General features: G+C 45.5%; 4 protein-coding genes across 13 annotated transcripts; 2 read left to right on the plus strand and 2 right to left on the minus strand.

Annotated features, from left to right (window-relative positions):
- Positions 1-7649: 7649 nt before the first annotated feature.
- On the minus strand, positions 7650-74314 carry CPSF1 (cleavage and polyadenylation specific factor 1). 2 transcript variants are annotated; one of them, XM_068237873.1, is made up of 37 exons: positions 74208-74314; positions 68540-68684; positions 65037-65064; positions 64030-64163; positions 63559-63639; positions 62833-62984; positions 59645-59791; positions 59387-59526; positions 59195-59305; positions 58492-58585; positions 56840-56927; positions 56635-56757; positions 55126-55177; positions 52592-52686; positions 51997-52071; positions 50631-50711; positions 49411-49491; positions 48865-48957; positions 47580-47721; positions 43284-43462; positions 37372-37508; positions 36737-36911; positions 34280-34486; positions 32415-32495; positions 32186-32323; positions 31958-32110; positions 29661-29777; positions 29045-29135; positions 23683-23767; positions 23268-23409; positions 20816-20968; positions 18941-19117; positions 15260-15326; positions 15124-15171; positions 12684-12969; positions 11194-11332; positions 7650-7931 (listed from the first exon to the last, which is right to left on the minus strand). In XM_068237873.1, exons 2-37 carry the CDS (start codon positions 68681-68683, stop codon positions 7884-7886), a joined length of 4284 nt encoding a protein of 1427 aa, XP_068093974.1. In that variant the 5' UTR covers position 68684; positions 74208-74314; the 3' UTR covers positions 7650-7883. The 2 variants fall into 2 exon arrangements, with proteins under 2 accessions (XP_068093974.1, XP_068093973.1); XM_068237872.1 differs by having other exon boundaries at positions 52592-52689.
- Positions 74262-222706, plus strand: SLC39A4 (solute carrier family 39 member 4). 6 transcript variants are annotated; one of them, XM_068237874.1, is made up of 15 exons: positions 74262-74465; positions 91520-91585; positions 112133-112233; positions 115139-115328; positions 186555-186800; positions 191197-191380; positions 192158-192369; positions 193780-193951; positions 200133-200305; positions 211523-211678; positions 214603-214716; positions 216095-216146; positions 219276-219428; positions 220521-220708; positions 220787-222706. In XM_068237874.1, the coding sequence occupies exons 2-15, from the start codon at positions 91544-91546 to the stop codon at positions 220913-220915; spliced, it is 2112 nt and encodes a 703-aa protein (XP_068093975.1). In that variant the 5' UTR covers positions 74262-74465; positions 91520-91543; the 3' UTR covers positions 220916-222706. The 6 variants fall into 6 exon arrangements, with proteins under 6 accessions (XP_068093975.1, XP_068093979.1, XP_068093977.1 ...); XM_068237876.1 differs by lacking the exon at positions 74262-74465 and adding an exon at positions 87152-87232; XM_068237878.1 differs by lacking the exons at positions 112133-112233; positions 115139-115328 and having other exon boundaries at positions 74265-74465.
- A 9303-nt stretch (positions 222707-232009) lies between these two features.
- Positions 232010-246832, minus strand: MFSD3 (major facilitator superfamily domain containing 3). 3 transcript variants are annotated; one of them, XM_068237882.1, is made up of 6 exons: positions 246752-246832; positions 242182-243635; positions 241951-242098; positions 238170-238276; positions 234742-234851; positions 232010-232383 (listed from the first exon to the last, which is right to left on the minus strand). In XM_068237882.1, the coding sequence occupies exons 2-6, from the start codon at positions 242888-242890 to the stop codon at positions 232189-232191; spliced, it is 1269 nt and encodes a 422-aa protein (XP_068093983.1). In that variant the 5' UTR covers positions 242891-243635; positions 246752-246832; the 3' UTR covers positions 232010-232188. The 3 variants fall into 3 exon arrangements, with proteins under 3 accessions (XP_068093983.1, XP_068093982.1, XP_068093984.1); XM_068237881.1 differs by lacking the exon at positions 246752-246832 and adding an exon at positions 246563-246636; XM_068237883.1 differs by lacking the exon at positions 246752-246832 and having other exon boundaries at positions 242182-242524; positions 242629-242770.
- Positions 246692-261034, plus strand: HGH1 (HGH1 homolog). Of its 2 annotated transcripts, none has more exons than XM_068237884.1 (7): positions 246692-246919; positions 249206-249742; positions 250438-250538; positions 253045-253143; positions 254767-254858; positions 256718-256840; positions 258763-261034. In XM_068237884.1, exons 1-7 carry the CDS (start codon positions 246840-246842, stop codon positions 258895-258897), a joined length of 1167 nt encoding a protein of 388 aa, XP_068093985.1. In that variant the 5' UTR covers positions 246692-246839; the 3' UTR covers positions 258898-261034. The 2 variants fall into 2 exon arrangements, with proteins under 2 accessions (XP_068093985.1, XP_068093987.1); XM_068237886.1 differs by having other exon boundaries at positions 246831-246919; positions 249201-249742.
- The last annotated feature ends 27324 nt before the right edge of the window (positions 261035-288358 follow it).

Here is a 288358-nt window from a genome sequence, read left to right on the forward strand (position 1 = left end):
TGTTAATGGAAACCAACATCCTCCTCTAGTGGTAGACAGGTCATGTGTATGCTCGGTGTGTATTCGACCCCACAAGTGGGGCTTGCACTCTTTTGCAGGTAGGCACTAGTCTGTTTTTAAGTAGCGCTGCTCATTTCCTTGCTATGTACTAATTTAATTTGTTTTTGGTCAGCTGCTCCCACTTAACAGCCATGCTTTTGGTGTATATGCAGAGCTTCTGTTTGGGTTCAAGGTGCGTTTGTAGTTCCTGGGGGGCTCAGCGCATCTCTGATTGGAGGCCATTCGGAGGCGGCCTGGTGTTGCGCAATTTAGCTTTTCATTGACCACCTCTATTGAGGTAAATACAGTATCATTTTTATTTCAATATCCCCTTCAGGTACACTTTATGGCTCTATTTGAAAAATGAAAACCGTCCCAGGGAGCACAGACTTTGTGCCTGCCTGATGAGGAGGAGAAAGCACTGGTGAAGGGGGGATTTAAAAATACTCTGAAGCGATTTTTTTTTTTTTTATTCTTTTTAGACTTCAGTCCTTTTCATCAGTAAACTGCTGATTTTTTTTCGTTGCATCCACACTGCACAACAACCATTCTTGCCCCCAGAAATGTGCTAAATAGTTTCCACCACCCACCAGGTCACAGAATTGGCTACCAGGAAGAGGCAGAGCTGTTTCCTGTAGCTCTGCCTCTTCACCAGTCAATTGCCACCTATCCCTGCCCCCATTTTAATAATTATACCCACTATGTAATATGTATTTTTATAAAATACATAATATTACAGTATATTTAATATCCTACCTGGACACAGTACTAATTACAGCCAGTTGTGGTTTTCTTTGGGTAATATTGTGAAACCAACAGCCAGCAACTGCAGCATGTGCCAGGCACAGCGAGTGGAAGTGTGCATGCGCGTGCGCAGCCTTGTTTGCACGCAACCCTTCCTAGCTCCATGCACATATCGGCATAGGAACAGGGTTGCACGCTATGACATGCGCACACAAAAGCAGGGCCACACAGGACGGAGAGAAAGACTGGCCGTTACCCGGATGTTATTCAGGGGTCGTGGCCATCTTAATACAAGAAGTACCATTTACTTCAGAGAAACAGCAGGCAGTTGTAAGGGGGACACTTAGCAGTTTTGAAAAATGTATTTTTCAAAAAAAATCAAAAATCACCTCAGATTCTCTTTAAAGGGGCACTTAAGTCAAACAAGTTCTGCAGAAGATGTCAGCACTATATAAATACACAAGACTAGTATCCTTAAGGGGGCACTTAAGTCAAACAAAAAAAATTAGTTTTACTCACCTGGGGCTTCCAATAGCCCCCTGCAACTGTCCGGTGCCCTTGCAGTCTCCCTCCAATCCTCCTGTCCCCCCCGGCAGCCACGGTTTCAGGGACAGGTGCAGACAGGCTGGGTACACGAGTGATTTTTCGTGTTCCCAGCCACAATAGCACCCTCTATGCTGCTATAGCATAGAGTATAGATCATATAGCAGCATATAGCTATTGTGGCCGGGAAAGCAAAGAATCATTTGCGTTCCCAGACTGTCAGCTCCTGTCGCAGAAACCGGAAGTGGCTGCCAGCGGGGACAGGAAGATCAGAGGAAGACGGCGAGATTACCGGACAACTGCAGGGGCTATTGGAAGCCCCAGGTGAGTAAAACTAATTTTTTTTGTTTGACTTAAGTGCCACCTTAAGGATACTAGTCTTGTGTATTTATATAGTGCGGACATCTTCTGCAGAACTTTACAGTGCATATATAGATCATGGACTGTCTTCAAAAGAGCTTGCAAGCTAATCATGGTATAGTATTCCTACCACACTTGCAAGGCCAATATTTTAGAGAACCAAATTAACGGTTTCTTCTGTATGTATTTGGAATGTGGGAGGAAGCCACACACACCAGAAAATACAAACTCTATGCGGATAGTGTCCTGGCCCGGAATTGAACCGGGGACCATAGCGCTGCCAGGCGAGAGTGCCGTCCACTGATATCTATAACTATATAATGCACTGTAACATTGCCACTTTTTACTGACAATATTAAAAGTTAAGTTTTATGTAACATGACTCCTTTTATTCCAAATGCTGGTCTTTTATCTGAATTAAACATGCTTAGAAGAAAGCCATTTTTTCGTTTGACTTTGCTCATTAGTGCAGGGGAAGGTTTTGATGCTAAAACAACCTTTGTTGGCAGGACTGGTGCCCATCTGATCACTGTTCTACCTGCAGGGCTGTGGAGTCGATACAAAAATCATTCTCAAACTCCTCAGTTTTTGAAATTACAGACTCCTTCACTCCACAGCCCTACCAGTGGTGCTCATCCGGATTCCGGATATCCGAACTACCCAGATAATTCGAACTTTTTCCACTATCCGAACTTTGAATAGCAATTCGGATATTTTTAAAATCTGAATAAACTATCCGAGCAAACTTGGATTTCCCATCTGAAAACCTGAGCGGATAGTTAGTTCAGATATCCGAGCAAAAGCGAAAATCACCTGAAATGGCAAAAATCCCTTAGAGAGAGACCTCTGAAATGTTTTTTATTGCCATTTTCAGGTCACTTCCGGTTTTATATTTAAATCCAACAAACATATAGGGAGCTGAGATGTCACATTAACATATTTATTAATCAATTAGCATATATCAAAAGCACATAATTGTATCCATATAATTAAAATCAAAACTCATAACCTATAGGACAACCTACGCAGGATATAGATTTGGTGCACCAATTATACTGGTATATATATATATATATATATATATATATATATATATATATATATATATATCTATCTATCTATCTTCGGGCCCCTTTTAATCCTGTTCAGTTGTACTATAGAACGTCATCCAAGAAAGCAGTATCTTCAATCCACCTTGCATAAACTTATTAATGACAAGCCTCTATTCCATTTGTAAGATGCGCCCCCCATTACATGCAGCCAGCGGCTACAAAACCTTGCTCGCCTTAGACTACCACCAGAGCCTCAGCAGATAGAATTAACTTTCAAGCGGATTATTTAGACTGCAACAGGGATTGCTTTGGCTGATTAATCAGAATTGCATAGCATTAGGTCGGGTTGGCCAGTCAATCCTGGTACTCACGTGCCCTGTCATGTTAGCAGGGACTTGGTCATTGTTGTAGCGCTGTTCCAGAATGTCCGCGGTATCCTTGCGGCTGGACGCCAGGTTCAGACGCGCACGAGGTGTCCGGGAGTCAGGCTGAGCTAAGGAAGAGGGGCGGAGGCAGGAGGTGGATCACTGCGGCCAGCGTGGTGGCGGGATGACGTCACAACACGTGACGCGTTTCGCCAATAGGCTTCCTCAGACGTGTATGGGCGGAAGTAAGGGCACATCGCTCTTATAGTCGCTTCAGATGACGCCCTCCTCCATTACGTATTGCGTAAATATCAATTATGTAGACTCTTAGATCCTGAGCACCATCTAGTGTCTATTTTGAAAATAACAGGCAAAGTCACCAGAATAGATGAAGTATATTTCTATAGGAAAACTTTTAGATTCATGTCACTATTCAGACCATTGGGTTGCATAGAGCCACATTTATAGATCCAAAAGGATTCTTTTTTAAGTAGTTGGCGGTCGAAATCTCCTCTTCTTTTGCTTATATTTAATTATATATTCCCTTTGCCTTTAAAATCTTGGGTCAGAGTTATGAAATCTTTTAAAGTGCATAGCTACAGGGCTTTTCTCATAGTTGGATTTAATATTGACATGTTCTTGTATCCTGTCCCTCATAGGTCTGTAGGTTTTTCCAATGTAGATCTTATTGCAGCTACACCTCAGCTGATATGACCTTGTCTGTATCACAATCAATATATTCCTTAATTTTAAAGGTTTCTGAGCCATCATGGTTAGGGAAAACGTCTCCCTTATCCATAAAGGGGCACATAGGACAGTTACAGAAGCGAAACATCCCCTTTTTATTCCTAATCACATTTCCTGGTCGATTCCTGGGCTTGAACTCGCTACTCACCAGCACATCCGACAGGTTTCTGCCACGTCTTGCCGCTATGTGAGGATAATCTAATCACCCACTAAATCCTTGATAATCGGGTCCCTATTTAACCAGTGCCAATGTTTTGAAAGTATATCCCTGACCTCATTGTAATGAGATCCATAGGTAGTCACTACTCTGACATCTGGGCGAGTACCACTCCCTTTAGTAATTGACTTATTTGATAGTAATTCAGTACGCCTCTTAGAAAGGGCTTTGTAATAGGCTCTATTAATAATGTGTTTTGGATACCCTCTAGCCAGCAATCTAGTTCTGAGGTCCCCTGCTTCTATTTTGAAGTCTTCAATGTAGCTACAATTGCGACGCAGTCGCATAAATTGTCCTATTGGTACAGCCCATTTTTGCGCTGGCAGGTGTGCACTTTTTGCAGCCAAAAGAGTATTCCCTGCAGTTTCCCTACGGAATGTGCTCGTGACCAGGGAGCCCCCCATCTTTTTATTCTCAAATCCAAAAAGGAAATCTCAGCATTGCTAAATGTATAGGTCAGGAAGATGTTTCTCTCATTGTTGTTTAACTCTCCCACAAATTCGTGAAGTTGGCTCTCAGTGCCCTTCCAGACGACAAAAATGTCGTCCACATATCTTAGCCAGAGGGCGACGTGCTCCCGGTACCCACGCACGCCCCCAACCACAAACCTCTCCCAGAAGCCGAGGTGTAGGCAGGCGTATGACGGGGAACACGCCACCCCCATAGCCACGCCCCTTTTCTGCCTATACAGCTCTCCTTTAAATTCAAAATAATTGTGGTCTAATAACAGCCTCATCATGTCAGCAACAAAATCAGAGTGGCCCTGTTGTTCATCATATTTCTTTTCCAAGTAATAGCACAGGGCTTCCAAACCTTTTTGGTGAGGAATGGACATGAATAAGGACTCCACGTCCAGGCCTACCAAAAGCCAGCCCTCCTCCAGATGCACACCGTCGATCGCAGCCAACACAGCCTTTGTATCCATCCCAAAAGATGGCAATTTTTGTACTATATCTTTAATTTTAAACTCCACAAACTGAGCCACCTTCTCAAGAGGACCCCCGTTACCTGACAATATTGGTCGACCAGGAGGATTGGTTATATTCTTGTGGGTTTTTGGCAATATGTAAAAAGTAGGGATTGTATATATATCTACTTTTAGAAACTTCATCTCTCTCTCCAGCAGGATACCATCAAGGTAGCCCCAAATTATTTTGTCATTAATTTTATCAGTTCTTTAACCACTTGAGGACCCACCTTTTACCCCCCCTTAAGGACCAGCGCTGTTTTAGGTGATCTGTGCTGGGTGGGCTCTGCAGCCCCCAGCACAGATCAAAGGGCACTCAGAGCGATCAGATCGCCCCCCTTTTTTCCCCACTAGGGGGATGATGTGCAGGGGGGGTCTGATCGCTCCTCCTGGCTGGCATTTTGCGGGGGGGGGGGGCACCTCAAAGCCCCCCTCCGCGGCGAAATCCTCCCCCTCCCTCTCCTACCTGCCACCCCCGGGAGATCTGGGCTGCACAGGACGCTATCCGTCCTGTGCAGCCAGTGACAGGACGTCTCCTGTCACATGGCGGCGATCCCCGGCCGCTGATTGGCCGGGGATCGCCGATCTGCCTTACGGCGCTGCTGCGCAGCAGCGCCGTACAAATGTAAACAAAGCGGATTATTTCCGCTTGTGTTTACATTTAGCCTGCGAGCCGCCATCGGCGGCCCGCAGGCTATTCACGGAGCCCCCCGCCGTGAATTGACAGGAAGCAGCCGCTCGTACGAGCGGCTGCTTCCTGATTAATTAGGCTGCTGCTGGCGACGCAATACTGCGTCGCTGGTCCTGCAGCTGCCACTTTGCCGACGCACGGTATAAGCGTGCGGTCGGCAAGTGGTTAAATGGATTTCTATAGATCCTTTCATAGGTTAATTTGTCACTCAATAATCGTCTTACTTCTTTTTCATACATATCCTTACTCATTACCACCCTTGTCACTTCTCTTGATTTCTATTTCTTTATTATTTTGTAGCTCATCCAAAGCTTTCCTTTCCAAACTACTCAAATTGTCACCTCCTCTTTTCTTCCAATTGATCAATTTTAGATCTTCTGCCACTAAATCTGAACCTGGCGTCCAGCCGCAAGGATAACGCGGACATTCTGGAACAGCGCTACAACAATGACCAAGTCCCTGCTAACATGACAGGGCACGTGAGTACCAGGATTGACTGGCCAACCCGACCTAATGCTATGCAATTCTGATTAATCAGCCAAAGCAATCCCTGTTGCAGTCTAAATAATCCGCTTGAAAGTTAATTCTATCTGCTGAGGCTCTGGTGGTAGTCTAAAGGTGCGTACACACGCCGGACTGGAGGCAACGACGGGTCCGTCGTTACCTCCCGCTGGGTGGGCGTGCCAACGATAGTCCGGCGTGTGTACGCACTGTCGGCGGACTGATACGGCTGCTTCTGAGCGATCCGCCAGGCGGATTGCTCAGAAGCAGCCGTATCAGTCCGCCGACAGTGCATACACACGCCGGACTGTCATTGGCACGCCCACCCAGCAGGAGGTAACGACGGACCCGTCGTTGCCTCCAGTCCGGCGTGTGTATGCACCTTAAGGCGAGCAAGGTTTTGTAGCCACTGGCTGCATGTAATGGGGGTGCATCTTACAAATGGAATAGAGGCTTGTCATTAATAAGTTTATGCAAGGTGGATTGAAGATGCTGCTTTCTTGGATGACGTTCTATAGTACAACTGAACAGGATTAAAAGGGGCCCGAAGAGAGATATGCATATACCGGTATAATTGGTGCACCAAATCTATATCCTGCGTAGGTTGTCCTATAGGTTATGAGTTTTAATTGATTTTAATTATGTGGATACAATTATGTGCTTTTGATATATGCTAATTGATTAATAAATATGTTAATGTGACATCTCAGCTCCCTATATGTGTCTCAGCTCCCTATAATTGGTCGATATCCCGCAGTAATTTATGTGGTTGTTATATTTAAATCCGTCCGGATCCGGAGGTCGGATATCCGATTCGGATTGGAAAAATGTCAAACTCGGATATCCGACCGGATCGGATATCTGGGTATCCGGAGCCGAATTAGATCCAGATAGTGAAAAGTTGTATCCGAGCAGCACTGAGCCCTACCTCCAGGTGAAGGCTGCCTGTAAGTAAATAGAATAGTGGCCAAAAGCCTGGCGGAGTCGCGCTTCATTGCGCATGCGTGGTCAGTCATGCGCCCCTGTCATGTTCCCACAGCTGGGAGCACTCTGCACTTGCGCAATACCGCATGTGCAATGAAACGCGACTCAGCAAGGTAATGATGAGGCAGCTGAGCAAACAGATGATGCATTTGTGGCAGTTGGAAACACCCGCCATTTCCCACAATGCAACAAGGCTCCCACAGAGTGATGTCAGCACCATGGTCCTGCCATCACACTGTGGGAGGGGTTTCACCACAATATCAGCCATACAGAACCCCCTTGATGATTTTTTTTTTGAGAAAAGGAAAAGATTTCTCATGGGAAAGGGGGTATCAGCTACTGATTGGGATGAAGTTCAATCCTTGGTTACAGTTTCTGTTTAAAGTACCAGCAAACTACTGTATATCTCACCAAACACTGATATAAATAAAACACAGAGTCTATGAAACGACTGGTTGTATTTACAAAAATAACAACTGTAAAACTTCTGCTGTGCGTAGAACTTTACGCATACTCAGCTCGCCGTCCGTGTGCCGTGCTGGTAGTAGACTCCAATATCACATTTTGGCAGGAACTGATAAAACACAAACCATGTTGTGTGGTAAAGGGTTTATATTAATATTAAAAAAAACACTAAATGTACAAAAAGGTTCGTCCAGTCCAATAATCGGCCTCAGAAATGAGATGTCACCCGATCAATTTCCAGCAAGTCTTCCAGAATCTAAGAAAGAAGAAGACGACGTGTTACAGGTACAGAACTAAACAGCATGCAGACAAGCCAGCAGCCCACCTCAACCAGAACTCTGACCAGAACAAGAGTCTAGGGCATACATGTCAACTCTGGCCCACAGAGCCATCAAATTTGGCCCTCAAGTGGTTTCCCACTTTGCACTATGTTTGGCCCACCCTGGGGGTGAAGCCCTAGATCACCAGGGAAACCATATGGGGAGAGGAGAAAGCACTAGACACCAGGTAACTGTATAGGGGAGGTGGGTCACTAGACACCAAGGAATTGTATAGGAGAGGGAGAAAGCATTAGGCCCCAGGGAACTGTATAGCAGAAGAAGATGGGCCACTAGACACCACAAAACTATAGGGGGGGTTGGGGCGGAGCTAGGTCATCCTGTAATAAATTTACACAACATAGTCATTGAGTCTCCCTCCACCTGCCAGCAATAAACAGTGTACAAGTGGGCTGGGCACCTTTGCACACAAAAGGCACAAATGTGAGCCCTGTGGGAGGAGCATAAATCAGCATGACTGTCTTCATATCTTCATAGTCAGAATGTGTGCACAAACAGTAGATAAGGTACTAGGGGAGTATAGTGGTGACAAATGCCATAAGTCTGGTACATGCAAAAAGGTAAAGATGACCAGCACTTGCCAATTCTTAAAAAGCAGAGTATTTATTCACAAAAAAAGAGTGAACGGATGAACCGCTCTTCGTCAAGTGAAAGCATTTCACTTGACAAAGAGCGGTTCATCCGTTTGAAACGGCGACAGTCCGTTGTGACTAGAATTGGGCTGCAATGGAGGCGTAACCTATTCTAGAGGAAGTCCTCATGTCATTATATGCAGCTAAGAGCTATACTTACTACTAAGAGCTATAGTTACATTCTGGGAGTCCGGATGTCATGGCTATTTTTATTCACTCTTTTTTTGTGAATAAATACTCTGCTTTTTAAGAATTGGCAAGTGCTGGTCATCTTTACCTTTTTGCTTGCATCAAGTCTGTATCAGCCACACAGGCTAGAACTGGCACAGCCGTTGAAGCAAGACAGGTGTGCTGTCCAAGAAGTACGAAAAAAAAAAAATATAAGTCTGGTACATAGCAAGCCAATTTGGAGTATATGACTTCCGAACCTTCCGCAGGCAGACAATCTTTCATTTTTGTCTCCTGTACAGTAAATAAACTTATACAGTGTTCTCCCCAGAGCCTTTTAACTGGGCGGAGCGCCCGGCTGGTGGTCAGTCCCCGCCCGGCTGCTGTGATCACTATCACTAATCCCTGTCTACGGCATATTTGCCGTCCTCCACACTCATCCAGCACAAGTGCGCAGCGGCTTTGGCATTGGAGCTGGCCGCTGTCACTCTGATACAATCTCCGCCCTCCTCCTCAGCTCCTGACATTACAAGCCAGCCAGACCGCGGGAGCTTTGAAGAGTTTGGGGCACACAGAGAAAGAGCCGAGAGAACGTGGGCTTGCTGTGTTCCCTCTGAGTCACTGATCTGCTCGAGTAGTGCAGAGTACGGGCTCTTCTCCTTCTGTCTTCCCATCATGCAGGAATTTTCCCAGCACGTGCCCCAGCCTCCCCCGATCAGAGCTCAGAACACATAGAGAACAGCGTGGAGCAGCGCTCATTCATGCCGGGGAGAGCAGCAGCAGGGCAGATGGTTATCTGAAAGCAGTTATGGCCCCCCAGCAAAGGAATCCTTGTGACTCAGCTGCCGTCTCTCAAGACAGGTATTAGAAAACTTTACAGCTAGCTACTACTGCTTCCCTTCCCCCACTGCTCTGCCGGACAGGTTACATAGCTAGCTGTCCTGGACATCAGTCTGCAGACTTCCTGCAGTGTGCACTCACATTTTCTTTTCTGCATTAGTATGTTTCTCACTCTCCCTCTTTACACATTTCCCTCTGTCTCTCTCACACACTTTTCTCCCTCCTTTTTTTCTTTCCCCTTTCCCAGTCCTTTTCACACTCTCTCTCTGTCCCTCGAAGGCAATCTATCTCCCAGACTCACACCTATTCCTCTTCCCTTCAGTTTGTATTCACCTTTTTCTACTCAACTCCCCTCTGTCCTCTATATACCGTATTTCCTGTATACAGTATGTATGTCTGCTTACCAGTACTTGATTTTGTTTAAGGGTAGAAGCCACAGCAGAAACCCCCAAGCACTTTTATGTTCCTTTGTAGTGCATGTTGATTAGCATGGACAAGCAACACGCATGTCTACACTGGGTTTACTACTACTGTCAGCCAAAATTATTGTGAGACTTTTTGAATGAGATAACAAAACAGTCTGTGGGGATGTGTGGTTTTGGCCCTAATTAGTCACCCTGTCCACAGCCCCTTTCTGGTATTAATCCGGCTTTGGCAGCACTTTATCTGATTGCCCATCAAAACAGCACCACTCAGTGCAAGATGCCTCTTTCTCCATTAGCATCATTTAGTGTAATCCTCTACCCCTATCAGCAGTGGCTAGCATGACTACCTCACCAGGTAACAACCAGCGTGCTCCACCTACTCTTCTCCCCAGCAAGCAGCACCCAGCATGATCCTCCCTCTCCATTCTCACCTAGTAGTAGCAGACAACATCACCCTTCTTCCCCACACATGGTGACCGTAAAGGGAACCAGAGAGGAAGGATAGGGAAAAATAGGAAAATGTTTTATACATACCTGGGGCTTCCTCCAGCCCCATAAGCCTGGATTGCTCCCACGCCGCAATCCTCTGCTTCCTGTATCGCCGGTACCGGGCCCTGTCACTTCCGGCGGGGGCGCGACCAATTGTCCGCATCACAGGGGCTCCCTCCATACCCTTACGCATGCGGCTGCGCAGTTTGCAGCCGCATGCGTAGGTATATGGAGGGAGCCCCTGTGATGCAAACAATTGGCCGCGTCCTACGGCCGACTCGCGGAAATGACAAGACCCGGTACCGGCAGATCCAGGCAGCGGGGGACGTGGCGTGGGAGCAATCTAGGCTTATGGGGCTGGAGGAAGCCCCAGGTATGTATAAAACCTTTCCCCCAACGTCTCTGGTTCCCTTTAATTTCCCACCCGGCTACTTTTTCATGCCACCCGGCTGGAAAAAAATTCTGGGGAGAACACTGTTATATACTATACTTCCACAAGACTGGTCTTTGATATTTCACAACAAATGTTTGCTTTATTAAACAAAATACAAAAATCATTGTTGCCTGTGCCTTAGCACATCTAGCAATTCTAGGGTATCCCAGAAATATAAAAGTCTTGCCCTTACTATTTCGGGGGTGGTTCCAATCTTCTTGGCAAGTTCGCTCCGTTCCATTATGCTCATATACAAGTAGCGGTTCAGCAGTTCGCCGTCCAGTACGTTCCTCACAGCGTTCTGAAGAGTGCGGCGACCGGCGTGCAACATCCTGGGACAGGTCAGGAGAGATGTAAATATTGCAAGCTAACTCAGAAGACATTCCTAGGCAGTTATATGGAAACATTCTGAGACGTGTAACTTTTGTTACAAGAAGAAAATGAGGGGAGAGAGTACAGGGCTTATAAGAGCATACATCCAATCAATTAAATGTGAGAATATTTTTGTAGTATATCCAATAATTTTTTTTTTCCGTCGCACAGGGATGGAACAAAAACGGCGCATGCGTTACAAAAAAAACAACAACAAAAAACTTTACTGAGCATGTATAGCGCACACAACGCAGCAGCATGCAGCACTTTCTAAATATTGCCACGCTACACACAACGCAACGTGTGCACTGTGAATGTTGCACAGACTTAATATTGCTGTGCGTTAGTCCACGTTAAAACATTTTCTAACGTGCAACTTTAACGTCGCACTGTGAAAGAGGCCTTAATGTACTTTTTAAGTTTTTACTGTTTTAAATTAAAGTATGCCAGAGCTAAAATCTATCAATTATTGACCCCTTTTATCTCTTTCCTGCTCTCAGAAGCCATTTTATGCTACTGTAGGAAAATGTTTTATAGTAGTAATTTCTTATCAGTGATGGTCACACTGTAGTCTGACCCAGTCCTAACTCAGACAGGTACTGCCACTTACATACCTGATGTTTAACTCTTTCAGGCAGAGAAAGAAAAAAAGGAACAGCCTAGTTATTTGTGTGCTCGGCACTGTACATACACGTCTATCACATTTCACATCGGGTATCCTTTAAGCCATACATGTCAAACTCCGGCCCGCAGGCCATATTTGGCCCTTAGAACCAACAAATTTGGCCCTCAAGTGGTTTCCCCACTTTGCATTATGTTTGGCCCACTCTACACCACCAGGGAAGCTATATTAGAGGTGAAGCCCTAGAACACCAGAGATGTCATATTAGGGAGGTAGGGGGAAAGCACTAACCACTAGGAAATTGTAAAGGGGAGGGTGGGGGTCTCTAGACACCAGGGAACTGTATAAGAGAGGGAGGACAACTAGACACCAAGAGAACTTTGTAAGGGAGTAAGGAGGTAGCCAGTAGACATTCAGGTTGGCCAGCAGCTAGGTCCCAGTGTACAATATCGGCCCACTTTGAATTTGCGTTTGACACCCCTGCTCTAAGCCAGGATTAGGAAATCTATACACCCTGACGAGCCTGGTTACAAGGCGAAATTGCTGTCCAACTCTGCACTGTCAGCCTCCCCTGCATTTTTAAATGTGTTTCAGATCTTAAAGGATTAGGTGTTTGCGATAAAAGCATTTGGATCACAGTTTGAATGTGTCCTCTGTTCTGCCTGTTGAATATTAGTAGATCTCAGTACCTGAATGCCCGGGGATTGAGTCCGGCGTAGTGCTGCATTGAAGCGTTAAGATTGTTCTGTAACATCAGCAGCCTCCTGTATGTCTTTTCTTGCATGGGAAGCAGAAGGCCAATCCCTCCGTCCAGCGTAGCAAACCATGTGATCTGCTTGTTGTCCCACAAAGCTGTTTTACGACTTGACCCTTCGCTGGCCCCGCGGCACGGAGTCCTCCAGAAAGCATTGACATGTGAGCCCGCGTGGAAGTCCGCTCGCCGCAGCAGGCGCAGTCCCCCAAAGCTTTCCTTAGCTGGAGAGAGTAGTGGGGATAGAAGAATTACATAAAGCAGTGTTTTCCCCAGAATATTTTTCCAGCTGATTGGGACAGGACAAAGAAATACAGGGCAGATGCTTCTATAGGGGTAAACTGGGCAATTGCCTAGGGACCCAGAGCTGGCTAATCGGCCTCCAGGTCTCCCCCCAATAGAGAATGCTCCCATGGAGCCCTTGCAAAGTATGAGTGTGCTCCTCTGCCATGTAATTGCTGTGTGCACATTCATTCACACACAGAAACACAAACTACACAGACAGAGAGACACATACATTGCAGACACAGAGAGAGACATACACGGCACAGACATAGAAAGAGACATACACGGCACAGACACAGAGAGAGACATACACGGCACAGACACAGAGAGAGACATACACGGCACAGACACAGAGAGAGACATACACGGCACAGACACAGAGAGAGACATACACGGCACAGACACAGAGAGAGACATACACGGCACAGACACAGAGAGAGACATACACGGCACAGACACAGAGAGAGACATACACGGCACAGACACAGAGAGAGACATACACGGCACAGACACAGAGAGACACATACAGACACACAGAGAAACACACACTGCACAGACACACACACAGAGAAACACACACTGCACAGACACAGAGAGACACATACAAACACACACTGCACAGACACAGAGAGACACATACAAACACACACTGCACAGACACAGAGAGACACATACAAACACACACTGCACAGACACAGAGAGACACATACAAACACACAGAGTAACACACACCACACAGACCTAGAGAGAGACATAAACAAACAGAAACACACACTGCACAGACACAGAGAGACACATACAAACAAATACACACAGAGAAGCACACACTACACAGAGAGACACATACAAACACAGACACACAGAGAAGCACAAACTATACAGACACAGAGAGACACATACAGACAAAGACCGCGAACACACACTACACAGACACAGAGAGAGAGAGAGACACATACAAACACGCACAGAAAAGCACACACTACACACAGAGACACATACAAACACACACAGAGAAGCACACACTACACAGAGAGACACGCATACACACACATTGAAGCACACACTACACAGAGACATACACATGCACACACAGAGAAGCACACACTACACACAGAGACACACACACACAGAGAAGCACACACTACATAGAGAGACACATACAAACATATACACACACACACACACACACACACACACACACACACACACACACACACACACACACACACACACACACACACACACACACACACACACACACACACACACACACACACACACACACACACCTCAGATGAGAGCAGCATACCTCAGGCATGGCAGCACCATGTGGAGAAGAGGCAGGGCTAGCCAGGAGAGCAGTGAATAATAATTAGGAGGTGGGATCACACACCATCTTTCTCACACACCCTCCCTCGGCTACTGAAGAGCCGCCAGTGTGTGTTCCCTCCTCCCAATCATTATTTACTGCTCTCCTGGCTGGCCCTGCCTGCTCTGCATGTGCTGCTCTGATAAGAGAGCCCTAACTGCAGCATCTGCCGTACAAATCTATGATGCGCCAAGATGCTGCTGATGTGACAGCTGCATTGGATAACATTTGTAGAAGCTGTGCTAGAAATTTGGAAAACATGCTTCGAAGAGGCAGTTTTTTTACTTACTCGGGGCTACCTCCAGCACCATAAGCATAGATGCGTCCCTCGCCGTCCTCCGTTAAGCCTCAATCTTCTCCGGGATGCGGCTCAGCGACGTCACCAGGGGGACTTCTGCGCATATGCGGACCTTCTGCTCAAGTACTGCAGGCCCTGGCTGATGTCACTCAGTCAGACTGAGCCCCACTGAGCCGCATACCGGAGTTTGATTGTGGCTGAACAGAGGATTCCGGGTGGACTGCGGGAGGATGGCGAGGGACGCATCCATACTTATGGGGCTGGAGGAAGCCCTGGGTAAGTGAAAAACAGCCACTTTCTTCATCTCAGAGTCTCTTTAAGCAATGAGAAAAATGGCTAAGTATAGTGGTGATGTTGGTAGGTTATGATTAGTGTGTAATAAAGGGGTTTTAGCACGCAATGGAAAACACTGAGGAGACATCTCACCTGCTGGCAGATACATATAGAGGAGGAGGTTTCTGTCACGGTCAGACACTAAAATGGATTCAAAAATAAATAAATCAGGTAAAAAAAAAACATTAGTACTGGTAATATACTGGTATCTGGGCAATGAGTAACTCACCCAAGAAACCAAGCTGGGCGCTATCCACCAGGAACTCCACGCTATAAACCTCCAGAGGCTTCACATCCTGTATGGGTAGAGGCGTCCAAAAATCACAAAAACGCGATTGTGTGAACCACACAAGAAGGTAAATCTACCAATAATGGCCTTTTTATCTTCTATAGATAAAACTCAAAAGAGTGGGATTGTAAATGGACATGGGCAGTGCTACACTGGGGCATGCTGGGGCACTGCCCCCCCCCCTAACAGTTAACTGTTTCCAGACTCCAGCAGCATACAGAGAACAGGATAGGATCTGTAAACAACTCACCATGTTAGTCTGAGTCTTTGCCAGCATTAGGTAAACCAAGGGTCTTATCTCTTTGCCATCATTACCTCACAATCCTTGCAAGATCCCTTGTAAATAATGTATCTGGATGACACTTATATTAAAAAAAAAATCTTTCTTAATCTCCTTCTGATTGTTTGTTTGTTCTAACACTGTCAGTCAACAGGAACAGAGACAAAGATTACCAGATGAAAATCTTATTGTTCTTTTAAAGTAGCCAATAAACTAGAGCTTATATTTTACAAACTCCAGCAATACTTCGCTTCTAATGCCCCATACACACGCTCAACCAACGATGCTCAGTACCAAAGAGAAGACAAATTTAAAGCGGAATATAACCCTGCATTTCAACTTTGCTCTAAAACATTATTTACAGCATATTATATGCAAAAAGTATTTTTTTTTTTTTACTAGACCAGCATTGGAAGGGTTAAACACAGAGGTTTTAAGTTCCGCAGACGTTCAGATAGTTACATTCTATTTAGTTATATGTATATATTTAGAAATGTTACACACTCTTTGGCTGTCCTCCAACTCCTTCTCAGTGAGAGAGATGAGTCACAATAAACACTTAGATACATTTATGTAAACAAAAAGTATCGAACTCAAGTTCGGATGCGTCTGCAGAAATCTCCAGGGACTTTAAAGCTCTGTGTAACCCTTCCAATGCTGGTCTAGTAAAAAAAAAAAATGCTGGTTGCATATAATATACTGTAAATAATGTTTTAGAGCAAAGTTGAAATGCAGGGTTATATTCCGCTTTAAGTGATAAAAATATACTCCTTGACGTGCACACAATAATATTACATACCACACAACAAAACGAGCGACTTCCTTAAAGACGTGTGTGTACCATATCATTAAAGCCCCCCTAGTGACGTCTCTTCACCATAGTACATATAGTATAATCGTACTAGATATGTGTACACATTCACAGTTTGCAGACGTCTTCTCACCGTCTTTTCCAAAATCAATCCGACAGCTGGAACGATTCAACCTCTTGTTTTCTGTCATTCTGCAGAAATGTGCAGACTGCCGTTCAATTTTCCACAAAACGTTTGATTTTCGCTCACTGTAAAAGACGGCGGTTGAGCGTGTGTATGGGGATTAAGATAAGAGTCTCTCTCTCAGGAAAGCCTCTTCCCCCTCCCCTTGCTTGTAGAGTCGTGAGACACAGGCTGGGGTCTGGAATGATTTTTCTGTGATTTGTCCACACAGTAGCACCATCATTTGGATAATCTGCTCTACTCAAAAGCCTCCGATTTCTGTTTGTGAGGTTTACATTTGGTTCCTATCATAGCGGAACTACTTAGCCTTAATTTTATCACCTAAGTTAGGCAAAAAATATCTAAAGCTCACCATACAAACATGGTTTTTTATCACCCAAATGGGCCCCACCAGCCAGGCATTGTGCCCCCCCAAATAAAAAAAATTGAAGCTGGAGCCGCCACTGGTGAGGGAACTAAAATTCCACAAATCATTAAAGGGAACCTTAAAGAGGAACTCCAGCCTAAACAAACATACTGTCATTAAGTTACATTAGTTATGTTAATTAAAATAGATAGGTAATATAATCTCTTACCCACACTGTTTTAAAAGAACAGGCAAATGTTTGATTTCATGATGGCAGCCATCTTTTTAGTTGAAAGGAGGTGACAGGGAGCATGAGACACAGTTCCAACTGCCCTGTGTCCTGAGCAACTCTCCCAGTTGCTAGGCAACGTGAACAACAACATAGGAAATCCCATAATGCTCTGCACAGCATCAAGGAAAAAAAGCCCTTTTGCTTTTTTCTTTGATGGGTGGAGCTTAGCTAAAAATGCAGCTAAAAAAGATGCTGTGGTAAGAAAAAAAAAAAGTTATGATGCTGTGAAACTGTTAAACACCAAGCCTTTTCAGTTCTGCTGAGTAGATTTTTAGTCCGGAGGTTCACTTTAACAGAGAGGGATATGGATGTTTAGTTTTAAACAATTCCAGTTGCCTGGCAATCCTGCTGATCTCTTTGGCTGTAGTAGTGGCTGAATCACACACCTGAAACAAGCATGCAGCTAATCCAGTCTGACTTCAGTCAGACCACCTGATCTCCATGCTTGTTCAGGGGTGTGGCTAAAAGTATTAGAGACACAGGATCAGCAGGAGAGTCAGGCAACTGGTATTATTTTTAAAGGAAAAATCCATATCCTTCTCAGTTTAGGTTCCCTTTAAACAAAGTATTCTCCAATGAATGAACCTTGCAGACAACTATTGAAGAACATGGTCTCCGCACAATGTCTAAAGCAAGAATATAAGCCTAAATTAGTTCAGGTAAACAATTCATCAAGTTGCCGACATGTTTTGGACACACACTGATCCTTCGTTATAGCAGGTGCTATGATTAAAGACCATTGTGTGTCCGAAACATGATGGCAACTTGGCAAATTGGTTTTTACCTGAACTTACAAAGGCACATATTCTTGCTTTGGACATTGTGTGGCACCCATCCACTTTTTCATGACATGGATTCCTGCACTGATCTTGCAGCAACGGTAGTGCAGATTTCACCTAATTCGACTACAGTACTAGTAAAGGTTGTATTCTCAAGATAAGGTTCTATAGAGGGTGTGGCGGTGGTAATGGTGGAGCAGCGGCACTTACCCTGCTGACCAGTGATAAGGTTCTATAGAGGGTGTGGCGGTGGTAATGGTGGGGCAGCGGCACTTACCCTGCTGACCAGTGATAAGCTTCTATAGAGGGTGTGGTGGTGGTAATGGTGGGGCAGCGGCACTTACCCTGTTGACCAGTGATAAGGTTTTATAGAGGGTGTAATGGTGGTGCAGTGGCACTTACCCTGCTGACCAGTGATAAGGTTCTATAGAGGATGTGGCGGTGGTAATGGTGGGGCAGTGGCACTTACCCTGCTGACCAGTAATAAAGTTCTATAGAGGGTGTGGTGGTGGTAATGGTGGGGCAGCGGCACTTACCCTTCTGATCAGTGATAAGGTTCTATAGAGGGTGTAGCGGTGGGGCAGTGGCACTTACCCTGCTGACCAGCGATAAGGTTCTATAGAGGGTGTGGCGGTGGTAACGGTGGAGGAGTAGCACTTACCCTGCTGACCAATGATAAGGTTCTATAGAGGGTGTGGTGGTGGTAATGGTGGGGCAGCGGCACTTACCCTGCTGACCAGTGATAAGGTTCTATAGAGGGTGTGGCGGTGGTAATGGTGGGGCAGCGGCACTTACCCTGCTGACCAGCAATAAGGTTCTATAGAGGGTGTGGCGGTGGTAACGGTGGAGTAGTGGCACTTACCCTGCTGGCCAGTGATAAGGTTCTATAGAGGGTGTGGCGGTGGTAATGGTGGAGGAGTGGCACTTACCCTGCTGACCAGTGATAAGGTCTTGCTCTCCTCCTGGTAGCGGAGTAGGGAGATGCTTTTCATTAGGTCAGCAGCCAGGATGAAATTCTTCACACTGATCATCTGGTGGATGTAGAGCTGCGTGTCGATGAATGCCATTCCCGTCAGATCATTGTCTTTCAGACTCCAAAGGAAAATCTAAGTGAAACAAAGATTACCTTTCCAATTAACCATATGTGGAAAAATGTATAGCAAAATTACAGGTTTGATTTATTGAGCGTGGAGAATACGCAACACGATCCGCAGGGACGTTAGAAGTACATAGACTACACTGTCTGATGTCCCCATACATATGTGGCCATTCACTGGGGAAAAGCAAACACAAAGTGATTTCCATTCATTGCAATGAACGCAATCACAATCACATTGCTAAACGGACCTTAGACTGCTAGAATGTCTGTTTTTAAAGCGGACCTGAACTCAGAACTTCCTCTCTGCTCTAAAAGATACACAACAGCATAATAACCTTTAAATAAAAACATTGCTTTGTTCAGGGCCGGTTTAAGCAAGAATGGGGCCCTAGGGCAAAATAAACCTGGGCCCCCCCCCCCCCCCAACATATACCCCGGAACAAAAATCGGCATTAGGGGACCTTTTTTGCAGCTGGTATAGTCAGGGTGTGAAGTCCCAATCGGTCGGAGCTCCACATTCTGGCTATCCCAGCCTGCATGGGGGACAAGGGGTTAAAAAGTTTCAGGAGGGGGGACTCACATTTTTTTTTTTAAATTCCTACACTCTAAACATAAAAAAAAAATTGGGAAAATAGGAAAAAATGCCAGGGATCTTCATACAGCCATATTGCGGCTGTATAGCGATCCCTGGCCAAAGCGCTGCGGCTGCGTATAGACCCCCTGGAAACCCCGTCAGGAAATTTATTGCGCTTTCGTTTGATGCATGTAAAATTACACTACCGTTAGGTTTGCTACTAAAAGTGACATTTACCGCATTTAAAAGTATACTTTTTTCCTTCGAAACTTTAAAATCGATTTTCTCAAAAACTATAAGGTCTTTTTGAAAAATTGTTTTTTTTCCTCTTATTCCTAATGATCTCCTTAACATATTCTGCAAATTTAGGGTTTCTAGCATTTAAGGTGGATTTGCTATTAACCATTAAAGTCGGCAGGTTTTTAAATGTGTATTTTTTTTCCTTTGAAACTTTAAAATCGATTTTCTCAAAAACTATAAGGCAGATTTGAAAAAAATGTTTTTCCTCTTGTAGCCACAGCTCTGGGGCCCTGGGGCAGCTGCCTCCTTTGACTCTATGGTAGCGCCGGCCCTGGCTTTGTTGCAGCTGATACAAATCCTAAAATAAATTTGCACTATTTCTACTTTCTGATTCATGGAAGCAGACATAACATCCTGTGCTTTCAAAATGAGCTCATCTGCCATAGGCAGTCATGTGACACAGGGGAGAGATCAGATACACACAAATGAGGGGGGAGTAAACAGGCTAAACTCTCTAAATACATGAAGCTTAATTGCCTCAGGTGTGTGCATGGGAGACGGGGTTAATTACCCAGATATCCGCCGATTCTATGTGTATCACACTCTCGCACGTGTCCAATGGGACGCACTCCACGACTCACTACCGGCCGAAGGAGTAGGTGCGCGGTAGCGAGTCGTGGACCGCGTCCCATTGGACGCATGCGAGAGTGTGATACGCACAGAAGCAGCGGACATCTGGGTAATTAACCCCCTGTCTTCCATGCACACACCTAAGGCAATTAAGCCTCATAACAATCACGAATTTGAGTAGCTACCTACTCGTAACTACTCGTGAGCATATTCCTGGCCAGCACAATGCACAGGTGTCTGAGTCCAGGAAGAGTTTCTCACCTTCTGGCCGATAGCCGTCACCAGATAGCCATTACAGTGGCAGAGCGCAGTGACTGGACCTTTCTGTTCCTTCTCATAGAGGACCTTAAACTTATTTTTGGTAAGAGGCTGCCCTGGTTCTGGCACCACCTCAATGATGTCCATGATGAGGATCTGTAAGCAGAAGTAGAGCAAATTAGTTATACCAAGCAATGTGGAGTAGGACTGCATTATTGCTTTTGCAGGATATACAATGCAACGCCCCCCTGTGAACGTAGCCTAACCCTCATTGTCACCTAACTTTAAACCTCCTTTTTGGTTTATATTTTTACTTTCTGTCCCCAGCATTCCATTAAAGGGGAACTGAAGAGAGAGGTATATGGAGGCTGTCATGTTTATTTCCTTTTAGACAATACCAATTGCCTGGCAGCCCTGCTGATCCTCTGCCTCTAATACTATTAGCCATAGCCCCTGAACAAGCATGCAGCAGATCAGGTGTTTCAGTGGTTCAGACTTATAAGTCTGATCTGACAAGACTAGCTGCATGCTTGTTTCTGGTGTTATTCAGATACTACTGCAGAGAAATAGACCAGCAGGGCTGCCAGGCAACTGGTATTGATTAAAAGGAAATAAACATGACAGCCTCCATATACCTCTCTCTTCAGTTCCCCTTTAAGCTTTGCTAAAGAATGTTTCTCCTCTGTATGTCAGTGTATATAAGATGTGTTTTTCAGTTTTGGTCAGGAACCAGTCCGACGAAGGCTTTTTATAAGTCGAAAGCTCACGGTTTATCCATCTCTAAGTTAGCCAATAAATGGTATCATCCTGATTCAAAACTTCTTGCTGGATTAACCCTCCTGGCGTTCAATTTCCCCAGGATTTCTGTGCAAAAAGTGATAAAATTTATTTTGAAAATTTTTTTCCCCCTGTAACTTGCCAAAATGTGTCAAGCAAGGGTCTAGTATACAGTGCAGGAGAGTATTGATGTGTATGCAAGTTTATACTGTTCACAGCATGGTTTTATGGATGGACATTTCTGTCCATACCGCCAGGGAGGATTTAATATAGACCGTTAATCTCAGAAAAGGGGAATAAGAAAAATTGTGTACTTTTTTCCTTCTCCACTCTAAAATGGCGCTTTGAGTCCGCCAGGAGAAAAGCGCAATATAAATGTTCTGTGTTTGTTTGTAAAATAATAAATAAAATAATGTCTGGACAGGAAGTGCTGGAAATGTTCAAAGATGCAGGCAAGGGACCGCTATAAAACTAAAGAGAGTCCTAACCCAATTTTATACTAGGCTTTGTAGCAGGATGAAACTCCATATTAACTGAGAAAAAAAATCTTAAACTTATTTAGCTTACCTATCCTCTAGTTTTTATGCTTCACTGTCAGATTTAAGAGAAATGTGATAAGAAAAGAATATTTCTGCTGGTTTCCATCTTTACTGTTTCCTTGTGATGCCAAAAGTGACATCACTTCTGCCCTTTTCTTTCAACCCAGCTCAGTGTTGATTTTCCTTCCCTGCGGCCACAGCTTACTGTCCCTCCCACAGCAAATATTACCTAGACAACAGGCTTACATCACTGTGTTAACTTTTCAAAGGGAGAGGGGATTCAATAAGCTTCTGGTCATAGTGTCCTCATTTTATCTGAAAAAGGACGCTTTCTGTTATCCACATGCTGAGATAAGCTTGTCACCAAGGCTGTGGAGCCGGCACAAAAATCATCTGACTCCAACTCCTCAGTTCATGAAACCACCGACTCCAGCTACCCAAAAATTGCTCCAACTCCTCAACCCTGACTCCATAGCCCCGCTTATCACTGCAGACAACGAAAAAACGTCCCTCAATTCCGGTCGTAGTGCACACTTCTGATGGTACACAAAGCCACTCAGACCAGGTAAAAATAAAATGGGGACGGTTAGGGACCCAATTCAGAATGGAAAAAAATGGGGGTGGGGGATGCATATATTTTTAGGAGGATATTTTTTGTGGCAATTCCCTTTACAGCACAACCGAGGCGAAAATAAACTATTGAAATAAACGATTGTATTTATCTTCCTTCTCCTAAAAATGACTTTTTAAGATATTACAGTTTTATTTTATGTTTAAATCTACTTTTTAAGTTTTAACGGTTTTATTGTTTTTGCTCAATGACATTCATTGAAGTATGCCAGAGCTAAAATCTTTGAACTATTGCCCCTTTTTATCTCTTCCAAGCTCCCAGAAGCAATTTTCTGCTAGGAAAGTGTTTTATAGTTGGAATTTCTTATCAGTGAATGTCACGCTATAGTCACTTCCTGTTTGAGTAAGCCACACACATACCTGATATTTAACTCTTTCAGGCAGAGAAAGAAAAAAAAGGAATACAGCATAGTTATTTGTGTGCTTGGCACTATACACACCCCTGTCTATTTCATCATGTCACATCGGGTATCCTTTGACAAGCCATCTTACACTAGAATGCCACTCACCCGTCCTCTACAGGTCACCTCCTCTCCCTGCATGACGCAAGTCCCAGCAGCGATGTACCCTTTTAAGCCAGACACCGTCTCTTCACTCTTTAAGTTGACGGTTTTCATGCAAGTTACATGCTCCCATTCCTCCAGATCTATCCTAAAACACCGGAAAAAAAAACAGCTCTTCAACTAGAACCAAAATGCTGAGATGTTACTGCACAAATCTTTACACGGCTGCAGTTTTATTCTAAACATTGCATCTGCCCATTCTTCACACAGTGACCAGACCACTCTCAGTCTGTCATTCTGGGAATGCAGGCAAGCATTTTATTGATCAAGATAGAAGCAAGGGGAGGAGTCCCCAGGTGAGGGATGTACTCTATGGATCTGCCCATCAGTTCCATCCAATAGTAATGACTGGCTGCAGTACCTGGTGTTTGGAATAGTCTCCCAGCTCACAGGGGAGATCAGCTGGATGGAAAATACTTCCTGTATGGCTGGAATATAGCGATCATCTAGGAGAAGAGAGCACAAGTCAGGACTGCAAGTATAATATGAACATCAGTAAGACACAGCAGGCACAGAAACATGCTGCAGGACAAATCAAACACATATTACCAAACTAGTACATTAATGCTGTATATATACACCATGCAATTTTCCCGTCAGATCGACTGGTCGAAAGATCATTTCCAGCATGTCCAATCTGCTTCCAATCGAGAAAGGGATCAATTCTGAAATTAGTACTGCACAAAATTCTCGATGGGAAATGATCAAAGGACCTGTCGATCTGATGAGAAAATTGCACAGTGACGGTATACCGCGGTTTGATTGTGCATGGTAATCATACCATGCACAATCCCATTTTAAAACCAAAATACTGCACTTCACCAGCGTCTCCTTCAATCAATATAACAAGTTTATGGTCTGCAAAAAACACAAAACCCTTTCCCCATTAAAAGTGGATAGGTTATAATGTCTAACCACAGCCGGCTGTGTAAACACACACCAATTCATTCGCTCACCATTCACTGCACTGTCCAATGATACTCCCGGGAGTTTCACAGGTTTGAACTTTATCATATTGGCCGCCTCCTATTCCTTGATATTATTGGGGCAGGTGCAAACAATGGAAGATCCGGTTATAGCCTGTCACTGACATGTCCCATGTTTCTGGGGCCGGTTAAATGCTCAATGGCAGCAGAGCATAGCGTCACATGCTAAACACAGTCACTGTTCTACAGGGGGGTTGCCCGAGTGGGCTCTCACCACCAGCTTCAGAGCTCTCCAACCTCCTGCAGTTAGTCGCGCTGCTTCCCGGCCACTCCACGGGCTCCTGCACCCCCGGCTCAACCACGTCATTGGTCAGACTTCCGGTTTCTGCATGTGTGGTGACGCTGCTAACGTATCCACATCATCACTAGTATCGCTCGTCTCTGCGAGCTTCGTTAGATGATTAGGGGGTGGCGATTCACCTTCCATCTTTTAAAACGCCTGTGTGTGCGTATTTTGCATAAGTCCACTCCCACCTCGCTTGATTGGTACAAAGTCCGTTTTATCTTTCAGCACTAACTGCAGCCAAGGGTTCATGGTAACATATTGCATTGTCTCATCTGTCACTCAGATTATCAGAATACTGTCAGCTCCACGTTTTTGTCAAAGGGACAGTTCAGACTTTACCATGATGCCAGCTTTTCAGTAAATGACAAATTCTGCACCATTTATCTATATATGTATATGATATAAATGGATGAGGGGAAGGGGGGGGGAGAATATATATATATTTTCAATGAGCAATCATACACCTTACTCGCCATACATTCAGCTATCCTCATTTCAACTAAATTTCATTCTTTTAGGGCTCGTTCCCACTGTTGCGACGCGATTTCGGCCGCATTCCGACGCTTGTAAAAACGCATGCGGATGAGTTTCCGCATGCGTTTTTACCCGCGATTTCGCATGCGATTTCGCATGGCAGGGTGCCATGCGAAATTAACCATGACACTGCCAGGGCTAAATAAAATTGAAAAAGGTGCGAAATCGCACGCGAAATCGCGGGTAAAAACGCATGTAACAAACGCATGCGTTTTTACTATTAAATACATTCGCGGCGATTCGCACGGATTCCCGACGCAGGCGAAATCGTTGGCTCTTTTGTGCGTTTTTTTCACGCTGAAAAAAAACGCACCTCAACAACGCTACAGTGGAAACAGGCCCATCCACTTGCATTACATGTGCGGATCTGCATGCGTTGGACGCATGCAGATTCGCGATAGTGGGAACGAGCCCTCACACAGGTAGGAAAGGAGCCAGGGGGAGATCTGATTTCAAACCCTTAGGTATCAACGTTTCAAGTCGGAAAATCCAACTGGATTCTATTTGACACAACTTTCTATCCAAGTCTCCGTCCCTTGATGGGACCTGCATCTTAATTATTCCCTTAAATGGGGAAAGGGTTTTGTGTTTTTTGCAGACAATAAACTTGTTATATTGATTGAAGGAGACGCTGGTGACGTGCAGTATTTTGGTTGAAGTTAATGGTCACACAGCAGCTCCCCTGTAAGGGGTAATTAATATTTATCAATCCCAGACAATCCCATTTTACCGGTTTTAGGGGGTAGGGCGGCGCATCGGCGGGAAGAGAACTATCACATCGGCGGAAAGAACAGTAGCATCGGTGGGGAGAAACTCACCTTCCTTCGGCCACACGCGGCTACAATCTACTTCCTCCCAGGCGTCGTCACGTTGTTAACAGCGCCCCCTGTGATGTCATCACAGGGGGCGCGGTTATTAACGTGACGATGTCTGGGAAGAATGCCGCGTGTGGCTGGGTGAAGGCAGGTGAGTTGTTTCTGCCCGCTCTACCCCGCCGCACACTGGAGTTTCCTATACCTATACTGGGGGGGCCACTATACTAGCTGTCTAACTGGGAGGCACCTGGCCGGCCGACCAGTTCCCAAAGTTTTCGGGTTCTGGCCTCAACATACTTTAAAGTGTACCCGAGCCAAAGCTCGGTCAAAATTTAGATACTTACGACCTTAAGAGAGGGAAGCTTCAGGATCCTATTGAGGCTTACCTTGCTACTCCGTTGTTCCCCGTTGCTGAGCGCGTCCCCAATCGCCCCGAAAGATTAACGACAAGGCAATCATTTTGTAATACTGCATACCGTGATATTTTTTAGACGTTATCATATGGTCATATTGCATACTGTTGCAACCCTAGTGTATACAGCATAAAACAACATATCACCATAGATCAGAAGAAAGCCATATGATAAAATCTGGCAACTGAGCTCATCCTAGAAAGAACGTACCGTATTTTTCGGACTATAAGAGGCACTTTTTCTCTCCCAAAAGTGGGGGGTGAAAAATCAGTGCGTCTGCTAAATTTTTGGTGTTGCACCTCCCTTCCCATGTTCTCTATCCCGTGTCTGCTATGTCTGCATGCCCCCCTGTGCCCCAGTGACTGCATGTCTCCCTGTGTTGCAGTGTCTGTGTGTCCCCTTGTGTCCCAGTATTGGAGTATCTGTGTGTCGGCATGTACTCCGTGTCCCCGGGTGTCCCGATGTATTAAACACATACTTGCAGCTGCGCTCGGGCTAAGCCGCCGGAGAAATTCTCAGGCCCTGGTGGGGCGATTTGCAAAATTTTTTTTTAGTTACACACAGATAGCACTTTGCTAGCTGCGTGCACTACACGATTGTCGTGGCTCCGCGCCGATTCACCGCGCCTCCCCCCCCGAGGAGGCGCGGTGAATCGGCGCGGAGCGACGACAATCGTGTAGTGCACGCAGCTAGCAAAGTATTATCTGTGTGTAACAAAAAAATGTTGCAAATCGCCCCACCAGGGCCTGAGAATTCCTTGCGCAGCCTGGCCGATCACCGCCAGGCAGCGCTAAGGGGTGGATTGGGACTCCCTCCGACATCATGACGTGGATGACGTCATCCTGATCGTCGCCATGGCGACGGGGGAAGCCAAACAGGAAATCCCGTTCTGAACGATATTTCCTGTTTGCTCTGATCGCCGGAGGCGATCGGAAGGGGAGGGGGGATGCTGCGGCACAGCGGCTTTCATGTAGCTAGCGCTAGGCTAGCTACATGATTTCAAAAAAAAAAAAAAATGTAAAGTGCTGCGCTGCCCCCTGGCGGTTTTAACCCCCCTGGCGGTATGATTTGTGCGGCTGCGCAGCCGCGGGAGGGTTTTTTTTCCCCCATTTTTTTTTTAGCATGTAGCTAGCCTAGCGCTAGCTACATGCTTCCCCCCTCCCCGCGGCGTCCGCCCATCCCCTCCGATCGCCGCTTGCCCATAAGGAAATCCCGTTCTGAACGGGATTTCCTTGAGGGCTTCCCCCGTCACCATGGCGACGAATGGAGTGACGTCACGGACGTCGTGACGTCACAGGGAGTCCCGATCCACCCCATAGCGCAGCCTGGCCAAACGCGGGGGGCGGGGGGTATGCGGGGGGGGGCCCTGTTTCCGTGGCGGGTAGCGGCGCATCGGCGGCGGCGATCAGAGCAAACACGCAGCTAGCAAAGTGCTAGCTGCGTGTTTGAAAAAAAAAAATTATGTAAATCGGCCCAGCAGGGCCTGAGCGGCACCCTCCGGCGGCTTACCCCGTGTCACACACGGGGTTACCGCCAAGGAGGTTAATAGACCGCCAGGGAGGTTAAGCAAGGAATCTCGCTCTGTGCATAGAACTCTCAGTAAAGTACATTCCACACAGATCACCTGCCAGGACTAAAGATGTCACCACCAGAAATACACTTCAGAATGTAATTCAAGAAGAGGAAAGATTTTGTGCAGATGGTATGTTTTGCTGGACAGCTGTCTATATTAGTACTGGTTACATTTATGTTGTATTAAGCACCCATGTTTGTATCCTCTATTGTACAGAACAACAGAAAATGCCAGCACTGTATGAGTTTATAATAATTACAGAAAGACAGAAACACAAGGTAATAACGGCTATTAGAATAATAAACATTTTAATGAAGTCAAGACAGAAGACCTAAAGACCCATCTACATGATAGGATTCTTTATACGATTCGATTATGATTCTATTTACGATCCGATTAAATCCGACATGTCCGATCGGGATTCAATTCGATTTGCCATTGCTTTGCAATGGCAAATCCAATTGAATCGAATCCTGATCGGACATGTCGGATTTAATCGGATCATAAATATTATCTTAATCGAATCGTATCGTGTAGATTGGGCTTTACATTAGAGGATGATATAGATCTAATGAGGTGGAAGATAGTAGTGCTAATGATCAGTCCCTAATGCTGGGGATACACGGTATGTTTCTGTACCGTGTATCGAGCAGCTGATCCGGCCAGCTGATAATATTCAGCTGGTCCGATCACGCTGCTAGACCCCTGCCGGCGGACAATGGCAGGGAATAGAGCAGCTGATAAGGAGCGCCGGCGGGGACGAGCGGTAATCGATCCGCAGACGAGCGGGGATGCGGCCGGAGTCCCGCTGGATCGACCCGTGTATTCCCAGCATTAGATTGTAAGCCTTTGGCAGGGTCCTCACTTCCATACAGTATTCTACATGATTGTGTACTCTTTTCCTAGTACTTCCTCCTACTTGTATACTGGCCAACCTAACCAGCCCAAAATCATGTGACCATGTATTATGTACCCTGTTTGCCTTGTATAACCTTGTTATGTCTGCCATCCTTTGTACCATTGTATATATTTATTGTCCAGCCCTGCATAATATGTTGGCACTTTATAAATACAATAAATATTAATAACAACAACATTTCATGAAGGTCCTCTCACCTCTTTCAATGGTCTCAAACTCCTTCTCCTCACCGGTCATGCGGGGGATTCGAGTACACACATCATGCACACTTGTGACAACAGCATACACCTGGGACAGAGGAATACTTCACAACATATCCATAGACGATACAAATGACACACATATGCATTTCTCCCGGGCAACAGCTTTCAAAAGCCACCGTCAGTGTGAGGAACTTTAACCAAGTATTGAACTTCATTCCACAAGAAATCTCCACCTTTCCTCAAATAGCTCATCAGGGGGTCTGTGTGGCTGATATTGTGGTGAAACCCCTCCCACAATGTGATATGTCAAGACCATGGTCATGACAGTTTGCCGTCTGTGAACCTTGTTGCATTGTGGGAAATAATGGCTTTTTCCAACTACCAAGCTAGCAGTAAGTATCTCCCTCTGTGCACAAAACTGTCAGTAACTAATATTCTGCACAGATCACCTGGCAAGACTAAAGAGGTCACCCCCAGTGATAAATCAGGAAGAGGAGAGATTTTACAATGGGCAAACACTGACTAAATAATCTATAATCTATAAATTAATATTGTAAAAAATAAGCAATTTTATTCACTAGAGTTCTTCTACTGGGTAGAGGAGTCTCACCTTGGATTCTACATGATAAGAGACGTAGTGCGCTGTGCAGCGAAGGGGAATCTTCCTCACTGGCCAGGGGGCATCATAAGATAAATATGCAGGAAGCACACTGATCCGTAACTCACCCTTGGGAGGAAAAGAAAAGAAGAGTCCATATAAAAGCAAATAAAAAAAAAAAAAAACACACACAACCCTACCTTAAGAATCATCCCATTTTTTTTTACCACCCCAAAACATTTCTCATTTTCAGAATACTGTATCCTAAATCACAGAAATTTCCTTCAAGTCTTCCTCAGTCACACTCCTTAACTACTTGCCGACTGCTCCACGCCAATTGGCGTGAGCAGTGCGGCAGCCCCAGGACCGCTCCACGCCGATTGGCGTGAACGGTCTTCTATGAGGCTAGCAGGAGTTCGCAACTCCTGCTCGGGGGGTGGAGCTCAGCCCCGCCTTGAGTCTCTGTGCGGCGATTGCCGCTCGGAGACTGTTAGACCGTGAAACCGTTGTCTATTAGGGCAGTACAGCGCTGCGATCTAAGGAAGGGTAGATTTAAGTCCCTTCTGGTTCACTTTAGGTCCATGGTGGACCACATTACATAACATTCCACTGACTCCCTCTGACAAACTGCCTCCCATAAGTCTCTCCAAGTGGTGACAAGCAATTTAAAACTGCACATGTGCCAGCAAAAGGAAGCTCTCGTGAACAAGCACTTTCTTTCGCCGTGCATGTATGGCTCAGAACTTGCACATGCGCTCAGCCCAGAATCGTCACTGCTTGGGGGAATTTTCAGGGGGAGAAGAGGACGGAGTTAAAATTACCTGGGGCTTTTAATGGTCCCCCACTCACCGATGCTCCGGCCCCGCCTCCTGTTCACTTCGGGAATTTGTGACTTTAAAGTCGGAAAACCACTGAGCCTGCGCGACTGCGCTGAAGTCACCGGGAGTGTATGGTCTGCGCCTGCAAGGTACACTCCCGGTAACGTCGGGGGGGCGGATGCGAAGACGTAGCTGCACGGGCACAGTAGTTTTCCAACTTTAAAGTCGCAAATTGCGGAGGCGGGACCAGGGCATCGGTGAGTGGCTGCGTGGACACAGGACTTCTGCGGGGGACCGCTAGAAGCCCCAGGCAAGTTCAACTCTTTTTTCCACCTACAGTAGTCCTTTAAGTTTTGTAAACAGTTTAAATGTTTGTTGCCCAAAATAACTCAAGATCGTTTCAGGTGGCAGTTGTGGAATGATAGCTGTTACAAGACTTGCTGACTTACTCCAACCCAAGCAACCTATTCTGTTTTGTGGAGAAGGCAGAGGGCGCAAACTGCTGCAAGAACAATAGGCATTGGAGAACAGAAATCCATCGTGAGGGATAACTAGAGGGAGGACAGTGATATCAAAGTGCACCTGTACAATTCTGGTCAAGAATACCACAATAGTTTTAGCTAAGGAACATCTACGGTATGCATGCATCTTAGCCTCCTTAGCATTACTTTAAAATGTTTATTTGTCTCCTTCTTTGTTGCATATAACAGCAAAAGAAGAAATGTATAGTTGGCACTACAGCATAAGACAGCTGATACTGGGGTGTTGTGGTCAGGATTCCTGCACTTATCTTGTGGTGCAGCCTGCGTGCTCTGATAAAGTTGAGAGTACCTTGTGTCAAAAGAAGAAATGCACCCGGACCCACCGCACCACTTACACATGGTATGTGACTTCCTGTGATACCTTGTTTGTATACGGTTTTACCTTTTGCTAACATGGAATAAAGCACCTGCAGTGCCGATTGCAACTCATTCTCCTCATTTTGTTTATGAGCACTGAGCTTGATCAGCCATCTTTATTTTGGCCACTAGATGGAGTCCATCCTTGTAAATAGATAGCATTAGGTTACAATAGTAACAGCAGCCACCTAATAAGTTTGGCTAGCTAGAGCTACCGTAGATGACGTCACCCTTCCCAGAATGCTGCAATGGAGCACATATGCGCTCCACTGCTAATTTGGCTGATCAGGGAAGCTAGGGGCGCGCGGAACACCGGGCTGAAAGCTTATTTATGCCCGGCAAGAGGGAGCCCCGCATAGCAGCCTCCGTTGAAGCGCATACATAGTGCGAAACGGCCGTCAGGCAATTTGTGCCCAGCACCCACCACACTACTTACACATGGTATGTGACTTCCTGTGATACCTTGTTTGTATACTGTTTTACCTTTTGCTAACATGGAATAAAGCACCTGCAGTGCCGATTGCACCTCCTTCTCATTTTTTATGCACAAGTTCTTTGTTGCGTTCTCAATATTTGGAGGATAGCTGCTCACCTGCCGATTAAAGTACAGGAAGCCCCGGGGACAGTTGACGTTGTGGAAGGGCGCAAATGATTCAATTGATCCATCAATGGTCATGGGGTGCAGGCGTAGGGCGCCCCGGGATGTGACCAGCAGCCAGTGTGGTGAGGGGCCACATATGAAGACCTGGAGAAAGGAAGATGGAATATAAGACACAAACATCACATCACATCAGCAAATCACATCTGAAAGCACACTCACCCCTGTGTACCCATATATGTCCTTGAAGTATCGAAACCGAGCAATGCGGCCACGGGTGCCGAAGTCCTCGCTGGAGCCTTCAACTTTCTTTTTAGACTGCCTCAGCTTCTTTTCCCGGAAGTTTATATTATGTGGTACCTGCGAGTGGCATGAGGGGTATCGGGTCAGGAGAAATGTTCCTCTAACTCCTTTAACACCAGTGTAAGTAACAACAGTCACCTCCACTCACCTTTTTAAATCGAACTTTCAGATTTGCCTGAGAATCGTGTGCAAAAGCTTCATAAATTAGGAGCTCAGACTCCACTAGAACCTATTGGGTCACAGGACAGACAAGGTTGTACACAGTTTTTAAACTCAATGAACAGACCATACGATCAAGAGTTCATAAAAACATAACTGAAGTGGCATTCATGTAACACATGTATATCCCAGGCATAATTTTATCAGGAGGTTTTCTGAGGCAGCTAAATTTAGCCAGTCTATTATTAGAAAAGATAGAAATCTAAAAATAGCTAGTATGTTATTAGAAACTGCAAGGCTTCTGGTAACGTGCATGGCTGAGTGCTTACTCATGCAACAAAGGAGCAGCAAACCTTTTCACAGTATAAAAAGTACGTTAAATTCCATTAGGGGTTTCTGCACCCACAAAGTGATATAATGCTGGAAATACACAATGCGTTTTTTCGGTCGATTTATCGTTTGATCGATTTTCCGCGAGATTTCCCACTCTATTCTCTTATCTTTTCCATTCACTTCTATGAAAAAATCAAGCGGTAGAACGATCGAACGCAAGATCGGACATGCCGGAAATGCTCTATTGAAGCATCTATCTGCTGAAAAAACTCATGGTGTATTCCCAGCATAAGATAGAGTAATGGGATGATAATGTACAAAAAACTATATTTTTGCTTATGTAATTTTGATAACCAATACTTTATGTTTCTTGATATTTTTCAGTACGGATTATAACCCCGTTTTAAAGAAAACCTGTAACGAAAAAAACCTCCCCTGGGGAGTACTCACCTCGGGTGGGGGAAGCCTCCAGTTCCTATTGAGGCTCCCTCGTCCTCCTCGGTCCCATGGCGTTGGCGATAAAGCTCCCCAAACAGCGGGATGTAATTAATTTACCCTCCCGGCTCCAGCGCAGTATCGGCTCTCCGCTCGGAGATAGGTGGAAATAGCCGATCGCTGTCGGGCCGCTCTACTGCGCAGGTGCAAGTCTCCTGCGCAGTAGAGCGGACCCGACAGAGATCGGCTACTTTCGCCTATCTCCATGCGGAGAGCCGCAACATCGCCCCCGCTGGAGCCAGGAAAAGTAAATAAATCAGCGCTTGTCGGGGGAGGATTTTGAGACACTTCGGGGGAGCCAGCGCGGGACTGCCTGCAGTTACAGGGGAGGGGGAAGCCTCATTGGGACCCTGAGGCTTCCCCTTCCTGAGGCAAGTACCCCCCAGGGGAACTTTTTTTTGTTACAGGTTCTCTTTAAGTAATTTTTGAATATTCTTTGTATACAATTACAAAAAATGCATCGTAATATAAATAGGGGAAGGGAGTTAGTTCATCATGAGGCAGGTGAGATGTCAGAAACAGAAAATGGTAACTGGTGATAACTTGACACTGCTCACTGTCATGGCTGCAAGAAAACCTGCTTATAATCATCTGCAAAATCGATCTAGAAAATCATAGCAGGCTGCAGACTGGAAAGTAAAGGTCATTTCAATAGACTGACCCTGATTCACTAACCACAGAAATGTTACCGTGCCGTACCGAGTCCATGGCGACCTAGAGGGGGAATAATAATGAACACAGCCGGCAAATTGGAGAAACGTTTTTCGACACCACCCTGCGCCCCTTTTGCATGTATGCTAGCAAGGGTAACCTGCTCTACGCTGTTGGTGTTAGTAATGGTAAAATTGCTTTGCCCTGCTAACACACGGTAGGTTAGTGAATCAGGGCCTATGTTACTACCATGCTTGTGAATCAATGACATAGGTTATATCACATTTTCAACAAAAGTTTATTTAGTCTTGAAAAAAAAATTGTGGCACATTCCCCAAAAATGATTAGCCAGTAGGGCGCGAACCAACATCTTACCAGTAAGTAAGGACGACTGTGCCGATTTCCGAGTCCCACCAGCAGAACCTCCTTCACCAGCGGCATGTCACCTTGTCGGGTAACCTCTTCTTTTTTGCCTTCTCCCTGAGTAGTAGGTTGCACTATAGAAGTATCGACTAGAACTCTCTGGCCCATGGGGAAATTCTTCACCAGGAAGACCAATCGCCAGTCTGGGAGCTGGTAGATCTGCAGAGATGCATTTGACAATGAACAACTGTCCACACAATGTGGGAATGTTGGCTTACAGACACTGTACGGAATGTACACATTACAGCATCAGGCCTTGTACACACAAGTCAATATTTAGGCTCAGTTCACATTAGCTTTGGCCAACTGACCCGGCCGTACGGTTCATGCAGCAGGACCAAATTTTCCAGGCCGTTTCGCTCAGTGGAACGGAAGGTTTTGCAGCTACATAGGAACAAATAGAAAACTGAGTTTACAGCACACTGGCTGTAAAAACTGACAGTTTTTCCTGATCCTGATGGCCGGATCAATACGACCGGCAACGCAAAAAAAAAAAAAAAAACAGATGTGAACCGGGCCTTCCTCCCAACCAATAGGCAACAAAGTCACTGGACTGTCTGCTGATCGTTCCTAAGAATTAGTTTTTGAATAGATATGACAAATAACAGTTTTATTGATCACCAAGTGATCGGGCGGTGCTGGTAATCAACTGGTCCTCCACATGTAATTCTGTGTGCATGTGACCAAATGCGTATTGATTTGACATTTGCAACCAGTCGATCAATAAAACAGATTAAAAGGTGGCATTTTGCTTTGATATCCAGATGATTCAATCATAATCTGCTAGAAATGGATGCTGCAATCGATTCCCGATCGACCAATTTTCAAAAAGAATCAGTGATCGCGTTGGATGGAAAATTTTGCTCGATTGCCAGCAGCGTGTCGCTATCAACATTCAACTATGTGCCGAGTGAAGCAGGCAGTGAAGCTTACTCTCACCTGTCTGCAGCATGGTTCCTCTGTCTTCTCTACCCCCCTGGCTGCTCCTTCCCATTTCTTCACTCCCAAATCACCTGCGTGATGTAACCTGATAGAGGCCAAATAATGATAGACCTCTAGTGGTCAAGTAAGGTACGTGCCACTATGCCCCTAATGTTTGGCCTCTATAGCATTTATGTCACACAGGCCCGGATTTACATCACAGGAGCCTATAGGCACAGATGTCCTGACAGCTTAGACTTCACCCTCCCTGAGCCTACATACACCTGCTGAACCGCACCGCAAGTGTGCTGGCTGGCCGAGCCGTCATTTCTCCCTTACTTCCCTTTCCCATCACAGGTAGCTACAGGTTCCCCTTAGTATTAGGTAGGCAGAGGCACCCTCAGTATTAAGCAGCTAGAGGTGCCACCAAGTATTAGGTAGCTAGAGGAACCTTAGTTTTAACAACAACATTTTTATAGCGCTTTTCTCTCCTCTCAGATGCAGTAATTGGTTGTGGGATGAAGTGTTAACACAACAAAAGTTATATTTCTGCAAATGCCAAACTGAACAGGTGGGTTTTCAGTCTGGATTTAAACACGTCCAGAGATGGAGCTGTCCTGATCTGTTGAGGTAAGGAGTTCCATAATATAGGAGCGGCATGACAGAAGGCTCTGGGACCAAAAGCTTTCAAGTGGACTCTGGGTATGACTAGATTATTGGAGACTAGATCTGAGATTGCAGGGATTGCTTTGCAGCTGCAACATTTCTTTCAAGCATCCTGGGCCCAGATTATGTGGTGACTTAAATGTCAGTAGGCCAATCTTGAAAAGGACCCTCCATTTTATAGGTAGCCAGTGAAGGGAGTGCAGGATTAAGTAGCTAGAGGTGCCCCTGGTTGAAGCGAGAGTACGTCAGTGGAATGCAGAGAGCTGGTTGAGTAACCTCTCGTTTACACTCAACGGGACTCTGCATAGGGAAGGAAGGAGGGAGGCACTGGGGGAGGGGAGTGAGCCGCCTTTCCATCATCAGGTGCCTGTAGACACGTGCCTACAGTGCCTTATGGTAAATCCAAGCCTGATGTTACACAGGAGCCACGGGGATCAGGAATGAAGAGACATGAAGAAGCAGCTGGCAGAGAGAGAAGACACTGGGTTTGTACCGTGGGCCGGACGAGTATAAGTTTTGGCTACACTCTGCATGGCCTGGAGGGGCTACTGGGAGACCTGGGGACCCAACAGGCAGTGCCTACAGAATTTCAATAGATTTCATGCTGAAATCTATTGAAAATCTGTGTAATTGCATGGCGGGATCCATCAGGATAGATCCCCTCTGTGATCAGGTAGTGATCTGAGAAGGATCTATTTGATGGCCGCATCAACCAGTGTATTGCAACCTTTTCTGCCCAACGGTCTTTAGATGGTCCACTTGTGTGTAAGGCTACCTATGATGGATTCTGTACTCGGCTGTATCACAGTCCTCATGACTCACCTCCATGGCACCACTCTCTCTGACGAGCACACACCAGTGTGTCGGCTCGACCTTATACTGGTGAGAATCCCGTTCTGAAGCGGAAACGTTGTGCCGGCGAGGTTCCTCCCTACTGGGGCTGGACGGGAAGCCTGAATCACCGTACAGCATCTCCTCCTCGTCATCTACAGATTGACTGAGACACACAGACAGGGGAGACAAGTCATGAGATCAGCAGCATGTCCATTCCATGTACAGGTAGTCCCTGACTTATGAATGCCCGACTTACGAACGACCCGCCGATACAAACGGATTCTGTGTTTCCACGGGAACAAGTCAAAACATTTTTTTTTTTTAATTGGACTTGTGTTTTTTGAGAAAATCGATTTTAAAAGAATTCAAAGAAAAAATGGCTTTTAAACTTGTATAAACAGGTATAGAGGGCAGTGGTGACAGAGGGGGACACTGGAGACACAGAGGAGGTACAGGGGACAGAGATGGCACGCCGTAACAGATTCAGGTTAAAAAACGAACCTACAGTCCCTATCTCGTTTGTTAACCAGGGAATACCTGAATAACTGACTGATAAACACACAGACACAGGGAGGTCTATCCCATGTACACACTAGTCAGTACATAACTGCCACTGGTCTCACCTCTGCTCCTGCAATAAACTGTCTCCTTCAGGTACCTTCTGGGGGGCGGTCTCTTCCCTCGCTTGGGCTGACCTGGTCTCTGTGGTGAACATACCGCTGACATCACGATAAACACACAAAGCAATGACCTTGGATTGCTAAGGAGAGGCAGGTTGAATAAGGCAAGTTCATTAAAGAAGCACTGTAGTGACATATAGTAGAATGCAGTAAATTATTCAGGATACCCACTTGAAAATTATCCAAGTTTAAGCATCAGCAAAACTTCCTATACTTATATATTGCTGTATATTGGTATGTAGCTCTGCCCTCCCAGTGAGACTTATGCTACCTAAACACTTGCGATAATGATCTTTTGCAAGGAACGATAGTTACCAGACGAACAATATTGGAACGATTGGAATACAACGATGGGATGCAGCAATCATAGACATATTAACGATCGTTCTTGCAGAAAAGAACGATCAAAGGGAAATGTTAAGTACATCTTTATATAACACTAGCAGACCCAAACTCGTTTAAATACGGGCTCTAGAGTCTGTGTTTTTCGCTGCCGCATGTACTGTGCACGCCCGTACCCGACACACACCCGGCTCCATGGCCCCGTCCTCCTGTCTCTGTGAGGCTGGGTCCATGCTGCGCACATGCGCAGTAGCAAAACGCACGGACCCAGCTAAACAGAGACAGCACACGCAGGGACACAGGGGTTTTATTATAGAGGATTAAAAAAACAAATAAACATGGGGTTACAATAGATAAGAATATATGATAGTTAACTTGAAAAAAAAGTTTGTTTGAAACTTTTAATGTAACAATCGTCCCGGGCTGCGCTACACAGGAAGTACGGAAGCTGGGCAAAATCCAACGCAGGCGCATTGGCCCTTGTAACGATCGTGCTCGGCAGGTTACTGTACACACTATAGTTTTGTAACCAGGGCTGTGGAGTCGGAGAGTCAGAGCAATTTTGGGTACCTGGAGTCGGAGTCAGTGATTTCATAAACTGAGGAGTCGGATGAATTTTGTACAAAATCCACAGCACTCGCAAGTATTAGACTAAGGAGTCAGAGTCAAGGAGTCGGAGCCATTTTGAGTACCCGGAGTCGATGGTTTCATAAACTGAGGAATCGGTAGATTTTTGTACCGACTCCACAGCCCTGTTTGTAACAATTATCGTTACATATGATCTGTCCTGTTGGATTTTATTATCATGCTGATATGGTTCGTTTGTCGTACTTAATGATCGTCTGGTAAAGTTCTTTACCCGATTGTCGGCAGACAGGTTGTTTAAGCTGCTGCTAGTCGCAAGTGTGTACGTAGCATTAGCCTAGGCTGTTTATTATGTGGAATTGCCTGAAGTGAAAGGGATATGGAGGCTGCCATTTTTAATTCCTTTTAAGCAATACCAGTTGCCTGGCTATCCTGCTGATCCTCTTCATCTAATACTTTTAGCATTTTTGTAAAATCTGACAAGCTTGTTTCAGGTGCGGGATTCAGACACTATTGCAGCCAAATAGATCATCAGGGCTGCTAGACAACTGGTATTAAAAAAAAAAAAAAAAAATTTGAGAGATACAGAGGCTACCATATTTATTTCCTGCTGATCTTTATTGCATAAGTAGATTATGAATAACATTCATTCATTCAAAAACATCTAATCTGCATGCTTGTTCAGGGTCTATGGCTAAAAGTACTAGAGGCAGAGAATCAGTAGGATAGCCAGGCAATGTGCATTGTTTAATGCTGGATCCACACCATACAATTCTTTGGCATATTTAACTGCCAGATCGATTTCCAGCATGTCTAATCTGAGAATCGATCGTTTATTTTTAAACGATTTTCTGACCAATTTCCGTTTGTTTCTACGGAAATTGGACAGGAAAAAAAATAAAAAAAAAAAAAAAAAAATTGATCGGTTCTCAGATTGGACATGCTGGTAATAATTGATCTGGCAGGTAAATCTGCCGAAAAATTGTATGGTGTGGATCCAGCATAAAGGGAAACACATATGGCAGCCGCCACATCCCTCTCGCTTCAGAAATGCCAAGATACCCAAGTTGCAGGTGTACACAAGCCCTAATATATGCCCGAGGGGCCAGGAAGGGGCATGTAATCTGTGACAACCTGCAAGGAGGAGCCATACATATTAGACAGAAGCATAGTAAATGCCTATAACCACATGTATAACCACGGTTGGAGGAGATTTTAAACTAGGATCTGGGGGGAGGCGGGAGGATAAAGTCTCAACATATAGACAAGATAAGGTAAAAAGACAGTGGGAGCCTAACATTATGGGGGGTGGAGAGGGGGGTGGGGACAGTGTAAAGATTAAGGAGGTTGGTAAAACTTCAAGTAGCCCATTTCAGGTAAACAAAATTGGTAAATGTGGTGGTAAAAATATAAAGTGCATGATAACCAATGCTCGGAGCCTTGCAAATAAAATAGATGAACTAGAGTTCATTCTGAATGACAAAGGCTATGACATTGTGGGAATAACCGAGACATGGATGGATGAAAGTCATGACTGGATAGCCAATTTAAAAGGATACAATGTGTTCAGGAGGGATAGAACAGGGAAAAAAGGTGGAGGGGTTTGTCTCTTTGTTAAGAATTCTTTTACAGCTGTCCTCAACGATGAGATGGAGGAAGATTGCGAAGATGTGGAGTCCGTTTGGGTAAATATTCATGGTGGAAATAAAAGTTGCCAATTGCTTATTGGGGTATGCTACAGACCACCTCATATTAATGAAGCTGCAGAACTGCAATTACTACAGCAAATTGAAAAAGCGGCAAGTAAAAATGAGGTCATAGTTATGGGCGACTTCAACTTTCCAGACATTGACTGGGGTATTGAGGCTACCCATTCTGGTAAAAGCAGCAGATTTCTGGCAGCACTACAGGACAATTACTTGACTCAAATGGTAACGGAACCAACTAGGGGGAATGCGTTACTGGATCTGATCATTTCGAATAGACCAGATAATGTATCAAATGTGCAGGTTCAAGAACATTTGGGAAATAGTGATCACAACATGATAACGTTTGATCTGGTGACTGATAGGCCACGGGGCAGCGGGACCACTAAAACTATGAATTTTAGAAAAGCAAAGTTCAATCAAATCAGGCAGGCACTAAGTTTGGTGAACTGGGATAATGTACTACAAGGGGAGGACACTGAAGGGAAATGGCAAGCTTTTAAACGTATTCTCAATCAATATTGTAGTATGTATATCCCATATGGAAACAAAATGTCTAGGAATAAAAAAAGGCCTCTATGGATGAATAGAAAGGTTAAAGATAAAATGAAGAGGAAAAAGAATGCCTATAAGGTCCTAAAACAGGAGGGGACCGAGGCTGCACTAAGCAATTATAAGGAGTGCAATAAAAATTGTAAAAAAGAAATTAGGCTGGCAAAGATCGAAGCTGAAAATCAAATCGCTAGGGATATCAAATCTAACCCAAAAAAGTTTTACAAGTACATCAACTCTAAAAAAAGAAAGGTTGACTGTATAGGACTCCTAAAGGATGAGGGTGGGAACTCAATGGTGGATGACCAAGGTAAGGCAGAGTTATTAAATGCTTTCTTTGCTTCTGTCTTTACAAAGGAAACAGCACTGTTGCAAATTACAGAGGCGGAAGAGTCTCAATCTTCTAACTGTAATATTAAATACTTAACGCAGGAAGAAGTAAAGGCAAGACTAAATAAATTAAAAATAGACAAGGCACCTGGCCCGGATGGCATGCATCCTCGGGTCCTAAGGGAATTAAGTTCAGTTATAGATAAACCCCTTTATCTTATCTTTTGTGACTCTCTTGCGACTGGCAGAGTCCCAGTGGATTGGCGTACAGCCCACGTTTTCCCATTATTTAAGAAGGGCAAAAAATCAGATCCAGGAAATTATAGACCTGTAAGCTTAACATCAGTTGTATGCAAACTATTTGAGGGGTTACTAAGAGATACTATACATGACTTCATAGTAGAAAATAATCTTATTTCTCAGCATCAACATGGGTTTACTAAAGACAGGTCCTGTTTGACTAACATGCTCAGCTTTTATGAGGTAGTGAATGCTAATATGGATATTGGGAATGCTGTAGATGTGATATACTTAGACTTTGCTAAGGCATTCGACACTGTTCCCCACAAAAGTCTGGTGCAAAAGATGAGGATGCAAGGACTGGGGAAGAGTCTGTGTGCTTGGATAGGGAACTGGCTAATGGACAGAAAACAAAGAGTTGTGGTCAATGGATCATACTCAAAATGGGAGACTGTTAGCAGTGGGGTCCCACAGGGGTCTGTACTGGGTCCAGTGCTCTTCAATTTATTTATTAATGACCTAGTGGATACAGTAGTGAGCAATGTTGCTATTTTTGCAGATGATACAAAATTGTGCAGAATCATCAACTCTAAGGAAGATAGTGTTATATTGCAACAGGATCTGGATAGGATGGCTATATGGGCACATACATGGCAGATGAAATTCAATGTTGACAAATGTAAAGTCATGCATTTTGGTCGTACCAATGGTCTAACACCATACAAAATAAATGGGATACAGTTGGGGACATCAAACTTGGAGAAGGACTTAGGAGTACTCATCGACAACAAGTTAAATAATCGTACTCAATGCCAAGCCGCTGCAGCTAAAGCTAACAAAATTTTGGGATGCATTAAAAGGGAAATAAAAACTCGAGATGCTAGCATAATATTGCCCCTGTTTAACTCTCTAGTAAGGCCACATCTGGAATATGGAATTCAGTTCTGGGCACCACATTACAAAAAAGATATTGCAGTTTTAGAGCAGGTGCAGAGACGAGCAACAAAATTGATACGTGGGATGGAAGGTCTCACTTACCAAGAAAGGTTAGATAAACTGGGTTTATTTAGTCTAGAGAAAAGACGCCTTAGAGGAGATCTAATTAACATGTATAAATACATCAGAGGGCAATATAATAGCTTGGCGGATGAGCTTTTTGTCCCTAGGCCTTCTCAAAGGACTAGAGGACATGATCTGCGCATGGAGGAAAAACGTTTTAGCCATTTATTTAGGAAAGGGTTCTTTACAGTAAGAGTGATTAAGATGTGGAATGCATTGCCACAGGAAGTCGTTATGGCAAACTCTATACCTGCATTTAAAGGGGGCTTAGATGCTTTCCTTGCGTTGAATGACATCCATGGCTACAATTACTAGGTAATGCCAATGATGTTAATCCAGGGATTTTATGATCAACAGGGATATGTGAGGGAGCAGGCTGGAGTTGTACTTTGTACTGGTTGAACTCGATGGACGTATGTCTTTTTTCAACCAAAGTAACTATGTAACTATGTAACTATGTATGAGCAGTAGGGTGGCTCATGTGACTCATGTAGAAAAGGCCAGAACACAGGCAGCACGGTGGCGTAGTGGTTAGCGCTCTCGCCTTGCAGCGCTGGGTCCCCGATTCGAATGCCAGCCAGGTCAACATCCGCAAGGAGTTTGTATGTTCTCCCCGTGTCTGCGTGGGTTTCCTCCAGGCACTCCGGTTCCTCTCGCAGCCCAAAAACATACTGATAAGTTAATTGGCTTCCCCCTAAATTGGCCCTAGACCAAGGCTGGGATGACAAGATGAGATTTTTCAGTGGATTTACTGTCCGATCGTTTTTCCGATCGATTTCCATTCACTTCCATGATAAATCGATCAGAAAAACGATCAAAAATTAGATTGGACCTGTCGGAAATTATCCATCGAACCATCCATCTGCCAAAAAATCTCATGGTGTATTCCCAGGATAAGATACATATACAGACAAATGACTATGGCAGGGTCTAGATTGTGAGCCCCTCTGAGAAACAGATAGCGACAAGGCAATATACTCTGTACAGAGCTGCATAATATGTTGGCACTATATAACTACTAAAATAAATAAAAATACTTACAAAATGTATGTTGGGCTTCTGTAAAGCAAGGCGGTGGGTTTTGCCTCCATAGGTGTCACTTTTCAACTGGAATAGGGCCACCTGTCCCTCTGAACAAAGAATGACCACATATGGGTCGGCCACAGCACAGTGTACAATGGGGGAGCCCAGGTCCACTGGGATGAAATGCACCTGAGTGACTGAGATACAAAACAGTAAATATAACAAATGCATTGTGAAAAGCTCACTTGTACATTGACAGAACACACTACATTTCTGCCTCCCAGACAACACACACGTTTCTTGTAACATCCACAGATGGCCAAACTCACGAGACAGAATCAGAAGGGAGTGGATGGACAACGGAGGCATCAGATTTACTGGAGAGGGCTGCGTTTATCTCACTGCAGTAAGGATGCGTACAAATGCACAATTACTGTCACCCACAGGTATCAGGACTCAATCCCTGGGGCCGCATTCTGTACAGAAGCGTCAATAGACTAAAGGCTAGCAAGGCACTCTGTTGCTACGGAAGGGGGTGGAGGGATGATGACCAGAATCAGAATCATTTATTTCGCCAAGTACACACACTAGGTTCTCAGCAGAGATGGCCCCGATTGGATTACATATTGCAGCACATCAGTTGTGCGCCAGGCGGTGCTGTTAATAGCAAAATAGAGATAATTAGAATTATCGATATTTTACTATGCAGTACCCAGACCTATTTCTAAGGCTAGGTTTCCAGTTGTGCGTTTTGGGTTAGATTTCTCTCACAAAATTTGCATTGATTTGGCAACTAATGTAAGTGAATGAGGCTGTTTCCATTCAATGTAAATTTTCATACGCGTGAAAAAAAAAATCTAAGGTCCTGCATCATTTTATGGACATTGCGTACAATTTGCGTACAATACTTTAGATAGGCAACGCAAATTTTCATGTTAATTGTGTGAAAATTTGCATTAGATCCATGGTTACAGGAAGTTGTCAGCAGTCATGACTAGGCTGTTACTAGGGAGATTATGTTTATTTAACTAATGCGAAAATTCGGGGGGAGGGGGGGGGGGGGGGAACTCACATCGAGGCTTCCCCCGTCGTCCTCTGTCCCACGGCGCCAGCGACAGATCTCCCCGAACGACAGGGATGTAAAGATTTACCTTCCCGGCTCCAACGCAGGCGTGGCACTTGGATCGGGAATAGCCGATCCCTGTCGGGTCCGCTCTACTGCGCAGGCGCAAGTCTCCTGCGCAAAACACACAGATGCACACAAACAGCCACCAGGTAAGAAAAAACATATATAATACACTCTCAGGCCTGGAACCCACTGAAAACCGCAAACGCAACCGCTAGCGTTTTGTCTGAGCGGTTTGCAAGCGGATTCATGCGCGTTTTTGGTCGTGTTTTGCAACATTGTATTTTTTTCCCCAGCGGGTGCCTAGCGTTTTGCGTTTTTATCCTGATTGGTCCTGTGAATTATTTTTCATTTTGTTACAGTGTGCTGAACCGCAAAACGCTAGCAAAACCGCTCAGTTTAGGTTTTGCTGAGCGTTTCTGCTAGCGTTTCAATACTTTACATTGAAGCGCTAACGCTCCCAAAATGCTGCAGGTCCTGCGTTTGCGTTTCTGGGAAACGCAAACGCTCCTGTGGAAGTTGCCCCATCCATTAACATTAGCCCAGCGTTTTGGCAAACTGCTAGCGTATCGCAGTGCTGCCAAAACGCTGCCAAAAGCGCTCCTGTGGGTTCCAGCCCTCACAGAGGTAATCATACACAAGATTTTAGAACGACCAATATGATCAACTTCTGGATGGACACTGATTGCCTTGCCAATCATATAGATATATTGCCTTGCCAATCTATATGATTGGCAAGGCAATCGGTGTCCATCCAGAAGTTGATCATATTGGTCGTTATAAAATCTTTTGTATGATTACCTCTGTGAGTGTATTATATTTTTTTTTCTTACCTGGTGGCTGTGCCTATTTTTATGCCTCTATTCCAGGATACCTCACGCTTATTACTAGAGGGATATCCATACACCAATGTGAGAAACTAATGGCTGATTTTAGACTGTTGGGATAACAATGGGGGTTCTGGTCGATGTGGGCAATCGCCGGATTTGTTCAAATTATTGATTATTTATAAATATACAATAGACTTTTTTCTACTTTTCAAAGAATTTTTTGCAGTTTCATGAATTGTAGTTCGATAATCACAGTGTGCAGCAATATGCTGGTGTGTGTGCATCTGTGTGTTTTGTGATGGATCTTTTTTACCAGTGCTTGCACCTGTGTATGGTGAAGCTGCATTTATATTGTTTGTGAGGTTTTCTTTATAGCAAGACTCTTGCGCCTGCGTCGCAACAGCGCCCCCGCTGGTACAGGGAAAGGTAAATATTGCACAGCCTGACAAATTGTCGGCTGTGCATTCAGTGGGCTGCAGCAAGACCACCGTGGGACACAGGAGGACGGGCGAAACCTCAATAGGAGTAGACTTCCCCTACTAAGGTGAGTACCCACCAGGGGAACTTTTTTTTTTTTTATTACAGAGTCTCTTTAACAAGTCCCCCCCTGCACCTAATGACTAAACTTAACCTAAAAGCACTTCCCCCACCCCTATGCCCTATAGTTGTTGCCTATACTATGTAGTAGCTGAGCAGATACTAGCCACATCGGGCACCAAATGACTAATCTGCAACCCGATAATTGAAAATGAACACAGGCATCTATCAGACACCTGCCGAGTGTGGCGCCGCCCCCCCCCCCCCCCACCCCAGACGAGAATCACCTAGCGTGTGCAGATTTATGTGCCATTTAAAAACACATAATAAAAAAAGAGAAAAAACAAACAAAGCAAATCACGGTGCCCTGAGCTATCAGTGACAGGTAAGGGTCAGGCTTCGGTTACCGCTACTTAGAGAAAATGCACCCCTGAGGAGAAGACTACTTATGACAGTAGCTGGACCAGCCCCGAGGGTTTTGTTTTCCAATTTTAGCCTTTAGCTAGGCTTTAAATAAAAGCGTGCCTCAAGTAGTAACTGTTTCTTACATTTTTATTTTTATTATTTTTCCCTTGATTGCAATCTGCATTAAAAGATCGTAAAACAGAATGTCTGAGTAACTAATGGCTTTGCACGATGGTAGGAGTTTGAGTTATCAGCAAGTAATAAGCTGGAAACTCTGTTAAATGAATTGAGAAGTGCTTAATAGGCAAGGCTGCCTATAAGGCATAGGGAGAGGAATGACACAAACATTTCCCCTGAAGCTTTTGCACAATAAGCACAAACAAATGCATTTTCTATAGTGTTCTGAATAATAATAATGTAGTCAGCTAATAACAAAGGACAAAAATGCTTGAAATGGTATACAGTCACAAATTACAGAAGGTGCAATTTTACTTTTACTGAAGTTTACAGCATTAAGGTGACTGGGTAGTTTTTAAAATGGCATGGGAATAGCTTGTCTAGGTGTTTCTAAGTACTGCTGTAAATATTCCCCCCCCCCCCCCCCCCCCCAATCTCTCCCTTTAAGGCTTTAAAAGTGTCTCACTGGTGGGTGTTGGGACAAGACTCGGACCAGTGATTCACGAGGGGAGGGTGGGGGGAATCCCTCTCCCTACATTTGTTAACCTTGTGTGTGCTTTCTAGCTTTTACATGTGACAGCAGGTCTCACTAGCTGCTGATTTTCTCTGTGAATGAGCTGTATAACATGGGCACAGATAACATGTGAGGCTTTCAGGCAGAGCTGAAGTGACTGAGAAGAACTGGTGTGCAGAACTAAGCAGAAAGAAATGCATGCCTTATCTGCTAGTAAACATTATATGTGAAAATCCTGCCTTGGTGTGGGGTTTCACACACAATAGTTGTTTTTTGTTTTTTTTCCCTATCAAAGACATTTAGTCTGTAGTCTTCTGAGAGATACAGAGACCAGTAATGGTTGCAATGTTACATTTCAAATATAAAAAAAATAAAAATAAAATAAAATAAAAAAAAAAGACTCAGCTCTGCTAATGGATGCAGCTAAAATGTACATACAGCTTTAGGCTCTGATTTTTTTTTTACATTAAAAGTAAAAAAAACATGCTTACAAAGCTATTAAAAAGTACTTAGACACTACTTGTACATTGTAGTTTTAGAATACTTGCTTATCGATAGTTGTCCTTTAATGTTGTGTGCAGTACAGGTCAAAGAATATGCCAAAAGCTCATTTCAGCCAACATCTAAAACCAGGTAAATGCCACAAGAAAGCAGGCTGACCCTGACACACATATGAGATTGAAACTGTACATCAGCCAGAAAACAGAAGACGAATCAAAACTCACCTCCTTCCAGAAGACGGATTCCCAGTGGAGACACCTGCACTATGTATTTATTGTCTCCAATATTGCCAGCAAACACGGTGGGGCCCTGTGTGGCGAAACCGCTGGTGTCCAGCTCCATGATCTCCTGTCCGGTCTGCAGGATCTGCAGAGACACAACATTGCTGGTACCGAAACATGTCATATGATGATTGCTGCCCTGACCTATCAGAATCAACTTGTGAGCACAAGAACAAAGGGTGTGCTGCACAGGATGTGGCTTAAAAAAAGTAATTTGGTAGATTTCTGATCATGGACTCCAGGAGAAGCTACAAGTCCACTTTTGTGGCGGGATTAGGTCACATACTAAATCTAAAAGAATGGCGGCATTGCCATCAACATTCATCTCTATCTTAAAGTTAACCTGAGGCAAACCTCAAGTCAAAAAACTGATACGGATACCTAAGAAGGAAGACTCTGGATCCTGCAGAGGCTTCCCACGCCATCCTCAGGACCACCATTGTCGATCAATCATGGACCCCCACAAGAAATCTGTTAAGAGCTTGACGAACTCCTGATCTGAGTTGCGCCTCTTCTGATGCACGAGCGCAGTAGTGCTGCGTCTGCACTTTAAGAGAGCATGGCCTAATTGCAATTCATTTTTTGTCCTGTGTTTTCTCCTAGGAGATACTTTTTCATCTGGTATTTAGACTAACTTTTCAGCCATTTTCAATTTAAAAAGTACCAAAAAAAAGGTGGGAAAGTTCTTTCACAACGATTTTAAGTATTTTTTTTGTTTGATGGTGATTTAAAGGGCATTTTATTGACAAGTCTGAAAATATCACCTAGGAGAAAACTCAGGAGAACATTTTTTTGGGCTAAAAACTAGTTGTCAGTACAGGTTTCCTCTACAGGTCTGTAAGATCGGATCACTTGAAGTCCAACGGCTATTGCGAGACTATGGTTTCCCCCATAGTAGGGCACTTTCCACTCATCCAATCTCCAGATAGGCTACTAGGCAGTAGCTGTGCGGTATATCACACAAAAACATTAACAGTCATTGCGGGTCTCACCTACTATGCGTCTGTATAGGCCAATATACTTAACTTGGCCAACTATGTACCTCTACAGGCCATTAGACCTAACTTGACCAGCTATGCTTCTGTACAGACCATTATACACAACGTGACCAACTACGTGTCTGTACGGACCATTATATGGAACGTGACCAACTAGGCTTCTGAATAGGCCAGTATACGTAACTTTGACCAAGTTTATTATTTCACAGCGGCTTCCAGTAGCTACTCACCATGGTGGAGTCTTCACGGCTCAGAATGAGGAATCCGTGGCGGTTTCTCTCTTCATACTCCTCTACATCCCCAGTACTGGTCTCTGCGTTAGACTATGGAGGAGGACGTTAAGAAAAATCGCAAACATATCAGAAATAGGTATTACAAGAGAAGAGTTTTATATGCAGTAGACAGAGAGGAAGAGATGGAGGGTCACCAGAACGGCAAGGTGGCATGGAAAAAAACAGCACTTGACGAACAACCCAAAAACAGATGGTTAAGCTGGCTGGAAACCAACCCGGACTGGACCCAACTCATCACTAATCTCTCTCTAGCAATAGGATATGATTAGGGGTGACCTCTCATGTACTAGTACAAGGATGCACACCAGTCAAACAGTTTTCAAAATGGATGTGCCATGGCTATCCTGGAACACTAACCGAGAGGAACACAGAGAGAGCAGAGGGCTGGAACCATCCATATCATGTCCGGGTCCTCAGCTTTATTGGCGAGACCCCTCAAGCATTTCACACTTCACCATAAAACACAGAACACTGTTCACCCACCTCGTTTGAAGAAATGACAGTCCACATATCGTGGCATCCAGGAAGTTCAAAGGTTGTCACCACCTGGGGCCGGATACTTTTCTTCATTGAGAAAAAAAAATGTATATAATTAATTTTACACACACACAACTCTTAAAGTTGAAAAATCTGATTTCGGAAAAAAAACAGAAGCACCAGATTCTCAAAAGAGTTGTAAAGCCCGATGCCATCCTACTGCATCACCCCCAATCGATAAGCCCGATTGCGCCCCCTCCCCAGTGCATCCATGCATTTGTGGCTGGTGGCTTAGTGCAGTGGTTGTAGCGTGCATGCCCAGCTACAACCTTTAATTAGTATTATACACAACCCTTGGATGGAGGAGGGTCTACAGAGGGCTTGTCGGAGAAGCAGGGCTTTTCGGCACCTGCTGCGAGGTCGCATAGCACCGAAGCTTGGCACGGCTATAGCAGTAATGCTATAGTTCCCGACCAATGCACGGGCTGATACGGGGATCCAGCAATTGCCGGTCAAGTTGCAATAACTTGGGAGGGGGAATTGTATTTAATTTCCCGACCGCCTAACGTTGGCATCGGGAAGGTGGCAGCCCCAGGACCGCCTAATGCCACAAGGTGTCAAGTCCTGGGGTGGGGTTTTACAGGGGATCGTGTGCACATCAGTCTAACAGCCACTATTAGACTGTTCGCCTTCTATTTACATTGTACATCGTTGTGATCTACGGCAGCGCTGTACTGGTACAGCCGTGTCACTCGGCTTTCCTCTGGGGAGACACAAGAGCGATCGGTTCTCATAGGCTGATGCTTATGAGAGTGGATCGCTGTAATTGGCTGGTGGGGGGAGGGAAGTACTAAAGATAAATATAAAAAATAGTGAAATTTAAAATAAATAAAAAAAACATAGCAGCAATCAGAGCCCACCAACAGAAAGCTCTGTTGGTGGGCAGAAAAGGGGGGGGGGGGATATTTTGTGTGCTGGTTGTATGGCTCTGCAGGGAGCCATTAAAGCTGCAGAGCACTTATTTGTAAAAAAAATAGCCTGTTCACTAGGGGGGTGTAAGCCTGTGGTCCTTAGGTTGGTTACCCCCCCCCTTTTGCGCGGCAGCAGGGTGAGCAGTCATTTGGCTCAACCTGGGCTGAAAATCCCTGGGTGCCAGAACGCCATGTACGCCTTGTGGGGTATGTTGAGGTCAGAATAGACTCATAAGGAAATGGCAAGATTCTCACCTGCAGGACAGAGAGGGCCCCATTCTTCCCATATCCAGAACACAGGACGATCTCCAGGTCCGGCTCAAGGCTATTCTGGAACTAAATTGGCAGGAGAGTTATTATCAAGCAGGAAGAAAAACTTATTTATTTACATTCATTAGACCAACCAGCGTGATGGCTACGTGGCTTGTGCTCTCTCCTCGCCGTACTAGAGTTCCAGGCTCATATGCCAGACAGGACGCTATCTGCATGGAGTTTGTATGCTCTCCTCCATTTTTTCCCCATGTACTGGCAAGCTAATTAGCATCCCTGAAATTGTTATTTTTTAGTATTTATATAGCACTGACATATTTTGCGTTGCGGTACAACTGGAGTGCCCAGAGGAAACCCACACAGACACAGTTGAACTTACCTGGGGCTTCCAATGGTCCCCCACAGACGTCCCGTGCCCGCGCAGCCACTCACCAATGCTCCAGTCCCCGCCACACGTTCACTTCTGGAATTTGCAACTTTAAATGTCTCAAACCACTGCGCCTGCGCAGCCGTGTCCTTGCTCCTGCTGACGTCACTGGGAGTGTACTGTACAGGCGCAGTACGGTCGGTGCCTGCGCACTACGCGCCCGGTGATGTCAGTGGGAGCAAGGACACGGGACATTAAAGTCGCAAATTCTGGAAGTGAACGTGCGGCGGGGACCGGAGCATCGGTGAGTGGATGCGCGGGCACAGAATGTCTGTGGGGGACCATTAGAAGACCCAGGTAAGTTCAACTCTTTTCCTCCTATCCTGTGAAAAAGTGTTTCTGCCCTTTAAATTGAATAATAATAACAGTTGCAGTTATGGATTACAGGGCATTTATAACATCCTTGTGGAACTTTAAATGTTAAAGCTAATGGGGACCTAAACCCCCCCCCCCCCCCCAAAACAAACAGATACTTACCTAAGAAGAGGGAAGGCTCTGGGTCCTATAGCGCATTTCCTCTCCTTTCACTGATCCCTCGTTGCAGTGATGTAACTCCGTTTGAATGATCCGCCGGAGGAGGCTTCGGAAGTCTTCAGGAGCCCGAGTGCTCCCGAAGACAGGCGGCTCTGTACTGCACATGCGCGAGGGAGTGTGCTCGTGCAGGACCAGTACGTAGCCACCCATCTTTGAGAGCACTTGGGCTTCCGAAAACTTCTGAATCCTCTTGCAAAGGCAGAGAGCAGTATTTGACCAATCCGTTGAACACTGGTAGCGGGGGTTGACAGTGCTGGAACGCGGGGACCGTGAGAGGAGCGGGAAGGCTCTATAGGACCCAGAGCCTTCCCTCTCCTTAGGTATCAGATTTAATGTTTTTTAGGTTTCCATTAACTTTAACCACTTTCAGAGGTGGTTTCGGTCACTTACCTCCTCAGATAGGAAAGCTGGCTCTCCCATAGATGCCATAGCACATGGTCCAATGTTCAAGATGCTGTCACACACCTAGGCAAGAAGTAGAGGGTGTAAGTTCTATACACAGGCTCGCTCTCCCCTTGTGAAGTGCTCTACATGGTACACAGCAGCGCCGGAGGCATGTGATGAGTATAGATGGTCAATGAGAGGATAATAATTGCACATTGCATGAATAGAATCCAATACAGTGTCAGACCCTTCAGATCAAAGCGTCACATTAAGTCCAACACTTTGATCGCCCCGCCAGCCCACTGCTGAGCTACACAATATAAATGTTACATGAGTGCATTTAGGCTGATCACTAGGGCCGCATGGGCAAAAGTTAAAAATCAAGACTAGTTTTTATTGACGAGATTTATTACCAGTTTTCATATTACATATTACACACACACGGGGGTTATCCAACCTACTCAAAACAAAGCATGTGCTTGCAACTTCATAACCTGTTAGTGTAAATATACCCTATTTAGATTAAACCGGGGACAGAGTAGGGTAGGAGAGCTTACAGAATCTCACACTCTTCCATTTTTTTATTTTTCACCTTTCTTACCTCAAACGAGTACGTGGAGAGCTGCGTGCCGCTTTGAGCTTCGCTGCCGTATACTTCAATCTCGTCAATTTCATCCAAAAGCGCACCCTTATTCCCTGCCGAGTCAACACAAAGAGCATTCTGAACATTAGGCACTTTCTCAGTGACTACACAAGACATATACATGAGCTGCACAATGAATGCCAGAGAATGTGAGCAGACATCCGATTGGCTGCTACATTTAGAATACAGCGACAATGTTTATACTTATAGGGATACTGTAGGGAGGTCGGGGGAAAATGAGCTGAACTTACCCGGGGCTTCTAATGGTCCCCCGCAGACATCCTGTGTTGGCGCAGCCACTCACCGATGCTCCGGCCCCGCCTCCAGTTCACTTCTGGAATTTCTGACTTTAAAGTCAGAAAACCACTGCGCCTGCACGCCCGTGTCCTCGCTCCCGCTGTTGTCACCAGGAGTGTACTGCGCAGACACAGACCATACTGGGCCTGCGCTGTGCGCTCTTGATGACATCAGCGGGATCGAGGACACGGCAACGCAGGCGCAGTGGTTTTCAGACTTTAAAGTCTGAAATTCCAGAAGTGAACCGGAGGCGGGGCCGGAGCATAGGTGAGTGGCTGCGCCAACACAGGATGTCTGCGGGGGACCGTTAGAAGCCCCGGGTAAGTTCAACTCATTTTCCCCTGACCCCCCTACAGTATCCCTTTAAATAACAACAACAAAACTGCTCGCATTCACAGTGAAATAAAAGCACTGAGGGTGTATAATGTAACACACATACTGACATCACCAACAGTAGGGGCAGCAGAGAAACTATTCCCACCCTGAGCACAAGAAAGGGCATCAGAGTGTTAGGTTTACACAAAAACACATACAAAAGAGAGCAAAAGCAAAAGAGACACGGAAGCGAACTATTTTACCTTATGGTTCGCTTCAGTGCTCCCAAGTAATCCGCCGCATCCCCGCCACTAAACGAGGGCTGTAGAGCCCCCAAATCCCCCGGGCAAACATCCACGACTGCGCTGAGGGGCAGAGCTTCCACAGCTGTAGCTCTGCTCCTCCTGACGTCAATTGCCGCATGGATCGCCGCCTTTCCCCGCCCCTGTCTGTGAAGGAAGAGTGAGAGGGGCGGGCAGAGGCGGCGATCCGCTGCGATTGATGTCAGGAGGGGCAGAGCTGAAGCTGAAAGCTCTGCCCCCTCCAGGAAATGCCAGCGGATTGCCCCCCGGGCGATTTGGGGGCTTTTGCAGCCCTTGTTTTGCGTCGGGGACACGGCGGATTACTTGTAATGGAAGCACTGAAGCGAACTATAAGGTAGGACACTTCATGTTCAGAAGAAATAATTAAAACTGTTAATAATGACATTTGAGGACTTTTTTTGTGTGAAATCCCTTATGCGGCCCAGCTTCATCCTGACTTTCCCTTCTGCGGCCCCCAGGTAAGTTGAGTTTGAGACCCCTGGTTTACACAAACCAACACCAAGTGGGACAGCACATAGCACCATTTACATGCAATGCCACAATCACCAGAAAATGCAGCAGAGGGAACAAGTGTTGACAACTAATTACTTTAATCACTGACACAATGTATGCATTTTTTTGTGGCTGCTTAAGGTCCGTACACACGCCGGACTGGAGGCAACGACGGGTCCGTCGTCACCTCCCGCTGGATGGGCGTTCCAGCGACAGTCCGGCGTGTGTACAGTCTGTCTGCAGACTGATACGGCTGTTTCTGAGCGATCCGCCCGGCGGATCGCTCAGGAACAGCCGTATCAGTCCGCCGACAGACTGTACACACGCCGGACTGTCGCTTGAAACGCCCACCCAGCAGGAGGTGACGACGGACCCGTCGTTGCCTCCAGTCCGGCGTGTGTACGGACCTTTTGAGTCTCGACACTGATTGTGTGTAATTAAACACAGAACCTGTTTAATGTTGACATGGCAGTAATTAAAGGCATAAGTTGTCAACACTGAAAGCAGCTCTTTACGCACACAGAAAGGACAAAACACAGCACTGTTATTATTTAGTATTTAAATAGTGCCGACATCTTCCACAGCATTGTACAGAGTATTGTCTTGTCACTTAACTGTTCCCTCAGAGGCAATCACAATCTAATTCCCATTATAGTCATAAGTGTATGTATGTATCGTAGTCTAGGCTCAATTTAGGGAATTAGCCAATTAACTTAGCGGTATGTTTTTGGGATGTGAGAGGAAACTGGCGTGTCTGGAGGAAACCCACGCAGACATAGGGAGAACATACAAACTCTGTGCTGATAGTGTCCTAGCTGGGATTCAAATCAGGGACCCAGCGCTGCAAGGCGAAAGTGCTATCCACTACGCCACTGTGTTGCCGCTGTTCACATACAATGACACAACATCACCAATCAGGCAGCAGAGGGAACCGCTCACACACTCCTCTGCAGTAGAAGGGGCAGCAGAGAGCTAGGATCACACAGGCACCAGTGGTATGAGAGAGTTGTGTTTATCAGTAGACACTCTCACAACAGAATTCCCATATGGACAGCGAGTACTCACCAGAACGAGACACCGAGGAGTCCACACGCTTCTTCTTAGAGGGGGGCTCATCCTGGAACAGAATTTTATTAACCTTCAAATAACTATTGGACATAATGATGTGTACTTGTACAAGGAGACTAACACGAACCAGACTTAAAAAAACAAACTGTACTGTATCTACAGAACTGATCCAAAATGGAAGTTCCTTGGAGTCCAATATTCTTATTTTAGTTATAAGGGATAGTCTGAGTTTGAAGATTCACCATTTCTGCTGCTTCTCTTTATGTTCATTCACACTGGAAGAGTTGAAAAAAAGGCTAGCACTGGCTGGCATGGGCGTAGCAATCAACCCTGCGGTCCCCTACCATCGCAGAGGGGGCCAGAGGCTGTGGCCCCCCCACCTCCCTCTCCCCAACCACAAGTGCAGTTAATTAGCAAAAAAAAACAAAAACAAAAAAAAAACCTCCCCGTTCACTCACAAAAACTGTGTGCAGGAGCGGGTGTAATGTTTTCCTGCTTCCAGATGCTGCTTCACAGCAGAACACTCTGCTGCCATTTGCTGGCTCCTGATCACGTGATCCGGATGGGGTTTGGGGACCAAGGGGGCCTCATGGTATCATTTTATCAGGGGGGGGGGGGCTTTTAAGTCTAGCTACGCCCCTGCTGGCTGGTATTTTTAGCAGGAATTCTCAGTCTACTCCTTTGGAGGTCAAACCAGTACTAAGCACCACCAAGATGACTGCAGCTAGAAAGTAACAGAAGCTAATCAGTGCCAAGCTTGTACTGTAGGCTGTCCTTTTAGATATCAATGCCCTGGCATTTTGCTAGAGTCATAAAGTACCACCAAATAGCAGGAATCATGTGCAACGTGAACTTCTACGTGCATACGCTTTAAAGTGTACCAAAGCTGAAGCTCTAGTACGAAATCACAAGAAGAGGGAAGCCTCTGAGTCCTAATGAGGTCTCCCTTTCCGTCCTCTGACTTGTCGGTAATCTGACCAGGGCCGTGCTCATCTTCAAGCATGATCGCGACCGTACTGCGGAGTAAGCCAGAGCCGCTTGTGCAAATCCATGCCATTGCGCAGACACAACCACTCTCGTGTCAATATAGGAGCTTGGCTCCGATGTGCTGGAGGGCCCACAAGCGTCAACGGTGAGCAGAGGACAGTGAGGGAAACCTCATTAGGATCCAGAGGTAAGTATGTGTTTCTGAACAAGAGCTTCAAGGATACCTTAGCATAAAAACAATTTCAAAAGAGGAGAGCAAGCATGTGTAGTGGGCTCTCATGCCCACCGCTCCCCCCGTCCCCATGTACTGATACCCAAACTTAATTCCTGGTCGGGGTGGTCCTGCTGGCAGTGCTCTGCACATGCACACTACGCAACATCTACATAGTGCACATGCACGGAGCGCTCCCGGCCATGTGATCAAGGACACGCGTTGCCGGGCAGCGCCTGCGCAGTCAGCCGAGACCATACAGAGTAATCTTATACCCTTGTCCTAGCATGTCCATCACTATTACTCACTGGTTTGTCGCCATCTTTGCTGAGTGAGGACGGACTGTCCTGAACCTTCTCTGTGTATTTTAGAAGCAGCGAGTTTCCCAATCGGGACCCAAGGAATAGATATCCGGGCTCCATCAGCGTCATCTAAGAGGGACAGATCACATGTGAGTGACTGATGTAGTCATTTCTGAGACCTTCTAAATGACAACCATGGAGTAACACTCACAGATGTGGTGAGAACACTGGCTGCTGCCTTGTCAAAGTGGAACGATCGTACACTGCGCATCCCGTCTGTGATCAGAGTCAGTACGTAACTGGACAAAGACACAAGTCACACAATGCAGACATTAGCATTACATCAATATCGCATTTCTATACAGCTGTGTGTGTGACCAAGCTGCAATAGTGCTATGCAAAGCTGCCAATTTATTTAGAGGCTTGCAAGTGTGCCGGGCCAATTCATTTTAGCACTTTTTTTTATTTCTTATTTGTTACATTTCCTTGCTTCTAATTAGTACTGCTGTAATGTGTATTTCTGACCACTTGTCACTAGGAGGCAGTGTGAGACAATAACAGAGGACTTCTGCTTTCATTTTCTATATTTCCTGCTAGTAGAGAGAGAGGGAGAGAGAGAGAGAGAGGTATCAAAGCATTCCAAGAATTTACAGCACGAGTTCTGCCATCTGAGGTCAGAAGCAGTGCACTTATCTCAAACGAGGTAACCCTATCGAAGTTGCAAAAAGGTTCATAGGCCGTAGGCTATGAACAAGTGTATCCCTTTTGGCTGCCAGTTACTTTGTTACCTTCCTCACCCCACCACTCCTCTAATGTAGATTTTCGCTTGACTGAGTAAACCAATATTTTTTTCTTTTGTACATTTATACTTTCACACATTTTTAAGTAATGCATGCATTTCATGACAGTCTGGTTTGATGTTTGAAAGACCAGTACAGACAAAGACAATACAAGCCCATTTATCTGTATGTACTAAGAAGGGACTGGGTGAATTACTGTACATAGATTACAGCTACATATTTAGGAGTGTGAGCAAAGCCACACCTGCAGCTGTGATGGTGTGTGTTAGAAAGGAAGCATTCTCATCTCAAAATGTTTTTTGGGGGGGGGGGGGGGGGGGTAGGCATAGCCTCGCATGGAAGACTAGACTAGGTTTTCAAAGCCTCATATTTGGAAAAAGGGGGTGGGAGGCTGTGGAGTCTGGTGTGCAGAGCCACAATTTGGGTGAAAAGGTTGGGCGTGGGGGTAAAGTCTAGGGAAGTGGTATAAGAGAGGGACAATAATTTGGGCACCAGCAGGCATCTCATAGACACCAATGCAATAATTTTCCATTACTGATATTTGAACTATCAGCTCCACCCGGTCTGTAATCCAAGCAGCAGCCACTCAATATGTACTTGTCTAGCGTGGGGAAGAAGAGAGGTGCCTGGCTCTTCTACTGACCACATATCCTATTGCTCCGTTGTTATTGCCTGATGAAGCGGGATCAAACCAGCGAAACGCGTTGCATATTTGGAGTTCATAAATAAAATATATTGACTGTCTTTACTACAGTCGTTGTGTGTCTACTTGGAGGAGGTAAGTCCACCACTACCTCCTCTATTTACCAAGAATTTGGTTTTTAAGCTCATGTAGCTTCCTTTTATCCTTTTGGCGCCTCTGTTCTCCTGCATAAGCATGGGGAAGAAGTGTGTGTGGGGACAACCAATCCGGAAAGAGAGGGGTATCAGGCCACATCACCCTGTGGGGTAGAAATGAGGCTGAGCAGGGTCCAGTGGGCAATTCAGCATGCAAAGGGGCTGGGTGTGAAAACGGAACAGAATCTAATCCGGGAGAGGCAGAGTAGCTTCAGGTATCACTCACATCTCACCGCCCTTCAGGGAGATGACCATCTTGTCATAGGAGATGAAGGTGGCTTGGGAACAGTCCAGCGATATCCGGACAACGTCCTGCATCTCTGTAGACAGATTACATTTTAGTTAATAAAGGTATAAAAGGTTAATAAAAAAGGTAACGCTGTGTGACAGGTCGGTAAAAGTCAGCATGTAGTGATGTCATAAGAACAGAGAACAACTGACCAAAACACATATATGGCAAAAGCCTTATTTCATTAAAGCGGACCTGAACTCAACTTCCTCTCTGCTCTAAAAGATAAGGAACAGTGTAAAAACCTTTAAAGAAAAACATTTATTTTTTACAGCTTATACAAATCCTGCAATAAATCTGCAGTGTGACTACTTCCTGCTTTCATGGAAGCAGGCATAAGGTTAATATTCTGTGTTTACAAATTTGCTGCTCTGCCGAGGCAGCCAGCTGACACCGCTGAGAGATCAAATTACAGTTGTGATTAATGACAGATTAAAGGGAATTAGACAGACTAAACTCTCTATATACATACAGGGTGCATTTCTCTATGTTTTCCTTATGTTCTGTGCAAGAGTTCAGGTGCACTTTAATAAGAAAGAAGCACAAACCAATATATGGCGTACAGACAGTACACAATGGCTTAATGATATGGTGTCAGGGCTGGAGGACAGTACAGGGGCAGTGCAAGTGGATAACATACTGAGAGGAAAAGAAGTGGTCCCATTGGTCAGGCTGTTGAGAGACACTCCATAGGGGGGAACACTTTGATTGAGGTACAGCAAAGAGTTCACGGCAAAGATGACAACACCACCTGCAGGGAGAGAAGAATGATTTACTACACAATAGTACACAGCAATGCTTGGGGATGGTAGTCTGAACAGTCACTACTGACCGATGGGTTTGGGCACCGCCAGTGCTTGGGTACAGTCAAAAGGTAAACTGGAGAGCGACCAAATAACAGGGTGAACCTTCTGAAGGATATTCAAAGAGATGGCCACAATGCTGCACGTATCCTGGCGTACCGCAACCCGTCTGCAGAGAGAAACATTGCAGATGAGTCGTCAATGCAACAGTCAACCGAAGAGTGCAGCACACAAACATGGAACAGCGTGGCCACAACACACACATACAGAAAGACAGGAGGACGCACCCCGGCCAGGTCTGATTTGGCTCAAACAAGATGAGCAGAGTGGGCTCATAGTATCCGTGCAGGAACTGAAGATCTATGATATTCAGCAGCTTCTCGTCCAATTCCCGGACATCAATAATGTAGCTGGGCAGAAAGCTGGACTTCTGTCTGCAGGGAGAGGAGTCGTTAGCATCTGTGTCACTGTTATTAGCAGCCACACTTTATTCAATACATATAAATACTGTATTAAAATAGACATCACTAAATTAATACTGGTCCACTGCTACATTTCAATGTAAATTCAAAGACAGCGCAAAAAGCTCAGAGGGGTACCTGAATTGTATAAACCTATAATCAGTATCAAAATGCATATACACAAACTTCACCTTAAAGGGAACCAGAGGCCCCAGGAAAAAGATACTATACATACCTGGGGCTTCCTCCAGCCCCACATGCACGGATCGCTCCCACGCCGCCGTGCTCTGCTGCCTGGATCCGCCGGTACCGGGTCCCGTCATTGCCGCAAGTCGGCCAGTCGGCCGCGGCCGATTCTCCGCATCACACGGCACTCCCTTTATACAAGTACGCATGAGGCTGCCTACTGCGCAGCCACATTCGTACGGGTATGGAGGGAGCCCCTGTGATGCGGACAATTGGCCGCGTCCGCCGGAAGTGACGGGCCCGGTACCGGCGGTTCCAGGAAGCGGAGGATGGCGGCGTGGGAGCGATCCAGGCTTATGGGGCTGGAAGAAGCCCCAGGTATGTATAAAAGCCTTTTTCTATTTTTAAATTGTATTCCTCTCTGGTTCCCTTTAAAGGGAACCTGTACTGAGTAAAATTATTTAAAATAAACACATGAGGTAACTTCAAATGAACATTACAGTTACCTTGCCATCAGTTCCTCTCAGAAGCTCACCATTTTCTTCTTACAGTGATCCCTTCCAGTTCTGACAACATTTTGTCAGAACTGAAATATATCAGTTGCTGTCACTTATATATCAGTTGCTGTCAGTTACAGCTGAGAGGAGAACTGATGTGTCCATGTTTCCCTATGGCTCAAGTGAGCGATATTACAGTTTAACTGTGTGCTGACCAGGAAGCTGTTATGGGGTAATGGCCGTTTTCAAAATGGAGGACGGAGAATTCCATTGATCACAGTGGACAAACAGGACACAGGAGAGGAGAAAGATTGAGTAGTAGACTACACGGCAGGTAAGTATAACTTGTGTATGGTAATTTTGACTATGAATTTTCAGTACAGGTTTTCTTTAAAGAGAAACTCCGACCAAGAATTTACATGAGAAATTATTCCTTTTCTCAAACAGACCATCAGGGGACGCTGTACGGCTGATATTGTGGTGAAACCCCTTCCATAAGAAACGTGAAAAGTATGTACTCTTGGCAGTTTCCTATCTGTGAACCTTGCTGCATTGTGGGAAATAGCGGTTTACAGCTGTTTCCAACTGCTAAAAAAGTATGCAGCAGCTACATCACCTGCCAACAGTAAAAATGTCATCATGTAATAAATGTCAGAATGTAAATCATGGATTTAAAAGATTTTGCAATGGGCAAACACTGACTAAATAATTTATACATAATTATTGTAAAAATGAAGCACTTTTTTATTACATTATTTTCACTGGAGTTCCTCTTTAAAGGGAACCTAAACTGAGAGGGATATGGATGTTTCCTTTTAAACAATACCAGTTGCCTGGTAGTCCTGCTGATCTTTTTGCTGCAACAGTGGCTTAATCACACACATGAAACAAGCATGCAACTAATCCAGTCTGACTTCAGTCAAAGCACCTGATCTGCATGCTTGTTGAGGGGCTAAATGTATCATGCTGGGTACAAACATTGCGATTTACCGCTTGATTTGCGGGATCAACATGTTCCATCGTGTTTCGATGGATACAGCCGTCGATTTTACATACTTAATATGCAAAATCGACGGCTGTATCGATTGAAACACGATCGAACATGTTGGATATAATCGAATCGATCCCATTGATCCCGCAAATCGAGCAGGAAATCGCAACATTTGTACCCAGTATTACAGACATGGGACCAGCAGGAGAGTCAGGCAACTGGTATTATTTTAAAAGGAAAAATCTATATCCTCAGTTTAGGTTCCCTTTAAGTCCTAACTGAAGAAAACAGTTGCATAGTAGAATAACTCTTTCAGGCAGAGAAAGAAGAAAAGCATAACAGCATAGTTATTAGTATGCTTGGCACTGTACATACACATGTCTATCTCATCAAGTCACATAAGCTTTCCTTTAACCATACAGCTCATGGCTGGTACTCATTGAACAGAACCTAAGGCGCATCCTAGCAAAGAAGACAGAGACTTACCAAGTAAGTAAGAAGCCACATCCACAAAGTATACAGTTGTCATAACTCACAAGATATCCAGCATGGAAGCATCATATAGTCACAATGCTGATAAGTGTCTCCTATCGAGGGTTATAAGTGGCATCTATCACAGAAGCCACACATAACGATGATGGATATTATTCAGAAAGTGATACAAAGGGCATCCAGCACATACAGCATAGCTGTCCATTGTAAAGTATGGTACACTGGCAGCATGGTGGTAATGCTCTTGTCTTGTTGCATTGGGTCCCAAATCAAATGCCAGCCAGGGCACTATCTGCAAGGAGTTTGTATGTTCTTCCTGTGACTGCGTGGATTTCCTCCAGGCACTCCGGTTTCCTACCTCAGCCCAAAAACATATAGATAAGTTAATTGGCTTCCCCCTAAATTGGCCCTAGACTACAAACACATACACTACACGATACACAAACAGACATCTGACTATGGTAGGGATTACACTGTGAGCTCCTCTGAGGGACACTTATGTGACAAAACCATATACTCTGTACAGCACTGCAGAAGATGTTGGTGCTATATAAATACTAAATAATTAAATAATAATAAAACACAGGACATGATTTGTAATACATGCATGCTGCTGACTGATGTCATCCAGCGAGGGTCTCTCAGGATCTGAATGGAAGCCACACCCACATGAGCAAATAAAGTCTCTGTTGCCGGGAACCTTTGCTCCTCCTCTCTTCATAGTACTGCTCTCCCAATAGTACATACTGCTCTGGAAAGAGCTGAACTTTCCTATCTGTACAGGGATTGCTATACAGAAGGGATAGAATAGCTGAATCATTACTACTCCCTCAGATCAGTGTACCTACCCCTCTGCCATTGGCCCCTCGTGCTCCTCGGCCAGGGTCTCTCTCCGGAATGGCAGTACCACCAGTCTGGTACCGTATATCAGCATGACAGCACATCGTCCACTGGGGTCCACCCGAACTTTGGGAATGTGAACGTTCTGCACAAAGCCATCCTGTATGGAGAGGAAATACAAAGAGTCAGCAAAGGGCTTGGTCCAGTGACAACAACAAGTTAACATACACAGTACAGAATTTTGTCATCAGGGCTAAATGTGGTGCTTTTATTACCCCATGGAATACATTAAATACAAACACTAAAAGTCAGTAGTTCTAATTAAAGGTGTGCTATGACCACCATTAAAGGAATAACAAGGTGACATAATGAGATAGACATGTGTATGTACAGTGCCAAGCAAACAAATAACTAGGCTTTTCTCCCATAGAAATTGTAGCTATAAAACACTTTTCTGACAGAAAATGGCTCCTAAGAGCAGGAAAGAGAGCGAAGGGGTGAATAGTTTTAGCTCTGGCATACATCAATGAATGTGTCATTGAGTCGAGTCAACAAAACAATTAAAGTAAATTTCAATAAATAGGTGGGATGTCCAAAAAAGTCATTTTAAAGGAGGAGGAGGATAGATAATTGTTTAGCTCACCAGTTTATTTTGCCTTCGGTATTCCTTTAATGCCAGGAAGCATTAACCACACCCACAATACAACGAGAGAGATAACTAATAGGTGACTTACCCGCAACTCTGGTTCCTCAAAGTAATGCAGAGAAAGAGTCTTCAGATCATGTATATCCGGGTCATATTCCACAACTGACAACTGAGGGGTGAGAGAGCAGAGGACACAATGTTCAGAATGGGCTCAGAAGAGTATGGAAGCAAAGATTTGTCAATGAGAAACTAGGAAGAAGACATAAGTTATGATGTACTCAGAATGGGGCTGTGGAGTCGGTACAAAAATCATCCGACTCCTCAGTTTATGAAACCTCCGACTTCAGGTACCCAAAATTGCTCCGACTCCTTAGTCTAATTTTTTATAAAGGCTATGGATTTGGTTCAAAAATCATCTGACTCCTCACTTTATTGAAACCACCAACTCCGACTCCAGGTACCCAAAATTGCTCCGACTCCTTGACTCTGACTCCACAGCCCTGCTCAGAAATCTGATACTTGATATCCATGAAGTGGCAGCAGAATGCTGTCAGCCTACCTTGGCATCTTTGAAGCTGAGGAGCAGAGCATCTCTCTTGCCTCCAGCCAGCTGCACGCTCGCCATAGACATGACATTTCCAAAAAATGAAAAAGAAGCCATCAGCTCCAGCTTCTCCTTGTGTCCTCTCACGTCTGTTTGTAGAGGACAATTAAAAGCAGTCAGATCAAACTGGAGCATGAAAAATAAGGACAAAGAAAGAAAAGGGAGACGGAACATACCAAAAGACACAGATAGAACTGAGAGAATGAGGACAGATTTGGAAAGCAGAAAGAGAGGGAACCATGAGGCGGGGAAAGGTTGAAGGAAAGAAACACAAGGTGGGGATGTGGGATGGAGATGTGAAAGAGAGGAATATGCAGAAGGGTGGGATGAGGTGTTGAGGGCAGATGGGCACCAAATGGAAGGGAGGACTGGAAGAGATGTACAAGGGAGATACTGAGAATGAGGCAGAAGATTAAAATAAAAAGGATAAACAGGGAAGGTAAGGGGGGGGGGGGGGGGGGTGAGAAGTAAAAGTAAGACACATGATAAGGGGGTAGGGAGGGAAGTTGTGGGAGATGTAGAAGGAAGGTACAGAGTCGTGGTGGGGGAGAAGTAGAAGGAAGACACAGAGTACAGGAGACACAGAGTAGGACAGGAGGATGTAGAAATGACAGAGCAGGGGGTGCAGAAGGGAGACATGGAGAAGAGAGATACTTCTGATAGAAAGGAGAGATATTAAAAAAAGGAGAGGAAAGAAATGGAGAGATGGTGTGGATTCTTGGGGCTACAGGAGTGAAGAGTGCAATGTACAGAAGAGAAAACAAAAGTGTGATGAGGAGTACAGATAGAAGGGGCAGCGAGTTGGTTGGGGATGGGGCTGTATGGAAAGAAAAGATAAGAACATGAACAGAAATGGAAATAAGAAAAGAGGTATGGATAAGTAACAAGGGGAATAAAGAGAGACAAAGTATGGTGGGGAATGAAGGAAGAACAAAGGTATACATGGATAACAGAAGCCTCACCTGATCCCTTATCTGCTTTGGATGAACTCTGAAAAAAAGATTAATCCGTAGAGAGATATTTTCAATACTGGATGACATAAAATAAACACAAAAACATCATACGTTGACAACAGTGCCATCTGGAGAACATACAGAAGAATGAAACGACAAAAGTAACAATTACGAAAAGACACTTTGAAGTAGATAAACAAATGGGTAAAGACACCAAAGCAATGAGAAAGCAGAGAAATGATATGAATGCACTATGGAGAAGTTACAGAAATAGGGACTGATACCTGTACTATATGAAGAATGTACAAATATGCACCATGGAGAAGGTTCATATGGGTATGGTGACAACAAGAGAAAAAAAAAAAATATAGTGCCACCAGTGCAGTGTTAAAGCGGATCCAAGATGAAAAACGAAATATAACAAGTAACTTGTCTATATATCTTATCTAAAAAGTTTAAATAGTTTATACAGCAAATCAATTATTCCTGTGATACAATTAGAGTGGCCATGTTCTGTTTGTCATTACACAGGTAATCTGCAACTGCATCTCCAGCCCTCAGCTCACTCCCTCCTCCTCCTCCTCCTCCTCCCCTCTGCCTCTGAAATCACTGGCTAGTAGCCTCCTCCTCCTCCTGCCCAGACTGAGCTCCCATAAGCCCTTGCTACATGGGTCTGAGTGCCTTGGCACTCTGAGGGCTGTGGGCGAGGCTTGTTTAGTTTATAGGGAATTAGAGTATTAAAACAAAAAGAAAAAAGTATTTGGCTTGAGGAATGCCCTATAACCTATATGTAAGGAACACAATTATGCAATGAGTAAAAGTTCATCTCGGATCCACTTGAAAGTTAACCCGAGCCAAAGCGTGCGTTCAGAACTACATACTTGCCTAAGGAGAGGGTAAGCCTCTGGATCCTAAAGAGGTTTCCTTCGCTTTCCTCTGATCCCCCATTGCCACCCACGGACCCACTGATCAGGGCCACTTGTGCACAAGCGGGTATAGCTTACTGCTCAGGGGCGGCCAAGCTAATGCAGGCGCAGCACGGCCACGCTTGTGGTTGAAGAGGAAGGCAGCCCCAATCAGATTACTGACAATCCCAATGTAGGTAATCTTTAGCGGGTTTGCGCTCTGCAAAGAGGCAGAGATGTGTGTAATGACAACACTTTTAGGTAATCTTTGGGGGGTTCACGCTCTGTGACAGAGGGCCAGAGGACAGAGAGTGAAGTCTCATTAGGATTCCGAGGTTTCCCTCTCCTAAGTATGTGATTTTTGTACCCGAGATTCTTCTCGGCTACACTCTAATTAGCTAGAGTAGTCTACAGGAAACCCACATCAGCAGAGACACCTTTCATCTCTCCTCCCCAGATGACATAGTAATGTGCACATACATATGACAAATAACAGCAGTACATTATTGAGAAGGTACAAATGTAAGTAATGACCTCAGTACAGTATGGAGGAGGTACAGATGAGTGTAATGACACCAGTATAATATGGAGGAAGGACCAGATGTGTGTATTGATACCAGCAATGTATGGGGGAGGTACAGATGTGCATAATAATACCAGCACAGTATGGAGGCGGTACAGATGTGTGTAATGATACCAGCCAGCACTGTGTGGGGGAGGAACAGATGCATACAATAACACCAGTGTTGTATGGAGGAGTAACAGATGTGTATGATGACAGCTGCACTGTATGGTGGAGGTACAGATGTGTGTAATGACACCAGCACTGTATGGGGGTGGTGCAGATGTGTGTAATGACACCAGCACTGTATGGAGGAGGTACAGAGGTGTATAATGACATCAGTATAGTATGGAGGAGGTACAGAGGTGTGTAGTGACACCAGCACAGTATGGAGGAGGTACAAATGTGTGTAGTGACACCAGTGTTGTATGAGGGAGGTAGAGATGTGTGTAATGACACCAGCACAGTATAGAGGAGGTACCGATGTGTGTAATGACACCAGCACAGTATGGAGGAGGTACAGATGTGTGTAATGACACCAGCACAGTATGGAGGAGGTAAAGATGTGTGTAATGACACCAGTGCTGTATGGAGGAGGTACAGATGCATCTCATGTCTAATGATAACAGTGTTGTACGGACGAGGTACAGAGGTGTGTAATGACACCAGTGCTGTATGGGGGAGGTACAGATGTGTGTAATGACACCAGCACCGTATGGAGGAGGTACAGATGTGTGTAATGACACCAGCACAGTATGGAGGAGGTACAGATGTGTGTAATGACACCAGCACAGTATGGAGGAGGTACAGATGTGTGTAATGACACCAGCACCGTATGGAGGAGGTACAGATGTGTGTAATGACACCAGCACAGTATGGAGGAGGTACAGATGTGTGTAATGACACCAGCACAGTATGGAGGAGGTACAGATGTGTATGATGACAGCTGCACTGTATGGGGGAGGTACAGATGTGTGTAATGAAACCAGCACTGTATGGGGGAGGTATAGATGTGTGTAATGACACCAGTGCTGTATGGCGGAGGTACAGATGTGTGTAATGACACCAGTGCTGTATGGCGGAGGTACAGATGTGTATGATGACACCTGCGCTGTATGATGGAGGTACAGATGTGTATGATGACACCTGCGCTGTATGATGGAGGTACAGATGTGTGTAATGACACCAGCACAGTATGGGGGAGGTACAGATGTGTGTAATGACACCAGCACTGTATGGGGGAGGTACAGATGTGTGTAATGACACCAGTGCTGTATGGAGGAGGTACAGATGTGTGTAATGACACCAGCACTGTATGGGGGAGGTACAGATGTGTGTAATGACACCAGCACTGTATGGGGGAGGTACAGATGAGTGTAATGCCACCAGCACTGTATGGGGGAGGTACAGATGTGTGTAATGCCACCAGCACTGTATGGGGGAGGTACAGATGTGTGCAATGCCACCAGCACAGTATGGACGAGGTACAGATGTGTGTAATGACACCAGCACAGTATGGACGAGGTACAGATGTGTGTAATGACACCAGCACTGTATGGGGGAGGTACAGATGTGTGTAATGCCACCAGCACAGTATGGACGAGGTACAGATGTGTGTAATGACACCAGCACATTATGAGGGAGGTACAGATGTGTGTAATGCCACCAGCACTGTATGGGGGAGGTACAGATGTGTGTAATGCCACCAGCACAGTATGGACGAGGTACAGATGTGTGTAATGACACCAGCACTGTATGGGGGAGGTACAGATGTGTGTAATGCCACCAGCACAGTATGGACGAGGTACAGATGTGTGTAATGACACCAGCACTGTATGGGGGAGGTACAGATGTGTGTAATGCCACCAGCACAGTATGGACGAGGTACAGATGTGTGTAATGACACCAGCACATTATGAGGGAGGTACAGATGTGTGTAATGACACCAGTGCTGTATGGTGGAGTAACACATGTGTATGATGACAGCAGCGCTGTATGGAGGAGGTACAGACATATGATACACACAGGCTGCTCAGGACACAGACCTCGGCATCATGATTCAGGCGGTAGACATATAGCTGTGAGGTTCCAGCTACCACCAGGTTCTTCTCATTGTTGTTGAAGAAGTTGCAGTACATAGAGAACTCCAGCCCAGTCGGGGGATGAGCCTGCCGGTACACCGCATACATCCTGCAGAGACATTACACACAATATTTACTATGATGGCGAAGACACTCTTTTATGACCACATCAATTTTTTTTCCCAGTTTCTGGTCTCTCCGTTCAGGATTGTAAAAAAATGTTTTGTACTAAATGCAGTGCTACGGAAGATGTTGGTGCTACTATATAAAATAGGAGGAAGAAGAATCAGGTGACCGTAAACAGAAGGTCGTTTTGACAGTTGGATTAGACACTGGTCCACAGGGTTTTCTAGTTGCAAAAGGTTGGTGTGAGTGCTAGTTCTGGTTTTTATACAGCTATAGTGTCAGCTGTTAGATAGCAGCCACTGTGACAAGAGTCAAGCATAAGTTAGAGTAGTGCAAAGTAAATTTTATTGGTTAGTGTTACAAGATCACAGTTAGGCATCAAAAAGATCACAGGTGGGAAAGTTAGAGTCTGGTCCCAGAAAGAAGTAATAAATGGAGAGAAATTAAGGTGCCAGTCTACTTGAGGTTACCCAGCAGGGCACCTCATGGAGAACAGGTCTCCAATTACCGCACACTCAGCAGCACAACACGTTTTAATTGGCAGAACAGTGTGGGTGTGTTATCTATCTGAAACCTTAACTGCAATCAATCACATTAGCAGAATGTCCATGAGGTTTCCCACAGGGGCAACTAGAGTAGACTAAAGTCGAAATTAGGGTAAGGCATCAAGAACAAAATAACATTAGTGGGGAGGTTAGCGTAAAAGCTGGGATTAATTAAGCTATCAAAAGAGGAAAAAAACGGTACTTAACCCATTCGCGTTCCGTCGTTTTCACTTGAGAAATGTTCACCTCCCATTCATTAGCCTATAACTTTATCACTACTTATCACAATGAACTGATCTATATCTCGTTTTTTCCGCAACCAATTAGGGTTTCTTTGGGGGGTACATTTTGCTAAGAGCCACTTTACTGTAAATGCATTTTAACAGGTAGAATAAGAAAAAAAACGGAAAAAATCATTTCTCAGGTTTCAGCCACTATAGTTTTAAAATAATACATGCCTCCATAATTAAAACTCACGTATTGTATTTGCCCATATGTCCCGGTTATTACACCGTTAAAATTATGTCCCTATCACAATGTATGGCAACAATATTTTATTTGGAAATAAAGGTGCATTTTTTCCGTTTTGCATCTATCACTATTTACAAGTTTAAAATAAAAAAAAATACAGAAATATTTCATCTTTACATTGATATTTAAAAAGTTTAGACCCTTAGGTAAATATTTACATGTTTGTTTGTTTTTATTGTAATTTTTTTTTTTTTTTTTTATATTAAACATTTTATTTGGGTATTTTTGGGAGGGTGGGATGTAAACTATAGTTTTATAATGTAATTGTGTGTTTTTAATTTTTTTTTACTGTTAGTTGTAGTTTTACTTTTTGGCCACAAGATGGCGGCCATGAGTTTGTTTACATGACGTCACTCTAAGCGTAACACACGCTTAGAGTGGCGCATCGGGGAGGCAACGGCCAGAAAAAGCACAGCTTCCGAGAGAAGCTGTTGCTTTTTCAGCGGGGGGAGAGGAATCAGTGATCGGGCACCATAGCCCGATACATTGATTCTGTGGCTACCGAATCCGCGGCCGGGAGTGCGCGTGCACGCGCGCGATAGCGCGCATGGTTCCTGGACGTAGTTTCTACGTCCAGGAACCAAAATAGGTTAAGTATTATACCATCTAGAAAATATGACTGCCCTTGTTTAAAAGATAATTTACTCCAATTTAGAACACCTACATATTACTGGAAAGCCAAGAATCTTGGCTTTCATTTGCACTCTGCCCCACGTTAGCGCGATGTACCCTTCCTGAATTAGGCCTCGTTCACACTAGGGGTGTTGCTGTATGCCAAAGCTGCAGCCACTAGGATGCGCTCTATAGGCAGTAGCAGGGTTAGGGAGACTTACCTCCTCCAAGTAGACACACAACGACTGTAGTAAAGACAGTCAATATATTTTATTTATGAACTCCAAATATGCAACGCGTTTCGCAGGTTTGATCCCGCTTCATCAGGCAATAACAACGGAGCAATAGCATATGCTCCGTTGCTCCACAGAGGTGCCTGGCTCTTCTACTGACCACATATGCTATTGATCCCTTATTGCCTGATGAAGCAGGATCAAACCTACGAAACGCATTGCATATTTGGAGTTCATAAATAAAATATATTGACTGTCTTTACTACAGTCGTTGTGTGTCTACTTGGAGGAGGTAAGTTCACCACTATTTCTCCTCTATTTACCAAGAACTTGGTTTTTAAGCTCATTTAGCTTCCTTTTATCCTTTTGGCGCCTCTGTTCTCCTGCATAATATTGAGTCCACCCTGGGTGGAGGGTTGAACCCCTTTTTTCTCATTTACAGAGAGCGACTTCTTATTCCTTAGTGGGGTCAGGAAAATCTCCCCACCTGCCTTTACAGTGGTTGCCTAATGGCAACCCTGGTTTGTGAGTATTAATATTTACTCTATCTAGTAACCATTTACCAGTACATATTACACTATTGGGGCCCTTGGTGTTCCTTGTTTTTACTATAAAGCCACTGACCACCGATTCAAAAAGTAACAAGTTCACATCTATGCGCTGCGTTACTGTCCATTTAAGAGATGTGGTGTTGCACGCATTTCTGTGCGTTGCACTGTGAAGTGCACAGAAATGCAAGTGAATGGGCGCACTTTTTAAGCGTATAGAAGCACATATGAAATTTGGAGATACTTTTTTTACCCCGATCAAAATTTTTTTACAAATTTACAAATGAAAACAAATCTTTATTGACAACTGCTACATCAAATAAGCAAAACAAGCTTGAAAAAAAAAGTGCATGTAAACACATGGTCTGCTAAAAAGGAGTATGGGAATGCACTGAAGCGTGTTATGAAATGCACATCAACATTTATTTTTTATCATGCGCTTAAATACGTTTCCGAACACACCCAATGTGAACGAGGCCTTAGAGCAGGGGTCGCAAACTCAATTTACCTGGGGGGCCGCAGGAGGCAAAGCCAGGATGAAGCTGGGCCGCATAAGGAATTTCACAATCGCGGCGCATCGCCGCCTCTGCCCGCCCCTCTCACTCTTCCTTCACAGAGAGGGGCGGGGGGAGGCGGCGATCCGTGTGGCAATTGACGTCAGTAGGGGCAGAGCTGAAGCTGAAAGCTCTGCCCCTTCCAGGAAATGCCGGCAGATTGCCCCCCGGGCGATTTGGAGGCTCTGCAGCCCTCGTTTAGTGGCAGGGATGTGGCGGATTACTTGGGAGCACTGAAGCGAACTATAAGGAAGCTTTTGCCGGCGAGGGCCACAAAATATTGTATCGAGGGCCGCAAATGGCCCGCGAGTTTGACACCCCTGCCTTAGAGGGAGTTGAACAACGGGTGTACATTGTGCCTGACTGTCAAAAACATTAGACTGGCAACCCGAGTTTCCAGCCTTAAAGAGACTCCGTAACAAAAATTGCATCCTGTTTTTTATCATCCTACAAGTTCCAAAAGCTATTCTAATGTGTTCTGGCTTACTGCAGCACGTTCTACTATCACCATCTCTGTAATAAATCAACTTATCTCTCTCTTGTCAGACTTGTCAGCCTGTGTCTGGAAGGCTGCCAAGTTCTTCAGTGTTGTGGTTCTGTGATGCACCTCCCCCCTCCAGGCCCCTCTCTGCACACTGCCTGTGTATTATTTAGATTAGGGCAGCTTCTCTCTTATCTTTTACAAGCTGGATAAATCCTCCTCTGAGCTGGCTGGGCTTTCACATACTGAGGAATTACATACAGGCAGAGCTGTCTGCACTCTGCAGGAAGAAACAGCCTGACACTTCAGTGGAAGATAGCTGCGGGGGGAAAGAAACACACAAATGATCTCTTGAGATTCAAAAGGAAGGGTGTATACAGCCTGCTTGTGTATGGATGTATTTTCTATGTGTGGACATACTGTACATCAACCTACTTCCTGTTTTGGTGGCCATTTTGTTTGTTTATAAACAAACTTTTAAAAACTGTTTTTAACCACTTTTAATGCGACGGGGAGCGGCGAAATTGTGACAGAGGGTAATAGGAGATGTCAACCTAACGCACTGGTATGTTTACTTTTGTGCGATTTTAACAATACAGATTCTCTTTAAGCCCACCAAGTGGGCAAGGGTCCTGGTTTGCAATGTCCACTATCCAAGTGGACATAGCGTTAGAATAAAAAGATGTCCGAGAGAAGCATGGACCAAGCCCTCAACACAATGAGCAAAGCAAGGGGACAGTGATTCCAGTAAAACGTAGAATATAACTTTAAAGCAGACCTGAACTCAGAACTTCCTCTCTGCTCTAAAAGATAAGCACCAGCACAATAACCTGTAGAGGGACACTTAAGGTCGGAAGAAAAAAAAAAATCAGTTTTACTTTCCTGGGGCTTCTACCAGTCCCCTGCAGCCGTCCTGCACCCTCGCAGTCACTCACGGAGCCTCCGGTCCCCCACCGCCAGCTAGTTTCATTTTTGCTGACAGGCCTGGCCATGAGTATTTTTCTTTGTGTTCCTGTCCACAATAGCGCCCTGCGCCTGCGCAGAAAGTACGCCGACTCCCTGTCAGCGAAAACAAAACTAGCTGGAGGCAGGGGACCGGAGGCTCCATGAGTGACTGCAAGGGCCAGGGATACCTGCAGGGGGCTGGTAGAAGTTCCAGGCAAGTAAACCGGATTTTTTTTTTATTATTATTATTATTATTGCTGGCTTAAGTGTCCCTTTTAAGAAAAAGATTTCCTTGTTACAGGCAGCTGATACAAAACCTGCAGTAAATCTGCAGTATGTCTACTTCCTGCTTTCATGGAAGCAAACGTAGGGATTACATCCTGTGTTTACAAATAAGCTGCTCTGCCGAGGCAACCAGCTGGCACAGCTGAGAGACCAAATTACACTTGTTATTATTCACAGATGAGGGGAAATAATACAGGTTTTACTCTCTAAATACATACAGGGTGCATTTCTGTTTTCCTTCTGTCCTGTGCAAGAGATCTGGTCCACTTTTAAAGGGAGTGGACTCCCCTTGTCCAATACCCTATAACTAAGAAATGGTGCATGGCACCAACACAGGGCATTGAGTGCACATGAAAGCCAAGACTTTCGACTTTCCCACAATGTGGAGATTTCCAAAGGGGGGGTAGATATCTTGGGCAATCCCGTGTATTGGAAAGCATTTTGGTGGATTCACCTGTGCAACTTTAACTCTGAACCCAAAAGTACTCAGTGCTTTAATAAACCCAGGTCAGGACAGCTGTATTACTTATGTTCTCCAGCAGCTGAGAATCTCTTCATAAGCCAGGCCCAGAATGGAGGGCATCCCACTCTGAAGGCAAGGAGGGAAAGACTCGTAGGGGGAAGGCATTTTCCGTAGCACACAGAATGAATGGGACACCAGGGGGTGTATAATTCCTGTACAACTACGCCTGGGGTAAAGAGCACGAGACAGAATCCGGGAGGAAGGCATTCCCGGTAAACCGCAATAGCCCCCCCTTCCCCACGGGCTCACCTGACGGTAAAAACTCCCCACGCCGACTGAGCGGCTCAGACACAAACAGAAGCCGGCAGGATATCCGGTGTGAGAACCATAGAGACTTCGAGGCAGACTGTCTCACATGTACTTCCGCTGCTTCCATGGCGACAGAACGCGTTCCACCATCTTGGTACACCTTTTGAGAGTGACTGGAAATGCAAAAGGGCGTGGCGATAAGCAGACATCTTTGTACTCTAATATTTTGGAGATGTGTCACCCGCCTCTGTCATCTTGGTACTCACATTTTTATTTCTCATGCAATATATACAATCTACAGTAGCTCCTAACTGTCCCTCTTTTGGAGGGACAGTCCCTCTTTGGGACCCCTTCCCACTGTCCCTCTTTCCACCTCATTTGTCCCTCTTTCAGGACTTTGTCCCTCTTTCTATTTCTCTACTATTGAATATTATGTCAGGTAGAGTGACCATTTTTTTGTTGGTTCAACCTGGGACGGGGAGGAAGGGGGGGAGGGCGGCTCTGAAAAATTGGTGTGGCCATGACATTGTATGGGCGGAGCTAACATAATGATGTAACAGCGAGGCATAAGAAAGCAGTGTTTACGCCATGATGTGGTCAGACGAGGTTTCGCATCATGGGTGTGCAGAAACTTTGTGATGCTATTTAATAGTATACAGTAACCCCAAAGCAGCAAACATAGCCAACTATGACCATTAAATAATAAATGCAGCAACAGTTACCACCAGAAAATAAACGCAATGTGGGCAAAATTTCAGCACAAAATAAACGCAATGGGCAACATGTCAGCACAAAATAAATGCAATGGGCAACATGCCAGCACAAAATAAACGCAATGGGCAACATGTCAGCACAAAATAAACGCATTGTAGGCAACATGTCAGTACAAAATAAACGCACTGCGGGCAAACATTTCACCAGAAAATAAACGCACTGCGGGCAAACATTTCACCAGAAAATAAACGCACTGCTGGCAAACATTTCACCAGAAAATAAACGCACTGCGGGCAAACATTTTACCAGAAAAAAAACGCACTGCAGGCAAACATGTCACCAGTAAATAAACGCACTGCGGGCAAACATCTCACCAGTAAATAAACGCACTGCGGGCAAACATGTCACCAGTAAATAAACGCACTGCGGGCAAACATTTCACCAGAAAATAAACGCACTGCGGGCAAACATGTCACCAGAAAATAAACGTACTGCGGGCAAACATGTCACCAGAAAATAAACGCAATGGGGGCATACATGTCACCAGAAAATAAACGCAATGGGGGCACAGTTCACCTGGAAAAACAAGCATTTACTCGCCTGGCAGAAGACTCCTCTGGCGCGCTGCTCCTGGGACCGTCTTGTTCCTCCTGCAGTCTCCGGCGCTCAGAGTGCAGGGCTACGGCAAGATGGCACCTCGAAGCCCTGTACTGGAGACACAAATAATCTCCAGTACAGGGCATCGGCAGCCATCTTGCCGTAGCCCTGCTCGCCTGCCGGTGTCGGAACAGACACCGGAAGATTAAGGAGGGTGGAGCGGGGCTGCGGGCAATGAACTGGCACAGCGTCTATAGACGCCGCAGCCAGTTCATGCAATACAGTGAACAGAGTCCCGAGGCCGGGACGTCCCGCTGCTGAAAGCGGGACGTTTCCCGGGACCTCATGCAGCCTGGGACAGCGTACCCCGAATCCGGGACACGTCCCGGGCAATCCGGGACGTCTGGTCACTCTATGTCAGGGTTTTAAAGGGAACCAGAGACGTAGGGGGGAAAGCTGTTATTATTCACTGCACAGTATCCTGATGATTCGACTCACAAAAAAGATCCTAATGGACAACACGTCCATTAGGATCTTTTTTGTGAGTCGAATCATCAGGAAGCAGGGAGGATATGACATCACAATTGGCTTCATAGGAGACAGACAAACATGGAACCTGCCATGAGCTGTCAGGAGCATCATTCTCTGCAAATCCTATATAAAAATTCTGTGAAATCCAAACGTGGACAGTGAAATGCATATGTAATGTAAGTACAGCCAATATTTAGCTACTGATATATGTGTTTTTTTTTTCCTCTGAGACCCTATACCTAACAGCTCCTCTTTAAGTGTCCCTCTTTCTCATCTCAAAAAGTTGGGAGGGATGTAGTACCCATACAGGGCGGGTCTCAGGATGTGGTCCAGGTACGTGGAGGACATCTTGGTGTTTTGGTCCTGGACTTGTGATTCCTTTTTTAACTTCCTATCCCACATTAATTGCAATTTTGTCAATATGGCTTTTACAGCCGTTATTCACCCAAAAAGAATTGCCTTTCTTGATCTTGAATTAATAATCAGTGAGGATAGGTTAATATCCAAGGGATACCGAAAACCCACAGCAAGCAATGCTTTATTGCACAAATCGAGTTTTCACCCCGCACACGTGGCCCGGACTCTGCTCTACTCCCAATTCCTCAGACTGCATCGCAACAATGCTAATGATGCGGATTTCCTCCAGCAGTCTGAGGAACTGGGAGTGAGGTTGTTGGCTAGAGGTTACAATGAGCAGGACATCCAAGAGGCCTTTGTCAAAAGCAAGTACAAAACAAGATCAGACCTCTTACAGAGGAAACCAACGAATCTTCCTATACAGCGAAAAACTCCCTTCTCTTTTGGCTACACCAATATGGCTGACCATATAAAGAAAGTAATCCATAGGAACTGGGACATCCTGACCAGGGATCCTATACTGAAGCCTCTAGTGACTGAAGGACCACTATTCTCTTTCAGAAGATCTCCTACAATAGGCTCATTGGTGAGCAGAAGCGAGTTCAAAACAGCAAGTGGTAGTGATTGGTTACGTGAAGGAGGCCCTCGGGGTAACCACAGGTGTGGACATTGCAAATCATGCAGTCAGATGGTAGTGGGTTGCCAATTTCATATTGGCCCACTTCGACGCAATACGCGCTCTTTTTTTACCTGCCAAACGCGGTTTGTTGTTTACACAATGTGGTGCCCCTGCGGAAGGTTTTATATAGGGGAAACAACGAGATCAATTAATGAACGATTCAGAGAACATTATAACTCCCTAAAATCTGGAAAAGGCTCCCCCAGAGTGATTCAACACATGCGAGAGAGCCATAGGAATGATCCCACAAAGCTGACATTTGCAGGAATTATCCATATCCCACCATTATCAAGAGGTGGAGACAGGGAGAAACGATTGAAAAGAGAAGAAGCAATGTTGATTCTGCAATCGGAAGCTATGGGACCTTTGGGCCTTAATGATCACACGGATTTATCATGCTTCCTTGACCCTTGAGGCCGTATCTTCCCTCCCCATATTCGGACTCCTCCGATGTGTCCTATTTGATGTCTGTCTATTGTCTTATATGCTATATATGATCATTTTTGCTGTTAATTTGTGGAGAGTGGCAGTATGACCGGTGGCTGGCCCTCCTTCTCCTTCCCTCGATCCATGGCTTGTTAGCCCCCATGGTAAAAATTCACTAGGGGTAGTGGGCAATTTTACTTCCCCATAACCTCCCATTTTCCTCCCCTCTTGATTTTGCACACTTTGAAGACTTGTGGCTTCCTTGTGCCTTTGATAGCAGTAATTTGCGTTTTTGTGGGGCACGATTCAAACGTACTGACACCTTGGGTAATACACTTTGTCTCACTGTTTCAGGATCTCCTGATCATCCACCTCACTTTGTCTTACATGTTTTTTCTTGCATTTTCTTCTGGTTCCTTTCCCCTCTTTTTTCTCCCCCTTCATCTTTTTCATTTTCTTTCTTTCACCCTGGTGCAGGTATGACTGAGTTGGGCCCTATCTCAATTTGGCCGCTAGGGGGAGTTTTTCCCCTTCCCAATGCAACTATTTTGACGCATGCGCCATAAGCATAATAATGCAGTACGCATGCATTCAATTGACATGCGTACATTACTGGCGCCATGCGGAATTACGTACGCGTGCAGCGTACGTGTGACACCAGGCGTCAGTACGCACGCACACGAGACGCGGAAATATGGGCGGCGCTGCCACCGGAAGTAAATGTTACATGACGACTCTGGAGGATATTTAACCAGAGCCTTTGCCCATAACTTTGCAGCCTCCGTAGAAGCGCCATCTCAGCGCGAAACGGCGTCAGGCATCATTGCCCAGCACCCACCACCACCCACGCCTCCTCTCACAAGGGTATGTTGACGACTTTTTTTGCCATTTTGCAAGATGTTGCACGCCTGCACTTTATGTATGCTACAATAAATTGAACACTTGCAGCAGTGCCAGCTTTCCTGCTCTTCTTACTTGCTTGCTATTTGATGTTCCTAGCTTGAGCACGCTGAAGAGGTTCCAGAGAAGAGGTGTATACGTCTCCTCCAGTGCACACTGCATGTCTTTTTAACTGAGTAGTCTTTGTCGTAATCGCTGTAGTGCCAACCGCCTGCTTCCTTTTGTTTTGGTAGACTAATAATTGGCAGGTGACCCGCGGCGAGGAACGGAGAGGGCTTCAGAGACGGCGTGGAATTTGATAGCTGCAGGGGGCTGGTAGAAGCCCCAGGTAAGTGACACTTTTTTTTTTTTTTAAAGGGAACAGAACCCCTTTAATGTTTTGTAGTGCGCGCTATGCACGCCTTATATAGCAGAGCTCGCTGCCATGTAAGGAGTGTGCCTTCCTTAGTTACCCGCATTGCTTCCTTAGCAATGTGCGTAACATTGACTGCTGATGGCCCTGCTTCTGTGAAGTATCGCTACCGTGATACTTCACTCGCGGCCTCTACTGTGTTAATTTACATTGTCATGCTATCTCTGCCATGGCAGTCATGTGACACAGGGGGAGATTAAATTACAACTTGTGATTTGACGAAAATGAGGGGGAGTTAAACAGGCTAAACTCTCTAAATACATACAGGCTGCACTTCTCTGTGTTTTCCTTCTGTCCTGTGCAAGAGTTCAGGTCCACTTGAGTGTTCCGTGTTGCCTTGCTTTTTGGGTACAGGAATGATTGTGGACCTTTTGAGAGGATTTTGCCTTCCGTTAGAGACCTGGGGGTGAGCACAAGGGCTAACTAATCCACACAGGTTCTCAGGCAGGTCAGTGACACATCATCCGGCCTGCTGCTTTCCTGGAGTTGAGCATGCGGAGATGACAATGTACAGGAACAGGCGCAGGGGGTGCAGCTCACTGGTGGGCAGGGCTTTGTCACGGGCATCGGGACCTCAAATATGCATTAGTACTCGTTGAGACACTCGGCCAGTCTAATGCTAGGGGACGCATGTTGGAGGGAGGTCTACAGTTCTCCCCGTGTTTGTTTGGGTTTCCTTTGGGCACACTGGTTTCCTCCCACATCCAAAAAACATCAATGAATAGTTAATTGGTTCTTCCCCAAATCATAGAAGGGACCTTACACCATAAGTATGGTGGGGATTAGATTGTGAGTTTCTCTGCAGGTCATTTAGTGACTTTATACTCTGTAAAGCCCTGTGGAAGATATCCTTGATACATTTATTTATTTTAGTATTTTTATATAGCGCAGACATATTAAGCAGCGCTGTACAGAGTATATTGTCTTAGCACTAACTGTCACTCAGAGGGGGTCACAATCTAGTACCGACCATAGACATATGTCTATGTATGTACTGTGTAGTGTTTTTATCGTAGTGCCAATTTAGGGTGAAGCCAATTAACTTATCTGTATGTTTTTGGGATGCATAAATAATAATAAAGCTATCAATTGTCAAGAACTGTCAGAACTTTCTTGTGACTCACCATTTTAGTTATATTACCAGAGAGGATCTTCCAACCCTAGTTCACGCCTTCATCACATCACGGCTGGACTACTACAATGCCCTTTATGCTGGCCTCCCCAAAAAGGACCTGCGTCGCCTGCAATTAGTGCAGAATGGTGCTGCCAGATTGCTAACAAACCAGCCTCGCCACTGTCACATTACACCGATCCTTCACTCACTGCACTGGCTACCAGTAGAATGGAGAATACTCTTCAAGATTGGACTGCCGACATTCAAATTTCTGTACAATCTGGGTCCTGGATACATGAAGGACCTGCTGAAGCTGCACCACACCTCTCACAACCTCAGATCAGCAAATTCTATAAACTTGGTCACTCCCAGAGTGCACCTCAAAAAATCTGGAGACAGAGCCTTCTGTCATGCTGCCCCTACTCTTTGGAACTCCCTGCCACACCCAGTAAAGACAGCACCAACCCTGGAGCTATTCAAATCCAGACTGAAAAGCCACCTGTTTAGCCTGGCATTTCCGGCCTTATAAAATTCTTCCTCTGTACCACGATGGTCAGAGTCATGTTTATGCGCTTTGAGTCCTACGGGAGAAAAGCGCTTTACAAATGTTATTTGTTGTTGTTGGTGTTGAGGAGAAGAACATCTGACAGCTCTAGTATAAATAACATGCACATTCACAGTTTTTTTAGCTGCTGTACCGTGTCTCCTGGCGTTTGCTGACTTCAATTATTTTACATCAGGCAAGGAAAAGACAACACAGAAAATCATGACTCACCACTTCTTTGGAAGCGGATGATTCTCATTTGTTATCTTAAAGTGTTCCTGTAGGGAAAAAAAGTCCCCCAAATAAGTACTCACCTCAATAGAGGGAAGCCTCTGGATAATACAGAGGCATTCACCATCCTCCTCCACTGGCCCGCTCCAGAGCTGTCCCCTACGCAAAACCAATGACAAGCCCTCGCACATGCGCAGTAGTCGAGGCTCAAAGGGGTCTATACTACTGCGCAGGCGGCAATCTTTGGGAGGACACATGGTGCTGGAACTGATCTAACGTTTTCCTTTTAGGAACTTACAGGTTTACTTTAAACTCCATGGCCCCATACAGGGGCGTAACTAGACATCAATGGGCCCTCCCCCCCACCCCCACCTCCCTCGCTTTCTGTACAGGAAAACTGAGGACCAATGTGTTTTCCCCATGCAGATAAAAATACTTAGACTTAAAGGAAATGTCAGGCAATCTATGCTACCCCCAGATCTACTTACCCGGGGCTTCCTCCAGCCCCTTGCAGCCGACAAGTTCCTCGTTGCAGCTCTGCTTCCAGTACATACATACACACACAGCCGTATTATTTTACTACATGAGAGCACATGCTATATGGAGGAACATCAATGACATGCTGAACATAAGATATAGTATTCACTGTAACTTTGGCAAAACATTCAGAATGTCACTGATTGATACTTTTATTACAGGATCTTGGACTCCATATGAGATAAGCTCTCAATGAGGCAGCGACAGTCAGACATCAATCTTACCCACTCCACTGTGTCAGTAATCAGACACCATAAGGTCACTAGCCTGTGTGTGATAAGAATCTAGGAATCTCTTTGGAGTGATTGCTGAATAGGGACAGTCTACAATTTCTTTTTAATCTGTGAATCCTTTGTTTGTAAAGTTGTACATGAAGTCATCAGAACTTTTCTGTAGTGTGAGACAGATGTTTTTTATGAACCCTAGGGAGCAGGGACAGTGTACAAATTCCAAAGTGTGTATGATTCCTTATCTGTGTGGTGGACACATGCAGTCAATATAACAATGGTGCGAGAGCAGAATATGTTTTTTCTCTCCATGCCCTTAGTTTGTCAGTCTCTCAAACTTTTCCCCCCCACGGGCCCCCTGTGGCTTTTGGGCTCCCCTGCAGAGGCATCCCTTGCAGGGTCTATTGTTACGCCCAGGGGAGGACTGGCCAGGGGGGAAGGGGGGAGATTTCCCCCCAGGCTGCCTCTCATTTAATGATTTAGGGCTGGCCGATCCACCAATCTTTTCGATAATTATTATTGAATCAGATGAAAACCTGTGCTGCCACAAGCATGCCCAATGAACGATTTGACTGATTTTGGGTGGAAATTTGTTGAATGTATTGATCTGAGATGCTGGGAAATCTCAGGTCGATGTGGTCGATCAAGTGCAGCAATCACGAACGATGAATGTGATGGAAACCCAGGCCATTGTCCCTTAAAATATATTATGTGCCCCCCGATGCCTGTGCATTATACTTTACCTGACACGCTGTCCCTCAAGTGTCCTTGCTGTATTTCTGCATTTGCGCCCCACGTGACCGTCAGCATATAGCACGTGGGACGCATGTGTGACATAATTTGGGCTGGTGCTACCATGAAAACGGGCCTCTAGTTTGTGTTTTCCCTCCAGGCCAAAAGGCCTCAGTCCTCCCCTGGTTACGCCCCTGGCTCCATAGCAGCATCTAAAGGCACAAATATTGTGTAGTATGGACAGTATATAATGCGCCGTGCATGCACCTGTCCAAAGCTAAACCTTATATTACTCGGATTCATGTGTGAGTTCAACCTAAGGGCATTGATCCACACCCTGAGTCAACTGTTGTGCTGCTGCAGATGAGACAAGGAAACTTTTTTTCATATCTTCTACAGTTGATGTCTGTCAACAATATTGATCCTCCTTGGCACGCGGCACACTGGCGGTGGTTTGCTGTGGGTTGGAAAGGTGCCACGCGTGCAGTTATGCTGTGTAACTCCTGTAGTCATATAGAAATAAAACCAGAATTTCTTCTTTGCTCTAAAAATTATTTACAGCATATTATTTTTTACTAGAACAGTATTCAATTAGTTAAACACAGGGTTTGAAAGTTCAGTGCAGAGAAAGCTGGCCGCCTCCGAAGTGGAGATAATGTTATCTTGTGTTTACTTAATTGTATCAAGTGAGGAATGGGACAGATTCTCTGACTGTACAGAAGCTCCTGGACACAGACAGACATTCAAAGCATTTCTGCCTTCAATACAAGATGAATAAAACCAGTTATGATTAAAATGCAAAGGCAGCTCTTAAAACAAAAAACTGTACTTTTGGGAACTTGTAATATCTAAATGAATAATAATACTTATGCACAAATATGATAACCGTATGGCATATAAAAAGTAGGAAACGTTTTTATTTAATATTATATCAGGGTTTTATACCGCTTTAAGGGGCCCATGCACTTGTCCATTTTCCCTGGCAGATTCGATCATAATTATCTGTGTGATGTCTTGATCTTCAGCAATGTTATTGAGCGCTTTTACCTCATCTGGTTGAGCGGTTCACTGAACATTAGATCATAGTAATAGCTAAGTAAGCATGCCCCCACCAAACTACATAAATGGTGCAGAGGTCGAGAGAGTATCCTACATCCGCCTCCTAGACACAAGCATCTCCGAAGGCCTGAGTTGGAAGGCAGGCACTGCCTCTATCCCAGTGCTGGGCCGAAATTACGCATGAGCGTAATTACGCATCGTAATTCAATGTAAATTTACGCATAAGCGTTACGCGTAACTTACGGTCTTACACGTAATTATTTACGCGTAAGACCGTAAGTGGTATCGTAATTACACTGTCTACCGTAATTGCTAGGCATGCGTAATTTTACGAACACTTACGCGTAATTTTACGCGTAATTACTAACGTAAAATCTCCCATTTTCTAAGAGTAGCCAATCAGTCAACATCCTAAGCAACCAATAGTATCTTCTCCCGCCCTTCGGTATAAGCGTACATTTTGACGCATACGAATGATATGTACGCAATAACTGTCACATTGACGGCTATTGCGTACATATCGTCCGCATGCGTCAAAAAATACGCATTAGTGGGTATTACGGCACTACGCGTAACATCGTAGTGTAAGCGCCTTCATTACGGTATCCTTACGCGTAATTGCGTACGTTTACGCGTAATTACAGTGATGTACCGTAGATAATTTCCTACGCCGTAACCGTAATTGCGTAATGCGTAACAGCGTAAAATTACGCGTAATGATCCGTAAGCGTAGATTTTTCCATTACGACCAGCACTGCTCTATCCAGAGGAAGGCACAGCACAGGCTATTCTTTCTTCACCAACTACGAGGTTAGGTATGGCTCAGGAGCTTTTGACGATCTTCTACAACACCACTATCAAATCTGTCCTCTGTTTGTCCATCCTGGTCTGATATGCCGAACACTAGAAATCCAGTGCAGGAGATTTCGGCGCAGCCGGCGCCACCATAGACCGTAATAGGAATCATGGCTATAGCACCGCACAGTGATGACTTTGGCGCGTCAGTTACTTTTAAAGCACTGTAATTCGGCCTCCAGCAATAGCCTGAAGCCGAATTGCATAATTCTCCACCATCCACGTGGACCTGGAGGGGGAATAGTAATTAACGCCGCCGAGACTTGTGCAGCAGCGGGATAAGCTGTATATCGGCTGTATCTTGCGTCCAAGTCTCCCGGCGGCGATTTCTCTCATACGCTGATATGCTGGCTCCTCCACCAGAGACAGATATAAACTACAGAGGGACATCAGATTGGCAGGGAGGGCCATCGGGAAACCCCTCCCCCCACTTGACCTCCTGTATAACACCAGACTGCGCTCCATAGTGTTGAGGATCACCAGCGACTCCTCCTACACTTCAGCAGGCTGCTAGCAGGCCGCGGGTTTTGGACTATCTCTACCAAGAGCTCAAGGCACAGGAACTCTTCACCACCGCCAACCCTATCCTTCCCCCATCCTTCAGGCTGTGGCTGCAGGTATTGATAGTCAGTGTTGAAAAACTCTTCTTAAAGAGACTCCGTAACAAAAATTGCATCCTGTTTTTTATCATCCTACAAGTTCCAAAAGCTATTCTAATGTGTTCTGGCTTACTGCAGCACTTTGTACTATCACAGTCTGTAATAAATCAATGCATCTTTCCCCTGTCAGACTTGTCGGCCTGTGTCTGGAAGGCTGCCAAGTTCTTCAGTGTTGTGGTTCTGCTATGCACTCCCCCCTCCAGGCCCCTCTATGCACACTGCCTGTGTATTATTTAGATTAGAGCAGCTTCTCTCTTCTCTTTTACAAGCTGGATAAATCGTCCTCTGAGCTGGCTGGGCTTTCACATACTGAAGAATTACATACAGGCAGAGCTGTCTGCACTCTGCAGGAAGAAACAGCCTGACACTTCAGTGGAAGATAGCTGCAGGGGGAAAGAAACACACAAATGATCTCTTGAGATTAAAAAGGAAGGCTGTATACAGCCTGCTTGTGTATGGATGTATTTTCTATGTGTGGACATACTGTACATCAACCTACTTCCTGTTTTGGTGGCCATTTTGTTTGTTTATAAACAAACTTTTTAAAACTGTTTTTAACCACTTTTAATGCGGCGGGGAGCGGCGAAATTGTGACAGAGGGTAATAGGAGATGTCCCCTAACGCACTGGTATGTTTACTTTTGTGCGATTTTAACAATACAGATTCTCTTTAATGCACCTTATTGTTCTTTGTTGTTTTATTGTACTTTTGCTATATTCATATTTATTTCTTCGTCTTTTACTCTACTCTGATCTGTGCCACACATGTGCCAAATCCAATTCTGGGCACGACCCAGCCACGCTTGGCGAAAAAAAAATTGATTCTGATTCTGAATTTGCTGGAGATTGATGCCAAAACATGGTTTTCTGTTCATAATTTTGTTTGATTTCTGTCCAGAATCAATAAAAACTATTGATTGTGCAGGCCGGAGAGATCTCACTTGAAATGACAGATATTGCTGTATCAGGCAATAATCAATATTATAAACGGTGTTAAATGACAATGATGAAGACCAAAATTGCGTATTCTGTCCAATCCAACTCGTATATATTACAACGCAGTTGGGCGCAGGGCGAGCCTAATGACGGCTCATCCTGCTGCTGCTGAAATTCCTGGGGGCAATAAATACAATTTCACCTCCAAGTCGTTGCAACTTGGAGGGGACATGTAATTCGGGGTCTGGCTATTGCTGGCATTCAAATTACTGGTACGCGGCCACAGACTATAGCATTGCAGCTATAGCCGCGCCGATACCAGGCACTGCGGGGCACACAGCACGCGCCAAGTTGAGCTGCTTCGGATCCAACTGGCATAACATTTTTTACATTTGTTGCGGAGATAATCCAACTGGCAGATCAATTCTATAATACACATACAGTATGCACACCTATAGGGAAAAAAAGTCAACAAATGGCTACTTACTTTAAAGAGAAACTCCGACCAAAAATGTAACTTTATCCCAATCAGTAGCTGATACCCCCTTTTACATGAGAAATCTATTCCTTTTCACAAACAGACCATCAGGGGGCGCTGTTTGACTGATATTGTGGTGAAACCCCTCCTACAAGAAACGCCTCCCACAAGAAAAGTTTGAACTTTTGGCAGTTTCCTGTCTGTGACCTTGCTGCATTGTGGGAGATAGCTGTTTACTGCTGTTTCCAACTGCCAAAAAACATGCAGCAGCTACATCACCTGCCAACAGTAAAATGTTCACTGGAGTTCCTCTTTAATAGAAGGAAGCCTCTGGATGATCCAGTGGCTTCCCCCCGTCTTCCTTTACTGGCACGTTCCAGCGCTGTGTCCTCAGCAAAACCACCAAAAAGGGTTTGTTGACGGCTCACAGATGCATAGTAACATGGACCCAATCAGAGTCGGCTTTATCCACTTAAAGAGAACCTGTACTGAGTAAAATTATTTAAAATAAACACATGAGGTTACTTCAAATGAACATTACATAGTTACCTCGCCATCAGTTCCTCTCAGAAGCTCACCATTTTCTTCTGACAATAATCCCTTCCAGTTCTGACAACATGTTGTCAGAACTGAAATATATCAGTTGTTGTCAGTTATATATCAGTTGCTGTCAGTTACAGCTGAGAGGAGAACTGATGTGTCCATGTTTCCCTATGGCTCAAGTGAGCAATGTTACAGTTTAACTGTGTGCTGACCAGAAAGCTGTTATGGGTAATGGCCATTTTCAAAATGGAGGACTGAGAATTCCATTGATAACAGTGAACAAACAGGATGCAGGAGAGGAAAAATAGATTGAGGAGTAGACTACACAGGAGGTAAGTATGACTTGTGTATGTTTATTTTGACTTTTTATGTTCAGTTCAGGTTTTCTTTAAGCTTGAGTGGGTCTGTACTACTGTGCAGGTGCAGTGCGGCTGCGCTTGTGAGCTTCTCAGGTCTCAGCACTGGAACGGCCCAACGGAGGAGGAAGCTGGCGAGGTAAGTACTGCAATCCTTAATTTGCAAACCTTACAGATTTGCTTTACAGTAAACCTGTAGGTAAAAAAAAAACCTATGGGGTACTTACCTCGGGAGGGGGAAGCCTCTGGATCCTAATGAGGCTTCCTCTGTCCTTTTCAGCCTCAGGGATCCATCGCTGGCAGCCAATAATAATCCACCGACAGGCTTTTTGGCAGGCAGCACAGGCACCACGTACTGCACCTGTCCCACCTACCAACAGGCCAATCTGCGGATTTTCAGCTTCAGCGCACTGCAAAATGTACCAATCAGAGCTCCTGTGAAGAAGAGAGAACTGAGAGCCCGATATGGTGTAGTATGTCAAGGTAATTGGATAATTGGAAAGAGTATGAATTGTATACTCACAAACCAGGGTTACCTCCAGGCAGTATTATTGCATGGAAAACAGCCCGGGGAGTGTGCAACGTTTGGAATTGAGTTGGATATTTGTGTACGAAGTTTGCTGGGTGCTAGTAAGTTGCGCAAGTTGGGGGCTCTTCTAAAGGTGATTTGAGGTCCCCAAATCACCTTTAGAAGAGCCCCCAACTTGCGCAACTTACTAGCACCCAGCACCCAGCAAACTTCGTACACAAATATCCAACTCAATTCCAAACGTTGCACACTCCCCGGGCTGTTTTCCATGCAATAATACTAGATGCAAAGCTTGCCCATTTATCAATATCACCACCTCATTCTGCTCCAATGCCACCAAAACAAACTATCCAATTAAACACCCGATTACCTGTACTTCAAGATATATCATATATGCGATCTCCTGCCCGTGTCACCTCCAGTACGTGGGCCGTACCACACAACCGGCACGCAGCCGAATTGGACAACACAAAAGAAACATACTGAAAAACTTTCCCCTTCACAGCGTCTCGAGACACTTCGGCACTCACCATCACAATGACCCCACTTTATTCCGTATAACACTTATAGAATCCATTAACCCACAACAGCACAATGCTTTTGAAATACTGAAAGCGAGAGAAATGTTCTGGATACAAATACTGAGGACTCTCATTCCGGAGGGACTCAACGAACAACTAGAAAAAATTTACTGATCATAACATTCCAATATTATTTTAACTTAGTCGCCTCTTTTATCGGTCTGTGTTATAAGTTCGAGTTTTTATTATCTTTTTTTTTTTTTTTTTTTATTTTATTTACTATTATATTCCTCTTGGGTTTTTAGCTCATTTTTATAATTGTTTTTGAGCGTATTTATGTTAAGAACGTTATGCTTAGTATTCCAACGTGATCATGTTTTTATCCATACTCTATGTCTTAGTTGGCTAGTCGGAACCTTTTATATTTTTTTATTTGTATTATCAATTTTACTCATTTTTACATGTATATGCGTTTACATTGATAGAGAGTACTGTTGCAATGCAGAGCAAATCGTATGACAATAATTGCATATAATTGTACAGCCACAATGGTATATACTGTCAGATCAAGTAACCTGAAATGTATTAATATTAAATAGTGGTTCTCTTATTTTGAGCAATGGTTCCGCATTCCAACACGTTCAAATATACGCCACATTCCCATTCCATGCCACCGTACGCATGGCATCATGCTAGTACGCATGCGCCCCTTTTTCATCGCGCATTGACAATATGCAATCCATATACGCCATTACGCGTCAAAATACGCATGTACGCATACGTAATCCTTGACCGCCATTAATAATAATCCATAATCCAAACATTTGCATAGCGCTTTTTTCCCGTCAGACTCAAAGCACTCAGGAGCTGCAGCCACGGGGACGCGCTCGAGAGGCCACCCTGCATTGTTGGGGAGTCTTGCCTTGAATTCCTTATTGGATGGGTGCTTGACTTGGCCGGGGTTTGGACCCTGGTCTCCCATGTCGGGGGCGGCGCCCTTGGCCAGTGCACTATCCAGCCACTACCATTACGCATCAAAATACGCATGTACACATGCGTAATGACGTAACTAAGTGCCCGCCCCACATTCCAATTAGCTAAGGGGAGGAGTTCAACACTATATAAACAGCAGTTCAGTACTACTTGGCCACTGAGGCGCCAGGTGCTATCTGGACATACTGCTGGTAAGTGAATCTTGTTTGATGCTTGTTCATTATGTGTCTTCTATAAATTACTCTGCATGTCTTTCTTAAATACCCAATGTACTATTGCCAGCCCTGAACTCCTTTGCACTATTTCATATAGGCTAACCGCTCCCAATACACATATGTATGGGTAAAAAATATATATATATGAATTATGATACTGTTTACTGTATGTTATGAAAGAATCTCGCCACATGCTTGAGATTAACGTTTGATTATGTTTATGATTATGTTTATGAATATTAATGCTATGATGTAATACTTAAAATTACCACTATCTTTCTTCCCCCTAAAACAAACCCCCCCCCCACCCTTCTTCCCCCTTCCCCCCTATTCCCCCCCCCCTCCCATTTCCCATCTCTAATTCTTTCCCCATTTCCCCCCCCCCCGCCCTCCGTCCTCTTTCCCCCCCCCCTCTCCCCGCCCCCCCTCCACCCCCAAAATACAATAATTAGCCACCTCTTCCCGTTAATTTAAATCACACCAGTGAATTCCATCATACAAATATTTATGTTTATTGATATGCAGTCTGTTCAGGATTTGTACAAATGTGTTGCCTCTTACCCCCAGTTGTGTGCTCCTTCCTGTAATTGCCTGATGAAGCGGGTTTGACCTGCGAAACGCGTTGCAACCTTATTTGGAGTATACCAATAAATGTCCCTTTTGTGAATACACAGTTGTTGTGTCTGCTTGTGGGAGGTGAGTCCACCACTGCCTCCTAAGCAATAATTTTAAAACTTTTAAATATTGTTTTTATCCTTTTGGCGCCTCTGTTCTCTACCATAATACCAATCAGAGCTCCTGTGCAGGTGTAGTAGAAGCTTCCCCTCGGGCTACGGCGGAAATAGCCAAGCCTAATTGGGCCCGCTCTACTGCGCAGGCACAGGCAACCCGCACCTGCACAGTAGAGCGGACCTGATCAAAGCTTGTACTGCCCCTGTGCAGGAGCACGGATAGGTAAATATTGCTCTGTGCTGTTCGGGGGCTGCCAGCACTGGACCCCTGAGGCTGAAGAGGACGGGGAAGCCTCAATAAGATGCAGAGGCCTCCCCCTCCCGAGGTAAGTACCCCCAGAGGTACTTTTTTCCCTTACAGGATTACTTTAAAGCGGATCTGAGATAAAAAAAAAACTAACTATAATGCTGGGAATACACGGTTCGTTTTTGCCTTCGTTTAAACCTTCGATTCGTTCGGTAAACGAATCGAGTGTTGAAAACGTATGTGAAAATAGTCATAATCTCATTATAGTTTCGATTAATAGACCCCAAAAACGAACGACTAGTGATCGAACATGTTTGATATTATCTCTCTTTATCCATCTAATCGAGCCATTGGTAGGCTTGATGGCTGTTCAGATCGATTATATATTCGTTTATGCTAGTCCGTCCCTGTAAAAAGGGATTTTCGTTTCGTTTCTTTGCAGCCTTCGATCATTGGAAAAACGAAACCATCAGAATCGAAAAAAAAAACGAAACCGTGGGTGGTGATATTAACCGTATGACCGATTATTTCGGGATCGAAAAGGACGAAAGGCACAATCGAAACGAAGGTTTAAACGAAGGCAAAAACGAACCGTGTATTCCCAGCATAACAAGTAACTTGTCTATATATCTTATCTAAAGTTTAGATAGTTTACACAGCATATCTAGCTGCAAACAGCTTTAAAAGTTTGTGATTATTTATTCCTGTGATACAATGAGAGCAGCCATGTTCTGTTTGTCACATTGTCACAGGCTGAGGGCTGGAGATGCTATCAGCTTGCCTGTGTGTAAATCCAGTCCCCTCTCCTCCTCCCTCCTCCCGTCTGCCTCTGAAATCAATGGCTAGTAACTTCCTCCTCCTCCTGCCCAGACTGAGATCCCATAAGCCCTTGCTACACTGCCAAGGCACAAAAGGAGCTGTGGGCGAGGCTTGTTTAGTTTATAGGGAATTAGAGTATTAAAACAAAACAAAAAAAAGTATTTGGCTTGAGGAATGCCCTATAAACTATATGAAAGGAACACAATTATGCAATGAGTAAAAGTTTATCTCGGATCCACTTTAACCAAAGATATAAGACTGCACACTAGATGGCACTGCTGTGAATCCTTATACTTTGACACTTGAATTATTTGTGTGATGTGATGTAAGGAATATTGGTTTATTTAAATTGTCCTTGATGCTCCTCACAGGTGGCTGGTACTTACGCTGATGTCATGGAGGCTTCAAAATCTGTGCTGGGAAGGTCGTTGTCACTGGTGAGTCTTTGGTCCTGCTAAAACTGTAACATTTTCAGACACGATGTGGCTGGCTTTCCACAATGTTCCCTCCTATCACCCTCCCATTCAATCCTGTACCTGAGACATTAAATAGCAGCATTTATACATACTTAGGGCCTCCTCCAGCCTCATCTACTCTATGGGCTCCTTCACCGTCCTCTCGAGCGGCTCAATTCTTCTACAATCTTCCCCGGTAAAAGGGTCCAGTCGAGTCAGTCGGCTGCACTGCGCATGGAAGCCCGGTTGCATGCACAACCACATTTGCAGTGCAGTGCGACTGGACCCTAGGACGGCGAAGGAGCTTACAGAGTAGATGAGGCTGGAGGATGCCCTAGATAAGTATAAATGCTGCTATTTAAAGCTTATCAGCTTTCCTTTAAAAAAGAATGAGAGGGAACATTGCAGCAAACCTTCCTCTTCCTGACTGAAAATTTCTCTTTAGATAAAAGTTATATTTTTTAAGGAGTGATTACTGGGACCAGAGGGAATGAGGAGAGGAAGAGGCTACACACAGAGGTCTGTGAATCCAGCATGAACATACCTCTGTCAAACCTCCTATATTTTTGAGATAAGAAAGGACACTTTAAAGCACTCTCCTGCCACACCTCCAACCACGTTTCAACCACACCCCTCGCAATGCATAGCACATAGAATTTAGAAGCAACACTTGTTCCCCTTCACTCATTGCCGCCACGTAAATGCCGCTGGGAACGAGCGGCAGGCGTGTGCACATACCTGCTGTATTAACAATGGACGCGAATACGCTTCCACTTAGACTTGCGAATCGTCTCTCTGGATGACTATAGTCATCAGGGCTGGGCCGAGGCAGAGGCTGAAGAGGCTCCAGCCTCAGGGCGCAGTGTAGGAGGGGGCGCACAATTCATTCTGCTGTCATTCCCAATTGTGTTTGAAGCACAATGAAATAAGGAAAGGGCATACATAGCAGTGACTGCAAGCCAGATAAGTAGAGATTAAGGTGTTGGGGATTTGGGGGGCCCTAGGGCACCTCTTAGTCTAATAGAAATCAGTGTGTGACAGCTGGAATGGGAGGGATGGAGGGGCGCACTTTGCTGTCTCAGCCTTGGGTGCTGAAGGACCTTGTCCCGGCTCTGATAGTCATCCAGATAGACTTAGTGGTTAAATGGTTAAATTATGGAAATAAAGTTTAGAGTCAGTTAAACACATTTTTTCAAATCTCTATATATTAACACAGATCTGTACATGAGTCTTGAAAGAGGGACAAATAAGGAAGAAAGAGGATCAGGGGAATTGGGTTTCCAAAGAGGGACAGTTGGGAGCTATGCTCTATGCTTCCTTTGTTAGTTTTGCCCCAGGTCAGGCATCCTTTAATCAGCCCTTCCCTACAGCTCTCCATAAACTAGATGCTGTCTGGGTTGAGCATTTGGCATTTCCTTCTTCATTTGCATAGGTATTTGTGTAGCGCAATGCGCATTGTGTAATACATCTGTGGAAAATCCCCGAAAATGATGTCAGGAGATAGTAAACAAGGAATGTACACAAAACAAGGAATGTATGTACACATGGTGACCATGAGAAGTGATTGAATAAACCCAGGTCATCCAATAGGGGAACATTTATCTGTTAATACAGAGCGAAAACCTGATGATGATTCATCACAAAGTTGCAAAACACAGGCCAGTTCTCATTATTGCACAGTGCTGTTTTGAAGCATAAATATACCTCCAATCCTACAGTGCAATTAAGTATCAAGTATAAAATATGTGTTAACCCTTTAGCAGCCAATTTATTTAGACGCTTGCAAATACTCCAGACCAATTTATTTTAGCACTTTTTTTTATTTGTTACATCTTTTTGCTTCTAATTAGTATTGCTGTAATGTGTATTTATGGCCACTTGTCACTAGGGGGCAGTGTGAGACAATAACAGTGGACTTCTGCTTTTATTATCTAAGTATTCTTCTAGTAGAGAGAGAGATGAAAGCATTCCAAGAATTTACAGCGCAGCAAGTTCTGCCAACTGAGGTCAAAAGCAGTGCACTTATCTCAAACGAGATAACTCTATTGAAGGGGCTTATGGGTTAAACAGCTACATTTTAAGGTGCCAACTAATACAATATATATTGTACAATCTTACCATTTCTATGTAACATGAGGGACTAAAATAATCATTAAAACTATGAGGGAGTATCATAAAGTTTTAGTTATCTCCCAGAAGTTATTATGGTATATTGATGAAATATTGTTGGTGTCAAAATCAGCTCATTGTATCCTTTGTTTCTTTTACGGATTGTACCAGCAGTGACTAAAGTGTGAGATGGAAAAGATTGAGGCTTGCAGCATGATAACGTTCCTGTATTTGAAGGGTAACAGTGCCCGGCAAATTCACGATGAGATCATGGCAGTTTAGATGGCCCATCTTATGTCACTTGTGAGGTGGGAAAGTAATTTCTAAAGTGGTCACCTGTTCCTCACAGAAAACGGATGTAACGATTGTGGGATATCTCCGTGTTCAGCGCACAAAGATGTGCGCTGACACTGCGGAGGTCCTCCACAAGCGTGTCAAGATACTAGAACCCAGCTTTTGGTGCAAGCACCAGTAGAGGGAAAATTCCTGTCGGCAGATGGCGCTGGGGAGTGCAGAGGAACCAATCCTCTGTACCTCCACAAATGCCAGACAGGAATTTGTACGAAGCGCAGAACGCAATCGCAAGAGAGGCGATTGCGAATGAGATTGAGCAAAGGGATAGGTTGTATGTGTGTGCGCCAATCTAGTCGCCACCCCGCGACCGCGCACACACAACAGCAGATACGAAACAGGAACGCGATCGCGAGAGGTGCGATCGCCAGACGTGACACAAGGCAGATCAGAATAGAATACGAGGGTAGCAAAGGCACAGCAAATACAATGAGAATATACGGAAAATAATAAACGCTAGCTAACCGCGAACACCGCACTCATTCGCAACAGTGCACGCGGTTATGCGCGGTCTCCACGTGATAAGCACAATAGAGACAAGCACGCCTAACTAACCATCAACAGACAAACACGAAACAAAGAACGTGAACGCTTGCTTAACGGTTACCTCATCGAGCCTACAGCAAGCGCCCGTATCAGACAAGACAGACAAACGAGAAACAGGAACTAGGCAGAAAGGATCCACCGCTCTTCCGCCAGAGCAAGTGTGATCCAAGCAGGAACACAGATCAGAAAGATCCACAGCCGCTAACGCTAGCGGCTAGTGCGATCTAAACAAGACAGATCAGATGAGGTAGCCGGTAGCAACCGCTGCTCCAGCTTACACTCCAGGAACTCAGATCAGAAGGATCCACAGCCGCTACCGCTAGAGGCTAGTGAGATCCAAACAAGACAGAGCGATTCGCTATCAACCGCCGCTGGTGACAGCGCAATCGCGACAGACAAGACAAGACAGAATAGGCAGTACAAATTATACACAAACTGACTGCACTAACTAGGAATGCAAGGAGCACTCCCCAAGAATTAACTATACTAAAATAGCAGTGGCTGACACTCCAGGTGAGTCCAGCAGGAACAAACCTCTATGAGCAGCGAAGCATTGTGGGACACACATAGTACTTATAGTACACGCCTCCAATGAATGTGGCCAGGCAATTTGCATGACAACGTATGCAAATTCCTCAGCAAGCACAAGCTGCAAAACTGACAGAAGGACTTCTTTCCAGAGTCCTGCAGCATGCAGACCTGAATAATGATCAAAAGGCTGCCTGCCTGCGCAGGCAGCTGAGCGGATCGTTACAGTACCCCCCCCTCTAGGGACGAATTCCAGACGTCTTTCAAAACTGGCGTTACCAAAAAACTCTAACTGAAGACTCATGAAGGTCGGGGCAGCCCGACAAGGTCCAATTCCAGAGTCAGTCCACCCGAAACCGACCTCATCGGAAACAGAAGCCACCGAAACATGCCCATCAGTACTACCAGTCTTAGCGTAACACCCATCAGGACTGTGAATACCAGAGAAAAAGCCATCGACACCCTCCAGACAATACCCACCACCTTCCAACGAGCGTCCGAAAATACCAAACCTGCCACAATACCTGTTCGAAGTGTCCCTTACAACACAAAAGCCACCGTTGATCTTATCCAGGGGACCAAGCAAAATCTCTCCCGGAATCTCCCAGAACCTTTTGAAGCTCCACAGAGATCCCAAGAGGGCAGAACAATCACCAGGCTCACGTGGAGAATTACCAAGAACCCCCATGGAACCAATGACAATTCCGGATTCAGAATTACGAGGACACCCATCAAGATCAAGACTTTCAGGGACCACTTCTGGGCATGCAAGCAGGCAGGCTAAATCAGAGCATGTCTCCACCGAGGAAGCATCTGAGTACGCTGGTAACCGAGGCACACTTGGGCTTTCTGGGTCACAGAGCACACTGGGGTACACCAGCACAGGAGAAACCTCAGTACATGTCGGGGAACTGCCAACCTCAGAGTCCGGCACGACAAGACCAAAACCAGTACCGGACAGAGAATCATCATGAGTGGAGGTCACAGGCACTGTACTTTCACAAGAAGACTCGGATACAAATTCAGAAATTTCTGTGACAATAATATCATCATTGACTACATATGAGTGAAGCTCCATCAGAGCTGAAAAGGTAGCCAGCAAGGCAGCAATGCCTACGGAAGAGGGTAACACCTCAGAAGGACTTGGGGGGCAGGAGACATCTCCTACAAGTTCTGCACCCTTTGGGAGGAACTCTGAGACCTCCAGAACATCAAACAAGACCTCAGGAACATCATTTTTCAAGTTTTCTCGGAAGGATTCTGAACTATCCATGTTACAGGGCAAAACTGGAAGTTTATTTTGTGGACAGGGCAGATGTCCCAGGAATGGTTCCACCATAACCTGAGACTGGATCTCATCATCATGAGGGGAATGTACAGGTATATTTACTGGAACACACACTGACTCCCTAACTTCATTCTCACTGTACCCAGAATTCTGTGTGGCAGTCAAACTAGCTTGTAACTCCAAAACTGCAGAAAAACAGGTGAGTATAGTGGCAATACCTAGACGAGCCTCTAGGGACACTGCAGGAGACTCTAAACAAGGCCATCTTAACTCATCCAGAGTACAGGGTGCAGAATCAGCACTTTCCTCAGAACAAGAAAGGGACTCACAAATGTCAGTGTGATTGGACATCATATTGTTATTCATGGTACAGGGCAGGCTCAGAGAAACTTTCTCTGGACCCAGCAAAGATGTTTCAGAGTCAGATTCGCAAAACCGAAGCGCTGTCTCACTCTTAGATTCGGCTAACAATGTCAAATCCGAGGAGCCAGAACGCAAAACCTGCGAATCCAAGATCGCTTTAGGTTGTGAAACTGACGCTTCCATAGCGCAAATCTCCGCGATCTGCGGAGCAGACTGCAAGGCATCTAGGGTCGAAACACTGGAGCAATTGTCCCCAGGCAACGGGCCCTTACAGGTGTGAACAGGGTGAGACAGAGACTCATCTGCAGAAGAAATAGCGACATCAACAGAATAAACTTTATTAGGCATATTAATTTCACTTTTGATGCTGCATAGTTTAGGAATTTTTCCCATAGCAGGATCATAGATGGAAGATCTTAAAGATCTGTTCTTAGATGACAAGGGATCCCACATATCTTTGAGAAAACTGGCACATTCATGTTGATCACAATCTGCAGGAACATCTGAGAAACAGGCATTACATCGCATAGATTCAAACTTCACGCAATCAGGAGAGAATCTTTCAAGATTCGCACAAGAATCAACCACAGTAGTGCACCCATTCATGTCAGGTCGCACAATATCTAGACTCACATGCTTTACCCCAGAAAGGCAGGAACAATCATCCGATAACGATGTCTCTTTATTGAAGTCAATTGATTGGTGTGTGTGCAATTCATCCAAAATCGTCTGCCACACATAAGTCACCGGATTCACAAAACATTCGTCACACTCATCAGAGTCAATCAAAGCGTACACCGAATCAAGACAAGCATAAAGAATCTCTGCGCTTTTTGCGATGTAAAAATCGCAAAACGCCTTCCAATCAATCTCGAACTCCTCAATTAATGCTCCAATATCCCATGGAGCAAATGGGGGTTCAAACAACTCGGTTTCCAAGAAACCCTCATAAGGGTTGGGGTCAGGAACATGCAAAGACTTTCTCACTCCTTTAATATAGAAAATAATTCTGCCTATCAAAGGATCCACAAATGCCCTTTCTTGGGGTAATGAAACCTGAGACTGAGAAATTTCAGACTTTACAGAAACAATTTTTTTATTTGTAATTGCTATGGGCAACGGATTTTTCAGCTGAGAAGTCTTCCTTTTTTTCCTGCTTTTAGTCCTTGCTGCTTTAGGTGGCTGCTGTTTAGACACAGGGGAATAGTTACTGCATTCATTTTCAAACTGAATGGTTTTGCATGAAGTAGGTAGAGCAGCTGACTCATTAGCAACTACACACTCATACAGGGCAGGTGGCAAGCAAGGCAACTCAAACCAGTAGGAGAATGTAAATGTAAGAAACTGATATAGATTATCATTCCAAGAATTGTCTTGCAAGATTTCATGAGCCCATACAAACAGATCGTCTTTCAAAAGCACATAAGCTAATTGGAGAGCAGACGTGGACGGATCAGTAATTTGAAAAGTAGGATTCAGACAAAATTTTACGCATTCAGAGAGAAAATCCTCTTTCGTCTCTGAATTTAATATTTTGAAACTCTTAAAGACACAGGAACCATACTCAGCAAAATCGTACAAATCAGAAATTCCCTCTACACTGGGGTTTTGGGTTGGGCTGCTCATAATGTAACGATTGTGGGATATCTCCGTGTTCAGCGCACAAAGATGTGCGCTGACACTGCGGAGGTCCTCCACAAGCGTGTCAAGATACTAGAACCCAGCTTTTGGTGCATGCACCAGTAGAGGGAAAATTCCTGTCGGCAGATGGCGCTGGGGAGTGCAGAGGAACCAATCCTCTGTACCTCCACAAATGCCAGACAGGAATTTGTACGAAGCGCAGAACGCAATCGCAAGAGAGGCGATTGCGAATGAGATTGAGCAAAGGGATAGGTTGTATGTGTGTGCGCCAATCTAGTCGCCACCCCGCGACCGCGCACACACAACAGCAGATACGAAACAGGAACGCGATCGCGAGAGGTGCGATCGCCAGACGTGACACAAGGCAGATCAGAATAGAATACGAGGGTAGCAAAGGCACAGCAAATACAATGAGAATATACGGAAAATAATAAACGCTAGCTAACCGCGAACACCGCACTCATTCGCAACAGTGCACGCGGTTATGCGCGGTCTCCACGTGATAAGCACAATAGAGACAAGCACGCCTAACTAACCATCAACAGACAAACACGAAACAAAGAACGTGAACGCTTGCTTAACGGTTACCTCATCGAGCCTACAGCAAGCGCCCGTATCAGACAAGACAGACAAACGAGAAACAGGAACTAGGCAGAAAGGATCCACCGCTCTTCCGCCAGAGCAAGTGTGATCCAAGCAGGAACACAGATCAGAAAGATCCACAGCCGCTAACGCTAGCGGCTAGTGCGATCTAAACAAGACAGATCAGATGAGGTAGCCGGTAGCAACCGCTGCTCCAGCTTACACTCCAGGAACTCAGATCAGAAGGATCCACAGCCGCTACCGCTAGAGGCTAGTGAGATCCAAACAAGACAGAGCGATTCGCTATCAACCGCCGCTGGTGACAGCGCAATCGCGACAGACAAGACAAGACAGAATAGGCAGTACAAATTATACACAAACTGACTGCACTAACTAGGAATGCAAGGAGCACTCCCCAAGAATTAACTATACTAAAATAGCAGTGGCTGACACTCCAGGTGAGTCCAGCAGGAACAAACCTCTATGAGCAGCGAAGCATTGTGGGACACACATAGTACTTATAGTACACGCCTCCAATGAATGTGGCCAGGCAATTTGCATGACAACGTATGCAAATTCCTCAGCAAGCACAAGCTGCAAAACTGACAGAAGGACTTCTTTCCAGAGTCCTGCAGCATGCAGACCTGAATAATGATCAAAAGGCTGCCTGCCTGCGCAGGCAGCTGAGCGGATCGTTACAACGGACAAGTCAGGCACAGTGTTTAATCCAGAAAGACAGAACAACAACCATCCAAATGTTTATGAATGAAACTGGCCTCTGTTATGGTAGCGCATGGAAAATTATTCATGTATGTCTAAGGTGTCTGCATGCTGGGTTTTAGGTTTGCTAACCCCTTTCCAGAAACAAGACCTTTCAAGACAGATACTGACACAGTTAGAACAGGATGAAGAGGTTTTGGTCGGGCACTATTACCCTTCAAATGCAGAAACTTTATCACCCTGTCAACCTCAATATTTTCCATCTTACACTTAGTTGCTTATTGCACAATATATAATAGAAATAAAAGAATACAATTAGCTGATTTTCTTAACATCGTGCAGTTAGGGATGAATGAGAACACTGACAAAAAGGTCATCAATATACCATACTAACTTCCGGGTAATAATTAAAACTTTGCGAGACCCCCTCATACAACTATACCACTGTCACCTAATTTATCATTATGTAACTGGGAGGTAGACATGACCATCCTCTGAAGCACCCAGAAATCGTCCCAAAAAGTTACGGGATCCATTTTTTGGGGACAAAAAGCTGTTGGTGGACAACCTCGGGGCTCTAGTATCACCGGGCACTATTATACTAACCTCCTGGACCAGCTGTGGGAGGCAATTAAGATGAAATGCCATGGAAAGTTGACCAAAGGCATCCCAAGACAATGCACCTGTAGGTTTGAGGCCGAACCAAAGGACTTTTATATGAACAGTCTAGAAAAGCTGCAACTAAACTGTACCAAGTGCATCAGTCTTGGAGAAGGGGGAGGGGGAATATGTTGAATAAATGTGTTATTTCATAACTCTGTCTCTCTTATTTCTAGGAAAAGCCAGGAACTTATTAGCACACCTTATTATATTAAAAAACATAAAATTCCATTACATTTATAGTTTAAAAAAAAATCACAAAATCTACATTTTTCTGAACAACCGATTATTTTCCTTGAAAAATTTTAAAATCTATTTATTGAATCCTGAGTGGCCACCTTTATATTGATCACTTAGCTGCTTTACTGCCAGCACCTCATTTCAACAGAAATCTGTTCAAACATCAGCTAGTGTGTCCCCAATGTGCACTTTCTGTCCTCTATATACATGAAAATTGCCTCCATCCATCAATGTTACAAAAAAAAACAAAAAAACTCAAATAACGTGAGAGGGCCTTTGTTTGTTATAGAATATGGGCCCTAATTCACTAACTGCCGGTAATATTGCAGTGCGCAGGCAACGCACAAACGCACAACAATATTACCGTTACTATAGCCAGCAGTGGACCTCGCGTTATGCAGTTAGTGCTCCCTATGGTACATGAGTAACATGAACGTTACTATGGTTGTGCGTGTTACACTACTTGCTTTGTCATAGTGACGCTTGCGTCAGGGGCAGCCCTACAATGAACAAGACTGAATCATGATTGAGTGCAGCAGTCTGTAGGGGGCAGCATCATCTCTACCCTCAGCTGATCTTTTTCAGTCTCTCCCACTGCTCTGCTGTTTCTGACTGACTCATGGAGCAAAGAGCTTGCCTGCTGTTAGTCTGTGTGTGCTGGCATGCCCCTTACTTAAATATGCACTGCTCTAAGCTAGCCCCGCCTCTGCTCCATGTGCCATTCTGCCCTCTGGTTTCCCTGTCCTGGCTTGTGTTACTCATGTACAGCGGGTCACACTAATTGTGTAATGCACGTACCATTGGCGGTAGTAATGGTAACTTGTGCATGGCAATATTATTGACGGTTAGTGAATCAGAGGCCTTATCTCGAATGCTTAGAAAAAATTACATGATGGCTTTACCTTTCCACATTCGGTGTATCTCAACATTTTCTACATGACATTTTCTCTAAGATTTCCCCCTCCAACTATAACCTCCCTGGCGTTCTATTAAGATCGCCAGGGCGGCTCCGGGAGGGTTTTTTTTAAATAAAAATAAAACTGTTTCATGCAGCCAACTGAAAGTTGGCTGCATGAAAGCCCACTAGAGGGCGCTCCGGAAGCGTCATTCTGATCGCTTCCGGTGACCAGAATAAACAAGGAAGGCCGCAATGAGCAGCCTTCCTTGTTTTGCTTACATCGTCGCCATAGCGACGAGCGGAGTGACGTCATGGACGTCAGCCGACGTCCTGACGTCAGCCGCCTCTGATCCAGCCCTTAGCGCTGTTGTTCCGGCTGCGCAGGGCTCGGGCAGCTGGGGGGACCCTCTTTCGCCGCTGCTCGCGGCGGATCGCCGCAGAGCGGCGGCGATCAGGCAGCACACGCGGCTGGCAAAGTGCTGGCTGCTTGTGCTGCTTTTTATTTCACAAAAATCGGCCCAGCAGGGCCTGAGCGGCGACCTCCGGCGGTGATGGACGTATATATTCGTCCATACCGCTAAGGAGGTTAACTCCTTCCAATGCAAATAGGCGTCGGGAAGGTGACAGCCCCAGGACCGCCGTAACACCGAAAGGCGTCAAGTCCTGGGGCGGGGTTTTTCAGGGGATCGCGCCCGCTTGAATGATGAAGCTCTGCTCCGTCATCAGTCTAACAGTGGCGATCACCGCTATTAGGCTACCTGCACACTGCAAATCTGTTTTCCGATTCTAATTCCGTTTCCGATTCCGATTTTTCAATTTTTCAATTCCGATTTTCCCTGAATACATTCAACTGAAAAACGGATCAAAAAACGCAGCATGCAGTAAAGATTAAAAATCGGAATCGGATGTAAAAACCGATTCAAAAGCGGAATCTGAATCGGAAATGCATGCAGTGTGCAAGAGGCCTTAGACTGTTAGACGGTGAAACCGTCTAACAGAAAGCTCTGTTGGTGGGCAGAAAGGGGGGGGGGGAGATTGATTTGTGTGCTCGGTTGTGTGGCTCTGCAGCAAGCCATTAAAGTTGCAGAGCACTTATTTGCAAAAAAGTAGTCTGGTCACTAGGGGGGTGTAAGCCTGTGGTCCTAACCACTTTGTATGTTTTTTTCCCCTTTAAGATTCCTGACAATTTTGTAATTTCAGCTGTCACTATTGATACATCACTAACTTTTTGATTACTTATGCCATCAAAGTCATACACATGTAGTTTTTTTTCAGGACAATCTAGGCTTTCCTTGGGTAATATTTGTTTTCAAGAATAATTTAATTTTACGGGCATTTGATATGGAAAAATTGGTATAAGTGCAGAAAATACACATTTTTTCATATTTCACCCTTCACAAATTCTACATGATAAGTGCCACAGTTATAAAACATATCAAAATAGGTTACTTGTCTTTTCCTGGTTAAATTGATACCCTACATGCCATATTTCATCACCAGTTGGAAATGTAGCATACCATTATCGCCAGCTTGTGCGTTTGTAGCGATTGGACCCGATCGCTATGGTGCACAGTTTGGGGACGCCAGTGTTGGATAGATACATTACTAGGCAACAGCACAGCAATGCATATGCACAGTGTTGGGTTCCGGAGCTGTCGCCCTATAGATCGAGTGCGATCGCTACTGGCGGCAGCCATTACAGGTGTCTGCTAATATTAGGGCTAAGTATAGGTGACACAAGTGGTTAATTAGTTAAGTAGGAGTTAATATTTTACTTGGGGAGGGAAGATAAACACTTTATTATTTAATGGGGACACTGTCACTTTAATACATTTTTTTTCTTGGTTTCATGAATGAGTGTTGCTATTAGCAACACTCATTCACAGTTAAATGAATGCACGCTCGTGCACGAGCATGTGCACGCGCGGGACCGATGGGGGCGCGCATGTGCACGCGTGGGAGCGCTCAGCGGCTTTTTAACTGCAGGACGTGAATTTCACATCCTAGAATCTACAGGGGGGCCAATTAGGACGTGAAATTCACGTCCTGGAATCATAACCGGTTCAGCGCCACAGTGCCGAAAATCTCATGCATCCGAGCAACGTTCACCTCCCATTCATTCGCCTATAACTTTATTGCTACTTATCACAATGAATTGATCTATATCTTGTTTTTTTCCGCCACTGATTAGGCTTTCTTTAGGTTGAACATTTTGCTAAGAATTATTTTTTTCTAAATCCATTTTAACAGGAAGATTAAGAAAGAAATGAAAAAAATTCATTATTTCTCAGTTTTTGGCCATTATAGTTTGAAATTAATATACGCTACCGTAATTAAAACCCATGTATTTTATTTGCCCATCTGTCCCGTTAATTACACCATTTAAACGATGTCCCTATCACAATTTATGGTGCCGATATTTCATTTAGAAATAAAGGTGCATTTTTTCAATTTGCGTCCATCACTATTTATAAGCTTATAATTTTAAATAATATAATAACATACTCTCTTGACATGTATATTTAAAAAGTTTAGACCCTTGGGTAACTATTTATGTTGTTTTTTTTTTTTTTAATTGTATTTTTTTTTATTTAATTTTTTTTAATAAAAAATGTATGTGGGTAATTTTTGGTGTGGGAGGAAAACTGCTTATTTTACATGTAAAATAAGCAAATTCTTTAATTAAAAATGTATGTGGGTGCAGTTTACTATTTGGCCACAAGATGGCCACAGTGAGAAAAGTCCTGGATGCGAACGATCTCGCATCCAGGAACCAAAATTCAGAGGAGTTGTTTCCTGGGGGCAGAAATACCACGCTCTCTGGAGAGAAATCGTCGGTATTTCTGCGGGGAAGTTAGATCGGTGAATGGGAATTATATTCCCATTCACTGATCGGGGGGCTAGCGGCGGGCGGCGGGTGCACGCGCGGGCGCGCGCCTGATCGCGCGCACCACGCATTGAAAGCAGCAGTGCCTTTCTGGACGAGAAAGCTCGTCCAGAAAGGCCAAACTGGTTAAGTGGTTAAAGATAATGTATAATGTAATGACCATTTCAGCCCGCGGGTATTTTTCACTTTATGCATCAGAGTTATTTTCACCTCCCATTCATTTGCCGATAACTTTATCACTAATTATCACAATGAATTGATCTATATATTTTTTTTCCTGCCACCAATTAGGCTTTCTTTGGGTGGTACATTTTGCTAAGAATTATTTTTTTCTAAATACATTTTCACAAGAATCTTAAGAAAAAAATGGAAAAAAAATAATTGTTTCTAAGTTTTTGGCCGTTATAGCTTTAAAATAATACATGCTACCATAATTAAAACCTATGTATTTTATTTGCCCATTTGTCACGGTTATTACACCATTGAAATTATGTCCCTATCACAATGTATGGCGCCAATATTTTATTTGGAAATAAAGGTGCATTTTTTTCAGTTTTGCGTCCATCACTATTTACAAGCTTATAATTAAAAAAAAATGTTCGTAATATACCCTCTTCACATGCATATTAAAGAAGTTCAGACCCTTAAGTCCTTTATGTTTTTTTTTATTTTATTTGGGTAATTTTTGGTGTGGGAGATAAACAGCTAATTTTAAATATAATAACGTGGGTTTATTTTATTAAAACATGTATGTAGATGTGCTCGCTTCCAGGAAGTATATGTAGGACGGGAAACTTTTTTTTGTCAGAAAGACTGCGGCTTCTGATGAGAAGCCGTCTGTCTTTCTACCGAGGACTTAGATCAATGAATGGGAACTATATTCTGTGCTGTGCACAGCAGCACAGCAGCCGCCTGAACGTGACAATCACGTCCAGGCGGCTTAAATGGTTAAATACAATTGCTTATGTTTCCAGGTATTTAGTTGCTGTTTGCCTTTTATAAAATCCTTCTCATCCTGATTTACATTCTTAAATTATCACCTGTGGCCACATCTTTACTGCTGGCAGATGCACCACTGCCGAATGTTTGTTTATTGTGCATTCTGAACTGAATAGAAACAACACCTGGCTACATAGAAAGCTGCATAATAAATATTCTAGGCTAAACATCATTGGGAGGGTGTGGCTACATACCAATATACAGTAATATATACTTTTCGATGCTGAAACCAGGAAAATTAACCTGTTGGGCGTTCTGATTCTGCGCAGCCGGAGGGCTGCGCATGGTTTTTTATACCTAATTTTTTTTTTAATCATGTAGCTAGCCTAGCGCTAGCTACATGATACCCCTCTCCCTGACAATTCCCACCCGCCCTTCCGATCGCCGCCGGCGCTTATGCCCGTCAGGAAATCCCGTTCTGAACGGGATTTCCTTCAGGGCTTTCCCCATCGCCATGACAACGAACGGAATGATGTCATCGATGTCGTGACGCCGTAGGGAATCCCGATCCACCCCTCAGCGCTTCCTGGCACTGATTGGCCAGGCTGCGCACAGGGTCTGGGGGGGGGGCCTATTACACGACGGGCCACGAAGGGCCTGAACGGTGGCCTCCGGCGTCTCTGGACGAGCCTAGCTCGTCCAGAACGCTGGGGAGTTTAATGTAAAAGTAAGTATCCGGAATAATTTACTACATTCTACTATGTGTGTCACTGGAGATCCATTCCTTGCACACCCACCTATCTTCAAATCCCCAGTGTCTAAAAATAATATTTTTTTCTCTAATCACTGTATTTTTACTGTATGTACAGAACAAAAAGATGTAGTATAACAATATGCAAAATCCAATCCAGTAAAATAAACTGTTAAACCAGAAGACACGGACGCGCTATAATTATAGATTCTCAGGTGTTTTGACCCTTTTAACTCAACAAAGTTTATTGAAAAAAGGCACACAAAAAAATCCAAAATGCCATGTTACATTTTACAGCGTCTTGATCCTTTATGGTCATTTAAATACAAAATATGTAGAGGTGAACTTTGTAATTGAATATTTACCGTAATTGTTATTCGGTTAATCATTATTCCACATTCCACATGCCACATGCTACAAAAAGTTAATGTATTGCTAGATACCTCTGGAATACCCCTCCACAACACATCCATCTCTCTCCTATCTTTGATATCTTTAAGCGTTCCTTCAAAACTCACTTTTTCTGACAAGCATACGCTCTACCTTAGGCCTTTCCCCTTTGACATAAGGCCAAGTTGCACTCCTACTTGATATCCTAAAACACAGGGACCATATGCAATTCACTTTTTCACCCGAGTTTTCTCCTAGGTGATATTTTCACAACTTGTAAATAAAATGCCTTTTATACCCCCAGCAATCAAATGAATGCTCAAAATAATTTTGACAGTACGTCATCAAGTACCTTTTGGTACTTTTTCCATTGCAAAGTGCTAAAAAGTTAATTTAAATTGAAGATGAGAAATTATCTCCTAGGAGAAAAGTCAGGAGGAAAAGTGAATTGCATATGGGCCATGACCTCAATTCACTAAGATCATGCTGGAAATAATAAGGCAGGAGAAAACTTACAACCACACATCAATGGTATTTTCAGTGTTAAAGAGAGTCTGAAGCTACAATCAATTGATATTTTTACCTTATAGTTTGCATAGGGATTATCAGGAGAAGTGACACTCTTGACATGCATATTCAAAAAGTTCAGACTTAGGTAATTATTTATTTATTTATTTATTTTAATTGCAATTTTTTTTTTTCTTAAAGCGGGATTGTCACCATAAAAATCAAATTTCAACAGCAACTGGTCTGAGTGTATTAAGTGATAAAGATGCTAATCCTGCATTCAAACCTTGCAAAACTTTTTCTACTGTTATGATTTGGAGTTATCACATACTTTAGGAGCACTGGCCCTTTAAAAGCCATTGCCATTCAGTTGCATGCTGGGGGTTCTTTTTATCTATAATATATTCCTCCTCTTCCCTTTATTTCCCTATCTAGCTGCTTATCAGAAACAGCCTCTGATTACTTGTGTTTACAAGCAAGGCTGAGGTGACTCAGTGATTGGATGTGTAAATAAAAAAGACAGTGCAGTTGTTAGTATACACTTCAGTGGGAGTGTCTGAAGACTCTGGGAGGAGGGCAGCTAATGAATACACAATGAGCAAGAGAAGGGAGGGGGGGAAACAAAAGAGTCAGGGAGGATATGATGTCAGCATTAGTTTGGCAAAATGGCCACTGCCTTGAATAGGATTTTCTGCTTTTCCTTTATAAAATTCACAAGAGTCATTACATGGATAGCACAATACATCTGTTGTGTAACTAGAACTAGTATTTACCTACTTATATATGTGTTTTTTATTTCTAGGTTAGCATGGGTGTCACTTGTTCTTTAATACAAACATTTATTTAGGTAATTTTTAGTGTGGGAGGTAAACAGTTAATTTTAAATGCAATATTATGTGTTTATTTAATAAAAAAAAAATGTATGTGGGCGTAGTTTTACCATTCGGCCACAAGATGGCCACAGTCAAAAAGTCCTGGAAGCGAACACTCTCGCTTTCCAGGAAGCATTAGGAGGACGGGAAACTTTTTTTTCCGCAGCAAGACTGCAGCCTCTGATTAGAGGCCGTCGGTTTTTCTGCCGGGAACTTAGATCAATGAATGGGAACTATATTCCCATTCATTGATCTCGGGACTAACAGAGGGCGCCCAGCGCAGCGGCAGCAGGGCAGTCTATCTGGATGGATATATCCATCCAGATAGACTTAAGTGGTTAAGGATTGAATTGTTAACTGTTCTCTCCTTAACTAAAGACGGAAGAGTTAAGTTTACTACATGCCTTATAACCATGGGGAGAACACTAGAAATAGTTCAGAAACGTTATTAAAGGGGCACTACAGCGAAAAACTATTTTTTTCAGAGCCATAAATTACTTTTTTCCTATGTTGCTGTCACTTACCTTAGGTTGTAGAAATCTGACAGAAGTGACAGGTTTTGGACTAGTCCATCTCTTTATAGGGGATTCTCAGGGATATATTTATTTTCAAAAGCACTTAGTGAATGGCAGTTGCTCTGTCCAACTGCCCAAAATAATGTGTAGGGAGCAGGGAAGCTGGCAAGCATCATTGTTTAAATCCTTTTTAGGGAATATCTTTATAAATAATAAAAGTCTTGCTGAGAATCCCCTATGAAGAGATGGACTAGTCCAAAACCTGTCACTTCTGTCAGATTTCTACTGCCTACTGTAAGTGACAGCATTATAGGAGAAAAGTAATTTATGGCTCATTTTACTCTGGAAGAAACATACTTCTTATTTGTATGTTTGCACATATTTTAAATTTTACAGTTTTTCGCTGTAGTGCCCCTTTAAAGACAGGAGATAAGCTTAGTGAATTGAGGCCATCTATACGTTGGTTGCATACTAGCCCACCCTTTGTTTCCCCCCTATTCGTTTAGATTGTAAGCTGGCAAGAGCAGGGCTCCCTCACCTTTTGTGTCTTGAAATATGTTATACATTTTATTCATTATGTTACTTTTGTCACTGTTACCACCAATTCCGTATTTTGTACCGATTCTGTATTTTTTACCAGCCAGCCCTGTATTTTGTATATTGGTAAATACCATTGTATGTATTATTATGTACCCCATGTTGTTTCTTACTTTGTTCAGCGCTGTTGGTGTTTATAAATCAATAATAATAATACTAGCGATTATTTGTCCTCCAAAGCAAGCCTCCACAATAATGCTTGGTATACGATCAGCACACATACTGTATACATAACGCAAGCTGCAAAGTGCAGTATGGTGGAAATAGCGGTAAAAATGCTGTGCGCTGTCACAAGGTTTACTGAATCAACACCTCTTTTGCTTATGAATTATTTGTGGTATGCATGACTAGAGGTGGTTGAGGGGGTGTGACTTGAGATTTGGTGGGGCGGGGCTTAAAAGTGTCCCTCTTTCTTATCTCAAAAGTTAGTAGATATTTTGATATAAAATTAAAACCTTTTGGCTAGACTCCTAATTTAAAAATTGTTTTACTCCTGAGTTAAAGTGTTGATGGGACTTTAGAAACTTAAGCTCAGTTTAAGCTCTTTACAATATATAGAATGGAAATTGGCCAATTTTGTATTGTTTTAGTTATTGGCTATTGCACAATCTTTATAAACTTGACTGTGGACTCTGATCTGCAATAACGGAATTCAGGGCCTCCATAAAAGTGTCAGCTGGTTGAGAGATTGTCTTGGTATATGGACGCCGGGTGACTCTATCGGACTCCAAGTCACATTATTGTGTTGTCAGCGAATATTTCTCCTTGAAATCCTCCTGTGTCAGCTCTGTTATTGTACATAAAGTTTATTGACACCAACTTCAAAAGCAGTTTATTGCTCCAAAGAGCAATGCAAAAGGTTACGTAAGGTATTCATAGCACGTATGCCAGATTATTGATTGCCTATGCCACAGGTGTCAAGCACAAGGCCCACAGTCCGAATGCGGCCCTCCTTGCCATTTTATGTGGCCCTCCAGAGCTTCAAATGTGCATCGTTTTAAGCAGTAAACGAACCTCAGTACACTGCCTTCCCATCCAGAAGAGTACACCGGTGACAGTGTTAATGTTTGAAAAATTGTCAGTTGGGGGGGGGGGGGCAGCAACAGTCCATGGTACCCCTCAAATTACCATGGGCACCCTCTTGTGATTCAAACCTTAACATGGGGCTAGTTACCAACTAAAAAAAACAACTCAATGATTGCCAAGAAAATACCTTGTGGACCGACGATACAAAAGTTGAACTTTTTGGAAGGTGCGTGTACCGTTACATCTGGCGTAGAAGTAACACAGCATTTCAGCAAAAGAACATCATACCAACAGTAAAATATGGTGGTGGTAGTGTGATGGTCTGGGGATGTTTTGCTGCTTCAGGACCTGGAAGGCTCGCTGTGATAGATGGAACCATGAATTCTACTGTCTACCAAAAAATCCTGAAGGAGAATGTCCGGCCATCTGTTCGCCAACTCAAGCTGAAGCGATCTTGGGTGCTGCAGCAGGACAATGACCCAAAACACACCAGCAAATCCACTTCTGAATGGCTGAAGAAAAACAAAATGAAGACTTTGGAGTGGCCTAGTCAAAGTCCTGACCTGAATCCTATTGAGATGTTGTGGCATGACCTTAAAAAGGCGGTTCATGCTAGAAAACCCTCAAATAAAGCTGAATTACAACAATTCTGCAAAGATGAGTGGGCCAAAATTCCTCCAGAGCGCTGTAAAAGACTCGTTGCAAGTTATCGCAAACTCTTGATTGCAGTTATTGCTGCTAAGGGTGGCCCAACCAGTTATTACGGTTCAGGGGGCAATTTCTTTTTCACACAGGGCCATGTAAGTTTTGAGGTTTTTTCTCACTAAATAATAAAAACCATCATTTAAAACTGCATTTTGTGTTCAATTATGTTATCTTTGACTAATAGTTAACGGTTTTTGATGAGCAGAAACATTTAAGAGTGACAAACATGCAAAAGAATAAGAAATCAGGAAGAGGGGCAAATAGTTTTTCACATCACTGTAAATCTGCTGCGTTGTGTGTTGCACATGCCCAGTAATGTTTTTTTTTTTAATGTAACGCATGCGCCGTTTTCGTTCCATCCTTGTGCGACGAAAACGGTGCACCAAACGCAGGGCTAAAGAATGTACTATAACGTCCAAGTTATAGTCTTTCAATGCGTTCATTAGAGGCACGTTATGCAACCTTAACATAATTTTACAGATATACTACTAGCAGCAATATCCGGTGCCCATTTTTGTGGGCACCTTTATTATTTATATGCTTGTGTGCCTCCCCTTCTGGTCACCTGGACTATAAGCAAGTAATGGGAGACACCTCGGTTAACAGGTGGGGTTCCCAATTACCAGTAGAGTGTCCGGATGCTGCGGGGCAGACCTCCTTGAAAAATCTGTATCACCTATCCAAGGATGACAGGTCTCTTACTTAGGGGGATGGAGACCAGAAACGCTTAGTGGGATGGTAAAATAATGATTTCTCCCCACAGGGATTCATTCACATCGATGGGCTTTATCCTATCAGTATATTTTTAGAGTGTAAGAAAAAACCAGAATGCCCACATAAGCATGGAAAACATGCAACTTCATGTAGACAGTGTCCTGGCAAGAGTACAAATCTGGGGCTCCAGTGCTGACAGTTGAGAGTGTTAACCACCATACCAATCTGCTTGCTTAAAGAGGAACTCTGGTAAAAAATAATGTAATAAATAAGTGCTTCATTTTTACAATAATTTTGTATAAATTATTTAGTCAGTGTTTGCTCATTGTAAAAGCTTTCCTCTCCCTGATTTACATTCTGACATTTTTTCACATGGTGACATTTTTACTGCTGGCAGGTGATGTCAGTGGAAGGAGATGCTGCTTGCTTTTTGGCAGTTGGAATCAGCTGTAAACAGCTATTTCCCACAATGAAACGAGGTTTACAGACAGGAAACTAGAACGCGCTCTCTGTCTCCGGAGCCCGGTGTGAGGATAATATTGGCAACGAACTGTGAGACTGTTAACTCTTTATTTCATGAGACAGAGAGCGTGTTCTAATTTACTCACTTGCTCTATTTTGTTGGTACACGAACAGTGAGAATGCGAACCGCATAGTGCATCATTTATTCTCCTAAGCGCATTTTCTATATATTTTACAGACAGGAAAATGCCAAGACCATGGTCCTCACAGATCCCTGTGGGAGGGGTTTCACCACAATATCAGCCATACAGAGCCCGCTGATGATCCGTTTGTGACAAGGTAAAGATTTATCATGGGAAAGGGGGTATCAGCTACTGATTGGGATGAAGTTCAATTGGTCACGGTTTCCCTTTAAAGGACTCACAAGGGCAGAGAAAAAATGCAGTTATACTTACCTTGGATTCTTCCAGCCCTAGACGTCATCTGGGTCCCTCTGGCAGCCTGTAAGGATCGCTGACCCTCGGTGGGTCGCCGTCTTCTGCGCATGTGCCCATGTCATCAGGAGCGGACTGCGCCTGTGCAGTAGTCTGTGCAGTCACAGTGTGCTCCTGACATGGTGGGCGCGTACGCATGCGTGCACTCGCACGTGGAGAAGTCGCAGACCCATCAGGGGTCGGCGATCCTTACAGGCTGCTAGTGTGACCCTGGAGAGGACCGGAGCTGGGCCGAGGAACCCAAATGACTTTGAGGGGCTGGAAGAAGCCCCAGGTAAGGAAAACTGCATTTTTTCTGGCTTTGTGAGTCATTTAATATCAGCTTCCTTCATTTATGCACAAAATGTAATTCTTTGTATCTTTGATTATGTATGAAACTGCACAGAACTCCTTCCTTTTGTATTGCAGTTCTAAGGCTTTGTTAGCATCTAAAATCGAAATCGCTGACACCAGTGATTTTCGATTTTGTGAGTGATTTTTTTCACCCTCCCTGCGCTTACCTGCGCGCTTCATTTTTTTGTAAAGCGCTTTTCAAAGCGCTTTAGCAGAGCGATTTGTTTTTTTCACTTCCTGAAGCAAGTCAGGAAGTGAACTCTTTGACCTGGAAAATTATAAATACAGTGTATTTATTCTTAAAAGCGCTGGGAAATCGCCATACCAAGCCCTTTTTCAAGCGTTTTGCGATTTCCCTATACCTGCCATTATAGGGAAATCGCCCCAAAAATGGTACAGGCAGTGCTTTGCTGAGCGGATTGGAAACAAACTGCTCAGATGTGAACTCTCTTATAGGGAATCATTGCACAAGCGCTTTTAGGGCGATTTTAAAAAATTGCCGGCACTTAACCTGCGACTGCCTAATGCTGATCGGCGCCGCGGAGTGGCTCCCCCAGGACCGCCTAACGCTGATTGGCGCCAAGTCCTGGGGCAGATATTAGCAGGGAATGCTCATGCGCAATCATTCCCTGCCGAGTGACGCGGCGGAACTCCGTGATCAGCCTGCCAGCTGCAATCGCGGCTAGCAGGCTGTTAGGAAGAAGAAGGAACTGTTATTTCTATGTACAGCGCTCCGATCTCCTGCAGTGCTGTACGGGGGCTGCTCTGTCACTGAGCAGTCCACTTTAGTGGCTCACAAGATGATCGCCTCTCATAGGCTGATGCCTATGAGAGGCGATCATACTGATTGGCTCTCCGGTGGGAGGGAGGGATGCTGGCAAGGGGAATTAAAAGAAAAATAACTATTTTTAATAAATAATAATAATAACATTAATTAAAAATAAAAGAAACATTGCAGCAGCAATCAGATGCCACCAACAGAAAGCTCTGTTGGTGGCAAGAAAAGGAGGTAAAATGCATTTGTGTGCTAAGTTGTATGGCCGTGCAGCACACTATTAAAGCTGCAGAGAACTGAATTGTAAAAGTCGCTTGATAACTAGGGGGGTGTAAGCCTGTGGTCCTTAACCACTTAAAGGATACCCAAACTGAGATTTGACATGATGAGATAGACATGTGTATGTACAGTGCCTAGCACACAAATAACTATGCTGTGTTCCTTTTTTTTCTTTCTCTGCCTGAAAGAGTTAAATATCAGGTATGTAAGTGGCTGACTCAGTCCTGACTCAGACAGGAAGTGATTACAGTGTGACCCTCACTGATAAGATTTTCCCATTTTTATCTCTTTCTTGCTCTCAGAAGCCATTTTCTGCTAGGAAAGTGTCTTATTGTTGGAATTTCTTATCAGTGAGGGTCACACTGTAGTCACTTCCTGTCTGAGTCAGGACTGAGTCAGCCACTTACATACCTGATATTTGACTCTTTCAGGCAGAGAAAGAGAAAAAGGAACACAGCATAGTTATTTGTGTGCTAGGCACTGTACATACACATGTCTATCTCATCACGTCACATGTCAGTTCGGGTATCCTTTAAGTACCAGTGGTCTCAGGGGTGTGACGGCTGATTTACCCATTCTTAATAACACCCTGGCGTCCCAAAAGTCCTCCCAAGTCTCGGGGAAACCTACCCGGAACTCACCACCATCATCTCCGATAATGACAAGACGCGCATCGGAGGCAGTGGCGAAGCTACGCCGCTTTCAGCATGCCTCCCAAGATGGCGCTGAGTGCTCCGATACCGCCAGCAGCACGGAGGCATTACTAGATGATGACTCCTTGCAGTCTCTACCTGATCTTAACCCTATGGAGCAACTGCTGGAGGGTGTTGCTGCCTGCCAGGCAAGTCTCGCTGCCATAACTGTCAAGTTAGAAGAGGTGCGCACAGACGTCTCCTTAGTGAGGCAGGATCTGCAAAACCTTCGGTCTCGCGTCTCAGATGCAGAAGGGCGTATTTGCGCCCTGGAAGACACTATGAGGCCCCTTCAGCCGGCCGTCACCACTGCACAGCAGCAGATCACTACACTGCAATCCCGACAAGACAATCTCGAAAATCGCAACCGACGATCGAATCTTCGTGTAGTGGGATTACCCGAAAAGGTCGAATGTAATAACCCTGAGCAATTTATTGAACATCTGCTTATTGATATGTTTGGCAAGGACACTTTTTCCTCTGTCTTTATCATTGAGAGGGCCCACCGGATCTCCCCACGGGTGCCGGCGCCGGGAGCATCTCCAAGAACTTTCATATTTAAAGTTCTAAATTACCGTGACAGGGATGCTATACTTAAAGCTGCCAGACAGAAGGGAGAGATCAAATATGAAAATGCTAGAATCTTGTTTTACCCTGATTTTTCCACCGAGGTTCAAAAACAACGAGCGCACTTTTTTGCCGCCAAGAAACGCCTGCGAGACCTCAACATCTCTTTTTCCATGGTTTACCCTGCAAAGCTACGGGTCATTGATGGAGACTGCACCCACTTCTTCACAGATCCCCGAGAAGTCTTTAAGTGGATCGAAGCTGACCCCCACAAACGGGCTCCTCCAGCGCCAGGTGATGCACCTTAAATCTGCACCTTTGTCCTTAACCTGTGTCTACATGATACCTCTAGCGCCTACTTGTTAAAGTGGACCAAAATTAAAAATATGAGATTTCAGAAATAAAATCTATTTTCTAAATTATAATAATAATTAGCAGCCTTTTTTCAGCTGTATGATGAGAAATATAAAATATTTTACATTTATTGGAGGAACCCCTCCCTTCCTTTCATATTGCCGGGACAGAATCCGGCAAACTGGTGGAATAGCAGGTGTCTGGCAAAGGAGGAATTGCTAATGGCTGCCACCTGTGTAACCCTAATTATGAAAAGAGAAGGGTGAAAAGCATGCACTGAAATTCTCATAGGCTTGAAGGAGTGTTTATTTATCTTTGTATGTGTCAGAGTGGTGCAACTAAATATATTGAATTAAAAAAAATGTTTGGTTTGGGTCCGCTTTAAGCTTTGTTACTAATAGACTGGCTCCCGTTGCTGCCAACTCATTTGCTGCAATATTTCCCTACCTCTATAGCTTAACTGAACATTATCATCTTATCAATCATCTTCTCATTACTTGATAACAATTTATATAGATCCTGCTGTGGAATCTGTCCGTCTTCTAGCAAGTCAAGCAGTCAGCATGACTCTGGGTTTTTTTTCCCAGTCCCAGTCTCATGCTGTGTGGAATCAGGTACTTTTGACTCACCACATAGCCATGCTAGATGTGCGGGTTTGCTGTTAACCTTGAATGGCTTCCATTGCTACTAATTCATCTCCACTGCTGCAGTAAGGATTTGGATCCTACTACTGTGAAATATGCTTATTTTTCAGCAAGCCAACATGACTCTGCTTGTACCAGTTTAACCCATATGCTCTATGGAGCCAGGCATTTCCGTTGTACTGTGTGTAGTTACTTTACATACGTAGTCCTTTTCCTTATAGAGTAGGTGCTGTATATTTAAATAGTCAGGGAGAAATCCCTTGTTATTTGCACTAATAGGTAACTCCTTTTGGGAATAATGATGGTTATATTTACTTATTTCTATATGCTGTTATATACATCTCATGACGCCAGGGATGCGTCCGTATTTTTCAATACATTCAGCTCAGCACGGCTGCTTCAAGTTACTCCACTCCAACAATTCATCGGATGCAAAGATTTCCTTACCTTGTGCTTCTGTTGTGTTGTTACCCCAGCCACCTAGCGAGATGCAGATTAACTGCACCTAATGGTTGACTTTCTGTTCAAAGTTATGGGTATAAGGCCCTGCTGATGCTTACAGTAGGGCAGGGTGGGAAAGGGTATGGGTATGTTGTGTTGTTCACTGCTGGTGTGTTATTGAGCATATATGTCTCCAAGTACTACTTCAGAAACTATTGGAAATGTGGTTACTTATATTTCCATAAACCAATTTATCTACTATTCCAGATGCAATGGCTTCTAAATGAACACTGATCACGTGGAACGTGAGGGGTATAAATGACAAAATGAAGCGGCAAACGTTATTAACCATTTCACAACTGAGGGGTTTTACCCCTGAAACACCAGCGCTATTTTTTACCTTTCAGCGCTGCCTCCATTGTAGTATTTATGTACTATGATTGGTTATTGGGGACTGGAGAGTCCCCATAACCAATCATTGTACTGCAGAGCCGGGGTGTGTGCGTGCGCGCGGGTCGCGGGGGCGCGTGATTGCGCGCTGCACATTTGTTTACGTTACATTGTTTTGAATGAAGACGGCTTCTGTTTAAAGCCGTCTTCATTCTACTCGCAATCGGCGAGGCTAATTGGATTTAGGAACGCTCGTTCCTAACATCCAATTAGTCACCTGCTGTGCGGGCTGGCTGGAGTGTGCGCGAGAGTTCCCCGCCCACTCCCAGCAAGTAAATAAACAAGTGCGCCTTTCTCCGTCCCTGGGGGTGAAGTGGTGCGCAGAGGGACAGAGAAATTTAGCACTGGGGGGGTGAAGTGGTTAACATATCTCTATAAGCAAAAGCCAGACATAGTTGCACTTCAAGAGACCCATGTTACAGGTAGCAAAATTCTTAGTCTCAGACGCGGATGGATGGGATGGACATATCATTCCACCTTTTCACAAATGTCTCGTGGGGTGTCAGTGTTAATAAATAGAAAGCTACAATTAATTATTATGTTAAGATTAACCCCTATGGTAGATTCAAATTCATCAACTGTAAGATAGCTAACAATCCTCTTTTGATTTTGGCACTCTATATCCCCCCTCCATACACTTGACTTCACTTTAATTAAAGAAGGCCTAGCATTCATGTTACTATATCCCATGATTCCAGCTGTATGGATGGAGGATTTCAATGCTGTCCAAAACCCGAAATTTCCTAGGCTTCCACCTCAAATAGATAAAGAAACCTAATTTTCTTTGCTCCTTGTTGAAATTGATATGTTAGATGTATGGAGGCACATGTACCCAAACAATCCAGGTTTTACTTGTACATCAGCTACCTACAAAACTTTGTCTAGGCTTGATCATGTCCTCGCTTCGACCTAATGTTCTTCCTAACGTGATTGATATTAAAATTTTGCCACGGCTGGTATCGGATCATTCACCCGTACAGGTAATTCTTAATTGGGGCCTTCCTCCTCCACCTAAATTATGGAAATTCAACCCATTCTGGCTTGAGCTTATAGATTCAGATGATAAAATAACTAGGGATATAGCCCAGTTTTTACATATACATAGAGACTAGGAAAACCGGGGACTAGTGTGGGATACCTTGAAAGCCTACTTGCGGGGAATACTGATGCGAGCTGTGGCAACTTATAAGAGAACTAACTCTCAGAATGAGAGCAATCTTCAAACACAAGTTCTGACATCAGAACAAAACTACTTGCAGAACCCATCGCCAGTCCTCTATGAGGAATGGCAAAAGTTAATGCGTAAACTAGCCAAATACAGTGAGGAAAGGGCAAAGTCGTCTATCTTCTTCAAAAAACAAGCATTCTATGAGCAAGGGGAGCGTACTGGTATGTTACTAGCTAATATCTCAAAGAGTTATTCTTCCCCACCTGTGATATCCTTCATCTTGAATACTGTGGGAGTGGAAGAGAGAGGCCCTGAAAAAGTCAACCAGGTTTTTAAAGACTAGTATTCGGATCTATATAAATCTAAATCCCCAGCCAGTCATGCTGACTCTGAGATATATCTCTCTGAAATATCCCTCTCTAGACTCACCCCTGAACAGAGACAACAGCTTGATGAGCCTTTTACAGCTGCAGAACTTGAAATAGCCATAGCTAGTTTCCCAAACAAAAAAGCACCCGGGCTGGATGGCATCCCTGTCGAGAGCTATAAAAAATTCTCAGAAGATTTAGCTCCCATGCTCCTTTAATTGTATGATGAAGCATATAAAAAGGGAATACTACCACCCTCTATGCGCGAAGCCTTAATAGTGGTAATACCCAAACCAGGGAAAAATCCTTTATTACGTGAGTCTTATAGACCCATATCCCTCCTTCCAGTAGATGCTAAAATTCTTGCGAAAGCGTTAGCCATTCGCTTGAATGGAGTCATTGTCATTAATACATCCAGATCAAACTGGATTCATGCCAGGGAAGAGCACAGCCATAAACATTCGCAGGTTGATGGCAAACTTACAGTGTTCTCACTTACATGCAGGTCAACGTGCTGTGGAGTCGCTAGACATGGCCAAGGCCTTTGACACTGTGGAATGGCTTTACTTACAAGCTACGCTCTCTAGATTTGGTTTTGGGGACAAATTTATGAGATGGGTCAGTATACTTTGAACGGATCCCCATGCGCGTATATGTACTAACTCATGGGTATCTGAATCTTTTGGTTTAGAACGTGGAACTCGACAGGGATGCCCGCTCTCCCCCCTCCTGTACGCCCTTGCAGTTGAACCTTTGGCTTGCCGTATTCGTGCACACACTGGCATAGTAGGCCTGCTTACTGAACATACTCAAGAAAAGTTGTCTATGTATGCGGACAATACGATTTTATACTTGGCGGACCCGGACCATCTCTCTCACTTGCACTAGATATTATTCAGGAGTCGGGATATTACTCTGGCCTTCAATTAAATAAAGATAAGTCAGTGGTTCTATTAATAGACTGCCCATCGACCCTGTTTCTTTAACAGTCTCTCCTCTGCAGAATGTGAGCTCTTTCAAATATCTAGGGGTAACTATACAGCTAGATCCTAAGAAATATTTAACAAATGAGGTTTATCCGCTACTCCAACTTGTTAAGAGACAAAAGCAGAACCTGGACTAAATTACCACTGTCAGTGGCAGGCAGGGTAAATCTGGCCAAAATGGTACTCTTACCTAAAATCCTTTATATTTTCCATCACTCTCCCATTTATCTTACACAGCACTTTTTTAAGAAGCTACGCTCTCTACTACTTAGTCTGATCTGGTGCAATGGTAGAGCCAAACTTAAATATTTAGTTATGATGCAAAAACCCCAACGGGGAAGGCATTTCAGAAATATTACATTGCCGCCCAGCTACATCAGGTAGCTGTGTGGTTTACCTCTGATGTTTTGTATAATCCAGAATTGTACAGTTATGATATTGACCCCCAGCACAGCTCTCTAGCATTAAACTTAATGAGGGGCACTTTTTACTCCCCTTTGGGAAAACCCTAAAATCCCTGAATTCTCTAAGCTCCTTGACACACATATATGGGTTTCCAAAGGTATAATCCTCCTTGGCCAGATCCTACAAAATGGAAAATTGCTCTCACTCTCAACCTTAATGGCTAAATTTGCGTTGCCTCCACACTATGCATTTAGGTATTCTCAACTTCATGACGCTTACATTACCCAATTTGGGTCTGCCCACGTCTCCATCTTTACTTCAGAGATTATGAACCTGATCAAGAATGGACAAACAAGACACATGATTGGTACCCTTTATTCTGTTCTCATACACCGCAAAGCTGATACTTACAACACCCCCTCAAGAGATAAATGGGTTGCATGTGGCTTAACTCTAGAAGATCATGATTGGGAGGATGTCCTATCAGCAGTAAGATTAGTCTCTCCCTGTATAAGGGAAAGGCTTACCCAACTCTACATCATCCACCAGACGTATCTTACCCCAGGTAAAGTGGCTAAATTTGTCACAAACCGCTCTGATGAATGCCCTAAATGTCTAACACCCAATCCAACTTTCTTCCATCTGATTTGGGAATGTCCACCTGTTGCTACATACTGGTCACAGGTAATACCGTTTCTCCATGATAAAATGGGATGCCCAGTCACACTTGAACCTGCATTATGTCTTCTTGGCCTCATCACTGATGAGGATATCCAAAACAATGATAAATTATTTATGTCTCAAACCCTCTTTCAAGCTAGGCAAGAAATTTCCCTTAAATGGCTCTCAGCAAACCCCCCACTATTTGCAGACTGGGTGGATAATATGATCTCATATAAGAAGCTGGTCTATATACATAGGAAGGCTCCCAATACATTTCAGCTAATATGGGACAGGTGGATAGACAGACAAGCATCCTCTTTATAGTCTGAAATAGTATATATATGGGATGTTATATATTTGATATATGTGCTGCATACTCTGTTGGAACTTACTTTGTAACATGTCAGCTGTACCCCCTTCTATTATGTGATACCCCATTGCACTGAATATTTATACTGGACTAAGTGACCTTACAGTGTCTTTTTTTATGTCTAATGTTCTGAACTTTATGCTTGAATTCTGCCTCACACCGGCAGTGTTGTATCATTAGAGATGGCCCGAACGCTTCGACCGCGAACCGATTCGCGCAAACTTCAGTGGTTCGCATCTGAGGTGAACCGTGAACTAAATGCGAGTTCAACCCGCCCCCTTTACTACATCATTAGGCTCAACTTTGACCCTCTACGTCACAGTCAGTAGACACATGGTAGCCAATCAGGCTACACTCCCTCCTGGAGCCCCCCCCCCCCCTTATAAAAGGCAGGCAGTGTCGGACCTTTCCCTCACTTGTGGGGCTGCAGTAATTAGAGAAGGAAGATGTTGCTGCAGAGACATTAGGGAAAACTTAGTTAGGCTCTTGTTAGGCTTGTTGGCTTGCTCCTTGCTGATTCTTATTAGACAGCTGCACATTTGTAATACCAATCACTGCATACCTGTTCATGTTTACTGCACCTGCGTGACAGAAGCACGCAGTGTTATATACCAGTCACTGCACCTGTTCACGGTACCTGTGTGTGTGACAGCTGCACATTTGTAATACCAATCACTGCATACCTGTTCATGTTTACTGCACCTGCGTGACAGAAGCACGCAGTGTTATATACTAGTCACTGCACCTGTTCACGGTACCTGTGTGAGTGACAGCTGCACATTTGTAATACCAATCACTGCATACCTGTTCATGTTTACTGCACCTGCGTGACAGACGCACACAGTGTTATATACCAGTCACTGCACCTGTTCATGGTACCAGTGTGTGTGACAGCTGCACATTTGTAATACCAGTCACTGCATACTTGTTCTCTGCACCTGTGTGACCGCACGCTGTTTTATATACCAGTCCATGAATACCTGTTAACTCAACCTGTGTGACAGCTGCACATTGTATTGTAATACCAGTCACTGCATACCTTTCACTGCACTTGCACTTGTGTGAATGCACATTGTATTAGTCAAGTCAGTGCATACCTTTCATTTCATCCCCCCCCCCCCACAATATGGACAAAACAGGCAGAGCCAGAGGCAGGCCACCCGGCAGGTCTGTTCGAGGTCGTGCTGATGTGATTTCATGCGGCCCTGGACCAAGGGCAGTGCTCAGAAGAAGGCACACGTGCCATCAACTCCCAAGATGGTCAGGACGTGGTTGACTATTTAACACAGAACACCTCATCTTCTGCAGCCACCAGTGCTACTCCAAGCACCAAATCCGCTACATTTGACACTTCGCAGGAGTTATTTGGTGGGGAGTTCACTGATTCACAGCCATTATTGTTACAACAAGATGAAGGCGCTAAGCACGTTACACCACCTCATATATCTAAATTAGGCGACACTATGGACGTAAGGTGTGAGGAGGAGGATGATGAAGTACCTGCTGTTGGTGCAGTTTTGGAGGTTTCTAATACAAGCGAAGCTGGGAAGGATGATGATGATGATACTGCCATGGATGCCATGTGGGATCCTAATAAACAAGATGACCAAGGGGACAGTTCAGAGGGGAGTCAGAGAGGAGTAGGAGGAGACGAGTTGCTGAAAGAAGCAGGGGGAGCTTCTATGTATAGCCACCTATGGACAGCCAGCCAACATGCCCTTCAATGTCAGCTGCTGATGCCACCTTAGTGCCATCACCCCAGGGCTCAGCGGTGTGGAAATGTTTTTGTGTGTCTGCCTCAGATAAGAGCAATGCCATCTGTTCTCTCTGCCACCAAAAATTGAGCCGTGGAAAGGCCAACACCCGCGTAGGGACAACTGCCTTACGAAGGCACATGGAGAAAAAGCACAAACTGCAACAGGAAGACCACCTGAGGAAAAGCAGCACACAAATGCAAAGCCACCCTCCTTCTCCTCTTCCTCCTTCAGGTGCATCATCTTCAGCCGCTTTCTCCCTTGCACGTTCACAGCCACCCTCCTCCACTCCGCCTCTCACCTTGAGCAGTTCCTGCTCCTCTGCCCACAGCAGCAGCCAGGTTTCCGTAAGGGAATTCTTTGAGCGGAAGAAGCCAATGGGCTTGATTAACAAAGCGGTGCTAACTGTTAGCACGCCTGTGAAAACCTCCTTAGCACATCTAAACAAGCTTTTCGCGCGCAAAACTTTACGCGCGCAAAACTTTATGCGCACACTGCACAGAGCGCAGGGCACTCCGCGCGAAGTTCCCATTAAAGCCTATGGGACTTAGCGCGCGCAGAGGACTTTGCGCGCGCATAGGACTTTGCGCGCTGTACTTAGCGCGCGATCTGATTGAGAAAACCGGTGCTAACCTACTTAGCACCCTGGTTAGCGCGCCTAAAGACTTTAGACGTGCTAAGTAGGTTAGCACCGCATGGTGAATCAAACCCTATGTCCGCCAGTCACCCCCTTGTCCAGAACTGTTAGCTCGCCAGCTGTTACCATACCAGCTGGTGGACCTTGAGGCCTTCCGAAAATTTGTGGCGATTGGGACACCGCAGTAGAAGATAACAGGCCGCAATTGTTTTTCTAAAAAGGCGATACCAAAACTGTACCGTGATGTTGAAAGGCAAGTGGTGTCATCTCTGGCAGACAGCGTTGGGTCAAGGGTCCATCTGACCACGGATGCCTGGTCTGCAAAGCCCGGTCAGGGCAGGTACATTACTTATACTGCACATTTGGGTCCTTCCTTGGATGTGTGGTGGTAGCCGTTTCTCAGGCTCCCACTCCGGACCGGAATCGAACCCTGATTCCCCGGCCATTACCCGTGGTCACCATGGTACTGAGAAAGTAATATGGAAAGTTTATTAGTCACACAGTTGAATGAATGGCAGACTTGCCCTCCATAACAGATTCTCGTTAAAGGTACTGAACAGCCAGCAGAAAAAGTAATTTAAAAAAATAGATGTAAGCTTTAACAATGGTAGAGAAAGAACCATTGAAAGTTGATAAGGCACTCAGACATTACCTGACATCACTGAGGAAAAGCAATCTCGCCATGGTGCGCACCAGTCCAGCACAGCCGTCACAACACAAACAGCTGTTTGCGGTGCGTTACACAGTGAGTTTGGTGTGTCAGTTTTTTCCCCGGGACTTTTGGCATGTATCCCACTCCGCCATGCCCCCGTCCAGATGTTAGACCCCTTGTAACATCTTTTGCATCACTTTTGTGGCCAGCATAAATGTTTCTAGTTTTCAAAGTTTGCCTCCCCATTGAAGTCTATTAGTGGTTTGAAAGTTTGCGCAAAACCAAACTTTTTCGGAAGTTCGCGTTCGAGGTTCGCGAACCTAAAATCGGAGGTTCGAGCCATCTATATGTATCATTACCTTGACATTCAAATAAACTTCTCTTTGGGTTAAAAAAAAAAGTACCAGCGGTCTCTGCCCCCTTAAAGAGAATCTGTACTCTAATATTCTTACAATAAAAAGCATACCATTCTATTCATTATTTTCTCCTGTGCCCCTCTGTGCTGTTTCTGCCACTCTCTGCTGCAATCCTGGCTTGTAATTAACAGTTTTAGGCAGTGTTTACAAACAAACTAACCAGCTTCTAATAGGCTCAGCTAAGCATAGTGTGTGAGTCATTCAGAGTGTGCAGGGGGCCTGCAGAGGGTGTGTATCGCTTCTACCAATCACAAGCAGCCCTGCACATTCCACACAATCAAGCCTTAGCCCGACAAACAGGACAGAGGAAAGATACATTGATTTATTACAGAGACAGTGCAGTTAGGAAAGACTGCAGTAAGCCAGAGCAGATTAGAACAGGCATAGGAACTTATAGGATAGAAGAACTAAGGCTGAAAAATTTGTTACAGAGTCTCTTTAAAGCTAATGTAACCCCTGTTTAAAAAAAAAAAAAAAGTCAGATACTCACCTAAGGAGAGGGAAGGCTCGGTCCTAATGAGCCATCCCTCTCCTGGTGCCCTCGGTGCAACGCTGGCTCCTCCATTCTCATCCCACGCCAAGGGGACTTCAGAAGTCTTCGGGAGCCGAGTCCTCCCGAAGACAGGCGGCGCACACGCGAGTGCGTCATAGAGGGCGCGTGCGCAGTGTTATTGCGGCCCGTCTTCGGGAGCACTCGGGCTCCCGAAGCATTTCCGAAGCCTCCCTTCGGCCGGGAGACAGCGGTATTTGACCGAAACGGTCGAATACCGCTACGGGGGAGCCAGGACAGCAGCGGGCACCGGGAGAGGAGAGGGAGTGCATAGCTCCCAACTGTCCCTCTTTCGGAGGGACTGTCCCTCTTTGGGAGCTCTGTCCCTCTGTCCCTCTGCCCTCCTCATTTGTCCCTCTTTCAGGACTTTGTCTCTCTTTCTATGTAAATATAGATATTTCTGTACTAAAAATGTGTTTTACTCTAAACTTTATTCCCATCCTTTACATTGATACATTACTAATTTTAATTATGAAGGAAAATGAACCAGGATAGAAAGGACCAGTGTGGATTGAATTATAAAACATATTTTTCTTATGAAATGTTCAGGACTTTGTCCCTCCTTTCTATGTAGATATATATATATATATATATATATATATATATATATATATATATATATATATATATATATACCGTATATACTCGCAAGCAAGCCGAATTTTTGACCCCCAAAAAGTGGGTCAAAAGTTGGGGGGTCGGCTTGCTTGCGAGTGTTTAAAAAAAATGAAGCCCCCCCTCCGCTTTCCCGCTCCCCCCGCGGCCGCCGCTGCTATTACCTTAGCTCGGCGACGCTTCTATCCCCCTGTCCTGCTCGTATAATCCACAGCAGAGCGCCCCACGGCTGCTGCTGTGATGAGGGAGCCATAGAGAGAGAGTGGTTCCCATAGTAACGGCGATACACATCGCCGCTACCGGAAGCCGCTCTCTCTACGGCTTCCTCCCTCATCACAGCAGCCGCCGTGGGGCGCGCTGCTGTGGATTATACGAGCAGGACAGGGGGATAGAAGCGGCGTCGAGCTAAGGTAATAGCAGCAGCGGCCGCGGGGGGAGGGGGGAACTTCACTATACTACCTACACTGGGCACTATACTAGCTATACTGGGGCACGTTACTAGCTATAGTGGGCACTATACTAGCTATACTGGGGCATGTTACTAGCTATACTGGGCACTATTGTGGGCACTATACTAGCTATACTGGGGCACGTTACTAGCTATACTGGGCACTATTGTGGGCACTATGCTAGCTATACTGGGGCATGTTACTAGCTATACTGGGCACTATTGTGGGCACTATACTAGCTATACTGGGCACGTTACTAGCTATACTGGGCACTATTGTGGACACTATACTAGCTTTACTGGGGCATGTTACTAGCTATACTGGGCACTATACTAGCTATACTGGGGCATGTTACTAGCTATACTGGGCACTATACTAGCTATACTGGGGCATGTTACTAGCTATACTGGGCACTATTGTGGGCACTATACTAGCTATACTGGGGCACGTTACTAGCTATACTGGGCACTATTGTGGGCACTATGCTAGCTATACTGGGGCACATTACTAGCTATACTGGGCACTATTGTGGGCACTATACTAGCTATACTGAGCACGTTACTAGCTATACTGGGCACTATTGTGGGCACTATACTAGCTTTACTGGGGCATGTTACTAGCTATACTGGGCACTATACTAGCTATACTGGGGCATGTTACTAGCTATACTGGGCACTATACTACCTATGCTGGGCACTATACTAGCTATACTGGGGCACGTTACTAGCTATACTGGGCACTATACTACCTACGCTGGGCACTATACTAGCTATACTGGGGCACGTTACTAGCTATACTGGGCACTATACTGCGGCACGTTATTAGCTATTCTGTGGCACGTTGCTAGCTATACTGGGCACTATACTACCTACACTGGGCACTATACTAGCTATATTACTAGCTATACTGGGCACTATACTGAGGCAAGTTACTAGCTATACTGGGCATTATACTAGCTATACTGGGCACTATACTAGCTATACTGGGGCACTACCTACCCATACTGGGCACTTTACTAGCTATACTGGGGCACCACCTACCCACACTGGGCACTATACTAGCTATACCGGGACACACTGGGGGGAATCACACGGACAGCATTTCCTACCCCCGGCTTATATGAGGGTCAATCATTTTTTCCTGGTTTTCCAGGTAAAAGTTGGAGGGTCGGCTTATATGCGGGTCGACTTGCTTGCGAGTATATACGGGGTATATATATATATATATATATATATATATATATATATGTATATATATATATATATTCTCCTAAAAAATTTGTTTGACTCCAAACTTTATTCCCATCATTTAAATTGATATATTACTAATTTTAAAATGTTAATATGCAGGAATATGGACCAGGATAGAAAGGACAAGTGTGGTTTGAATTATAAAAAATATATTTTTCTTATATGTAGGTAGAAAAAAACAAAGTCTTGTAAAAGTAATACCTATTAATGGCTAACTGATAAAGTTAAGTAATGCAAGCTTTCTGGGATCTAGTCCTAGTGTTTTTTTCTACCTACATATATTGTTTGGCTAACACGGTACAGAAATATATTTTTCTTATGAAATCTTTATAGTATGCGTGACTAGGGGTGTGACGGGGGTGTGATTAGGGGTGTGGCTTAAGTGTCCCTTTTTCTCATCTCAAAAAGTTGGGAGGTATGGGAGTGCTCTATCGGACCCAGAGCCTCCCTCTCCTTAGGTGAGTATCTGACTTTTTTTTTTAAAACCGGTTCCCATTAGCTTTAAGGACCAGAGACCGCTGGTACAATACCGCCATCACCGACCGCACGCCGGGATCATCCTGACATATGACGGCAGAGTCATGTGAGCCGGTCAGGAGCCGCTTTAATTGGCTCCTGACTGTGCCTATCAATGTAAGCCAATGTGAGCAGCTTACATTGATAGACACGGCCAGGAGCCAATGAAATCGGCTCCTGACCGGCTCACATGGCTCTTCCGTCATAGAGACAGGCAAAGCCAGTGAGCTGCGGCGAGAGACACCGGGTTTGAACGCCACGATCGGCAGGGAGCGACAGAAACGGTGGATGCGTGCTGCGGGCGGTGATTGAAATCTACGCCATGCCAGCCAGGAGCCCACCAAAACAGGGCGTAGATATCAATCACCATGGTCCTAAAGTAGTTAAGTGGTTAAAAAAATATGCAAAACGCCCATAGTGTGAACAAGCCCTTAGTGTCTGTTCTTATTGCTTGTGCATGGACAATGCATAATATCACATTCCTTCTTCTGAACACCGAACCTGATATTTGATTTGTCATTCTGACTAATAAGGGATAGTGCAGGAGACAGACGAGGACTATCGAATCTACCATCTACCTGTGACAGATTCACTACCGGTAATATATTCTGTTAGTGTGTTACATCGGTATAAAACTTTAGTGTTGGCTCATAAAGCGATGAAAAGAACATGAACTTCGGAACTAGGAGATAACAGAGAATGGAGGCTCTAATAAAGTTATTGCCGTATACAGTATATTGGTGTGGAACTCTGCATAGGATCTACTGGAAAAGAATGACTATGATAATGCCACCCAAAATGGAGAGTTCAGCTCTGAGTGGAGCATACTGTATTTAGTCACTTCTAAACAGCATCTGTCAGAACAAACTTAAAGTCATTGGGAATCATAGAGCAAAAAATTAACCAGATGCTTAACTAAGGAGAGGGAAGGCTCTGGGTCCTATAGTGCAGGGGTCCCCAACCACCGGGCCGCGGCCCACTGCCGGTCCGTGGGCAATTTTGCACAGGGCCGTTGCGGGTCTGGCCTCTCGCTCCCCTCCCCCCGCTGCCGCCACTCCTGATACGTTATGAGCTGGCGGCCGCTTTCTCTCTTATGTTCCCTGGCCCTCTCCTCCGTGCAGCATCTATATATATAATAGACTAAGTGCCTCAACCTTCAAACAAGAAGAAGAAGTACTTTGCATGAGAAAATTTATGCGTGCTCAAACACCAAGTTTAAGGCCTCTTTTCCACGGACTGTTGAGCTGTGTGCTCAGCAAGCAGTTACCAGGCAGCAGTGAGCAGATACCAGGCAGCAACAAGCAGTTACCAGGCAGCAGCAAGCAGTTACCAGGCAGCAGTGAGCAGATACCAGGCAGCAACAAGCAGTTACCAGGCAGCAGCAAGCAGTTATCAGGCAGCAGTGAGCAGATACCAGGCAGCAACAAGCAGTTACCAGGCAGCAGCAAGCAGTTACCAGGCAGCAGTGAGCAGATACCAGGCAGCAGCAAGCAGTTACCAGGCAGCAGTGAGCAGATACCAGGCAGCAACAAGCAGTTACCAGGCAGCAGCAAGCAGTTATCAGGCAGCAACAAGCAGTTACCAGGCAGCAACAAGCAGTTACCAGGCAGCAGCAAGCAGTTACCAGGCAGCAGTGAGCAGATACCAGGCAGCAACAAGCAGTTACCAGGCAGCAACAAGCAGTTACCAGGCAGCAGCAAGCAGTTACCAGGCAGCAGCAAGCAGTTACCAGGCAGCAGCAAGCAGTTACCAGGCAGCAGCGAGCAGTTACCAGGCAGCAGTGAGCAGTTACCAGGCAGCAGTGAGCAGTTGTGAGAGTTTGAGAGCCATTTCACTGCCTATTCACAGTCCATGGAAAATAGGCCTTACCCTAGCAAGTCTGACATTGCAAATCTGGCCTAATTGGATTTTCATGAGGCAATGCTCATGCAAATGCATGCACAAACCAATACCACAAAGCAGTCACCCTGCTACATGCTACATTAGCACTAACCGGCTTAGTGCACACCAGAGCGGTTCGGCAGCATTTTGCGATCCACTTGCGGCTGCGGATACGCTTGGGTAATGTATTTCAATGGGCTGGTGCACACCAGAGCGGGAGGCATTTTGCTGAAACGCATACTCCCGAGGTGAGGCATTTTTTGGATTGCGGAGGCGTTTCTGCCTCCAATGTAAAGTATAGGAAAAACGCAAACCGCTCTGAAAAACGGCAGTTCAGAGTGGTTTTGCAGGCGTTTTTGTTACAGATGCTGTTCAGTAACAGCTTTACTGTAACAATATATGAAATCTACTACACCAAAAACGCTTTACAAAACCGCAAAATGCTAGGTGAAATGCTACAGAAAAATAAGAAAAAGCGTTTCAAAATCTGCTAGCATTTTGCGGATCTGCTAGCAGTTTTTGGTGTGCTCCAGGCCTCCAGGAGCGCCACGGGGAGGATTCCCAATGCCCCCTTTTTATACAACTGGGGGGACCGCAGGGTCCCAGGCTCTCTCACTGCCTGGAAACCACAGCGGTACCCCGGAGGGGGAGGCTGGGTGGCGTGGACGACCCCCCTCCCAAGTGTGGCCAGCGCCGGGGAGAGCCGTCTGCACCCACCTCCCAATATTAAAAACAGGCACTTACCTTAACGTCCATTGCGTTCTGCTACATGCGCATTAATTTGGGGGCACCACATGAGAAAGGAGAGAAGCATGGGTCACCCCGAGCTTTAGAGCTCAGGGCTGGCTCACATACAGCACTCCAGAGGGGGGGGGGGGGGAGGACAGGCGCACTCACTCCAGGGTTCACATAACCGGAGCAAGCCATCCACCACCTGCCTCCAAAGGATACAAACTGCACAAAATGCTTTCCATGAGACAATTAATGCGCATGTAGCAGAACCCAATGGACGTTAAGGTAAGTGGCTGTTTTTAATATTAGGAGGTGGGTGCGGACGGCTCTCCCCAGCGCTGGCCACGCTGGGGGGGGGGGGGGGGCGGCTGCGCCACCCAGCCTCCCACTCCGGGGTGCCGCTGTGGTTCCCAGGCAGCGAGAGAGCACTTTGCAGTATTGGTTTTTTGACCCTGCATAGTTTGGCATGCGAAAGCAAATGCATATTTGCATGAGCATTGCCTCATAAATAGCCAATTAGGCCAGATTTGGAAAGCTAGACTTGCTAGGGTTAAACTTGGTGTTTGAGCACGCAAAATTTTTCTCATGGAAAGCATTTTTTGCAGTTGTATCCTTTGGAGGCAGGTGGTGGATGGCTTGCTCTGGTGGTGTGAGCCCTGGAGTGAGTTGTCTGCGCCTGTCCTCCCCCCACCCATGCTTCACTCCTTTCTCATGTGGTGCCCCCAAGTTAATGTGCATGTTGCAGAACGCAATGGACGTTAAGGTAAGTGCCTGTTTTTAATATTGGGAGGTGGGTGCGGATGGCTCTCCCCGGCGCTGACCACACTTGGGGGGGGTGCAGCTGCGCCACCCAGCCTCCCCCTCCGGGGTGCCGCTGTGGTTCCCAGGCAGTAAGAGAGCCTGGGACCCCGCAGTCCCCCGGTTGTATGGGGGCATTCGGAATCCTCCCCGTGGCGCTCCTGGATAGTGCTAATGTAGCATGAACTAATACCCGCAGGGCGATCGCTTTGCGGTATTGGTTTTTGGACCCTGCATAGTTTGGCATGCGAAAGCAAATGCATATTTGCATGAGCATTGCCTCATGAATAGCCAATTAGGCCGGATTTGCAAAGCCAGACTTGCTAGGGTTAAACTTGGTGTTTGAGCACGCATACATTTTCTCATGGAAAGCCTACTTCTTCTTGCTTCAAGGTTGAGGCACGTACTCTATTAGATAGATAGATGCGGCGTATGCTACGACGTGGGTTGGCTAGTCTTCTATAATAGCAGCGCTTCCCGCGGCTGCTGTAAGGAAGGGAAGGAAGCGGAACAGCGGTTCCCATGGTAGGAAGCCGCTTTCTCGCTTCCTTCCTCTTTACAGCAGCCACGGGAAGTGCTGCAGTTATAAAAGATGCTGCAAAGAGGAGAGGGGTCACCAGGGAATATAAGAGAGGAAGCGGCCACCAGCTCGTAATGTAACAGGAGCGGCGGCCGCGGGGGGAGTGGGCACTCAGGGCACCTATTCTAACTACACTGGGGTAAATATACTAGCTTTACTGGGGTATTTATACTAGCTTTACTGGGGTATTTATACTAGCTATACTGAAGTAACTATACTAGCTATACTGGGGTAACTATACTAGCTTCACTGGGGTAACTATACTACCCAACTAACTATACTGGGGCAACTATACTCCTTATACAGGGGCAACTGTATTAGCTACCTATACCGGGGGCAGCTACACCTAGATACCTACTTACCTTCATACTACACTCCAAATCGGGGAAGAGGGGGGGGGCTACCGCCACTAACCACGATTTCCCGCCCCAGAGAAAAGTTTGGTCTGGATAGCAGTCCCCGGGCTGAAAAAGGTTGGGGACCCCTGCTATAGTGCCTTCCCTCTCCTCTCCCGGTGCCCTTGTTGCAGCGGCATCTCCTCCATTTGAATCTCCTGCTGCGGGGGATTCAGAAGTCTTAGGGGGTTGAGTTCTCCCAAAGACAGGTGGTGTCATACTGCACATGCACAGGTGCGCGAGAGAGGATGCTCATGCATGCGCTGTATGGGGTGGCTCTCGGGAGCACTCAGGCTCCTGAAGACTTCCAAAGCCTCAATTCAAAGACGGAGACAGCAGTATTTGACCAAATTGGTTGAATACTGCTACCGGGGAGCCAGCACTGGAACGGGGACTGAGAGAGGAGCGGGAAGGCTCTATAGGACCCAGAGGCTTCCCTTTCCTTAGGTAAGAATCTGACATATATTTTTTTTGTACATTTAAAGAGGAACTTTGTTGAAAAATAGTAGTAGGGAAAAAATAATAATTTTTAATATATAGGTTGACCTATTGATTTCCTTTAATCACTTCAGCCTTCAGTGGTTTTTTACCTTATGCCTCTGAGCAATTTTCACCTCCCATTCATTCGCCAATAACTTTATCACTACTTATCATAATGAGTTGATCTATATCTGTTTTTTTTCTGCAACTACTGTATTTAGGCTTTCTTTGGGTGGTACATTTTGCTAAGAATTATTTTTTTTCTAAATGCATTTTAATGGGAATATTAAGAAAAAATGGGGGAAAAATCATAATGTCTCAGTTTTTTTGTCATTATAGCTTTAAAATAATACATGCTACCATAATTAAAACCCAAGTATTTTATTTGCCCATTTGTCCCGGTTATTACACAATTTAAATGATGTCCCTATCACAATGTATGGCACCAATATTTTATTTGGAAATAAAGGTGCATTTTTACAGTCTTGCGTCCACCACTATTTACAAGCTTATAATTTAAAAAATAATAGTAATATTAGTAATAGTAAGCATGCAGCCATTTTTGTCAGATCCAACAATAATGTCAGAAACCCCTGATCTGCTGCATGCTTGTTCAGGGTCTATGGCTAAAAGTACTAGAGGCAGAGGATCACCACATTACAGCCTATGGCGGTGTCCAAATTTCCAGTGCCGTTTTGCGCTGTTACGCTAAGAATGTACCGTATATACTTGAATGCAAGTTGACCTTGTGTATAAGTCAACTCCAATATTCAACCCTCTTAAGATTGAATTTTTTATTGACTCAAGGATAAGTCTACCCAGTAAAGTTAATGGCTGCACTTGGGGCTCAGGAGGGGTTCATGACTGCACTCCATACAGTATTGCAACCATTAACCCCTCCTGTCCCTTAAGTGCAGCCAATACCTCCTCCAGGCCCCCAAGTGCTGCAATTATTCACTCCCTTTTATTTGATGTGGCCAGGACTTTCAGACTTGTGTTTTCTTGGCAATTCCTTTCCTCAAAGTATCACCACTGGGTAAATTATTGCAAATGGGAATGTCACTACTAGTACACACCTTGCTCAGTGCTGCTCGTGACTCGTATATAAGTCGACCCCTATACTTCTATGAAGTGAATCAGACCTAAATTACTAGACTTACACTCGATAAGGGTATAGGGGGATAAAAGAGACCAAAAAGCTAAAAAGCAACCAGCGGTTATGGATATGAGCTTGGCTTCAGGGGCATATTGACATGATTTGCATATTCGGGAGTGATGCATCATGGGAAACCACAGTCGCCTACTTGAAGCTGAATGATCACAAATGCCTTCTGATTTAAGATTACAAATTATACTAGACCTTTACATTGTCTCTATTTATAGCAAGATGACTGGGGAACGTCCCAGCATACTTGGAAAGCTTGTACTGTAACACTAAGCGTCTGTACACACCCTGTAGTGGTGAAATCTGTTACAAGTGCATGTAGGCTCATACCAACTTACTTGGCTGTTTTCTCCATTTATCACATTAATTGGACAGGTCTCACGCTAAAGGTGTCTACATAGGATGGTTTACACAACATATGGGATGCCTGCTGTGTGACTGGGACATCAGTTGCCACCTATTATTATTTGTTATTTATATAGTGCCAACATTGTGATGATTTACTCAGCTGCCTGTGCAGGCAGGCAGCTTTTTGACCATTGTGTAGGTTTGCATGCTGCAGGACTCTGGAAAGAAGAGCTTCTGTCAGTTTTGCAGCTTGTGCTTGCAGAGGAATTTGCATACGTTGTCATGCAAATTGCCTGGTCACATTCATTGAAGGCATGTACTATAAGTACTATGTCTTTCCCACAATGCTTCGCTGGTCATAAGGAGTCTTCCTGTGAAACACTCGGGAGAGTGTCAGCCATGCTCTTGGTTTGAAGATCAGCTTAGAGTAATTCCTGGAAACTGTGCTAGGCAGATTCCCTAAGTGCATTTAGGATTGTTTATCTGTTTGTTTGTCTCCTGCCCCCCAAGTCCTTCTGAGGTGTTACCCTCTTCCGTAGGCATTGCTGCCTTGCTGGCTACCTTTTCAGCTCTGATGGAGCTTCACTCATATGTAGTCAATGATGATATTATTGTCACAGAAATTTCTGAGTTTGTATCCGAGTCTTCTTTTGAAAGTCCAGTGCCTGTGACCTCCACTCATGATGATTCTCTGCCCGGTACTGGTTTTGGTCTTGTCGTGCCGGACTCTGAGGTTGGCAGTTCCCCGACATGTCCTGAGGTTTCTCCTGTGCTGGTGTACCCCAGTGTGCTCTGTGACCCAGAAAGCCCAAGTGTGCCTCGGTTACCAGCGTACTCAGATGCTTCCTCGGTGGAGACATGCTCTGATATGGCCTGCCTGCTTGCATGCCCAGAAGTGGTCCCTGAAAGTCTTGATCTTGATGGGTGTCCTCATAATTCTGAATCCGGAATTGTCATTGGTTCCATGGGGGTTCTTGGTAATTCTCCATGTGAGCCTGGTGATTGTTCTGCCCTCTTGGGATCTCTGTGGAGCTTCAAAAGGTTCTGGGAGATTCCGGGAGAAATTTTGCTTGGTACCCTGGATAAGATCAACGGTGGCTTTTGTGTTGTAAGGGACACTTCGAACAGGTATTGTGGCAGGTTTGGTATTTTCGGATGCTCCTTGGAAGGTGGTGGGTTTTGTCTGGAGGGTGTCGATGGCTTCTTCTCTGGCGTTCACAGTCCTGATGGGTGTTATACTGAGACTGGTAGTACTGATGGGCATGTTTCGGTGGCTTCTGTTTCCGATGAGGTCGGCTTCGGGTGGACTGACTCTGGAATTGGACCTTGTCGGGCTGCCCCGACCTTCATGAGTCTTCTGTTAGAGTGGTTTGGAGATAACAGTTTTGAGGGTCATCTGGAATTCGACCCTGGAGGGGGGGGGGGGGTACTGTGATGATTTGCTCAGCTGCCTGTGCAGGCAGGCAGCTTTCTGACCATTGTTTAGGTTTGCATGCTGCAGGACTCTGGAAAGAAGAGCTTCTGTCAGTTTTGCAGCTTGTGCTTGCAGAGGAATTTGCATACGTTGTCATGCAAATTGCCTGGCCACATTCATTGAAGGCATGTACTATAAGTACTATGTCTTTCCCACAATGCTTCGCTGGTCATAAGGAGTCTTCCTGTGAAACACTCGGGAGAGTGTCAGCCATGCTCTTGGTTTGAAGATCAGCTTAGAGTAATTCCTGGAAACTGTGCTAGGCAGATTCCCTAAGTGCATTTAGGATTGTTTATCTGTTTGTTTGTTCTGTTGCTGTTGTCCTGTCCCAGCGGTGGTGGACAGGAAATGGTTCTGATCTCTGTTCTTGGAGTATAGCTGGTGCAGCAGTTGCTACCAGCTATCTCTTCTGTTCTGTCTCCTGGGATCGCGCTAGCCACTTTTCGCTAACGCTGTGGATCCTTCTGTTCTGTCTCCTGGGATCGCGCTAGCCACTTTTCGCTAGCGCTGTGGATCCTTCTGTTCTGTCTCCTGGGATCGCGCTAGCCACTTTTCGCTAGCGCTGTGGATCCTTCTGTTCTGTCTTCCTGGATCGCGCTAGCCACTTTTCGCTAGTGCTGTGGATCCTATCTCTCGCTTGTCCCTGTTTTCGTGTGTCTGTCTTGTCTGCTACGACCGCTTGCTGGAGGCTCGGTGAGGTAACCGTTAAGCAAGCGTTCGCGTCCTCTGTTTCATGTTTGTCTGTCGATGGTTAGTTAGGCGTGCTTGTCTCTAATGTGCTTATCACGTGGAGACCGCGCATAACCGCGTGCACTGTTGCGAATGAGTGCGGTGTTCGCGGTTAGCTAGCGTTTGTTATTTTCCATATCTCCTCATTATATGATTTGCTGTGCCTTTGCTATTCTCGTGCTCCGCCTTGCTGTAGCTTTCTGTCACGTCTGGCGATCGCACCTCTCGCGATCGCGTTCCTGCTTCGTATCTGCTGTGGTGTGTGCACAGTCGCGGGTTGGCGACTAGTTTTATGCACACACACACAATCTGTCTCTGTGCTCACTCTCAATCGCTTCTCTTGCGATTACGGTTCTTCCCTTCGTACAATTCCTGTCTGGCGTGTGTGGTAGAGCAGAGGAGCTGTTCCTCTGCACTCCACAGCTCCACCTGCCGTCAGGAATTTCCCTCTGCAGGTGCATTGCACCTACTGCTGGGTTCCTGCAAATGTATACGCTTGTGGAGGAAATCCGCCGTGTCAGCGCACGTCTGGTACGCTGACCACGGAGACGATTCCACAATCGTTACAGTATGACCAGCCAAACCAAAATTCCCAGGGCAGAGGGAACCTTTGATTTGCTTCAGATGTTATTGCCTGAGACAAAAGCGTATGTGGATCCTATTATAGGTAGAATCGCACGCTATATTAAAGCAGTTAAAAAATCTGTACTCGTTCCTGATCCCCACCCATATGGAGATTATTTAGACACCGGGTTGTTTGAACCACCATTCGCCTCATGGGAAATCGGGGCCTTGGTGGAAGAATTTGATTTTGATTGGAAAACCTTTTGCGATTTTTATATCGCAAAAAGCGCGGATGTCCTGAACGATTTCTTGACTCTATGTACCTTTTGATTGATTCTGATGAATGTGATGAGTGTGTTGTGGATCTGGTGATGTTTGTATGGCAGACGATTTTGGATGAATTACACACACACCAATCAATTGATCCCAATAAAGAGGTAAAAGTTTCCCGTTCTGTTCCTGCTCCAGTTCCATCTGTAGACTGTGCGCACTATGATTGTTCATCCTTTGTTAAGTGTGCATGGGAACCCCCGTTTGAGAAATGGGAGATCGAGCTCCTGGTCTATGAATTGGAAGGTGATTGGAGATCGTTTTGCAATCATTACCTTTCTAAAAATGAAGCAGTTTTGTATGCGTGCATTGAGTCTGCGTGCACTTTAAACAAAACTGGTGAATGTATCTCTGACTTTGTGACTCCGCTGTTTGACGTGTGGAGAATGATTTTGGATGAACTACATGCGCTTCAATCTGCTAATTCTTGTAAAAACACATTGTCAACGGACGATTGTTCCAATCCTCTGGATTTAAAGAAAGTGAGTTCTGAATGCATTTCCTTTCCCAAAGCTACTGAGTGTTTGAAGCCTGAGTGCAAGTCGTTCAGAGCAGTTGCTTGTGTGGAAGTTGAACCAGTGCGGTCTGATGTCGCCACCGCACGTATGGCTGCTAAAGGTCTGTGTGGTCCTTTGTCTAAGAAAGACAGATATTTTCCCTCAGGTTCTCTGAGATCGTCCATTTATGAACCTACTATGGGGAAAATTCCTAAGTTATGCAACTTTACGAAAATGATTGATGTATCTAATAAAATTTCTTCTGTTGTTGTCGCCACTTCTTTTGCAAATGAATCTATGCCTTATTCTGTTCACACCTGTGAAGGCCTGTTGCCTAGTGACAGTTGCTCCAGTGTTTCTGTCCTAGATGCCTTGCAGTCTGCTACGCAGATCGCGGAGGTTTGCGCTATGGAAGCATCAGTTTCGCAATCTAAAGCGATCTTGGATCCGCAAATTTTGCGTTCTGTCTCCTCGGATTCGACATCGTTAGCCGAGTCTAAGAGTGAGACAGCACTTTGGTTTTACGAATCTGACTCTGAAGCATTTTTGCTGGGTCCAGAGAAGGTTTCTCTGAGCCTGCCCTGTACCATGAATAACAATATGATGTCCAATCACATTGACATTTGGGAACTCCTTTCTTCCTTTGAAGAGAGTTCTGACTCTCCACCCTGTACTCTGGATGAGTCAATATTTCCTTGTACAATATCTCCTGCAGTGTCCCTAGAGGCTCGTCTAGGTATTGCTGCTATTTTCACCTGTTTTTCTGCAGTTTTGGAATTGCAAGCTAGTTTGACTGCTACGCAGAATTCTGGGTGCAGTGAGATTAAAGTTAGGGAGTCAGGGTGTGGTCCAGTGAATATGCCTGTACATTCCCCTCATGATTATGAAATTCAATCTCAGTTTATGGTGGAACCTTCCTTGGGACATCTGCCCTGTCCACAAGATAAAGTTCCAGTTTTGCCCTGTAACATGGATAGTTCAGAATCCTTCCTAGAAAACTTGAAAAATGATGTTCCTGAGGTCTTGTTTGATGTTCTGGAGGTCTCCGAGTTCCTCCCAAAGGGTGCAGAACTTGTAGGAGATGTCTCCTGCCCCCTCTGGTTAGAGGAGGGATGAATGGAGAAAAGATGCCACCAATGAAAATCTCTGTTGGTGGCAAGGAAAGGAGGTAAGATTCATTTGTGTGCTAAGTTGTATGGCCGTGCAGCAAACTGTTAAAGCTGCAGTGTGCTGAATTGTAAAAAATGGCCTGGTCACTAGGGGGTGTAATGCTAGGAATACACCATGAGATTTTTTGGCAGATAGATGGTTCGATAGATAATTTCCGACAGGTACGATCTGATTTTCTGACAGGTCTGATGATTCTCATAGAAATGAAGGGAAATCGATCGGAAAAACGATCGGACAGTAAATCTGCTGAAAAATCTCATTGTGTATTCCCAGCACAATGGTGTGTACACACTTTAAAGATAAATGAAAGATATCAGACCAATTTTACCCCCTTCCATGTAGTATGAGAGCCACACCTACACAGTCTATTCTATCTATGGAAAGAAAATGGAGCGCACAATAGTGCATTTACCTATGTTTATTTTCAATGTTGATTAAAAGTTGTACTCACAAAAGTTCAAAGTCAAAGCGCTTCTCAGCGGTAAAGCCAACCGCTTGATATCCCCGGCAGGGCGGCAGCAGCGCACTGTGGCCAGCAGCGCGGGTCCCGGTGATTGGGGAAAGCCGTCTCGCTGTCGGGATGGGCGTGGCTGTGGATCAGTAGGCGTGCAGCGTCATTACGCGTTTCGGCGCTCTGCGCCTTCGTCAGATCCGACGACTTTGAACTTTTGTGAGTACAACTTTTAATCAACATTGAAAATAAACATAGGTAAATGCACTATTGTGCGCTCCATTTTCTTTCCATAGATATTCTCCTTCACCCTATTGTTTGGAGCGGCACAGTGCTTTATCCTCACAAGCAAGGAAGACATATTGTTGTGCATGTGTGACTGCAGCTTCCAGAGAGGAGCGCAAGGAATTTTTTGTTGTTTTTTTTTTTTTGTTACAGTCTATTCTATGGAGCTGCACTCCCCATCAGACAGAAATCTTTGCAAGATGATGTGCACAAAGATGCTGTAGACATTCAAAAGATCAGTATCTGCAAAAGATCTCTTCCTGCAAAAGATCTGTTCCTGCAAATTGCATTCATAGTCTATGATATCTGCAGATACTCATACACACCTTGTTTAACAGACTTCGGGCTTGATTCACAAAGCGGTGCAAACTGAAGTACCGTTAGCGGACTTTTGCAAATCGCGGCAAATTGCGCGCTCAGAAGTCCGTGATCGCGCGAATCGCGGCACTTTGCACGCGCAAAAGTCCACAAACGGCACTTCACGTGCTAACTGTTTAGCACACCCGTGCTAAACAGTTTGCACCGCTTTGTGAATCAAGCCCTTCATCTGCATATCTGACAATCATCTGCAGATCTGAAAATCCATCCTGGTGGATCTGATCTGCAGATGATCTGTAGATGATTGCCTGTTAAACAAGGTGTGTATGAGGATCTGCAGATATCATAGACTATGAATGCATTTTGCAGGAACAGATCTTTTCCTGGAACAGATCTTTTGCAGATACTGATCTTTTGAATGTGTACAGCATCTTTGTGTGCAGCATCTTGCAAAGATTTTTATCTGATGGGGAGTGCAGTTCCATAGAATAGACTGTTTAGAGTATGGCTCTCTTGCTACATGGAAGGGGGTAAAATTGATCTGATATCTTTCATTTATCTTTCAAGTGTGTATGTAGCATAAGCCTGTGGTCCTCAAGAGGTTAAAAGAGATGTAATTTACATAAGCTAATCAAGGAGTTTCTACTTCAGGGAGTGTGCCATGACAAACCCTATATGTTGAGTCAGAAGTGAATTTCCTGATCTGACCATGATGCTGCTTTTATGTGATTAATATTCTTGTACTAAGTAAATTAAGCAGAAGACAGAAGTATGCATTACTTATATGATGTGCAAACAGAACTAGATTAAAGAATAAGCCTGTGTGAGAGGTGCCAACACTTGATGAACAGGTGACATAGGCATGCCTGACAACTACAGCCGAATATATTGATGTACTGTTTACACAACTCAGGCTGCCAGCACAGCTAGAAGCAGCTTCTGCAAAACGTAAATACACTAGTGCCTAGATTCTCAACATGTGATTCGCATTTCCCTGGGGGAACTTGAAACATACCTCCCAACTTTTTAGGAGAACTATCATGAAAAATTGTAGAAAAAAAAAAGTTTAAAATATACATATAAAAAGGTAGATTTCTCACATAGTAACATGCACTATAATACTTTTTTTCCTATGTTGCTGTCACTTACAGTAGATAGTGACATATCTGAGTTTTGACAGGTTTTGGACTAGCCCATCTCCTCATGGTGGATTCTCTGGTACTTCTTTTTTTTTTAAAAAGCATTCACTGAACAGCAGTTGCTCAGTCCAACTAGCAAAATGATGTGTAAATGAGTAGCGAAACTGGCCAGCATCTTTGTATAGATCTTTTCCAGAGAATGCTTTTGTAAAGAAATAAGGAAATGCTGAAAACCCCCATAGTCTAGTCCAAAAACTGTCAGAAATCTGTCTGTTAGCTTTTAAATACTGACTGTAAGTGACAGCAACATAGGAAAGGGTAAATTATATTTCATTTTGATCCTGGAGAAATGTACATTTTCTATGTATGTATTTTAAATGTTACAATTTTTCATGATAGTGATCCTTTGAAGTGTACCTGACACAAAATAAGTCTCAGGATTTTTACTTGCTTGGGGCTTCCTCCAGCCCCCTTGGTGCCACTCATTCCCTCGCTGTCTCCCCAGACCGCTCCGGTCCCCTGCTGGATGGTCAGTACACTGGCTGAGTTGCTCTATGTCACGCATGCGCAGCCTGGCCGCATGCCCCTGTCACACTCCCGTAGCCGGGAGCACCTGTGCAGTAGTTCTGTGCTCCGCTTGCTGGCCGCAGCACAGGACAAAGAACAAGGATGCCCCCCGAACACTGCCCAATCTCAGCATCTACACAGTTGAATCCTCAGCTGATGCAGATGCATCACATGGGCTGCTACACCGCCGCTACCAAGGGAACCAGGACGCCATTGTTCCAGTGATGTGGGCTGCTCCATTACCATGGCCATAGATGGCCAGGACCTCATTGCTGCCACAGCTGCCTGCACTTCCAACCATCATGCACGTCAGGCCCCTGTACACACTGCAGCCACTATACACCAGGCCCCAGCAGTGCTTCCTTCAGAGTAGCCAGGCTGCCATCACTCATCAATCTCCTCCAGCACACCATCAATCCAGGAACCTTCAGACTTGGACGGACCTCTGCCAGGCACCCTGGGTCCCAATCTTTGCTCAGGTGAGCTGACACCACTGCTGATTGTGCCTTGGGGTAGCCAGGCCACCATTCCTGGTTCTCACCCCCAGGAAAGCCATACCCACTTGTGCTCCTTGGTTGGGCTCCCCCTGTTCTACAGCTGCCAGCCCCCGCTCCACACCATGGCTTGCAGCACAGTCTCATGTGGCCCTTGCTCCACTTCACCGATTGGCAGCCCCCCGCTTGGCAGAGCAGTCAACCACCATTCCTCCTAGTCTCCTCTGCGGTTTGCCCCTGATCCATCATGCTAATCCCTTGGTTTGGCTTCTGGACTGGCTCCTTGTCTTCCTTGTCCACCGACGAACTGCAGGACTGCACCTCACAGCACACCTACATGGACTGATTTTGCTGGGTAGCGTTTGAGAGATACAGATGGCTTTTCTGCTCAAATCAGCACTTCAGACAACCCCTCTGGTCTTACCTCTGTTGCTACTGGAATGCTGTTATGTGTATCATCTATGCTAGATGCATTCTACTGTACTTTGTCTTTTTATGTGTATTGTCTATTCTTACTGTTTTTGCATTCCTCTGTAACAACCTTTATGCTATATCGTTTAATCACCGACCCTGCCAAAACCAATTCTGGGTATAACCCGTGTTGTTCTCGGTGAATACATCTGATTCTAATGGTGCCCATACACGGTACAATAAAAACGTTCAATTTTCCCATTTACTCAACCAAAACGATCAAATTGAATTAACGTCAAAAAGAATATTTTTTTGTCGATCAACAAGAACGAACGATTATCCCGTTTTTTCAATAAAAAATCTGATCAGACATGGAAAAATCTTTATATTCAATCGAATGGAATAATCGAACAAAATTATCTAATTGAAAAAAATGAAAAAATGGTACTATGTACGGGCACCATAATTCTGATTCTGATTGTATGCACTGTGTTTGCTTGATTACAGTGATTGTATGTTAATTCATATTGATTTATGTAAATTGTCATATGCAGGGTGGATGGAAGTGTATTGGAGGTGTGGTGTAAGATGACACAGAAACTGTGTAAGGGCAAAGGCGTGTGTTGATTAGTGGCCATTCCCAAAGGGTGGGTGCTCTGAGGTGTGGAAAACTCCCACAGGATGTAAATAGCTAAATAGCTTAGGGCAGAGGATATCACACCATAAAGTATACTTATATGTGAACAATATTCACTTAGTGTAGCGCCCACACCACTCAGCCGCTAGTCTGTCAAAGGATCCCCAACCCCTTGAAGAAAATATGCAAAATGATAAAAACAGACTGCGCTAAAAACAATGAATTGCTTTAATCAATAAAATAGGAGTTGATCTAATGATACAGATCCAGTTGCCCTCAAATTAATGTATATGCATATACAGTGGGCTAAAACATGGTAATGTAAATTAAAAAGCTAGGCCTAGCTTTGAGAAAGGGAGGCGTTCCTCCCGAAACGTCAGCAGTGGCTGCAAGTGTGACGTCACAGAATACAGGGGGAGGAGGTGTGGCCAAGTTACGGAGCTGTCAGCGCCGCAGGACTACGCGGTGAATCCATCCCTGACCAGGTGCTCTGCCCCGCACAGCCTCCGCCAGCAAGGGAGCCGGGCTCGCACAGCCCGACATCAGCCTGCGTCTAGACTCTCCCACCTAGCCACCGGCCGGGGCTGGTGAGATTGAGCGGCTCCCCACACAGCACTGAAACACGACTTACGGATCCGGAAGGGTGAGATGCATACAACTTAAGCACTGTGTGTTTCGGGATATTAATCCACATTGGAGAAGTTCTTTATGAGGATGTACTAATACCTAACTCCTAATTACTATTGGGGTCCCCCACCGTGAATTCATTGACATTATATCATTGAGCTCCAACGTGCACATGTGCAATTGAAACCATTTCCGGATATCAGCGTATTATTTTACTGCCCAGTGAAATTCAATCTGCATCCTGCACTTTAGACCCTCAGCGGGTTTGCATTAGTTCAGTTTTTTATTTGTTGAGTCTTTTTAATTTACATTACCATGTTTTAGCCCACTGTATATGCATATACATTAATTTGAGGGCAACTGGATCTGTATCATTAGATCAACTCCTATTTTATTGATTAAAGCAATTCATTGTTTTTAGCGCAGTCTGTTTTTATCATTATACTTATATGTACATTAGTAGCAAAGAACACTTGAACATTAGTAGCAAAGAAAATATTCTCATATTTTTATTTTCAGTTAGATAGCTTTATTTTTATAGCATTGCCTCATTCTCTAATATTTGCAGTTTACACACTACTCAGCATCCTAAATGATTTCACAGAGCAGGCCAGTGAACTTTTGAACTTTCCTCTGCAGAAAACAAAAACAAAATACAGTGACAGACACTTGACATAATAAAGTTCAGAAGACAAAACTCTCTGCCACATTGAAAGTCGTGGAGCTCAGTGGCTCTTTTGCAAAAAACAACTGGAGTTTCTTAACTCTTCCTGTACTGGAAACAATATTTGACTCATATCTCTGCTGCTAATGTTTTATTTCTTAGCTGTACTACACATAACAATAATGATATCATAAGTATATTTTCACTTTAAATTCCCTTCAAACAGATTTAATTTAATCTATAAGGATAGGGATAAACATTATATATACAGTAATGTTTATATATAATGGATAAACATATACAGAGAAAGGGATGTGTGGTAGCCTGGCATAGCTGCTAGCTCTCTCAGTATTCATTGCTGATGGCATCACCTGACAAATGTTGATGGGGACAAACATAAAAGAGGGAGTTGGAGCATCCATTTTAGCTGTATGGCTAAATCCTCTATCAATAATATATTAAAGGAACTTAAAAAAATCTTGTAAAATCTTCTATGATTGGTACTGTACTCCCTCTAAACTATTCCAGTGGGGCCTGACTTCTTCTGATATGTGTTATAAGGGCTGTGGTCAGAGTGCAGATCAATTGCACTGCTGGTGGGATTGTCCGGTGGTCAGGACCTTCTGCGTTTCCAATTTTTTTCTGAAGTCCTGGGGAGAGAAGTCCAGATCGACCCTTGGGTTGCTTCGTTCCACGGATATACTTCACGCCTATCTAAACATTCCAAAGCGTTTTTCGCTCATGTTTGTAATGCAGGCGTATCCTTTTTGGCTCAAACCCGAAAAAAACCTCCCCCCCCCCAATCAGCCTTAATCCTTACAATTAAGGAAATATTACTTCTTCTATCACCAACAAGCCAGATACTTTCCTTGGTATATGGAGCCAATGGTCGTCCTGGATTCTGTCCCACTGATCTCCTCACTTAGGGCTTGATTCACAAAAGCATGATAACTCAGTTATCACGCCTAAAAACTCAGTTATCACACCTAAAAGCTTTGCACATGCAAACTCGGGTGCAAACTACTTAGCACCATAGTTTGCACAAGCAAAGCTTTTAGGCGTGATAATTGAGTTATCACCCTGTTGTGAATCAAGCCCTTAATGTTGTTTCGAGCGGTAACCCCACTTTTGCATCATGATTCTTTGGGGTACTATGAATAATATTACTGGTTCTGCACAATTATTGGCTAGGATTGTGACTAAATAGTTTTTTGACCACATAGTGATCAATTCTTACGTCACACAGCAAACTCTTAGTTTAACTATTTTTGCCTTTTGGACGTGACTTTCACGTCCAAAAGGTTGCTGTGCACGTGTGCTCGCGTCGGCGCACTCCCGTGCCACCCCCCTCAGCAGCCCGGAGATCAATGAATGGGAACATGGTTCCCATTCATCGATCTAAGTCCTCAGTGGAAAAACCGACGGCTTCTTTTCAGAGGTGTTTCTGAAAAAAAAAAATCACGTCCTCCTTGTAGTTCCTGTGAGCGAACGTGCTCGCTCACAGGATAGAAAAACAAAAACTCACTAAAACTCACTAAAAAACAAAAACTCACTAAAACTCAGTAAAACTACATGCACATACTTTTAATACTAAAAGACACAATAAATCACATTTAAAATTAACTGTTTACCTCCCACACACAAAAAATACCCAAATAAAATTATTAACTAAAAAAAAAAAAAATTACAATTTAAAAAAAAGAAACTCATAAATAGTTACCTAAAGGGACACTTAAGTCAGAAAAAAATGCGTTTTACTCATCTGGGGCTTCTACCAGCCCCCTGCAGCAGTCCTGTGCCCTCACAGTCACTCACTAATCCTCTGGTCGCCCGCTGCCAGCTAGTTTCGTTTTTGCCGACAGGCCCTCAGGACTAGCCACGCGTAGCTTTCTCCGCATTCCCGACTGTAATTAGCGCTATTGTGGGCCACAACGCGTACAAAAATACGCTTTGCCACATATCTATGCGTTGGTAACGCGGCAACCTTTGCACGCGTTGTGGCTCGCAATAGCGCTAACTGCAGTCGGGAATGCGGAGAAAGCTATGCGTGGCCAGTCCGGTCGGCAAAAACGAAACTATCTGGCAGCGGGGGACCAGAGGATTAGTGAGTGGCTGCGAGGGCACAGGACTGCTGCAGGGGGCTGGTAAAAGCCCCAGGTGAGTAAAACTATTTTTTTTTCTAGCTTAAGTGTCCCTCTAAGGGGCTGAACTTTTTTAATATGCATGTGAAGAGGGAATACAACTAATATATTTTTAAATTATAAGATTGTAAATAGTGATGGACGCAAAACTAAAAAATGCGCCTTCATTTCCAAATAAAATATTGGCACCATACATTGTGATAGGGACATAATTTAAATGGTGTAATAACCGGGACAAATGGGCAAATAAAATACGTAGGTTTTAATTCTGGTAGTATGTATTATTTTAAAGCTATAATGTTCCTGTTAAAATGCATTTAGAAAAAAAATAATTCTTAGCAAAATGTACCACCCAAAGAAAGCCTAATTGGTGGCGGAAAAAACAAGATATAGATCAATTAATTGTGATAAGTAGTGATAAAGTTATTGGCAAATTAATGGGAGGTGAAAATTGCTCGGATGCATAAGGTGAAAAATGACTGAAGGCTGAAGTGGTTAATAGACTTCAGCAGAACTCTATCACAAATCGATCTAATCACAAGCTTTGCAGTGCAATGCTATGTGCCCATTGGTCCTCCACTGTTCCTGCCACGCCCCCCTTCCTCCCTCTCGCACAGAGATTTTTCAGCCTATTTAATTACACTTTCAGTCGATAACCTGTCCAAAATCGATTTAAACTGAACCAATCAGATATACAGTATGTGGGCGCAATAGAAAGTTGGCAGATTAGTTCAAGATGATCATATTGGCCGGAAAAAAATTGTTAAAGCGGACCTGAACTCAGAACTTCCTCTGAAATATACACAACAGCATATTAACCTTTAAAGAAAACAATTTCTTTGTTACAGCTGACATAAATCCTGCAATAAATCTGCAGTGTCTACTTCCTGCTTTCATGAAAGCAGACATAGGATTAACATCCTGCGTTTACAAATTAGCTGCTCTGCCGAGGCAGCCAGCTGACACGGCTGAGAGATCAAATTACAGTTGTGATTAGTCACAGATGAGGAGAATCTAGACAGGCTAAACTCTCTAAATACATACAGGATACATTTCTCTAAGCTTTCCTTCTGTCCTGTACAAGAGTTCAGGTCCCCTTTAAGTGTGTGTCCAGCTTTATATAGCTGATCAAGCATGTGTGCCATCCTTGCCATCAGATCGTATACTGTATTTCGTGTTAAAAATGTCCTTTAAAATCCACAAGAACGTCCTTTTCATATTTGGGCTATATGTGTCTTAATATTTGGCGCTTGCAGAACTTGATTTGCCATTCAGGTTTTGCAGGAATCTCAAGCGCAGCTGTAAAGTGGTTTGAAGTGCAGGTGTGTAATATTTCTGTCTACTCCCCTTGGATTCGGAAAACAGGTTGGACAGGGGAGACGGTGAAGTTCAGCGAGTGATTCTATATAATCTTTCTCTTGCAGCCAGTTCACTTGTGAAGTCACCACCTTCAGATAGAGCAAAGGGTTAAAATGTGATAGACTAGTAAGCTGACTAGTTCACTGCAAAGCTTCCTGGCACGGGGCGGAGGAGAATTGCCTCAGGCAAAGCAGTGAAGGAGGAGGAGGAGGAAATTTATAATGATAATCTGCATTATGGACATTATCAGTGCCGCTCAGCCAATCACAGACTACTGCCAGAAACATGGAGAGTCAATGCCACATTTTTTCCCCTGTCACTTTGTCAACAGGTCGTCAAGGCACTGGTCCCCCACCTCTTCAAGTGCCCTTAGTTGTGAGCCATGCACCTGTCCATCCTGTGGCCATGCATTGCTGTGATGCTGCTGTGTCCTGCACTGTCACTGCAGATAAGCCCCTTCCAGAGGGTGCTGGACCTCTTGTCTCCCGGAGCCTCTTCTCTCAATCACAGCGCGCTGACTGCTTTTATAATGCGTCTGGAGGACCGTGTGCAGTGCGGAAATGTGTCGTGTGAAAAGGTGAGCTGCACGGACCAGCGAAGGGAACCGAGTGCAAAATATCCCGTGGAAAGCCTCAGAGGAATAGTGGAGAGCAAAGTACACAGAACGCCATAAAATGAATCATCGTTCTGTACTGAAAGATAAGAAGCCAGCGGCAGCGTTAGGACTATAGCAGGGCTGTTATTGGGGTCTTTGTGTGGAGTTATTATTGGGGAATCATTAAAGAGAAGGAGTCTAGCACAGAATTAAGAGTGTAAAGTCCTGGGCAGAAATCTGGAGGAAAAAAAATGAGATGAAAGTTTGAAAAGTTGCTCATAGCAACCAGTCCAAATGTATTCTTCCTTTTCCCCCAAAAAATGAAAGATAAAATGAGTTTCAGTGCCAAATGGTTGTTTTGGCAACTTCTCAATTTTTGTCCTGTTTTTTTTTCAATGTTTTTAGATAGTAAATTTGCGATTTGATTGGCTCCGTGTTAGGTTGCCTATTTTTCACAACACGTTTGCTACAAATGTGAATAGATATAATGTAAATAGTTCTGAAATGCAGTTATGATGATGAGAGGGGCAGGAAGATTTTTTTTTGGGGGGGTCTTGAATAAATATAATGTAAGTTGAGGATTCTGGAATAGTGTAAGCAGTTCTAAGACACAGTTATGACGATGGAATGGACAGGAATATATTTTATACGGTCTGGAAAGCAGTTATAGATTTTTATAGGCTAACACATCCAAGAATAGAATTATTCCAGAGTGAATAATTTGGAAAAGAATAACTCTAGAGCAGAGGTGCCCACACTTTTTCGGCTTGTGAGCTACTTTTAAAAATTAGCAAGTCAAAGTGATCTACCTATGTACAATTTTAGGAGCACCCTTCCATATACAGAATGGAAAATGTAGTGGGGTCGGGATCTACCATGAAGGCCTTCGCAATCTACCGGTAGATCGCGATCTACCTAATGGGCACCACTGCTCTAGAGAGATGAGTATGGAACAAAGTCACTGAGAGGTGAAGGGTCTTAGGGTTGTTAGGTTGGCTGTTTTTTGTTGCTTATTTTTTTTTCTTATCAAAATTACCCACTGGATAGAAAAATCATAAATATTTTTGTAGTGTTATTGAGAAAAAAAACGATACTTAAAAAATAAAATAAAAAAAAGTTAAGCAGTTTCTGATCGGATGTGTTGGAAAAATCAGAGAGAAAAATACAAAAACTGAATGTTTTTCTTTTTAATATAAAAAAAAACAAAACAATGATAAGTGTATGGTTCAATGTTTATATTTTTTAAATTATTCGATTAAGTGGTAAAAAAAATCGAAAAAATGGCCAGCTTTACATAATATCATGATGATCCTGAAATACAGTTATTACAAAGTCAGGTTGCTAGAAAACAACTCTTATTAAGAAGTCTGAAATCTATATTGAGATATTTCTTGCTCCATATTACTTGTTATGTAGAAGCTCCCACCTTTTTTTTATCTATATCTCAGTTTCTTTAGCATATAATAATAACAGTATTATTGGAATAGTATTATTGGAATAAATATCTGGAACATACTAATAATTTGGTAAGAGTATCTCTGGAATGGATTTATAACATGATGAATGAAGGGTAGAATTATAACATTTAGAATAAGGAATATAGAAAAAAGTTCCCTGGGTCCCTGGTTCGTATCCCAGCTAGGGAGTCTGCATAGAGTTTTTATATTTTCCCTGTGTCTGCATGGGTTTCTTCCGGGCACTCCAGTTTCCTCCCACATCCCAAAAAACATACAGATAAGTTAATTGGCTGCCCCTAAATTGACCCTACACTACGATACATACTCTACACTACACAATATCTTATACAATAAAATCTAGCTGTGCCTGCGTCATCCACTTTCCCTGTCTGTCCGTCCGAAGCTTTTTTGTAATGCGCATGTGCGCAGAACAGAAAGCCGTTGGGACGGGAGGTGAGGCCAGGGAGCAGGGCGGCCGCGTGCGTGCGGCGGGCACGCGTGGTTAAATCACTACCTAGAGCCCGTTTTCAAATGGGCTTAGGTAGCCTAGTGGACATATAACTACGGTAGGGATTAGATTGAGAGTCCTTCTGAGGGACAGTTAAGTGACTAGACAATATACTCGACAGCACTGTGGAAGATGTCGGTGCTATATAAACACTAAATAATAATAATAAGAGTTTCTGTGAACTTATAGTGGTGACCAGTCCGGCATAAAAATATTACGAAGTTGGAAAGGATCCTTGAGCAGTCATAAAATTAGCTATAAAAGAAAAATGATTCTAGAATAGAGTTTCTCAACATTTTTACGGCATTGACCCCTTTATGAATGATGGTGTTGACCAGTTACTCTATAATGTTTGCAACAAGATCTCAAGTATCCCGAGAAACATATTTTTATTTTTAACTTATTGGGCCATATGCAATTCACTTTTTCACCTGAGTTTTCTCCGAGGAGATAATTTTCATCTTCAATTTAAAATAACTTTTCAGCAATTTTCAACTAAAAAAGTACCAGACAGTAGGTGAAAAAGTACTATCAAAATTGTTTTGAGTATTTTCTTGCTTTCTGGTGGCTTAAAAAGTATTTTATTGACAAGTTTAAAATTATCACTTAGGAGAAAACTCAGGTGAAAAAGTGAATTGCATATGGACCATTATTAAAAATATTTGTTAGGAATACTCCATCATTGTAATCAAAATCTTTCCAATCATTCGTATATGCTTTTAATTAGCTAATTAATACTTATTCAAGCTTGTCTATATATGAGCTATCATTTTTTCAATCTCAAAACTTTCTTAAAATGTGTTGACTGCAACAAGCAATGAACCCCCTGGGTCTAACCAGCCACCCATTTTCCCTGGTATACGCATACTAGGGCCCATATGCAATTCCCTTTTACTCCTAGGAGATAATTTTTCATCCTCTGTTTAAAATAACTTTTCAGCTCACCGCAATTGAAAAAAATACCAAAAAGTTGGTGAAAAAGTACTATCAAAATTATTTTGAGTACTTTCTTGCTCACTGGTGGCTTAAAAGGCATTTTACTGACAAATCTGAAAATATCACAAAGGAGAAAACTCAAGAGGAAAAGTTGAGTGTATGTTTTCTCCTGGGTGATATTTTCACAACTTGTAAATAAAATGCCTTTCAAACCACCACTATGCAAACAAATACTCCAAATAATTTTGACAGTACTTTTTCACCTACGCTTTGGTACTTTTTCAATTGCAAAGTGCTAAAAAAATTATTTAAAACTGAAGATGAAAAATGATCTCCTAGGAGATAACTCGGGAGAAGAAGTGAATTTTATGAATTGTCATAAAATGCCTTATAAGCCTCCACTCCAGCAAGCAAGAAAATACTTAAAGAGAATCTGTATTGTTAAAATCGCACAAAAGTAAACATACCAGTGCGTTAGGGGACATCTCCTATTACCCTCTGTCACAATTTCGCCGCTCCCCGCCGCATTAAAAGTGGTTAAAAACAGTTTTAAAAAGTTTGTTTATAAACAAACAAAATGGCCACCAAAACAGGAAGTAGGTTGATGTACAGTATGTCCACACATAGAAAATACATTCATACACAAGCAGGCTGTATACACCTTTCCTTTTGAATCTCAAGAGATCATTTGTGTGTTTCTTTCCCCCTGCAGCTATCAACCACTGAAGTGTCAGGCTGTTTCTTCCTGCAGAGTGCAGACAGCTCTGCCTGTATGTAATTCCTCAGTATGTGAAAGCCCAGCCAGCTCAGAGGAGTATTTATCCAGCTTGTAAAAGATAAGAGAGAAGAGAGAAGCTGCACTAATCTAAATAATACACAGGCAGTGTGCAGAGAGGGGCCTGGAGGGGGGAGATGCATCACAGAACCACAACACTGAAGAACTTGGCAGCCTTCCAGACACAGGCCGACAAGTCTGACAGGGGAAAGATACATTGATTTATTACAGAGACTGTGATAGCAGAAAGTGCTGCAGTAAGCCAGAACACATTAGAATAGCTTTTGGAACTTGTAGGATGATAAAAAACAGGATGCAATTTTTGTTACGGAGTCTCTTTAACATAATATTGATAGTACTTTTTCTTCAACTTTTGAGTACTTTTTCAATTGTAAAATGCTGAAAAGTTATTTTAAAGAGAATATGAAAATGATCTCCTAGAAGATAACTCAGAAGAAACAGTTGATTGCATATGGGCTCATATGTGGAGAAAGTAGCTTCTAGCGTGATCGATTGGGAACAGAGCTTCTGCACAGTGTTTTAGATCCGGAGCAGAGCTTTAAGCCCCATCTACACAATACAATTTTTTGTGGGATTCGAATGTCATTGCAAATAAATGGCAAATCGATCACACTACCGATCCAATCGAATCCCGATCAGACATGTCGGATTTAATCGATGAATCGAATTCGATCCGATCGAATCGCACAAAAAATTGTATCTTGTAGATGGGGCTTTATGCAGATGATTTATTGTATAGGATGGTGGAAAATTGGTTATTATAGGATCAGAGGTCTGGAGCTACTATGGAGAGAAAAGACATACAATAACGATTGTGTGAGAAGTGAAATATTGTGTGAGAAGTGATATTATTTGTGTAAGAAGATTGGTCTACAATAGAAATATTATAGTGATTTCTGAGGTGAGGGTGTACAAATTACTGGTTAAATTGGTTATTATAGGATCAGGTGTCTGGAGCTACTATGGAGAGAAAAGACATACAATAACGATTGTGTGAGAAGTGATATTATTTGTGTAAGAAGATTGGCCGACAATAGAAATATTATAGTGATTTCTGAGGTGAGGGTGTACAGATTACTGATATTATGAGGAGTTTTGGCTTCCATTGGAATAATTCAGAAGAAATGTATTCTAGAATATGGTTGTCATACAGTCAGGAGGACAATGAGATTGAACCGGGTCCTAATCCCTGAATGGAAAGACTTCATTACCACACCCTGCACTGTGTAATAACTGTTTTATACAAAACATTAATGTTTAAATGTTTCAGACTTCCTTCCTTTATTTTCTCTCTCCTGGACCTCACACCCTTATAAATATGTCTGTTCTGTACTACTGACCCTACAGTAATTAGTATTATTTATTATTTTTTAGTATTTATATAGTGCTGACCTCTCCCGAAGTGCTTTGCAGGGTATATAGTCTTGTCGCTAGCTGTCCCTCAGAGGGGCTCACAATCTAATCCCTACCAAAGTGATATGTGCATCGTAATCTAGAGTTAATTTAGAAGGAAGCAAATTAACTCATCTGTACGTTTTGGGGATGTAGAATAAAACGGGAGAGCTCGGAGACACTGCAGTTTGTACGGGGGCCCTCCTACATCACCTAAAGATCTGGCATGGTTGATCTTTAGCAACACCCGATGTCCCAGCAATCCCTGAACGCATTGTTCTCCCACTCGTGCGGCAGGTGCCATCCCTCTGCCCCCTGCAGGCTAGAGACACATCGGTATAGACCTGGCCCCCAAACTTTCACCCAAGCGGTCAAGTCCTGATCCTTGCTGAGTGACAGTCCTTGTAGATGTGTATGAGCCTTTACTACTGGGTTATAAGAATAGATATTAAATCCTGAGGGAACTGGAGTTACTATAAGAACAGGATGACTTGAATATCATTACTTGTATACGGGGCCAGTTCTAGCTATAATGGGGCCCCTGGGCAAAAGTAACTTGGGGGGCTCCTCTAGCAATGCCCCTCTACACCTCCTTCTCCTCCGCAGCCTCTGAGCCGACTTCCAGGACCCATCCCACCGCACTCCCAGCCACTCAAAATCATTAGGTGTTCATCATTTGTGCCCAAAAGCATTGTTGGGGTTCCCATTATTCCCCTCCTTCTTTGACACACATTGAGGTCTTACCTAATCCAGGCAGGAGCCAGAACCATGCTTTACACTCCAGACTTCTCCCCACGGCGCCTCTCTTCCTCGTTCCCTGCAGGCATGTATAAAGTCACCACCATAGCTGAAAGGGAGGAGCTACACACCTTGGGGGCCCCTACAGGATCTGGGCTTCTGGGGCAATTGCCCCCTTTGCCTCTATGGAAGCGCCGGCCCTGCTCATATACATAGGGTGTTGTATCTGAACACCAGTTATTACAAGATTATACTGTTTATACTGTATGTAGTTGTGTTCCCTGAGACCTCTTCTGAACATCTGATCTAATTGTTTATTTTATGAAGTACGGCATGTCCCCTGGGGCAGAACTATGTCAGGATTTAAGTTGGATTATACAGCTGGATATCTGATTCGCAGGTAGTCATGCAGCTCCTGTAAGGGGAGCATTATACTAAGTTCCAGGTGGTTGTGATGCAATAACAAATGTTTGTGTGAGCTCCGAAGCTTGTATAACAGTGCTACCGATGAAAGCTGGAGGAGAGAGAGGACTCCATAGAATTTAGGCTGGAGAGACATGTGCGATGCTTCTCAAGGCAGAATTTAGCCAGTAAAGGCTCATTCACACGTCCCAACAATCTGCCCAACTATCTTCTAAACTTGGTCTGTTGGGAGATAGTTGGGCTTGTGTATGGCTGGCAAACAACCAGACCACCATCTGATAGCAGGTTGTTTGCCAGATCCAACCAGTGGATGAATCTGCCCAACTATTCTGCAGGTTGGCACCTGTGTACTTTTTTGGACAAATTTGTTGTTTTTGAATACAGACATGTTGTGCAGTATTTAAATGAGTTGGTTGTTTAGTTTTTTTGGCGCATATGTACGTACTTGCCATGTAAACAACATGGGCTTGATTCACAAAGACAAATAGCATGCCTTATCAGAGTTAACACTCCTTATCAGAGTTAACATGCCTTAACAGAGTAGCATAGCGAGCGCTACGAACTTGTGCCTTTAAAGTGATTGGACCGGCAGGGGTTCAGGGCATAACGAGTGGAGCTCTCGTCATTGCCAATTAGCAGGCATAAGTTCTGTGCTACTCTGGTAAGGCGTGTTAACTCTAATAAGTCGCATTAACTCTGATAAGGCGCGTCATGTTGTGCGATTGGCTGTGCATTATATTAGCCGTGTGTATGAGCTTTAAAGGGAAACTGAAGTGAAAATAAAGTTATGATATAATGCATTGTATGTGTAGTACAGCTGCCCCCCAGTATAGATAGTAGCCTCCCCCCAGTGTAGGGAGTCAAGGTTGTCCCCCCAGTATAGATATTAGCCCTCCCACAGTGTAGGGAGCCAAGGTTGCCCCCCCCCCCAGTATAGATAGTAGCCCCACCCCAGTGTGGGAAGCCAAGGTTGCCCCCCCCCCCCCAGTATAGATAGTGGCCCCCAGTGTAGGAAGCCAAGGTTGTCCTCCCAGTATAGATAGTAGCCCCTCCCCCAGTGTAGAGTGCCAAGGTTGTCCCCCAGTATAGATAGAAGCTGAGGTCACTCTGTGAACTTATCCAGTTAGAAGCAGAAGATTGATTGTCTGCAGGCAGGAATGGACTAGTATGAAATGGGGCCCAGTATGGACTAGTATGAAATGGGGCCCTAGGCAACATAACAGTTTTTCCCACCACTGATGGTCACCTAACTTTTATGGTAAGATTTGGTGGGGGCTAGTATCCACCAGGCCCCTAGACTCTCTCCGGGCCCTAGGCAGCTGTCTAGATTTGCCTTGTGGATGATCCAGCTCTGTCTGTATGGTGAACATAAGAAATATAAAGTAGTGTTAGCAGCCATGACAGTTTAGTAGGTATATATATATATATATATATATATATATATATATATATATATATATATATATATATATATAGTATGTCTAGAGAGCACCATGTTTTCCAGCATCAGGGAATTAAGAAATATCAGATATCCTATAATCCCGTCCTGACCTCATTGCCGAGAATAACACCTCCTCTAAACAACCTAATTCAGCAGTTTCACTGTTATTTTGCTGTGTGGTTTGTAGAATGTTATAATTATCTTTACGTGAATGTGTTATAATTACCTATATGTGGGCAGTTATAGTAATTATAGCATTTACATAATTATAAGTGTGAGAAAGTTTTGCAATATCATCCAAAAAAAAAAAAAATTATCTTAAAGAAAACCTGAACTGAAAATTAAAAGTCAAAATAAGCATACAGTACATAAGTCATACTTACCTTCCATGTAGTCTACTCCTCGGTGTCTTTCTCCTGTCCCGCGTCCTGTTTGTTCACTGTGATCAGGGGAATTTTCCGTCCTCCATTTTGAAAATGGCCATTACCCATAACAGCTTTCTGGTCAGCACACAGTTAAACTGTAACATCGCCCACTTGAGCCATAGGGAAACATGGACATTACCTGGTACATCAGTTTTCCTCTCAGCTATAACTGACAGCAACTGATATTTTACTGACAGCAACTGATATATTTCAGATCTGACAAAATATTGTCAGAACTGGAAGGGATTATTGTCAGAACTAAATGGTGAGCTTCTGAGAGGAACTGATGGCGAGGTAACTATGTAATGTTTATTTGAAGTTACCTCATGTGTTTATTTTAAATATTTTTACTCAGTACAGGTTCTCTGTGTTCTCTGAATCAAGCCCTGTGTTTTGTACATTGCACAACTATACTTCTTGCAGGAAGTAAACTGAATGCACTTGGATTTGATTGTAAAATACAAAAGTCACATTCCGTTAAGCTGGATTGGCTACATACACAGCAGAGAAACATAATAAATAGAAAGTTTTGAGTCATGCCAGAGCAAACAATGGTGATAAGAAATAAACACAGCAATCAGACAGTATCCAAATTACACAAACCAACAAAAAGATACTGGATACTCACTATACAAATACACTAAATACCGATGAACAAAGGCACATGTACAATACTATAAATAGAAATATTTTGCAGCGCTCAACAGTCATAAATCACCATATAACTATTCATCTACAGTCCAGGACCCTTAACACCACAGGTTCTTCTTCTTGAGCAGTGGCGTATCTAGAGGGGTACAGGTATGGCACATGCCATGGACGCCTCTTTAAATAGATTGAACAGATGTCAGGGGCTGCGTACGTATGAAATCGCCGCCGGGAGACTTGGGCGCAGGATACAGCCGATATACGGCCTACCCTGCTCCTGCATAAGTCCCGGCGGCGTTAATTACTATTCCTCCAGGCCGACGTGGATGGTGGGGAATGATGTAATTCGGCTGCCAGTTATTGCTGGCAGACGAATTACAGTGTTTTAAAAGTAACTTCAGCTCCGTCTTCTGACGGCGCCGAAGTTACTCACTATGCGCCGCTACAGCTGTAATTCCTATTACGGTCTATGGTGGCGCCGGCTGCGCCCAAATCTCCTGCGTTGTATTCAACGTGTTCCTCAGGGGCTCTGCAGCAGCTCTGCTCTCTGCAGTCACTTGGCGTGGGGGTCAGAGAGCAGAGCAGATTAGTTTAGAGTTGGGAGACTCGATGACGGACAGCATGAGGAAAGGTAAGCTTTATCTTTAGTCTGTTGGGGCAGTTTTTTTTTATTTTTGAGGGACATTCTGCTGCCTGATTACATTTTTAGGGTGGGAACCATCTGCATAATTGTTATTTGGGAGATATGTATATGCTGCCCTATTGCCATACTTCATTCTTACACGCCATTAATCATTTCAAATTGGACATAACCAAAGTTGAGACTACACCTTAAAGAGAACCCGAGCTGGGTTTGAACAATGTGATCTGCATAGTGAGGATTGATCTGCCTATACAGCCCAGCCTCTGTTGGTATTCCAAACCCCCCTAAGGTCCCCCTGCACTCTGCAATCCCTGATGAATCACAGCTGTGCTGTCGCAGCGGGCTGTGTTTTTCTCTATAGTGTCAGTCTGCTGCTCTCCCCACCTCTTGCAGAACTCCGGTCCCCGCCTGCCTCCCTTTTCTCCTCGCTGATTAGAGGGAAGGGAGGGGGGCAGGGACCGGAGCTCTGCAGGAGGCGGGGGAGCAGCCGAGACTGACACTACAGATGTAAACACAGCCGCACAGTGTGGCTGTGATCTATGTCTGATTTCAGAGTGCAGGGGGACATTAGGGGGGTTTGGAATACCAACAGAGGCTGGGCTGTATAAGCAGATCCAGCCTCTGCATTCAGATCACATTCTTCAAACACACCTCGGGTTCTCTTTAAAGGGAATGTCCGAGCAAATAAAAAACAAACAAACATCTACTTAACTGGGCTTCCTCCAGCCCCTTGTAACCGACATGTCCCATGCCGCAGCTCCGCTCCCTGGGGCCCCTGCCGGTGCAGAGGCTGAACTCATGAGGTCGTCCTCTACTGCGCCTTCGCGAGCACCACTGTCAATCAAGCCCACATTGTCCGGAGCATGCGCAGGTGCAGTAGAAGACGACTTTGCGAGGTCGGCCTCTGCACTGGTGGGGACCCCGGGCCGGCAGCTGGGAGTGAAGCTGCACCATGGGACATGTCAGCTGCACGGGGCTGGAGGAAGCCCAGGTAAGTAGATGTTTTTTTTCATTTGCTCAGATATTCCCTTTAAAGGAAACCAGAGACGATATAACATAAAAGTTTTATACCAACCTGGGGCTTCCTCCAGCCCCATGCGCATGGATCGCTCCCACGCCATACTCAGCCTTCTGTATCGCTGGTGCCGGGTCCCATAACTTCCTCCAGTTGCGGCCAGTCTGCGCAAGAGAAGTGCTCTCTCTATGTATCTCTCTACATATCTCTCCGGCAGCCACCTTGTTACAATTGCTGTAATGTTAGTAATCCCATAATCCTATAGGACTACTACTGCAACACCGCTTTGCCAATCACCTGCTATCAGCTACATATCAATTTCAACATTAACATATTAAAAAATTTAAATAGTTACTTTACTATACAAACATTTACCCTTAAAAGAAAAAAATGTACTTGTTTATACTTCCCACTAATAAAGTTATTAACAACTTGAATACTTCTGTTCGGGTTTTCAATTGGTTGCACTTAAATGTACAATCTAACACACTCTATATAATCTTTGGAAAAATATATGAAAAATTTTCAGCATTCCAGATCGATAAAAATAGAAAAAAAAAATGGATAATCCGATCAGATTTTTCAGTTGCATATATATAAAAGAAAAAAAAAAAAAAGCTTTCGATCTTTTTGGACAATCTGATCCTCGAACTGTCATGAAATTGGATGATTTTATTGCATCACATGTGGCCATATTTAGACTCTACCACCATGTGCTCTTAGTTCTGGCTGGTCTCACATTGCAAACTGCGCCCATCGCAACGCCAAAGGCAGGCCTTCAGAGAATACCGCGTTAGTACACGGTAATCTCTGTCTGGCATTTGGCCAAGCAGGAAGTGACGTGCGCTTGCTGTCACTTCCTGCTTTTGGTATGCGGAAGTGACCGGAAGCTTATTGTAAAAATACACATTCGTGCATGCACGTCATATCGTCGCTACACCACCGCCGCCAACATTTTGAAAATCTCTTCATCGCCATGGACTAACATAACTTCCGGTCCAATGCAGGGCGACACAGATATGCGCGGTAACGTAGTTATGGACCCGCGTCAGATCGAGCACTTCCGGCGTACTGCACCACTACGCAGGTAACGTGAACTTCCCCATAGACTTTCATTGCCCAGTGTTAGTAATGCAGTAAATTGCCGTAACGGCTCAGTGTGAAAGGCCCCTCTCACTCCAAAACACCAAGGGCTTGATTCACAAAGCGGTGCTAACTGTTAGCACGCCTGTGAAAACACCCTTAGCACGTCTAAATAAGCTTTTCGCGCATAAAACTTTACGCGCGCAAAACTTTATGCGCGTAAAACTTTACGCGCATACTGCACAGAGCACAGGGCGCTCCGCGCGAAGTGCCCATTAAAGCCTATGGGACTTAGCGCGAGTAAAACTTTGCGCGCGCAAAGTTAGCGCGCAATCTGATTGAGAAATCCGGTGCTAACCTACTTAGCACCCTGGTTAGCACGTCTAAAGACTTTAGACGTGCTAAGTAGGTTAGCACCGCTTTGTGAATCAAGCCCAAAGTGTGCCACCACTGACATGCGTTATAAGAAACTGCTCACCAGATCTCGATGCAGACCGATTACAGACCAGCTACCCAAGCTATAAATGTCATCCCAGTCTGGATGAAACACGGCCACTATCCGTAGCCTCAGAAGCGCGCCCCACCACTTTCCTTCCCCAATGCAGAACCGGGCTGCCGCTGGATGGATTGAATACTCCATAAAGAGGACCTGAACTCAGAACTTCCTCTCTGCTCTAAAAGATGCGCAACAGCATAATAACCTTTAAAGAGAATCATTTCTTTGTTATGCTGGGAATACACGTTAAGTTTTTACTTTAGATAGATGGGTTCGATAGATAAATTCCAACCAGTTGGATCTGGTCGATTCTACTTTCGTTTCGATTCTCCTCATTCAAGTGAATGTAATTGATAAGAAAAGATAAGGAATCGAGAGGGGAATCGAGCAGTGAATTGAGAGTAGAATCTATCGAAAGCGAAAACGACGGCAAAAACGCATCGTGTATTCCCAGCATTACAGCTGACACAAATCCGGCAATAAATCTGCAGTGTGTCTACTTTTTGCTTCATGGAAGCAGATGTATTGTTAACGGCCCATGCTTTAAAATGAGCTTATCTGCCTTATCTGCTGTGGCAGTCATGTTATGCTGCATACACACTTGAGATAAAAGTCTTTGGAAAAGGCAAGATCACAGACCAATTTTACCCCATTCCATGTAGTATGAGAGCCTTAGATGCTGTACAGACACAAAAGATCAGTAGCTGCAAAAGATCTGTACCTGCCAAAAATCCATTCCTGCAAATTGCAATGATAGTCTATGAGATCTGCAGATCATCATACACACATGATTTAACTGACATTCATCTGCAGATCAGATCCACCAGGATGTATTTTCAGATCTGCAGATCTGCAGATGAATGTCAGTTAAATCATGTGTGTATGATGATCTGCAGATCTCATAGACTATCATTGCAATTTGCAGAAATGGATTTTTGGCAGGAACAGATCTTTTGCAGATACTGATCTTTTGTGTCTGTACAGCATCTGTGTGTGCAGCATCTTGCCAAGATTTTTTCCTGATGTGGAGTTCAGCTCCATAGAAAAGACTGTGTAGAGTATGGCTCTTATACTACAGGAAGGGTGGTAAGATTGGTCTGTGATCTTTCATTTTCCAAAGACTATGGTCTGATGTGTGTATGTGGCCTTACTCTACACAGTCTATTCTATGGAGCTGAACTCCCCATCAGATAAAATCTTTGCAAGATGCTGTACAGACAGATGCTGTACAGTGTACACATTCAAAAGATCATTATCTGCAAAAGATCTCTTCCTGCAAAAGATCCATTCCTGCAAAATGCATTCATAGTCTATGATATCTGCAGATCCTCATACAAACCTTGTTTAACAGACTTCATCTGCATATCTCGCAATCATCTGCAGATCTGAAAATCCATCCTGGTGGATCTGATCTGCAGATGATCTGCAGATGATTGCCTGTTAAACAAGGTGTGTATGATGATCTGCAGATCTCATAGACTATGAATGCATTTTGCAGGAATGGATCTTTTGCAGGAAGAGATCTTTTGCAGATATTGATCTGTTGAATGTGTACAGCATCTTTGTGTGCAGCATCTTGCAAAGATTTTATCTGATGGGGAGTTCAGCTCCATAGAATAGACTGTGTAGAGTATGGCTCTCATACTACATGGAAGGGGGGTAAAATTGGTCTGTGATCTTTCATTTTCCAAAGACTTTTATCTCAAGTGTGTATGCAGCATAACACAGGGAAGAGATCAAATTACAACTTGTGATTAGACACAAATTAAAGGTAATTAGACAGGCTAAACTCTCTAAATATATACAGGGTGCATTTCTCTTTGTTTTCCTTCCGTCCTGTGCAAGAGTTCAGGTCCCCTTTAAACTAAAGTGCTTATCATAGGGTAATAACGTTTTATTATAGATTCTGTTAAAAGAGAGTGCACTCACATTTCTTTAAGGCTAGATTCACAGTGGGACGTTGCGTTTTGATGCCACGTTAAAGTCGCACCGCAAGCTTACAACGCAACGCGCCCAAAAAGTGGCAACGCAGCGTTACCGTCGCATACAGCAGATACAGTAAAAAATACAGGCAATGAAAAGTATGCTTCCAAGTCATTACTGAGCATGTGCAAACAGTCCAACGCAGCTAATAACGTGTATAACGCACTGCATGCAGTACTTTTACTTAACGTGCAGCGTTAGTCACCAACGCAACGTGTGCACTGTGGATGGGGCATTGATTTTTCATTGCAGTGAGTTATTCTGCGTTAAATGCTGTTTTAACGCGCAACTTTAACGTCCCACTGTGAACTTAGCCTAAAAGTTATGCGCATATCACAAAAGTCTTTACTCGGGCATCTACGCGTGCATGCAAAGTTTCACAGGTGGGCCCAGTGATTTCTAGTTACGCCCCTGTTTTGGAGTGAGTCACGAAGAGCACGTGGTGGTTGAGTCTAAGTTACATGTCTGTAATGGAATTACGTTATCCTGTTTATTCTGTTTGCCCCGTACGACCCTATGAGCCTGGCAGCAGCTGTGACCGCAGGGCTATTGCCATTTAAACCTATGAGAGAAAGTTTGTTTCGCTAATCTGTTGGTTAATCAGCAACTAATGTCGGTGAGCATTCTATTGATCGCAGTGTGTGTGGTGGCAGTGCACAACAGTTACCATAACATGGGGAGTTTGCAGTTTTGCTGTGTTCCATATAATGGAGTTACACTATGTATTGTTTGTTTGCATTTTTCTCTGAGGTATATCTCAAGAAGAAGAACCTATGGTGTTAAAGGGGTTCTGTGGGGGGGGCTCAAAAAACAAAAACAGACACTTACCTGGGGCTTCTATTGGCCCCCTGCAGTTGTCATGTCTCGCGCTGTCCTACGATCCTCATCTCCCTGCCGCCAGTCCCGGTCTAATATTTGTCTAACTGGACGAATAGTGCTCGTTCCTGCACGCGTCATCAGGAGCTTACTGCGCAAGCACAGTACACGAAAACACTGTACTGCGCCTGTGCAGTAAGCTCCCGCTGTGCACAGTCTAGTTAGACGCAAGATTAGACTGGGACCGGCGGTGGGGAACAGAGGATCGTAGGAGGATGGCACAGGACATGACAGCTGCAGGAGCCCCCCATGAGTAGTCAGGGAGCCCACCATGTAGGTATCCAGAAAGCCTCCCCTGTTTAACCAGAGAGCCCTCTGTATGTCAGAGAGCCTCCATTTAGGTAGCTAAAGAGCCCCCACCCCATATAGCCTGAGGGTCCCTTTTTAGCCAGCAAGACCTCCATTTAGGTAGCCAGAGAGCCCCCATATAGCCCCCTGTTTAGCAAGAGGAGGGTGCAGCAGTGGGCGTCTGTAGGTAGTCAGATTGCAGGAAGGTGAGGAAGGAGCTTGCAGTGTGGCAGCGGGATCGTAACTCGCTTGTCTGAGACATACACGTGCTGCCTGCATCTCCTTTCCTGCTTCTCGGCTTCCTGTATCACTGGTAACAGCGCCCCCTGTGGTCATCTGTCAGGGGCGCTATTCGTGACCTTGAGACTATACTGTGTACTCCTATCTGTTTATTGCCTGAAGAAGCGGGAACATACCCGTGAAACGCGTTGCACTGTTTGTTTTGGAGTATATTAATAAACCTGTTGTCATATAACTGACGGTATCTTGTCTGCTTCAAGGAGGCGAGTCCACCACCACCTCCTGAGTGATTTTAAGCTTTTTAGAACCTTTTATCCTGCTGGCGCCTCTGTTCACTCTTACATTGTGTTGCAATGTTGGTAAAGGTGATCAGGGAACTATGTTTTTACTATACACAGAGTATAGAACCACCGGCAGAGTGGGATCTTTTTCCTCAGCATGGGGCCATCACCTCACCCCATACAGGTTTGGGTCAAGCATCAGGAAGGAGTTTAGTCAGTCAAGGGGTAGTATTAGATAAAGCAGGGCTTTTCAACCTTTTTGCAAACTGTACCACTTTTATTGTATGAAAATCTTCAATTATCACCACAGACACATTGGGGGACATTTATCAAGAGTGTCTGAGACAAAATATTAGTAAGTTTTTAGAAATCCATGCAGAACTGTCTCAGACATCTTAAGAAATCACTAGATAGTGCATTCTTAAAGAGAATCTGTAACATCAAAATGTCCCCTGGGGGGTACTCACCTTGGGTGGGGGAAGCCTCAGGATCCTAATGAGGCTTCCCACGCTGTCCTCCGTCCCTCGGGGGTCTCACTGCAGCCCTCCGTACAGCGGCGACGTAAATATTTACCTTCCCGGCTCCTGCGCAGGCGCTCTGGTGGCTGTCGGCTCCGAAGTAGGCGGAAATACCCGATCGCCGTCGGGTCTGCTCTACTGCGCAGGCGCAAGTCTCCGACGCCTGCGCAGTAGAGCGGACCCTACGGAGATTGGGTATTTCCGTCTAGTTCGGAGCTGAAAGCAGCCACAGCCCCCCCGCTGGAGCCTGCAAAGGTAAATATTGAATTGACAGTCGGGTCTGTCGCCAGCTGTTCGGAGGGCTGCGGCGAGACCCCCGTGGGACAGAGGACGGTGTGGGAAGCCTCATTAGGATCCCGAGGCTTCCCCCACCCGAGGTGAGTACCCCCCAGGGGATCTTTTTGATGTTACAGTGTCTCTTTAAACTGTTGTAAAATAAGAAGAGTCTCTCAAACAGTGCAGAGTGTGAGGGAAATTGCTGTTGCTGTGGTAACCAATACATCTGCTGCATTGATACAGAAAAGAGAAGTCGGGGGCAAACTCAAGATTTTCAGGGGGAGGGGGTGGGGGGGTCCCTGAAAGGTCTTTCTCAGCTACGCACAATACAGTATAATAATATCATAGGACATCATGCGGGGCATACATAATGCAATTTGCTGTCCGACTGACAGGATCTGACAATTATTTCCTACATGTCCGATTTGCTCCCGATCAGCAACAGGAGCGGTGTGGATACAGATAATAATGAGGACAGCCGACATTGCTAATGAAGGGGTAAGTGAAGCATTCAAACAGCAGGGCACAGGGCTGTGCGCCTACCTGACTCAGAGCTGCTCCATCCTACACACGCTGCTGCTCCATCCAAAGTCAACTGTAGCTGGGAAAGAAAGGGGGCAGTGCTGTCAGCTGCAGGATAGCTGCACATATCTCAACTTGTGCCTGTCCCCAGACACTGCACCAGCCCTGGTCTGAGGGGGGATTCTGGGCAACTGTAATCCTCCCCTGCGTTTGCCTATGGACGTTATAATAGCATAAGTATATTATTTACGGTAGATTATGTTAGGTTAACTGACAAGATGTAATGTAAATAAGTATATAATATAAATGTATTAGAACTGAAATAGAGGATTAATGCCCAGCACTGGAAAGGTTAAGCACAGAACAACTTCACAGGACACTTGGCAGCAGGGGAGAGGAGCACTTCACAAATCATGTCTAGTCTACACTGCACAAGCTGTGTACAAGTGCTAATAAGCACGTCTTAATCTGCGGCAGTTTAGGAATGGATTTACACTTTTCTTAACGGTAGTGCAGTTCTAGAAAATCACGCTAAACTCCCTCTATTAAGTAGAATTTAGGAATGTTCTTATTATCATGCAGAACTGTTCCTCCTGCTGGTTAGAACAGTTTAAGAAGAAAACAATTTTGGTAATGCTTTGATAAATTTGGCCCACTGACTTTAATGGTGGCCATTGCAAACGAATGTTCGTGAAACATTCACGAACAATTGTTTGTAATATTTGCCCATCAGCTACCTGGGAAGACATCAAGCGAGCCCACGGAGTACATGGGGCTGGGGGAAGCCACAGGTAAGTATAAATGCAGCTACTCCAGACTTCTGGGTACATTTTAAGAAAAAGGGGGGCATATGGGAGGGAAAAAAGCAGGAGGCATTGGTGGGGAGAAGGATTAGAATTAGATTGCTAGCCTACAGATATCCATTATTGGCATTCTGTAGGTAGACTGCCAATATAGGAAGCCTTTCCCCATTCTATATCCCCTGCTTTAATATAGGTAGCTTCCCCCACCACCAGATAGCTGGGCAGAGATTTACCACAAAGTTTTGCTCCTCTCACTTGCTCCTCGTTGTGCTGCCCTACGGAATAGTTCAGACCTCAGATCAGCAGTAACCCAGCTGTGAAGAAACAGCCAGGTGAATGGTGCACAGTGATGGTGCGTATACTTCACATACAGGAATTGAGCAGTGATGTCACTTCCTGTATGCGCGCAGTCACTGTGCAACGTTTGCCTGGCTGTCTCTTCACTGCAGCCTGATTACAGCTTGAGGTCTGAAGTATGCCGCGAGCGATAGGGGAGACACACTTTGTGGAGGAGAGACAGTGCAGGATGGGACTAGGATAAGCCGCGCTGGCAGCTGGGCAATCAAGCGGCAGGAAGGAAAAGCCGGCGCGTACCACCTGGCCAATGTCAAAGTATGTGTACCACGGGTTGAAAAGCTCTGAGTTAGAGGACCACTATCGCAAAAAATTGTAAATACATGCTATATATATATATATCTATATATATATATATATATATATATATATATATATATATGCATATATATATATAATGCACTGTAAATTACTTTTTCCTATGCAGCTGTCACTTAAAAAGGAACTTTATTGCAAAATTGAATTTGATTCCAAAAGTAACCGATACCCCCTTCTCTACGAGAAATGTTTACCTTTTCTCTAATAGTTCATCAAGGATGTCTGTGTGTTTGATATGGAGTGTGATGTCATGCCATTTCTGTGAGCATCTTGACAGGCCTGGCTCCTATGCCAGGATCCTATTCCTGGACTTCAGCTCGGCCTTCAACACGATCTGCCCAGACACCCTGGTCGATAACCTGGCGCAGCTCGGCGTCGACCCCTCACTTCGCACATGGCTCAGGAGCTTCCTCACAGGCAGAACGCAACAGGTTAAGCTGGATAACTGCTCCTCGGGCGTGAGAACTACCAACACAGGGGCACCTCAAGGGTGTGTACTGTCCCCGCTCCTGTTCTCCATGTACACCAACAACTGCACCTCCGCCTCGGACTCCATCAAGGTTATCAAGTTTGCAGATGACACAACAATCATCGGTCTCATTGGCGGTAACGGAGAGGGAGACTACCGCAGCGAGATAAAGAGAATCTGCAACTGGTGCAAGAACAACAACCTTGTCCTCAATGCCGCAAAGACTGTTGAGCTGACTGTTGACTTCAGGAGGAACCCTCCCACTCTCCCACCAGTCTACATAGGTGACACCGAAGTCTCCAGAGTAGCATCAGTCCGGTTCCTTGGCACAACCCTATCCACCGACCTAAGATGGGGGCAGAACACCACCAAAATTCAGAAGAAGGCACAACAAAGGCTATTTTTCCTGCGCCAACTTAAAAAATTTGGAATGCCTCGGGAGCTGCTGACCAGTTTCTACACCGCCTCCACGGAGTCTGTACTTTGCTCTTCAATAATCGTCTGGTATGCCGGCGCAACAGCCAGCGACAGACATAGACTGCAAAGAGTCATTAGTGAGGCAGAGAGGATCATTGGACTACCCCTACCATCTCTGGATCTCCTCCACACGGCTAGGATGAGGAAGAGGGCCACCAAGATCTCCTGCGACCCCTCCCACCCTGGCAGCCGCTTCTTTGAGCCTCTCCCATCCTGCCGGCGCTTCCGAACCATCCAATCCAAGACTACCAGGCGCAGGAACTCCTTCTTCCCCCAGGCTGTTCTACTGCTCAACAACACTGACGCCTGACTATTCCCTCCTAGCCCGCAATCAGCATGCATGTCTGCATCCAACTCCCACTAGCACAATGATCCATGATGTCATCGTATCTGTTAAGGGTGCTTGGACTCCGTCAAGTTTATCTACTAACGCAGCAGCATGTAAAAATGGTAGAAATTGCAGACGTAAAATGTAAAGTGTACTGTTAATCCTTTTAGTTTAGTCTAGGTTCTCGTATCTGTACTTGTAGCCATATATGTAAGATAGTCAACTGTTGACGTGTATTTTGCCTTTGCCATGTATACCAGGCGCGGAGCTAGGGGGGGTCGGGGTAGGACAAGTGCCCCGGGGCGCCTGGTCCCCAAAGGCGCCCAGCTGAGCTCCGGAGTTTTTATTTTTTTTTGCGGGGGGAGCAGGAGCAGCGCAGAGAAGAGGGAGAGCTGTGCGGACGGTGGGGAAGGGGGGCCATCTCCCCCCTCCTTCCCTCACCTTAGGTGCTCTCCCTCCCTCGCTGTCCCCTCCAATGTCCGGGTGGCTGGCAGCGGCGGGCGGAACTCACCTCCGTCTCGCTCCAGCGGCTGCCGGAAGTTCGGGTGCGCAGCCGCTGCTCTGGTCTAGACCAGAGTAGCGGCAGATCCAGCCGGCGCTGTTAGAGACGGAGGTAAGTTCCGCCCGCCGCTGCCAGCCACCCGGACATTGGAGGGGACAGCGAGGGAGTGAGAGAGCAGCTCTTCCTATTCTCTGCGCTGCTCCCCTCCTGCTGGGGAGGGGGACACCTGACCTGGCTACCTACTCTGGGCACATATACCCCTGGCTACCTACTCTGGGCACATATACCCCTGCCTACATATATTAGGCACATATACCCCTAACTACATATACTGGGCATATACCCCTGGCTACCTACTCTGGGCACATATACCCCTGGCTACCTACTCTGGGCACATATACCCCTGGCTACCTATTCTGGGCACATATACCCCTGCCTACATATATTGGGCACATATACCCCTAACTACATATACTGGGCATATACCCCTGGCTACCTACTCTGGGCACATATACCCCTGGCTACCTACTCTGGGCACATATACCCCTGGCTACCTACTCTGGGCACATATACCCCTGGCTACCTACTCTGGGCACATATACCCCTGGCTACCTACTCTGGGCACATATACCCCTGGCTACCTACTCTGGGCACATATACCCCTACCTACATATATTGGGCACATATACCCCTAACTACATATACTGGGCATATACCCCTGGCTACCTACTCTGGGCACATATACCCCTGGCTACCTACTCTGGGCACATATACCCCTGGCTACCTACTATGGGCACATATACCCCTGGCTACCTACTATGGGCACATATACCCCTGGCTACCTACTCTGGGCACATATACCCCTAGCTACCTACTCTGGGCACATATACCCCTGCCTACATATATTGGGCACATATACCCCTAACTACATATACTGGGCATATACCCCTGGCTACCTACTCTGGGCACATATACCCCTGGCTACCTACTCTGGGCACATATACCCCTGGCTACCTACTCTGGGCACATATACCCCTGGCTACCTACTCTGGGCACATATACCCCTGGCTACCTACTCTGGGAACATATACCCCTGGCTACCTACTCTGGGCACATATACCCCTGCCTACATATATTGGGCACATATACCCCTAACTACATATACTGGGCATATCCCCCTGGCTACCTACTCTGGGCACATATACCCCTGGCTACCTACTCTGGGCACATATACCCCTGGCTACCTACTCTGGGAACATATACCCCTGGCTACCTACTCTGGGCACATATACCCCTGGCTACCTACTCTGGGCACATATACCCCTGCCTACATATATTGGGCACATATACCCCTAACTACATATACTGGGCATATACTCCTGGTTACCTACTCTGGGCACATATATCCCTGGCTACCTACTATGGGCACATATACCCCTGCCTACATATACTGGGCACATATACCCCTAACTACATATACTGGGTACATATACCCCTGGCTACATATACTGGGCATATATACCCCTGGCTACATATACTGGGCACATATACCCCTGGCTACATATACTGGGCATATATACCCATGGCTACATATACTGGGCACATATTATACCCCTGGCTACATATACTGGGCACATATAACCCTGACTACATATACTGGGCACATATACCTCTGGCTATATATACTGGGCACATATACCCCTGGCTACATATACTGGGCACATATACCTCTGGCTACATATACTGGGGACACATACCCCTGCCTACATATACTGGGCACATATACCCCTGGCTACCTGTTCTGGGGACATCTCTACCCCTGGCTACCTGTTCTGGGGACATCTATACTGCTGGCCACCTATTCTGGGGACACCTATAGACCTGGGGCTACCTATTTTTGGGGAAGCACTGCTGTCAGATTGAGTGTATTTTGGGGAACTGCTGCCAGGTGAGAGGTGTCTACCATATTAAGGGGGCATTCTGCCTATTTATGTGAAATGCTGTCTATTTATGTGCCTCATGACTGCTGAATTTGTCTTGTTGGGGGCTTCATGGTTACTGAATTTGTCTTGTTGGGGGCCTCATGATTTGTTGGGGGCCTCAAGATCGCTGAATTTGTCTTGTTAGGGGCCTCATGATTGCTGAATTTGTCTTGTTGTGGGCCTCAGGATTGCTAAATTTGTCTTGTTGGGGGCCTCATGATTGCTGAGTTGGTCATGTTGGGGGCCTCATGTTTGCTCATGATTGCGGAATTTGTCTTGATGGAGGGGGCTCATGATTGCTGAATTTGTCTTGGAACATGCTGGAAGGTACATACTGAGGGAGGGTGGGTGAGCGTGAGCCTGCTAACCTCCATGTACATTTGAAGGGGCGTGACCAAATGTGGAGCACCCATAACCACGCCCACATTTGGTCACGACCCTTCACCTTAGGGGGCGCATTAATAGTCTTTGTCTCCGGGCGCTGAAAACCCTAGCTACGCCTCTGATGTATACCACAAGCAATTCCGAGTACGGTACCCCCGCACTTGGCGAATAAATCCATCTTGTATCTTGTATCTTGAACCCCGGCAAGCAGTATCTCCCTCTGTCTATCTGTCTGTCTATCTATCTCTTTTAGACGCTGACCTACAGGCTTACATTGGATTACACGGCTTTAATGCTGGGAACACACCATACATTTTGCCATTCGATAGATGTGTTCGATTGATAAATTCCATCATGTCTGATATTCTTCTCGATCATTTTACCGCTCGATTTATCATAGAAATGAATGGAGAAAGATAAGAAATACGAGTGGAAGATAAGAGAATCGAGTTGAGAATCGAACAGGAAAAATGTATCGTGTGTTCCCAGCATTAACTTCTCACTTTACAATGTCTTGATTTGTTTATTTTTCTCATTTACAATCTTTTGGTAAAGTTCTTCTTTAACCACTTGCCGACCGCACGCTTATACCGTGCGTCGGCAAAGTGGCAGCTGCAGGACCAGCGACGCAGTACTGCGTCGCCAGCTGCAGGCTGATTAATCAGGAAGCAGCCGCTCGCGTGAGCGGCTGCTTCCTGTCAAATCACGGCGGGGGGCTCCGTGAATAGCCTGCGGGCCGCCGATGGCGGCTCGCAGGCTAAATGTAAACACAAGCGTAAATAATCCGCTTTGTTTACATTGTACGGTGCTGCTGCGCAGCAGCGCCGTAAGGCAGATCGGCGATCCCCGGCCAATCAGCGGCCGGGGATCGCTGCCATGTGACAGGGGACGTCCTGTCACTGGCTGCACAGGACGGATAGCGTCCTGTGCAGCCCGGATCTCCGGAGAAGGGAGGTAGGAGAGGGAGGGGGAGAATGTCGCCGCGGAGGGGGGCTTTGAGGTGCCCCCCCCCCCGCAACATGCCTGCATGCAGACGCGATCAGACCCCCCCTGCACATCATCCCCATAGGGGGGAAAAAAGGGGGGCGATCTGATCGCTCTGCGTTCACCCAGATCTGTGCTGGGGGCTGCAGAGCCCACCCAGCACAGATCACATAATACAGCGCTGGTCCTTAAGGGGGGGTAAAGGGTGGGTCCTCAAGTGGTTAAAGGATACCCGAAGTGACATATGACATGATGAGATAGACATGTGTATGTACAGTGCCTAGCACACAAATAACTATGCTGTGTTCCTTTTTTTCTTTCTTTGCCTGAAAGAGTTAATGTGAGAAAACGCGGAAAAGACGCCGCGTGTACTGATAGCAAGGCGGCTGGCTCCGCGTCCAGCGCGGCGGTTTGTACGCAGCAGCATGTGTTACACTCACCATGGCGGCCATCTGCAGCGTCCCAGTAGATTATCGCGTGTGCGCACGCGTAGGGCCTCATTGGCATAAACTTTGTTGTTCTGAGCGGCGCGCGGCGTGGCGCGCAGTGCGCATGCGCACAAGATGCTGCGCGCGCATTAGGCCGCGCGCGTGCGCAGTAGCGGCGGGCGCGCGTACGCATGTGCGCGCGCACGCGCAAACGGAGGCACACGTTCTGCGCATGTGCAGAGCGTTAATTCTGGCGCCAATCTAGGGTATATAAGCAGCACTGCCCTTAGATGCAGTGCTGCTCGTTCTGACAGCTTGTCTCCCTGTTGGTGAACCTTGTTCCTGCTTACTGATCCTGATCTTCCGCTGTGACCTTTGGCTTGTGACCCCGACTACTGCTTGATCTCTGCCGGCCCCGACTTCTGCTCTGCCTTCTGGATATTCTCTGTCTGCTGCCTGCCCCGACCCCTGGCTTGTGACCCCGACCACCGTTGATCTCCGCCTGCCCCGACCACTGGCTTGTTATCTCGACTTCAGCATATTCCACCGGCCTTGGAATCTCTAGCCTCCATCGGACCAAGTCTACTCCACAATCAGTGTCACCTGTTCTCCCGACCACTCGCTGAGGCAATCCCAGTAGTGACCTGGTAGGGCACTAGGCAGCGAAGCTCCACATCCCCCTCCTGGGGTTGTGGTCCTGCACTCCCCTCAAGGGAGTGTGGGTGAAGACCCGTGGTCACCTAGACTCCACTACTGGGTAACGCCTCTTCCTTCGTGGGAGGGTCAACAGGGACTGAAGAGAATCTTAACAGTAACGAGCAGCCAAGATGGACACTGGTGGAACTCGTTCTCCCGTGGAGATTCTTTATGACCTTGTGACACAACTACGTGTTTCTATGGATGAAGTCCAGAAGGGTTATCAGGAGATCCGGGACCAACTCCGAGGTACTGGGCCTGTTGCTGATGTCGCTGCAGTCCCTCCTGCTGTGCCCGCGGCTGCCCCGGTGGTTCCTCCTCCAGTCGGAGAGGGTGCAGTTGCTGCTCCTCCTGAACCTCGTTTACCTCTGCCTGAACGTTTCTCAGGGGATCGCTCCAAATTCCGATGGTTTCAAAGTGCCTGCCGTCTGCATTTTTCCCTGTTACCTAGGACTTTTGCCAGTGAAGAAATCAAGGTAGGAGCTGTGATATCCCTTCTTCAAGGGGAACCCCAGGCGTGGGCCCTTCGTTTGGTGGAGCAACGTCATCCAGCATTACTAAGCCTTGATTTGTTCTTTGAGACCATGGCAGAGATCTATGATGATCCCGGTAGAGCCGCTTCTGCGGAGAGCGCCCTCCAGTCCCTTCGGCAGGGCAGAAGACCAGTCGAGGATTATGTGTTGGAGTTCCGCCGCTGGGAAGCGGATGTCTCGTGGAACGATTCTGCCCTAAGGTTCCAGTTTCGGCAGGGACTCTCTGACACCCTTAAAGACGAGCTGGCCCGGGTGGGGGTTCCGGATTCCCTTAAAGATCTCATCCAGCTGGCCATACAGATCGACAGACGCCTCAGAGAGCGACGTTCCGAAAGGGCCGGAGCTCCTCGACCAGCTTGGAGTCTACCCAGCCCGAGACCTGCTGTTATCCCTCCACCGTCCATTCCCCCTGGTTTGGACGAGCCCGAGCCTATGCAGATAGGTCTAGCCCGGCCCGCTCTCTCGCTGGAGGAAAGACAGCGTCGAAGATCTGCCAATCTGTGCTTATATTGTGGAGCGTCTGGGCACTTCCGGATCAACTGCCCGATCAGACCACCTGGTGAGCTTGACTTTTTAATATGTGCAAGTGGTTCTCCTGCTCCCCCGCTTGCCTCCTCTCATATTCCGCTCACTCTCTCGTTACAGGGCCCTCAAGGAAGGAGCGTTACGATTAAAGCCATCGTGGACTCTGGAGCCTGCTCATGTTTCTTGGACATCCAGTTGGCGCAACAGCTCCAGCTCCCTACCTGCCGTAAGCGCCAACCCCTGGTCATCCAGTTGGCAGATGGATCTGCCATTGGTTCCGGTCCTATTACCACTGAAACCCTGCCACTTCTGGTTACCATTCAAGAGGAACATCAGGAATATCTGAGTTTTGATCTGTTACCTTCTCCTTTATTTCCAGTGATCCTTGGAATGCCGTGGCTAAAAACTCATAACCCTGCTATCAATTGGGTCTCTCATGAAGTCGCATTCCAGTCAGATTATTGTCTGCGTTCCTGCTTCCCTCGTGCAGGAACTTTATTCTGTATGAACTCTCCCCAGAGAAACATTATTCCTGCAGTCTACCATGATTTCCTGGATGTATTCGACAAATCCAAAGCAGATGCCTTACCTCCGCACCGACCCTATGACTGCCCCATTGATCTTCAACCAGGAGCTCCCATTCCCTTCGGAAGAACGTACCCTTTATCCGAGCCCGAGACTCTAGTTCTTAAGGAGTACATTCAAGAGAATCTCACCAAGGGTTTCATCCGTCCGTCTACCTCTCCTGCAGGGGCCGGAATATTCTTTGTTGAGAAGAAGGATGGTTCTTTACGGCCCTGTGTCGATTATCGGGAGCTCAATAAGATCACCATCAAGAATCGCTATCCTCTTCCATTAATGCCCGACTTGTTCCGGAGGCTCCAGTCCGCCTGTATCTTTTCCAAATTGGACTTGCGTGGAGCTTACAATCTGATCAGAATCCGAGAAGGGGACGAGTGGAAGACAGCCTTTCGTTCCCGGTTTGGTCACTTTGAATATCTAGTAATGCCTTTCGGATTATGCAATGCTCCAGCTACATTCCAACATTTTGTCAACGACATCTTCAGGGACTTTATCGACCACTTCATGGTAGTATACCTGGATGACATCCTCATCTTCTCTTCTTCCCTGGAAGAGCATCACCTTCATGTAAGAAGGGTTCTAGCTCGTCTCCGCGTTCATGGATTATATGCAAAGCCGGAAAAATGTGAATTCGACCAAGTTAATATACAGTTTCTAGGTCTGAAGATCTCTCCAGGAGGAGTCGAGATGGACCCTCAGAAGGTCACAGCTATCCTAGACTGGCCAACACCTGTGGATCGTAAGTCCGTCCAACGCTTTATTGGCTTTGCTAATTTCTACAGGAAATTTATTAAGAATTTCTCCCAGATTGTGGCTCCTATCACCCAGTTGACCAGCACGGCTCGTGCGTTTAAGTGGACTCCTGCTGCTCAGTCTGCCTTCGAGAAACTGAAGTCTTGTTTCACATCCGCACCTATCTTAAAACATCCTGATCCTGCTAAGGCTTTCGTTCTGGAGGTGGACGCCTCAGAGGTCGCTGTGGGAGCTGTCTTGTCTCAGCGGTTTGGTCCAAGATCCATTCTCCACCCAGTGGCGTTCTTTTCCCGAAAACTAAACACGGCTGAAAGGAACTACGATGTTGCGGACCGGGAGCTTCTTGCCATTAAGGCCGCTTTTGAGGAATGGAGATACCTTCTAGAAGGAGCAGAGCAACCAATCCTAATCCTGACAGACCACAAGAACCTAGAATACCTACGTTCAGCCAAGAGGTTAAGACCACGTCAGGCTCGGTGGTCGCTCTTCTTTTCCAGGTTCAACTTCCACTTGACCTATCGCCCTGGGTCCAAAAACGTTAAGCCGGATGCACTATCAAGAATGTTTCAACCTGAGGCGGTACCTGATCCAGCACCCGAAACAATTCTTTCTCCACAACAGTTTCTATTATTACAGTCTAATGTCTTGGAACTCATCAAACAGGCTTCCTCTCAACTCAGTACGCCTCCGGATCTACCAAGTAAGGAAGGCCTCTATTACTTTCAGGACAAGATCTTCGTTCCTACCGACACACGCATGCTGGTTCTTCAGGCCTGCCATGACAGTAAATTAGCAGGACACTTTGGGGTTCACAGGACACAGGAACTCTTACAAAGAAAGTTTTGGTGGCCCGAACTGGTCAAGGACTGTAAATCCTACGTTACATCCTGTGAAACATGTGCCCGCTCTAAGAATCTTCGTACTCGTCCCTGGGGCCTCTTGAACCCTCTTCCGGTCCCAACCCGGCCATGGAGCGACATCGCAATGGATTTTATAGTGGATCTACCCCCTTCAGAGGGATTCACAACTATTCTGGTCGTGGTGGATCGCTTTTCTAAAATGGCCCACTTTCTTCCGTTGAAACAAGTTCCCTCAGCCGCAGAGACTGCCCGAGTTTTTATCCAAGAAATAGTGCGACTTCATGGTCTGCCATCCAATATCGTGTCCGACCGGGGGTCACAATTTACTTCACGGTTTTGGCAAGAACTTTGCAAGGGTCTCCAAATCAAACTGTCCCTCTCTTCAGGGTACCATCCACAGACCAACGGTCAAACAGAGAGGACGAACCAAACATTGGAGCAATATATCCGATGCTTCACTGCCGCTTCCCAGGACGACTGGTATTCCCTGTTGGCCACCGCTGAGTTTGCCTTCAATAATTCGGTTCACTCATCCACCCATCAGTCACCATTCTTCATTAACTATGGAATACACCCCACGTTTCTGCCTGGCCTGGATGTTTCTTCTGATTGTCCGGGAGTACTGGAAAGAATTTCAAATATTAAACGGAACTTTGACATGGTTCACAGTGTTCTGCAACAGACTCAGGAAAGAAGTAAAGGGTCTGCCAATAGACACAGAAGAGGAGGACCAGACTTATCTCCTGGGGATCTAGTATGGCTTTCCACTACTAACCTTAAACTCTACTGCCCCTCTAAGAAGTTTGCTCCTAGGTTTATCGGTCCTTTTCCTGTGGTACAAAGGATCAATCCGGTAACAGTTAAATTGAATCTGCCAGCTTCACTTCGAATTCATCCGGTGTTCCATGTCTCCTGCCTAAAGAAGGTTTTACCCAACACGTTTCCCGGTCGTTCCTCTGAGCCGCCTCAACCAATTCTTGTCGAGGGGTCCGAAGAATTTGAGGTGGAGAAAATATTGGATAGCAGGCGGGTAAGAAATTCCCTGCAGTACTTGATCAAGTGGAAAGGGTTTGGAATTGAAGAGAACTCCTGGGAACCCGCTACTAATATACATGCCCCCTTACTAATAAGAAGATTTCACCAGAGATTCCCTGACAAGCCAGGTCCTAGGGGCACCCGGAGGTTGCCCCTCGGGGGGGGGCAATGTTACACTCACCATGGCGGCCATCTGCAGCGTCCCAGTAGATTATCGCGTGTGCGCACGCGTAGGGCCTCATTGGCATAAACTTTGTTGTTCTGAGCGGCGCGCGGCGTGGCGCGCAGTGCGCATGCGCACAAGATGCTGCGCGCGCATTAGGCCGCGCGCGTGCGCAGTAGCGGCGGGCGCGCGTACGCATGTGCGCGCGCACGCGCAAACGGAGGCACACGTTCTGCGCATGTGCAGAGCGTTAATTCTGGCGCCAATCTAGGGTATATAAGCAGCACTGCCCTTAGATGCAGTGCTGCTCGTTCTGACAGCTTGTCTCCCTGTTGGTGAACCTTGTTCCTGCTTACTGATCCTGATCTTCCGCTGTGACCTTTGGCTTGTGACCCCGACTACTGCTTGATCTCTGCCGGCCCCGACTTCTGCTCTGCCTTCTGGATATTCTCTGTCTGCTGCCTGCCCCGACCCCTGGCTTGTGACCCCGACCACCGTTGATCTCCGCCTGCCCCGACCACTGGCTTGTTATCTCGACTTCAGCATATTCCACCGGCCTTGGAATCTCTAGCCTCCATCGGACCAAGTCTACTCCACAATCAGTGTCACCTGTTCTCCCGACCACTCGCTGAGGCAATCCCAGTAGTGACCTGGTAGGGCACTAGGCAGCGAAGCTCCACATCCCCCTCCTGGGGTTGTGGTCCTGCACTCCCCTCAAGGGAGTGTGGGTGAAGACCCGTGGTCACCTAGACTCCACTACTGGGTAACGCCTCTTCCTTCGTGGGAGGGTCAACAGGGACTGAAGAGAATCTTAACAGCATGCGTCTGATAATATGATAGATCGCGGAAAAACGCCGCATGTACTGGCAGCAAGGCGGCTGTTTCCGCGTCCAACGCGGCGGTTTGCACACAGCAGCGTGCGTCTGGTGTGGCTGGGTCTGTTAGTGCACCTGGATGGAGAACTACGCGCGCGAGCCAGAAGTTAGGACCTTTATGCCAGCAGGAGATGGATCAGCTGATCAGGACGATCAGCTAATTCCTGCTGGACTCCTGATTGGCTGAGTGGCTCGGGCGGGGCGGCAGAGTCCTGCAACTATATATGTAGCTTGCTTGCCAGTTGCTGGTTGTCTGCCATTGCGAACACTTACGTGGAAGCATTCAGACCATAGTCAGATCCTACAGTGTGTTTGAACCAGGAGGACCTGGGAATTCACACTGAGCCAGATTACTTTTGTTCATCATTGTATTATTATTCAGACTAGTTCCAGGGTGTAGAGACCAAGGACCTCACACCCAGACTAGGGAATTTGTATTATCATTTGTGTTATACTCCAGACTAGTTCCAGGGTGCTGAGACCACGGACCTCGCACCCAAGACTAGGGAACTGTATTATCATTTGTGTTATACTCCAGACTAGTTCCAGGGTGCTGAGACCACGGACCTCGCACCCAAGACTAGGGAACTGTATTATCCTTTGTGTTATATTCCAGACTAGTTCCAAGGTGCTGAGACCATGGACCTCGCACCCAAGACTAGGGAACTGTATTATCATTTGTGTTAGTCTTCAGACCTGCCTGTGACGCCCATCTTTCAGGGGTCACTTGCCATCGGGTCTTCTTGCTATTCAGCCTGGGACTCTGCCTCTTGGATGTCTCAGGCTACTGCAAGATCTCTGCACTTCCAAAGGGAGGTATTTCTCATACTGCCAAGGACCACCTGCTGCTTAAGTGGTCCTCACTCAAAGTTATTACTGTTGCACCAAACACTCACACTATATAGGTGTCCAGAGGTTAGCAATATATCTGTATTATCGGTGATTCTGCAGATCATCAATAATCAGGTATATATCTGTATTCTTGGTGATACTGCAGATCACCAATAATCAGATTCTCTCTGCGTGCTGACACCGATAGTTACAGTTAAATATCAGATATGTAAGTGGCTGACTCAGTCCTGACTCAGACAGGAAGTGACTACAGTGTGACCTTCACTGATAAGATATTCCAACTATAAAACACTTTGCTAGCAGAAAATGGCTTCTGAGAGCAAGAAAGAGGTAAAAAGGGGAATTTCTTATCAGCGAGGGTCACACTGTAGTCACTTCCTGTCTGAGTCAGGACTGAGTCAGCCACTTACATACCTGATATTTAACTCTTTCAGGCAGAGAAAGAAAAAAAAAGGAACACAGTATAGTTATTTGTGTGCTTATCTCATCATGTCACATGTCACCTCGGGTATCCTTTAAGGTGCCCACTAATGATACAATCTTGATTGTTCAATCTTATCAAATCTTTGTGGTAGAAGGGTAAACTGAGTGAATATACTTTGAACAGGTCATTCATATCATATAGAAATAGCAAGGTGTACAATAAAGATTGTATCATTAGTGGGCACCTTAACAGTACGTAGAAAACATCTGACAAATCTGAAAGATTTTGGACTAGTCAATATCCTCATGGGGTATTCTCAAGGTTTTCTTTCGTTACAAAGGCAGTTACGGAATGTCAGTTGCTCAGTCCAATTGCCATAATAATGTGCAAATGTATAGGGAGGCTGGCTGGGATCATTTTATGGATCATTTTCATGGAGTGTTTTTTTTTTTTTTGCAAAGAATAAAGGAAGTACAGAGAATTTCCCCATAAGGAGAAGGACTAGTCCAAAACCTGTCAGATCTGTGCAATTGTTTTTTTACTACCTACTGTACATGACAGTGACACAGGAAAAAAGTAAATTATAGTGCATTTTACTTTGGGAGAAATGCATGTCTTATATTTATGCGTTTACCGTATATATTCGAATAAAAGTTGACCTCGTGTATAAATCAACTCCAATATTCAACCCTCTTAAGCTGGAATTTTTGAATGACTCAAGTATAAGTCTACCCAGAAAAGTTAATGGATGCACTTGGTGCTCAGGAGGGGTTAATGACTGCACTGTATACAGTATTGCAGCCATTAACCCCTCCTGCCCCTTAAGTGTAGCCAATACCTCCTCCAGGCCCCCAAGTGCAGCAATTATTCACTCCCTTTTATGTTGCTCAGTATTTCCCCTTTCCTTGTTAATTGTTGTGGTCAGGACTTTTAGGCCTGTGTTTTTTTGGCATTTCCTTTCCACATAGTATACTTACCACAGGCTAAATTGCTGCTAATGGGAATGTCACTATTAGTACACACAACTCAGTGTGCTCAGTGTTGCATGTGACTCGTGTATAAGTCGACCCCTATAGTTTTATGAAGTGTATCAGACCTAAATTTCTAGACTTATACTCGAGTATATACAGTATATGTATTTTAAATTCTACAGTTTTTTGTGATAATGGTCCTTTTAGAGGAGGGCGCACAAATGGGGGCACAAATGGTAAATCCGCTAATAAAAGTAGTGTTGCCAATCTGAAACACTGCAACAGTATGGGCAACCTGGACAATTGCTCCAGAGACTGAAGCCGACTGTGGTTGTTGGCAGAGTAGTGACTCACCTGCCTCCTTGTGCTCCTGTCTTCATCCTCACACAGTCACAGGGGCATGTTAATGCATCGGGTCATGGAGTAGAGGCACCCCTGCGAAGGTGAGGATGGCAACACACAGAGCCAATGGAGGAGCGTGCTGGCTGGGCCCGGTGAGTTGCTACAGGAAAAAAGGATGACTGGGTCTCTACTTGGATTTAAGTGATTATAGCTGCTTTTATTTTACCTTTTTCCTGTTGTGTATTCCAACACCCTTGGATCCGGTTGTGGACTGGTTGACTCACTGGTGCTGGAATTTCAGCAGTGTGAGCAGGTGGACATATTTTTCCTAATGCAGGTGTTGTTACTCTGCAGGGGGCCACAGTTAAGTTGAGGGGTGACCTGGGGAGGCCCAGCAGCCGGCTTGGGGCCCCTGGGGTGTAATTTGCCAGCAGCATAGCATAGAGTTCTTGTAGGGAGGGCAGTCCTGTGGGCCCCTGGGTTCATTTTGCTTGAGGGTCTCATTGTTACTAGAACCGGCTCTGAATGCAATACCGGTCTGTGTAACTGAGATATAGCCACTGCCTGAACCATCTCACTTTGAATTCTATCTAATGAACAAAAAAAGACATCCAGGCAGATGAGATGTTTGGCCTAAAGCAATCACTCATAGAGCTTGGCAGTGATTCTGATATTTTCCTAACTGTGGTTCCCTTCAGAGACAGAGGCTAAACAAAGCAGCCAAACATGTAGTATTTTCATAAGGAAGTAGACAACATTCCTTCCTCATTCATCTCACTGACACATTAATAAAAAAAAAAATACTGTAAACAATGTCAGTGTTGCGCAAGTCTTTTTGTCATTTAAGTTTATTAAAATTTCCCTTTCCATTTTCTTTTGGCAAGCAAGGTATGAAATCCCAAAGCTGACTGTATATTTCAGTTACACTTCTTTGCAAGCCTGGTGTTACAAATTTACCTTACCATAGTTCCCCCTATATGTAATTCGGGTTCCGGCGATCGGCAAAGCCCCAAATTACCCTTACGCGCCCCATGCAGTTTAACACATTACTGCTATAGGGCACCTAGTTTCTGAAACCACCTGCAGAGTAGCTTATACAACATTCTTCCAGATTGGTTCCTAGGTACATTGGGGTTCACACTTATCATTGCGTAAAACTGAACTTTTTAAAGGGAACCTTAACTCTGGCAAAAAAAAAGTTTCACTTACGTGGGGCATCTACCAGCCCCCTGCAGCCATCCTGTGCCCTCGACGTCACTCACATCTCCTCCGGTCCCCCGCTGTCAGCTAGTTTCGATTTTGCCGACTGGGAGTCGGCGGCCCCCAACACGTACCTTTGCACACGTTCCCGCTGGTGCAGGACGCTATCGCGTGTGGTAACATGTATCTTTATACACGTTGCCATGTTACCACCCGCGATAGCATCCTGCACCAGCGGGAACGCGTGCAAAGGTACGTGTTGGGGGCCGCCGACTCCCAGTCTGCAAAATCGAAACTAGCTGACAGAGTAGGACTGGAGGACGTCGAGGGCACAGGATGGCTGCAGGTGGCTGGTCGATGCCCCAGGTAAGTGAAACTTTTTTTTTTGCCAAAGTTAAGGTTCCCTTTAACACATGCCTTTTTTTCACATTAAAATTCGTGCTTGTATGTGAATTTTTCCAAGTGGTTTTAAAGAATGGCTAATGAATGACAAAGGGAAAACACATGTGATGTGCAAATTTATGCTGCAAAAAGTATGTTTTTGCAGGCATGCAACATTTTAGAGAAAGTGCGATTCTCCCTTGACTTTCATTAGACGTTCGCAAATTCCTTTTTGCACATTCGCAAAACGCACACCAATTTTAATTTATGTGAACCCTACCCTTAGATAAGTCAACTCCTTTTATGCTTCCTTGTTGAAATTGGACGCTAATGCTGATCAGTCGGCCCCTCCAACGCCTCCTGTGGAGATTGACATGGAACCTGAATACGAGATAGAGGGAATCTTAGATTCTTGATGGACACGAGACTCTCTCCAAAACCTAATTCAAAAGGTTATGAACCAAAGAAAAGATCTTGGGTTCCTGCCCGTCAAGTGCATGCTAACGATTTAGTTTGTGAATTGCACTCTAGTCATCTTGACAAACCTCGCTGGAATGTCTGGTGGCCACTCCTCAGGGTAGGGGGAGGGTAATATCACAGACTTACCTCACCGTAGTTCCCACAGCTCTTCTGAGAGCCGACTCACACAGCTGGCTTCAACTCCAGGCCCCCTCAGCATCTCCAGAGACTGTGCACTCATGTATGCCTTGTATCTCTCTAAACGGGTGCTCGTGGCCACCTGCCAATATAGAATAAAGAATAACATATAGTACAGAACAGAACACAGAATACCATATAGAACATAATATACAATACTACATAGCGTATTATTCAGAACAGAATATAGAAGATGGATAGAAAGAATGCCTTATGGAATAAAACATAATGGAAAATAGAAGAATGGCATATACAGTAAAACAGAATAAACAAAATAGAATACCATAGAGAAAAAAAATAGAATATAGAATAGTTTATAGCACAGAATAGAATACAAAATATCATTCAGAATAAAGTAAAAATAGAACACAGTTCAGAACAGAATATAGAAAGAGTGGTGTCCCATTGAGGACAGGTAGCTATGCCAGTGTACTCCGTCTGCACACTCTGTACATTGTGTGGAGGAAAGGCTGCTTCCATTTATCGTTCTGTTGACTATCGTCCCTGTTTTCTCATGTAAAAATAGTGGCTTCTGTTTATACTTAAATCTAACTTTTTTTTTGTAATGTTTGAGTGCATATAGTTGTTTTTTTCCTTTTGAGGTGCAAACCAGTTTAGCGTTTGCACTGCTTTCAAATGTACTGTAAGGCCTGGCGGATCTCCTGCCTTCTCATCAGTCCATGTACTGCTGTCTTCATCCCATCCCTGCTCAGCCAAAGAAGACTTTATGCCTCATCCCAGCACTTGGTTACACTGAGTACAGGAAGGCAGAAATACTACCAGAACCTAACTAGGCTCGCCAACCATAAATCTGGTGAGAAGCACAGTACCGAATCATCAAGCAAGAATAGTCCAAAAGAGGCTAGGTTCGTATTCTCCAAAGGGCGAGACAAGAACAGGTCAGGACTCACAAGCAGGCAATGGTCCAGGTATAAATCAAACTTGAGCTTGAAAAATCAGACGGGGTCGTAACACAAAGTAGTCTGATAATCACACCCTAGCAGAGTAGCATAGTGATACTAAATGCTATCTTGGGCAAGGAATACTGGACAGGGCTGGACTTTCACTGGGGCAAGGACCAATCTAATGAGACTACACGTCCGGCAGTCCATTTAATGCAACAGTAACAATGAAACCGTTTCACCATTGGACAGTTCTTGCCCCTTAAAGTGTAACAGAGACCTGCAAATGCAAAGATTTTTACTTACCCGGGGCCTCCTCCAGCCCCACAAGCATGAATGCGTCCCTCGCCGTTCTCCTGCGGTCCTCCGTTCGTCCGCAATCATCCCCGCTAACTGGCTCATCGTGCCAGTCTTGGTCTTCTGCACATGCACGACGCGATGAGCCAGTTACTGGGGATGATTGCCGATAAACGGAGGACTGCGGGAAGATGGTGAGGGAGGCATCCATGTTTATGGAGCTGGAGGAAGCCCCGGGTAAGTAAAAAATCTTTGCATTTGCAGGTCACTGGTTTACTTTAAGGACCAGAGCCATTGTTTCTCTGTTTGAGCCTATATGATTACTGTGAAATTGGCTCCTGACCATTATACGGAAGTTCTGCTGTCACTGTGACAGCAGAGCGAGCGCGCTGCAACGTCAGCAGATCGGTGAGAGTGATGGGAAAGGAGTGAGTACCACAACGTGGAAGTTAAAATCTACACTGTGGCAGGGATAAATGGACGCAAACTAGGCATACGTTTCAGCTATAGTCCTATGTTGGACTCCAGTCCTCTAGAGCCAAGGTCCTCACACATTTTTGGAACAGCTCAAATTAATTGATGGGACTAAGTCAGGAAAGGTGTGGTTCATCAACTAGAAGACATTTCTCAATTTCTTAGTCCACCCTAAACACTGGCATGGATCTGGCCCTCGGGGACTGGATTTTGACACCTGTGAACTATCGCTTTCCAGAAGAGGTTAAAAAACAAAATACTTACTGTGAATCCCCTCCAGCTGTGCAAGGTCCTCACTGGTTGTCTACATATTACCAGTACTACTAAAAAAAAAAATCCCAAATCTATGTAGAACATGGGTAAACTGGGTGAATATTCTTTGAATGAATATTTTAGGTAGTCCCTCATATTACATAGAAATAGTGAGGTTGGACAAGAAATGGTATCATCATTGGGCACCTTAAAGGGACACTTAAGTCAGAAAAAAAAATGAGTTTTACTCACCTGGGGCTTCCAATAGCCCCCTGCAGCTGTCCGGGGCCCTCGCCGTCTCCCTCCGATCCTCCTGGCCCCGCCGGCAGCCGCTTCCTGTTTCGGTGACAGGAGCTGACAGGCTGGCGACGCGAGTGATTCTTCGCGTTCCTGGCCACAATAGCGCCATCTATGCTGCTATAGCATATATCATATACCATATAGCAGCATAGAGGGTGCTAATGTGTCTGGGAACGCAAAAAAATCACTCGCGTCCCTAGCCTGTCAGCTCCTGTCACCGAAACAGGAAGTGGCTGCCGGTGGGGCCAGGAGGATCGGAGGGAGACGGCGAGGACACCGGACAACTGCAGGGGGCTATTGGAAGCCCTAGATGAGTAAAACTCATTTTTTTTGTTTGACTTAAGTGTCCCTTTAAGGTGTCTTTTACACTAAAAAGCACAATCGGGATTAATGGAGTGCTGACCCAGAAGTTGTTACAGGGTCATTGCCATATTTAAAATGGATAACCGAGAATCACAATGGTTGTAGAAGATCCCTTGTTGGGCCTCTCTAGTCCAATGGTTCTGCTGCATTCGCTACTTCTGCACCCTTTATAGCTACAACACTGAGCACAAGTCAAGCCAAGTCACCCACGCATAAAATGATGATCAGTAGCGGGGTCCAGAGGTATTTCTGCCCCACTTTACTGCTCCTCACCTTTGATGGTAGTGAGCTGTTAAATGTCACTATTCAGTACTTGAATTACTGGGCTTTTAACAGGCAAATAAAGATTCTGGAGCTATATGTCCTGCTCTTCAATTGTGGATAGACAGGCTACCCGGTGGTCAAGTTAATTTCACACCATGCTTTGCAAAATTCTCTTGATCATATTGGAGGAATATGGACCATACTTTTGCCTTTGTAAGCAATGTTACTGCTTACCTTGCTAACTGTTTTCCATGTGAGTGACTTTTTGTTGTGTTTCTCCACACAGTGCATGACGCCACAGATCCTCCTCTTAGCAGTGAACAGGTCCTCAGAGGCACAGCAGCTGGATGCCCAGGGATTCTCCGCCATCTCAGGGGGACTGCTGTCTTACATCGAAGACCCTCACTCTTTCTGCGAGGAAGTTAACCAAGGGAACTGGGTGACCAGCACTATGGTAATGGATGGTGAGGCAGAGGAGGTCACACTCCAAAAAATATCTACTTTGCTGCCTCACTATAAGCCTATGAACCAGGTAAATCACCACTGTGGCCTCATATCCCCTACACCAGTGAACTGCAAACTTGGCTCTCCAGCTGTTAAGGTCCCACAATGCATTTGCCTTTACGAATCATGACTGTGGCTGTCAGACTCCTGCAATGCATTGTGGGACTTTTGCAGATCACTGCCCTACTCCATAGCCACACTAAATTACACAAACAATTATACCTATATGTATGTAACCTGAAGTCTGTCCACTTCAGGATCTGGCCGGCCTACAGTATGTGTGAAGTGGGTGAAGTGGGCGCCTGATGTGGACAATAGGTGAACATCTTGTTGTTAACTTACAATTTTTGGACTTTCACTGGCCAGAATGTGAAATGACTGGACCCAGCTGGCCAAGTTTCGAAAGCTTTTCCAGAATGAAGGCAAGGACTGCTTGAAGAGTAAAAACCGGAAATAATGAAGGGATGGCAGCAAGCAAACAAGAGGCGGAATTGAGATGGGACATCGAGCCTTGTTCGGGACTTAGCCCGCCAAGTCCTGTCTTTTTGCATTTTAGCCAGCCAAAGTCCAAAAATGCAAGATAAAGAGTAACTGTCAGGCTGCAGAAGCTAATTTAAACCTCTATTCTCCTGTGTTAAACAGTTTAGACGGAAGCCAAAAAGGCAATAGTGAAGATAAAAATCTCTCTTTTATTTGATGTGTGCTTATCAGCAAAGCTGTTAGACCCAAGCTCTTAAGAGGACGCAAGCCGCAAACCATACTGCAAAGCATTCTGGGGCCCTCCCCTCGGCTGCTAATGAGAAGTTACAGGGTCAAGTAACAATAGCATGTAACTCAGTCCAGCGCACAGCACTGATAAATCTCCCGGCAGAGTACACTGCAGGAGTCCGCTATTGTTCCTAGCCACATGGCTAATTAATATTCACTGCAAACTAGTGTTATTCAGTACGAGCTTTTCTGTGATCAGGAAGCAGGGAGGACATGACGACACATTTGGCTTCATAGGAGACAGACAAACATGGAGCCTGCCATGAGCTGTCAGGAGCATCATTCTCTGCATATACTATATAAAAATTCTGTGAAATCCAAACGTGGACAGTGAAATGCATATTTAATGTAAGCACAGCCTATATTTAGCTACTGATATATGTGTTTATTTTCTCTGAGACCTTATACCTAACAGCTCCTCTTTAAACAGAAGTTGTGTTTGCATATTGGCCGCATCAGTAGGCCACTTTGCACATTGGCCATCCAGATCCCGAAGTGGCCAACTTCGAGTTAAACAGACAAACAAAGCCACTGATGAGCAGCCAGATGTACACACTGGCCAACCAGTGCAGGTTCCAACAGAAGCAGGCTTGAAAGAAGACTGGGTGTATCTGTATTAAAATTGTGGCCCCCTGTAGTCAGTTATCACCTAAGTCACACACTCTTGGAGTTGGTTTGTAAAGGTACGTACACACGTGTGATATTTCTGAACGACTTGTCGTTCAAACTGGTTGTTTGGATGACAGTTTGCCGTGTGTATGAACGATCGTTAGACTGATAGCAGCAGTTTTGACTGATCCGCTTGGCGGATCTGTGGACTAACTGTCGTTCAAACGACAGTTAGGTCTGTAAGTGTACAAATGACTTGTTGTTTGAAAGTCTATTAGTTTGACGCTAATAGACTTTCAAACAACAAGTCGTTTAATCAGTCATTTGATCTAGTCCATTGTTCTATCAAGTCCATTGACCAGTCAAACGACATGTAAATTAGCTGTAATTAGCATTTCAAACGTTTTGTCGTCTGTGTGTACAAGGAGTCTGAATGAATTTTTGTTTGAATGACAAGTCGTTCAAATGTCCGGTTTGAACGACAATCGGGCATAAAATCAGACGTGTGTATGCACCTTAACTTTAACCAATTATTGTTATGAGACTTTTGCAGATCTGAGATTCACAACCAAGAAGGCGGAAGAGCCAAGTTTACTGTAAATGGATAATTAGAAATACATTTATGACGTCTTATGTTGGGAAAGTTAGGGACAGATAGAACTTGCATGCTGATGTATGAAAAAAATAACAACTGAAAACCAGTATTTCCCAACGATCCTTTAAAGGCAGCTTTCTACTGTAGCCAGCACTTGTGATGATGCAAGAACATATTTGAATCCCTCTAGCCGTACTAAGCATGGTTACACCAGCACTACATCTTCGTAAAGTATTCACGCTCTTTTATTGAGCCATTATATCCACAAAGTAGCCGACAATTGTTTCGGGGGCCTCGCAGGGTCCCGCTTTATCAAGGCGTGGTCTCCTACGTCAGCGGCGGTGCCCTGAACCATTAAACTAAATCAGCCACTATCGAGTTGCATGCATGGCGCAATTGTTTGCTGCATGCCACACATTCTTCTTTTTCCAGAATGTGAATCAGACAGCAGCCTATTGATTTCTGTGTTTTCGCTGAATACGTAATTAATGGTAGCGTACTGTTATCAATATATAGAAGTAGGGATGGTCACTGTGGGGGAACCACATTAGTCTGTGTGACAAAGACAAGACCAGGAGCCAAATGGTGCAGTATTGTAGGATAAAATTAACTCAATATTACAAGAGTAGTAGTTATAACCACAAAGGGGGGTTGCGGAAACGGCAACCACCATACATCGCCTATGGGGAAAACAACATCCCAGGTCGGTACTCCAGGTCCTGCTGGAACCGCGTGGTTGCTCTACTGGGATCCTTACTAGCTGTGAATAGCACCACACTAGTGTGAAGGAAGGACACCTCCAAAGAAGGTGTAATGGCAATGAAGAAGGGTGGAGGCCCCTCCTTCTTTATTGATATCAATAGGCTGCGATTCCCTGTCCAAATTCTTATGCAAAATGCTGCAAATTGCCCCTAGTGGAAAGCCCTTAGTCCCAAGTAAGAGTTCAGTTTAAATTAATACTTTGAAATTTGAATTGCTACTTGAGTCTTGAAGGATCACTATCTCAAAAAATTGTAACATTTAAAATACAGGTGTGTGCATATTAATAAGAAGCACATTTTTCGCCAAATTCTCTTAGCTAAAAATAATGTTAATAATAATAATAATAGTTAATGGGCACCTTAAGAGAAACAGTGACCAAGGATTAAACTTCATCCCAATCAGTAGCTGATACCCCCTTTCCCATGAGAAATCTATTCATTTTCTCAAATGAACCATCAGGGCTCTCTGTATGGCTGATATTGTGTTGAAACCCTTCCCACCAGGACCATGGTGCTGACATCACACTGTGGGAGCTTTGCTGCATTGTGGGAAATAACAGCTGTTCCCAACTGCCAAAAAAAGCTGCAATAAGGCACCAAAACCACTTGCTTCGAAAAAAGTGCCCCTAGAGGTTACTTACCTTGGGAGGTGGAAGCCTCCCGACCCTGAAGCAGCTTCCCCCGCCCCCTCCATTTATCTGCTCAAGCCCCCAAACTTCTGAAAGTACTCTGGCAAGGGCTTGTCGGCGTCTCGCTAAGGCGCAGTAGTCATCGGGTAAAACAATGCTGTGATGCGCCTTTCGCAGGAGCTGTAGCAGTTTAGTACTAGGGCTCTGGCTTAAATTACCAAGCCGGATCGGGTCCACTCTACTGTGTAGACCGATTGGGCGCGGCTATTTTCACCAGAGCCCGAGTGGTAAGCTACTAGTGCGCCTGTCCGAGGCGCTACACAGCACTGTTTTGCTTGTAGATGGTTCGGGGGTCTCTGCCCTGGATTGCTCTGGTGGTGAAGGATGGGGGAAACCTCATTAGGATCCAGAGGCTGCCAAAGTAAGTACCCCCCAGGGGCACATTTCCCCCCTTACGGGTTTCCTTTAAGAAGGTTGTACATGCATCAACTTTCCCAGGCAGAATCAATCAATCTGATCAAATATACTGGAAATCTATAGCACGACATTTCATAATGATCAATGATCATATCAATCGTAATTTTAGATCAATTTGCCTCAAGAAAAATCAATATTTTAGTTGATCGGACATGGCGGGGGAGCTGCGCTGAATTTATGGCCCACAGCCTTGCATTAAACAGTGCAACACTGCTTTTTGAAAGATTTTATGGTGAAATCTATTGAAAATACAGTATGTGTGTAGTGCATGGGTGGACTTCATCTCTCTTTAGTCAGATTCCGCTCAGAAAGTGATGGATCAGTTTGCCAGATTGTTTGGCAATCTATCCATGTGGCCACCTTAATTTATTCATAAATTGGAGTGAAACTAGTGCAAAATAGGTGCAAAATTGAGCAGTTTTTTTTTTTTTTTAATTTAGGCATCTGTTCTTCTTTTCCACCAGTTTTCCTAAAACTGACCTGGATAAAGTGCTCTACACATGGCACAATAGATAATACTTTGTGGGCAAAATCTGGGTATCACTTACAAAATTGTCCTTTTTTCGTGCTGTCTTCTCCTTTTAGTCTGTACGTTGTATGAATGCCCGCAACATCCTAGCGATGACCTCTAACTCCAGTCATGCGGGCATAGAAACCCTGGAAGCCCTAGTCAGCACCGTTCTGGAGGGGACCTGCCTAACTCTCCAACCTCCTCCTGAATACTTCCTAGAATACATCTACAAGCAAAACAAGACCCTTAGCCTGGAAGGTAAGACCAAATATTCCCGATGTACGCAAAGACAGAAATTGATGCTGATCAGTCATTTGTGAACCTTGGCTTTTAAAGGCCAATTTCATCCCAGACTAGTTTGGCCTGTTGGTTTTCAGGATTTATATGAAAGGAAGAGACCTGCAAGAAGACTGGTACTCCCAATGTGTAGCACAACAGAATGTATGTCTTCTGCCCACTTTTGCAATAAAGTGTACCCCCCTGTGTATGAACTTAGCCCTGACTCCTGCATATATGTTTTTTTGGGTGACGGTCACTGTCTTTAGTATTGAGCACAAGGTATCTGCAGGCTTCACAGTGTGTGGGAGAGCAATAGAGAGCGCTGAGGATTACCTTTTATCTTTGACCTACTGTTCCATGGTGGATTGGAAAACCTCTGGCTGCTGTTTGATTATTAATACACTGCGCTTATATTACATCTACATACACCTAGTGTTAGGAATAGGTAGGGCTAGAGTTAGGCATAGCGGAAGGTTACTGTGAGGGATAGGTTAGGGAAGGCAATAGTAGAATATTGATAACATTACCAAATGTTCTATCTGTAATGTACAATTGTTAGTAGTAATTGATAATATTACTTATATTCCACTATTGGTAATACCCAGCACCGAAATTTCCTGATGCCTTTTTGCGTTTGTGCGTGTGAAAGGATAGTTGAATAGCGGGCTTCAAGAGAAAACGTAGCTAAAGTGTAGTGGGATAAAGATGAATTCTACTTTTTCTTCATATGCTCAAACAGTCACAATGTCCTTACAGTACTGACCTCCCTGATGGCTAAATTGAAGCTGGTGAGCCAAGATGACCATGACCACGACCACGACCACGATGAAGTCCATGAAAACAGTCACGACCATGACCACGATCACGACCATGACCATGACCATGAAGGGGACCATAACCATGAACACAGTCTTTCAAGGCGGAGCTTGGAAGAAGCAGATTCCAAGAATGTGGTGCACTGGGATAAGGTGACCTTCTATTATAAAATTATATATCATTGGCTTTCCTATGCAGGCTACACTAGAAAGAATATGGTTGCAGATATATTTGGCAATAAAAATAGAAAGGTTCAGTTTTCACAGTGATGGAAGGAGGGGTACCAAAACTTTTGGAAATTAGCATTAGCGCGGCAGGGATCATGGTGCCAGGAGGGAGGTCAGTAAAGATGTGTTACCTGACAGAGGTAGGTGGTGGTCTGGTAAAGAGGGAGGGGATATCCAAGATGGAAGAGGGGCATATTTGAGGGATTAGTAGAGATGGTGGCGAAGGGGAGGACATAAGTGGGGGTGGGGAAGGAATGAGCCTTGGGGAATTAAAGTGACCATACATCTGTTGACATCTGGCTACCTATTGTAACGATTTGCTAGTGTGTGTGGCCACTAGCAGACAGACAATAATACAACGTTCCCTGAAAGGGAAATGTCTTACAAACAGTGATAGTAGAAGGCAGTATTAACACTGAATACAGATATTGAGAATGGTCATACAGAAACAGGTTGGCAACAGATCAGATAAGTGAGGTACAAAATCGGCAGGCAAAATCTAAGTGAGTCATCAGGCAGAGGTCGGCAACAGATCAGATTGGCAAAGGTACAGAATCGGCAGGCAAAGAGAAGTCAGAGAAACAGGCAATAGTCAACCACAAGTAATCAATATATATGTATGCTGAGCTAGTATGGAATCCCCGGGGTCCTGACGGTTCAAGCCACACACGGAACTGACTAGGGTCTGAAGCCTTCACTGCGAAGTGTTAGCTAGAGCAGACAGTGAGCAAGTGTCAGAACAGCGCTTAAGAAACCCGGGTAAGGAGGAGAACACGCCCTCAAGCCGTTTGGTCAATCCGGGACCCGGAGGTGGAGCCACGTGTGTCAGCTGACACGCCTCCTTAGAGCATAAGAGGAGCGACGCTGCCAGCGCATGTGTCCGCCCTCATTTACAGTCTGAGTATCATGCGGCCGGATCCCCGCAGGAACGTCGCTGACACTATCCCTGCCACTGCGGCCAGCCGCACCGGAAGTACCAGATGCGCTGCCAGAGGTGGCAGCAGCAACTGAGCTGGTAAGCAGGGGTTGTCTTGCTATCTATTCTGGGGGGACATCTGGCTACTACCAATAGTAGGGGGACATCCAACTACCTATACTGCAGGGACATCCGGCCACCTATACTGGAGGAGCATCCTTTCAACAGGGTGGCTGAGGAAGGGGGTCCCAAATTTATTGCTCTGCTTGGGGCCCTGTGTGGTCTTAATCCGGCTCTGGGTCTGTCATTAGCTATTCTTTCTGTGTATGTTCAGGCTTATGTTCCATGTGCAAATAGGAAGTATTTCTCATCATCTGACACTTGTCAAGGGGATAATGATGTAAATCTGTCTTCCTTAGACCTGCTTTACCCCCAAGGACATCATGGACATCCATGGAGTGAATGGTGAGGGGATCCATCCTGAAGTATTCCCAGACATCAGTGTCAGCCTCATCCAGCAGCAGCTAACTGGCCTCTGTCCCAAGAGTCACCAGCATGGAACCAGCGATGGAGTGCTCAGCACCACTGAGAGTGAGGAGCAGCACATTTCTGGGGGTGTGGTGGTGGTTGGGGAGTGTTGAGGAGGGATGATATTTGGGGTGACACCCATATTTCATAGAAAACCATAAAATGTTGAACTGCACATTGCTGCCCCAGAGGAACTTAAATATATCCACTATATCAATGAAAAAAAATACATATATTATATACTTTTTACAGAGAACATTGAACAATTCAACTAGTGTCTGCCCCATTAGTAGAGCTTATTTTCAAATGTCTCCATCACATTCACATATTCATAGCGCTCAACTGTCCCTTTTTGGGAACCCAGTCCCTCTGTCCGTTTCCCCCTCATTTGTCCCTCTTTCAGGACTGATGTGCAGATCTGTGTATTTTTCTGCTGAAAAGGTGTTAATTGACTCTAAACTTTATCCAATTGTTTAAATTGAGATATTTCTTATTTGTCAAAAAATCTGGAGCCTTCTATCATGCTGCCCCTACTCTTTGGAACTCCCTGCCACACCCAGGGAGTTATAAAGTTCTTCCTCTGTACCACGATGGTCTGACAAATGCTTATGCGCTTTGAGTCCTACGGGAGAAAAGCGCTTTACAAATGTTATTTGTTGTTGTTTTTGTAAATGTTAATGTGAAGGGAAATTAACCAGGATAAAAAAGACCAGTGTGGTTTGAATTATAAAACAACATATTTTTCTTATGAACTCTTGGTATGCGTGACTAGGGGTGTGCTGGGGGGATGATTAGGGATGTGGCAGGGGCGTGGCTTAAGTGTCCCTCTTATCTCAAAAGGGTGGGAGGTATGACACCACACACACACACGCACGCACGCACGCACGCACGCACACCACACACCAATCTGGATTGTGAAAGAAACTGGGGCATTCAGAAGAAAAATGCACAACATATGTAAGCAGGGAAGAAGCATTCATATTCGAGGCCTAGTGCACACCTAAGAGGACTGTTTCCCAGCAGGGGTCAAGACTCGATCACTCAGGTGACAGATTGTAGGTGGGGCTGTACAGTCAAGGCACAAGCCTGCAAGCTAGCGACACGCCTGTTACTATGGAGGGGTGTAGAGGTTTAACGTGTAGTGCAAGATGGATTGGCTTCCAGCGGACAAATGCACCGGAGGCCTCTCACATGTCACTAAAGATCCAACATGCGATGTTGGAGTCCTCCTTTACACATGCTAGATTCTCGCTAGATTCTGTCTCGAGGATGAGTTTAATCTAGCATGTGTACATAGCTTAAAGTGTACTTCCTATAAAAAAAAGACAGAGCTTGTCATGCTGCCCCATAGCATAAAATACTTACCTCTTCCGATGTAATTGGGTCACAAGTCACGCTCCGCCCCCTCGGGAACTCAGTCGCGGCCATGATTCCAAAGTCTGCCAAAGCCCCTGCATTGCTCCCCCCCCCCCCCCCCCCCAGCTCGGCAGCCACCAATTAGGCCGCGGCTGCCGATGGGTGTGGTCAGAGCCTTGTCAGAAAGTTTGAAAAAACCTGCATCATTAAGACAGGCTCTGTCTTTTTCACTTTAGGTAGTCTTTAACTGCTTGCCGACCGCGTCACGCCGATGGGCGTGTCCACGGCGGCAAGTCCGTGTCCGATCGGCGTAAAGTCCTTGTGGCTTGCAGTGCAGGAGGTCGCGCGCTGTCTCCTGTTAGTGGACGCAGTGGAGAAAAATATTTGAAAAAACAAAACAAAAAAAAAAACACTGGGGCGGGGGTGGGGTGGGATGCTTCAGACCCCACCAACAGAGAGCTCTGTTGGTGAGAGGGAAAAGGGGGGAGGGGAATCACTTGTGTACTGTGTTGTGCTGCCCTGCAGCTTGGCCTTAAAGCTGCAGTGTCCCATTTTGTAAAAAATGGCCTGGTCTTTAGGGGGGTTTAAGCCCATGGTCCTCCAGAGGTTAAAGGACAACTGAGGTGACATGTGACATGTTGAAATAGACATGTGAATGTACAGTGCCAAGCACACAAATAACTAGGCTGTGTTCCATTTTTTCTTTCTCTGTCTGAAAAAGTTTGTCTGAAAAAGGTATGCAAGTGACAGTTTCTGTCTGGGTCAGGACTGGGTCAGACTATAGCATAACCCTCACTGATAAGTAATAACAGCCATAAAACACTTTCCTGTCAGTAAATGGCTTCTGAGAGCAGGAAAGAGATAAAAAGGGTCAATAATTCATAGATTTGAGCTCTGGCATACGTCAATAAAGGTGTAATTGAGCAGAGACAATGAAACAGTATACACTTTAAAACTAGATTTAAATATAAAATAGAACTGTTGGATATCTAAAAAAAATGTAATTTTTAGGAAAAGGAGGATAGATACAATTGTTTTTCTCATCAGTTTATTTTCACCTCGGATGTCCTTTAATACCAAAACCTCCTCTAATGAAAACAGGGGAGTGCAGTTTAAACCAAACCATCCAATATCTTCAACAAACAAATAGGCTGCTAGACCTGGCATAAAATTGTAACAATTTGTACTAATAATTAGAAAAATGACAGAGTCCCCAGACATCTGTGTATAGTGCAATACTAATACACACATAGATGAAGCCTTCCATTTGCATTCTCATATAACCCATAAATTCTGGTACACCTTCACTCACAGACTCTTTGCCTGGCCTAAAACCTCCACCATCACCATCACCTCTAATGATCGTCAAAGGCCTAGTCTGTTTTGCTGTAAAGTCTACAGTGGCGGCCATGGCTTAAAGGACAACTATCAAAGTTAACTTAAATTCGAAATGCCACATATATTTCTGGAAATCACTGGCAAATGGCAATACAAAGGCTTTTTCATCTTTTTATTTCTTATGTGAAGAAAATATTTACAGGGAACAGATTTCACTGTGGGCATTACTATGGAGGACTGTATGCAGCATACCCAGCATACAGAAACAGTCCTTACAGGCTGTAATCATGTGACTGAAATGTCTTCAGAATGACAGAAAGCAGAGATGTAGCATCAAGATAGTGTGTAAATAACTGATCGGCTGCAGCTCTGTGTGCCTTGTTCCTGTGTATCTGCTTCACCACTTCTAAAGTAAAAAGTCAGAAGATTACAGCCAGGAAGAGCTCATTCTGAATGGGTGGGTGTAAGCATCAAAGAACAGGAATAACGTATAGGTCCTTCTCTTTAGATCCTTTCTCTGTAGTTGAAAAAATCTCTCAGCTGTTCTCATATGATCTGTGAGAAAGCAGCGTGTGTGGGCAGGGCAGAAACAAACAGTAAATCATTCCTCTGAGAATAATGACTGGGAAGTGGCACCTATCTACATGGTGCAGTCCTGGGATTGATGACTCATGAAGCAGGGCTCTGATATACAAGGCATTTCCTTCACAGGCTGTGATAAGAGACCTCTGAAAAACTTTCTATTGTTACTGGCTAATAGCTCTGTAGGTATGCGGGGTTTACAGAATGACAGTTCCTACGATAGTTGTCCTTTAACAAGACTTAAGGAACCCTTACATACGATTATTGTCACTTCCAGAATAATAAAAATAGTTTCACCGTATTCTCAGGTCATGTGACATTGCTCAATACGTCGTATTGAGCAATATTATAGTAATTGCTTCCTTCTGCAGTATCCAGTTACCATTGCACCATAATCTGATATGACCCAGATCCCATATTTTGTTGTGTTTCTTGTTTGACAGCTAAATTTACTTTCAGCTTCAGAAAATTCAGATCGCCCACAGCAGCTGAAAGTACATGAAGTTGTCAAACAAGAACTGCAATATATTACCGGATCTGGGTCATATCAGATTATGATATAATGGTAGATGGAAGAAATTGTTTTAATGACGTATTGAGCAATGTCCTGTAATCTGAGCATGTGGTGAAGCTGTCGTTATCTGGAGGGGTTTTGAAAGGTCCTTATATCTTGTAAATTCTTGGCTGTCACTGTAGACTTTTCCTTACAGCACCACAGATGAAGTTATTGACTACCATAAAAGATGGTGATAGTTTTTGGCTGGGCGATGAGTTTGTGAGCGAGAATGTAACAGAATGAATGAGATGTGTGGGATGTGTACAAAGCGTTCTATCCTCTGCAAGTTTTTATGAGTTTAGAGTGGGTTGTACTATATACAAGGTGGTGGTGAATTTTTATTGTCTCTCTAATTATTTATAAACTAGTGGACCTAAGTCCGTTTAAAAATGGGCTAGGTCTGTCACTGCGCATGCGCCCGCACATTTCCGCCCCGTGCACGACGTGCCCGCCCACCCCCGCTGGCCCATCCGCCCCTTCACCCGTCATTGCTCGCCGCGCGTCGCTCTCCCTCAATGTCTCTGCGCCCCTGCACATGCGCAGAGCGCATGTGGGACACACACACAGACATGAGACACAGAGACAGTAGGGTTTTATTATAGAGGATAGTTACATTTATCTAACAGGTTAGTCCTCCTATGGTAATAATTTGTTTATAGCTGGAGGTGCGTGCTACATTGAGTCACTTAAGAAGAAAAGGAGGAGGGCACCACCTAGGGGGGTTAAGGGTTAGGCAAAGGTGAATAGGTAGAGCAAGGGTTAAGGGTTAGAGATCAGTAGAGTGAGGTCTTATGGATAGGTATTGGTAGAGTGAGGTCTTATGGATAGGTATTGGTAGAGCGAGGTCTTATGGATAGGTATTGGTAGAGCGAGGTCTTATGGATAGGTATTGGTAGAGCGAGGTCTTAGACATCGGTAGAGGGAGGTCTTAGGGTTAGCCATCAGTAGAGGGAGGTCTTAGGGTTAGGCATCCGGCAGAAGGAGGTCTTAGGGTTAGGGATCGGTAGAGGGAGGTCTTAGTGTTAGGCACCAGTAGAGGGAGGTCTTAGGGTTAGGTATCAGTAGAGGGAGGTCTTAGGGTTAGACATCGAAAGAGGTAGGTCTTAGAGTTAGGCATCAGTAGAAGGAAGTCTTAGGGTTAGGTATTGGTAGAGAGAGGTATTAGGGTTAGGCATTGGTAGAAGGAGGGCTTAGGGTTAGCATCGGTAGAGAGAGGTCTTAGTGTTAGGCATTGGTAGAGGGATGTTTTAGGATTCGACATTGGTAGAGAGATGTCTTGGGGTTAGGCATTGGTGGAGGGGGGTCTTAGGGTTAGGCATTAGTAGAGGGAGGTCTTAGGGTTAGGCATTAGTAGAGGGAGGTCTTAGGGTTAGGCATCGGTAGAGAGAGGTCTTAGGGTTAGGCATTGGTAGAAGGAGAATTTTGTGTGAGAGTAGGGTTAGATTACGGCACTGTAAAATATCGGTTAAGATTACTGATATTTTACTATTGTAGTAGAATAGTACTAGAAAGTAGTAGAATATTGCTAATTTTACCAATATCCTACTAGTGGCAATCCCCCGCACCCTTTTTTTCCAGGTACCTTTTTTACATGAATGCCTTATAGGTACCTTATATGAAATTGCAGAGTTTTATCCCACTTTAAGCAAAAGTATGTGCGTAAAGCAATGCATTCTGCGCTACTCATCGTGTGGTAAACCTTTAAGCACGTAATTCTGTTTAACGCAGTTTATTGCATATACCCCATGGTTCTTTGTGCACATAAATGGCTGGAATTATGCCGAGAGTAGAGTAGGACTGATCAGATAAGTGATCACTTTGACAAAAGTTGGTCACCTTACTAAAGATTCTTGTTTTGAACTGAGGTACTTAGGTAAAGCTTCCTGCTTTGTGCAGAAGCAGCTATAACCTGAAGTGAGCGGTATTAGGAGGTTGCCAAATTTAATTTCCTTTTAAACAATACCAGTTACCTGGCAGCCCCGCTAATTATTATGGCATCAGTAATGCCTGAATCACACACCTGTAACAAGCATGTAGCTAATCTTGTCAGATTTTTTTCAGAAACATCTGATCTGCATGCTTTCCTCACGGTCAATGTATTAGAAACAGAGGATCAGCAGGAGTGCCAGGCAACTGATATTTTTTAAAATTACGGTAAGTAAATATGGCAGCCTCCATATCCCTCTCACTTCAGGAGTCCTTTAAATCGGTAGAAAAAATATCTACATCTCATTTGGTTGGGATTCTTGGATACCTCAGTGAGGGGGATCACAAAGGCAAAACCAGCAATCTCTAATTGTGTTATGTTAGGAAAATGGTGATCATGTCTGAAAGTAGTTCTACTCACAAAACTGAACTAAACTGTACAGACTGAAAATACTTTGCCTTATAAATGTCTTGTGTTTAATCTAGAGTATATCTACGGCACGATTGCTACACTAGTGGTGTGTCTGTGTGCCGTCTTCGGTATTGTCATCCTGCTATGTACCACCTGCACCAGCGTCTATCAGTACGTCATCCAGTTCTTTGTCAGCCTGGCGGTCGGATCTCTGACTGGAGATGCCATCCTGCATCTCGTCCCACAGGTAACCTATGTGTTTGTGTTGCTCTGCTGAGGTCATGGGGAAAACAATTAAACCAGTGTGTCAGGCGAGCTCTCATATAACAAAAAGAAAAATTGGGGATATGAGGGGCTTCATTTTTCAGGGAGTAGAAAGGGTTACCCAATCCATTAGAGGAGGCGACATATACAGACGATTACGGAGAAGGGAGGCCTTCTGGATATGGCGTTTGGGAACGCATATGGCTGCTGGCCTAAACTCCAGACTAGACATCAGTTTAAAGGGAAGGTTCAAGCAAAATAAAAAAATGAGTTTCACTTAAGGGGGGCTTCTACCAGCCCCATGCAGCCATCCTGTGCCCTCGTAGTCACTCACTGCTGCTCCAGTCCCCCGCTGGCAGCTTCCTGACCTCGGAGGTCGGCGGGACGCATTGCGTACATTTTTACGCATTCCCGATAGTGCAGGAACATTAACGCATACATTGAACCAGTAATGCGTAAAAATGTATGTGTTAATGTTCCTGCACTAGCAGGAATGCGTAAAAATGTGCGCAATGCGTCCCGCCGACCTCCGAGGTCGGCAAGCTGCCAGCGGGGGACTGGAGCAACAGTGAGTGACTACGAGGGCACAGGATGGCTGCATGGGGCTGGTAGAAGCCCCCGGTAAGTGAAACTCATTGTTTTATTTTGCTTGGACATTCCCTTTAACGTATAATACTGGAACATAGTCCTCATTGTAGTTGCACTGTAAATAGACTATTTTTGAGGACTATGTCCGTTTCTCTAATTCATTAATGTATGCTATATTTTGCTCGTAGGTATTCGTAGACGAGATATATGCTCTCCTTGTGTATATATACAACTTGGCTTTGTTCATATGCTTTGATTTTAATAGATACAATTTTGTATATTGGCTTTTCCAATCTTTTTACATTTATGTGTGTCTGTTACTTTAAGAATAGTGACCACACACCCCTCTTTCAGGGGCAGTCACTAGACTATTTAAACCTGCTCTTTGTATAATGTTGTAAGCTATGATCAAGGAGCCTTGAGCTCTGATACGCATCAGCTTTTTTATACTTTTGTAATCAATAAAATTAGACCTTTTTTCAACCAGCTATTGGTGCAGCGGAATCTCTTTTTCTTCTACAAAAAGAAAAATTGGCAGAGGTGTATCTAGAGTATGGCAGGTAGGGCACATTCCCTGGGTGCCTTCCCTGCTATCACTTCTGCGAGGGGGCTGTCACTGGCATCCATCATGGGGGGGGGTTACCGGCTACGGAGTTCTGTCATTGAGGTCTCTCTGTTTCTGGGGCCTGATGACTATAACTGGGTCTGTTGTAAGGGCCTTTCACCTCTCACTGAGGTCTGTCATCAGGGTCTGTCTTTTAAAGTGGACCCAAATTAAAGATACAAGATTTCAGAAATAAAATCTATTTTCTAAATTATAAGAATAAATATCAGCCTTTTTTCAGCTGCATGATGACAAATATAAAATATTTTACATTTAATGGAGAAACCCCTCCCTTCCTTTCATATTGCCGAGACAGAATGTTATACTCACCAAGCTTCGCTCAGACCTGTTGCTAATCGGGCTTCTGCTCGCGCGCGCGCGCGCGCGTAGGAAAGGTGGCTATTCGACCTGTTTGTATCAGCGCGTCACGCCGTACGGTGTGACGCGTACGCACTCTCACGCACGCGCACCTCTGGCCGCATCTACGCGTGCGCGGGACATTGCGACCTCTATTACGCATGCGCGATATGATAGGGTTGCTGCCACGCATGTGCATACGCATGCACGTAGTAAGACGTACCGTTGTACGCATGCGTGATGCGGATCAATTGGCGCCAAAAGCCCTATTTAAACCCCATCTGTTTGACAGTTCAGTGCTGTCTGTTTGTGCAGCTTGTGGTACTTGTTACTTTGTTCGTGTGGATTACTGATTGACTTCCTGCTACTGAACCCTGGCTTTCCCTGACTACGATTGAACTCCGCCTGTCCTGACTCCTTGGCTTGTTACCCGTGTTGCTTGAACTCTGCCTGCCTCGACCTTTGCTTGTTTCTCGCTCCTGATTGAACTCCGCCTGCCCTGATCCCGGACCGCCTGACTACTCTTCCGCCTGCTGACTTTGCACCTTGCCTCGGTTACTTGCTCTACAACGCAGTATCACCTGTTCTCTGAGCCACTGTTGAATCTTCCTAAGCGCAACCTGGTGGGCACTAGGCAGCTAAGTTTCACTTCCCCCTCCTGGGGTTGTGGTCCTGCTTCCCCCTCAAGGGGTCGTGGGTGAAGACCCGTGGTCACTTAGATTCTGTGCTTAGAAGGTTCTGCTCACAGTGGCAAGGTCAACAGCCTACGGTAACCGCAACCATAACAGAACAGACAGCCATCATGGATGCTGCCGGAGCACATTCTGATATGGACACACTTTGCAAGATGGTCTCTGAACTCAGTATATCCGTCCAGACCATACAAAACAACTTTGTGCAACTACAGACTCAAGTTCAAGCCTTGCCAGTTTCAGGCCCACCTGTTCCTGCAACCAATGTCACGTTGACATCACCCGTTCCAGAACCTAAGGTTCCGCTTCCAGACCGTTTCTCTGGGGACCGAAGCAAGTTCCGGACCTTCAAAGGAGCTTGCCTATTACTCTTCAGTTTGCAGCCCAGAACTTACGCCAGTGAACAAGCTAAAGTGGGTACTGTAATTTCACTCCTACGGGACGAACCGCAGGCTTGGGCCCTACAACTCAGGGAGCAGGATCATCCAGCAATAATCTCAGTCACCGCCCTCTTTGAAGCCCTAGCAGAACTCTATGACGACCCAGCTCGTACAGCTTCAGCTGAATCTGCTCTTCAGTCTCTTCGCCAGGGTCGCAGACCAGTTGAGGAATACATCTCTGATTTCCGTCGGTGGAGCGGAGACACGGAATGGAATGACGCTGCTTTGAAATTTCAATTCCGTTTGGGGTTATCAGATCAGTTAAAAGATGAACTGGCCAGAGTTGGCATTCCAGCAACATTGAAAGAGCTCATACAGTTGTCTACTCAGATTGACAGACGTCTACGGGAACGGAGACTTGAGAGAGCAGGAGCTCCCCGGACTGCCTGGAACTTCCCGTCAAGTAATCTTCCACCTGTTCCTTTGCCCCCTCCAAGTGTTCCTACTCCAGCAAGTTCTGAGGCACCTGAACCCATGCAAATAGGTTTAACCAGGGCTCCTTTAACTGCAGAGGAACGACAACGCCGCAGACAGGCCAATCTGTGCATGTACTGTGGCGCATCGGGCCACTTCCGCAATAACTGCCCCATCAGACCCAGTGGTAAGCTTGATTCCGATGTCTTACAAGATCAACCGCCATCATCATCATCATCCGCTCATATATCTCTGTCTTTGTCTCTGCAGGGTCCAAACGGAACAACCTACACTAAAGCCATCATTGATTCTGGAGCCTGCTCCTGCTTTATGGACTTTCAGCTAGTGAAACGACTTGCATTACCCATTCGCCAAAAGAACTGTCCTCTTCCGATACAACTAGCTGATGGTACACCTCTCAGCACGGGTCCTATCACCTCCGAGACCTATCCTGTCCTGGTTACCATTGCTGAAGACCATCAAGAATACTTAACTTTCGATCTGATAACTTCTCCTTTGTTTCCTGTTATTTTGGGAATTCCGTGGCTTCAGTCTCACAATCCTCTGATTAATTGGAGTCTAGGAACCGTCATCTTCACATCTACCTACTGTAAACAATTCTGTTTAACCAAGGTTGGGCAACTTCTGAACATTAATCCTGCTTCCGAAACACTATTACCCACGCCATATCAAGACTTCAGAGATGTGTTTGATAAGAAAGCTGCAGATACCTTGCCTCCTCATCGCATCTATGACTGCCCTATTGAATTCCACCCAGGGGCTGAAATCCCCTTTGGCAGAGTATTCCCTCTTTCTGAACCTGAATCTGAGGAACTAAAACAATATATTGAAGAAAATTTGGCAAAGGGGTTTATCCGTCATTCTACTTCCCCCGCTGGGGCTGGAATTTTCTTTGTGGAAAAAAAAGATGGTACTCTTCGACCATGTGTGGACTATCGGGAGCTCAATAAGATCACGATCAAGAATCGCTACCCCCTGCCATTGGTACCCGATCTATTTCAGAGGCTACGCTCCGCCAAGATATTCACCAAACTTGATCTTCGGGGCGCCTACAATCTGGTACGCATACGTGAAGGCGATGAGTGGAAGACCGCGTTCAGATCTCGATATGGACACTTTGAATATTTAGTGATGCCCTTTGGCCTTTGCAATGCTCCTGCTACCTTCCAGCATTTCGTAAATGATATCTTTCGGGACTTTATAGACATATTCATGGCAGTGTACTTGGATGATATCCTGATTTTTTCTTCTTCCCTAGAGGAACACCGAGCTCATGTAAGTAAAGTATTATACTGCCTTCGAGTCCACAACCTTTATGCAAAATTGGAAAAGTGCTCTTTTGAACAGACCAACGTCCAGTTCCTTGGATTACAAATCTCTGCAGAAGGTATTGAGATGGATTCTCAGAAAGTCTCTGCTATTTTAGACTGGCCAGCTCCTAGTGACAGAAGAGGGGTACAACACTTCATAGGTTTTGCCAACTTTTATAGACGCTTCATAAAGAACTTTTCCACAGTGGTAGCTCCCATTACCCAACTCACCAAGGCTCATCAAAGATTCAGCTGGACATCAGAGGCTCAAGCAGCGTTCGATAAACTTAAACAATTGTTCACGTCAGCACCTATCCTCAAGCATGCAGATCCCTCACAACCTTTCATTCTAGAAGTAGATGCATCAGAAGTAGCAGTGGGAGCTATCCTCTCTCAACGTTTTTGCCCTAAGAACTTATTACATCCTGTAGCCTTTTTCTCTCGCAAACTGAACACCTCGGAGAGGAATTATGATATCGCGGATCGAGAACTGTTAGCCATAAAGGCTTCTTTTGAAGAGTGGAGGTACTTGCTAGAGGGAGCACAACATTCAATAATTGTATTCACGGATCACAAGAATCTAGAGTACCTGAAGAATGCTAAACGCCTACGACCTAGACAGGCCCGCTGGTCGTTATTCTTTTCCCGATTTGACTTTCATGTTACGTATAGACCTGGGAGTAAGAACAGCAAACCAGATGCGCTATCACGGATGTTTCCTGAAAGGCCTGATGAAGGTTTGACACCAGATACCATATTATCCCATAAGAATTTTCTCTTGCTCCAACCTGATCTGCTTAACCAAGTGCAACAAGCTTCTTCTTCTTTGCCAGAAGAGATTACCAAAGACCTGCAACTTCAAGACGGGTTCCTGTTTCACAATGACAAGCTATTCATACCTCCTGACCTCAGGGAATCTGTTCTACAACTTTGCCATGACAATAAACTTGCAGGTCATTTCGGCACTATCAAGACCCAAGAACTACTTCAGCGTAATTTTTTTTGGCCTGAACTTGTCAAGGATTGCAAGAACTTTGTCACTGCTTGTAGGGTCTGTGCTCGTTCCAAATCTCCACGTCATCGTCCTTGGGGCCTGTTAACTCCACTTCCGGTTCGGTTACGTCCTTGGGATATGTTATCTATGGACTTTATCACTGATCTGCCATCTTCAAATGGATATACTACAATTCTGGTGGTCATTGATCGCTTTACCAAGATGGCTCATTTCATTCCTCTGAAGTCAATACCCTCTGCTGCTGGTACGGCTGAAGCCTTCCTTAATCAGGTAGTGAGACTCCATGGACTGCCATCTGATATAGTCTCTGATAGAGGCGTACAATTTACATCAAAATTCTGGAAGGAACTCTGTAATCAACTTAATATATCAGTATCATTATCATCAGGTTATCATCCTCAGTCCAATGGACAAACAGAAAGAACTAACCAAACCATGGAACAATACTTAAGGTGTTTTTCTTCCATATCGCAAGAGGATTGGTCCACCTTGCTGCCTACTGCTGAATTTGCATACAACAACTCGGTTCATTCTGCCACCCATCAGACACCATTCTTTGCCAATTATGCATTCCATCCAGCTCTACTTCCCTCTCTCAGAAATGATTCACAGGTACCTGAAGTACAACATCGTTTGACCTTTCTCATGGAGAACTTTAAAACACTTCAGAATCAATTAAGACAGACCCAAGCCAAGACCAAGGTTCAAGCAGATAATAAGAGAACAGAGGCGCCTGATTTCCAGGTAGGAGATTCTGTATGGCTTTCTACTGATAATCTGAAACTGAGATGTCCATCCAGAAAGTTGGGACCTAGATATGTTGTTCCTTTCCCGATTGAAAAGAGAATCAATCCCGTTGCCTTCAAGTTAAAATTGCCTGCCTCCATGAAAATTCATCCAGTGTTTCATGTTTCCTGTTTCAAGAAGGTTATCCCAGATCCATTTCAGAGAAATTCGGTACCACCTCCCTCTCCTGTGATGGTTGACGATTGTGAAGAGTTTGAGGTAGAGAGAATTCTAGATTCCAGGTTGAACAAGAAATCATTGTATTACCTCATTAAATGGAAAGGTTATGGGATAGAGGAAAATTCATGGGAGCTAGCTAGTAATGTGCATGCACCTAGGTTAGTTAGGTTATTCCACCAAAAACATCCTGGCAAACCTGGTCCTGGAGGCATCCAGAGGATGCCATTGGGGGGGGGGGGGGCAATGTTATACTCACCAAGCTTCGCTCAGACCTGTTGCTAATCGGGCTTCTGCTCGCGCGCGCCCGCGTAGGAAAGGTGGCTATTTGACCTGTTTGTATCAGCGCGTCACGCCGTACGGTGTGACGCGTACGCACTCTCACGCACGCGCACCTCTGGCCGCATCTACGCGTGCGCGGGACATTGCGACCTCTATTACGCATGCGCGATATGATAGGGTTGCTGGCACGCATGTGCATACGCATGCGCGTAGTAAGACGTACCGTTGTACGCATGCGTGATGCGGATCAATTGGCGCCAAAAGCCCTATTTAAACCCCATCTGTTTGACAGTTCAGTGCTGTCTGTTTGTGCAGCTTGTGGTACTTGTTACTTTGTTCGTGTGGATTACTGATTGACTTCCTGCTACTGAACCCTGGCTTTCCCTGACTACGATTGAACTCCGCCTGTCCTGACTCCTTGGCTTGTTACCCGTGTTGCTTGAACTCTGCCTGCCTCGACCTTTGCTTGTTTCTCGCTCCTGATTGAACTCCGCCTGCCCTGATCCCGGACCGCCTGACTACTCTTCCGCCTGCTGACTTTGCACCTTGCCTCGGTTACTTGCTCTACAACGCAGTATCACCTGTTCTCTGAGCCACTGTTGAATCTTCCTAAGCGCAACCTGGTGGGCACTAGGCAGCTAAGTTTCACTTCCCCCTCCTGGGGTTGTGGTCCTGCTTCCCCCTCAAGGGGTCGTGGGTGAAGACCCGTGGTCACTTAGATTCTGTGCTTAGAAGGTTCTGCTCACAGTGGCAAGGTCAACAGCCTACGGTAACCGCAACCATAACACAGAAACCGGCAAACTGGTGGAATAGCAGGTGTCTGGCAAAGGAGGAATTGCTAATGGCTGCCACCTGTATAACCCTAGTTATGAAAAGAGAAGGGTGAAAAGCATGCACTGAAATTCTCATAGGCATGAAAGAGTGTTTATTTATCTTTGTATGTGTCAGAGTGGTGTAACTAAATATTTTGAATTAATTAAAAATATGTCTGGTTTGGGTCCGCTTTGAGGCCTGTACATATGCCTCTATTCATAATCCATGTGTACAGCAGCCTCGATCCCTAATGTATACAGGCCTTTACTGGGGTCTGTCATCTGTTTCAGGGGTCTGATTTCTTGCCGTGGTCTGATCTGTTACTTGGATCCGGTCTATCCTACATGTGTTATTTTTGGGACATGCTTGTGTAATTTAGGGTACATGCCATCTGGTTGTTATTTGAAGGAATGTGCTGCTGCCTCTGATGAAGGGTCCCCCTGAAACGGCGCTGTCAGAGTATACTTTGGGATGGGGTCACACTGTTTATTATAGCATATTGTGTTGCTTGTTTGCTCATGACTGTACTGATCACTGCTGTATTCATTATGCTTTTAGTTGCATTATGTTTTCTGTGACTCCCTCCATATCCTAAACCTGCTGTCAGTGTGTAGTATGCCCCATTGACCTACTTATTTATGATGTGAGACATTACCTTTTAAATTTTTTTTTCTATACAAAACTATTTGCATTTAATGCTGGTGTGCAAGTTTTTATAGAGATGTCTGTGTAGGGCCCACAGGCCTGGTTTATAGGCTGAGTACCCATTGTAGTCCAGCAGCTTGCTTACTATTGTGTGCAGACCTCTTTTTCCTTAAATTGATCTATACACACTGACCTGTTTATATATCACTACTAGTAGACCTAAGCCCGTTAATATAACGGGCTCTAGGTCTGTCTTGCAACCCTCTATTCTGGGACACCAACTGCACCTGGCTAATCTATTCTGAGGCACCACCTGCACCTGGCTATCAATTCTGGGGCACCTATAGCTTGCTACCTACACTGGGGCACCACTTGTACCTGGCTATCTATATTGGAGCACCTATACCTCTCTACCTACAGTATGGCATCTGTACCTGGCTACCTATACTGGGGCACATATAGTTCGCTACCTATACTGGGGGCACCTGTACCTTGCTAACCTATACTGTGGGCTCCTATGGCTGGATACCTATACTGGGAGCAACTATGCCTTGCTACCTATTCTGGGAAACCTATACCTGGATGCTGGATACCTATATGGGGGGCACCTATACCTAGCTAGGACAGGGGGTCAAGAGGTGACACAGGGGGACCTAGAGTGGGACAAAAGAGGCACAGGGGGAACAGAGGGGGAGAAAATAGGCACAGGGGGATCAGAGGTGACACAGAGGGGTCAAAAGAGGCACAGGGAGAACAGAGATAATACGGGGAGACGAGGTGACACAGAGGGAGACAAATGAGGAACAAACTGAGGTGACACAGAGGGGGACAAAAGAGGCATATGGAGAACAGAGGCGGACAAAAGAGAATGGATTTGGGTTAAAAATGGACACGGTCCTTATCTCATTTGTTAACCAGGGACTACCTGTATTGCGCTAGTATTTGGTTCGACCTACATCATGTAATGGCCACACCCACTTTTTCACCGCAGCTCACTTTTTTCGGTAGGGGGTACATTTGCCTAGGGATGACTCACAAAGGGGTACACGTGCTAAAAAGGTTGAGAACCACTGTTATAAAGGATATCCTGACTTTTTGCCACACCTTTTTCCTACTGGCCGTAGCCCATTTCAATTTGGAGAAAGCCACAATACAGTTGCAAAGAAATTTGGGATAGAACTGGAATCATTTTTCAGGCCAACCATTCAGAATTATTGTTTCCTTCAACAGCTAAAATCTGATTGGTGGCTCTGAGTAACCAGTCCACTTTTTCCTTCAGTTTTATTTACACCTCTCTGCATTAAAACAAATGGTGCTGATAGTTGGGTACCAGTGTATGAATACTGGCCAGTGCAGAATGATGTTACTCTCAGCCCAAGCTAGGCAGTGTTATAGAGTCTGGAGGGTGTCCAGAGGTCTGGCAGATGCCTTCTATGACCTTCTTCCCCATCTCACCTTAGCTAAAAGACCCGATAGCAGGTGAGGGAAGACAAAGGTGACCCTGGGTCAGTTCTAGCTGCTGAAGTGGTCGGTTTGCAATTCCAGGTTGCCAAGTGCACAATTCTATCTCAACAGGCAGTCCATCCATCATGAGATCTATTCACCCCTTCAATCCTACATTTATGATCTTCTGCTATGTGATATCTCTGATGCTTATGGTCCAACCCTAGATGAAGAACTAATAAACCTGTACTATTACAGTGACAACGCTACCACCAGGACCATTTCTGGGCATTTGGGTTCCCTAGGCAAAGCAAGTGTTACGCCCCCATTTCCTTTTCCTCACACCCGCTCATACACACAATCTTATGTAAAGGAAGAGTGTACATTATAAATAAAATACTCAGATAAGAAATGCTGTCTATAACTGTTGTGGGGGGTTTGTAGCTGCTAATTTATTAAAAAATGATATTGTTTATGTACAGCCTGGTCTTCTCTTCACAAGTTCAGATATTGTCCTAAAAATGTAGAGGGTTTGCATCAAAAAAATATCTAAAACAATTACTGCTTAATTAGCGCTATAATAGTACCTGCTATATATAATTGTAATGCTATTCAGAGTCCCTCAAAGCTCTACATTGAGGCTACTTGCACACCAAGACGTTGCGTTAGGTGCCACGTTAAAGTCGCATAACGTGCACCTAACACAACGTATGGTGCTGCAAGAGAGGACGGTAGAGTGAGCCGCGTTAGGCGGCTCTATCCCTATAAGGTCTCCCAGAGTGGCGCTGATTGGCCGGCGGGACCACGTGATGCGGAGCGAGACACTCTGCATCACATGGTCCCGCCGGCCAATCAGCGCCCGCCAGTGCAGTGAATATTAAGTAGCCATGTGCGCGGCTACTGTAGCTGGCTCTCCCCGCCTCCTCTCCGCCCCCCACTGTGCATGTGCAAACAGTCTAACGCGGCTATAGCCGCTCTAACGCCGTAGCATGCTGCACTTTCGGCAGAACGTGCAGCGTTACATGTAACGCAACGTGGGCTGTGTGAACAGCCCACTTGTGTTACATTGCTGTGCGTTGGGGGAGCGTTACAGGTGCACTAACGTGCGCCTGTAACGTCCCTGTGTATAAGCAGCCTAAGAATAGCTCTATGGTGCCCCTTACTTTTGGTGTCACCCCAGGCACATGCCTTTGCCTATAAATGGCCCTGGTTACCAGGGGCGTAGCAACAGGGGTTGCAGAGATTGCGACTGCATCGGGGCCCTTGGGCCAGAGGGGCCCCAAAGGGCCCTCCCTCAACTGCAGTATTAGTTCTTCATTGGTCCTGTGCTCATAATAATCACTTCTATAGATGCTTTGAATAGTGGTCAGCATTAACAAGCTGTCCCCCATCCCCTTCTTGCACCTCTGACACTGGTATTGTACTTGGCAGGTTTTGGTGTGCTGTATCAATTGTTATGTATAGAGTCCTTAGGGGGCCCCATTGTAAAACTTGCATCGGGGCCTACAGCTCCTTAGCTACGCCACTGCTGGTTACCATAATCTTTCATGATTATAACAGAAATAATAACCAGGCAGACCTGTGTTAGACTTTATCTCCTGCTGTCTCTGCAGTTACTGGGCCTTCACTCACACAGTGACACTGATGCTCATTCCCACGAGGAGGGAGAAGAGGACCGCTCTCACATATGGAAGCTGCTCGTGGTCCTTGGTGGCCTCTATGCCTTCTTCCTCTTGGAGAAGCTCTTCAGTTTTCTGACAGAGGAGCCGGTGAGTAACCTCAACAGAATGGGGAAATATACTTGCAAATAAATCAGTATCATGCGTAATACGCGCCGACTGACCAGATTACCAAACTGAATTGTGGGGAATCCAGGAGGGGGAGGTGGATGCCTTGGGACTTAGCCAGCTGAAGGGGGCTGGAGGAAGCCCCAGGTAGGTATAAAACCTTTGCTCGTCTCAGGTTTCCTTTATGTGAATCCATGACCAGATGTTTATGGGGTGAGTGAGTGAGTAAACTGTATTTGGCCTTTCCTACCTCACTAATCTTGCCAACAGTCATTAGACCAGTGCCTACCAATCCTGTTATCACATATCACATACTTAGAAGCAATGATTTTGAGGGAGGAAGGGGCAGGCACAGTTTATGGTTCAGGCATAAATCCCACCCCATAAACTGCTGGGCACAGATCACTTTAAGGTAAAGTGAGTGGACGGGCCTTTACAAAATCAGTCAAGCAGAGCCCAAGGAACTCATTGGAAGCACTGGCTGGGGCTCTGCCTTTGGATAGTGTAGAGAGGGATTGCAGCAGCCAGTAAGCAAGTATAATCAATAGGTAAATATTCAGGGGGAAAAATAGGGCCTTCCAAAATAAAGTGCTTACTGCTAATGTCCCGCTTGACTTAGCGAACCCTTCCAGCCCCCCCCCACCGGCCAACCCTGGATCATTTCCAGCACAGCATTAAACTACCGTCAGAAATAGTGGTCTAATGGCTAGCGCTCTTATTGCAAGTTCTTGCTCTCCTTTTGTGACACTTTTCTGTGGGTACTCTACGGCCCTCCCACATCTCAAAAACATACTGGAAGTTTATTGACTCCTCCTCCCCACCAGCCAGACTGCAGAAGGGACATTCGATTGTGAGCCTTTTTAAGAGACATTGGGTCAGATGCAATAAACTGCGTAAAGTTGCCATGCACAGAGAGCACATGGCAGTTTTACAGTTACTACTACCAGTAGAGCAGTGCCTGTTATCCTGTTAGCGCCACAGATGTTAGGGCGCCCCTCCCCATGCACGGCAACTTTACACAGTTTACTGCATCTGGCCCAGTAAGTGATATGAACTGTAAATAAATTAATAACATCTCACACTTCAGACACTTTCAAAGTTATTACACAAATCTCTAAAATCTTTCAGTGCCAAAATGACAGTTTTTCATCCATTTTGCCTGATCACAATGGACCACAGTCGACAGATCCTATGTTATTAGGAGGACCTGTACACACTTCAGTCCGCAACCCAAAAATTCCACCTGCACAATTTCTTTGGACAGCGAATGTGTTTCCCACAGAAGACTATGGTAGAAACACATCTGCTCCAGACTCCAGCCGGGCCACAATGCACCCTCCACAATGCACCAGACTCAGCACTGTCCGCTACAGGTTGTTTAAATTGCGCTACCTGTTAATTCTCAATTTGCAATGTACCTTGTTAAATGCTCTATTACCATTGCCGTGTGTATCACTAATAATTCTGGGTGTGATAAACTTGGCGAATGGAAGCTGATCCTGATTCTCAGATGGACATTGGCGGTCCAGCCTCAGTGTAAGCATTGCCTTAGCACAGGGGTGTCAAATTCAAATACAAAGTGGGCCGAAATTGAGCTCTGGGACCAAGTCACGGGCCAACCTCAATGTCTAGTGGCCACCACTCTCCCTTATAAAGTTCCCTGGTGTCTAATAGCCCTCCTTCCTCCCCTATACAGTTTCCTAGTGTTTAGTGGGCCTCTCACTCTCCCCTATACAGTTTCCTAGTGTTTAGTGGGCCTCTCACCCTCCCCTATACAGTTTCCTAGTGTTTAGTGGGCCTCTCACCCTCCCCTATACAATTTACTAGTGTTTAGTGGGCCCCTCCTGTCCCTATTCAGTTTCCTGGTATCTACTGACCCCCTCCCTCTCCCCATATGGCTTCCCTGGTGATCTTGGGCTTCCCTTCCAATACAGTGACCAGATTTTTTTGGGTTCAACATGAGATGGCAAGGGTTCGAGGGGGGGCTTTTTGCGTGCCATGCTGAAAAATGGGAGTGGCCATGACATTGCATCGGCGGAGCTAACATAATGATGTAACAGCGAGGCATAAGAAACCAGTGTTTCCGCCATGATGTGGTGAAACGAGGATTCGCATCATGGGTGTGCAGAAACTGTGTGATGCTATTTTCTAGTATACCGTAACCCCAAAGCAGCAAATATAGCCAACTATGACCATTAAATAATAAATGCAGCAAGTTACCCCAGACACCAGAAAAATAAACGCAATGTGGGCAACATTTCAGCAGAAAATAAACGCAATGTGGGCAGCATTTCACCTGCAAAAAAAAGAATCTACTCACCTGACAGAAGTCCCCTCACCCGGCCGGCCTCTGGTGTGCAGCTCCCTGGACGATCTTGCTCCTGGATATCTCCCGCGCTGAATGGAATAGCAGGGCTACGGGAAGTTGGCGCCCGAAGCCCTGTACTGGAGACACAAATAGTCTCCAGTACAGGGCTTCGGACGCCATCTTCCCGTAGCCCTGCTCTGCCTGCCGGAAGACAATGCAAGCTGGAGCGGGGCTGCAGGCTATGAACTGGCACGGCGTCTATTAAACGCTGCGGCCAGTTAAATGCAATCGGACGGTGGCCAGAGTACCGAGGCCAAATCGTCCCGTGGCTAAAAGCGGGACATTTGCCGGGACATAGCACAGCCTGGGACAGGGGACCCCGAATCCAGGACACGTCCCGCTGGTCACCGTACCTCCAATATAGCCTCTCTGGTGGTCTAGAGTGGGCCAAACATAATGCAAAGTGGGGAAACCACCTGAGGGCCAAATCTGATGGCTCCAAGGGCCAGATTTGGCCCACGGGTCGGAGTTTGACATGTATGCCTTAGCAGAAACTAACAAAGATAGTAAAAAGTAACTTTACCAACATTATATTTAGGAAGAAGAGGTGGACCACAAAGGCCACTGTGACCACGGACTGTCACTGGAGAATTTCCGCGCTGAACAAAAGAGGAAGAAGCTACAGAAACAGACTGCATCACAGGCTGACCTGGTACTGTACTTATTGTATCATGTCTGTCTACTGGCATCATTACTCTGACTTTCTCTCCTTCTGTTCTATCCTAATATCTGGATAATCACTCCCCTATGATTTCCGTTCAGGAAATGCTTTTGAAAACAAAGAAAACACAGAGTATCCCCCATGAGGAGATGGGCTAGTCCAAAACTTGTCAGTTCTGTCAGATTTTAACTGCTTACTTTTTACGCTGGAGTGTTCCTTTTGAAGGTTGCAGCTTTATAAATGAAATAAAATATTGTTATAATAGTGACAGAGAAAATTCCACGCATAAGACTACGAGACTGTACAGAATTGGCACTAAACAGCTGTGTGGCGACTTATTAACAGAATGAGGTTCTGAATTGAAAGAACCTGTTACACAGCTCTCTACTAGTGTAGCTTGCCCACTAAACCTCCCCACTGTAAATCAAGTCTTATAATGGTGTTGTGAATTTACTGCAGAAGATGGGCAACTGTGACTCAAATTCCATTGTAATGCTAAATGTACATAGCTCCCAACTGTCCCTCTTTCAGAGGGACAGTCCCTCTTTGGGAGCCCTGTCCCTTCTCATTTGTCCCTCCTTCAGGACTTTGTCCCTCTTTTTATGTAAATATATATTTTCTCTACTTAAAAATGTGTTTGATTGACTCAAAACTTTATTCCCATCCTTTAATTTGATATATTACTCATTTTAAAATGTTAATATGAAGGAAAATGAACCAGGATAGAACCAGTGTGGTTTGAATTATTGACGGGGCGTTATTAGGGGTGTGGCAGGGGCTTGGCTTAAAGTGAATGTTTACCGGTTTTAAAAACAAAAAGTCAGATACTCACCTAAGGAGAGGGAAGGCTCGGTCCTAATGAGCCTTCCCTCTCCTCTCCCGGTGCCCTCGGTGCTGCGCTGGCTCCCCCGTGGCAGTATTCGACCAGTTCGGTCAAATACTGCCACTTCCGCATGCCGAAGGGAGCTTTTCGGAAGGCTTCGGGAGCACTCGGGCTCCCGATGACGCGGCCGCTCCATACTACGCATGCGCGAGCGCCCTCTATGACGCGCTCGCGCGTACGTAGTATGGAGCAGCCCGTCTTCGGAAGCCCGAGTGCTCCTGAAGACCTCCGAAGTCCCTGCGGCGGCGGACGCGAACGGGGGAGCCAGCGCAGCACCGAGGGCACCGGGAGAGGAGAGGGAAGGCTCATTAGGACCGATCCTTCCCTCTCCTTAGGTGAGTATCTGACTTTTTGTTTTTAGAAACGGTACCCATTGGCTTTAAGTGTCCCTCTTTCTCATCTCAAAAAGTTGGGAGGTATGAATGTAGCACACAGAATGTTTTGCTATGTAATAAATTGTTGTCTGTTTTTTTTCTTCTGTTCAAGGTGAGCTCCGACGTAGAGGCAGAAAACAGTGTGAGACATACCAAAAGCCGCGGTAAATAAAACCTACTATGAGGCCTATTTATTACTGTGTAGAGCAGGGGTCCCCAAACGTTTTGGGTCGAGGGCCGGGTCCACATACTTTACACTGCTGGGAGGCCGGGGTATACATAAAATGAAGTCTTTGCAGGCCAGACAGTGAAGCATACACAGGTGACAACCTGTAGTCCAATTGGACAGCAGTGTCACCTGAAGTGTAATTTGATTGGAAACCAGCAAATTACTGCTTTCTGGCTTCCATGTGGATGGGTGGTGCCAGCACTGCTATTCTATATGCGGACCACCAATATTTAAAGATGTAGCTGACCGCATCTATAAGTAATACATTTTGTGTGTGGGGGCTGGTAAAAAAGCCTCGGGGCCACATTCGGCCCGCGGGCCTTAGTTTGAGGACCACTGGTGTAGAGAGTCATAACAGGCAAACAGTTCTCTCTACAATATGCCCACTGCCTGCATTTTAACAGGCTGGACAACAGACAGAAAACAGATGGATTGAAGCTGGCAGTGATTTTCTATGGGCCAGTACACTCCCAACCATTTCTACCATGTCTGTTTATGTCCATTGCATTTCCACAACACACAAATCTGTTTTTGGACGGTGGACACCATCAGCACTGATCTGATAAATAGCAGATCTGCTCTGGAGTGGCAGCTAACCCTGCAATGGTTCCCATTGTACAGGGGGTTAACAATAGACGCCCTGCAAACAAAATGATCCTGGGCTCCTCTGCTGGCCCCGCCCCCCAAACCAACACACTGCCCCAGAATGCAGTTTGAGCTATGTGTCTATATTTACCCAATACCACCTCACGTCTTCTCTTCCTCGCGGTAGCCTGAGCCACTTGCTCTGCATACAGCCACTCACACAAAATGGCTCAGGCTGCTGAGAGATAGAGGAGACGTGAAATGGTATCAGGTAAATATAGACACATAGCTCCGCTGCTCAATTACTCTGCTAGGTGGGTGGGAGGAGGACCGGACCCCCAAAGCCCCCGAGCCCCTCACTGTTGCAAGTGCTATTGTTACATCCCTGCCATAGTGGTACAGGGCATCAGTGCAATACAGGCACAGTACAGCTTCAGTTGGATCTACATGACACAAGCAGGGCCGGATTTAGGACAAGGCCGCCTAGGCCATGGCCTAGGGCACCACAGGAGGAATGGCACCAAAGCAGCAGGTTAAACTGGTGCAGCATTTGCAAGCTTGCTAATGCTGCAATGCAAGGAGATCAGGCGAGCGCCTGGCCGCGGTACTCTACTGCTAGCTGCCTGTGCAGCAGCCACCTTGCTCTCTGTGCATGTTTGCATTGTGGCCGGCGGCTATGGACTGAGGCAGCATTGGAGACAGAAAGGAAAAGGATGTTTCTGCACTGGAGATGAGCGGGGAAATGAGTGACACTGATAGCTGCTGCGGTGTGAAGGTGAGTTGGCTACCTATACAGAAACATGGGAAGTAGGAAAAGGAGGGATTAAGGGAGTCATCTGGTTACCTATACTGGAGGGAAAGGGGGAGGAGTCATCTGGCTACATATACTAGAGGGAAGGGGGAGGGGTCATCTCACTACCTATACTGAAGGGGGCGGTTGGTGACAGTGGCCTACGGCAGTAAAGAGTACAAATCCGGCTCTGGACACAAGCCTGAGGGTTTGTTCACATTTAGGGTGTTTTCGGCCTTTTTTCAAGCGCACTCGATTTTCATAATCGCCCACAAAATGCTTGTGCAATGAATCTCTATGATATCAGCGCGTTTCGTCCGCTTTGCGCTCCGTAAAGCGGTGCCCGTACCATTTTTGGGGCCATTTTGGTCTAATGGAAGGTTTGTGTGGCTCTTGGCTTTGTGCAGCAAGTGCATTCGCGTTTTTAAGAATAAATACATTGTATTTATTCCTTTCTGAGTCGAGGAGTTCACTTCCTGACTAATGTCAGGAAGTGAAAGAATGGAATCGCTCTGCTAATAAGCAGTGGCGTAGCTTAGGAGCTGTGGGCCCAGATGCAATTTTTACAATGGGGCCCCCCAAGCACTCTATACATAACAATTGATACGGCGCACCAAAACCTGCCAATGGCAGCTACAGTGTCAGAGGTGCAAGAAGGGGATGGGGAGCAGGTTGTTAATGATTACCACTACTCAAAGTATCTATAGATGTGATTATTATCAGCACAGGACCAATAGAGAGCTAATACTGTAGTTGAGGGAGGGCCCTTCTGGGCCCCCTCTGACCCACGGGCCCCGATGCGGTCGCTACCTCTGCAACCCCTATTGCTACGCCCCTGCTAATAAGCCCTGGAAAAGCTCTCACAAAAGCACTTTGCACAAAATCATAGCACGCAGTGGAGCGCTGGGAGGGGGGAATTTGAAAATCGCTGCTGAAAATCGCTGTTTCTGGTCATTTTGGTGCCTCAGGCGAGGCTTCTTTTATTGCACCCCCCCCCCCTCACCCTCCTCCATCCCAATCTAAATTAATTTGTTTTGCTGCTACCGTTCAAAAATTGATAATTTATATTCAAAAATTATTTCTCAAAATAAGTCTGCAAAGGATACATAAATTATTACCAAGCTAGATCCATCTCACCGCCAACCCAAACTCATTTAACCGATATATACACCATTCCTATAATTGTTATGAAGGTTGTGTAGCCACTTTATAAAGGCATTATACTGTTTATGTACAGCCTGGGTTGGAAATGCAGCCTGGGTCGGGGGAGGGGGGTAGAGAGTGGCGCATAGGGGACACAGAGGCATGTCATGGACCAGGGAACATGCCTCAATGAACTGTAGATTCCCAGTGCTGGCAGCCCCAGACCAGGACACTCCCACCGCAGCAAAAGCCGACAGAGACTCGGGAATCACAGGGGAGAAGGGCCCTGCAAGAGTATTCCTTCCCTAAGAGGGACTAGAGAACTAGAGCACTAATGGGAATCCTTACATCTTAGAGGCAGCCCACAGTAATGCACAAAATCTGACCGCCCACGTTGCTTGACATTTAGCCATTTGCTTCTGTTCACCCACATTTCATTCCTTAAAACACCTTTACATCTCTCCCCCTTATCCCCACCCCCAATCGATAATTCTCCCCTGTCTACCATGGCTTTATTAATATGTCACAATGGTCATGTATCTTCAGAGCTGCGGATGATTCCATACATGATCACCATCGGGGATGCTATACATAACTTCGCAGATGGTCTCGCCATGGGCGCTGCATTCTCCACCTCCTGGAAAGTGGGACTGGCCACAACTCTGGCTGTGCTGTGCCACGAGCTGCCACATGAGCTGGGTAAGTCCAGACTGCAGAATCATAATGTAGGACCAATGGAGTAATTTTCAGTACTTTGCAACCAAAATAATGATGCATTATTTAGAAAAGTTTGAAATCTCTATTGACAAACAAGTCTGCCGTCCTGCATTGTGCAGAGAACCTCTCCTAGTATGTTTGCATTTTATGGCCCTTCTGCATTGCGCGATGTTTATTTATATTAGATGATGCAGGGTGGCCAATGAGAAAGCTTTGTCTACTCTCCTGATAATGCCAGGGCAGGAATATTCAGGATTGACTGGACGTTATCTGAGTGGGAGGGGCTTCCAATAGATGTTAAGCATCTACTGTATATTACTAATTGAAGTTTGTAATTATGCACAAATGCACAGTTGCTCGTGCACACTAAACCTCTGCACTAACACAACTGCATGGATGCACCGGATGGCACCGGAGGTTGGACACGCCGGGAAGAGGGGGCATCAGGGCTTTACAATTCTTTAGAGAATCTGGGGGTTTCATATTTAAAATGTTAGCCCTCTAAACGTCAATGTAAATTATTAATCAGGCTTTGTCAGTTTCAAGGTGGCAATGGTGGTCTGACCTGATCTGATAGGACAAAGAAGAAGTTTGCCACTAAGGATAGCCCTGCCTAGGAGTCACAGAGAAGCATGTGATCAGTTTGATCAGCTTATAGATTTGTAAGGCTCTGGTTTGCTGGTCATAATCCTGCGTTACACCAGAAAGTCATCACAGCAAATCAGAACCTTACAAAGTTATCAGCTGATCAAACTGATCACATGCTTCTCCATGAATTCTCCTAGACAGGGCTATCCCTGGTTGCCGTCTAATATACCTTTTTTTTTATAAACCCAAGCCTGTTTTTTTAGTTCACTGGTATAGTGGACAGTGCTCTCACCTTGCAGTGCTGGGTCCATGGTTCCAATCTGCATAGAGTCTGTATGTTCTCCCCATATTATCGGTATACATACCATTTGCCCCTACCCACCGTTACAGGATAACAAAAAAGGTCCTCCAGATACAGGGGGACACAAAATATACAGGTATTTATGTTTGCAGAATTGTTAAGGTGACCATTTGATGTCTTTGCAGGAGATTTTGCAGCTTTGCTCCATGCTGGACTGTCGATACGCTGGGCGCTGATCCTGAATTTTGGCAGTGCGCTGACTGCTTTTATTGGTTTGTACATCGCCTTGTCCATAGCAGCAGATGAAGCGATACAGCAGTGGATATTTGCTGTGGCCACCGGACTCTTCCTCTACGTGTCTCTGGCAGACATGGTGCGTGAACGTTCTCTTTTTAACACTTTGCCATATGTTTGTCTCACCCTCACTCACACTCCTCCTCCTCCCTTCTAGCTGCCAGCAATGATGAACGTGAAAGACCGAAGACCATGGCTGATGTTCCTTCTTCACAACCTGGGGCTCCTCGTGGGCTGGGCTATCCTTCTTCTGTTGTCCATTTATGAGGATACAATCATCCTGTGATCCTTGCATTGACCATTGTCTTCCAACCTCTGCATTTCTCAGGGTTCTCCTGTGTCCAGAAGAGCCTTCTCAGTCCTCAGTGGAACCTCTACATTTTTGTATACTGTATGACTGCTCTCCTCCAGTTTTAGGATAGTCTGGCCTTGATCAGTGACATAACTACAATTGATGCCTCCCCCCAATGTTCGCATCCTTTCCCTTGACTCCCCTGGTGCCCTTCATGGTCTTGGGGCCCATCTCACAAGGGTCATAAAACAAGTGTGGCCATCATGATCTTCACACCCATAAAAAGTGTGGCCACAAAAACACCTGATCTGAAGTATAGTTCCTTGAGATTCCCCACAGTTTTTATCACACCTTGGGCCATAAGCAATTCACTTTTTCACCTGGGTTTTCTCCTGGGAGATAATTTTGCATCTTTGATTTAAAATAACTTTTCAGCACTTAGTAGGTGAAAAAGTACCCTCAAAATTATTTTGAGTATTTGCTCACTCATGACGTCACTCACATGCGCAGAAAGTGCCCGGCAACAGGAGCGCGATCTAGGACGCACTCCGCCGGCCAGCGCAGGTGTACTACTCCGGGTCATTGTGACCCGGAAGTAGTAGAAGGCCCACAGATTTGGAGATGTTCGCCGGCGAACGGTTCGGGAACCGTTTGCAACATCTCTATTTACAAGTTTAACAATATCACCTAGGAGAAAACTAAGGTGAAAAAACAAATTGCATATGGGCCCGTATCCCAAAAATACCCCTTTCAGTCATCAGAAAGCAAACAAATAACTAAAAACGTTTCCCTAAACCTATTTCTCTTATGATCCTTTTAGACAAGATACGTAACATTTATATTGCGCTTTTCTCCTGGTGGACTGAAAGCGCTTCAGGGCTGCAGCCCCGTTGGGCGCACTCCACGGGTGACCAGGATCATTAGGAAACCTTTCCCCAAAACTCATTATAGTACCTTCTCACTTGAAAGATGAGATATAAGATGACAAAAACATCTGACAAAACTGAAGAGAACGTTTATTGAACGTGGGCCTTTCAGACATACAATACATAATTGCAGTCAGCAGAAATGATCTCCAGAATGATCTCACACATCCTGAATAGGTGTCTACTAAATAGATTCGCACACTCTGTGAACCTGGCCTGCGAGTCCACCTATTATCCAGTCCGTTTTGCTTAAAGCGGACCTGAACTCAGCACTTCCTCGCTGCTCTAAAAGATGAGCAACACCATAATAACCTTTAAAGAAAAATTTCTTTGTTAAAGCTTACAGAACTCCTGCAATAAATCTGCAGTGTGTCTACTTCCTGCTTTAATGAAGGCAGACAAAGGGTTAACATCCTGTGCTTAATTAGCTGTATCTGCTGAGGACTGCCAAATTTCTGTGCTGACACAGCTGAGAGATCAAATTACACTTGTGATTACTTGAAGATGAGGGGGAATTAGGTGGGCTCTTCTCTCTAAAAACACACAGGGTGCATTTATCTCTGTTTTCCCCGTGTCCTGTGCAAGAGTGCAGGTCCACTTTAACGCCTTCCTTTTCTGACCTCTAAACTTTCCGGTATGACTTTGCCCTCCAGATGTTTTCTGACTGCCATATTTTTGTGACTTAATTTTTTTTTATTGATTACAGTTATTTAAATTAAATGAAATGTTTACGAGCATTGAAGGAGCTTTAATGTGTTACTGGGTAGCACTGACGGGAGCACTCTGTCTGGCACAGAGCGCCTCCTAGTGTTCAATAAAGTAGATTTCTAAAGATGTTGTAATATCTTAGTTACCTTAACCACAGTGGAGGGTCTTTCCTTTTAAAGGGGTATTATTTTTGTCAGGACAGTGTGCACAGAATACAGCAGCAACTGTATACTGAGGATGGAAACATGTTTTAATCTTCTGAAATGATTGATATGGCCATACAGGCCTTCTTGCAAGGTCTTTAAAGGAAGCGAAAGGGATATAGAGGCTTCCATATTTATTCCATTTTATACAATACCAGTTGCCTGGCAGCCTTGCTGATCTTCCTGGCTTCAGTAGTGTCTGCATACCACACCTAAAACAAGCATGAAACAAGCATCCAGTCAGAAACACCTGATCAGCAGGCTTATTCATGTTCAATGGCTTAAAGGGGAACTGAAGTAAGAGGTATACGGAGGCTGCCATATTTATTTCCTTTTAGGGCCCGTTTCCACTGTTGCGACGCGATTTCGCTGGCATCCCGACGCTTGTAAAAATGCATGCGGATGCGTTTCCGCATGTGTTTTTACCCGCGATTTCGCATGGCAGGGTGCCATGCGAAATTAACCATGACTCTGCCAGGGCAAAATAACATTGAAAAAGGTGCGAAATCGCACGCGAATCGCGGGTAAAAGCGCATGTAAAAAACGCATGCGTTTTTCCTCTTAAATACATTAGCGGCGATTCGCATGGATTCCCGACGCAGGCGAATTCTGTGGGTCCCGTCGTGCAGATTTGGCCCGCCGCCAAATCGCTCCCGCACGCCGCACATATGGAAACAGCCCCGGCCACTTCAATGTACCAAGCGAATCCGCATGTCGGCGCCGCATGCGGATTCGCTATGGTGGAAACGAGCCCTTAATCAATACCAGTTGCCTGGCAGTCCTGCTGATCCTCTGCCTCTAATACTATTAGCCATAGCCCCTGAACAAGCATGCAGCAGATCAGGTGTTTCAGACTTTAAAGGGGCACTACAGCGAAAAACTGTAAAATTTAAAATATGTGCAAACATATACAAATAAGAAGTACAATTTTTCCAGAGTAAAATGAGCCATAAATTACTTTTCTCCTATGTTGCTGTCACTTACAGTAGATAGTAGAAATCTGACAGAAGCGACAGGTTTTGGACTAGTCCATCTCTTCATAGGGGATTCTCAGGGATATATTTATTTTCAAAAGCACTTAGTGAATGGCAGTTGCTCTGTCCAACTACCAAAAAACTGTGTAGGGAGCAGGGAAGCTGGCCGGCATCATTGTTTAAATCCTTTTTCAGGAATATCTTTATAAAGAGTAAAAGCCTTGCTGAGAATCCCCTATGAAGAGATGGACTAGTCACTTCTGTCAGATTTCTACAACCTACTGTAAGTGACAGCAACATAGGAGAAAAGTAATGGCTCATTCTACTGTGAAAAAAAAATGTACTTCATATTTGTATATGTTTGCACATATTTTAAATTTTACAGTTTTTTCGCCATAGTGCCCCTTTAAAGTCAAATCTGACAAGACTAGCTGCATGTTTGTTTCTGGTGTTATTCAGATACTACTGCAGAGAAATAGACCAGCAGGGCTGCCAGGCAACTGGTATTGATTAAAAGGAAATAAATATGGCAGCCTCTGTATACCTCTTACTTCAGTTCCCCTTTAAAGTTTTAGAATCATAAGATCAATAGAACAGCCACACAATTTGCATTGTTTAAAGGGAGATAAACATAGCAGCCTCCATATCCCTATCACTTCAGATGTACTTTAAGGCCTCTTTAACCTCCTTGCCGGTTTTCCCGACCTGAGCTCAGGGTAGAAAAAAGAAGCTATTAGCGGTGATCCCGAGCTCAGGTCGGGGTAGGCATTGCAGAGCTTTACTTTTAGTTGTGGAGTCCCGCGCGCGATCTCGCTGCGCAGCGGGACTCCAGCCTCTCTCCCCGGCAGTGTGGGGTCTTTCCCTGGCCGCCGGGATCCCCCATGTCCCCGCTATTCTTCCCGGACCCGGCAGCCAGTTGGAGCAGCGCAGCCGTGGTGGTGGCAGCAGAGCGGTGGTGGCAGCGTGACGTCATCTGGGGCGGGGCTAATATTGAAAACGAACTTCTCTATATTAGAGAAATATAGAGAAGTTCGTTTATATGTATATTATCGCCATCTTGTGGGCAAAGAGAAAACTGCAGCACAGGAGCCCAGAAAGGTACATTTTTTTTTTATTTTGCTGCAGATCTCCCTGCCAGAATGATTTTTTTCAGGTTTTAGGGTCTGAAAGAGTGGAAAAAATTGCACCGCTTTTAGACCCTAAAATCTGGAAAGAATCAGACCGCCAAGGAGGTTAACAGTGTGACGTTAAAGTCGCACATTAAAACAACATTTAAAGCAGAATAACTCACTGCAATGAAAAATCAATGCCCCATTCACAGTGCACACGTTACGTTGGTGACCATCGCTGCACGTTAAGTGAAAGTGCTGCATGCTGTGCGTTATACAGGTTATCAGCTGCATTGGACTGTTTGCACATGCTCAGTAATGACTTGGAAACATACTTTTCATTGCCTGTATGCTCTACTCCTGTATGCAACCGTAACGGGGCATTAAGTTGCAGTGGGACTTTTTTGGGGCATTGCGTTGTAATTTGCGTTGCGACTTTAACGTTGCATCAAAACGCAACGTCCTACTGTGAAAGAGGCCTAAAGTGAAACACCAGACACTTTTTTTCTTTTTAGTTTTGGTCTTGAGTGGATAAAGGTTAGAACCGGGGAATCCAAAGAAATGTTTCTAGGAAGCAACGCAAAAAAAGGTTCTTGTGACTCACAAAAGTAAACAAGTTAGAAATTGTGCTTGGTCCCTTTCTGCTCAGCAGCACACTGGTGATGTCACCTGATGTAACAGTTATGTCATTATCACCCCTGTAAGCGAGGAAGAGAAATTACCAATACATTTCCTGCTAAAAGCTATTGAAAATCTGTGTTAAGAAGTGGCTGCAATAGATCCCTCTTTAATCAGATGCGAGTGAGTGAGTGGAGATGGACCACCCACCTAAACGTCAAATGTGGAGTGATCCTTCTTACCATCAGTCAGTACTGGAGAGATGACCACATGGACGTTTGTGTATTCAACTGGCAACATCCTGTAACAGCTGTCTAAAGGTGGCCATACACTCGCTAGATTAGCAGCAGATAGATCAGATAGATTTCTGATCTATCTGATGTGTTTAGGAACATTTTTTACTAGGAACAGATTTCCAATAGATTTCAGTATGAAATCTATTGAAAATCGATCTGATGGCATTTTTTGCCATCAGATTTGCATTAGGTCCAATGCAAAATGATAAGCAATCTCAACAGATCGACCTAGATTTTCCAGCATGTCAGATCGATTGAAATCGATCGAAATCTGCCGCAAATCGATTTATCGGTCAATCGATTTGCGATCGATTTCGATCGATCAGCCGCTAATCGGCTCAGTGTATGGGCCCCTTAACACACACTGCCTACAGCTTATACAGATACCCACAAAGTGTGCACAGTTGTATTTTTCTCTCTTTCCTGTGTCCAGTAAATGGTTAAGTCTTAAGGTGGCCACACACACATACCATTTTTTAAATATTTGTGCACTTCAAGAATTGCAATCAATTTTTATGACTGATTGTAACATTTCAAAAATCTGACTAATGTACCACACACCTATGTTCAATTTTTCCCCAATTATGATAAAAATGGTTGGAAACTGAGAATTTTTTTTTCATTTTTATTAATAAATTGACAGTCTACCACATACCATTCAATTTTCATAAAAAATGATCAGAAAAATCCACCACTCACGATCAACTTTTATCTAATAAAAATGGGAAATCTGATCGGATTTCATGCTCGAATAAAAAAAAAAAAATAAAGCTTTCGATTCTTAGGGAAATCTGATCTTTTTTTATTGAATTGCCGTAAAATTGGATCATTTTGTTATATCGTATGTGGACACCTTCGGGCTACAGTTGGGCAGCAGTCACTTTCTACTGAAAGATTATATGAAAAGAGAATGTCACAGGAAAAAAAAAAAACTTTAAAGAGAACCCGAGGTGGGTTTGAAGAATATTATCTGCATACAGAGGCTGGATCTGCCTATACAGCCTAGCCTCTGTTGCTATCCCAAACCCCCCTAAGGTTCCCCTGCACTCTGCAATCCCTCATAAATCACAGCCATGCTGCTGACAAACAGCTTGTCAGAGCTGGCTGTGTTTATCTCTATAGTGTCAGTCTGCTGCTCTCCCCGCCTCCTGCAGAACTCCAGTCCCCGCCTGCATCCCTTCCCTCCCTGCTGATTGGAGGGAAGGGACGGGGGCACGGACCGGAGCTATGCAGGAGGCGGGGGAGCAGCTGAGACTGACACTACAGATGTAAACACAGCCTCACAGCACGGCTGTGATTTATGAGGGATTGCAGTGTGCAGGGGGACCTTAGTGGGGTTTGGGATAGAAACAGAGGCTGGGCTGTATAGGCAGATCCAGCCTCTGTATGCAGATAACATTCTTTAAACACACCTCGGGTTCTCTTTAAGCCTGTTTTCCTGAATCTTTTAAATGCTCATTAGCTCTGCCCACTATCATTATCAAGGTTCTCCAAACCCCACATTCAGATACTTTCTGTGTCCACTCACAGCCCCTCCCACCCCCATACACTATCCTCTGCACCAGGGCTGTATTTAGGGTTTGAGCCGCCCTAGGCACCTCAGAACTATGACGCGCCCCCCCCCCCCCCCCATCAGCGGCGTGTGGCAAAAATGGGCGTGGCCACAAGATGCAATGGGCGTGCCCATAACATACAGCGGGCGAGACCAATGAAAATTTCCTAGTAAAAGTGCAACCCAAAGTCAGTAGGCCCTTGTTTCCTCCGCGGATATGAGTAAAGTGACCCTAAACAAGCAAGTAGGAAATGTTCCCACCATAAAAACCCATTAGCCAGTGTTCTCTCCCACAAAATAGTGGTAGGTATTAGATTGTGAGCTCCTATGAGAAAAGTATGTAACATGACTACTGCATGTTCTCTGCAAAGTGCTTCAGAAGATGCCAGTGCTATATAAATACATAATAATAATAATAATAATATGATAGGACATTAGACTATGACCATATAATCGTAATGAGGCAATCTTTCACCAGAAAATAACCATAATGCGACCAGTAAATAGTACACTGTGGGCAGATTAGACCAGTAAATAGTACACTGTGGGCAGATTAGACCAGTATATACACTGTGGGCAGATTAGAGGGCTTGTCATTATGCCATACAGTATATGTAGCCAGGTGTATAGGTGTCCCCAGTATATGTAGCCAGATGTATAGTTGTCACAAGTATAGGTAGCCAGGTGTATAGCTGTCCCCAATATATGTAGCCAGGTGTATAGATGTCCCCAGTATAGGTAGCCAGATGTATAGTTGTCCCAAATATAGGTAGCCAGGTGTATAGCTGTCCCCAGCATATGTTGCCAGGTGAATAGGTGTCCCCAGTATATGTAGCCAGGTCTATAGGTGTCCCCAGTATATGTTGCCAGATGAATAGGTGTCCCAAGTATAGGTAGCCAGGTGTATAGATCTCCCCAGTATATGTTGCCAAGTGAATAGATGTCCCCAGTATATGTAGCCAGGTGTATAGATGTCCCCAGTATAGGTAGCCAGGTGTATAGCTGTCCCCAGCATATGTTGCCAGGTGAATAGGTGTCCCCAGTATATGTAGCCAGGTCTATAGGTGTCCCCAGCAGTGGCATAACAATAGGCCCTGCAGCCCCTGCTCCCCCTGGGGCCCGCTCGGGGACGTCTTGTGGGGGCTGGAGGGGTGGCAGCATGAGGGGAAAGCCTTGGCCACAGTCGGCGGGGAAGTTCCCCCCCTCTCCCTCACCTCGGGGCTCTCCCCTCTGAGCTCCCCTCCAGCTAGTTACAGTGTGTGGGCAGCGGCGGGCAGATACATACCTTCTTCCAAGCGTTCCATCGCAGACTCCTCGCTCTAGCGGCTGACGTCACTTCCGGAAGTGACGTCAGCCGCTAGAGCGAGGAGTCTGCGATGGCACGCACGGAAGAAGGTATGTATCTGCCCGCCGCTGCCCACACACTGTAACTAGCTGGAGGGGAGAGCCCCGAGGTGAGGGAGAGGGGGGAACTTCCCCTCTCCCCGCCGACTGTGGCCAAGGCTTTCCCCTCATGCTGCCACCCCTCCAGCCCCCACAAAACGGCGACAAGCGGGCCCCAGGGGGGGGGGGGGGGGCCCGCTCAGAAATTCTGCAGGGGGGCCCGGTGGGGCCTAGTTACGGCCCTGGTCCCCAGTATATGTTGCCAGATAAATAGGTGTCCTAAGTATAGGTAGCCAGGTGTATAGATTAGGCTGACCAGGCGTCCTCTTTTGCCCAGACAGGTCCACTTTTTCAGACCTGTCCAGGCTGTCCTCCCGGGTTTTTATAATGTCCGGGTGAAGAGAGCCGAACACCGAGCGAGCGGCAGAAGAGCCGCTTCAAGAGACAGAGAGCCGACTCTTTGGGAGCTGAGCCTACAGGCGCCTTATACATATATATATTCTGTTCTGTGCAGGCTACAGGGTAGGATCGGGTGAGGCGTTCTCTCTCCTCCAGCTTTATTTACTTTTCTCCTGTCTCTGGCCGCCGGGAACTGAGAGGGAGAGAGTTGAGTCTGTGGAGTGGAGGGGGGATGGGAGAGAATAGAGAGCGCAGTAGTCTAAATTCAAAAGGCTTCGTCTCCCCCTTCCCTTTCTATGCAAATGGTGCAGACCCAGGGTCAGTAGTACAGTGACAGGAAGGGGGGGGGGGGTGTCACTCGGTCACAGAGCGCTGCCTGTGAGTGACATGTGACCTCAGAAGATAGCTGCACAGTATGCTGTGGGCTACAGCTCTGCCCCTCCATGTGTCAATTGTTCTGAGCCTGGGTGTTTCGCAGGTGACAGTGCCAATCCTCCACTATTGTTGGGACCCTTGATCCTCCCCCTCCTTTTTTTTAGCAGAGACTTCAATGCTCCCCCCTCCCCTCCTTCTGTACAATGTCCCCTGCTCAGGCACTCCTGGGGACATGCTTCCCAATGTTTACATAGGGCGATACTTCAGCTCTGTTCAGCTGTCACCTGACCTGATCAGATGTTATTGCTGCTCTGATCAGGTCAGGTGAAAGCTGGTCAGTGCCTGAGGAGGCCAGGTCTAGCCTAGGGGGGCCATTGGAAGAATAAAGTGAAGGATAATAGGATTGCCTCAGCAGGGGATACTGTTTAGAAGGGGGGAGGGGGTGGGAGTATTGTAGTCTCAGCTAGAGAAGGGGGGGAGATCAGTGAGGGTGATGAGGCTCCTATTAAAATTATTATTATTTAGTACTTATATAGCGCCAACATCTTCCGCAGCGCTGTACAGAGTATATTGTAACTAACTGTCCCTCAGAGGAGCTCACCAACCCTACCATAGTCATATCTCTGTGTATGTATCGTGTAGTGCATGTGTCATAGTCTAGGACCAATTAACTTATCTGTATGTGTTTGTGATGTGGAAGGAAATAGAAGTGCCCAGGGGAAACCCAGGCAGACACAGGGAGAACATACAAACTCCATGCAGATAGTTCCCTGGCTAGGATTTGAACCATCGTCCCAACACTGCAAGGCAAGAGCTATAGCCGCTACACCATCCTTCTGCCCACTACAACACCACGTCAGTGTCACCAGTAAGGATCAAGTTCAATCCTTAGTGTGACATCAATTCGGTATACCCAAACAGTGTGCTTTTTCTATGGAGTTGGGAGGAGGCACGACAGAGCAGCTTCCCACTGGCTGGGAGGAGGGGAACAATGCATCAATGCCTGCCTGCCGCTAGATTAGACCAATTACTGCTTGCCTGCCTGTCACTAGAATCAACCCATCACTGAAAAAAAGGCCCTCCATGCCCGCGAAGTTGGACAGCACACTGCTAAGGTCTTGTATATTTGGCCCCACCCATGACCACGCCCACATGCTGTTGTGATCGTCCTCTTTTTTGGAAATCAAAATATGGTCACCCTAGTATAGATGTCCCCAGTATATGTTGCCAAGTGAATAGATGTCCCCAGTATATGTAGCCAGGTGTATAGATGTCCCCAGTATAGGTAGCCAGGTCTAGGAAAATAAGCTCCTGATTGGAGGGAAGGGGAAAAGAAGCTCCTGATTGGAGGGCGGGAGGGAAGGGGGAAAAGCAGCTCCTAAACGGAGAGCAGGGGGAAAAGAAGCTCCTAGTTGGAGGGCTGGAGGGACGAGGGGCGGACAAGCTAGATTGAACCATTTCATGGATGGTGGGGGAGCTGCTCACAGTCACACAGTATAATGTGACAATCACTGCTGCGGCGCTCCCCCGAGGACCCGCCCATGGCACCAGCCCACGGGTGCCTCTTAAGAGATACGGGCCTGAGTCTGCACCACTACAGAGCCAAACTGCAGTCTCAGTGGCTAGTGGGACAGGACAGGTAGCTGTAATTTGATCATTTATGGAATCAATGATTGTGTCTTTACAAGCATGTTGAAATCAAGAGCTGTCCCTGCTAGGTGAAAAAGTATTTCACCAAAATGGATATATTTTCCATTAAAGGACAACTTAAATGAGGGGTATATGGAGGCTGCCATATTGATTTTATTTTAAAAAATACCAGTTGCTTAGTGTCCTGCTGATCTTTCATGCATCAGTAGTGTCTGAATCATGCCTGAAACAAGCATGCAGTAAATGCAGTCAAACATCTGCTCTGCATGCTTGTTCAGGGTCTATGACGGCAGGTCATAAGCAACACCAGTTGCCTGGCTATCCTGCTGATCCTCTGCCTCTAATATTTTAGCCATAGACCCTGAATAAGCATGCAGCATGATAAGTGTTCAGCAGGGCTGCCAGGCAACTGGTATTGCTTAACCACTTCCGGACCAGGCTGATTGAAATCTTCACCGTTTGGGACCTGTTAACCCTGCCAGGCCGTAGATTTTAATTAAAGGACACATGAAGTGAGAGATATATGGAGGCTGCCATATTGATTTCCTTTTAAACAATACCAGTTGCATGGCTGTCCTGCTGATCTTTCATGCATCAGTAGTGTCTGAATCATGCCTGAAACAAGCTTGCAGTAAACGCAGTCAAACATCTGATCTGCATGCTTGTTCTGGGTCTATGATGGCAGGTCAGTCAGGCAATGTCCTCCTGTCTCCATAGGAAAGACCCCAACATGGAGGTGTGTACAGAGATTTTGTACAAGAGAAGAACCATGGGAGTGTGTTGCTGAAAAACTCTTTATGGAATGTTTAGAATTATACTCTGGCACACAATATGAAAACTTGTATACAAATACAATAGGATGATAAGACACAATCACATTAAGAAATAAGACAATTTATTGTATTCCATCTGCAAAGCATTGCACTGGGTTCTAAATACAATTTCTTAAAGTGAAATGTTCACCATATTATATTAATGACCAGAGCTAGGTTGGTAATGGATCCGTGGGATCTGCACTGCTGGATCACAGACGCAGGGTCTCTGCCGCTTCCTCCATGATGGAGACCTCGCTGATCAGTCCGTGTTCGGCGACTGTCCGGATGACATTGGTGGGAGGGTCTGTAGGTGTAGCACCGGCAGGCATGACAGAGCGATGAACAGACAGAAAGACACGGAGATTCCCAGGGAGTCAACCAAGAGCCCCGAGACTGCACTGAAACAAACTTTCCCGAGAACCTCCAGAGAGGACAGGAGGCTGTAGTGACTGGCCTGTGGAGAGAAGACAAATATCGGAGCCAGTCAACAATGTTGTATTTCAAGTGATAAATTATGGGGGTTCAATGAAGTAGGTGGTACCCTAGAAAGTAGAGACATAACGTCCATGTGTTCACACTAATGCTGGGGATACACGGTACGTTTATTTTTATCAATCGAGCCGCTGATGGCTCGATTGATAATTTCCGATGTGTCCGATACCCCGCCGGATCGATTCCGCGCTCGATAGCGGCGGGCAGGACAATAGAATAAACAAAGCGGAAGATAAGAAGCCGCCCGCAGGGATGAGCGGGAATCGATCCGAGCGGGGACGAGCCGTAATCGAGCCAGCGGCTCGATACACGGTACAGAAACGTACCGTGTATTCACAGCATAAGAGACATAACTTCCATGTGTTCACACTAAGAGACATAACTTCCAGCACCCCCTAAAGCAAGAGCTGCAACCACGACCAGACGGCCCTCAATCGAGTGGAGGCTCTATTTTCCTCTTTCAACCCAATGACATTGAAGACATTTCCAAAATGTTGGGTATACAGTACTTCTGTGCTCCAGTGACCCGGCCCTTCTTTTCCCATATAGGATTTCCTTTAAAGGGATACTGTAGAGGGGGGGGTCGGGGGAAAATGAGTTGAAGTTACCTGGAGCTTCTAATGGTCCTCCACAGACATCCTGTGCCCACGCAGCCACTCCCCAATGCTCCGGCCCCGCCTCTGGTTCACTTCTGGAATTTCAGACTTTAAAGTCTGAAAACCACTGCGCCTGATTTGCCGTGTCCTCGCTCCTGTTGATGGCACCAGGAGCGTACTGTGCAAGCCCAGTATGGTCTGGGCCTGCGCCGTGCGCTCCTGGTGACATCAGCGGGAGCGAAGACACGGCAACGCAGGCGCAGTGGTTTTCAGACTTTAAAGTCTGAAATTCCAGAAGTGAACCAGAGGCGGGGCCGAAGCATCGGTGAGTGGCTGCGCGGGCACAGGATGTCTATGGGGGACCATTAGAAGCCCCGGGTAACTTAAACTCATTTCCCCCCGACCCCCCTACAGTATCCCTTTAAACACTGTGGCTATACTAAAGGTCTGTACACACTCCCAAAATTCTGAGAAAACAGACGACCATCATAATGGAAACGACACACCAATATTGCAAACGACCAATTCATTTAAAAACTGCAGCGCAAGTGTAAATGACATTATGCACGATATGTTCACATTTGTACACACATGGCTGACTCAGTGACAGATTTGTTCTTTATACCATCCAAGGCCCACTATCACCAGCAGCCCTCGGACCAACAGTATCCTAAACTTCCCTCCAACATGGCAGGTTTTAGATTGTAGGCTCCTCTTAGGACAGTTAGTTAAGTAATGGCAGCGATTAGATTGTAAGCTCCTTGGTGAGTCAAAGGCACGGTGAGTCACAGGCAGCTCAGAGATCACTGTAAATGCCCGTTCGCTGCCTTTTCATCCCGAGTGCCAGATCTAGCTGTTGGTAGCCACCCACCGCTACATGCAAACTCTGTATAGCAGGATGAATGTTTAGCAGGCTAATTGCTACTGCTGCCCTCAGCCCGCCCCTTGATTTCCTGGTGCACCAGGCCATGGCCCTTGTGGCCTTGCCTGAAATCCGGCCATGGGCTGACTGCACGATATCTGCCCACCTGTTGTCTCAGTTGATCCGCTGGATGGATTGCGCAAAATGCCTGATATCAGTCGGCTACATTGTTGCTCACGATTGGCGTCCAATACACCAAAATCTATTGTTTGACGGACGTTTCGACTTTAGTTTGGCGTGTGTATGAGGCTCAAGTGAAACTTAAAGTAAACCTGAGATGAAAGGGTTGAAAAGCTTTATACATACCTGGGACTTCCTCCAGCCCCCCTCCATGCAGATTGCTCCCTCGCCGGCGTCTTCTGCCTCCTAAATGCTCCGGTAGATGTCCCATTATCGTCAGCCAGTTGGGCATATGTGGCCTGGCTGCGCATCCACTTCCGTCACTGAGCGCATTCTGATCCATTCAATGATCTGTGCACTAACGGGCAGCAACAAGAATGTGTGCGGGTGGCGATCGCGGCGGCAGACATATCTACGCCCCTGGGACAAGTAGTTAATATCACCTCCATTCCAGTACATACTACACTATATTGGGCTCTCAGTTTCTCTGTTTTGTGTTGTTCTCCATTTTGTGTTTTTCCTCATGTGACAAAATGTACCAGTCTCGCACATTAAGGACAGTGTAAGGAAAGGATTGTTGCAACAATCTCACCCTGACTGACACACACACACACACACACACACACACACACACACACACACACACACACACACACACACACACACACACACACACTCTTACCTGAACCGTCTGGCTGGCCTGGCGAGTGCAATGCATCATGAGAGTGAAGGTTGCGGTAGTGATGAGTCCGGCCAGGAAATGCTGCAACACCACAGTGAGGAGAAGACATACTAAGGAAAACAAAGGGGAAGGAGCATTCATTGTGTAGCACTAGAGAGGAATGGGGATGTATGCGATCAGTATGTGTGTACCCTGTATGGAGGAGGCCAGTGTGGTTAAGCCAGTGATCTGCAAACTTGGCTCTCCAGCTGTTAAGGAACTGCAAGTCCCATAATGCATTGCAGGAGTCTGACAGCCACAGTCATGATTCATATAGACAAATGTATTGTGAGACTTGTAGTTCCTTATGAATCATGACTGTGGCTGTCAGACTCCTGCAATGCATTATGGGACTTGCAGTTCCTTAGCAGCTGGAGAGCCAAGTTTGCAGAACACTGGGTTAAGCAGAAGTGACCAGTGACTGTGTATGTCCAGCACACATTGGTGTTCTTCTCCCCACATGCAGCCCTCTTCCAGTTCATGAGTGTGAACTAAGGGAAATGTTTATGAAGCAGCAGAAAACACCAATGTGTCGCTCTGCACTGATGCGCATCACATTTATTTATAAGACCAGAGTTTATATTATGTTAAAAATACTGATGCCATGTGTGAAGGAAGGGTGGGGAGGTCCTATTTCCTGCAAGCTCCTGATTGCTCTGCACGACACATCGTGTCACCCCTCCTTTGGACATCACTATGGCAACCCGTGACTGCTACAGAACAGAAGGGTGCAAAACATGGTGGCAAGTGGTGTGGTGGTTGCAGGACAATGAATTATTATAATTAATTTATAAAGCACCAACATATTCCGTGGCACTGTGTGCATTCAGTAATTCAGTGCCCTGCACCCACCACACTGCTTGTCACTATGTTTATGTACCCTTATCTTTTTTTTGCAAACAGTTCAAGGTGTATGCACAAGTATGCAAATCAAACCACATCAGTGCTGGACACCCGTCTCCTATGTTGTTATCAATCTTTTCATACAGCAGTGGCAAAACAGGATGGGTATGATGAAATGTTGGTACACCGCTCTGGATTTTTTTTTCTCCAAATAATAGATCTGGCCCCCCAGCAGTTTGAGGGTCTGTGAACTGGCCTCCAGTTTAAAAAGTTTGAGGACCCCTGCTCTGGGGGTGAGAGTAATTAGTGGGTGTGCACACCATGTGACAGCATGTGAAATGGAGACTGATCAGTGGGTATGCGCACCATGTGAGATGGAGAGTAATCAGTGGGTATGTGTCCCATGTGAGAGTAATCAGTGGGTATGTGCACCATGTGTGATGGAGAGCGTAATCAGTGGGTATGTGCACCATGTGAGATGGAGAGAGTAATCAGTGAGTATGCATACTATGTGTGATGGAGAGTAATCAGTGGGTATGCGCACCATGTGTGATGGAGAGAGTATTCAGTGGGTATGTGCACCATGTGTGATGGAGAGAGTAATCAGTGGGTATGCGCACCATGTGAGCTGGAGACGGTTGTCAGTGGGCATGTGCACCATATGAGATGGAGAGAGTAATCAGTGGGTATCTGCACCATGTGTGATGGAGAGAGTAATCAGTGGGTATGTGCACCATGTGAGATGGAGAGAGTAATCAGTGGGTATCTGCCCCATGTTAGATGGAGAAAGTAATCAGTGGGTATGTGCACCATGTGAGATGGAGAGAGTAATCAGTGGGTATGTGCACCATGTGAGATGGAGAGAGTAATCAGTGGGTATGCGCACCATGTAAACTGGAGAGGGTAGTCAGTGGGTATCTGCCCCATGTGAGATGGAGAGAGTAATCAGTGGGTATCTGCCCCATGTTAGATGGAGAGAGTAATCAGTGGGTATGCGCACCATGTGAGAGTAATCAGTGGGTATGCGCACCATGTGTGATGGAGAGAGTAATCAGTGGGTATGCGCACCATGTAAGATGGAGAGAGTAATCAGTGGGTATGTGCACCATGTGAGATGAAGAGAGTAATCAGTGGGTATGCGCACCATGTGAGCTGGAGACGGTAGTCAGTGGGCATGTGGACCATGTGAGAGTAATCAGTGGGTATGCGCACCATGTGTGATGGAGAGAGTAATCAGTGGGTATGCGCACCATGTAAGATGGAGAGAGTAATCAGTGGGTATGTGCACCATGTGAGATGAAGAGAGTAATCAGTGGGTATGCGCACCATGTGTGATGGAGAGAGTAATCAGTGGGTATGCGCACCATGTGAGAGTAATCAGTGGGTATGCGCACCATGTGTGATGGAGAGAGTAATCAGTGGGTATGCGCACCATGTGTGATGGAGAGGTCAATCAGTGGGTATCTGCACCATGTGAGATGGAGAGAGTAATCAGTGGGTATGCGCACCATGTGAGCTGGAGAGGGTAGTCAGTGGGCATGTGCACCATGTGAGATGGAGAGAGTAATCAGTGGGTATCTGCACCATGTGTGATGGAGAGTAATCTGTGGGTATGTGCACCATGTGAGATGGAGAGAGTAATCAGTGGGTATGTGCACCATGTGAGATGGAGAGAGTAATCAGTGAGTATGCATACTATGTGAGATGGAGAGAGTAATCAGTGGGTATGTGCACCATGTGAGCTGGAGAGGGTAGTCAGTGGGCATGTGCACCATGTGAGATGGAGAGAGTAATCATTGGGTATGTGCACCATGTGAGCTGGAGAGAGTAATCAGTGGGCATGTGCACCATACAAGATGTAGAGAGTAATCAGTAGGTATGTTTACCATTTGAGATGGAGAGGGTAATCAGTGGGCATGCGCACCATATGAAAAGGAGAGCGTAATCGGTGGGCATGTGCACCATGTTACGGCAAAAGAGCAGCTTTGCTAAAATGTGTCCGGTTTCACATACAGCACAATCTGACTCGATTCTAGGCATGTTTAGAGAGGTTTTCTAAACATGCCTAGAGTTTTTTGGATCGTTTTTGTGTAACAGATTTCATATATTGTTACAGTAAAGCGGTTACTGAACAGCTACTGTAACAAAAACGCCTGGAAAAACGCTCTGCTCTAGCATTTTTCAGAGCGGTTTGAGCTTTTCCTATACTTTACATTGAGGCAGAAACGCAGCTTCAAACCACAAAAATGCTGAAGGAGCCACGTTTGCGGTTTGCTAAAAACCTTTAAACCGCTGGTGTGCACCATCCCATAGAGATACATTAGCCAAGCATTTTCACAGGCCATTAGCCAAGCATTTTCACAGGCGGCAGCAGTTTTGAAAACGCTACCAAAAACGCTTGGTGCGCACCAGCCCTCAGTGGGTGAATGGGGTAAAATGATCTGATGGTGAACTTTTTGGAACCTGAAGAAGAGGAAGTACAGCCACCGGCTCAGCCATGATCACAAGGGAAGTAATAATCATTCAGAAACCCCCCCTCATCTCACCTTTCACAAAGCCTGCTTCTCTGCTGAGAGTGGAGAGGAGCAGCGTCTGCAGGACGAGGCTGAAAACCCGCAAACTCAGAAGAGTCCTAAGCAGAGGCTGGATAGACCTGGAGGAGAAATTAGATTACTCTACACAAAACATGATGTTGTATAATGGACTGAGACAAAATACCAGAAATATACAGGAAGCTGAAAACTAAAAGCAAACCTGAAGTTACAATAAACTGATTAGCTAAAAAGTTGTAACTATGGTCTTCACTTGTGTGACGCATGTTATAGAAGCAACACCCAGGTTGAAAACATAATGGAAGTAGCGCAACGCATGCCAAGTTGCTTGTATATTCTCTATAATAATCACTTACAGTCGCTGCGTTCAGCAGCTGTCCCTGTTATTTTGCTACTGCGCATGTGCGAAGTAGCGAACAGCTGGACGGGACCAGGGAGCGAGGTGGGTGGGCTGTTGGGAGTGCGCGGCGGGTGCGTGCGCATGCGCATTGACGTGGCGGCGGTATAAAAAAAAAAAAAGACCTAGAGCCCGTTTTTTAAACGGGCTTAGGTCCACTAGTAATAAAATAAATTGTTCACTGTAGTTTTGTGAATTACATACCCTTCACCATTAAGAAATGGGATAGCTCTACCAAGGTTTTGAGCAACTGTACAATCAGCAACATAATATGTTTCCCCGGGTTATTCAGCAATTCAAAAGGGCTAAGTATATCGGATTCACAAAAAGTCTGTCTGATAGACAAGACACAGAACATTTATATTGCGCTTTTCTCCTGGCAGACTCAAAGCCCCAGAGCTGCAGCCACTGGGGCGCTCTACAGGCAGTAGCAGTGTTAGGCAGTCTTACCCAAGGTCTCCTACTGAATAGGTGCTGGCTTACTGAACAGGAAGAGCCGAGATTTGAACCCTGGTTGCCTGTGTCAGAGGGAGAGCCCTTAGAGGGAACCTAAAATGAGAAGGATGGGGATGTTTCCTTTTAATCAATACCAGTTGCTTGGCAGTCCTCTGTGGCTGAATCACACACCTGAAGCAAGCATGCAGCTAATCCAGTCTGAGTGCTTGTTCAGGGGCTGTGGCTAAAAGTATCAGAGGCACAGGGTCACTTCAGGGCCCCAGGCCAACCCCCCCAATGACCAGTACATTTTTTTTCAACATAGGGCTGTGCAGATTTGTCAGGCTGCTGCATAGCCCTACAACTAACCACACAAACAAATTTCACCTTTTATTGTCCTTAACAGGACATTCTTCTGGAGGTGTCAGATCGCTCCTTAGGCGGTCCTGGGACCCATTGGCGTGAAGCAGTCATTAGGTAGTTAAAGGATACCCGAAGTGACATGTGACATGATGAGATAGATGTGTATGTACAGTGCCTAGCACACAAATAACTATAGTATGTTCTTCTTTTTTTTTCTCTGCCTGAAAGAGTTAAACGTCAGGTATGTAAGTGGCATTTCCTGTCTGAGTCAAGACTGGGTCACACTACAGTGTGACCCTTACTGATAAGAAATTACAACTATAAAACACTTTCCTAGCAGAAAATGTCTTCTGGGAGCAGGAAAGAGATAAAAAGGGGTCAATAGTTCATAGATTTTAGCTCTGGCATACTTCAATGAATGTGTCATTGAGCAAAAACAATAAAGCAGTAAAAACTTAAAAAAGTACATTTAAATATAAAATTAAACGGTGGAATATCTTAAAAACACTAAAGTGTGGCCATCAACGATACAATCTTGATTGTACAATCCCACCAACTCTAATGGTAAATAGAGAAATCTGAGGGGATATACTTTGACTGGACACTTGGTGTAGTCCCTCGTATTACATATAAGTGGTAAGAATGTACAATCAAGATTTTGTCATTAATGGCCGCCTTTAGGTTAAATCTGGGGTTAAAGATTCAGGGGGAAAAATGATTTTAGTTAAAACCAGAATTAATGCTTCATTTTGTTCTTCTCACATTAAATCAGGACTCGTTTGCTCCAAGTCCTAATCCAGTTGAAAATAGACACATGCAAAAATCCATGAGACAGTCATGAGGAGTCCAAAAAAATATTCAACATCTAAACCTATTGAAGGCAAGGGAGATTGCATCTAGACAAACTAAAAGAGATACAGTACTGAAGAAGATTAGTACTTGAAGTTTTATCAATCCTAAAGCACAACTTGCCTATGTGATAAATCCTCCCAGTCCCAAATTGCTGACACAGCTGGTTCCTTCTCATGTAACTATTCTGAGACCTCACCAGGCCTAAAGCCCCGTACACACGCTCAACAGCGGTCTTTTATGCGTTCACATCTTTTGTTGTGCAACAAGTTGAAACACCTAAAGAAAGTATTTTGCTACTGTTCAAAGAGGTGATAAGACTGATAAGAAGTCAATCCAAGAGTTGGATTGACTTCTTATTGGTCTTATCAGCTCTTTGAACAATAGCAAAATACTTTTTTTTTAGTTGTTTCACAACAAAAGCTGTGAAAGCATAAAAGACCGCTGTTGAGCGTGTATGGGGCTTATAGGGAAAAAGAGACGAAGCACCCTCATGTATTTTACCATATATATCAGTGGGAACGTTAAAGATAACACCTACCCTGCTTTCTGTTTCATTCTGCACTGCACAGCTTGTTTCTTATCAGCCCTGATAAAATCCCCAACTGAGCATTCAGTCTGCATTTGCTCAGGAATCTTTATAGCTGAGTCTGTGTTTTCTGGTGTCTTTTCAAGCCCAAGCCTGCCCTCTGCTGGCTCTGCTCATGAATCATTATAGACAAACAAAAATGACAGCGCTCACAGGCTGCAACTGGTTAATAAACCATCAAGGGGCGTGTACAGACCCCCAGGGGCTAAATACACGCCTTGAATCCAAATCAGATGCAAAATTATGCAAATAAAGTGCAAATTTATGTGCTAGTCCCTAATCTAAAATTTGAATGCAGATTGGATGCAGGCTACCACAAGTATACTTAGAACATTTTACATAGAGAAGAGGGTGTAGGCAGCACTTCCAAATACAGAAGGCTGCACCTGAGTTGATTTAGCTGCAAAGAAGTGGTTAGGTCTTCCCCGAGGGGGCACGTCAACGCCGGGGGGGAAGTCTAGTAGGAAATGATTTGTGCATACATTATTTGCTGAAGCTAACGCCCTCCATTGCTGTACCTGTTTAAATGCATGTTGTTTAATATGGTCCATTGGAGCTCTGCACTTCTTTGCAGCTAAATCAACTCAGGTGCAGCCTTCTGTATTTGGAAGCGCTGCCTACACCCTCTTCTCTATGTAACATGAATCATTATAGCTGAGTCATTATAGCAAATGCAGACTGAATGCTCAGTCGGGGATTTTATCAGGGCTGATAAGAAACAAGCTGTGCAGTGCAGAATGAAACAGAAAGCATGGCAGGTGTTTTCTCTAATGTTCCCACTGATATATATATATATATGGTAAAATACATGAGGGTGCTTCGTCTCTGGTTCTCTTTAAGGAGTAGGAGCAATTTTGAGTACCTGAAGTTGGAGTCCGTGGCTTCATAAACTGAGGAGTTGGAGTCAGGTGACTTTTGTACCAAATCCACAGCCCTGGTAAGTATTAGACTAAAGAGTCGGAGTCGAGGAGTCTGAATCAGAGCCATTTTGGGTACTTGGAGTCGGTGGTTTCATAAACTGAAGAGTCGGTATATTTTTTTACCGACTACACAGCCCTGGACCTCACTGTATGGCTCTTACCGCTCAATTCAGCAACACAGTATTTATCTACTCCCATAGTGGGCTAGAACGTTCTACCCACCTGCCCTTTCTCAATATCATTCCACCAAGGGCTGATCCAACAATAGACAGCATCAATGACAAGATCCCATTCCAGACTCCAAGTTCAGCAGGTGAAACTCCATTATCCAGGAGCAAGAGAGGAACCATTGAGAGAGAGCCCTGCTCACCTGCGGGAAACAAGGTGTGACATTTAGATATTTATAATGTCACTATATCAGACAGAGCACATCAGCCACCATGGCACTCTCACCCAACTTGTAGATCAGTACATAGATGATCGTCCAACTTGTCCCTGGAACCTCAAATACTTTCTGTATAATCTTGCCCAAACTCAGTCTTATCTTTGAGATTTCACGAGGTCCTGTTCCCTCCACTTTAAGGGTTCTTGCCCACCAGGCACACAGCTCTGCCAAAAGGTATCCAACTGAAAGGACCAGAAAGACCATTCTCCAACCCAAAATATCCAACAAAGTGAGAGCACCTCCTCCTGCCAATACCGATCCCAGTTTGTAGGCCACCACCTGGAGGGAATTGCCCAGCCCCACTTGCTCTTGAGTCAGTACTGCCACAGTCACTGCATCCAACGCTACATCCTGCATGGAAGACAAAATGTGCATGAGCAGGAGGAGCCAAGCCAAGGAGATGAAACCAGCTCCAGGGGGAAGTAGAGAGCACAGGACACAACATATGCAGAGACCTCCAGTACTGAACAAAAGCCACGTGCGACGGCTCCACATGCCATCCACCAATGGAGACCACAGAAACTTCAACAGCCATGGCAAATACAAGACTCTTGTTAGGCCAATTTGGGAAAGGGAGAGGCCCTGAGTGCGGAGGAGAACTGGAAGAAGGCCCGACTGAAGACCATATGGGAATCCCTGAACAAAGTAGAGGATACCCAAGGGGATGTATGGACTGGACAGGGATGACAGAAAGTGTGTACTACCAGGTGACACCATGATGCAAATCAGGTGGAGGTCCTGAAAAGAGGAGAATGAAGTGGAGCGATCTTACATGTAGGAGGTTGGCAGGGCAAAGGATCATTGGTATGCCAATGGAATTATAATTTAAATATGAAATATGAGGTGGGATGAAAGTTATCCAATGGAATGTAGAGTGTTGTACAGTGTGATACAAGAGAAAGGATTAAGGGTGCACAATGAGGGTGTAGTTTACAGTGGGGTAAGAAGGGCAATAGATTATATAAAGAAGGTGGGAAAATAAGAATTAAAGGATTGTGGTGCTGAGATGGGAAAGGGGTAGGGGGGAGTGGTAGACTTCACAAAGGAGGATAATGGATTCTGGGGGTAGAATGAGGCAAAAAGAGTACCACGGGGACAGACAGTAATATGGTGGACTATGCCTGGACAGTATGAGTATTTTCAGCAGTGCAAGTTAAAGAAGGAACAGTAAGGTAAAAGGTCAGTGAAAAATAAGGGAGGGTTTACAGTGGGGTAAGGTAGGACAGATAATTAAGAGTTGGGTAGATATTGTGAACTATGGAGAAGTCCAGTGGATTAAGTCTAGGCAGTAATGGGGGTGGAAAGCAGTGCGGGGATGCCAGTAGTTCCAGTAGGTAGTATATTGGAGGTGTGTCCATTGAGGTAGGTAGGAAGAGTGGGGAAGATTCGCTAATAGGTCATCAGTTGTAAAGTTGCTTGATTTGATTTGCAGTGCTGTGGCATGTTGTAGGATTGGTTCACCCTGGAAAACAAGAGAATGAAGAAATAGTCAGAAGAAGGCAACACCTGAATGAAGATACTGAATGAAGCACTACTCCATGTTTCCCAAAGATATATACAATCAATTTTATTATATTCGTTTTGTATTCAACATCAATCACATAATTACAAACAATCAAAAAACAATTCCAAACAATGCCGCCATCTGTAATCCAATGTAAATAAACAATCCTGGGAAAATTATCCAGGTCGGCGGCCAGGTCAGCGGCTTGAGACAGGCTTGGATCAGAGCTGCAGCGAGGGACACATAGGCTTCCAGGGGCTGGAGGAAGCCCCATTTAAGTAAATCTGATTTTTTTTTAATATTCTTAGATGTATTAAGACACCACACAGGAAACCTCATAAGGAATAGTTCCCCAATCAAAGCATCCCCCTAAAGCACAAAGCATTGCGATTGTCTGAATAGTGCAGGCATAGTTTACTACAACCTATTGGAAAACTAGCAGTTCAAGAGGGCACCGGCCACCCAATCACTATAATTGAATTTCCCTATGAGGTTTCCTGCTGGATCTCCTAAAGTAGACTAGCGCTGAGAACTGTTGAGACGAGTACATTTGAATTCGGCGCCGGTAGACTTGGGCGCAGGATCCAGCTGTTATATGGCTGGTCCTGCTTCTGCACAAGTCCGGGCCGAATTAATTACTATTCCCCCTCCAGGCCGCCGTGGATAGTGGGGGAATGAAATAATTCGGCTTCCAGCGATTGCTTGAAGCCGAATTATTATGATTTTTAAGTAACCTCGGCTCCGTCTTCTGACGGCTCCGACGTTACTCACTGAGCGCCGCTATAGACTGAATCCCTTTATAGTCTATGGCGGCGCTGGCTGCACCCAAACCTAGCAGCGCTAAAAAAGCACTGCTCCGGTTGAGACAGCATCCAATTATTTTACTAGAACTTCTCATGCTGTGTCTCCTCAAACTTCCACTAGTTTAACTAGTAGCCAAATTAATTAGTTGTTAGCTTTATGAATTTGAAGAACCCTGAAGCAACCTCCAGCTCAGATTTCCCACTAATTATGGTAATTATAACTGGATGAATGTAAAAACATAGGATGGAATGAAAAATTTCAAATCACATTTGGGACCATATGCAATTATATTTTTCTCGTAAATGCTCTCCTAGATGATGTTTTTAAACTTGTCAATACAATTCCTTTTAAACCACCAGCAAGCAAGTAAATAATCATTTTGATAGTACCTTTTCACTTACTTTTTATAGCAAAGTGCTGGAAAGATATTTTAAATAGATGAAAACTTATCTCCTAGGAGAAAACATTAAAGTAACCCTGTAAGGGAAAAAGTGCCCCTGGGGGTACTTACCTTGGGAGGAGGAAGCCTCTGGATCCTAATGAGGCTTCCTCCATCCTCTTCAGCCTTGGGGTCCATTGCTGGCAGCCCCCCCAAACAGCATGTGGCAATATTTACCGATCTGCGCTTGTGTGCAGTACAAGCTTACATGCCTGCGCAGTAGAGTGGACCCGATTGAGTTCGGCTATTTCCGCCAGAGGCCAAGGGGAAGCTTGCGCCTGCGCATGACCGCAGATTGGTAAATTTTTGTGTGTGTTAAAGCCCCTACTTCCACTTACGGATTTATGGGGGCTGCCAGCACTGGATGCCTGAGGCTGAAGAGCATCCTCTCATTAGGATCCAGAGTCTTCCCCCCTACCGAGGCAAGTACCCCATAGGGGCATTTTTTTCCTTACAGTTTACTTTAAAGAGAACCCGAGGTGAGAGGGATATGGAGGCCGGAGCAGTGCTTTTCCAGCGCTGCTAGATTTGGGCGCAGCCGGCGCCTCCATAGACTACAATAGGAATCACTCCTATTGCAGCGCTCAGTGAGTAACGTCGGAGCCGTCAAAAGACAGAGCAGAGGTTGCTTAAAAAACACAATAATTCGGCCTTCAGCAATCGCTGGAAGCCGAATTATTTCATTCCCCCACTATCCATGGCGGCCTGGAGGGGGAATAGTAATTAAAACGGCCCAGACTTGTGCAGAAGCAGCCATATACCGCTGTACCCTGTGCCCAAGTCTACCGGCGCCGATTTCAAATGTACTCTATGGAGGCTGCCATATTTATTTCCTTTAAGCAATACCAGTTGCCTGGCAGTCCTGCTGATCCTCTGCCTCTAATACTTTTAGCCATAGACCCTAAACAAGCATGCAGCAGATCAGGCACTCTGACTCAGGTTAATGAATTAGCCATATGCTTTTTCCAGGGTTTTGACTCAAACACTATGCATGCCAGAAGATCAACAGGAATGTCAGGCAACTGGCATTGTTTACAAGGAAATAAATATGGCAGCCTCCATATCCGTATCACCTCAGGTTCCCTTTAATCGCATATGGGCCCTGTAGTCATTCAAACCTCCCAACTTTTTGAGTTCAGAACGAGGGACACTTAAGTCACGCCCATGTCATACCCCTAGTCACGTATACCATAAAGATTTCATAAGAAAAATATGGTATTTTATATTTCAAACCACACTGATCCTTTCTATACTGGTTCATTTTCCTTCATATTAATATCTGAAAATAAGAACTATATCAATTTAAAGGATGTGAATAAAGTTTAGAATCAAGCACATTTTTCAGTAGAAAATACATATATTTACACTACTGAGCTGAACATCAGTCCTGAAAGAGGGACAATTAAGGGACAGAGGGATTGGGTCCTCCAAGAGGGACAGTTGGGAGCTATGGAGGTGTCCTATGTAGTGCTGATCAGTATAGTACACACAATGGAGAATTATAAGTGCATAGCTTATATAGATGGAGCTCTGAACACAGTGACATAGCTCTACACACTACTTTCTGTAACTGTACTAATGACAGCCAGACACAGAGCTGATCATATCACTCTGCGCTGTAGTCAGGAGGCCGCCATCTTACCTCAGCACGTGATTCCTCCCAAGCAATCACGTGCTGCAAGCTCCTCCTATGCGCCATCTTTCTACACCCACCCGACTCCCGAGTCTGAAGAGCGATCCCTGCGTGTCTTTGTATAATAAAGAAAGCAGCGCCACCTGCTGGCCGCCACAATGCTCTCCTGTCACGTGTGAAACTCTACCAATCACTCACTGGAACTGTACACGCTGCTGGGCGTGTCTGGGAAGACGTCTGCACACGCCCACTTTCAGTATCTGAGTCTGAGATCACAGGTGTACAAATGTCTGTAGGCCCCGCCCATCTCTGCGACCATGACGTCATCAAAGAGACGGAACAGTACCCACGTGTGGCAAGAAAACTGTAAGTGCTCAATTAACTGCTCAGACATAGCTCCCAACTGTCCCTCTTTGGGAGCCCTGCCCCTCTGTCCTCCTCATTTGTCCCACTTTCAGGACTTTGTCCCTCTTTCTATGTAAATATATATATATTTCTCTACTAAAATGTGTTTGACTCTAAACTTTATTCCCATCCTTTAAATTGATATATTACCAATTTTAAAATGTTAATATGAAGGAAAATTCATCAGGATGGAAAGGACCAGTGTGGTTTGAATTATAAAACAACATATTTTTCTAATGAAATCTTTATGACATGCGTGACTAGCGGTGTGGCAGGGGTGTGGCTTAAGCGTCCCTCTTTCGCATCTCAAAAAGTTGGGCATTAGTTATGGGAATTCCGGCTCTTCTCAGAGAAACGGCTCTTCTGAATCGGCTCCTATTTAAGAGCCGGCTCTTACGGCTCTAAATTAAATATCACTGGACACCACTCAGAATCGGATTAAAAGCCCCGCCTCCGTCTCGATGCCAACTCCAGACTACTTTTCTGACTGAGGCAATCCCTCCTGCTACTGCTCTGCTCCGCCCCATACACTCCTACAAGCTGCAAGAGGAGGACTACATCTCCCAGAATGCCTCAGCACCCTTTATTACGGAGCAAAGCAGAGCTAAAAGGGGCGGCTGAGGCATCGGCTCTTCTCAGAGTGAGCATTGGCTCCTCTGATTCACTTCAAAGAGCCGGCTCTTAGAGCCGGCTCGTTCGCGAACGACCCATCACTATTGTGCATACTGCTATATTGGTAGAAGAAAGTGACCGGCACTGCTTTATCTGGACTGCTTGGGATGAGGCCCTTTGAGGGTCTGATGCTCAGGGTATGCTGCCTTTGATGTGCTCAGGAAATGAAAAAAACAAACATGCAATCTTCTTACTATAGAAACAAATTTCCGGCACTATCACCAAGCAAATCTTCATTGGTTTTATTGGTATTATTAAAATCTTCCATCCATAATAAACACAGATGTATATCACATACCCGTTTGATCTTCTTACCGTGGGGCAATGTGGGAGCAGCGGTCCGCCTGACGACCGTTTCGCTTAGTGCAAGCTTCCTCTGAGGCTCCGTGCGCGCAAAAGATCCCACTTCTGGTTCTTTTAAACTACCGGGCGTTCGCTCCGTGTAATGCGCCTGTCACGCTGCTTCCGCGTCACTTCCTGCGTCCCCACGTCATCACGCATGCGTACATTCGTCTGCGTGTCACGCGTATATTACGTGAACACGCATGCGTGCATTTGTTTGCGTTCCACGCGTACGTTTAGCAGGAAGTAACGTATTTACCTTTCTGGACATCTGTGCGTCTATGCTTTAAGACGCTCAAATGTACGCAATGAACGCAAACAAATGCACGCATGCGTGTTCACGTAATATACGCGTGACACGCAGACGAATGTACGCATGCGTGATGACGTGGGGACGCAGGAAGTGACGCGGAAGCGGCGTGACAGGCGCATTACACGGAGCGAACGCCCGGTAGTTTAAAAGAACCAGAAGTGGGATCTTTTGCGCGCACGGAGCCTCAGAGGAAGCTTGCACTAAGCGAAACGGTCGTCAGGCGGACCGCTGCTCCCACATTGCCCCACGGTAAGAAGATCAAACGGGTATGTGATATACATCTGTGTTTATTATGGATGGAAGATTTTAATAATACCAATAAAACCAATGAAGATTTGCCTGGTGATAGTGCCGGAAATTTGTTTCTATAGTAAGAAGAATTGTGCATACTGCTCAGGCTTCTGTCAACTCTACTCTAGCTGCAGTATTTTATATTTTTTTACGTTATACATACAATCTATATTATACATACCTGCAAACTTTTTGAGATGAGAAAAAGGGACACTTAAGCCACACCCCTAGTCACGCATACCATAAAGATTTCATAAGAAAAATATGTTGTTTTATAATTCAGACCACACTGGTCCTTTCTATCCTGGTTAATTACTAGGGGCTTCTTCCAGCCCCTATAAGTCATTTTTGTCACTTCTGCAGCTCCCGTCTTCTCCGGGATCCTGCTAGCAGCCTCTAAGGATCACCGACCCCGATTGGTCGGCTTCTTCTGCGCAAGTATAAGCCTGCCCTGCACATTATACGCCTGCCCTGCACATTATAAGCCTGCCCTGCACAAGAATGCATCCATGTCACAAGGAGAGTCCTGTGCAGGCGTTCACATATATCCTGACTTTGTTGAGCTGTACAGAAGATTCTGTCCATTTACAAATACATATAAATAACTTGGCTTTTTCTGTCCAGTGAAGGTTGATGGATCCATCTCTTGCCTCGGAGTTGCTGACATTCCTGTGCCCCAGTGCCCGGGCAGATGTGAAGAGCCATGCTGTGGAGTATGTACTTGGCGTCAGTGGGACATCCGAGGGGAGGCGGAGTCTGTGCGATCTCCCAGGATTACTGACTGCTCTGTTTGCGCTCACCTCTGACCCCTTGCCTACAGTCATTCAAGATGCATACCACATACTGGTGAACTTGACCTCTGACCCCTGCACGCATCGAGCTCTGCTGGATGTGCCCACTCTGCTCCCCACACTGACCAGTCGCCTGTTCGATCCGCAGTACGTTTACTCTGACTCTATCTGCTCTGCGCTGTGTAACCTCAGCCGTGAGGAGGAGTCGTGCCGGGCTGTCCTCGCCACCCTGGAGTCTCCAGGAATCAGTAAAATTCTGGACATCATGTGCGGACCCAGGTACAACCCCGCCGCTACTCTGGAGTATCTGGGACCCCTAATGTGCAACCTGACGCAGCTGTCTGAGGGCCGGGACTTCCTGCTGGACAGAGACAGGTAAAGGTCTGTCAGAGGAAAACACTGTGTATACATGGGAAGTGATTGTAACTAACAGGCAGTTAAAGAAACATCAGCAATACTGATACATGTTCATTTCATAAAGTACAACAAAAACAGGAAACACTAGGGGAGGTCCCTGCCCTTTAGAGCTTACACTGAATAGGAGTATCAAATACAAAATGGGACAAAATTGAACACTGGGACTAAGTTGAGGCCCAACCTCAATGTCTAGTAGCCATCTCCCTCCTGTGTAAAGTTCCCTTGTGTCTAATGGCCCCCTCCCCTGTACAGTTTCCTGGTGTCTAGTAGCCCCCTCCCTTTCATATACAGTTCCCTGGTGTCTAGAGGCCCCCCACCCTCCCCTTCACAGCTCTCTTGTGTCTTTTCCTTTCCCCCTCCCTCCCCCATATGGCTTCACTGGTGATCTAAGGCTTCATCTCCAGTATAGCTTACCTGGTGGTCTGGAGTGGGTCATACATAATGCAATTTAGGGAAACCACTTGAGTGTCAGAATTGACCCTTGGGCCTGAGTTTGAAATGTATGCTCAGACGGTATTGGGGTGGAGACATCAGGGGCGTAGACAAAAGGGTTAGCGGATGAGGCATTGAGCCTTCAATTCTAGCTAAACAAACAATAAGCTTGTCTGAAATGGTGTGTTTCAATAATAATATAACCATGCTTTGTGTTTTAGGTGCGTCATACAGCGTATCCTCTCGCATACTCACATCCAGGGCTCAGTAGTGCGCAGAGGAGGAATTGTGGGAACCCTGAGGAACTGCTGCTTCAATCATGGTGAGTTACCAGATTGTCCTTCACCCTTCTCCCTTCAATGTCATGGTTACGCACGTGTTGAACTTTGGTCAACTGTCAGCCACTCTGCTTCTTCCAGACTCTGTATAATAAATTACCAGTCCGTAGAAGTCTGTACCTGCTCATGTTCCTTTTCAGAGAACAGGGGATTCCACTCTGCACTTCCTGTTCCCGCCATTATTGTACTATTTACGTAACCTAATTTGAAAATAAGGTTGATTGGAACAGCCAAATTCTGATTCTGGCATTTTGTATTGAAGTCAATGTGGTCAATACTGTAGTTTTGCCAATGCGGAAATTGGCTTCGAAAACAATAATTTTACGCAAACACGGCGTTAACATAGTGAAAATTGGCTTTGGAAACAAGAATTTCCAGCAAGCATGGCTTTAACACAATGGCTAGGAAAGTGAAAATTGGCTTCTGAAACAATCATTTTCGGCAAACATTGACGCCAACAAGATGTTGGCCAGGGAATCCCTGGTCCCCAAAGGCCACATTAGAGTGTCTGAACGAGCGGTTTTCCACATGAATCATGGGACAAATTCAGGGGGTGCCCTGGACAAATTCAGGGGGTGTCCTGGACCCATGGCTCCCCCAGTCATGTGAAAAACTGCTTGTTCTGCCACTTTAGTGTGGCCTCCAGGGACCAGGGAATCCCCTGCGGCCATTTTCTTGACATCATTATGGGCAGAGAATTCTTGTTTTAGTAGCCAATTTTCACTTTTTTAGCCATTGGGGTCAAATCAGAAAAGGCTGAGCAGGAAAAAAATCTTGTTGGGAAAATACTGCATTTGGTATTTTAGAAGCTATGATTAAGGGGCCATGAGCTCCGATACGCGTGAGCTTTTTTAACTTTTTGTACCCACTGATGTGATAATAAATGGAGAACTTTTTTCACCCAGCCATTGGTGTAGCGGAATTTTCCTTTTCTACTGGTTGCTGAGCTCTACAAGTTCCTGGCTCCCTCTGGCCTGCCTGTGTGTGGATGTTGCGGGTCCTCTCCTGTCTTGTTTCCCTGGTATTTTAGACTTTTGTGTGCTAATTCATAAAAATGTTTACAGTTGCGATAGAAGTTCGGGGATTTCCCAAACTAAGCTGGCGGTGCTGCCTAAGTTGATACATTTTCTCTGTGCAGAGACAGAGTTACAATAAAAGAGGCATCCCCAACTTCCCTTTTAGATGGGCATTTTTTTTTAAACTGCCTCTGTTTGCCCTGAATCTGCACTGAATCTGTCTATAAAGGTGCGTACACACATGCGACTATAGTCGTTTGTAACGATCGTTCCCCGATCTTTACCAACGACGATCGTTACAAAAAAAGAACCACCGACTATTAAGGCAAACGACGAACGAGCCAAATCGCTACAAAAGAAAGTTCTGTCTCGGCGGATTTTAACCAACGACGATCGTTTGCAAAAGTAGTACATCGTTGGAAACAGTCGTTCGTACTAGGCTTGACATGCGCATTTCACAATTTAGCCGTGAAACTTCTCATTTTTATGCGCAGGCGCAATAGTTGCTTTACGTGATGTAACGTTCGTTCTAATGATCAGATCGTTACACACCTTTTAAAACTAACTTTACTTAGGTCGTTCTTTCATCAATTAAAAGTTCGTTCGTCGTTCTCAACGAATGATCGTTGTCGCATGTGTGTACGTAGCATAAGTCTTTCTAAACAATCTATTTAAATCTATTTAATTGCCACATCTTAGAAGAACTTCAAGAAATGTTACGCATGCAGGCTTTCTGATGTAAAAAACATATGAAAATAGGTACCCAAGAGGTTAAAAAAAACAGCCTGTGTATTCTGGAAAGCCTTTTTTGTTCTGCTCTCACTGCTGCTGCCTGGGAGATCTGTCTCCATTAACTTTGTTCTTATCTGCACCCTTATCACCTCTTCATAGCAGGCGGTATTCTCAGTCCCAATACTGCCTGCTCTAATCTTTATGAATTGACATTTAGTGACGTGTTGAGATAATCACCACACAAGGCGGTACTTTACCTCACTGCTCAGGAATGTCAGCTTTTCGTGCAGTAACGGCTTTTATGAATTGACATTTTGCTAAGTGGTCGAAAAAGTCAGCTATTTTGAGCATTACCGCGTGCGGGAATGCTTTATGAATTTACCCTATTGTGTTAACGCTGTTTGATGAAAATTCTTGTTTCCGAAGCCAGTTTTCACATTGGCAAAACAGAACTCGGTACTCGAAACAGTGTAATTTCCAATTTTCGTGATTTCTCTCCGAACGGGCGAATACCGATGTGAAAATCGGAACTGTTTCGATTCCGAGAGCTCATCCCCACTTTAAATGTGGATTACCATAATAATAATAATACTACTACTAATAATAATAATAATTGGACGTGATCAGCAGTATTCCCTTATCCCTACATGCTCCTCTGATAGGATGAGGCTTGATGGATGGTATAAGCCCTGTACTGTTATTCTCTTGATTACAATCTGGATGTAATTGGATTCTTTTTCAGGAAACCACACCTGGCTGCTGGGGGACAATGTGGATTTGCTGCCATTTCTCTTGCTGCCATTGGCTGGTGGAGAAGAATATACAGATGAAGAGATGGAAAGTAAGATAATAACAGAGCAGCCGACATGGCCCATTGTCATTGGCTGGAGGTGTTTTTCTGTTTGATAGAATTATGACGTGTAGCTGGTACTGGCACAGTGTAGATCATGTTTGTGGTCAGAGCACTGAAACAGTAACATCAGGCAATGAAACAGTAACAATGAAACAGTAACATCAGACAATGAAACAGTAACAATGAAACAGTAACATCAGACAATGAAACAGTAACATCAGACAATGAAACAGTAACATCAGACAATGAAACAGTAACATCAGACAATGAAACAGTAACATCAGACAATGAAACAGTAACATCAGACAATGAAACAGTAAAAACTTAAAAATGAGATTTAAATATAAAATAAAACCGGGGAATATCTAAAAAAGTTATTTTTAGGCGTAGATATAATTCTTTATCGCATAAGTTTATTTTCACCTCGTGTTTCCTTTAACCACTCTATGACTGCCTAACGCCGATCGGCGTCATGTCCTGGGGGCGGAGATTAGCAGGGAACGCTCGAGCGCATGCGCGATTGTTCCCTGACGAGTTTAGGTGTAAAAGAGAAAAAACAAATCTGTTATTTGTATGTACAGTGCTGTGATCTCCTGCAGTGCTGTACGGGGGACCGCTCTGTCACTGAGCTGTCCCTTGAGTGGCTCAAAAACTGATCGCTCTAATAGGCTGATGCCTATGAGAGGCGATCACACTGATTGTCTCTCGGGGGGGAGGGAGAGCGAATGGGAAGAAAAAAAATACATTTTTATTTCAAAAAACAAACAAACATCGCAGCAGTAATCAGATGCCACCAACAGAAAACTGCTGGTGGCAAGAAAAGAAGGCAAGATTCATTTGTGTGCTAAGTTGTATGGCCGTGCAGCACACTGTTAAAGCCTGGTCACTAGGTGGGTGTAGGCCTGTGGTCCTTAAGAGGTTAATGCCAAAAGGTGTATTTTTATTTGGATGATTTTCAGTTTAATCAATAAACTGATAGACTGCTTGGCACTGAGGGAGTCCCTCCTTTTGTATTTATAGGCATGAGGATGCCGCACTACAGTGTTTCATCCTGCTTTAAAGAGTTCCTGTAAAGAAACCAAGCTCCTATGGGGTACTTACCTTGGGAGGAGGAAGTCTCTGGATCCCAATGAGGCCCCTCCCATCCTCCCTGTAGCTCCAATCCAGTGCCGGCACCTCCCCCCAATAAATAGGGGAGGGGGGCTGGTGAAAAGTAGTGCCTGCAGCTCACCGCAATATTTGCCTTACAGATCCAGTGCAGGCGCAGTACCAGCTTCCTCCTCGGGTTCCGGCGAAAATAGCTGAGCCCGATCAGGTCCACTCTACGCCTGCGCAGTAGAGCAGATCCGTTGCACAGGAGGACAGGGGAGCCTCCCGAGGTAAGTACTAACCAGGAGCTCTTTTCTTTATTATAGGTTTCTTTAACATTTTTGTTGAATGAAGCCCATAATGTGTTGCTGCTCTGTTGTTGGGAAAGGTGCTAATTGTACAGTACTTCAGTTGGTGTAGTTAGTTTAGTTTTGTTAGTGTGGGGGTCACTTTGTAACACTGGTAGTATAGTTGGGAGTGAATGTTTATCCATCTCTCTCACCCATCTCTTCCGATCCTCAGCACTCCCGGCTGACTTACAGTATCTCCCAGAAGACAAGCAGAGGGAGTCGGACCCGGATATACGCAAGATGCTGATCGAGTGTTTACAGCTGGTGAGAGAGAGATACATGGGCATCATATGTGCACTGGCTGAACACACACTGTCACAGTAAAATCCATTTATAATAAACTTTAAGGGACCTGGCCAAGTAGTTTACTATGTCAGAAACTTATTGTATCACAATTGGTCATAAAATTGTATATTGTTGGTTCCTGGGAACTGAGTTTACTATAGCCAGAGGTTTATTATAAAAAGAGACAATCCCATTTTACACTGCAGTCATCTTTCCTTTTCAGATATATCATATTACATCATCGCTGGCAATTGCAGGCTTCTACTGGCGTAAGTAGAGAAAACCGCGCCTATGGCAATCACAGAATCTCGGAAAGGGGTGGGGCGTGTTGGTGTGGTGATGTCAGATGGGGGCGCACGCTCCCAAAATTTTGAAGGACAAATGACTTGAGAGGGATATGGAGGCTTCCATATTTTATTTCTTTTTAAACGATACCAGTTGCCTGGCATCCTGCTGATCTTTCATGCATCATCTGGATCACTCATCTGAAGCAATCATTTAGCTAATGCAGTCAGACTTCAATCAAACATCTGATCAGCATGCTTGTTCAGGGTCTATGGCTAAAAGTAGTAGAGGCACAGGCAGGGGCGTAACTAGGCCCCACCGGGCCCCCCTGCAGAATTTCAGAGCGCCCCCCCTCCCTGGGGCTCGCTCGGGGCCGTTTTGTGGGGGCTGGAGGGGTGGCAGCATGAGGGGAAAGCCTTGGCCACAGTCGGCAGGGAGAGGGGAAGTTCCTCTCCTTCACCTCGGGGCTCTCCCCTCTGCGCTCCCCTCCAGCTTAAGTTACAGTGCAGGCAGCGGCGGGAAGATACATACCTTCCGTGCGCATACTCCTCGCTCTAGCGTCTGACGTCACTTCTGGAAGTGACAACAGACGCTAGAGCGAGGAGTATGCGGTGGAACGCACAGAAGGTATGGATCTGCCCGCCGCTGCCCACACTGTAACTTAAGCTAGAGGGGAGAGCCCCGAGGTGAGGGAGAGGGAGGGAACTTCCCCTCTCCCCGCCGACTGTGGCCAAGGGGAGCAGGGGCTGCAGGCCCTATTGTTACGCCAGTGGGCATAGCATCGGTAGGACAACCAGGCAATGTGCATTCTTTGAAAGGAAACAAATATGGCAGCCTCCAAATCCCTATCAGGTCAGTTTTCCTTTAAGGTGTATTCTCTACTTGAATTGGTTGGATCCAAGTTGCAGTGAAGCATAGCCCAATTAAGTATGTCACTAGGCCAGTGTATAAGTGTCCCTCCAAATTATGCAGGAGAACAGAGGCGCCAAAAGGATAAAAGGAAGCTAAATGAGCTTAAAAAACCAAATTCTTGGTAAATAGAGGAGGTAGTGGTGGACTTACCTCCTCCAAGTAGACACACAACGACTGTAGTAAAGACAGTCAATATATTTTATTTATGAACTCCAAATATGCAACGCGTTTCACAGGTTTGATCCCGCTTCATCAGGCAATAACAACGGAGCAATAGCATATGTGGTCAGTAGAAGAGCCAGGCACCTCTGAGGTGCCTGTTTTTTTAAGCTCATTTAGCTTCCTTTTATCCTTTTGGCGCCTCTTTTTTCTCCTGCATAATATTGAGTCCACCCTGGGTGGAGGGTTGAACCCCCTTTTTCTCATCTACAGAGAACTTCTTATTCCTGAGTGGGGTCAGGAAAATCTCCCCACCTGCCTTTACAGTGGTTGCCTAATGGTAACCCTGGTTTGTGAGTATTAATATTTACTCTATCTAGTAAGCATTTACCAGTACATATTACACTATTGGGGCTCTTGGTGTTCCTTGTTTTTACTTTGTGTTCCTCCAAATAACAATCTAATATTGTCTCTCCTGTCAGCTCTGTGCCACCCGTGACGGACGCCGTGTCCTGAAAGATAGGGGGACCTACTTGATCCTGAGGTCGCTGCACTCCTGGGAGAAGGAGCCCAGCGTGAGGAGAGCCTGTGAGAAAGTCATTGAGGTTTGTAAAACAGTAACAAACATGGATTATCACCTGGCAAACTGTACAAGGTTAACTTCTTGTCAAACGTTTCTTATCAGGAAGCCATGGCACCGTGATTGGTATTGAGTGGTGCAAGGCAGTAACGAAACTGAAATTCTCATAAAACTGTGAAATAATCGATTGTTTGTAAGGTGGACCATACCCATAAATGTAGTCGATGAAAAGCCATTGCCTGGAACAGGTAGAAAAATTTAGCTCTAATTGATTAAAAATCTAAGCGGTCAGATCTTAGCTTTTTGTGACAGAGACTTTTGCAGCTAAAAATCTTGTTAGGAGATATTGATCACATGACCACCTACAGCCACACATGAACTTGAGGTGACCCGCTGCAGTGCACAGTGGAAACTACAACAACAGTCAGCCAAGGTTTCCAGGTATGACCAGGCTTTCGATGTTCGGAGGACTCCTGTGCTCATGCTAAATACTCACCCCAAACAATCACAAATGATTGTCTTTTACAACAAATGCCTAGTTTGTGTATGAAGCCTAAAGGTGACGACATACCATACAATCTTTTTACACTTGAAGAATTACAATTTATCAATCAGTTTTTCTGATGTTCAAAAATCAATCTGACCAATGTACCACACACATGATCAATTTGTCCCCAATTATGAAAAAAAGATAGAAACTTGCTTGGATTTATCAAGAAAATCCACCTCCCCCGATCTTCTTTTATTAATAAAAAGGTAGGTGTGTGTGTGGGTGGGTGGGGGATTGGATTAGATTTTCCTATTGGCTCATAATAAAATATATTTCTCTGTACACCCGATCTGTATTATTCAATTGCTGTAATATTGGAACATTTTATTGTATTGTGTGTTGCTGCTTTTACACTACTTTCCTGACTGGTGTGTACAGTTCTAATTGTGATTTCTGGTCTTGATTGTGTAACCCCCCCTCCCCCCCATATGACTGGTCCCATGTCCCATACATAGTGATCTCTAGATGACTGACACCATTGAGGTTCTGACAGTGGCTACCTGGTTGACTGAAAAATGCAGGACCGGATTTACCTCACAGGAGCCTATAGGCACAGATGTCCTGGTACCTTTGACTTCGTCCTCCATGAACCTACAAACCGCCACCTAACCAGACTGCAAGTGTGCTGGCTGTCCAGCTGTCACTTCTCCCTTACTTTCCTTGTCCATCATAGGTAGCTACAGGTGCCTCTTAGTGTATCCAGAAGTAGCCTCAATTTTAAGTAGCTAGAGGTGCCCCCAAGCATTAGGTAGCTAGAGGAACCTCAGTATTAAGTAGCTAGAGGTGCCCCCAAGCATTAGGTAGCTAGAGGAACCTCAGTATTAAGTAGCTAGAGGTGCCCCCAAGCATTAGGTAGCTAGAGGAACCTCAGTATTAAGTAGCTAGAGGTGCCCCCAAGCATTAGGTAGCTAGAGGAACCTCAGTATTAAGTAGCTAGAAGTGCCCCTGACTAATGGGAGATCCTGTCAGTGGAATGCCGAGAGCAGGGTGAGTAACCTCTCATTTACACTCTCATCAGGACTCTGCATAGGGAAGGAGAGAGTGAGGCACTCGGGGAGGGGCATGAGCTGCCTTTCAATCATCAGGCGCCTGTAGGCACATGCCTAGAATGCCTTATGGTAAATCCAGCCCTGGAGACATGCCTAGTTCTAAACATGAATCATCAGATTATAAGCGTATATACAACATTGAATCTATTATCGGTGCTGATATGGCAGCCCTGACTCAGGATTTTAGTTTGACTGAGACATGTATAGTCCTAGTAATACATTATCCGAGCTTAGACACATACGTAGAAAAGCCTCTGCTGTGTACATTATGTTTGTATTGGTGCCAGCTTGCACCAATTCTATGTAGTATTTTGTGACTTCAGACATCTCTTTATGTTTGTCCTACAGATTCTGATTGGTGATGAACCTGAACCTGGTTTAGAGAACCTCCTAGAAGTAAAGGTCCCCACAGAAGTGGAAGAAAAACTGAAACATCTGGATGAAGAGGAAGAAAAAGAGTTACAGGAAGAGACTGCCCAGTGACTCTGTGCTGATCAGAGGAAAACATGTTTCAACTATATGAAGGTTGAAGAGACCTTTGGGAAGAACCAGCTGTGAGTCCCACATCTGCTGTCACTTTTGGAAGACTCTCTTCTTCTAGAAACTGGTCACCAAGCCAGCAGTGGACAAAACAAAAACTGGATGGAATGGTAGAATCAGAACATTCTACTCTGAACATGAAAGGATTGCATGCTTAGACACCGTGTGTTATACAGGAGAGACGACACAGTGAAGGGACTCCTAAAGCTTGGCCATACCTGTTTCCATTTAAGAAGAACCCCGGCAAAACTATAGAAACAAACTGTGTGAGGGAGCACCCATGGACAAAGGATCTTCGGTGTGCCAATGCCTAAAGCTGGCCACTAACGGTCCAATTTCTAGCGAAAAATCGTTAGAGCGATCAGAAATTCTGATCGGATTGGTTGTAAATAATCTAAGTTGATGGGCACAATCGATAATAAACGATTATAAAAAAAATCGTCCGATTGAATTTTTGTCGAACCAAAATTTGGATTTTCTTGTTGGTCGTGATAGATAGGAAGCAATGATTGGTTAGTTGATGGTGTAGTGAATGATTTTTCGTCCGATCAGAAATTCTGATCGCTCAAACGATTTTTCATTAGAAATTGAACCGTTAGTGGCCACCTTAAGGCTACAGTACATGGTGGCCAACTTGCATAAAGGTCCAGGAAACCAGGCACCACCAATTGTAAACTAGCTCTTTATTCAAAAGTCATAAAAAATTATGTCCAAAGTCAGTTAAAATGGCCCCGGCGTTTCAAGCATATACGCTGTTTTTCAAGTCATTAAGCCACATATTCAACGGGATATGGTTATGCCTGGAAGAGACGAGCTACTGTGGGTGCCCCCAAGAGATTTGGTAGACGTCACGTCCCAAAAAGAGGGGGCAACGACCTGTTACTTCTGATCCCAATTCATCTTCTAGTGTTTTTTTTTTACCTTCACCACGAGATGTATCATCGGTGACAAGAGGAAATTTAAGCGGCAAGGGGTTGCCAGGTTTAGGGGGCGCCAACAAAAAAGCATCAAGGTCTGGAATCAGTGGTCAACATTTCAGGCCGTCCTCTTACTGATGTTGAAACACGTGTGTTGAAGTGTGGTCTGACATTTAGTCCAACCAATTTACCAATTCTTTTTTCTCATCAATTAGGAATTATCGTTTTTTAAAGGGCTTTTTTTTTTTTTTTTTTTTTAAGACCTATAAAATTAAAGCTTTTTTTCAGTACCCTACCTAGTGGGTGAGGTGAAACACAGGGTAACTCAGATGATGGATGGCACTTTATGCCTTAAGCAAGCTGGTCTGCGCAACGAGTAAATTCTCACCCCCAAGTTATCCTTTACATGGCTGATCGGGTTGGAAAAGAGTGTAAGGGCCCATTCACACTTGTGCGTTTTCAGAGCGGTTTCAGCTTTGCTGAAAATCGCTAGCGATTTCAAAAACGTGTGCACAATGAAAGTGTATGGAAGTGTTCTCATCTAAGCGTTTAGCGGTTTGCTGAAACGCAAACGCGTTGCATGCAGCGGTTTCTGAGCGATTCTGGAGCGATTAGCGATTCAATAAAAGTATTTGAATTGAACTAGAAATCGCAAAACGCTAATCGCTGGAAAAATGCTCTCTATACAGTGAATAATCGCTAGGAAAAACTGCCAGAAAAACGCTCAGCTTTTTGCATTAGTGTTTAGCGATTTCTAGTGTGAATGGGCCCTAAAGGCTTCAAATGGTGGGCTGTCACCAGGGCCATTTATAACCAACTTTGGGTGTTATTTTTAATGATTTTTGAATAAAGAGCTATTTTACAATTGGTGGTGCCTGCCTTGGTGGACCATTCCAAAACTAGGTGTCTTCCTCATCATGTAGTAACAACTTTTGTAATCGATATCCTCTCAGTGGCATCCTGTCTTCAAATCTCAGCTTTTGAATCCCCTCAAGGCAGCTGTCAGACCATCTCTCTGAAAATGTGTTGCTGGGAGATGTTGATGTGGACATTTATGCTAGGCAAAGACAATACAATATTTTGAATAGAGTACATATTACATTCAGTAAAAAAATATCAAATGTAATGAGAGTGTATTAAAAAAGCATTGCCTTGTCTATAAACCATGGATCTGGAAGGGCTTTTCTGTAAGCGTGTAGGAGTTCAGTGGCACCATGGGCGAGGGTCGGAGCTTAGTAAAGCAGTGCTTTATAAGATATTGATATATGCTGATGATACCTGGTTATTCCCAGGAGACACCTCTTCCTCTCTTCAAAATGCTATTGATCTAATTGATAAGTGTGGTTTCTACTCAGGACTAAAGGTTAACTGGCATAAATCCTGCATTATGTCGATTGATCATAGTGTCACTCCTTCTGTGGTCAGCCTGAAAACTGTTATTGATTTATTCCTACACTAGATTTAATGCTAAAGAGTAAAAAAGAAGAAAGTTGCTCAATCCATATACAAAAGGCCTAAAATTATAATTAATGTTGGTGTTCGAATATGAGTATGACTCCTTCTCCCGGGAAGAGTATGACTCCTCCTTCTCCCTGTAGAGCAGGGGTAGGGAACCTATGGCTCGGGAGCCAGATGTGGCTCTTTTGATGGCTACATCTGGCTCACAGACAAATCAGTAGGGGTTGATTCACTAAGGTATACTGCTCAAGCAGCGCAGCTTAGTGTGACAGCGCAAGTAAAATTTTCGAAATACGCACGCTACTGCTGTAGCATGCACTACTAGATTACTTGCTCTACCCCAAAACGAACGGCTGCTCCAATTGTCTCACTCTGGACCCTGTCAGGTCCAGTGACTTCAAAGGACGAGATCCCCGCACTTTGCTTGGCCCAATAGGCTGCCTGTCATTTGACAAGCAGCCTATTGGGCCAAAGTGCAGTGATCTTGACCTACAAAGTGAATCAACTCCCAAGTCAGCTAGCTAATTGTACAAGCTGTTAGTCAGTATTTCCCCTGTCTGGCTCTCGGGGAAATTGCTGATGTTGCTGAAACCCAAGAGAAGCTGAAAACGTGTCTGACACTTCCGCTGCCCGGTGGATCAACTGTATACACATCACCATGGCAACAGGGACATGAGCACTACTGTCCCAGTTTGAAACCTATTGTATGGCTCTCACGGAATTACATTTTAAAATATGTGGTGTTTATGGCTCTCTCAGCCAAAAAGGTTCCTGACCCCTGCTGTAGAGTGTCACATCTCCTAGCAGAGTATGACTCCTCCTCCTAGCAGAGTATGACTCCTCCTCCCAGCAGAGCATGACTCCTCCTCCATGCAGAGTGTCACTACTTGCAGAGTATTAGGTCTCTCACTTCTCCCTCCTGCAGTCTCATTAATGGTACATGTGTACATACTTTATGGGGGGGAGTAGTCCTGCCTGCACTTGTTATTCGTGGAATGGAGGGGCAAAGATATGCTAGTCAATAAGATAGAAATAGTTCCGAATGTATACAAAATTATGCAAATTTTTCAGGGCCAATCAAATCTCACCTTGGCTTCATTTGACTTTCACTTTTAAGTTTGCGTAACAAATGTGCATAACCTTGCATCAACACAACATCTTTTTTCATCTCACTGCCCCTACTGGCCACTTACAGGTAACATTAGGCCTGATGCACTAAACAGCAGTAAAGTTGCCCTGCGCAGAGAGCGCACAACACTTTACCCATACTAGCGTGTGGAGAGAACAGGGCGGAGCCAGAAGCTGCTGGGGGTGGTAACTGTAGTCAAATTTGGGACAGTTCCTCCCAAATCGGGATGGTTGTGAGGTCTGCAATTACTGCTGTCTTATAAATATCTATACCCCTATTGCAAAGAAGAGTAATCTGCGTCATAATCCTACAGTGTGCAGTAGCCTCTATAATTGTACTACAAACAGAGCTCCCAAATTAGGCTAAGTAATAGCACCACTGTATAGTATATAAAAAATTTTTATTTATATATCTTCAAGGAGAAAAAATACATCTGAAAACACTTAAAAGTCATAATTAGCGCCCCAGCTTGCATAAGCAACACATATGTACATATATTTTACTTATAAATGCACCTGGAATTAGTAATATGTTTGTGGTTTCTGCTAGGACCCTTCTTAGTTAGAAACTTGCTGTTCTGACAATAATAATAAAATGAAGTACACAAATGTATAGCATACAATAACGGTACTATGGAATGAGAAAACACTGTGCCTGAAAAACACTGGTATTTTTGAAGATAACATGCCGGTTGTCTAAACAGTTAATTAGCTTAGTAGTGAAAAATGGATAATACCATCAAAAATTATATATAACTCATAAATACTGTCCAAATGTGCAAACAAATGTTAAAAATGGTGCAAACAGGGTGTTGGCATAAAGAAAAAAAAAAGATGCTAATAATACGGTTCTGTTTTGATAAACCCACGCAGACACGGGGAGAACATACAAACTCCTTGCAGATATTGACCTGGCTGGGAAACGAAATCGAGCACCCATTGCTGCAAGGCGAGAGCGCTGACCACTACGCCACCGTGCCTCCTATATTGGTGGCACCTATACCTGGCTAACCTATACTGGGACAACTATACAGTACCTGGCTAACTTATACTGGAACACCTATACTTGGCTACCTATACTAGAGACATTTATACTTGGCTAATCTATACTGGGACAACTATACCTGGCTAACTTATAGTGGGGCACCTATACCGGGCTACCTATACTGGGGCACTTTTGCCTGGCTTCCTATACTGGGGGCACCTATACCTGGCTACCTATACTGGGGCACTTTTGCCTGGCTTCCTATACTGGGGGCACCTATACCTGGCTACCTATACTGGGGGCACTTATACCTGGCTACCTATACTCGGGGCACCTATACATGGCTACCTATACTGGGGGGGGGGGGGGGGGGGCTCTAAATACCGCATTGCAAATAATGTTCAATTGTTACACCCTTGCCCTGGGAGCAATTTAGCCTAGAAACGGGGCCATCCAATCAGAGGGGAGGGAGGGGCAGCAGGCTCACTGGAGTTTTGTTCTGCTTTCCCTCTTGTGCAGCCATTAGTAATGGTGTGTGTGTGGGGGAGGGCATGAGGGGGAGTTCATTAGGGGCTACAGAGGGTCATGGAACTCCAGATTTTCTCGGCAGGTTTAACCCAACACCCCCGTCCCATTCCTGATCCCCCCCCCAAATCAGAAAGCCTCTGCTGTGTATGGCGAGACTTCAGTGGCTCAGGAAATACGCATCTCTCATTCCTTAAACTTGAAGTGAAATATGTCAGCAACCATGCCTCCTCCAGATCCCAGGTTTAGAGGGCATGGAGTCACTTCCATATCACCTCCCCACTTCTTTTTATATGATATCTTGGTAATCGGTGCTGGGAGTCTGCAATTTGATATGTAAGTGGCATTGGGGGATAAAGTTCTCCTCCTTGCCCTCCAAATCTGGGGTCTATAGAAGGCATGGTTGCTGAGATATTCCACTTCAAATTTAAGGAATGAGGGGTGCATCTTGTACTGGGCCACATAAGTCCGCACAGGCATACACCGCCTCTGCTAGACTGAAAAATGCATGCCCTGCATCCTAGACAAGTGCTAACATTTATTAAACTAGGTGGAACTTTAGCTTCCAAAATGGTTTGCATGCAAAGTATATTATACTAGACACTTGCGCCATGGTGAGGCAAACCTCCGGGCAAGTGACCTAACCTAAATTTAAAACCTTGGGAGCAGCTAAGCAAAAAATGTGTAACTTACATTTGGTTGAACAGCGAGGAGAACGCCAGCGCATACCACTAAGGCTGCATCCGAAATGACCACCAGCTCAGTGTGCAGCACCTAAATAGATTTTCTGCACACTTTGCATTCAATTCTAGTGTCTAGTATAATATACTTTGCATGCAAACCATATTGGAAGCTAAAGTTCCTCCTAGTTTAATAAATGTTAGCACTTGGCTTGGATGCAGGGCATGCATTTTTCAGTCTAGCAGAGGCGGTGTATGCCTGTGCGATTAACCATTCAATTGCAGCATGTGTTTAGGGACGCGCAGCCTTTCCCCCCACCTTTTCTTAACTTTGTAACTATGTAACTGTCAGGTTAGCTGCTCCCAGCCCCACCTCCTGAGTTTCCTGTTTTCATAACAAGTAGTAGCAGATTTGCATATGATTTGCATCTGAATTGAATGCAAAGTGTGCAGAAAATCTATTTAGGTGCTGCACACTGAGCTGGTGGTCATTTCGGATGCAGCCTTAGTGGTATGCGCTGGCGTTCTCCTCGCTGTTCAACCAAATGTAAGTTACACATTTTTTTTGCTTAGCTGCTCCCAAGGTTTTAAATTTCGGTTAGGTCACTTGCCCGGAGGTTTGCCTCACCGTGGCGCAAGTGTCTAGTAGTGTTGGGCGAACAGTGTTCGCCACTGTTCGGGTTCTGCAGAACATCACCCTGTTCGGGTGATGTTCGAGTTCGGCCGAACACCTGATGGTGTTCGGCCAAACCGTTCGGCCACATGGCCGAACTAAGAGCGCATGGCCGAACGTTCCCCGAACGTTCGGCTAGCGCTGTGATTGGCCGAACGGGTCACGTGGTTCGGACCCGAACGCGCTCTGATTGGCCGAACTGTCACGTGGTTCGGGTAAATAAATACCCGAACCACGTCATATCTCCGCCATTTGTCTGTGGGTTTAGCTTTGGGTAGGCAGGCAGGGTAGTTCGCGCTCCAGCCACGCTAGCCATTGTCCCCCCAGTCATTGTGTCGCTGCTGGGAATAGTAGTACACCGCTCGCTCAGCCACACTATATAGCATTGTGTTTACTGCCACTCTGTGTACCTCGCTCAGCCACACTATATAGCATTCTGTTTACTGCCACTCTGTGTCTGCTGGGAATAGTAGTACACTGCTCGCTCAGCCACACTATATAGCATTCTGTTTACTGCCACTCTGTGTACCTCGCTCAGCCACACTATATAGCATTGTGTTTACTGCCACTCTGTGTCTGCTGGGAACAGTAGTACACTGCCGCTCACTCAGTCACCCCATTACTATATAGCATTGCTGGGATCTGTAGTACTCTGCTCACCCACCCATACCATTGTACTGCCAGTCACTGTGTATATTGCTGGGATCTGTAGTACTTCCTTCACCGTCAACCACTATATAGCATTGCGTACTCTGCCAGTCAGTGTGTATATTGCTGGGATCAGTAATACTCCACTCAACGTCAACCACTATATGAGCTCACAATGAGTTCCTCAGAGACCTCCGCTGTGAGCAGCACTCCCAACAACAGCAACAGCCAACGCCCCACGCAAGCTATAACATCCACCCCAGCAGCCAGTGGTCAGCAGCAGCCCTCCCCGGAGGAGAACGTTGTATCCATCGGTCCGGCGCCAGAGCGATTATTGAGGGCTGCCATTGAGGAGATGATGGGGCCTGATGTGGAGGAGGAGGTCGGGCTCAGGCCAGCATCCCAAGTTAATGTTGAGGACGATGAGGGGTCTGTGTCTGGGGATGTTGGGGTGGCAGAGGTGGTGGGTGGGTCAGACTCAGGAGAAGAGTTGTATGATGAGGATGATGATCGGGACCATCTGTATGTGCCTCAGAGTCCGACCCCGGAAAACATGTTGTATTGTGTGTTTAGGTACTAAAATCTGCGTTCCCACTTCCCAGTACTGCCCGGGTCCACGGATCCATATAATTTTTTGGGCAGCACTATCAAACTGGTACTATGAGTGAGTTGCCATGGTCCTTCTGTCACACTCACCGTCTGTCTGCAGATGGATTGTTCAACACAGCTACGCCATCTGACATGTAGTCCTTGACCATCTTCTCCAGGCGATTGGTGTTGGAGGACGTGGAACTGCCCGATTGCTATTCTGTGGGCTGCTGCATGGGTGTCAGAAAATGTTCCCACTCCAAGGACACTGCCAATACCATTCCCTTTTGGGCACTAGCAGCAGCTTGTGTTCTTTGCTGCCCTCCTGGTCCTCCTGGGTTTGCTGAAGTCAGTCTGTCGGCGTACAACTGGCTAGAGAAGGAGGAGGATGTCAATCTCCTATCTAAAGTCTCCATCCTCAAGGGCCTGCTGGAATTGTTCCATTTTTGACCTGTCTGACACTTTCTTCAATCAGTTTTTTAACATTGTGTTTGTATAAACTGGGTATAAACCCAGTAATTGGTGTTGTCCAGAATAATGAATAATAATGAATATTGAATAATGCGCGGGCCGCGTTCAATGCAGTCTAGCATGAATTGAGCCATGTGTGCCAGAGAATCCTGCCAGACTCCTCTGTCTTCATGTTCTTGTGAGCGTTGTTATTGTTGTGATGCACCATATTTGTCACCAGCATCACTTTCTTCCTCTTCTGCAGTCCATTCCCGCTAAATTGTGGAAGTCCAACGTGCACCGCTCTGTCCCTCGGCAGTGGGGGCATTCAATTCCTGCTCCAACTCCAGCTGTTCCTCGTCCTGTTCTTTGTCATAGCTGGGACCAGCGTTTCCTGAGGCAGGTTGCCTGATGTTGGTATCATCACGCTGATCGTTTTCATCATCAGATTCCCCCACTTGCATCATGCCAGCGGTTTCCATCTTCAACATTGATTTCTTCAGTAAACACAGCAGTGGTATTGTAATGCTGACTGTAGAGTTGTCACTGCTCAGTCACAAGCAACGTGGATTGCTCAAAATTTTGGAGGACTTGGCAGAGATCCAACATGGTGGCCCAATCAGATCCACAGAAGCTTGGTAGCTAGCTGCTGGAATGCGCCTCGGCACTGCGCAAAAGCGTGCTAGCATGTGCAGCGTAGAATTCCAGCGCGTAGGGAGGGACATCACCCAGCGAGCGATGGTGCGCTACATTGAAGCGCTCCTGCATCTCTTGGTGAGTCCTTCAGAAGCGGTACTGGACTTTAAAAAATGTTTTTTTTCCTTCAACAGAAGATCTGCCACGTTGGAGTGAGGAGGACGCCGCCGACCCCGACACCAAGCTGAACCCCGGCGAACTCCAAGCAGAGGATCTTCAGGAACCCTCAAGGCTTTGAGCAAGCTGAGGAGGATCAGCAGTCCCGACGAGACCTCTCCTCATATGTGACTGTGTGCAGTGGAGTAGAGCTCCCCAGAACAACCTGTCACTTTGTCACTGGTCACTTTGTCACTTTGTCATTTTGTCACTTTGTCACTTTGTCACTTGTCACTTGTCACTTTGTCATTTTGTCACTTTGTCAGTCACTTTGTCACTTTCAATAGTGGTAGGGGCAGGGGCGTAGCAATAGGGGTTGCAGAGGTTGCGACCGCATCGGGGCCCTTGGGCCAGAGGGGCCCCGAAGGGCCCTCCCACAACTGCAGTATTAGCTCTCTATTGGTCCTGTGCTCATAATAATCACTTCTACAGATACTTTGAATAGTGGTAATTATTAATAAACTGTTCCCCATGCCCTTCTTGCACCTAAGACACTGTAGTTGCCATTGGCAGGTTTTTGTGCGTCGTATCAATATCTATGTATAGAGTGAGTGGAGGGCCCCATTGTAAAACTTGCATCGGGACCCACAACTCCTTAGCTACGCCACTGGGTAGGGGTGATGCTGCACCCTATGGGAAAAGACACAGGAGACAAAAACGGGAGCCCAGTAGTGCAATATGTATGATACCAAAGTATAAAGAGATGAATAAAAAAGCACTACTCACAAAGGAGGGTTGCTGGGGGCAACCAACCACAGGAAGCAGGTGGAGACAATAAACCCGACTCCACTCGGGGTGGTCCTAGCCAGGACCGGACGGCTGGTCGCTCTCTTAATGAAAAAAGGTTGAGACAACCACTGTTGGACCCCACTAGTGGTGTGACACCACCCCTTGAACAGGGTCTGTTCGAGGGTATACTTAGCACAATAGAGGAAAGAGGCGCCCTGGGATATTAAAAGCGTTTAAAAACAGCTAAAAACAATCGATGTTATGAGGTGGCTTACCTCAATGACAAAATCTCTGTAAGTATTACAAAAGATTTTTATTAGCACAAGCGGCAACGCGTTTCACGAGTCACAGCCCGCTTCATCAGGGAGGCTCCCTATGCGGAAGGAATTTTTTCATTTGGCACTGCAATTGGCCTGATGAAGCGGGCTGTGACCCGTGAAACGCGTTGCCGATTGTGCTAATAAAAATCTTTTGTAATACTTACAGAGATTTCGTCATTGAGGTAAGCCACCTCATAACATCGATTGTTTTTAGCTGTTTTTAAACGCTTTTAATATCCCAGGGCGCCTCTTTCCTCTATTGTACTTTGTCACTTTGTCACTTTGTCACTTGTCACTTGGTCACTTGGTCACTTGTCCAGATGATCTCGGTACACCTCCTGCGATTCAAATTCCTGCACACATTGCTCTGGGATTTGGGTGTGATGAATGATGCATCTAACTGGCCACCGGAGGCAATTAAGGCCTTCAAAACATTGAAAGCAGCTTTCTGTTCCGCCCCCATTTTGCGTCATGTTGAGTTGTTGACGTCATGTTCATCCTCGGCCTTGCCTTGCATTTCAGTGCGAGGTGCATTTTCCACAGAAAAAGGTTGTGAATCCGGGCACAACATTTGTGGCTGTTCCATTGACCTTTCACAGGTAGAAGATTGTGGGAGTGGGAATAGCTCCTCCGAATAGCCCATTGTGTCCTGAAAACTACTCATTGCATTGCTTTGCGCACGCATTTTTTTGTCCTCATGCAAGGCCTGAGTTGCGCATGAAAGCGTGGCCTTCTCCTCCTGCGCCTCCTCCTGTTCCATCACATCTGCTGCTGCTGGGTTAGCGTTGCCGCCCGGTCCCTGTTTATTGAACCTCTTATCTTTATTACATTTATGACTGCATGGCGGTACAAAGCATGCTATCCGCACGCTTCTTGTCCTCATGCAAGGCCTGAGTTGCGCCTGAAAGCGTGGCCTTCTCCTCCTGCGCCTCCTCCTGTTCCATCACGTGTGCTGCTGCTGCTGCTGGGTTAGCGTTGCCGGTCCCTGTTTATGGAACCTCTCATCTTTATTACATTTATGACTGCATAGCGGTAAAAAGCATGCTATCCGCACGCTTCTTGTCCTCCTGCAAGGCCTGGGTTGTTGTGTCTCAAAGCCTGGCCTTCTCCTCCTGCGCCTCCTCCTGTTCCATCACGTGTGCTGCTGCTGCTGCTGGGTTAGCGTTGCCGGTCCCTGTTTATGGAACCTCTCATCTTTATTACATTTATGACTGCATGGCGGTAAAAAGCATGCTATCCGCACGCTTCTTGTCCTCATGCAAGGCCTGGGTTGTTGTGTCTCAAAAAGCGTGGCCTTCTCCTCCTGCGCCTCCTCCTCCTGTTCCATCACGTGTGCTGCTGCTGGTGCTGGGTTAGCGTTACTGGTCCCTTTTCCTGGAACCTCTTCTCTGTATTACATTTATGACTGCATGGCGACAAAAAGCATGTTACCTGTGCAAAGCAACATGATATTTTCCACATTTAAAAGACAGTTTTTCCTTTGAAACTTTACAATCAATTTTCTCAAAAACTATAAGCTCTTTTTCAAATATTTTTTTCCCTCTTGTACCCACTCCCAAGGTGCACATACCCTGCAAATTTGGGGTATGTAGCATGTAATGAAGCTTTACAAAGCACGAAAGTTCGGGTCCCCATTGACTTCCATTATGTTTGGAGTTCGGCGCGAACACCCGAACATCGCGGCGATCGCGAACCCGAACATCTAGGTGTTCGCCCAACACTAGTGTCTAGTATAATATACTTTGCATGCAAACCATATTGGAAGCTAAAGTTCCTCCTAGTTTAATAAATGTTAGCACTTGTCTTGGATGCAGGGCATGCATTTTTCAGTCTAGCAGAGGCGGTGTATGCCTGTGCGATTAACCATTCAATTGCAGCATGTGTTTAGGGACGCGCAGCCTTTCCCCCCACCTTTTCTTAATCATGTACATTTGTATCCGCCCCGAGTATCTTATGACCACACCCACTTTTTTTTCAGCACATGCTCATGCAGTATCCCTTTTCTTCTCCCTTCAAAAGTTGGGAGGTATGGGTATATCATAGGTAGTGAAGCAGCTAAATTGAAATATAGCTGTCTTTGCCTATGATGTTCTTCTACAGCAATTACCTGTAACAAGTAGGGCTATTTTTTTTTCGAGCAGCTGCAGCACTTGTGCTCCATATTTGTTTGTAAAGAAGCCAAGACTGTACTGGATAATTCTATGAGCTGGATCACACGGACGGCAGGAGGCGTTGGGGCAGCCAGAAGCCCGCGCTGTCCTGTGACGTCTCGTTCGGGGGCGGCGCGACGGCGATCATCGGCTTCCCGTTGCAATGGGCGTATCTCGTCCCCGCAAGGAGGACAAGAAGCCGCGATGGCTAGGCGACCCTGGACGTCGCATGCGGCTTAAAGGGCCGGCCGAAACGAGTTAAATTGGGATCAGAACTCTGCGTTCATGCAATTGACAGTAATCGCTGGTAACCGCGCAATGCTAAACGCTCTTATTCGCTTGAACGGAAGCGTTTAGCCGACGAGTCCCGAATGCTTTGCGGTAAATGCCGTCAAGCGTCTGTGTGAACCAGCCCTATCGAGTTCTGGAGCTAGAGAATGTTGCCATTTGTAGTGATACAAGACATCTTATTATGAACCAGATGGTGGCGCTGTTGGGACAGTTTTCAGCAATAGCCTCTCTAGTCAGTGATCACCTCTGGTAAATATGTGGAGAGCTGGATGGACAGCAGTGCGAGTGTAAATGAGGACAATACGGTATGAATGCTTTAGTCCAGACAGATAGAATGTTGGGTAAATGCGCCTCAGAAGGTGACTGATGATATCAGAGGGGTATGCAGTAGGGCTGCACGATTTTAGGAAATAATTGAAATTGCGATTTTTCTCTCAAAAATTGTGATTTTGATTTTTTTCATGATTTTCTTCAAATCAAGCTTTAGCACTAAATTCACAATGCCTCCAGTATAGTTTAGCCAGGTAGGCGCCTCCAGTATAGTTGCCCCAGTATAGGTTATTTAGGTGGGTGCCCCCAGTATATGTTAGCTAGGTAGGTGCCTCAAGTATAGTTAGCCAGTATAGTTGCCCCCAGTATATGCAGCCAGTATAGTTGCCCCTGGTTAAGGTTAGCTAGGTAGGTGCCGCCAATATTGCCCCATAGGTTAGCTAGGTAGGTGGCTGCCTCCAGTATAGGTAGCCAGGCAGCATAGGAGTAGCAGGAGGGGAGAGCGGGCATAGTAACAACTTACCTTTCTGGATGAAACCGTCAGCTTCTATCTTCTTCCTCTCCACGCTGTCCATCACATTAATATCAGCGCCCCCCCTGTGATGACTTCCGGGTTAGTCATCACAGGGGGCGTTGTTACCAACATGACTGACGACGCCTGGGAGAGGAAGTACTTAGAGGCTGGAAGTAGGAAGGTGAGTTGCACTATAATTATACGCATCGGGTAATGGCGGGATGCGGAAAAACATACGCGTCAAAAAAAAAATCGCCGCTTTCATGATTACGTAATCGGCGTGCCCCACATCACGATTTCGATTTTAAAACGATTAATCGTGCAGCCCTAGTATGCAGCACTGAGAGAACCTGCACAGCTAAACAAAATATTAACACAAGGATGTGTGAGGAAACAATGCAACTATTAAGCTGGGTTCACAATTGCCTCCCACTGAATTGAACGAGGATGGTAATAGTGGATCCAATGTACGATCGGCTGTGTCCATCCACAACCGTTGGGGTCATTTGTAATGGACGTGTCCTGGCATTACTAGCTGTGACATGACATGTCCGTGTTCAGTGCTGTGTCCGGAGAAGTGAACGACGAGACTAATGGTAGAAATACACGATACAATAATCCGATTTTCCCATTTATTCGATCTAAATGATCTAATCGAATGAAAGTTGAATTTTTTTTTTCTGATCAATAAATTCGAACAATTGTCCCGTTTTTTCGAGAAACATTTGATGGGACATGCTGTAAAAATCTTTATATTCGATCTAACGGAATAATCGAACTAAATTATCTAATCAAAAAAAATGAAACATTGTACCATGTATGGCAACCTTGAGACTGTTTTCCATGAACACAATGGAAACCGTCAGACACAATGGACATGTAAACGGATCCTGTCATTAACACAGGACCAGTGGCATAGCCAGGCCCGGATTTACATCATAGGAGCCTATAGGCACAGATGCCCTGATGCCCTAGACTCCGCCCTCCATATACATACACACCCCCCACCTAATCGCACCACAACTGCGCTGTCTGGCACAGCTGTCAATTCTCTCTTATGCTGGGAATACACACCATACATTTTTTCAGCAGATAGATGGTTCAATAGATAATTTCCGACTTGTCTGATCTTATTTTCGATCGTCTTTCTGATCGATTTCTCATAGACGTGAATGGAAATTGATAAGAATAGATAAGAAATCGATCGGAAATAAGATCTGACAGTAAATCGACTGAAAAATCACGAGGTATTCTCAGCAGTACTTCCTTCCCCAGTCATAGGTAGCTACAGTTGCCCCTTATGCTGGGAATACACGGTTCGTTTTGAGGTGATTAGATGGTTAGATAGATAATTTCCGACACGTCTGATCTCTTGATCAATTGATCATTTTGCCGCTCGATTCCTGATAGAAATGAATGGAAAAAGAAAAACTAGCGGACGATAAGGGAATTGAGCGACAAATTCGATCGAGTGGAGAATCAAGCGGAAAAAACAAACCGTGTATGCCCACCGTACGTATAAAATAGCCCGAGGAACCCTCAGTATTAAAGGACTTACGAGGCGAAAAAGACATAAAAAGTTAAATACCTGCATGTAATAGCAATGCACGGAGGGCGCCGTCCGCGCCCTCCGTGCCGTTCCGCCGGGTCCCCGCAGCTCAATGTGCCCCCCGGCCGGTCCCGACCCCGGCCGGGGGGTCGGGCTCTTCCTCCTCCACAAAGATGGCCGCCGGAGCTGGCCGCTGCTGCGCAGTCCGCATATGCGCGAGTGCGGCTGCGCAGCTCCAGGGCCTCCCCCCGATCCACGCTACTGTTGCGTGGATCAGGGGGGGAGGCCCTAGAGCTGCGCAGCCGAGAGGAAGAGCCCGACCCGGGCTGGGGGGTCGGGACCGGCCGGGGGGCACATTGACCTGCGGGGACCCGGCGGAACGGCACGGAGGGCGCGGACGGCGCCCTCCGTGCATTGCTATTACATGCAGGTATTTAACTTTTTAGGTCTTTTTCGCCTCATAAGTCCTTTAAGTTGCAACTGACTGAAGGGAGATCTGGTCAGTGGAATGCCCAGAGGCATGTAAGTAACCTGTCATTTACACTCTGCTCAGGACTCTGCATAGGAAAGGAGGGAGGGAGGCGCTCGAGGAGCAGAGTGAGCCACCTGTCCATCAGGCGCCTGTAGGCTCGTGCCTACAGTGCCTTATGGTAAAACCGGCCCTGGGCATAGCTAAAGATCTGTGGGCCCCAGTGCAAGTTTTTGCATTGGTTCCCCCCCCCCCCCAAGCGCTCTATACAAAACAATTGATAGGGCGCACCAAAACCAGCCAAGGTCAACCACAGTGTCAGAGGAGGAAGAAGGGGACTGGGAACACGAAGCAGGGATTTCCATCCCCTGCTGAGAGTCCACGCCCCGCCCACGGGGTAATTCAGGGATCGAGCAATTGTTGGACCCCAAATTACTTCTCCCTCCGAATTGCGGCAACTCAGAGGGGGAATAGTATTTAACACACACACCCTCCCTCCCCGCCCCCACATTTGTGCGGCAGCAGGGTGACCTGTCATGTACGCTGGGGAACAGTTGGTTAATGTTTATTACTATTCAAAACATCTATAGAAGTGATTATTACTAGCAAAGGACCATTGAAGAGCTAAAACTGCGGTTGAGGAAGGGCCCCTAGTGGGCCCCTCTGGTCGAACGGCTCCAGTGCGCAAGCTGGATTTGTACTTTTTACCACCCAAGGCTAAATATCATCATCTCCCCCCAGGCCATTCTAAACCTCCCCTCCCCAACAAGGCAGGGTTTAGATTGTAGGCTCCTCTGAGGACAGTTATTGACATGATGGCAGGGATTCACTCAAGGCGCTGTGAAACCTAAGGCCGGCCCTGATAATGAGGACAGATGAGGGTGGTTGCGCAGTTAAATAGTTACCGGTTCTGGCGTCATCCCTCCAGGCAGGTGATTACTCCGCTCCCCTTGAAAGATGGGCAATGGCATTTTTTTTTTCCAAATCGCCACCGAGGCTCTGGTCACCTCCGTTGCTGTTGCCAGCCCCCTGCTCGGCAGGTATTGCCTATTTGGTGGCTTTATATGAGAAGAAAAACAGAGATCGGCACAAGGTGTTTGACCGGCAGCTTGAGGAAAGCATGTATGGCTGTGCTCCGAATGCAGCATCGATCGTGTGGTAAAAATTAAAGCGTCTGGGCAAGAGCCCACTTTTTTCACAAACGTCATCTTTTTTTTCCCACCAACCAACATAAATTGCAACATCCAGACAGCCATTTCGCAGGGTAGTCCTGCTTTTTCAGAGGCAACAACTTGTTTTAATTTAACTTGTTGCCTCTGACAAAGCAGGACTACCCTGCGAAACGGCTGTCAGGCTGCAATGTATGTCGGTTGGTATGAGGAATAAATAAAATGTGACGTTTCTGCAAAGTTGGCTGGTGCCCGGATCCTTTAATTCATACCACTTTTTACTGTTCTATTCGATGGCTGCCGAGCTGGGGGCGGGTCAGGGCAGCGCAGACAGAGGTTTACGAAGAGCTTTGACAGTGTTCGGATACATGGCGGCGACTGCATTGCTGAGGAGGGGGAGGCGTCACCTGTGACCCGAAGATGTCGGGACAGGAAAGTATTTAAAGGACCACTATGGCGAAAAAAGTAGGCAGTTAAAATCTGACAAAACCGACAGGTTTTGGGCCAGTCCATCTCCTCATGGGGGATTCTCAGGGTTTTCTTTGTTTTCAACAGCATTTCCTGAACAGTAGTTTAACTTCCAAAATAGTAAGATACCAGCCAGCCTCCCTACTCACTTGCATACTATTTTTTCATTTAGACTTTGCAACTGCTGTTCTGGAAATGCTGTTGAAAACAAAGAAAACCATGAGAATTCCCCATGAGGATGATGATTCTGTCACATTTTAACTGCCTACTATTTTCGCGATAGTGGTCTTTTAACCACTCAAACCCCACGCCCTCTTAATACTCATGAAAATGTTGTTGTAAGCAATTGAGGCTGATTTGGCTTGTTTATATTGCATATATACACATGCTACATCTCCAAGCAAGCATTGCTTTCTGTATCCAGGTAACGAGTTCAGAGATCACCCAAACTTGATGCAAGATTTTTATTCAATATTGTTTCAATAGAAAACAATTCCACTCGCACGGACAACTGTTATTGAGTGATTTGGCTAATCGCTGATGAGATTCTTCCTGAACGCGCGCTACATGCAGCCACAGTGCGGGGAGTTTGGCCACAGCTGCCACCTTGTTAAGATTCCGGTTGCGCGGATACAGATGCTCTGCATTACAGAACATCTTCTGAGAGCCGCGTCGTAAAACTGTTATGTCTGCTTACGAGTCATTTTCTATCACCATGTAAATCAGCTTAATATATTTCCGGAAGACCGTTTCCCGCGACGCCTCTTCTCAAGTGACTCTTATTGCCCTTCCAGACGACAGAGCAATAACATCAGCTGGACGGATGAGTTGGAGATTGAAAAGCTGCCTTTCTCTAGGCTGGGGTTGCGGCATCGTATTATAGACTGCATTACGAATGCAAAAAGAGTCCTGTATAGTGCACCGGGGGTGGAGCCACTGTATAGGTGCACTGTTTCCAAAGTGATATAGGACGCATTAGACAAGAACCCAGCGTCAAAAGCAGACAATATTGGCGCAAATGAATTGAGCACCAGCGCTGAAATGGGGCCCTAGGCAAGAAAGCAGCTTTTGCTCACCGCTGATGGTCACCTGGCTCTTAGTAAGATTTGGTGGGGACTAGCATCCGCCAGGCCCCTAGATTCTCTTCAGGCCCTAGGCAACTGACTAGGTTTGCCTTGTGGATATTCCGGCTATGGGGGAAGTTAGTAGAAAGCCCCTTTCCTCTTGCACGATTTCAATTGCGGCTTTCACAGCCTGATGCAACATTATTTGCAGAGACATCAGAAGTGCATAGACTGCACTGTCTGATGTCCCTATCCATCTGTTGCGATTCACTGTGGAATCGCAGCGCACAGCTGCCAACAAATTCCAGCAAGTGCTTCGTGATATTCATTATAATGAATGGAAATCACAACTGCCTTGGGAAGAATCGCGTCTGCCATCTCAGCGCATGGTGCACAATGCGATTTTTCAATATCTGATTGAATAAATCTCAATCAATTTTGCAGAGTTTATAGATTATCTGATAAAACATGTTAGGAAATGTTTGTGAGTGGTGCTTGGATGGAGCCGGGGGATAAGTGCCCCATAGCATTGCACTGCATCCAGCGATTCCATCCATACTAATAGATTTATGCTGAAATCAAAACTGTGTGTTGCCGATCGAATTCCAGTCAGATATGGATCGATCAGCTTGATATACCAGGCCGTAATTGACCCATGCCATGTATGGCTAATTTAATGGATTCTATTGGAGGCTTCTGGGAAAATCTACCCCAAGCTAGCCTTGTCTTGAAGTTATTCTTAGAAGCAAACCTGTGATCAGAAAAAAAGTACCGGATACTCACTTATGTCTACCTTAATCCCACTGTGACGAACATTACGGAAAGTCGTGCGCAAAATCGAGAACGATTTTCGTATGGTCCAGCCATTACTGTCAGTGCTGGGTAAATGTACAAAAAAATGTCTTTCCTTTCTCTTCCACTGAAAGCAAAAATCCCCTCACCCACATCCTGTGTCAGGAAAGAATTTCACAAGTGGCTCGCTTCCCTGGGGAGCAGTTATTTGGTCACTCAGCTCAACTCCACCAAACCAGCTCAAACTGGTTGAGATTCCAAATTTCCCTCCATGCTCATAGCTTACACAATGGGAACATTTACTTTATTAATAATTCAAAATAGGTTTGGCACAGCAAGACCAAAATTACATTTTCTGATACCTAGGAAACCGTTCTATCGTTCACCTAAAGTGCACGTTTCTAGCTATCAGGAATCCATATAGAAACCACTTTATCCGGCCTGCGTAGAGCGAATGCGACAGACTAGGCATGCATAGCCTCGTTTAATAGAGGGTTGCGAGCCATTTATGAATATAGTCTCGAATTTGCGATACACTAATCTTGGGCCGAGTCACACAAATTATTAATAAATTGGTACAATTCTTGCTCTAAGTCTGAGGGTGGCAACCTGGCTTCCAGGAGATAACCCTGGCTTAAACACACCTACTTTCCAGGTAGTGACAGCCCCAAACTCAGGTCCTATAAAAGGGGGGCGGGACCAAACCTGCCCAGTTCTTCAATTTCCATCTACCAGGGAAGTCCAGACATGTGCTCACAGAGGACCGGGCGCATGTTGTGTACAAAGGACTTTTAACCTGAATGCCTACTTTTAAACTGGACTATTTTCTTCATGCTTCAAATGGACTGCTCAGCTAACTAAGTAAGAACTTTCTGAGTTTATTCCTTTTTATTTTTAAGCTCTGTGTTTATGTGTTAATAGGTGTATATAACTGTATGTAATGCATTTTTGTTATTAAACGTTTAAAAATCGTTTAGCGGTTATGACCTGTTGCTGAACATACACAATCGTACCTATTCTCCTAAAATCGCTACCCTGTGTTTAATAGAAGTATACATTTATAACCCGTATGCGAGAATCCGGCCCAGATATAACGATCTGACCCAGATTCCTGCATACTGCTAAGTGTTAATAGAGCGTTCTCGAAGTCCTAGTATAATTACAGTAGCGGGCTGTGTAACTCGCTTGGTGGCAGATCTTTGAATTGTATGTGTGTGGTGAATCGGTTGGTATCAGAACACGAGTCAGTTCATCAAATTGCGAACGCGGGTTACCCTTCGTGATGAACAAATGACCGTGTAAGAGGATTTCTGACGCTGATCGACTGACCCACCCGCAGACCGGCCTAGCGGTCTGTAACATTGTTTGGCAGCTTACTGGGATTTGTGTATGTTCAGAACATTAACGGCAACGTTATTTGATTAACCTGCCAGAACAGATCAAAAATCTGTGGTCGATAACCGGTGCATTACCATTTATATAGACTAAACGGGTAGCACAGAGTTCCCCCCCAATCTCTTTTGCTATCCTATCTTTTATTTGGCAAAAATGGCTGCAGCAAGATACAAGAAAATGTCAGTGGCAGACCTAGTGAACTTGTGTGAGAAAAAAGGCATTGTGACTTATAGAAAAAAGAAATCGCAATTGATTGAGGACTTGTTGCGACTGAATACCCAGCCGGAGCAGATGCTGGGAGAGCACACTCCTGGTTCAGACGGTGCTGTAACTGGGGCAGAGGGAAGTGAGCGGTTGGAGCAAAGCAACCCACTTCCAGACCCAGAGGAAAACGGGACCGCGTCTGAACCGGTCGCTGTAACTGCTGAGGAGCATGGTGGCCGGCAGGAGCCCGCCCATGCCAACCTGTTCTGTGTTCCTGACGCTGGAATGCAACCTGGATTACAAAGACTGTTGGAGACAAATCCTGATCTGTACATGCAGATTGTCAGAGAAAACGCTGACCGGGCAGAACGCCGGGAGCAGGCAGAACGAGAAGCCTCCGAGCGCCGGTGGTTTGCTGAGAGAGAAGCGGAAAGAGAGGAGAGAGCAGCCGCACGCAGACATGACCTTGAAATGGCCAACCTGCGAGCGCCAGGCCAAAATCCCTCACAAAGTGCTCCGGAACCCCGGCCCACAGCAGGCCCGTTTAGGACTCCAAAGTTTAAATTCCCAGAAATGGAGAAAGGAACCGACCCGGACACTTATTTACACTCCTTTGAAAATACTTGTCGTCAGCATCATCTGCCCCAGGAGCAGTGGGCGAGATATCTGACACCCAACTTGCGGGACAAAGCGCTTGAGGCGTTTGTGGACTTACCCGCTGAGAAAGACAATGACTATGAGGCGATAAAAGCTGCGAATATCGCCAAATACCAGCTGACCCCAGAGGTCTATCGCAAAAAGTTTCGCTCCCTGCAGAAAGGCCACACCGACTCTTACACCGACCTGGAGAGTTGCCTGCTGACCGTGTTCAGGCAGTGGTCGCGGGGCCTCAAAAAAGACTCTCACCAAGGTCTGGAGGACCTCATCGTACAGGAGCAGTTGCTGAACTGCTGCACTCCAGATGTCCGGCAGTTTGTCTTAGAGCGGAAGCCTGAATCCGCCAAAGCTGCCGCAGAACTTGCAGACACTTTTGTGGCCACCCGTGTGCTGGACAGCCGCAAACCTCCAGTCCCGAGCTGGAGAGGGGGGAGACCAATGCAACCCAGCTCTCCTCCCCTTGCTAACCGTGGGAATCGAGTCCCACAGCCACAGAGGCCGGATGCTGCACCTGCTACTCATCCGCCTGATGCCACATATGTTCCGAAGTGTTACCACTGTGGACAGCGAGGACACCTCAAGTCTGCCTGCCCCGAGGTGAGGACGCCGTCTCCAGAGCCTAGCGCAGAAGTGGCTAGCGCATCCTCTACTGCACACGCCTACCTCGTCATGGGAGCAGCAAATCCTCGACTTTCCGAGAATCATCAAGTCATGGAAGTTAACGACCAGATCGCTGTGGGTTTCCGCGACACAGGCGCAGAGCTTACCTTGGTTCGCTCTTATCTTGTAGCCAGGGAGAATTTCCTGCCTAATGAGCGTGTCACACTTGTGGGAGTTGGTGGCGCACACGCACGCATCGCCAAAGCTCGTGTTGTACTCGATTGGGGAAGGGGCCGCCAGTCAAAAGTTGTCGGGGTGACAGATGACATCCCAGTGCCTGTGCTGTTGGGCACCGATCTTGGCACCCTACGATCCTTTTATGAACCTGTGATCAACACCCCGGATTGCCAGTCTGGACCCACTCAGGTACTGTACAAGCTTGGGGTGGGACAGAGGGAGGCAGCCAGGGTAATGGTACCTAGCCCTCCTAGGGAAGGAGGCAAGGAAGTGGTACCTGTTTCTAATGGACAGCTGTCTAATCACGGTTTGTCCGATTGAACGTAACTGTGATGTTAATGTTGTACCAGATGTTGCCAATAGCTTTCATGCTGAATCTCACAGTGCTAAAAATGATTTAGGTTTAAGTGTGATTGCCTCTAACCTAAGAGGTAACAGTCTTGTTTTGCCTGGGTCATATCCGTGCAGGGCAGTGGAAGCAGGCCAGGTGTCAGAGCAGGCAGCTGGGGGCCTACACCTCCCCTCCTGCTATGACAGCCACAGTGCTCCACCATTGCCTGCTGTTAACAAACAGCTGGTGGAGACAGGCCGTGCCTTCCCTGTCTCACCCTTGCATGTCTTCCCCTTGCAGAAGCAACCCAGTGCAAAACTGCCCAGAGGTCCATCCTCTATCCTTCCTGGAGAAGGGGCAAGAATCTCCACCCAGGTGAAGGCTAATTCGGTTTTCAAAATGTTCTCTAATGTCCACCTAGGTTGTGCTGACCCAAATGTTGTGCCCTGGTGTAGTCAGTTAGAGCAGGGATATGCCACGCTGCTTCCAGATTCGCAGGCTGACACTAGTGTTGGGCGAACATCTAGATGTTCGGGTTCGGGCCGAACAGGCCGAACATGGCCGCGATGTTCGGGTGTTCGACCCGAACTCCGAACATAATGGAAGTCAATGGGGACCCGAACTTTTGTGGTTTGTAAAGCCTCCTTACATGCTACATACCCCAAATTTACAGGGTATGTGCACCTTGGGAGTGGGTACAAGAGGAAAAAAAAATTTAGCAAAAAGAGCTTATAGTTTTTGAGAAAATCGATTTTAAAGTTTCAAAGGGAAAACTGTCTTTTAAATGCGGGAAATGTCTGTTTTCTTTGCACAGGTAACATGCTTTTTGTCGGCATGCAGTCATAAATGTAATACATATAAGAGGTTCCAGGAAAAGGGACCGGTAATGCTAACCCAGCAGCAGCACACGTGATGGAACAGGAGGAGGGTGGCGCAGGAGGAGAAGGCCACGCTTTGAGACACAACAACCCAGGCCTTGCATGAGGACAAGAAGCGTGCGGATAGCATGCTTTGTACCACCATGCAGTCATAAATGTAATAAAGATAAGTGGTTCAATAAACAGGGACCACGCGGCAACGCTAACCCAGCAGCAGCACACGTGATGGAACAGGAGGAGGCGCAGGAGGAGAAGGCCACGCTTTGTGAGACACAACAACCCAGGCCTTGCATGAGGACAAAAAGCGTGCGGATAGCATGCTTTGTACCGCCATGTAGTCATAAATGTAATAAAGATAAGAGGTTCAATAAACAGGGACCACGCGGCAACGCTAACCCAGCAGCAGCAGCAGCAGCAGCACACGTGATGGAACAGGAGGAGGCGCAGGAGGAGAAGGCCACGCTTTGTGAGACACAACAACCCAGGCCTTGCATGAGGACAAAAAGCGTGCGGATAGCATGCTTTGTACCGCCATGTAGTCATAAATGTAATAAAGATAAGAGGTTCAATAAACAGGGACCACGCGGCAACGGTAACCCAGCAGCAGCAGCAGCAGCAGCAGCACACGTGATGGAACAGGAGGAGGCGCAGGAGGAGAAGGCCACGCTTTGTGAGACACAACAACCCAGGCCTTGCATGAGGACAAAAAGCGTGCGGATAGCATGCTTTGTACCGCCATGTAGTCATAAATGTAATAAAGATAAGAGGTTCCATAAACAGGGACCGGCAACGGTAACCCAGCAGCAGCAGCAGCAGCAGCAGCACACGTGATGGAACAGGAGGAGGCGCAGGAGGAGAAGGCCACGCTTTGTGAGACACAACAACCCAGGCCTTGCATGAGGACAAAAAGCGTGCGGATATAGCAGCAATGCTTTTTGCCGCCATGCAGTCATAAATGTAATACAGATGAGAGGTTCAATAAACAGGGACCGGAAACGCTAAACCATCCCAGATGTTCATCGGTCAGGTTACTTGGTTGGGGTCCAGGAGTGTTGCGTAGTCGTTTCCAATCCAGGATTGATTCATTTTAATTTGAGTCAGACGGTCTGCATTTTCTGTGGAGAGGCGGATACGCCGATCTGTGATGATGCCTCCGGCAGCACTGAAACAGCGTTCCGACATAACGCTGGCTGCCGGGCAAGCCAGCACCTCTATTGCGTACATTGCCAGTTCGTGCCAGGTGTCTAGCTTCATGCCCGGTTTCAGGTCCAGCGGTGCCAGCCACAAATCCGTCTGTTCCTTTATTCCCCTCCAAATTTCCTCCCCTGTGTGCTGCTTATCCCCAAGGCAGATCAGCTTCAGCAACGCTTGCTGACGCATGCCAACAGCTGTGCTGCACTGCTTCCACGATCCTACTGCTGCTGGTGCTGGGTTAGCATTTCCGGATGAGGTACAGCTTTGAGATGCGTTGGAGGAGAAGGAGTCAGAGAGGTAGGTGCTGCTGTTGTTATCCAGCTGTTTGCGGCGTGGGCAACACCCGCGCCGTAGCAGGTGAGGAATCGCTGCCAGGCTCCACAAGGTTCACCCAGTGCGCGGTAAGGGAGATGTATCGACCCTGGCCGAACGAACTCGTCCAGGTGTCAGTGGTGAGGTGAACCTTGCAGGCAACGGCATTCTTCAAGCTTCGGGTTATTTAGCTGACCACGTGCTCATGCAACTCAGGCACTGCAGAGCGTGCAAAGTGGTAGCGGCTGGGAACAACGTAACGTGGGATGGCCACTGACATCATGCCCTTGAAGCTGTTTGTCTCCACCACTCGATATGGCAGCATTTCGCAGGCCAGAAGCTTGGCTATGCTGGCTGGCTGTTACTGCCACGGCCCGGGGGTCATTTGCTGGCAATTTCCTCTTGTGCTCAAACATCTCAGAGACAGACAACTCAACCGTAGCGCTGCACACCGAAGGGCTGTTGGTTGTTGTGTTTGATGAACACTGGGAGACCTCAAGAGCACTAGTCCGGAAAGTGACAGTGTCAGCATCGTCTGATGTTTGTGAATGTTGTGAACCACGCAATGGCTGGGCTACTGCTGCTGCTGAGGCGGGTCTGGTGGTGAGTCTGGTGAACCCAAGGGAGGCAGTGTTGCTGGTGGTACCCTGTCCTGCCGCGTTTGCCCACAGAGTGGGATGTTTGGATAGAATGTGGCGGCTCATGCTGGTGGTGGAGAGGTTGTTAATACTTTTCCCCCTGCTCAGGCGGGTCTTGCACACCTTGCAAATCGCCATGGTAACATCCTCAGTGCAGTCTTCAAAGAAAGCCCAGACTTTAACTGGCTGAGGACTCGGACCTCGTGCGTGATGTGCTGGTGCTGCTTAACCCACTGCTGGACGCTTGAGAGGTCATCCAAGTAATTATCTGGTCCTGTTCTTTTGGATCTGTGAGGGTTGTTGTCCTGGACAACATGGGCAGTATTGAGTGGGTTTTCTTGGGTGCTCCCCTGTGGCCTGTACGTGAACCGTCAGGGGAAACACCTCTTCCCTTGCCCCTCCCTCTTTCAACGGATTTCTTCCTCATTTCACTTATCCTTAAAGTACACGCTGACTGGCAGCAGTACAGTGGCAGTACAGAAATGCTATACAGTGGTGGGTGAGCGGTGTACCACTATTGTCAGCAGTGACACAGAGCACAATGCTATACAGTGGCGGGTGAGCGGTGTACTACTGTTCCCAGCAGACACAGAGTGGAAGTAAACACAATGCTATATAGTGTGGCTGAGCCGTGTACACAGAGTGGCATTAAACACAATGCTATATAGTCTGCTATATAGTCACCCCGAACAGGGTGATGTTCTGCAGAACCCGAACAGTGGCAAACACTGTTCGCCCAACACTACTGGGAGGGAACGCAGATTTTAGTACCTAAACACACGATACAACATGTTTTCCGGGGTCGGACTCTGAGGCACATACAGATGGTCCCGATCATCATCCTCATCATACAACTCTTCTCCTGAGTCTGACCCACCCACCACCTCTGCCACCCCAACATCCCCAGACACAGACCCCTCATCGTCCTCAACATTAACTTGGGATGCTGGCCTGAGCCAGACCTCCTCCTCCACATCAGGCCCCATCATCTCCTCAATGGCAGCCCTCATTAATCGCTCTGGCGACGGACTGATGGACACAACGTTCTCCTCCGGGGAGGGCTGCTGCTGACCACTGGCTGCTGGGGTGGATGTTATAGCTTGCGTGGGGCGTTGGCTGTTGCTGTTGTTGGGAGTGCTGCTCACAGCGGAGGTCTCTGGGGAACTCATGTTGAGCTCATATAGTGGTTGACGGTGAGTGGAGTATTACTGATCCCAGCAATATACACACTGACTGGCAGAGTACGCAATGCTATATAGTGTGGCTGAGCGGTGTACACAGAGTGGCAGTAAACACAATGCTATATAGTCTGGCTGAGCGAGCGGTGTACTACTGTTCCCAGCAGAATCAGAGTGGCAGTAAACAATGGTATATAGTCTGGCTGAGCGGTGTACACAGAGTGTCAGTAAACAATGGTATATAGTCTGGCTGAGCGAGCGGTGTACTACTGTTCCCAGCAGAATCAGAGTGGCAGTAAACAATGGTATATAGTCTGGCTGAGCGGTGTACACAGAGTGTCAGTAAACAATGGTATATAGTCTGGCTGAGCGGTGTACACACAATGCTATATAGTCTGCTATATAGTGTCAGTAAACAATGGTATATAGTCTGGCTGAGCGAGCGGTGTACTACTGTTCCCAGCAGAATCAGAGTGGCAGTAAACAATGGTATATAGTCTGGCTGAGCGGTGTACACAGAGTGTCAGTAAACAATGGTATATAGTCTGGCTGAGCGAGCGGTGTACTACTGTTCCCAGCAGAATCAGAGTGGCAGTAAACAATGGTATATAGTCTGGCTGAGCGGTGTACACAGAGTGTCAGTAAACAATGGTATATAGTCTGGCTGAGCGGTGTACACACAATGCTATATAGTCTGCTATATAGTGTCAGTAAACAATGGTATATAGTCTGGCTGAGCGAGCGGTGTACTACTGTTCCCAGCAGAATCAGAGTGGCAGTAAACAATGGTATATAGTCTGGCTGAGCGGTGTACACAGAGTTTCAGTAAACAATGGTATATAGTCTGGCTGAGCGGTGTACACAGAGTGTCAGTAAACAATGGTATATAGTCTGGCTGAGCGGTGTACACAGAGTGGCAGTAAACACAATGCTATATAGTCTGGCTGAGCGAGCGGTGTACTACTGTTCCCAGCAGAATCAGAGTGGCAGTAAACAATGGTATATAGTCTGGCTGAGCGGTGTACACAGAGTGTCAGTAAACAATGGTATATAGTCTGGCTGAGCGGTGTACACAGAGTGTCAGTAAACAATGGTATATAGTCTGGCTGAGCGGTGTACACAGAGTGGCAGTAAACACAATGCTATATACTCTGGCTGAGCGAGCGGTGTACTACTGTTCCCAGCAGACACAGAACAGTGAACAGAATGCTATATAGTGTGGCTGAGCGAGCGGTGTACCACTATTCCCAGCAGACACAGAACAGTGAACAGAATGCTATATAGTGTGGCTGAGCGGGCGGTGTACCACTATTCCCAGCAGACACAGAACAGTGAACAGAATGCTATATAGTGTGGATGAGCGAGCGGTGTACCACTATTCCCAGCAGACACAGAACAGTAAACAGAATGCTATATAGTGTGGCTGAGCGAGCGGTGTACCACTATTCCCAGCAGACACAGAACAGTGAACAGAATGCTATATAGTGTGGCTGAGCGAGCGGTGTACCACTATTCCCAGCAGACACAGAACAGTGCACAGAATGCTATATAGTGTGGCTGAGCGAGCGGTGTACCACTATTCCCAGCAGACACAGAACAGTAAACAGAATGCTATATAGTGTGGCTGAGCGAGCGGTGTACCACTATTCCCAGCAGACACAGAACAGTAAACAGAATGCTATATAGTGTGGCTGAGCGAGCGGTGTACCACTATTCCAAGCAGACACAGAACAGTGAACAGAATGCTATATAGTGTGGCTGAGCGAGCGGTGTACCACTATTCCCAGCAGACACAGAGTGGCAGTAAACAGAATGCTATATAGTGTGGCTGAGCGAGGTACACAGAGTGGCAGTAAACAGAATGCTATATAGTGTGGCTGAGCAAGCGGTGTACTACTATTCCCAGCAGACACAGAGTGGCAGTAAACAGAATGCTATATAGTGTGGCTGAGCGAGGTACACAGAGTGGCAGTAAACAGAATGCTATATAGTGTGGCTGAGCAAGCGGTGTACTACTGTTCCCAGCAGTGACACAATGACAGGGGGGACCCTGGCTAGCGTGGCTGGAGCGCGAACTACCCTGCCTGCCTACCCAAAGCTAAACCCACAGACAAATGGCGGAGATATGACGTGGTTCGGGTATTTATTTACCCGAACCACGTGACCGTTCGGCCAATCAGAGCGCGTTCGGGTCCGAACCACATGACCCGTTCGGCCAATCACAGCGCTAGCCGAACGTTCGGGGAACGTTCGGCCATGCGCTCTTAGTTCGGCCATATGGCCGAACGGTTTGGCCGAGCACCGTCAGGTGTTCGGCCGAACTCGAACATCACCCGAACAGGGTGATGTTCTGCAGAACCCGAACAGTGGCGAACACTGTTCGCCCAACACTAGCTGACACCCGAGAGTCAGGAAGTGACTCGGATGTCAGCCAACGACTCTCTCCCTTACAGGAAGGGCTATGCAAACCCAGCCAGGCCTTTAGAGGCAAGCCTGTTGGTGTGCATCGCACCGTCCGCAAAGCGGACACTGGGACACACCGGACCATGAGGCCTTATGCTTCTTGTGAGTTGTCTAAAGGGCAGTCAGATAAGAAGTCGAGAACCCGTTCAGTAGCTAAGCGGCGCGTAGAGCGGGTCTGGCAGATCCACTCTGTGCGTCCGACTGGTAGGGGGGAGATGTGACGAACATTACGGAAAGTCGTGCGCAAAATCGAGAACGATTTTCGTATGGTCCAGCCATTACTGTCAGTGCTGAGTAAATGTACAAAAAAATTTCTTTCCTTTCTCTTCCACTGAAAGCAAAAATCCCCTCACCCACATCCTGTGTCAGGAAAGAATTTCACAAGTGGCTCGCTTCCCTGGGGAGCAGCCATTTGGTCACTCAGCTCATCTCCATCAAACCAGCTCAAACTGGTTGAGATTCCAAATTTCCCTCCAAGCTCATAGCTTCACACAATGGGAACATTTACTTTATTAATAATTCAAAATAGGTTTGGCACAGCAAGACCAAAATTACATTTTCTGATACCTAGGAAACAGTTCTATCGTTCACCTAAAGTGCACGTTTCTAGCTATCAGGAATCCATATA

The sequence above is a fragment of the Hyperolius riggenbachi genome, chromosome 5 (genome assembly GCF_040937935.1).
Source record: "Hyperolius riggenbachi isolate aHypRig1 chromosome 5, aHypRig1.pri, whole genome shotgun sequence".
NCBI lineage: Eukaryota > Metazoa > Chordata > Amphibia > Anura > Hyperoliidae > Hyperolius > Hyperolius riggenbachi.

Excerpts from the sequence above, each read along its gene's own strand:
- CPSF1 (XM_068237872.1), bottom strand. The coding sequence starts at position 68,683 with ATGTATGCGGTGTACCGGCAGGCTCATCCCCCGACTGGGCTGGAGTTC. Across the intron at positions 34,487-36,736 it reads GAGAGAGTGGTGCCATGGAG|ATCTACCAGCTCCCAGACTG; the intron begins GTGAGTCATGAG and ends GCATCTCTGCAG. Across the intron at positions 20,969-23,267 it reads AGGTGACCTGTAGAGGACGG|ATCCTCATCATGGACATCAT; the intron begins GTGAGTGGCATT and ends TTCTGCTTACAG.
- SLC39A4 (XM_068237874.1), top strand. The coding sequence starts at position 91,544 with ATGGAGGCTTCAAAATCTGTGCTGGGAAGGTCGTTGTCACTG. Across the intron at positions 115,329-186,554 it reads ACGGGCTCCTCCAGCGCCAG|TGCATGACGCCACAGATCCT; the intron begins GTGATGCACCTT and ends TTCTCCACACAG. Across the intron at positions 219,429-220,520 it reads CGAGCTGCCACATGAGCTGG|GAGATTTTGCAGCTTTGCTC; the intron begins GTAAGTCCAGAC and ends ATGTCTTTGCAG.
- MFSD3 (XM_068237882.1), bottom strand. The coding sequence starts at position 242,890 with ATGGTGTCACCTGGTAGTACACACTTTCTGTCATCCCTGTCCAGTCCA. Across the intron at positions 234,852-238,169 it reads AGAAGCAGGCTTTGTGAAAG|TATGTCTTCTCCTCACTGTG; the intron begins GTGAGATGAGGG and ends TGTTTTCCTTAG. Across the intron at positions 232,384-234,741 it reads AGGCCAGCCAGACGGTTCAG|GCCAGTCACTACAGCCTCCT; the intron begins GTAAGAGTGTGT and ends TTCTCTCCACAG.
- HGH1 (XM_068237884.1), top strand. The coding sequence starts at position 246,840 with ATGTCTGTAGGCCCCGCCCATCTCTGCGACCATGACGTCATCAAAGAG. Across the intron at positions 250,539-253,044 it reads GAACTGCTGCTTCAATCATG|GAAACCACACCTGGCTGCTG; the intron begins GTGAGTTACCAG and ends ATTCTTTTTCAG. Across the intron at positions 253,144-254,766 it reads TACAGATGAAGAGATGGAAA|CACTCCCGGCTGACTTACAG; the intron begins GTAAGATAATAA and ends TCCGATCCTCAG.